Below are 288,358 nucleotides of genomic sequence, written 5' to 3' on the forward strand. Positions count from 1 at the left end.
AAGAAGAAAGTAAATTTTTTTGGTTTATCTAAATTATTTGTTAACTAATAAGAATCCTAAATTTATTATTATTTGAGTTTCTTAAACACTTCTGTGAACTTTTTTTTTGAAGAAATATTTTTCTCGAAAATTCAAAATTGTTTTTTTTTTCAAATAACATTTTCTTCGAAATTTTCGAATTTTTTTTCGCGAAAATCTTTTTTTTTTTTTTTTTTCGAAAATCGATTTTTCCCGAAAAACATCTTTTCTCAGAAAACATTTTCTTTTCAAAAATTCGATAACCGAAATTTCCTGAAAATTGTTTTTTTTTTTCTTTTTTTTGAAAATCGGGTTTTCTTCGAAACCGTATTTTCCTTAAAATTTTTTTTTTTCAGAAAAAACGGTCTCTTCATGAAGTTTTGTCTTTTTGGACATTTCTGCTATCGAAAAACTATTTTCGAGGGGAAAAAACGGTTTCTCTGGGAAAAAATGGTATTTGGGGAAAACGGTTTTCACGAAATTTCGACTAAAGGAAAAAACGCTTTTCAAGGAAAATTTTTTTGCGAGAAATAAGTAAAATTAGTTTTCAGAGAAAAAAAAGACGATTTTTCGGTATCAAAAAAGAGTTTTCAGGAAACTGTTTTGGGGGAAAGGTTGGTTTTCGGGAGAAAAATGGTTTTCAAGAAAAAAAAAAAAAACGTTTTTGGGGAAAAAGTTATTTGGAGAAAAATGGATTTCGGGAAAAAATTATTTTCGAAAAAAAAAACGGATTTTCCTTGAAAAATGATTTTTGGAAAAAAAAAAAAACGAGTCTAACTTTTTTTTTAATAATTATTTCTTTATAAACGTAAATAAATAATTTTTTTTGTTGATTTTAAGTTTGAAATTTAGGTTTATAAACCCAGAATTCTAGCAAATCTTAGGGATAGTAGAGTGGGATTTTGTTCCAATACGAATTTTGGATTTAAGAATCTTTAGGGTTTAAGAGTACTAAGAGTTTTGGTAGCCAAACAGACCAAAGAATCTTGATTCATACCAAATCTCATTTTAGGTAGGAATCCTGCAACCAAACGCACCATTAATGTAAAGTGAAAACAACCTAAAATGGTATACAAAATAAGTAATAGTGGTATACATAATACGAATAGTGTTTTGAGTAAAATTGACCAAAACATCAGGCTCTAAAACAACTACTTCAGGCCTGATTCTGGGTCCCAGACCAACCTTACTCGCATGTATTTAGTGGATTTTGCTATCCTCATAAGCCGTTTGTTTTTTCTGAAGAAGGCGGACGATACCAATGAAGATAATGAAGAAGTGCTAAAATATGTTTCACCGATGAAAAGCTTCATATTGGTAGGAAATGTTTTTTTTTTTCAGATGGGACTCAAGAATCATTATACTATTGAATGACGTTGATACATTATGATTATAACATGCAGTACATCAAAAATGTATAGGAAATGCTCTCGTAATAATGAAGAAGCACAGGAGAGAAGGAGCCAAAATTGAACCTGGTTGTAGAGCGTCTAATTTAATCTCCTTAAAGGTCACCTAAAGCATAAATGCCATCATAAATAACTTCATTTATATCTCAAGTTCAATAATTCGAACTTGAGACTCGCAGAGTGGATGTAACCACTACACCAAATATTGGTGGTAGGGGTGTATTCGAGCCGAGTTGATGCGAGTAGGAAGATGTTCAAGTTCGGTTAGTGTCTTTGACTGTTTGCTCGAGCTGGAGTTCGGCCGAGTAATTGTACACTTTTTCGAGCTCGACTCGTATATGTTTGAAAAAACTCAAGTTTGCATTGTTTTAAGCTCGTTTATCAAAATACTTCAAATTAAAACAACTTCCTAAATTATCAAAATACTTCAAAATGATCATTTGTCACATACAACAATAATGATCAATGATTCATATCCAATAATCTTTTAATGGTTGATATTTCATGTATAAGTTTCAATAATAATACGTAATTATGTACTACACTATTATAGATAGTATGTTAATCGAATTGTTCATCTGTAGCTCGAGGTACACTAAAGAATGATCAAGTTCGACTCGTTTACATAACGAACATGATTTTGGGCTGATGGTGCGTAAATGTAACTTGATGTTCAAACGACTATTTAGAGTTCCTAGAGCTCGTTGTAAGGCTTGTTGGAAAACCCGTTGTCGGATTTCATTAATCGCTCTTTGTTGTTCAAACGGAATAGTTTCGTTTTTGTAATTTTCTAATTATTCCAAATTCTTATAAGTTGAATTAATCAAGTTCGATTTTTCTCGTTCTATCTCAGAATATCCATTCACTCGAAACTGATCGACTTCCATTCCCACTTTCCGTAAGCGGGTCCTGGCTTTTTCCATTTGTTCAATGGGCTCCCATGTAGTTCTTCTGAATTTCGTGTGTTAAACTCGTACTCGTTAATTTTAGAATCGAGCACGAACAATAGTCGAGCCAAACTCGAGCAGCTCGTTAAAAGCTCGACTCGAATACACCCCTAAGTGGTGGACTGCTTAGGTGGACTGCGAAGGGACTACTCTGGCGTGTCTTACTTTCCCACCTCACAATTTCCTTGTTAACTTACAAAAGTAAAATTGCTCAACCTGTAGGGATATTTTCGGGAAAAGAGGAAGTCAAATATACGACTAGAATGCTTGGGTGGACCGAGAAGTAGAGAATCAAAACCCGGACGTTATAAAGTACTAAACCAAATCCAAATTTCATGATACGTCCGCCACCTTTAATGGATTGGTGGAAGATTTGTGGTTTGCTCCTCCAGTGTTCAGGCAAAAGAACGAAACTGAGAAACTGAGAAACCGAGAAAAAGTAGAGAGAGAAAGTTAGAGGGAGGGAAGAATTGGGCGCGAGGGCTTAAACAAGTCGAAATACTCACTGATCGATCGATTTCCTCTCGTCAAAAATTTCTCAATCTAAAACTCTTCTTACTCAATTCTTCACTTCGCCTTCGATTCGGTACGTTTCTATACGATCATCACAATTTGCCGTATTTCTTAAGGATTCGTGATATCTACTGGTTATATAGTTAATCTTTTCATATTTTAGGTGTTTGCTTCGTCGTAATTTGTCTCCAGCTAGTGTTTATTATGTTGAATTTATGTCATTTACTTGTTTGATTGCTCATCTGATCGATTAATTTTCACTCTGGTTAGTTGTTGTGTTCAAATCGTTTCTTCCTTGGAATTGTCCCTGTTAGTTCTTCTGTTCTTCGATTTTGCCGCAAGGAAGTGGATTTGGAGCTCAAGTACGCAGAACGGCAGAAGGATGGATATAATATCTCGTTGCAAGGTAAAGATAATTATTTTTTCATTTCAATGAGTTTTTATCTCTACTCAGCTGCTGAATTGGTGATTTTGCTGTGTTATATGTTTTCATCACATTTGATATAAAATGAATTTTAGGTTAATCAAGTGATCGTGTATCCTAATAGTAAGCCAAGTGAGAATTGTAGCTAATTTTTTCACATACTTTGCAGCCCTATATGAAATTAATTAGGGTAGAATTGAAGTTAAGGCTGGCAGCAAAAGAGTCGTAAAATTACGAACTTACTAGTTTAATAATAAAGCTATGTAATTATATATTGCGTTCAAAAATAGTAATGATAATACAAGTAAGTGAACTTCGCACTATGATGTTGATATATGGTAAGAGTATATGCAAGTGAAGTCGCGTTGTTTATTTGATTACTTTATTCGCCTCGTATTTATAGGGTTACGATTTATGTAGCTAAGTTTGGCGCTACAAGAGTTGCATAATTATGAATATACTTTATTTGTTGGTTAATTTCTGCAAGTGCGCTTCGTTAATTCGTTAAAATTACTACTATTTTTTTGGTTCATATCTATTCCCGTAGTTCTAGAACAGAGTTAGAATCTGTTTAATGTGACCTATATAGGGTTTTTTAAATGTTCTGGTGCAAATGTGGAATGATGATAGGGAGACCATTTCAGTGTTGTATGTCCCCACGAAAATGGTGGTTATGGAGTCGTATGTGTTCTCTGTTCTGGCATCCCAAGTATATTATCTAGTAGACTATTGTTGAGATTTTATGTACATACCTTGCAGGATAAGTTGGCTTATTTTCGTATGAAAGAACTTAAAGATGTTCTCACTCAAATAGGTGGTGTTTCAAAGCAAGGGAAGAAGCAGGTTGGCTTTCTTAAATTTATTCTGTTGCTGGTGTAATAATTTTCTTCTTTTAGAGTTTTCTCCTTTTTGAGTCTTTTAGAGATAATGGCTGATATCTTGGTAGGAATGGCTGAATTCTTAACAGTTACCATCTTTTACAGTAAGTAGGTGGAAACCAACTTTTATTTCACTTGCGCTACCATGTAAAATTTGTAATCTGTTCGGATGCATGGCGTCTGGACAGCTATAGTTTTACTGTCTAGTGGGGTTGGCAAGGTTGTGTTCCCTTTTAATCACGTAAGCCCATGCTGCTGAGCAGAGAACAGCGGGTGAGGAGTCATTGTTTTAAGATGCCCTTTAGCTCACAACTTGCTCCCTTGAGTCTTTTATCTTTGTGTAACTTTTTTGTTGTCTCATAAATGATGTAACGTTTGATCCTCAATTTTTCTTAATTATACCAATTAAGGAATTTTTTGTTTTGGACAGAGTTTTGAGCTGTAAAAGTTATTGACCCTACACCTACCTTATCGTTGCTAAAGCCATTTTTGTAGGATTTAGTTATGTAATAAAATGCTTCTGTTTTGTGCAGGAACTTACTGACAGGATTGTAGGTTTGCTTTCTGATGAGCAAGGTAACTAATTTGACTACTTCTTTACTTGAATGCTTGGAAATTGAAATGTTACATACAGGGTTTCCATGGGTTACATAATGAGGTGAAAATGCCTATTAGTTTTTATCTCCCCCTCATATTTGTAGTTTTATAGTCTATTTTATTTTTAAGCTTACAGCCTTGGTTAATGTTAACCCATATCCTATTTAAGGCTTAAAATACCCATGTTATTATTGTATTCGTCTTTACAGGAAGAGATATATTTTGTGCAACTATTTCAGTTGCTTTGGATTTTGTTCTTAAACTTACAGGATTACACGAGTACACCAATTAACGTAATATATCAAATGGCTTAAATACATCATATGACATAAGGATGCAAAATGCTCACAACTGTCATGAAACTACCCTGAGGACACTCGTAAACCTTAAAGGCCACAGAAAACTACCCTAAAGACCATTATTATATTTTTTTATCTACTTTTATCTCTACCCTTTATAACACAAATCAATCAGTGATGGATTCCTACCCCGACCAAGTAATCAATTATCAAACTTGTGCCCCCCGGGGTTTCGGAGTAGGTGCACAACCATTGGGAGTAAGACCTATGTGCACATTTGTATAAAACTAAAAGACGTAGAAATATTATGCAAATACTATCTCATTTTTGGGAAGATGATTTACTGAAGGAGACTGTTTTTTAGAAAAAGGATATCATAAATGGGGTGTATCATTTAATATTGGCCACACTTACAAATGCAAACAAGCTATAAGCTTAAATGTTTTTAACTCTTTCCTTACATTTATTACTATGGAATTTGACCATCTACCTACTAATCTTCTTTTTACTTTTTCCTGTTTTCTCACATAAATTTTAGGTGGAAACCAGAAAAACCCTTAGAAATTTCCGAGTTCTCTATTCTTATCTGATTTCTGAGTTGGTACTTATTGTTCATAGGATATATTTCATTATTTATGTGGAATATGTACAAGGTGAACACACTCTTATGCAGATATGTACACCTCTTTTTTGCATGTCCTCCAATTTGAAGAGTTGGGCATGCCACAAACATATTAGTTGATATTAGAATCTCACCAAATTGAAGAGATCTATACATTTTTCCTCTTATCCTGCACCCTCTTGAATACATTTAGTAATTATTACATGCTGCGCGTGTTTGATGATTTTTTTATGCAGCTTCAAAGGTGCATGGTGGCCCAAAGAAAAATCCCATTGGGAAGGAAGGAATAGTAAAAATAATTGATGATACATACAGGTGTCTTTCTTTTTCTTCACATCTTGATAATCGTTTACGGTTGAGTACTTTATTTCAGTACACTTCTAACTTTTTTATGTTCTTTTACGATCTATCATTTATTGCTCGAACCAGCCACTATCCTTATTTAATTTTCGAATCTGAGTGTCTTTCTGCAGGAAAATGCAGATTCCTGGGGCTATAGAGTTAGCATCTAAGAAACAGACTGATTCAGATACAAATGGTTTGAACTCTAAGGAGGAACTTGATGCGCCTTTACAACTAGAAGCAAAGGTTAAGTGCTTGTGTAGGAGTTCCTTGCCTACAGAGTCAATGATCCAGGTACTTTCTGTCTCTTATCCTTCACCACAGCCAGTTGTTTAGGTTTGCCTTTTGTGATAGTTATCAATGTTGTTCTTACTTGCAGTGTCAGGATGCACGTTGTAATGTGTGGCAACACATTGGTTGTGTTATTGTTCAGGATAAACCCACAGAACTTCCACCTGTTCCATCTTCATTCTATTGTGAAATGTGTCGAATTAAACGGGCTGATCCGTAAGTTCATCCATTTGCTTTTGCTGCTTGGACTTTGTATCTCATACACGCTTTATGATAATGCAGTTCATAGTATTGTTTCCGATTGTCTCCTGATACCTGTTATATATGTAGCATGTTCTTCTAGTTTCTTATTATCTATATGTCGTCAGCCCATTCCGTCCTTCAAAAGATCCATTTGGACCTTTGGAACTACCTATACTTCACAAGTTCATATATTTTCTTTGTTCTTTTATTTGTTTATGTTTATTATCTTTGTTCTTTTATTTGTTTATGTTTATTATCTTATGTTTATTATCTTTTATTTGTTTATGTATACAACCCAAGGAGTTGATACAATTTTGGGAAGTCATGCCTCGCACAGTATTATTGAGTATTTGGAAAACAAGAAACAACATAATTCTTAAGGGAGATAGATCAGATTTGAGAATGCTAAGATTGCGATACTTACGCGTACTATTGGGCTTGTAGTAAGAATTGGACACCTTTGGTCTTGTTTAGGGATTTTACAAGTACTTAGTAGGTTATATTACCAACTATGTAATGATCGATTTTTTGTATGGTCTTTCAGGCCCTCGATTCTCATATACATGCACATTTCATATATCTATAGCAATTCTCTTTTTTTGTTAAAAATAGTACATGGTTCAGGGTTATACAGAGGACAACAGCTTAATGCACTTATTATGGATCATTAGGGACGTGCTACATTAGAAAGTAAAATGGTAGCTCGAGATACAACAGAAGGAGTTGATACAAGAAGTAGATTTTTCAGGATTATAAATGCATAGTAGCGTAATACACGTGTTTAAGGATCAATAAGTATGTGGGAAGTCTTTAACAACTGCCAACTCGAATACCGATTCCCTCTTCATTATCGCTTCCATTTTTCAAGGATTTTCAAACCTCACCTTGCTAGTTGCTAGAAATAAGAAATTATCTGAAGTAAAATTTTCTCATGATTTAGCTCTTTTTCCGTGCACATCCTTATTGTTGAATATTATTTATTTTTGTCATTCCCTACACATTATGTTGTACTGATTGTATCTTTTTTGACAGCTTTTGGGTGACAATTGACAGTCCATTAGAGCCGGTTAAGTTGTATATTACAAGCCTTCCAACGGATGGGTGGGTACAGAACTATGTTTGTTCATTTCTCAATAAAATAGATCAAGGTTATTGTGTATTTGTGATATTCCTCTCTTCTTTATCAAGAAGATATGACGACTCTGCAACAGATAGGAGAGTCCTTAATTCTTCGATAAAGATGTATAGTTCACCAGGCTAAAAAGGCGCATTGAGACACGCCTCGAGGCAAATATAGGTGTACCGCATCAGAACTTACGCCTTTATGTGGTATAGGGGCGTTAGCGACAGTAAGTCGTCCTTTTAAGTGACAATTCAGTGAAGCCACACCTCCTGTTGACCTTTTAAGTGTCAAGTGACGTTTTATTGTTCTTTTCTCTCTTTTCTTGAACTTATAGAGGTAGTCATAAGGGTAGAAATGGCCAAAAACATTCATATCCTTCAAGCGGTACAATATAATAACTAATTTCGTTGTAGTACTACAAACAAATTTAGTAAAATATACTATTAATATAATAAATTACTATTATTAGATTAAAATATGTGAAATTGAAGCGACGCCTCTTTAATTTTTGGCCGAAAAGCGGTTTTGTAAACATTGGTAGTTCTTATATAATTCTTGTAGATAAATGTCATTTTATGTTGTTAAAGCTGATAACTTATTCAGAGGATGAAAAAGTTGGCCTAATATTTGGGAAGAAAGGTGAGTAGTTCTATAATATATCTTGCAACTAGAACATGGTTGTAAGGTGAATGAGGAATCATAAGTGGGGTCATTTAGAGTATCAGCAAGTCCAAGACACGAGTTATGTGCCCTTAAGGGTTAAGGCTTTTGTTGGTAACTCAAAATCCTTTTTTATGTTATGTGCCTATCAAAAACTAATTATGCCAACCGTATATTGTAGTAGTTAATCCTTAGTTATTTAGGGTTAGGTTATCGAAGGGCTCATTTTCCTGTAAGCGAGTTTGTTCCTCTTTATGCATATTATCTCTTTCTATCAAGTGACAGATTTAGCTCATAATCTACCAGGGCAACCCCTATTCAGAGTGTCGAGAAAACTTTTACACTGACAAGGGCACATAGAGATTTGTTACAGAAAGCAGATTTTGATGTTCAGGTTGGTTTGACTTTATGTTGGGCAAAATTTATGTTAACGCGCAGAGGGGTCTATCGAACTTGACCAGTTTTGTGTTGACACTTTTCAATAGGTTTGGTGTATGCTTCTCAATGACAAGGTTACTTTTAGGATGCAATGGCCACAATCATCAGATCTGCAGGTCAATGGTATGTAAACTTTCCTCGTGAAGCTTTATATTATTTAGTTTATTGCGTTTTACAGAATCCTAGCCTGTATTGATTGCAACTTGCGGAAAGGGAAACATTGGGGAAAGATATATTCAACTGAAAAGCAGTTTCTAGGGGATGTTGAATCCATTTTCTACCATTTTCCACTGATTTGAATGCTTTTATAAATTCTCTCATCCTCCCATGTTTTCTATTGTTTTATTTGTAAAGATTTGTTTGAGAAAATTTTTGCATGAACTTAGTTCACCAAGTTTTTATTTCTCTACTCACACCATTTTATTCTTGCACTTTATTTTGAGTAGTTTCAACACTTACACGAGGATAACTTCTTTCACGAATCACCATGTAATGACGTTATGTCAAAGTACAACATTCTTATTGATTGGCTAGACATCAAGTTGCAATAACATAAACATTTATGTCGAAGATAATGGATTTTGACCGTGTTTTATAAACTCGTGATCTTGTTGTATCTATTTTTCTTCCTGCAGGTGTGCCTGTTAGAACTGTTAATAGGCCTGGTACACAGTTGTTAGGCGCTAATGGGCGTGATGATGGCCCCATAGTGAGTCTCATTTTCTGGCTTTCTTATGATACTCATGTGTCCGTGATTCCATTTTTTTACATAATTTCTCTCTTCTATGCCTACAATTTTACTTTTACTTTTTATTTGTTTGATTGTTGACATGTTTTAGCAACCGTTCCGCTCCATACTGACAACCTACGTTAATGTTTTTCTTTGAACTCTTATCAGATCACAGCATGTACCCGGGAGGGAACAAATAGGATACTTTTATCAGGATGTGATGCTCGGACTTTTTGTGTAGGTGTTAGAATTACTAGAAGACGCACAGTTGAACAGGTAGTTTTCTTTAAGCTATTATCAACATTGATATTCCCGAGTAGAATTACATCAGTACTTCTCTTGAAAGTTCTATTTTCTATGAACAAAGACCGCCTCTCTAGGAAGTTATAATTCTTTTACGGTGTGACAGACTCCCCTAATTCGATAATTTTGCAGGTTCTCAGAATAATTCCTAAGGAATCTGATGGCGAGCCTTTTGATGATGCACTTGCCCGTGTTTGCCGGTGTGTTGGGGGTGGAAATGCTGCAGAGAATGCTGACAGTGACAGTGATATAGAAGTTGTTGCAGAGTCAATTACTGTCAACCTCCGTTGCCCAGTAAGTCAAACTGTTCTTATCACGTGCTGTCTTGATTCACCTAAGATGTATTCATATTAGTTAATGTGCCAGGGTAGGTGCTATTTTGCTGCCCCTGGAGAGCTCAGTAGTTATCTCTACTGTGAATGATTTGTTTTGTCTACATCTTGTGTCCAATATGAGATTTTGAGATATACATGATAGATCTTGTGGAAGCCAGTCAGTTATTTCTAGAATCACAGGTTAATCTAAATTAGGGATTCAGGTATACTATGACTTGTATGCGAATTCAGTGGAGTTTTAGAATGCTATATTAGCAGATCATGTGGTTCAGGTATTATAGTTGTTGTCTATTCCATATATATTTATTTTAAGGATCTCCAACTTTATAATTATGTAGTGGTGAAAACATAAAGATGGGGTTGTTTGCAATTTTAAACGTATTTATGAACAGTAATCTAGACCTAAACAGTATGTAGCATTGCAGACAACAATAACAAAAAATGGATACTGAGAGAAGCTTTTGCCGTTTAGCCTGACTCTATGTGCAGTGTACTGAAAGCCTGTGTCAAAATGGTCTCTCGTTTTAAAATATTTAGAGATCATATATTAAAAGCAAATCAACAACTTGTTCCAGATAATTTGGATCCTCTCAGATTTGTATTTTAGTTCCAGATGATAAGTTAAGGTGGCTACTGGTAATTTGTAGTTTACCTTCCTTGACTAATTACTTCTATACGTATCAATTCAGTACAATTTATCAATCAATCTTTAGAAGATCTGCCTGTTGGGTTTTCTCTACGAGTAAGGCTCTGTGCACAAAAGTGCAAGAATTAGATCAGGACTTTTCCCCAGTGGCCGTTCGGACGGGTGCTTAGTTTTTTGATTTACAGTTGGCCCTGCATTCGTAAACTACTTCTACCATCACCTTTTCTTCGTGTCCTTGATACATGATGTTAATCAAAGGAGCACAAATTGCAGATTGCAGATTGCAGATGAATAGTTATACTAAATTAATACCTAAATATTCTTCCAAATTGCAGCTTAGTGGCTCTAGAATTAAGATTGCTGGAAGATTTAAACCGTGTGCCCACATGGGCTGTTTTGATCTTGAAATTTTTGTTGAACTCAACCAGCGGTCTAGAAAGGTAAGCAACTCACCTTACACGTCCTCCCCGTTGCTTTTTTTTGTTTCTTTCTTTACCAAGTAAAGATACTAACAACCCTTCTACTTTGGTTGCAGTGGCAGTGCCCTATCTGCCTTAAGAACTACTCCTTGGAGCATGTTATTATTGATCCATACTTCAACCGCATCACAACCCTGGTATCACTCACTCTCTAGACTTGATGAAAGTTCCATACTTTCATTTTCCTGATTTTTCTTTTATGCAGAATGACTCTTTCTGAATTTTTATAAGTTGTGAAATAGATGCGAGATTGTGGAGAAGACGTAAACGAAATTGATGTAAAGCCTGATGGGTCATGGCGTGTGAAGAATGAACATGAGCACAAGGATCTTGCGCGGTGGCACTCACCTAGTGGTTCTCTTTATGCTGTTGTTACTGGGGAAGTGAAACCTGACGTTTTGAAGTCAGAGATCAAAGAAGAAGTACTTTCAGAAGGACATCATGGTTTGAAACCTGGGACTGAGAGAAACCGTCATAGAATTTGGGAAGTTATTAAACCTAAAGAAAGTAAGCAAACCCAAAATTCAGAGAATCAAATACTGAAGTTTGACAACCGAAATGTAATACCTATGAGTAACAGTGCTACTGGAAGTTCCAGAGATGGAGAAGATCCAAGTGTTAATCAAGAGTGTGGTGGACATTTTGATATCTCTGCCAACAATGGCAATGAGCTCGATGCTATTTCTCTTAACTTCGATCCAACTTATGCTACTGCTAGCACAGCCCCTTCTGCACCTTCTAGGGTTTCAGATGTCATTGTTCTTAGTGATTCAGATGAAGAGAATGAAAATCTGACCGCAAATATGTACGAGTCTCATCATTCCAATATAGGAAGTGTTCCTTTTTCTCTCCCTCCATCTGGAAATCTTGATTCATATACAGACGATCCACATCTTGGTGCGGTTGGGAATTCGCTTGGTCTTTTAAACGGAAACTGTGTTGATTACGGTATGCCCCTCTGGCCATTGTCATCTAATACTCAACCAGGTCCTGGATTCCAACTTTTTGGAACAGACACAAATGTCTCCGGTTCTTTTATCGATCTGGAGCGAGCTTCGGACCCGCTCTCCTTGAATGGCTATGGTTTGGCTTCTGACATAACCATGAGATCTGTCACACAAGTACCAAATCCCAGTCTTGACTTAAGCCTAATTGATAACCCCTTGGCGTACGGCGCAGATGACCCCTCTTTGCAGATCTTTCTCTCTCCTCATCCCGCAAATTCATCGGTTCAGACAGATGTGAGAGATCAACCTGACAAATCAAACTGCAAAAGTAATGATGACTGGATTTCTCTTAGCCTTGGTGGAGGTGGAAGCGCTAGCAACATCAGCATTGTTGAACCAGGAACATCAGATGGTCTGAATTCGAGACACCAGGTTGCTCCGAAGGAGGCAATGGATTCTTCAACTATCACTGGTTCGTCATTTTTCTTTCCTCAGTTCACAGAATCTTTGCTTCTATCTGATCATTTGAATGAAGTTTGATGTCATTTACTTTCATATACAACTTGTTTTTGCTAAAACATACTGTTGCTTCCTTCATACAGCTTCTCTACTTCCAGATACTACTAATGATAGGCCTGAAAGAACAAGTACAAAGAGGCAAATGCCCGACAGTTTTTTCTCACATCCTCGTCAACCAAGATCTGCACGGCCTCGATATCTCCCTTCTGACTAAACGAGAGCCAGTTTTATTACATGTGGACAACAAATTAAACAGAGGTCTGAACCCTATACTTTATTTTTTTGAACCAACTGACTTGAAAGACTTGAGTGATCATTTTCGCTCCTTAGTTGTTTTGAATCCGAACATCATAAAGATCAGAAAATCAAGACGAGTGGTATCAGTCCCTAAACCTTTTGCAGCTCTTCGTTTTGATCTCTATAAACAAATGAAGAGAGAAGTACCCGTGTTTGGGCCTCCAGAGCTGGTTGTCATTATTCGTCGGTGAGGCATTATAATCGCACATTTCTATTTATAATTTTACATTCTTCTATACACCATTATTTCTAATTCCATTTTTATTTCCAGAACCGATACAAATCTGTTGGTTCACTGATCACTAGATTTGTTGATTGGTCTTGTTTTTATCTGAACTCAATGTGTACAATACAGAAAATTTGTAGTCAGGGATTCATTCAGAGATTAAAGTCTTTACTATATAATTAGGGTTGAGTTGGAAAAAGCTCTCCCTCTTGTGATTGAAGTAGCAAATGGTTGTAAATTTGTTCAGTTCTGAATGCCAACCAAATCGCATGATTGTTTTAGCTGATTGTTCAGTTCTGTTTCTGTACTGACATGGCATTCTGTAAACCTCTACAATTGTGCTGTAATATTAGTTCACAATTTGGGCAAGTGGCAGAGGAGGTATAGAGCTATTCAAAACCAGGAAATTGTTTGCTATACTAAATTGTTATTGTGCCGGAGCCTTAGGCTAGCAAAATTTATTTCTCCCAAAATCCTGTCAGTCCATGTAATTCGGCTAAGGGGCAGCCAGGCAGATATCACCTTTGTAGTGTATTTTTGTTGTTTAAGAGGGTTCTTAGTTCGTAGCTGTTGCCTTGTACAACAACATAGTAGCCGATAAGTTTGTACATCTATGTCGTGCCAAAATATTAAGGGTTTTATGTGGGAAGTGTTTGGAATATGAGTTGAAGTCTAACCCAATTGGGAATTGTTGACAAATCTCAGTGACCTTTGTAATCTTGTTCTTACGTCATAGTGAGAATTGTCTCGCTATTGTATGTCATGGAGTAGTTCTCTCTCGCTAACTGAACTACGTAAATCTCGTATTTGGGAGGGGTGGGTGGAGAGAGGGGGCAAAGCTCTGGTAACGATTTAGGAGTGTACAAGATGTTGTGTAGCTGTAAGCGGACACACAACACAAAAGATACGACCTTTTTGCTATACACAAATTCTCATTCTTACTCCACATAATTTAAATTCAAGAAAGGATGGGTTAGTTTGGTTAAACTAGTGTTGGAGTTACAGAATGTTACATTACTCTTTCTACTCCAAAGTGAGCTTCAAGCATGGAGACAGAACTCAAAAGTACTTAAATATCATTAAAATTGTTATTAGATCCCAAAATCCGAAAAAACCCATATCCCCTATTAGTAATTAGAATTATTAAATTTCCTCAGAAAGTAATATAAAATGAATCAAGACCATGAATACAAATTTCACAGTTCACACCTTGTCCACTCAAATACTTCATCCGGAGTCAATACCTTCCCATCCATTCGTGTCATGGGTTGAGAGTAACATCAACTTTTAGAGAGAGAAAGTTTTGCTCTGGAACACACACACATAGAGAAAAGAAACAAAAACTGAAAGCCCTTTTTCAGAAAAAACTATACCTTCAGCTCTTGTGCATGATATGAAGATACCTAGCTCGAGTCCAAGCAGAACAGAGAAGTTTCCACCACCATTAATGAGGTTTTTGAGAAGTAATGGAGGAAGTAAAAGTAGAGGAAGATCTAGTTTAAGTCCTATATTTATTAGAAAGAAGAATGTTTCCACCATTGAAACTCAAGAACCATCTTCACCAAAAGTTACTTGTATGGGTCAAGTGCAAGTTATAAGATGCAACAAAGAGAACCCAAACAAGAATGGAAGAACAAGAAGATGTAGTTGTACTAAAAAATGGTATAATTGGTTCCAAAAGTCTCTGTTCACTAATTGTTTCTCAAAAAAATGTAATCTTGAATCTTCTAGTCCTGTTTCAAGTAGTTGGTTTTCATTTTTCAGACATGGGTTTCATTTTTCTAGAGAAGAATTGAAATCCAGAAGAGAAGTAGAAGAAACTGAAGAAGAAAGAGAAGCAATCAAACAAAAAGAAACAGAGGAAGAAAAAGAAGATGAAGAGAGAGAAAGTAATGGGTTTGTTTTGTCTACACCACCAAAAAATGCTTTAATTCTAATGAGGTGCAGATCAGATCCATGTCGAAATTCTTCCATGTTAAATCGATTTTCAGATTCTTCTTCAACAACTAACCAAGATTCAGAGCAAAAAAACAGAGCTCAAGTTGACAATGAAGAAGAGCAAGAACAAGAAATTGAAGTCAACCCCAGATTGAAACCAAAACCCATTTACTACTTAGATTCAGGAGATCCAGAAACTGAGGAAAAAAATGGATTTTACAGTGAAAACTGTAGTAATGGAAGCATCAATAATTCCAAAACTATTAAAATCAGAGAGGAAGTGAAGAAGGTAACAGGAGGGATTTCTTTGACATTAACAAGATGTAAATCAGAAGCAACAAGACGAAAATCAATGAGGATTGATTCATCATCACTAGTCAGATACGTCTAACAGGAGAAAATCAGGTTCTGATTAAGAATAAAAAAATACTCAGCTTAAAATATTTAATTTGTGTTTCATATGATCTTCATTTATTTTATTCTGTAACATTTGGTTTCTTCTTGTCTGTCTTTTCCTCTTTTTTCCCCTTTGTCCGTGCGCACACTACCACCATACTTGAACAGACAGAGAGAGAGAGAGAGAGAGAGAGAGAGAGAGAGAGAGAGAGAGTCTTAAAAGAAGGGAGAGAGAGTCTTAAAAGAATGGAGGTGAGAGCTGAAAGAGAGGAGAAAGGTGGAGAATATATTAAATTTTGTTTTAGTTCACCAATCTACCAATCTCTGACCATACTGATTCATAACAATTATGTATATTAATACAAGTATCTAAACATGGAGCAGTCCAAGGCCCACAAACCAAGCAATCTAAGAGCAATCGAACTCGTCTTAAGCCCAGATTGTTCAAGTCCAACACGGACTAGATCCAGTCTAAATGCCATCGGACTTACCTAGTCCGTGGGAAGGGTGAAGGTGTGTCTGAGTGAAAAGACGGGATAACTATAGATGGCCCTTACCGGTATCTCCTTTTTATTTTTAATTTCTTTATTTTTGGGTCATTTAAGGGTAACCTCAAGAAATTTTAATTTCCATATACTACTAGTAACTAGGTTACTATCACATAATTAAACAATTGATTTTCTGCTAGATGTCTAAATCAGCATGAACCCTTTGTTTTTGAACATGGTTATTGATTTCAACAACTAAACCTAAAGAAACTCCCATAGATTTTCGCTATTCTCGTGGTGCCAGAGCTTGTTATTATCGTACCAATGAAAATGAATAAACAAATTAGATATATGGAAAATAAGTGCTACTTGATCAAGACGAATAAACTCATACGACTTAGATATTAACTTTTATTAGGATCTAAGTTTATGCAGTTCACGTTCAGACCATAATGCCCATTGATCGAGACGAATAAACTCATAGGACTTTCCTGTCAAATAACTGTTTTCTACTAAAACTTAAACGCCCTTTTTCTTTCTGTCTGTTTTTATTTTATGCAGATCAAGGTGTGGGCTCACTATCCATAATGCTTCCATAACTTTGCCTTCTATCTGGTACAACTTCTCCTTGTGTTTTTGGCTCAAATTGACTAAAGATTTTGTCAACTCGACCTGTTTGATAACCTTGTCATCCTCATAGGGTAGTCTGACATAACAAGTTAAAATAATATATAGTCAAATCCTAAAGGAAGGAACGTAGCCTCTAACAACATTTCGGTTGAGGTTGTTTTAATCTTTTAGGTACGCTTGCAACCTAAGCGACCTATACGGTGGTCTCTAGCGGCTTATCTCTCAAGACTTATTGGGAAGTTTATAGGCCCCTCCATTTTTGTTAAAAGACCTCTCCATGAACCCATTGACTTGGTAAATAGTCATTGATCTTGTTTGGTTAAATGGCCCTCCATGTAATGGGTTAAAAAAATCCACATTAACGGTGTATATCACCCACATTATCAAATCTACATATCTCAACCCCAAATCTCTCTAAAACTCAAATCCCTAAACATTCCTCTTCTTCCACCGAAATTGTCATCCATCATCGGCGACCATTAATAACAGGTTAAGTTCACCGAAATTGTACAATATCCCACATTGTTTCTGCACTCATCTCTAAAGTCAAAAAGTATCTTCATTGTTACAAACCACCATGGATGAAGCGACTTCCAAATTTTTTGGAGAAATAGTAAAAGATCCTCAAAAATCAATTTCTGGACAAAATTCAGTCTTTCAAGAAGTATATGAAAATTTCCTAAACACATTTTTACATGTTTTATGATCTATTTATTGGTTCAACATGAAGCTCAATTCGGTCTGGTTCCACCGAATAATGTGAACATGGTACGGTGAGACGATATCGAGTAGAATTTCTCTTAGTAAAAAAATCCAATCGATGGGAAAACACCAAAACACTGTAGTGGATTCGTTATCTACGGTGGGCTCGAGCCGAAAATGTTGTCAAATTCGGCCCGAGCCCACTGAAAATTGGTCCAGTAGTTACTGGTGCAACTTGACCAATTTTCGGTGAGCTCGGGCCGAATTATGCTCCAATTCTCGGTGGGCTAGGGCCGAATTATGCATTATTTACAGATTGGTGAGACCGGGAAGATCACTTGGAGGTTTTCTTCCTCTCTTTATTTTCACCCAATTCTAGACAGAAGGCTTCCAAAGAAGGTCCACAAATCTTCTTCCTTGTGTCGCTAACTGATGGGTCATGAAAATGTCCCATCTAAGTCGTTTAATTTAGCCAAGTTAGTCGGTTTCGAGTCTTTATTGTAATAAAATGGTTGGTTTTCTTGATTAGGTGTCTTTTGCAGAGTTAGGTGTGAAAAACGATTAAAAATGAGGAAAAGATGCATAAAGGGTATTTTGGTCATTTGGAGTCAAGGACATTCTGGTAATTTGGCCAAAGTCAGTGGGTGGTTGAAAAGTAGAGGCCGAGACGAGTCCGTAGGAGAAAATGGAAGTCAAATCGGAGTCCGGACGAAGGAATAAATCAAGGTCAAAGTTGAGTCAAAGGATGTTGACTGGTGGAACACTTTCGGGCACGGTTCTGGCGCGCGGTATACAAGAAGACACTTGGCGCGCTTTGGAGGCCGGTATATCCTATTCCTGTATTAGCGCTGAGCATCGAAACGAAGCTTATGAGTGTGATTTTGTGTATCCCGAAGCAGCTTACTTCGGTGATCCCGGTTCCACGTTTTAATCTTGGCCGCTTGCTCCCGCGTTATCAAGATCTAACGGCTGCTGTGTGTCCCGTCCATTATTCCATCCCGTGTTACCCGAAGCTGCTTATTAAGGTAAGCCCAGACGCGTGTCACCTTACTAACACTCCAGATCCGCGCGTCATCTAATCCGACGGCTCCTATTTTACCCGCAACTTAACTCCATGCATCCGGCTATATCCAATCATCCGAATTTCCAACATAAAACCCTAGCCGCCTGCCCAACTAGGGTTTTATCCTTTTAAACCTTTCTATTTACCCCATTAACCCTCATCTTCCTACTATTTACCATTTTAACCCAACACAAACCTTAACTCTATTTAATAGCACTTGCTCCTCCATTAAAACTTAGACTTGCAAACCCTCTCAATCCCTCTTCTCTATTCCCTTACCTTATCTTTCTCTACTTTTCTTTCTCTAACCCAAAAATCATCCTCTCAATCCCCTCTTACCTATTTCTTTCTCCACCTAACCCATCTTTTCCATTCTTTATCCATCTTTCTCTACTACTACTTCCTCTCTACCACTATTATTAATAGTCATCTCCTTCTTTCTTCCATATTCTTCTATCATCTTTATCTCCTTTCGTCTCTTCTTTCCAACTTCTTTCTACATCTAATTTCTTCCTTCTCTTTCTTTTTCTTATTTGGGTGGCAATAAAATCGCTATTACTTGGATTTCTTGGAGTAAAATTCTTGAGCATAAATAGAGCAAATCTTGGATAAAATGGAGATACATGGGAATATGGAGTTTGATCATTCTTGGTGATTTCTTTCCATTAATTTCTTAGTATTTTCATTTATTTTACAATGTCAATGAATGTTACTCTAGATTCCATGTATAGTTAACTTAGCAATCTAAGGTTGTGAATGAAACCCATTTTGGATCTTTATAATACTTGTTCTTGATTAATTAAATCCTTTGATGTGCTTTAATGTCTATTGATTGTTTATCTATATGGATTGGATTTTCTTTCCATTACTCATGCCTCATAATTAGATATTTCATACTTTCGTTAAGTTGTTAGATGGAGTATGCTTTTTAGATGATGAATAATAGTTAAGCAATTCGAATCTCTATAAGGAAGACAATTAGAATTAGTAATTATAAAATTGTTTTATCTAGAACATCATCCGGAATCCAAATAGTTCATTATATTGGATCCCGAGTAAATACAAAAGAGATTTAAGTAATTAAGTGCTTGTTTTATAAAGTGAAATTATGCGGTGGATTTTATAATCTTAGATATCCTCTTACCTCTCACTTAGATAGTTTATTTAGTTTTATTAGTTTCCTTATTTCTTACAAATCAATCATCAAATTCATGAAGTGGGGTGTGTGTGTGTTTTATTCTAAGTAGATATTGACATTTTGATTATTGGGCTAAACTCGCCGTCAATACTCGAAGTTACCTACCTATTCCCTGGGAAGATTTCCCGATTTACTAACATACTATAACTTGACTCCGTATACTTGCGGGAATAGACCTATTTTGGGCCTATCAAGTTTTTGCGCCGCTGCCGGGGATAGGTTTAGTAGTTTGGATATCGTTTGCTTGTTTGTTCATTAGTTTAGTGTTAATTTCTTACTTAGACATTTTTGCTTTATTTGTTTTTATGTTTTCTTGATTGTATTGTCTTTTAGGTACCATTTCAAGGAAATAGCCAGAAGAGACATAGGAGCGAAGGAAAGGAAGGAATCGAGAAGTAAAGCCCCAAAATAGGTCTAGTCCCGCAAGTATACGGGGTCAAGTTATAGTATGTTAGTAAATCGGGAAATCGTCCCAGGGAATAGGTAGGTAACTTCGAATATTGACGGCGAGTTTAGTCCAATAATCAAAATGTCAATATCTACTTAGACTAAAAACACACACCCCACTTCATGAATTTGATGATTGATTTGTAAGAAATAAGGAAACTAATAAAACTAAATAAACTATCTAAGTGAGAGGTAAGAGGATATCTAAGATTATAAAATCCACCGCATAATTTCACTTTATAAAACAAGCACTTAATTACTTAAATCTCTTTTGTATTTACTTGGGATCCAATATAATGAACTATTTGGATTCCGGATGATGTTCTAGATAAAACAATTTTATAATTACTAATTCTAATTGTCTTCCTTATAGAGATTCGAATTGCTTAACTATTATTCATCATCTAAAAAACATACTCCATCTAATTACTTAACGAAAGTATGAAATATCTAATTATGAGGCATGAGTAATGGAAACAAAATCCAATCCATATAGATAAACAATCAATAGACATTAAAGCACATCAAAAGGTTTAATTAATCAAGAACAAGTATTATAAAGATCCAAAATGGGTTTCATTCACAACCTTAGATTGCTAAGTAAACTATACATGGAATCTAGAGTAACATTCATTGACATTGTAAAATAAATGAAAATACTAAGAAATTAATGGAAAGAAATCACCAAGAATGTTCAAACTCCATATTCCCATGTATCTCCATTTTATCCAAGATTTGCTCCATTTATGCTCAAGAATTTTACTCCAAGAAATCCAAGTAATAGCTATTTTATTGCCACCCAAATAAGAAAAAGAAAGAGAAGGAAGAAATTAGATGTAGAAAGAAGTTGGAAAGAAGAGATGAAAGGAGATAAAGATGATAGAAGAATATGGAAGAAAGAAGGAGATGACTATTAATAATAGTGGTAGAGAGGAAGTAGTAGTAGAGAAAGATGGATAAAGAATGAAAAAGATGGGTTAGGTGGAGAAAGAAATAGGTAAGAGGGGATTGAGAGGATGATTTTAGGGTTAGAGAAAGAAAAGTAGAGAAAGAGAAGGTAAGGGAATAGAGAAGAGGGATTGAGAGGGTTTGCAAGTCTAAGTTTTAATGGAGGAGCAAGTGCTATTAAATAGAGTTAGGGTTTGTGTTGGGTTAAAATGGTAAATAGTAGGAAGATGAGGATTAATGGGGTAAATAGAAAGGTTTAAAAGGATAAAACCCTAGTTGGGCAGGCGGCTAGGGTTTTATGTTGGAAATTCAGATGATTGGATATAGCCGGATGCATGGAGTTAAGTTGCGGGTAAAATAGGAGCCGTCAGATTAGATGACGCGCGGATCTGGAGTGTTGGTAAGGTGACACGCGTCTGGGCTTACCTTAATAAGCAGCTTCGGGTAACACGGGATGGAATAATGGACGGGACACACAGCAGCCGTTAGAGCTTGATAACGCGGGAGCAAGCGGCCAAGATTAAAACGTGGAACCGGGATCACCGAAGTAAGCTGCTTCGAGATACACAAAATCACACTCATAAGCTTCGTTTCGATGCTCAGCGCTAATACGGGAATAGGATATACCGGCCTCCAAAGCGCGCCACGTGTCTTCTTGTATACCGCGTGCCAGAACCGTGCCCGAAAGTGTCCCATCAGTCAACATCCTTTGACTCAACTTTGACCTTGATTTATTCCTTCGTCCGGACTCCGATTTGACTTCCGTTTTCTCCTACGGACTCGTCTCGGCCTCTAATTTTCAACCACCCACTGACTTTGGCCAAATTACCAGAATGTTCTTGACTCCAAATGACCAAAATACCCTTTATGCATCTTTTCCTCGTTTTTAACCGTTTTTCACACCTACCTCTGCAAAAGACACCTAATCAAGAAAACCAACCATTTTATTACAATAAAGACTCGAAACTGACTAACTTGGCTAAATTAAACGACTTAGATGGGACATTTTCATGACCCATCAATCATCCCCAAACTTAAATTTTGCTAGTCCTCGAGCAAAACAAAACAAAACAAAACAAAACAAAACAAAACAAAACAAAAGAAATGACCTAACTCACTTTCGGAGGCATCCCGGTTGCATTTAGCGTATGCAACAAGCCGTTAAACCCCTAGGTTGCCCTAGTGGACGAGTGTGGTCTCGTGAGGGTTTCCATAGATGACACCCACAAACATCATGGTTTCAAATACCCAAGGGTCCAAAATCCAAATCGTAGATAAGCATGATTGATATAGTAAAGGGTTTAAGCATATCAACACATAATGAATCAAGTAAATAAGCTCTTGTAAAAGCTAAAGGCCCCTTCACTAATGATCTTACCCTAAAATGCAAGTGGCATACCATAATGAGCACATCTATGTTCCGAAGTCACAAAACATTGATTCCCAAGTTAGTACATTTCGCCTCGACTTCGGCCTCACGGACATACACTCCAAAAATGAAATCACTCAAGAATGGTTCGCTCGTATGTGTGAGTGTGATCACTTAACTTGAACTCAACACATAAAAAGGGGTGAGGACAACATTTTGGAATAAATGATCTTCGAAAAGGAATTAGCCACTAATAGAGTGGGGAAGCTCACTCACCCTTCTCACCCATTCTACCCTATTAAGATGCCTTCTAAAGGTTAGCGGATACAATAGATGATGTGATGGTGGTGGATTCCCGAGAATTTTGACCTCTTCATTATGGTAGAACCTCTTAAGCATCTCAACATTTGTTTCTTGCTTCGAATACTTATTCATGAACAAAAATACCAACACATATATACAATCACATCACTCACACAAAAGAGCTAACACATGCTCAAACATACACAAAAATCACTTTATTTCACTATTTTTCTTTCTTCTTTTTTTTTTCTTTTTTTCATATCACTTTTTTTTTTCATTTTTTTTTTCATTTTTTTTTTTCATAACACAAATTCAATCAACCAAAATAAAATACTACACACATAACTCTATTCTTGCAATCAACTTTTCATTTCATACTTGCTTTTGACATTCTTCATTCTTTTATCTCATGTCTTCATTCTCGGGATATAAGATGATGGATGGTGATGGAGTATCCGCTTTCCTCTAGTTGACATTCTGATTGGGTTTCATGGACTACAAGGGCGAGGTTAATTCGCTATCCTAATGTCACTCCTAGTGGCTAAGGGAATTGAGCACACGAGATCAAATGAGCTCTTTTATAAGTTACGAGGTTGAGTAGCTCTTCATTCTACTCGGAGTTAGCGCGGAAGAGTACACTCGAATGGCAATTTAGGCTTTGAGCTCTCACATGGGTTAAGTCTCCACTAATGACTACTCTAGGTCTCTTAGAAATGTTTCTTCTTCACTAAGATGTCACTCACATGGCACAACACAAACACTAAAAGACTCGACTTTCATGCAAAGGCCATTAGTAATCACAAAACTCATCAACTCGACACATATGCATCAAAATTCCTAAAACTATCACTAGAATCACATGCAAATCTACTCAAAATGTTCAAAATTTTCAAATTTTGGCTAATTTGAACCCTTTTGTCTTCGAAACCCATGGTCATGCATTGGTTTTGGTCATATCCCGCATCCCCAAACTCAAAACTAACATTGTCCTCAATGTTCTAAGCATACACTCACCAAAAGATAAAGAGGCACGTCAATCTAAAGAGAAGAGTGGAGAGATATTACCATAACCGAAGGAGATACAAGATGATACTACCAAGGCTCATGTATAAAGAGGTTCCAAGTTGATGCCAAGCTTGCGCCATCCCCAAACTTGGAACAAACCACGCCTTAGAAGTAAAACATATAAGAATTGCTCCTAAAATATCAACAAATATCATGAGAATGAATCACATAAAAGACATGACCACACACAAATCTACCACTAACGTGGGTATACACGATTGCATTGAGCTATGCAATTAGCCTTTGATTCTCTTGATTTCACACAAGAACACGAGTTATGTCTCGTGGAGGGTTTCCAGAGATGATACCCACAAACATCAAGACCCATTAATCGGCCTAACGATCATAAAGCAAAAGACGGAAAATTTGGGGGTCAACCCAAAGAAAGCTATATACAAATGGTAATCGTCTCACAACTATGTATAAACTATAAAGTGCAAGTAAGACGATTGAAGAAAATAAGCCATCCCCAAACTTAGTGGATGCACGGTCCACTAAGTAAGCATAAATGCTAGGGGCGACGACTAAGAAGTCGTCAAAAGGATCGACATATAAGTGAAGGGCTAAGAGGTCAGTCGAAGGCAAAAAGTCAGCTGCAAGCTTAGTGGATAGAACATCCACTAAGTCCGTAGACGTCGGGAAGACGTCTGAAATGTCCCAAAAGGGATCAATAACCGAGTTTGAGATCATGTGGAAAGTCGAACTAGACTCTAAGGGTAAGGCATGCAATAGGCTCGGGGACCAAGTCAAGGTCCATGGTTTCCTTAGGTAAATAGTTTGACAAACTATCCAACATGTCTTTAACTACTACGTCATCAATATCCTCAAAGGCATCTGGAGCCTCGCAGTCAGTTATAACATCATGTCTGGCATCTAAGACTGACTCCCTATAAGTGTCGAAAATTGAAAAGTTCAAAATAGTGTCGTCCCCAAACTTGTTCATAGAGCTATCATCCTGAATCTCAAAGTCTAATGTAGTCCTATCATGATGAGACGACACATGGTGAGGAAACGAGACAACAAGGTTATCAGTTTGTTCAAGTTCTTGGGTCCTCTCAGTTGATTCGTCGACATTTAACTTAGTACTAGGGTTAGACGTATTACCCTCGCCATCGGACCTAGTACCCTCTTGAGTTTGGGGTGGTAAAACCCCTTCCTCGTCGGCTAATAACTGTGAAGCAATCATCTCTAATTGATGATTTAGAGACTCAAACTTCTGATGTAACTCTTGTTGCATTTGAGCCTGCGTCTGTTGAAATCGATCTTGTGTCTCTTTAAGTTGTAACATCATTTCAGTCAGACGACTCACAAACTCTAATTGAGAACTATCTTCAAGAGTCTCTTCATGATAAGGCTCACTAGTGTAACGAGATGAAGACTCTTGTTGATAGTTCCCTCCATACACGCTAGGATGATACCTACCTCTAAAATCATTTGTCTCAGAAAAGTGTGAAATGTAAGGTCTCTCATACATATTTGATGTCGGACCATATCTATCACTAATCTGATCGTGTCTACACATCCATCAGTATTCTCCTAGGGGCATACGAGATCGGTCAGGCTCAAATGGTCTATTCCCATCACTAATCGGAGCATCTCTACACATCCTTTGGTATTCACCTAAGGTCATATCAGGTCGGTTAGTGCGGGGAGTCCTCGAAATAAGCTCATCATCATCAACATCAAATGGCCAACCGTTATAAGAACGGGCCATGATCTATCAATATTCAAATATGGTAACACATAATCACAAAATGGGAACTAACAATTATAGAACTAAACAATCGCACAAAAGTAAGAAGGAAGAGATAGAATGCGATACTATCGACTTTTCGCTTGACTTCTCGATTCCTTCCTTTCCTTCGCTTCTATGTCTCTTCTGGCTATTTCCTTGAAATGACACCTAAAAGAAAATACAATTAAGAAAATAGAAAAACAAATAAAGAAAAAATGTCTAAGTAAGAAATTAACACTAAACTAATGAACAAACAAGCAAACGATATCCTAACTACTAAACCTATCCCCGGCAGCGGCGCCAAAAACTTGATAGGCCCAAAATAGGTCTATTCCCGCAAGTATACGGGGTCAAGTTATAGTATGTTAGTAAATCGGGAAATCGTCCCAGGGAATAGGTAGGTAACTTCGAATATTGACAGCGAGTTTAGCCCAATAATCAAAATGTCAATATCTACTTAGACTAAAACACGCACACACCCCACTTCATGAATTTGATGATTGATTTGTAAGAAATAAGGAAACTAATAAAACTAAATAAACTATCTAAGTGAGAGGTAAGAGGATATCTAAGATTATAAAATCCACCTCATAATTTCACTTTATAAAACAAGAACTTAATTACTTAAATCTCTTTTGTATTTACTCCGGATCCAATATAATGAACTATTTGGATTCCGGATGATGTTCTAGATAAAACAATTTTATAATTACTAATTCTAATTGTCTTCCTTATAGAGATTCGAATTGCTTAATTATTATTCATCATCTAAAAAGCATACTTGATGGGCCTAAAAATAGGTCTATTCCCGCAAGTATACGGGGTCAAGTTATAGTATTTAAAATAAGATCGAGTATCGTCCCAAGGGATAGGTAGGTAACTTTAGATATTAACGGCGAGTTTAGCCCAATAATCAAAATGTCAATATCTAACTTAGACTAACACACACACACACACACACCACTTCATAAAATTGATGATTGATTTGCAAGAAATAAGAAAACAAATAAAACTAAATAAACTACCTAAGAGAGAGGTAAGAAGATATCTAAGGTTATAAAATCCACCGCATAATTTCACTTTACAAAACAAGCACTTAATTACTTAAATCTCTTTTGTATTTACTCGGGATCCAATATAATGAACTATTTGGATTCCGGATGATATTCTAGATGAAACAATTTTATAATTAAGAATGTATGATTGACTACCATATAAAACTAATTTCCTACACTATCATTCAAGATCTAAAAGGCATATCTCATCTAATAAATCAATAAAAGCATGAAATATCTAATTATAATACATGAATGACAATAAGGTTATAGAATCAACATGAAATGACAATCAATAGGCATTAAAGCACATCAAAGGATTTAATTAATCAAGAACAAGTATTATAAAGATCCAAAATGGGTTTCATTTACAACCTTAGATTGCTAAATTAACTATACATGGAATCTAGAATAACATTCATTGACATTGTAAAATAAATGAAAATACTAAGAAATTAATGGAAAGAAATCACCAAGAATGCTCAAATTCCATATTCCCATGTATCTCCATTTTGATGTCCAAGATTTGCTCCATTTATGTTCAAGAATTGTACTCCAAGAAATCCAAGTAATAGCTATTTTATTGCCACCCATATAAGAAAAAGAAGGAGAAGGAAGAAATTAGATCTAGAAAGAAGTTGGAAAGAAGAGATGAAGTGGGATAAAGATAATGGAAGAATATGGAAGAAAGAAGGAGATGACTATTAATGGTAGAGAAGAAAGTAGTAGTATTAGTAGAGAAGATAGAAAAAGATGGATTTCATAGAAGAGGGATTGAGTAAGAAGAGGTTTATTAATGGTAGAAGAGGTAGATAAGAAGAAGGAGTATGAGAGGGTTTGCAAGTCTAGGTTTTAATGGAGGAGAAAATGATTTATTTATAGGGTTAGGGTTTTGGTTGGGTTAAATGGTAAAAAGAATTAAAAGGAAGGGTTACTTTTGGGATTTAATGGGTTAAAAAAGGACAAAACCAGGTGGCTAGGTTAATTGGGCGAAATCCGGATGCTAAGGTGTGGCCGGAAGCAACTTAAGAAGCCTTGACAAAGTCAGCAACCGTCGGATCTCCAAGACGCGGATGTGGACGGTTTAGACAGAGACACGTGGTCGGGAGCAACTTTATACGCTACTTCGGCAACACGGAATATGCAATAAAGGTGTAGATGCACAGCAGCCGTTGGATCTGATTTGCGCGGAAGGTTGCGGCTGAGATTAAGACGTTGGATCTGGTGCACGGAATTAAGTTGCGACGGGCTACACGGAAATATCAACCGTCGATCTGGGACACGCGGAGAAGAACGGTCAAGATTAAAACGTTTGAACGGGACCACCAAGTTAAGTTGCCGCGCGTTACACCAAATCAAGCCTGTAGCGTCCGTTTCGCTGCTTAGCGGTAACACGGGAATCGCGTATACCGGCCTCTTCCCGTCGACACGTGTCTCGCCTGGTCCCGCATGCCCGAACTTGCACCGAATGTGTCCCACCTAGTCAACAGAATTTGACCCATCTTGGACTTTGAATATTTCACTCATCCGGACTCCGATTTGACTTCCGTTTTCCCCTACGGACTCGTCTCGACCTCTACTTTTCAACCACGCACTGACCTTGGCCAAATTACCAGAATGTCCTTGACTCCAAATGACCAAAATACCCTTCATGCACCTTTTCCTCGTTTTTAACCGTTTTTCACACCTAACTCCACAAAACACACTTAATCAAGAAAACCAACCATTTTATTATAATAAAGACTCGAAACGAACTAACTCGACTAAATTAAACGACTTAGATGGGACATTTTCATGACCCATCAAACATCACCAAACTTAGATTTTGCTAGTCCTCGAGCAAAACAAAATAAAAGAAAAACCTAACTCACTTTCGGAGGAATCCCGGTTGCATTTAGCGTATGCAACAAGCCGTTAAACCCCTAGGTTGCCCTAGTGGACGAGTGTGGTCTCGTGAGGGTTTCCATAGATGACACCCACAAACATCATGGTTTCAAATACACACGGGTCCAAAATCCAAATCGTAGATAAGCATGTTCATATAGTGAAGGGTTTAAGCATGTCAAAACATAATGAATCAAGTAAACAAGTTCATGTGAAAGCTAAAGATCTCTTCACAAAGGATCTAACCCTAAAATGCAAGTGTCATACCATAATAAGCACATCTATGTTCCGAAGTCACAAAACTTTGATTCCCAAGTTAGTACATTTCGCCTCGACTTCGGCCTCACGGACATACACTCCAAAAAATGAAATCACTCAAGAATGGTTCGCTCGTATGTGTGAGTGTGATCACGACTATAGACTCAACACATAAAAAGGGGTGAGGACAACATTTTGGAACGAATGATCTTCGAAAAGGAATTAGCCACTATATAGAGTGGGGAAGCTCACTCGCCCTTCTCACCCATTCTACCCTCTAAAAATGTCTTCTAAAGGTTAGCGGATACAATAGATGATGTGATGGTGGTGGATTACCGAGAATTTCGACCTCTTCATGATGGTAGAACCTCTTAAGCATCTCAACATTTGTTTCTTGCCTCGAATACTTATTCATGAACAAAAACACCAACACATATATACAATCACATCACTCACACAAAAGAGCTAACACATGCTCAAACATACACAAAAATCACTTTTTTTCACTATTTTTCTTTCTTTCTTTTTTTTTTTCTTCATATCATTTTTTTTTTCTCATAACACAAATACAATCAACTAAAACAAAATACAACACACACAACTCTATTCTTGCAATCAACTTTTCATTTCAATACTTGCTTTTGACATTCTTCATTCTTTTATCTCATGTCTTCATTCTCGGGATATAAGATGATGGATGGTGATGGAGTATCCGCTTTCCTCTAGTTGGCATTCCCATTGGGTTTCATGGACTACAAAGGCAAGGTTAATTCGCTATCCTAATGTCACTCCTAGTGGCTAAGGAAATTGAGCACACGAGATCAAATGAGCTCTTTTACAAGTTACGAGGTTGAGTAGCTCTTCATTCTACTCGGAGTTAGCGCGGAAGAGTACACTCGAATGGAAATTTAGGCTTTGAGCTCTCACATGGGTTAAGTCTCCACTAATGACTACTTTAGGTCTCTTAGAAATGTTTCTTCTTCACTAAGATGTAACTCACATGGCACAACACAAACACTAAAAGACTCGACTTTCATGCAAAGGCCATTAGCAATCACAAAACTCATCAACTCGACACATATGCATCAAAATTCTTAAAACTATCACTAGAATCACATGCAAATCTACTCAAAATGTTCAAAATTTTCAAATTTTGGCTAATTTGAACCCTTTTGTCTTTGAACCCATGGTTATGCATTGGTTATGGTCATATCCCGCATCCCCAAACTTAAAACTAACATTGTCCTCAATGTTCTAAGCATACACTCACCAAAAGATAAAGAGACACATCAATCTAAAGAGAAGAGTGGAGAGATATTACCATAACCGAAGGAGATAAAAGATGATACTACCAAGGCTCATGTATAAAGAGGTTCCAAGTTGATGCCAAGCTCGCGCCATCCCCAAACTTGGAACAAACTACGCCTTAGAAGTAAAACATATAAGAATTGCTCCTAAAATATCAACAAATATCATGAGAATGAATCACATAAAAGACATGACCACATACAAAATCTACCACTAACGCGGGTATACACGATTGCATTGAGCTATGCAATTAGCCTTTAGTTCTCTTGATTTCACACAAGAACACGAGTTATGTCTCGTGGAGGGTTTCCAGAGATGATACCCACAAACATCAAGACCCATTAATCGGCCTAACGATCATAAAGCAAAAGACGAAAAATTTGGGGGTCAACCCAAAGAAAGCTATATGCAGGTGCTAATCGTCTCAAAAAAAGATAAAGAATACGAAGTGCACATGAGACGATAAAAGAAAACAAGCCATCCCCAAACTCAGTGGGTGCACAGTCCACTAAGTAGGTATAAATAGAAGGAACGACAACAAAGAAATCATCAAAGGGATCGACATACATGTGAAGAGTCAAAATATCAGTCGAAGGCAAAAAATCATCTGGAAGCTTAGTGGACAGAATATCCACTATGTCCATAGACGTCTTTGGAAAGACGTCTGAAATGTCCCAAAAGGGATCAACAACCGAGTTTGAGATCATGTGGAAAGTCGAACTAGACTCTAAGGGTAAGGCAGTATGCTCGGGGACCAAGTCAAGGTCCATGGTTTCCTTAGGTAAATAGTCTGACAAACTATCCAACATGTCTCTAACTACTACATCATCAATATCCTCAAAGACATCTGGGGCCTCGCAGTCAGTTATAATATCAGGCCTTCCTAGCATTGCATCTAAGATTGACTCCTTACAAGTGTCAAAAATTGGATAGTTTGGAATCGTGTCATCCTCAAACTTACTCGTAGAGCCATCATCCTGAATCTCAAAGTCTAATGTAGTGCTAATCATGATGAGATGACACATGGTGAGAAAACGAGACAACAAGGTTATCAGTTTGTTCAAGCTCTTGAGCCCTCTCAGTTGATTCGTCGACATTTAACTTAGTACTAGGGTATGACGTATTACCCTCGCCATCGGACCTAGTACCCTCTTGAGTTTGGGGTGGTAAAACCCCTTCCTCGTCGGCTAATAACTGTGATATCATCATCTCTAATGGATGATCTAGAGATTCTAATTGATGATTTAGAGACTCAAACTGATGATTTAGAGACTCAAACCTCTGTTGTAACTCCTGTTGCATTTGAATCTGTGTCTCTTCATGTTGTAACATCATTTCAGTCAGACGACTCGCAAACTCTAATTGAGATCTATCTTCAAGAGTCTCTTCACGATAAGGCTCACAAGTATAATTAAATGAAGACTCTTGATAATAACTCCCAACGTACGTACTAGGATCATACCTGCCTCTAAAATCATCGGTCTCAGAATAGTGTGGAATGTAAGGTCTCTCATACAAATTTGATGTCGGACCATATCCATCACTAATTTGACCATCTCTACACATCCGTCGGTATTCTCCTAGGGTCATACGAGATCGGTCAGACTCAAATGGTCTATTCCCCTCACTAATCGAAACATCCCTACACATCCTTTGGTATTCACCTAAGGTCATATCAGGTCGGTTAGTGCGGGGAATCCTCGAAATAAGCTCATCATCATCAACATCAAATGGCCAACCGTTATAAGAACGGGCCATGATCTCACAATGCTCAAGGAACTAACAAACAAGCTATCAATGCAAATCAAAACTTATCCAACCAATCACACACAAGTAAGAAAGAAAGAGATAGAATACGATACTAGCGGATGCTCCTCTCGTTTCGTTCTTCCTTCCGATTCCTTTCTGATTCTTTTGTTCCCCTTCGCTCCTATGTTCCTGTTTTTTTTTTTTTGGCTTTTCTCTTAAAGTGGTACCTAAAAAAAAGAAAAGATAAGAAACTACAAAAATAAAGAAAGAAAAACGTCTAAGTTAACAAATAACACTAAACTAATGAACAAAACAAGCAAACTGTATCCTAATTACTAAACCTATCCCCGGCAGCGGCGCCAAAAACTTGATGGGCCTAAAAATAGGTCTATTCCCGCAAGTATACGGGGTCAAGTTATAGTATTTAAAATAAGATCGAGTATCGTCCCAAGGGATAGGTAGGTAACTTCAGATATTAACGGCGAGTTTAGCCCAATAATCAAAATGTCAATATCTAACTTAGACTAACACACACACACACACACCACTTCATAAAATTGATGATTGATTTGCAAGAAATAAGAAAACAAATAAAACTAAATAAACTACCTAAGAGAGAGGTAAGAAGATATCTAAGGTTATAAAATCCACCGCATAATTTCACTTTACAAAACAAGCACTTAATTACTTAAATCTCTTTTGTATTTACTCGGGATCCAATATAATGAACTATTTGGATTCCGGATGATATTCTAGATGAAACAATTTTATAATTAAGAATGTATGATTGACTACCATATAAAACTAATTTCCTACACTATCATTCAAGATCTAAAAGGCATATCTCATCTAATAAATCAATAAAAGCATGAAATATCTAATTATAACATGAATGACAATAAGGTTATAGAATCAACATGAAATGACAATCAATAGGCATTAAAGCACATCAAAGGATTTAATTAATCAAGAACAAGTATTATAAAGATCCAAAATGGGTTTCATTTACAACCTTAGATTGCTAAATTAACTATACATGGAATCTAGAATAACATTCATTGACATTGTAAAATAAATGAAAATACTAAGAAATTAATGGAAAGAAATCACCAAGAATGCTCAAATTCCATATTCCCATGTATCTCCATTTTGATGTCCAAGATTTGCTCCATTTATGTTCAAGAATTGTACTCCAAGAAATCCAAGTAATAGCTATTTTATTGCCACCCATATAAGAAAAAGAAGGAGAAGGAAGAAATTAGATCTAGAAAGAAGTTGGAAAGAAGAGATGAAGTGGGATAAAGATGATGGAAGAATATGGAAGAAAGAAGGAGATGACTATTAATGGTAGAGAAGAAAGTAGTAGTATTAGTAGAGAAGATAGAAAAAGATGGATTTCATAGAAGAGGGATTGAGTAAGAAGAGGTTTATTAATGGTAGAAGAGGTAGATAAGAAGAAGGAGTATGAGAGGGTTTGCAAGTCTAGGTTTTAATGGAGGAGAAAATGATTTATTTATAGGGTTAGGGTTTTGGTTGGGTTAAATGGTAAAAAGAATTAAAAGGAAGGGTTACTTTTGGGATTTAATGGGTTAAAAAAGGACAAAACCAGGTGGCTAGGTTAATTGAGCGAAATCCGGATGCTAAGGTGTGGCCGGAAGCAACTTAAGAAGCCTTGACAAAGTCAGCAGCCGTCGGATCTCCAAGACGCGGATCTGGACGGTTTATACGGAGACACGTGGTCGGGAGCAACTTTATACGCTACTTCGGCAACACGGAATATGCAATAAAGGTGTAGATGCACAGCAGCCGTTGGATCTGATTTGCGCGGAAGGTTGCGGCTGAGATTAAGACGTTGGATCTGGTGCACGGAATTAAGTTGCGACGGGCTACACGGAAATATCAACAATCGATCTGGGACACGCGGAGACGAACGGTCAAGATTAAAACGTTTGAACGAGACCACCAAGTTAAGTTGCCGCGCGTTACACCAAATCAAGCCTGTAGCGTCCGTTTCGCTGCTTAGCGGTAACACGGGAATCGCGTATACCGGCCTCTTCCCGTCGACACGTGTCTCGCCTGGTCCCGCATGCCCGAACTTGCACCGAATGTGTCCCACCTAGTCAACAGAATTTGACCCATCTTGGACTTTGAATATTTCACTCATCCGGACTCCGATTTGACTTCCGTTTTCTCCTACGGACTCGTCTCGACCTCTACTTTTCAACCACGCACTGACCTTGGCCAAATTACCAGAATGTCCTTGACTCCAAATGACCAAAATACCCTTCATGCACCTTTTCCTCATTTTTAACCGTTTTTCACACCTAACTCCACAAAACACACTTAATCAAGAAAACCAACCATTTTATTATAATAAAGACTCGAAACGAACTAACTCGACTAAATTAAACGACTTAGATGGGACATTTTCATGACCCATCAATACTCCATCTAACAACTTAACGAAAGTATGAAATATCTAATTATGAGGCATGAGTAATGGAAAGAAAATCCAATCCATATAGATAAACAATCAATAGACATTAAAGCACATCAAAGGATTTAATTAATCAAGAACAAGTAGTATAAATGGGTTTCATTCACAACCTTAGATTGCTAAGTTAACTATACATGGAATCTAGAGTAATATTCATTGACATTGTAAAATAAATGAAAATATTAAGAAATTAATGGAAAGAAATCACCAAGAATGTTCAAACTCCATATTCCCATGTATCTCCATTTTATCCAAGATTTGCTCCATTTATGCTCAAGAATTTTACTCCAAGAAATCCAAGTAATAGCTATTTTATTGCCACCCAAATAAGAAAAAGAAAGAGAAGGAAGAAATTTGATGTAGAAAGAAGTTGGAAAGAAGAGATGAAAGGATATAAAGATGATAGAAGAATATGGAAGAAAGAAGGAGATGACTATTAATAATAGTGGTAGAGAGGAAGTAGTAGTAGAGAAAGATGGATAAAGAATGGAAAAGATGGGTTAGGTGGAGAAAGAAATAGGTAAGAGGGGATTGAGAGGATGATTTTAGGGTTAGAGAAAGAAAAGTAGAGAAAGAGAAGGAAGATGAAAGAGGGAGAGATGAAAAGATGAAAAGAGAGAGAGATAGAGAGGTGGGGGGAGAAAAAGATGGGTGAGACTTTTGACTAGTGAAAGGAGTTTTTGTTGGTTTAAATAATTTTGACCTAACGACGCTAACTTTGTCGTTAGGTCAAGCTAGAGAAAGGGGAGTGTCTTTTTCTAGAGGGGCCCTTCTAACCAAAATGACCAATTTGGGGGGCACTTTTAAAGGATGAGCCCTTTTACCACTAATGGGGGCCCCTATAAAATCTCCGTAAGTTGTAAATTGTCTAGAAATCTTGATGTGTTGCCCGATCAAGTGATTTTTATACATTTCTGTTAATTCTAAGCCAACTAAACTATTATTGACTTATGAGTTATGTTGACTGTAACCAATATAAATAAGTACTCTTGTACGCATTAGAGATATATAAAGAGTTAAGGAAACAGAGAGAGCAAACTCATTTTAGAAAATAGTTCGAAAATAACATACACACATTTTAGAAAAACAGTCAGGAAAAAAAATTATATATAGAAAATGAAATTAAAAGAAAGCATAAAATGATATGAAGAAAACTAGCTCTAGCAACATTTACAGGAGTCAATAATGAATTTACAAAGAATAAAGCCGTAAAAATGAACTGGTATATAAATAAGGGGGTCAAAATGGAATAGCATTGGGCTAATAGGACAACTAATTGAAAACTAAGGGGCAAGTGCCCCCACGTGTCTCTGTCTCTCGCTCCGCCCTGCTTGTTTGAGCTATTCATACCATCTTTACAAATCCAATTGGTTTAAGGTTTTGCTCATTTTTCGAACAAAATAAAATTAAAAGAAATCATTTCACAGGAAAAGAGATTTAACTAAAAGATAAATTTTTTTTATTCAATCAAAAGTCATGTGAGAAATTCATAAATCTTGAAATAGACACAGTGATTCCTTGATCTGTTGGAAGAGCCTGAGTCGGCGACGTGCACATTAGATGAGAAATTGAGAATAATCTATAAATCCTACTCGAACTTGGAACCTATCTTACTTTGGTTTAATACAACCATTATTTGGAATAGTTCGTTACAGTACTCACAAATATTTTGATTTCTCTTATCGGCTAAACTTCTTGCTGGAATCATTTGTTCTCCTTCTTTTTATACCTTTTTATTTAACATTATTTTACATCACTTTGACATTCTATTCATATAATTTGACCTTGCAGAGCTTTTAGTTGGTTATATGAATTTAATTTCGCTAGAGAGAAAATGTCCATCACTAAATTTGAGCTTGTGGGAGCTTGTCTTCGTCAATTTATTCAAAACTTGAGGTCACAGATTCGAAACTTGAGGTCAATGATTCTATCCCACGCTTTTAATTTGTTATTCTCGACGATCAATTCCTGAAGTAAAGAACTTCTTCTAAAATTTTGGTTCTGATTTTATTGTTTGAATTTGTTCGTTCTAAAGTCTTGGATTCTCGCTATTGACCTTAATCATTTCACTCATAATGCACAAGTACAGATCCTCTCGATAAGCAAAAGTAGTAGCAGTATATATATATATATATATATATATATATATATATGTATATATAATTATGTATCTAATGATGTATACAAATGACATAAAGAAGGCATCGGCTTAGTGGTTAAAGCACATGTTGCAATTGACACGAGTGTAAAATCATGAGTTCAAGTCCCTCTTTAATCATTGTAATTTTTTTTCATATATATGTGTTTATAACTGTATATCTAATTGTGAATGTGTAAAGATGTCATGAAATAGAGCGTGACTTAGTGATTCTTGTGTTATGGGCATGTGATCTTGAGAGGTTGATTGTTCGATTCCCACTTCATACTCTTTTATGTTTTGAAATTATTAAATTTAACTATTCATATAAAATCAATTCAACTACTCTAAAACAATAAAATTCAATTTATCTACCTTAATTCCCTACAAAATTCAAGATGCAAACTTTTGAGTTCGTATTTTGTTTACATTTGATGAGCTTTTGTTGGGAATAACAAATGAATTGTCACAAGTACTACAAAGAAAAGACCAAAATATTGTTGAATCATCAAAAGCTAGAATCCAATATGTACGAGACCGTTAGTGGTCATCATTGGTTTGGAGTGTTTCTATTTTTTGTGAAAAACATAATGTTGAAGTTGTTTATCTTAATGGTTCGTACATAGTTAAAAGGAGAAGCAGGAGAAATGCACAACAAATTACAATTATTTATTACTATCAAGTGGAGATTTTCTATACCGTTATTGATATGAAGCTTCAAGAATTAAATGCTCGTTTCACTGAGAAGAATACCGAGTTGCTCCGTTCTATGACATGTTTGAGCCTATCTAGAGGTTTGCCCTTTTCGACAAAATAAGTTGATGCATCTTGCTGAATTTTGTCCTTAAGATTTCATTAATCTTGACACTATGCTACTTAGTTTTCAGCTTGATAATTACATTTACGATATGAGGCAGAATGATGATTTCTCAAATTTAGATAGGATTGAAGCTTTTTCAGCTATGAAGCTAGTTAAAACACGCTTAAGAAACAACATGAGTGATTCGTGGCTGAATGATAGTTTAGTAGCCTTTTTTGAAAAAGAAGTTTTTAGTGAAATTGACAATGAGTCGATCATGCGAACCTGTCAAAATATGAACTCTCGTAGAGGTCAATTGCGTTTGTAATTGTTGATGTATTAATATAATTAAGAATATAAGTATTTTGTTAATTACTGTGTCTAGGTTTTTTTATTTAGGTACATAAATCCGCACCCCCTTAGTGAAAATTCTGGATCCGTCCCTGATAATACATATACACTATTTTCTTCTTGGCTATTGCTTATGAGGTGTATTTTACATATAAGGGTTTGGTGATTACTATTTGAATGCAGATAAATCTAATGTGGTGGTTAAGACTCAACTGAAGGAAATTAGACCACTCTTTGTTACTTGTAAACGAAACCAAAGAATGATACTACCGGTTTGTCATGTTTCTCCCAAACCAACGAATGATACAAGAAGTAAGACACGAAAGTCTGGAAGAGTTCAAAGAAGTGTATTAAAATCTTACTTTATCAAGTTTGGAACGTGAAGGTTATATGGAAGTTGTTATATGAAATGAATAAAATTAGACTACAGTGTAAGGTCGACTATGAAGAATTTATGAGCAAGTTGTATTTATTCCTATAATATATCTTAAGTTAAATCTGTTGATTTTTGTCCTTAGTCTTCATCTTCACCTCACCTCCGCACGCAAATTCCGACCACCACAGTTTCCATAACTAAATACTAGTGCACATTAAGTCGACAATGCCGATGCCAAATTGAAGAGTAGGTCGAACCTTAGAGACGTTTAATAATTAGCATGACTCTAATAGGGTGAAACGGTTGTTTATGGAAACTGAAATGACGTAAGATAATTGTGTTGGCGTATATCAAGCAAGAGAGATCTCTTCTCATCAAACGTCTACCAACGCAAGTACTATAGTGAAAATTTAAACCTATAGGTGAGGATCATCTCCCAGGATAAGCAATGGGGGTGTTAAATTTATGATTATCTGATAATCAGAGAGATAAACTGAAATAGCCAACACAATTGTAAGTGAATGCAACTCTAAGACCAAGTCATGTTTTATAGAGTAAATTAGAGGTTCTTAGTTTCTTAAGTTTCCTTATTAATGTAGGAAAATAGATAATAATTATCTAATAAAAATATTAGATAATTACGAAAGACAACTAAATACATGAAACTCAATTTTCTGGATCTTCGAATATCTTGAACTTTTATTCATCACTAGATCTTCGACTTCTTGATTCATCAGTCATCACGTTATATAGACAAATTATTATTGGGGAAAAATGAAATGCCATTTTCTATAAGTTTGAGTTTTATTTTTAAGTTTAAATTCTAGGTCTTGAGTAATTGTTTAATTTAGTGGTGAAGTGCGGCCAAGGATTTTAGTTTGAGTTACAGTTTTTTTAAACATAACGGTTTTGGTTTGAGTTACAGTTTTTTAAAACGATAAGTTGTCTTGACTCATGTGATCTGTTGATCTTATGGGTCAGTTGAAGGTTGTAAACACGGGTAATTTATATTTTGTACATAGCAACATCCCGTTGTAATGTTGCACCACTCGATTTACTCGTGCTCACCAGATAGCAAAAACTCGAAACATATAACAAGTGTGCCACTTTCATTTACGATAAGTTCAGGCCAGTTTTACTAAATGTTTGAACAAAGATTTTAGCTATTTTACGACTACGGAAATTATCGGGTGTGAAAAATTTATTACTACAAATTCCAAAATATCTTAATGGATAGATAATTTGAATATTTTGTTTTTGATTTCAACTTGGGAATATTAATGCATAGATAATTTGAATAATTTATTACTAATTTCAGTTTAGTTCTAATTTCAAATCACAAAGATATCTTCCCTTAGGTGTACCCAAATTAATGGCATACCTAATAACAGAGTCAATTTGTTTGGAAAAACAACCAAAAGACATCAACCAGTTTCATTACCACAATGGAACAAGCAACAGACTAAAAGGGACACCTATTTCAATTAAAATCATTGGAAACAAAAAATGTATCGCCAAAATGTAACATAATTATAAATTTGATGACTAAAAATCGAAGGTGCAAAGATTAAAATGCTGAGTTGGGTTGGTAGAGACTTGAGGTTATCTGTTGCCCTTCAATATCATGGTTCAACACGGTTACATTTATTATTCGCAACGTTATCTTTCTTTTTTTACATGCGTCAAATGTTAGGTTGTTAATTATTTGTAATTTTAAATGGGAAAGAATATAAACATTTTTCTTGACTATATCTCTAGGATTTTTTTTTATTTGAAAAGGTAAAGAATATAAATATATTTCTTAACATTCATGGTGCTTAAGATCCTGGATGGAATTTTTTTGTTGCAAGAGCTTCTAGATGGATCTTAGGTAGGAAGCAATCTCATTATAATTAATTTGTCAGGTTTCTTTTGTTTTCATCAATCTTATCTTCTTCCATCAAACTACTCATTTTCTTCCCTTTAACCTTGGTAAAACAACTTTATTTTTGCTACTTTATACATTCTTAATTGAAGGATTGAATAAAGACAAGAAAAGGCTCCATCTTAGCCGAGGTTTCTTTTTTTCCTTCTTCTCTCTTTTTTCTCTTTGTTTTTAGTTATTTTTTTCCTGTCATTCATCTGTGTTTAGGGTTTTTCGTTTTTTTATCATCATAACGAAAAAATTTCTTTTAGGATGTTTTCTTAGGAGTTCTATTAGTAATTAATTTATCATTATATTTTAGTTTATTAGTTTTAATGTTTTAGCAAGTCTTTGATATCACCCAAAAAAAAGCAAGTCTTTGTTTATTTTGCTTAGAATTGGCTTTTTCATTTGCTTGATTTGATTCAATGTAATCTTCAACTTCCACTTGAAAGCCTTTTTAAGTTATTTGATGTATCAACCCAAATTAAAATCTTATCAATTTTATACCCGAAGAACCCTAACTTAACTTATATTTTTGGTACATACTCACGCTGTCATCTTAGTAACTTATAGCAACGTTTCTTAACTTCTGTTTTGTGTTCTCGTTCTCTTTTTTGATCAATCCTCTCTAACTACACTTTTGTTCTTGTGTAGATTATCCACCAAATGATTTAATGAAGGAAATGGAACAAGAAAGTAATTGATCTAAAACCAAGGTATGCGTTAACGTTGTTTTCTGACTTTTAGTTTTTTCTTTCTATAATATACTATGGTTGTTCCGGCTATTTCGAAAATCAAGTGGGCTAAACAATTTTCGAACAAAACAAAATTAGGAAAAATCATTTGATAGGAAGGAAGATTTAATTGAAGTATAAAGTTGTTTTGATTCAATGGAGATTTTCGGAATAACGTCATACTAATGGGAATGTTGCATTTATAGAAAATCACCTTATTTTAATACATTAAAATGGATTAGATTCTAAGAGTTAAAAGATGAATAAAAGTACATCGATCTCTCAAAACTATATGTGGTAAACATAGTTCCTTACAGTGGCGGCCAGAAAGTTTTGTCTCCGGGGGCACTTTACCGACCAATTGATAAACATATCTCTACAATGAGTTTTCATCATACGAAAAAGTGCAATTACAATGAATAATAGGTTTAAATATGTATTTTCTAAATATAACTGAATTTGTCTCCCATTTGGTTGACTAGCAATCTTTTTAGTAAGAATATACATTTTGTCAGAAAACGGGTAGGGTTAATGCTAAGAGCAAGTAAATCTAAAGATAAACGTTATTTTTTTTTTCTCTTAATCATTTTTACAAGATGAGTCATCATTTGTAAATAGATTGTTTAACTTCTCTTGAAAAAATAAATAATAATGAACGCCTTTGATTAATCTTTCTTTTTTTCAATATGCCCTTGTAAGAACTCTATTATAGACTGTCGTATTTTTTCAACTGTTTATCCAATGAACAAGAAATTTTGCAGTGTTTTAGAAAATCGTTTCCTCTAGAATTTTGCAAAAATAAAATTTCTCCAGATCTTGAATTAAAAACATGTTGAGACTAATTTTTAAACAAATAGACACTTTTCTGTATGATAAGGGTTAAAGTGTTAAAGGCGCCTCCTTAAGATCAATAAAAGTATATCTTTCGAAACTATGGGAACCATGGTTCTTCCTATGTAAAACAAATATTACCTTTCCCGCCATTAAAGACCTCCAAATTATATGATGCTTTTCCATATAAAGGAGGACAAAAAGAAGTAGAAGAAGAAACTTACAGCAGAGGAACACGAAGAGGAAGTAGAAAAATAGGAAGAAATGAAAAACAACTTCAATAGAGAATAAAATATAATTTTGTTATTTAGAAAAATATCTAAAATTCTAAATTTCATTTATAAAGCTTTCACATAATTAGTCAATCACTTTTTGTGCTGCATAGGATTTTCATTTTTAAAACTTGGTGACTCTATTTAAAGTTAGAGAAAAAGAAATATCATAAATAGTTTAAGGGAAACTTCGGTATATGTCAAAGATTTTTATATACGAAAATAAAATTAGGATCTTATTAACCCATGTTAGAAAGTGATAAAATAGACTTCAAAGGTTATGCACTCATTGGATATAAGGTAGTATATTCTGAAAAAGAACTCTGTACAAGAGAATACCCTTTGACTCATCATTGATTTCGTGGAAGAGCCACATGCACATTTGATGAGAAATTCTCCAACGTAAAAGATCGTTACTTTTTTTGGCAAAATAAAACCATTATTTGGGAATTAGTTCCTTAAGATCAATTACAATTTGGTTAGATTGTTGGTTAAATATCATATCAGAATAATTTGTATGACAGTTTATTCATATATTTGACCTTGCAGTTTTTTTTGTTGGTTATATGAATTTAATTTCTCACGAGGAGAAAACGTCTGCTATCACTATATTTGAGCTTGATGATGCTCGTCATTATGAAGTTATCTGAAATATAAGGTCAGAGATCTGATTCCAAACCGTGTATTATTCTCAAAGATCAATTATAGAGGTAAAGAACTACGTTTAGGATTTAAGTTCTTATTTGTTTCATCCAATGTTAATAGTATTAAGCATCGTATTGGTCACGGGTTTCAGGATTTAGAGAACACTTGCTTTTTGAACTCGATTCTGCAATGTGTTACCCGTAATGTCCCATCATTGCAGAAGCTTTGTGCATCGAATCATCCATATCCATGCACAAGTAAGATCTTTCAACTTTTTTTATTTTAGGTATTCATTTTTCTTCTGATTCGTTTTGTTTAGGTTATCTAGTTGTTTCTGAATCTAGAGTTTTAATTTCAGGCGGAGTTCAAGGATTTTGTGGAGTTTATGCTCTGAATAAGCTTGTCCGCGAAATGTTTGTTTCGCCCCATGGAAATATTTTTCGTTTCGAATTTGTCAAAAATCTAAGCGGTATCCTTTATTTAACAGTTCTTCCGGTTTAGTTTTTAATATGATAAGTGATTAATCAATTTAGTTAAATCTAACTCTAGATTTGAATTGACTCGTTTGAACATATTTTCTATCCATTTGTGCCAGGCATATAATAAATCTAGGCTAAGAGTATTGTCTTAAGTAACCTGATGTGTGCTCCTGACGAAAACAAGTTATATTTTAGATAAGTTAGACTTTCAGATAAGTCAGACTCAAACGAATTAAACGCAAACAATAAGAAAACAAAAACTACGTACAATATTTTACGAGTGAGAACAATTACATACCTCTTTAGAGGTGTTCTTTCTAGGTTGTTCCCTGACTGTGTTGACCTAAAACGAATTTGTTTTCCAAGCTAACATTCTCTTGAAGAACAGTGAGTTTGAATTCATTTTGGGTTATACTTTAAGGCCCAGGTTGTTGTTAACTCATCATACTTTAGTCCTTTATTTAGAGAACAGGAAGAATGACCCAAAATTTAACGTTGTAAATGTATATTTTGGTTTTTTCCAATACTACCCTTATACGTTTTAAATGTTTCTTTGTCTTATTGATTTCTCAATTCACTTCACTTTACCCTATTTCTCTCCTCTCATGCTCAATAGACCATCCAAATTCTTAAAAGCTTTTACTCTTTTTAGTATTGTAAAGTTAACATTTTATATTCTGATTATTTTCAACACTTTGTACTATATTTTGTAGTTCTTAACTTAGATAATTTCAGATATTTATTCTTCTTTCGAGAATAATCAACAGGAAGATGCACATGAGTTCCTTCATTGTTTTCTTTGAAAGCTTAAGCATTATTTTTCTGATTTCACGAAAGAAGAAGAAAGTATCGTAAATCCACTCTTTGGGGCTCGTCTTAAAAGCAAGGTATTTAGATAATATTTTCCCGTTCTTTTCTCTATTTGATATTTATTTTAAATTTGTTTACTCAAATTCTGGAAAAAAAAGAAACTTGATTATGCGCTAATGGGGCTTAGAGAAAAGTCTCAGGGGCATAAAGATTTAGTAGGGGAGATATTTATTTTATAGCCCAAAAATTTACTTGATCGAACTTTGCCTCTTAATCTTCATCTTCTCATCACATTCACCAGCACAACTTCTGTCTTCCACCACCATTTTGGCCCGCCACCCATCCAACCACCACCTTTCCAACGACCACCTTGAATCAACAACTACCTTGTAAGTGAAGCTACCAAAACCTTGATCGACACTTAACAGAGCCCTGATTTCCATACATCAACAAAACACATGACAGAAAAAAGAGTGAAGTGGGTACCCGGAGGATATTTTTCACTTCGAAAGAAAGGAAACCATTTTTCTAGCCCCAAAGAGGCATAAGATTACTACCCTTTTACAACAGAAGCCACTTATAACCCTTGGTCTTATTAATAGGGTTTGTATTAACCCCGTGGAAGTGATTATTATCATAAAAAGAAGACCCAGAAGTCATTCAAGAATTAATGTGTGTGTGTGTGTGTGAGTTTATACAAGAAAATGAATTTTTTAACGAAACTCGAAGGTTGGTCTAGATTCCCTAGATATAGAAAACGATACAAGAAGGATCCCAAAATCATTCAAGAATTAATGGTAATGAATGTTTCGATTATATATATGAGTTTAAAGAAGAATAGGCTGAAAAATCTTATTTTAGCACGACGTTCATAACATCAAGGTAATATCGGTTTCTAAGTGAGGTTCTTATATGTAACTAATAAAATTAGACTAATGTGAATAAGGTCGACCATGAACCATTTATGAACGGGTTGTTTTTATTTCTATGATCATCTTTTAAGTTAAATGAATTGGCTAGTTTGAGGCTTGAATAATTTTGAGTGGAATTTTTGTAATTACAAATTTTATAATATGAAATTAAAATATACTTCAATCTTTTCGTTTTCCGTGGTTCTTTATACAGATTCAGTCAACTGCAATCAAATTCCATGATTTGAGTTAACCATGCTAAAACTATAATACTTGGGGATCTTGTGTGACCTTAATACTGAAATGGGTGAAAGTGTGTGCAGAGAGATGAGAAATAAAGAAGATAGATAGAGAGAAAGGAGATACAAAGTGTTTTCTCATTGTCAGGGGTAGAGGATTTGATCTTCACTCCCCATCAAGTTTGATCTTCTGCATTTTCTACTCCTACTACCACCATCCGGAAGCAGCGAGGCCATATGGATATGTTAGCGAGTAATTTGGGTATACAAAAAGAATTTTTAATATTTCAATTTTTTTGTATATAGCAACACCCCTTTGTATTATCATACCACTTCGTGTACTTGTGCAAATTTTTTGTTTTTTGTATATGCCAATACCCCTTTGTATTATCATACCACTTCGTGTACTTGTGCAAATTTTCTCCAGGAGATAGCAAAAATTTGAAACGTAGCAAAAATATATTATTTTTTTCGTTATTTTAAGTTGATGAGGGGTCTTCCTAAATGTTTAAACAAAATACTTTAGGAAATTTATGACTAATAAGTTATCGGGTGTAAAAATTTAATTACTACGAAAAGGATTCTATTATATATTAATGGCCGCGCCTTTGGGGAATAAAGAAAATTCTCCAGGGAATAAAGACTTTTTTTAAAACTAGTCAAATAAGATTGACTTTTTATGTTTCTTTTTATTGCTAAGGGGCTTCTAATTTTAAAAGATGCTATAAAAAAGGCTCCTCCATCTCATCACCTCTCTCTACCACTTCATCTTTTCGACACCTCATCATCTTCTCCGGCGAAAGTCACCGGCCGGCCAATTTTCCGGCCGGCGACCTTCAAACATAATTTTTTTTTTTTATTTTCTCTCTGTCTCTTTTTTTTTTCCTTTTCTCTCTCTTTAGAACAGATCTAGAGAGAGAGAAGGTCTGTTCTCACGAACAGACCTTCAATGGTCATCCATCCAATCAATTAACACATTTAAACACCTCTTTTGATCATTCAGATTGGTTTTAGATAACCCCACCACCTCCACCCCCCATTAATAGTGCAACCAAATCTAGCGAGAGAGAGTAGATTTTTATATAAAATCAAATCACAACCACATGACCTTCTTTGCCTTCTTGTCTTCCTCCTTCTATCATCATCTCTTCTCCTCTCATCTTTCTTTCTCTCTCTAAAAAAATCCCCCCAAAGTGAGAAAAAGCAAGAACCCTTCCATATAACCAACCATAAGATTCCCAAAAATATGTAAGGAAGAAGAGTGAGGAAGAAGAAGAACATCCATAAAACACAAATTTACAATCTTTACCCCTTTGAGCAAAACGGAAATTGAAGAAGATGAAGAAGAAAAGGAAATTTGTAACCTTAACCCTAATTCTGGAAACCCTAATTATCAATTTTGTAGAAGAAGAAGAAATTGAGAAGAGTTAGGGTTTTAAAGGGAAGATATTTTTAATCGGAAAATGACACAGCTGAAACTAAATTCATCACATCTCGATAACATTCTTCCTCAGATCATCACCTTCATCTTCCAATGATCTTCACGAAGATATCTTTCTTCAACTTGGGGAGGTTCTAATTGGGAAAAACGACTTCGATCTTCTACTCGTGTTAGATCTCGGAATGGAGTTACTGTACTTGTCACTGGTGCCGCTGGTTTCAAAGGATATCTATGACAGATCTGTTCTCACGAACAGACCATCTCTCTAGATCTGTTCTAAAGAGAGAGAGAAGAAAAAAAATTTAGAGAGAGAAAATTTTAAAAAAAGTTTTTTTTTTTTATGTTTAAAGGTCACCGGCCGGAAAATTGGCCGGCCGGTGACTTTCGTCGGAGAAGATGATGAGGTGTCGAGAAGATGAAGTGGCAGAGAGAACAGATGAGATGGAGGAGAACTTTCAAAAAAATGTATTCTGTATTCCCCATAAATATTTATTCCCCGGAGAATTTTCAAAAAGATCTAGATTCCCTCGAGAATTTATTCCCCGGAGAAATTTCTTTATTCCCCATAGCCGCGGCCATATTAATGCATACATAGTTTCAATTTTACGAAACAATTAGAAAATGTATTTTGATCTCAACTCAGATACAAACTAATTTCAGTGCATTAATTTTAAATCACCATGATCTCTTCTCCCAGAATCAATTTCATGGCTAAACAGAGTCAATTTGTTTTGAAAATATACCGAAATGCGTCAACCAGTTTCATTTTCAAATTGGAACAAGAATCATGCTAATACAAACTCATGTTACAATCAAAATCATTGAAAAGAAAAACGTATTGACAAAACGTAACATAATTATAACTTTGATGACTAAAATTAGATTGTACAAAAGTAAAAGTTTATAAGTTGAGTTGGTAGAGACTTTCGATATTTGTTGCTCCTTTAAATATCATGGTTTTGCATAGTTACAGTTATTATTCGCAACTTCAACATATTTCTATTTTTATAGACATCTTTCTCGTTATAAAATTTTTCGTCTTTTAACAAGTTAAAATCAACTATTTTTGTTGACTTTATTAATTCAATATTTATATGTTAAAAAGGGAAAGAATAGATATACATTCTCGCCTGCCCTTAAGACATACAATAAGAAAACCCTGTTTTCTTATAAATTTGTTGTGCACATTGTTCAACTTTCGTGACTTTTCTTTTATCCCACCATCATTACCATCAATGATAACTTCTAGAATGGTCTTAGGTAGGAAGCAATCTCACTATAAATACATTGCTAGTTTTTTTTTCATAAATCTCATCACTTTTTATTGGACCACTTATTCCCTTTGTTTTTACTTCTAACCCTACTTTAGCTTTACTAGCTTATAGATTCTTCATTAAAGGATCCAACAAAGGGGAGAAAGGACTTCATTTCTAACAAAGGTTTCTTTTCCTTCTCTCTGTTTTTTTTTAAATCAGGTGGGAAAGTCAATATTTTTACGAAAATCGAAATTCCTGTTTGGTTTGACTACGACAGTGTAAAAATCGATTTTTCATATGAATTTTTTTTGTGAAAAATTGAGGAATACTTTCCCCTAACAACATAGAAAAACGACCTTCCTACAGTTGAACAGAAAAAATGGTCTCTCTCCCGTTCTCTTTCTCTCAATCTCTGAAGAAATTCTAAAGATGCTCATCTTATTGCAACTAATGCCCCTTTATGTATAAAAAGGGGGCCACCAGTAATATTGTGGGCGACTTTAGATGTTCTCCTTATATTTTCTCATGGCATACCAAACACAAAAAATTGAATTTTGTTAGAAAAACTTGGTTTTCTTCCTAATAATAAATGGGTTTCATAGCGAACATTTTCACGTGTATCAAACAATATTTTCTACTATTCATTTATGTTTAGTTTTTCTTCGTTTCTAGTTTCTAATCTTCATGAAAAATTATTTTCTTTTAGGATGTTTTATATTAATAATTCTTTGATCAATAAACTGATTCAATTTATGTTCAACTTCCATTTGAAAAATCCTTAAAAACCTATTTAGGAAATTTTAGTCAAAATAAAAACCTAATTGATTTATACCCAAAGCATCCTAATTTAGTCTTGTCTGACTAGTATTCTTTTCTTGTGTAGATTAGCCACCAAATGATGGAATGGAAGAAGTGAACCAACAAAGTAAGTAACCTAAGACTTGTTATGCATTGTTTTCTAATTTTTCAGATTTTTTTCTATAATACGCTACTCTTGTTTGCAGTGGCAGACTAAATTTTTTTTTGTGGGGCCACTTTGGGAAGTTTTATAGGCCCCCCATTTTTGTTAACAGGTCTCTCCATGAATCCATTGACTTGGTAAATAGTCATTGACCTTGTTTGGTTAAAGGACCCCCCATGTAATGGGTTAAAGAAAACACACGTTAAGGGTGTATATCACCCACATTATCAATCTACATATATCTCAACCCTAAATCTCTCTAAAACTCGAATCCCTAAGCATTTTTGTTCCACCAGAATGTCATCCATCACCGACGACCATTAGTAACAGGCTAAGTTACCCAAACTTGTACAATATCCCCATATTGTTTCTGCACTCATCTATAAAGTCACAAAGTAAATTCATTGTTGCAAACCACCACGGATGAAGCAACTTCCAAAATTTTTGGAGAAATAGCAAAAGGTCCCCCAAAAATCAATTTCAGGAAAAAATTCAGTCCCTCAACAAGCATATGAAAATTTCCTAAACACATTCATGTTCTATGATCTATTTGATGATTGTATGATTTTTTTTGTCTGTGTTCAACATGAAGCTCAATTCAGTCTGGTTCCACCGAATAATGTGAACATGGTACGGTGAGACGATATCGAGTAGAATTTCTCTTAGTAAAAAATCCAATCGATGGGAAAACACCAAAACATCGTAGTGGATTCGTTATCTACGGAGGGCTCGAGCCGCAAATATTGTCAAATTCGGCCCGAGCCCACTGAAAATCGGTCCAGTAGTTACTGGTGCTACTTGACCAATTTTCGGTGAGCTCGGGCCGAAGTATGCTCCAATCCTCGGTGGGCTACGGCCGAATGATGCATTATTTACAGATTGGTGCGACCGGAAAGCTCACTTGGAGGTTTTCTTCCTCCCTTTATTTTCACCCAATTCCAGACAGAAGGCTTCCAAAGAAGGTCCACAAATCTTCTTCCTTGTGTCGCTAACCAGTAGATTCAAGTATTCAAACAATGTAGTTTCAAAAATTTGGACCTAGGGTTATGAGGAAGATGAAAGAGGGAGAGATGAAAAGAGAGAGAGAGAGAGAGAGAGAGAGAGAGAGAGAGAGAGAGAGGGGTGGGGGGAGAAAAAGAGGGGTGAGACTTTTGACCGGTGAAGGGAGTTTTTGTTGGTTTAAATAATTTTGGCCTAACGGCGTTAATTTTGTCGTTAGGTCAAACTAGAGAAAGGGGAGTGTCTTTTTCCGGAAGGGCCCTTCTAGCCAAAATGACCAATTTGGTGGGCGCTTTTAAAGGAGGAGCCCTTTTAACAATAATGGGGGCCCCTATAAAATCTCTGTAAGTTGTAAATTGCCTAGAATCTTGATGTGTCGTCCGATCAAGTGATTTTTATACATTTCTGTTAATTCTAAACCAACTAAACTATTATTGACTTATGAGTTATGTTGACTGTAACCAATATAAATAAGTACTCTTATACACATTCGAGATATATAAAGAGTCAAGGAAACAGAGAGAGCAAACTCATTTTAGAAAATAGTTCGAAAATAACATACACACATTTTAGAAAAACAGTCATGAAAAAAAAATTATATATAGAAAATGAAATTAAAAGAAAGTATAAAACTTGAGTACAGATTCGAAACTTGAGGTCACAGATTCTATCCCACGCTTTTAATTTGTTATTCTCGACGATCAATTCCTGAAGTGAAGAACTACTACTAAAATTTTAGTTCTGATTTTATTGTTTGAATTTGTTCGTTCTAAAGTCTTGGATTCTCGCTATTGACCTTAATCCTTTCACTCATAATGCACAAGTACAAATCAATGGGAGTGCGACTGCACCCCCTGGATCCTCTCGATAAGAAAAAGTAGCAGCAGTAATATATATATATATATATATATATATATATATATATAATTATGTATCTAATGATGTATACAAATGACATGGAGAAGGCATCGGCTTAGTGGTTAAAGCACATGTTGCAATTGACACGAGTGTAAAATCATGAGTTCAAGTCCCTCTTTAATCATTGTAATATCTTTTTTTCATATATATGTGTTTATAACTGTATATCTAATTGTGAATGTGTAAAGATGTCATGAAATAGAGCGTGACTTAGTGGTTCTTGTTTTATGGACATGTGATCTTGAGAAGTTGAGGGTTCGATTCCCACTTCATACTCTTTTATGTTTTGAAATTATTAAATTTAACTATTCAAAATTCATATAAAATCAATTCAACTACTCTAAAACAATAAAATTCAATTTATCTACCCTAATTCCCTACAAAATTCAAGATGCAAACTTTTGAGTTCGTATTTTGTTTACATTTGATGAGCTTTTGTTGGGAATAACAAATGAATTGTCACAAGTACTACAAAGAAAAGACCAAAATATTGTGACTGTCATGTATATTGTTGAATCATCAAAAGCTTGAATCCAATATGTACGAGACCGTTAGTGGTCATCATTGGTTTGGAGTGTTTATACTTTTTGTGAAAAACATAATGTTGAAGTTGTTTATCTTAATGGTTCGTACATAGTTCAAGGGAGAAGCAGGAGAAATGCACAACAAATTATAAATTTTTATTACTATCAAGTGGAGATTTTCTATACCGTTATTGATATGAAGCTTCAAGAATTAAATGATCGTTTCACTGAGAAGAATACCGAGTTGCTCCGTTCTATGACATGTTTGAGCCTATCTAGAGGTTTGCCCTTTTCGACAAAATAAGTTGATGCATCTTGCTGAATTTTGTCCTTAAGATTTCATTAGTCTTGACACTATGCTACTTAGTTTTCTGCTTGATAATTACAGTTACGATATGAGGCAGAACGATGATTTCTCAAATTTAGATGGGATTGGAGCTTTTTCAGCTATGAGCTAGTTAAAACACGCTTAAGAAACAAGATGAGTGATCCGTGGCTGAATGATAGTTTAGTAGCCTTTTTTGAAAACCAAGTTTTTAGTGAAATTGACAATGAGTCGATCATGCAAACATGTCAAAATATGAACTCTCGTAGAGGTCAATTGCGTTTGTAATTGTTGATGTATTAATATAATTACTGAATATAAGTTAGAGTTTTCTTTTTAAGTTTAAATTCTAGGTCTTGAGTAATTGTTTATTTTAGTGGTGAAGTGCGGCCAAGTGTTTTAGTTTGAGTTACAGTATTTTCAAACATAAGGGTTTTAGTTTGAGTTACAGTTTTTTCAAACGATAAGTTGTCTTGACTCTTGTGATCTGTTGATCTTATGGATCAGTTGAAGGTTGTAAACACGGGTAATTTATATTTTGTACATAGCAACATCCTGTTGTAATGTTGCACCACTCGATTTACTCGTGCAAGATTTTTCATTAGATAGCAAAAACTCGAAACATATCACAAGTGTGCCACTTTCATTTACGATGAGTTCAAGGCCAGTTTTACTAAATGTTTGAACAAATATTTTAGATATTTTACGACTACAGAAATTATCGGGTGTGAAAAATTTATTACTACAAATTCCAAAATATCTTAATGGATAGATAATTTGAATATTTTGTTTTTGATTTCAACTTGGGAATATTAATGCATAGATACTTTGATAAATTTATTACTAATTTCAGTTTATTTCTAATTTCAAATCACAAAGATTTCTTCCCTTAGGTGTACCCAAATTAATGTCATACCTAAAAACAGAGTCAATTTGTTTGGAAAAATAACCAAAAGACATCAACCAGTTTCATTACCTAAATGGAACAAGCAACAGACTAAAAGGGACACCTATTTCAATTAAAATCATTGGAAACAAAAAATGTATCGCCAAAATGTAAAATAATTATAAATTTGATGACTAAATATCGAAGGTGCATAGATTAAAATGCTGAGTTGGGTTGGTAGAGACTTGAGGTTATCTGTTGCCCTTCAATATCATGGTTCAACACGTCTACATTTATTATTCGCAACTTTAATATCTTTCTTTTTTTACATGCGTCTAATGTTAGGTAGTAAATTATTTGTAATTTTAAAAGGGAAACAATATAAATATTTTTCTTGACTATATCTCTAGGATTTTTTTGTATTTGAAAAGGGAAAGAATATAAATATATTTCTTAACATTCATGGTGCTTAAGATCCTAGATGGATTTTTTTTGTTGCAAGAGCTTCTAGATGGATCTTAGGTAGGAAGCAATCTCATTATAAATACTTTGTTAGGTATCTTTTGTTTTCATCAATCTCATCTTCTTCCATCAAACTACTCATTCTCTTCCCTTTAACCTGGGTAAAACAACTTTATTTTGCTACTTTGTACATTCTTAACTGAAGGATTGAATAAAGACAAGAAAAGGCTCCATCTTAGCCAAGGTTTCTTTTTTACCTTCTTCTCTCTTTTTTCTCTTTGTTTTTAGCTATTTTTTTCATGTCATTCATCTGTGTTTAGGGTTCTTTGTTTTTTATCATCATGACGAAAAAATTTCTCTTAGGATGTTTTCTTAGGAGTTCTATTAGTAATTAATTTATCATTATATTGTAGTTTATTAGTTTTAATGTTTTAGCAAGTCTTTGATTTCACCCAAAAAAAAAGCAAGTCTTTGTTTATTTTGCTTAGAATTGGCTTTTTCATTTGCTTGATTTGATTCAACGTAATCTTCAACTTCCACTTGAAAGCCTTTTTAAGTTATTTGATGAATCAACCCAAATTAAAACCTTATCAATTTTATACCCAAAGAACCCTAACTTAACTTATGTTTTTGGTACATACTCACACTGTCATCTTAGTAACTTATAGCAACGTTTCTTAACTTCTGTTTTGTTTTCTCGTTCTCTTTTTTGATCAATCCTCTCTAACTACACTTTTGTTCCTGTGTAGATTATCCACCAAATGATTTAATGAAGGAAATGGAACAAGAAAGTAATTGATCTAAAACTAAGGTATGCGTTGTTTTCTGACTTTTAGTTTTTTCTTTCTATAATATACTATGGTTGTTCCGGCTATTTCGAAAATCAAGTGGGCTAAACAATTTTCGAACAAAATAAAATTAGGAAAAATCATTTGATAGGAAAGAAGATTTAATTGAAGTATAAAGTTGTTTTGATTCAATGGAGATTTTCGGAATAACGTCATACTAATGGGAATGTTGCATTTATAGAATATCACCTTATTTTAATACATTAAAATGGATTAGATTCTAAGAGTTAAAAGATGAATAAAAGTACATCGATCTCTCAAAACTATATGTGGTAAACATAGTTCCTTATAGTGGCGGCCAAAAAGTTTCGTCTCCGGGGGCACTTTACGGACCAATTGATAAACATATCTCTACGATGAGTTTTCATCATACGAAAAAGTGCAATTACAATGAATAATAGTTTTAAATATGTATTTTCTAAATATAACTGAATTTGTCTCCCATTTGGTTGACTAGCAATCTTTTAAGTAAGAATATACATTTTGTCAAAAACGGGTAGGGTTAATGCTAAGAGCAAGTAAATCTAAAGATAAACGTTATTTTTTTTTCTCTTAATCATTTTTATAAGATGAGTCATCATTGGTAAGTATGTTGTTTAACTTCTCTTAAAAAAATAAATAATAATGAACGCCTTTGATTAATCTTTCTTTTTTTCAATATGCCCTTGTAAGAACTCTATTGTAGACTGTCGTAGTTTTTCAACTGTTTATCCAATGAACAAGAAATTTTCCAGTGTTTTAGAAAATCGTCTCCTATAGAATTTTGCAAAAATAAAATTTCTCTAGATCTTGAATTAAAAACATGTTAAGACTAATTTTTAAACAAATAGACACTTTTCTGTATGATAAGGGTTAAAGCGTGTTAAAGGCGCCTCCTTAAGATCAATAAAAGTATATCTTTCGAAACTATAGGAACCATGGTTCTTCCTATCTAAAACAAATATTACCTTTCCCGCCATCAAAGACCTCCAAATTATATGATGCTTTTCCATATGAAGGAGGACAAAAAGAAGTAGAAGAAGAAACTTACAGCAGAGGAACACGAAGAGGAAGTAGAAAAATAGGAAGAAATAAAAAACAACTTTAATAGAGAGTAAAATGTAATTTTATTATTTAGAAAAATATCTAAAATTCTAAATTTCATTTATAAAGCTTTCACATAATTAGTCTATCACTTTTTGTGCTGCATAAGATTTTCATTTTTAAAACTTGGTGACTCTATTTAAAGTTAGAGAAAAAGAGATATCATAAATAGTTTTAGGGAAACTTCGGTATATGTCAAAGATTTTTATATACGAAAATAAAATTAGGATCTTATTAACCCATGTTAGAAAGTGATAAAATAGACTTAAAAGGTTATGCACTCATTGGATATAAGGTAATATATTCTGAAAAAGAACTCTGTACAAGAGAATACCCTTTGACTCATCATTGATTTCGTGGAAGAGCCACATGCACATTTGATGAGAAATTCTCCAACGTAAAAGATTCGTTACTTTTTTGGCGAAATAAATCCATTATTTGGGAATTAGTTCCATAAGATCACTTACAATTTGGTTAGATTGTTGGTTAAATATCATATCAGAATAATTTGTATGACAGTTTATTCATATATTTGACCTTGCAGTTTTTTTGTTGGTTATATGAATTTAATTTCTCACGAAGTGAAAATGTCTGTTATCACTATATTTGAGCTTCATGAGGCTCGTCATTATGAAGTTATCTGAAATATAAGGTCAGAGATCTGATTCCAAACCGTGTATTATTCTCAAAGATCAATTATAGAGGTAAAGAACTACGTTTAGGATTTAAGTTCTTATTTGTTTCATCCAATGTTAATAGTATTAAGCATTGTATTGGTTCCGGGTTTCAGGATTTAGAGAACACTTGCTTTTTGAACTCGATTCTGCAATGTGTTACCCATACGGTCGCATCATTGCAGAAGCTTTGTGCATCAAATCATCCATATCCATGCACAAGTAAGATCTTTCAACTTTCTTTATTTTCGGTATTCATTTTTCTTCTGTTTCGTTTTGTTTTGGTTATCTAGTTGTTTCTGAATCTTGAGTTTTAATTTTAGGCGGAGTTGAAGGATTTTGTGCAGTTTATGCTCAGAATAAGCTTGTTCGGGAAATGTTTGTTTCGCCCTATGGAAATATTTTTCGTTTCGAATTTGTCAAAAATCTAAAAGCGGTATCCTTTATTTAATAGTTCTTCCGGGTTAGTTTTTAATATGATAAGTGATTAATCAATTTAGTTAAATCTAACTCTAGATTTGAATTGACTCGTTTGAACATATTTTATATCCATTTGTGCCAGGCATATAATAAATCTAGGCTAAGAGTATTGTCTTAAGTAACCTGATGTGTGCTCCTGACGAAAACAAGTTATATTTTAGGTAAGTTAGACTTTCAGATAAGTCAGACTCAAACGAATTAAACGCAAACAATAAGAAAACAAAAACTACGTACAATATTGTACGAGTGGGAACGATTATATACTTCTTTAGAGGTGTTCTTTCTAGGTTGTTCCCTGACTGTGTTGACCTAAAACGAATTTGTTTTCCAAGCTAACATTCTCTTGAAGAACAGTGAGTTTGAATTCATTTTGGGTTATACTTTAAGGCCCAGGTTGTTGTTAACTCATCAGTACTTTAGTCCTTTATTTGGAGAACAGGAAGAATGACCCAAAATTTAACGTTGTAAATGTATATTTTGGTTTTTTCCAATACTACCCTTATATGTTTTAAATGTTTCTTTGTCTTATTGATTTCTCAATCCACCTCACTTTACCCTATTTCTCTCCTCTCAAGCTCAATAGACCATCCAAATTCTTAAAAGCTTTTACTCTTTTTAGTATTGTAAAGTTAACATTTTATATTCTGATTATTTTCAGCACTTTGTACTATATTTTGTAGTTCTTAACTTAGATAATTTCAGATATTTCTTCTTCTTTCGAGAATAATCAACAGGAAGATGCACATGAGTTCCTTCATTTTTTTCTCTGAAAGCTTAAGCATTATTTTTCTGATTTTACGACAGAAGAAGAAAGTATCGTAAATCCACTCTTTGGGGGTCGTCTTAAAAGCAAGGTATTTAGATAATATTTTCCCGTTCTTTTCTCTATTTGATATTTATTTTAAATTTGTTTACTCAAATTCTGGAAAAAAAAGAAACTTGATTATGCGCTAATGGGGCATAGAGAAAAGTCTCTGGGGCATAAAGATTTAGTAGGGGAGATATTTATTTTATAGCCCAAAAAATTTACTTGATCGAACTTTGCCTCTTAATCTTCATCTTCTCATCACATTCACCAACACAACTTCTGTCTTCCACCACCTTTTCCGCCCACCACCCTTCCAACGACCACCTTGAATCAACAACTACCTAGTAAGTGAAGCTACCAAAACCTTGATCGACACTTAACAGAGCCCTGATTTCGATATATCAACAAAACACATGACAGAAAAAAGAGTGAAGTGGGTACCCGGAGGATATTTTTCACTTCCAAAGAAAGGAAACCATTTTTCTAGCCCCAAAGAGGCATAAGATTACTTGGTCTTATTAATAGGGTCTGTATTAACCCCGTGAAAGTGATTATTATCATTAAAAGAAGACCCAGAAGTCATTCTTCCATAATCCTAGACCCCGAAAGAATCCAGAAGAGATAGATAAAAAGAGAATTAAGCATGAGAGAGAAAGAGAGCTAGATAATGAGAGAGTGAGATGAAGATTATGAGGAAAAAAAAAATTGGACTCAAAATGAATATGGCCAAGTCAAATCTAGTATATATATATGTGTGTGTGTGTGTGTGTGTGTGTGTGTGTGTGTGTGTGTGAGTTTATACAAGAAAATGAAATTTGTAACGAAACTCAGAAGGTTGGTCTAGATTCCCTAGATTTAGAAAATGATATAAGAAGGATCCCAAAATCATTCAAGAATTAATGGTAATGAACGTTTCGATTATATATATGAGTTTAAAGAAGAATAGGCTGAAAAATCTTATTTTAGCACGACGTTCATAACATCAAGGTAATATCGGTTTCTAAGTGAGGTTCTTATATGTAACTAATAAAATTAGACTAATGTGAATAAGGTCGACTATGAACCATTTATGAACGGGTTGTTTTTATTTCTATGATCATCTTTTAAGTTAAATGAATTGGCTAGTTTGAGGCTTGAATAATTTTGAGTGGAATTTTTGTAATTACGAATTTTATAATATGAAATTAAAATATACTTCAATCTTTTCGTTTTCCGTGGTTCTTTACACAGATTCAGTCAACTGCAATCAAATTCCATGATTTGAGTTAACCATGCTAAAACTATAATACTTGGGGATATTGTGTGACCTTAATACTTGATGTGGCGTGAAAATGCCACATTTAGGTCACTTAACTTTGATGAGTTAGTTCTTTTCGAGTTTTATTTCTATCTATTTATGTGTTTTTATTGCTAGGTAGTTTATTTGTGGTTTGGCGTGTAATTCGGAATAAAGAGAGCGAATTATCACATTTTCATCTTATGCGGCAAAATGAAAGAAAAGAGCACCAGGGGTATTTTGGACAAAATCAGAAGTCAAACAATACTGAAATGGGTGAAAGTGTGTGCAGAGAGATGAGAAATAAAGAAGATAGATAGAGAGAAAGAAGATACAAAGTGTTTTCTCATTGTCAAGGGTAGAGGATTTGATCTTCACTCCCCATCAAGTTTGATCTTCTGCATTTTCTACTCCTACTACCACCACCCGGAAGCAGCGAGGCCATATGGATATGTTAGCGAGTAATTTGGGTATACAAAAAGAATTTTTAATATTTCAGTTTTGTTGTATATAGCAACACCCCTTTGTATTATCATACCACTTCGTGTACTTGTGCAAATTTTTTGTTTTTTGTATATGCCAATACCCCTTTGTATTATCATACCACTTCGTGTACTTGTGCAAATTTTTTCCAGGAGATAGCAAAAACTTGAAACGTAGCAAAAATGTATCATTTTTTCGTTATTTTAAGTTGATGAGGGGTCTTCCTAAATGTTTAAACAAAATACTTTAGGAAATTTATGACTAATAAGTTATCGGGTGTAAAATTTAATTACTACGAAAAGGATTCTATTATATATTAATGCATACATAGTTTCAATTTTACGAAACAATTAGAAAATGTATTTTGATCTCAACTCAGATACATACTAATTTCAGTGCATTAATTTCAAATCACCATGATCTCTTCTCCCAGAATCAATTTCAGGGCTAAACAGAGTCAATTTGTTTTGAAAATTTACCGAAATGCGTCAACTAGTTTCATTTTCAAATTGGAACAATAATCATGCTAATACAAACTCATGTTACAATCAAAATCATTGAAAAGAAAAATGTATTGACAAAACGTAACATAATTATAACTTTTATGACTAAAATTATATTGTACAAAAGTAAAAGTTTATAAGTTGAGTTGGTAGAGACTTTCGATATTTGTTGCTCCTTTAAATATCATGGTTTTGCATAGTTACAGTTATTATTCGCAACTTCACTATATTTCTATTTTCATAGACATCTTTCTCGTTATAAAATTTTTCGTCTTTTAACAAGTTAAAATCAACTATTTTTGTTGACTTCATTAATTCAATATTTTTATGTTAAAAAGGGAAAGAATAGAAATACATTCTCGCCTGCCCTTAAGACATATAATAAGAAAACCCTGTTTTCTTATAAATTTGTTGTGCACATTGTTCAACTTTCTTGACTTTTCTTTTATCCCACCATTATTTCCATCTATGGTAACTTCTAGAATGGTCTTAGGTAGGAAGCAATCTCACTATAAATACATTGCTAGTTTTTTTTTTTTTGATAAATCTCATCATTTTTTTTAGACCACTTATTCCCTTTGTTTTTACTTCTAACCCTACTTTAGCTTTACTAGCTTATAGATTCTTCATTAAAGGATCCAGTAAAGGGGAGAAAGGACTTCATTTCTAACCAAGGTTTCTTTTCCTCTTCTCTGTTATTTTTTGAAAATCAGGTGGGAAAGTCAATATTTTTACGAAAATCGATATTCCTGTTTGGTTTGACTACAACAGTGTAAAAATCGATTTTTCATATGAATTTGTTTTTGGAAAAAGTGAGGAATACTTTCCCCCCAACAACATAGAAAAACGACCTTCCTACAGTTGAACAGAAAAAATGCTCTCTCTCCCGTTCTCTTTCTCTCAATCTCTGAAGAAATTCTAAAGATGCTCATCTTATTGCAACTGGTGCCCCTTTATGTATAAAAAGGGGTCCAACGGTAATATTGTTGGCGACTTTAGATGTTTTCTTTAAACTTTCTCATGGCATACCAACCACAAAAAATTGAATTTTGTTAGAAAAACTTGGTTTTCTTCCTAATAAAAAATGGGTTTCATAGCGAACATTTTCACGTGTATCAAACAATATTTTCTACTATTCATTTATGTTTAGTTTTTCTTCGTTTCTAGTTTCTAATCTTCATGAAAAATTATTTTCTTTTAGGATGTTTTATATTAATGATTCCTTGATCAATAAACTGATTCAATTTATGTTCAACTTCCATTTGAAAAATCCTTAAAAAGCTATTTAGGAAATTTTAGTCAAAATAAAAACCTTTTTGATTTATACCCAAAGCACCCTAACTTAGTCTTGTCTGACTAGTATTCTTTTCTTGTGTAGATTAGCCACCAAATGATTGAATGAAAGAAGTGGAACAACAAAGTAAGTAACCTAAGACTTGTTATGCATTGTTTTCTAATTTTTCAGATTTTTTTCTATAATACGCTACTCTTGTTTGCAGTGGCAGACTCAATTTTTTTTTGTGGGGCCACTTTGGGAAGTTTTATAGGCCCCCCATTTTTGTTAACAGGTCTCTCCATGAACCCATTGACTTGGTAAATAGTCATTGAACTTGTACAATATCCCCACATTGTTTCTGCCCTCATCTCTAAAGTCACAAAGTAACTTCATTGTTGCAAACCACCATGGATGAAGCAACATCCAAAATTTTTGGAGAAATAGCAAAAGATCCCCCAAAAATCAATTTCTGGATAAAATTCAGTCCCTCAAGAAGCATATGAAAATTTCCTAAACACATTTTTACATGTTCTATGATCTATTTGATGATTGTATGATTTTTTTTGTGTGTGTTCAACATGAAGCTCAATTCAGTTTGGTTCCACCGAATAATGTGAACATGGTACGGTGAGACGATATCAAGTAGAATTTCTCTTAGTAAAAAAATCCAATCGATGGGAAAACACCAAAACATTGTAGTGGATTCGTTATCTACGGAGGGCTCGAGCCGCAAATATTGTCAAATTCGGCCCGAGCCCACTGAAAATCGGTCCAGTAGTTACTGGTGCTACTTGACCAATTTTCGGTGAGCTCGGGCCGAAGTATGCTCCAATCCTCGGTGGGCTACGACCGAATTATGCATTATTTACAGATTGGTGCGACCGGAAAGCTCACTTGGAGGTTTTCTTCCTCTCTTTATTTTCACCCAATTCCAGACAGAAGGCTTCCAAAGAAGGTCCACAAATCTTCTTCCTTGTGTCGCTAACCAGTAGATTCAAGTATTCAAACAATGTAGTTTCAAAAATTTGGACCTAGGGTTATGAGGAAGATGAAAGAGGGAGAGATGAAAAGATGAAGAGAGAGAGAGAGAGAGAGAGAGAGAGAGAGAGGTGGGGGGAGAAAAAGAGGGGTGAGACTTTTGACCGGTGAAGGGAGTTTTTGTTGGTTTAAATAATTTTGGCCTAACGGCGTTAATTTTGTCGTTAGGTCAAACTAGAGAAAGGGGAGTGTCTTTTTCCGGAAGGGCCCTTCTAGACAAAATGACCAGGTTGGGGGGCGCTTTTAAAGGAGGAGCCCTTTTAACAATAATGGGGGCCCCTATAAAATCTCTGTAAGTTGTAAATTGCCTAGAAATCTTGATGTGTCGTCCGATCAAGTGATTTTTATACATTTCTGTTAATTCTAAGCCAACTAAACTATTATTGACTTATGAGTTATGTTGACTGTAACCAATATAAATAAGTACTCTTATACACATTCGAGATATATAAAGAGTCAAGGAAACAGAGAGAGCAAACTCATTTTGGAAAATAGTTCGAAAATAACATACACACATTTTAGAAAAACAGTCATGAAAAAAAATTTATATATAGAAAATGAAATTAAAAGAAAGCATAAAATGATAAGCAGAAAACTAGCTCTAACAACATATACAAGAGTCAATAATGAATTTACAAAGAATAAAGGCGAAAAAATGAACTGATATATAAATAAGGGGGTCAAAATGGAAAAACATTGGGCTAATAGGACAGCTCATTGAAAACTAAGGGGCAAGTGCCCCCACGTGTGTCTGTCTCTCGCTCCGCCCTGCTTGTTTGAGCTATTTATACCATCTTTACAAATCAAATTGGTTTAAGGTTTTGCTCATTTTTCGAACAAAATAAAATTAAAAGAAATAATTTCACAGGAAAAGAGATTTAACTAAAAGATAAATTTTTTTATTCAATCAAAAGTCATGTGAGAAATTCATAAATCTTGAAATAGACACAGTGATTCCTTGATCTGTTGGAAGTGCCCGGGTCGGCGACGTGCACATTAGATGAGAAATTGAGAATAATCTGTAGGATAATCTATAAATCCTACTCCAACTTGGAACCTATCTTACTTTTGGTTTAATACAACCATTATTTGGAATAGTTCGTTACAGTACTCACAAACAATTTTGATTTCTCCTATCGGCTAAACTTCTTGCTAGAATCATTTGTTCTCCTTCTTTTTATACCTTTTTATTTAATATTATTCTACATCACTTTGACATTCTATTCATATAATTTGACCTTGCAGAGCTTTTAGTTGGTTATATGAATTTAATTTCGCAAGAAGAGAAAATGTCCATCACTAAATTTGAGCTTGTTGGAGCTTGTCTTCGTGAATTTATTCAAAACTTGAGTACAAATTCGAAACTTGAGGCCACAGTTTCTATCCCACGCTTTTAATTTGTTATTCTCGACGATCAATTCCTGAAGTGAAGAACTACTTCTAAAATTTTAGTTCTGATTTTATTGTTTGAATTTGTTCGTTCTAAAGTCTTGGATTCTCGCTATTGACCTTAATCCTTTCACTCATAATGCACAAGTACGGATCAATGGGAGTGCGACTGCACCCCCTGGATCCTCTCGATAAGAAAAAGTTGTAGTAGTAATATATATATATATAATTATGTATCTAATGATGTATACAAATGACATGAAGAAGGCATCGGCTTAGTGGTTAAAGCACATGTTGCAATTGACACGAGTGTAAAATCATGAGTTCTGTTAGAATATAGCACCGACCAAGAGACAATCTTCGGGAGCAAGACTTACCCTAGTCGGTTTTGCTATTATGTAAAGTTGTTAATTATTGTAATATTCATGAATAGGGAAGTTTCCCAATATTCCTAAATTACTTCTATATGTAAATCCCTTGTAAACCTACAAATACCTTTGTAAATCAATGAATAAAACACACAGAGAAATCTTCTCACATATTTCTCTCTCTTTCTTATCTTCTCTCTCTGTGTTCAAGCTATTATTATTCAAGAGGTATTTCCCTCTTCACATGGTATAAGAGCCAATTCAATTTTTTTTAATATCAATTTATTTTATCATGACTACTACTGAAGTCGATTCTGGAGACTATACTCTTAATTCTCCACCTAATCCGGTGTTTGATGTTCATCACTCTGATTCACCAACTACTATTCTCATCACTCCTTTATTAACCGGAGATAACTATGCCTCTTGGTCAAGAGCCATGAAGATGGCTCTTCGAGCTAAAGATAAATTCGGGTTTGTAGACGGTTCTATTCCCAAACCCACTTCTCCAACTCAATTACACTCATGGGGAAGGTGTAATGATCTTGTCAGTAGTTGGATTATCAACTCTATTGCTCCGGATATTTGGTCTTCTGTTTTATACGATAAAAGTGCCGCCGATATTTGGCGTAATCTTTATGGAAAGTTTTTTCAAACCAATGCCCCCAAAATTTATCAATTGAAACGGGCAATTTCATCCTTCAAACAAGAAGGACATGATGTCTCCTCCTATTTTACCAAACTCAAAACTCTACAAGATGAGTTACAATCCCTTATGGTAATCGATCCATGTATTTGTGGTCAAGGGAAATTGTTACTTGATCGTACTAATCAATAACGTGCTATGGAATTTCTACAAGGGCTCCATGACCGTTTTTCGGCAATTCGAAGTCAAGTTTTGTTAATGGACCATTTTCCTTCAATCCTAAAGATTCATTCTCTTGTCAAACAAGAAGACATCCAACAAAATATCATGGCCGCTACTTCCAATTCACCGGAAGCCGCCACCCTTGCAACATACAACAATGATCAACGAAATTTTCGAATGGAGAAACCAAATGCTCAACGTCCTAAACGAGCTCGTCCCTTTTGTGACTATTGTCAACAACATCGCCACGTCCGGGCTACATGTTATCAATTAAACGGTTATCCAAACCGATCCAACTCGGGTACTTGGCCAAATCGCCCACCACGTCCGACCGGTCCACTTGCCGCCACCGTAACCGAGACGGTTGATCCTCCAACGAGAGCACCTCTAGCCACCTCATTAACTCAAGAGGAATATCAAGGTCTTCTTTCACTTCTCGATCACCAACGCCATTCTAACGGCACTTCCCATCCTACTCAAGGATCTACCGACGCAGGTATTAACTTCACAGGTATTCAATTCCTCTCTTCTCCTTGGGTTATTGATTCTGGTGCCGCCAAACATATATGTAGTTCTTTATCTCGTTTCTCACATTATGTTGATGCTCCACCTCAATGTTTAGTCCGTTTACCGGATGGTAAACGTATTTAAGTACGTCACATTGGAACGATTGTTTTCAATTCAAATTTAATTCTCAAAAACGTTTTCCATGTTCCGGAATTTAAAATCAATTTAATTTCTGTCTCCCAACTCACCAATTCTCTTCGATGTTTAGTAACATTCGATTTTTGCTCATGTGTCTTTCAGGACCCAGTGACGAAAATGAGAATTGGACTTGGTGATCTCCATGAAGGACTATACTTTCTCCGCACGGATATTAGGATTTGTTCCTTTTCAATTTCTAGTAATAGTCTATATAATAAAGATGTTTCCGATATTTGGCATTGGCGCCTCGGACATCCTTCTTCTTCTATTTTTAAGTCTTTAATTTCAAGAACTCAATGTATGAAGTCAGTTTCATTCAATAAAAATCCGTGCGAAATTTGTCCCTTGTCCAAATTTACACGTTTATCTTTTCCGTTAAGCAATTCTGCTTCTTCTCGTCCCTTTGAATTAATTCATGCGGATTTATGGGGACCTTTCTCCGTCCCCTCAAACTCTGGTTGTCGTTATTTCTTAACTTTAGTGGACGATTTTACTCGTTGCACTTGGATTTTTTTTAATGTCACATAAATCCGACACTACTCAATTTCTCAAGAATTTTTCTTATTATATATCAACTCAATTTGATTCCTCTATCTCCAATTTACAATCAGGACAAGGAATGATTCCTATTCCGAAAATTCAATCAATCCGATCTGATAATGGTATGGAATTTATGAATCATGAACTTTAATCATGGTTCCGTCAGAAGGGCATTATTCATCAAACTAGTTGCCCTCATACTCCTCAACAGAATGGCATCGTCGAAAGAAAACATCGACACATTCTGGAAGTAGCACGCTCCTTACGACTTCAAGCCCATCTCCCAATTTCCTTTTGGGTGAATGTGTTCTAACGGCAGTATATCTCATCAACAAATTGCCAACACCAACATTACAAGGCATTTCTCCTCATGAAAAACTCTTGGGTTCTCCTCCCAAATTTGACAATCTTCGGGTCTTTGGATGTCTATGTTATACTAGACGTCTTTTGGTAAAAACAAAGTTAGATTCCCGAGCATCTCCGGGTATTTTCGTCGGCTATCTCCACAATCAAAAAGGATATCGCGTTTTTGACTTGAATTCTCATAAAATAATCACCTCTCGTGATGTTCTTTTTTACGAAGATAAATTTCTGATGTTGTCTAAACATCCGATCCCTCATCCTCCTCCTTACCGACCGATGGTCTCCATCCACGATGATGGTACTTTTAATTTTCCGAGGACATCACAATCGGCTCCTCGTCAAGTCTCTCATCAAGCGTCTGATGTGCCTATAGGCACCCCCTCACGGCTTTCCGGCTCTGTCCCTTCCGCTTCGGGTCAGTCTGACAGCGACTCCTCTTCGGGCACCCCTGGGCACCTCACGGATCCATCCCAGAGCCCGGCCCCCTCCTCCATCGACCAGGCACCCACATCTCTAGGGGCGCCTCCTCCCGATGATCCGATTCATCTTCCACGGCCATCACGCAACCGCCGACCACCCACTCATCTCAATGATTACATCTGTCACTCTTACCCGGATTCTAATGTGGTATACCCTCTTACTCAATATCTAAATTTTGAACAATTCTCGGGTTCTCATCAAGTCTTTCTCAATTCGGTAATCACAACCGTTGAACCCACTTCTTTTTCTCAAGCCGTCAAATCACCTCATTGGCGTGAGGCAATGTCTAAAGAAATTGCCGCTTTAGAATCAAATAACACATGGACCATTACGGACCTCCCTTCTGGAAAAAGGGCAATTGGATGTAAATGGGTCTACAAAATCAAATTCAAAGCGGATGGTTCCATTGAACGCTACAAAGCCCGTCTTGTAGCGAAAGGATATACACAAACCGAGGGTCTCGATTTTCATGACACCTTTGCCCCCGTCGCAAAATTAGTTACTGTACGCGTTCTTCTATCAATCGCGTCGCAAAATAGGGGGAGTCCAAAGTCTGTCGCCTTCAGAAATCTCTCTGTGGCCTTAAACAGGCATCTCGTCAATGGTTCTCAAAATTTTCATCCGTCCTTATCAAAAAGGGGTTCACACAATCCCTCTCTGATTATTCATTATTTTCTCTCTGCACATCTTTCGTACATCTGTACGTTCTAATTTACGTAGATGACATTGTCATCACAGGCAATGATGAATCCGCCATTTCCAAACTTAAATCCTTTCTCCACACCACTTTCTCTCTCAAGGATTTGGGTCGTCTTCAATATTTTTTAGGGATCGAGGTTTCCCGATCCTCCAAAGGAATCTTCTTTTGCCAACGCAAATATGCCCTTGACATCATCAAAGACTCTGGCCTTTCGGCATGTCGTCCTTCTCCTTTCCAAATGGAACAAAAGCTTCATCTCAGTCCTTCCGATGGTGATCCTCTTCCGGATCCCACCGTTTACTGACGGCTGATTGATCGTCTTCTCTATCTCACCGTAACACGTCCTGATATCTATTACGCGGTCAATAATCTTAGTCAATTTCTATAAAAACCCAGCACTACTCACCTTGATGCTGCTCATCGGGTCCTTCGTTATCTCAAAGGATCCATTGGCCATGGCCTTCTTCTCTCTTATTCCAGTTCTCTTCACATCACTGGATATTGTGACTCTGACTGAGCTGGATGCCCCTCCACTCGTCATTCTACCACGGGTTACTTCACTATGTTGGGTTCTAGCCCTCTCTCTTGGAAATCCAAGAAACAACCAACGATTGCTAAATCTTCTGCTGAAGTAGAATACCATGCGCTAGCACATCTCACTAGTGAGCTTCATGGCTGAAGTACCTTCTCAAAGATCTTGGCATAACACATTCTTCACCCATGACGGTTCACTATGATAACAAAGATGCTCTCCATATCGCAAATAACCCAGTCTTCCATGAACGAACAAAGCATATTGAGATTGATTGTCACTTTATTCGGGAAAAGATCAAAGCAAATGTCACCGCTCCTTGTTTCACACCAACTTCTGAACAACTAGCGGATATTTTTACCAAGCCACTAGGAGCTGATGCATTCAAGACGATTATTGGCAAGTTGGGCCTCACGTCCCTTTCGGCTCCAACTTGAGGGAGAGTGTTAGAATATAGCACCGACCAAGAGACAATCTTCGGGAGCAAGACTTACCCTAGTCGGTTTTGCTATTATGTAAAGTTGTTAATTATTGTAATGTTCATGAATAGGGAAGTTTCCCAATATTCCTAAATTACTTCTATATGTAAATCCCTTGTAAACCTATAAATACCTATGTAAATCAATGAATAAAACACACAGAGAAATCTTCTCACATATCTCTCTCTCTTTCTTGTCTTCTCTCTCTGTGTTCAAGCTATTATTATTCAAGAGGTATTTCCCTCTTCACAAGTTCAAGTCCCTCTTTAATCATTGTAATATTTTTTTTTCATATATATGTGTTTATAACTGTATATCTAATTGTGAATGTGTAAAGATGTCATGAAATAGAGCGTGACTTAGTGGTTCTTGTTTTATAGACATGTGATCTTGAGAGGTTGAGGGTTCGATTCCCACTTCATACTCTTTTATGTTTTGAAATTATTAAATTTAACTATTCAAAATTCATATAAAATCAATTCAACTACTCTAAAACAATAAAATTCAATTTATCTACCCTAATTCCTTACAAAATTCAAGATGCAAACTTTCGAGTTTGTATTTGGTTTACATTTGATGAGATTTTGTTGGGAATAACAAATGAATTGTCACAAGTACTACAAAGAAAAGACCAAAATATTGTGATTGTCATGTATATTGTTGAATCATCAAAAGCTTGAACCCAATATGTACGAGACTGTTAGTGGTCATCATCGGTTTGGAGTATTTCTACTTTTTGTGAAAAACATAGTGTTGAAGTTGTTTATCTTAATGGTTCGTACATAGTTCAAGGGAGAAGCAGGAGAAATGCACAACAAATTACAAATTTTTATTACTATCAAGTGGAGATTTTCTATACCGTTATTGATATGAAGCCTTAAGAATTAAATGCTCGTTTCACTGAGAAGAATACCGAGTTGCTCCGTTCTATGACATGTTTGAGCCTATCTAGAGGTTTGCCCTTTTCGACAAAATAAGTTGATGCATCTTGCTGAATTTTGTCCTTAAGATTTCAGTAGTCTTGACACTATGCTACTTAGTTTTCAGCTTGATAATTACATTTACGATATGAGGCAGGACGATGATTTCTCAAATTTAGATGGGATTGGAGCTTTTTCAGCTATGAAGCTAGTTAAAACACACTTAAGAAACAAGACGAGTGATCCGTGGATGAATGATAGTTTAGTAGCCTTTTTTGAAAACCAAGTTTTTAGTGAAATTGACAATGAGTCTATCATGCGAACATGTCAAAATATGAACTCTCGTAGAGGTCAATTGCGTTTGTAATTGTTCATGTATTAATATAATTAATGAATATAAGTTAGAGTTTTCTTTTTAAGTTTAAATTCTAGGTCTTGAGTAATTGTTTATTTTAGTGGTGAAGTGCGGCCTAGTGTTTTAGTTTGAGTTACAGTTTTTTCAAACATAAGGGTTTTGGTTTGAGTTACGATTTTTTCAAACGATAAGTTGTCTTGACTCTTGTGATCTGTTGATCTTATAGGTCAGTTGAAGGTTGTAAACACGGGTAATTTATATTTTGTACATAGCAACATCCTGTTGTAATGTTGCACCACTCGATTTACTCGTGCAAGATTTTTCATCAGATAGCAAAAACTCGAAACATATCACAAGTGTGCCACTTTCATTTACGATGAGTTCAAGGCCAGTTTTATTAAATGTTTGAACAAATATTTTAGATATTTTATGACTACCGAAATTATCGGGTGTGAAAAATTTATTACTACAAATTCCAAAATATCTTAATGGATAGATAATTTGAATATTTTGTTTTTGATCTCAAGTTGGGAATATTAATGCATAGATAATTTGAATAATTTATTACTAATTTCAGTTTATTTCTAATTTCAAATCACAAAGATTTCTTCCCTTAGGTGTACCCAAATTAATGTCATACCTAAAAACAGAGTCAATTTGTTTGGAAAAACAACCGAAAGACATCAACCAGTTTCATTACCTAAATGGAACAAGCAACAGACTAAAAGGGACACCTATTTCAATTAAAATCATTGGAAACAAAAAATGTATCGCCAAAATGTAAAATAATTATAAATTTGATGACTAAAAATCGAAGGTGCAAAGATTAAAATGCTGAGTTGGGTTGGTAGAGACTTGAGGTTATCTGTTGCCTTTCAATATCATGGTTCAACACGGTTACATTTATTATTCGCAACGTTAATATCTTTCTTTTTTTACATGCGTCAAATGTTAGCTTGTAAATTATTTGTAATTTTAAAAGGGAAAGAATATAAATATTTTTCTTGACTATATCTCTAGGATTTTTTTTTATTTGAAAAGGGAAAGAATATAAATATATTTCTTAACATTCATGGTGCTTAAGATCCTAGATGGATTTTTTTTGTTGCAAGAGCTTCTAGATGGATCTTAGGTAGGAAGCAATCTCATTATAAATACTTTGTTAGGTTTCTTTTGTTTTCATCAATCTCATGTTCTTCCATCAAACTACTCATTCTCTTCCCTTTAACCTGGGTAAAACAACTTTATTTTTGCTACTTTGTACAATTTTAATTGAAGGATTGAATAAAGACAAGAAAAGGCTCCATCTTAGTCAAGGTTTCTTTTTTTCCTTCTTCTCTCTTTTTTCTCTTTGTTTTTAGCTATTTTTTTCCTGTCATTCATCTGTGTTTAGGGTTCTTCGTTTTTTATCATCATGACGAAAAAATTTATTTTAGGATGTTTTCTTAGGAGTTCTATTAGTAATTAATTTATCATTATATTGTAGTTTATTAGTTTTAATGTTTTAGCAAGTCTTTGATTTCACCCAAAAAAAAGCAAGTCTTTGTTTATTTTGCTTAGAATTGGCTTTTTCATTTGCTTGATTTGATTCAACGTAATCTTCAACTTCCACTTGAAAGCCTTTTTAAGTTATTTGATGAATCAACCCAAATTCAAACCTTATCAATTTTATACCCAAAGAACCCTAACTTAACTTATGTTTTTGGTACATACTCACACTGTCATCTTAGTAACTTATAGCAACGTTTCTTAACTTCTGTTTTTGTTCTCGTTCTCTTTTTTGATCAATCCTCTTTAACTACACTTTTGTTTTTGTGTAGATTATCCACCAAATGATTTAATGAAGGAAATGGAACAAGAAAGTAATTGATCTAAAACCAAGGTATGCGTTGTTTTCTGACTTTTAGTTTTTTTTTCTATAATATACTATGGTTGTTCCGGCTATTTCGAAAATCAAGTGGGCTAAACAATTTTCGATCAAAACAAAATTAGGAAAAATCATTTGATAGGAAAGAAGATTTAATTGAAGTATAAAGTTGTTTTGATTCAATGCAGATTTTCGGAATAACGTCATACTAATGGGAATGTTGCATTTATAGAATATCACCTTATTTTAATACATTAAAATGGATTAGATTCTAAGAGTTAAAAGATGAATAAAAGTACATCGATCTCTCAAAACTATATGTGGTAAACATAGTTCCTTACAGTGGCGGCCAGAAAGTTTTGTCTCCAGGGGCACTTTACCGACCAATTGATAAACATATCTCTACGATGAGTTTTCATCATACGAAAAAGTGCAATTACAAAGAATAATAGTTTTAAATATGTCTTTTTTCTAAGTATAACTGAATTTGGGAGACCCATTTGGTTGACTAGCAATCTTTTTAGTAAGAATATACATTTTGTCAAAAACGGGTAGGGTTAATGCTAAGAGCAAGTAAATCTAAAGATAAACATTATTTTTTTTTCTCTTAATCATTTTTACAAGATGAGTCATCATTGGTAAGTATGTTGTTTAACTTCTCTTGAAAAAATAAATAATAATGAACGCCTGTGATTAATCTTTCTTTTTTTTCAATATGCCCTTGTAAGAACTCTATTGTAGACTGTCGTATTTTTTCAACTGTTTATCCAATGAACAAGAAATTTCGCAGTGTTTTAGAAAATCGTCTCCTCTAGAATTTTGCAAAAATAAAATTTCTCCAGATCTTGAATTAAAAACATGTTAAGACTAATTTTTAAACAAATAGACACTTTTCTGTATGATAAGGGTTAAAGCGTGTTAAAGGCGCCTCCTTAAGATCAATAAAAGTATATCTTTCGAAACTATGGGAACCATGGTTCTTCCTACTAAAACAAATATTACCTTTCCCGCCATCAACGACCTCCAAATTATATGATGCTTTTCAATATGAAGGAGGACAAAAAGAAGTAGAAGAAGAAACTTACAGCAGAGGAACACGAAGAGGAAGTAGAAAAATATGAAGAAATGAAAAACAACTTCAATAGAGAGTAAAAAATAATTTTATTATTTAGAAAAATATCTAAAATTCTAAATTTCATTTATAAAGCTTTCACATAATTAGTCTATCACTTTTTGTGCTGCATAGGATTTTCATTTTTAAAACTTGGTGACTCTATTTAAAGTTAGAGAAAGAGAGATATCATAAATAGTTTTAGGGAAACTTCGGTATATGTCAAAGATTTTTATATACGAAAATAAAATTAGGATCTTATTAACCCATGTTAGAAAGTGATAAAATAGACTTCAAAGGTTATGCACTCATTGGATATCAGGTAGTATATTCTAAAAAAGAACTCTGTACAAGAGAATACCCTTTGACTCATCATTGATTTCGTGGAAGAGCCACGTGCACATTTGATGAGAAATTCTCCAACGTAAAAGATTCGTTACTTTTTTGGCGAAATAAAACCATTATTTTGGAATTAGTTCCTTAAGATCACTTACAATTTGGTTAGATTGTTGGTTAAATATCATATCAGAATAATTTGTATGACAGTTTATTCATATATTTGACCTTGCAGTTTTTTTGTTGGTTATATGAATTAAATTTCTCACGAAGAGAAAATGTCTGTTATCACTATATTTGAGCTTGATGAGGCTCGTCATTATGAAGTTATCTGAAATATAAGGTCAGAGATCTGATTCCAAACCGTGTATTATTCTCAAAGATCAATTATTGAGGTAAAGAACTACGTTTAGGATTTAAGTTCTTATTTGTTTCATCCAATGTTAATAGTATTAAGCATTGTATTGGTCCCGGGTTTCAGGACTTAGAGCACACTTGCTTTTTGAACTCGATTCTGCAATGTGTTACCCATACGGTCGCATCATTGCAGACGCTTTGTGCATCGAATCATCCATATCCATGCACAAGTAAGATCTTTCAACTTTCTTTATTTTAGGTATTCATTTTTCTTCTGATTCGTTTTGTTTTGGTTATCTAGTTGTTTCTGAATCTTGAGTTTTAATTTTAGGCGGAGTTGAAGGATTTTGTGCAGTTTATGCTCAGAATAAGCTTGTTCGGGAAATGTTTGTTTCGCCCCATGGAAATATTTTTCGTTTCGAATTTGTCAAAAATCTAAGTGGTATCCTTTATTTAATAGTTCTTCCGGTTTAGTTTTTAATATGATAAGTGATTAATCAATTTAGTTAAATCTAACTCTAGATTTGAATTGACTCATTTGAACATATTTTCTATCCATTTGTGCCAGGCATATAATAAATCTAGGCTAAGAGTATTGTCTTAAGTAACCTGATGTGTGCTCCTGACGAAAACAAGTTATATTTTAGGTAAGGTAGACTTTCAGATAAGTCAGACTCAAACGAATTAAATGCAAACAATAAGAAAACAAAAACTACGTACAATATTTTACGAGTGAGAACAATTATATACCCTCTTTAGAGGTGTTCTTTCTAGGTTGTTCCCTGACTGTGTTGACCTAAAACGAATTTGTTTTCCAAGCTAACATTCTCTTGAAGCAGTGAGTTTGAATTCATTTTGGGTTATACTTTAAGGCCCAGGTTGTTGTTAACTCATCAGTACTTTAGTCCTTTATTTGGAGAACAGGAAGAATGACCCAAAATTTAACGTTGTAAATGTATATTTTGGTTTTTTCCAATACTACCCTTATATGTTTTAAATGTTTCTTTGTCTTATTGATTTCTCAATCCACCTCACTTTACCCTATTTCTCTCCTCTCAAGCTCAATAGACCATCCAAATTCTTAAAAGCTTTTACTCTTTTTAGTATTGTAAAGTTAACATTTTATATTCTGATTATTTTCAGCACTTTGTACTATATTTTGTAGTTCTTAACTTAGATAATTTCAGATATTTCTTCTTCTTTCGAGAATAATCAACAGGAAGATGCACATGAGTTCCTTCATTTTTTTTCTTTGAAAGCTTAAGCATTATTTTTCTGATTTCACGACAGAAGAAGAAAGTATCGTAAATCCACTCTTTGGGGGTCGTCTTAAAAGCAAGGTATTTAGATAATATTTTCCCGTTCTTTTCTCTATTTGATATTTATTTTAAATTTGTTACTTAAATTCTGGAAAAAAAAGAAACTTGATTATGCGCTAATGGGGCATAGAGAAAAGTCTCAAGGGTATAAAGATTTAGTAGGGGAGATATTTATTTTATAGCCCAAAAAATTTACTTGATCGAACTTTGGCTCTTAATCTTCATCTTCTCATCACATTCACCAGCACAACTTCTGTCTTCCACCACCATTTTCGCCCACCACCCTTCCAACCACCACCTTGAATCAACAACTACCTAGTAAGTGAAGCTATCAACCTTGATCGACACTTAACAGAGCCCTGATTTCCATATATCAACAAAACACATGACAGAAAAAAGAGTGAAGTGGGTACCCGGAGGATATTTTTCACTTCCAAAGAAAGGAAACCATTTTTCTAGCCCCAAAGAGGCATAAGATTACTACCCCTTTAAAACAGAAGCCACTTATAACCCTTGGTCTTATTAATAGGGTTTGTATTAACCCCGTGGAAGTGATTATTATCATAAAATGAAGATCCAGAAGTCATTCTTCCGTAATCCTAGACCCCGAAAGAATCCAGAAGAGATAGATAAAAAGAGAATTAAGCATGAGAGAGAGAGGGAGCTAGATAGTGAGAGAGGAGATGAAGATTATGAGGCAAAAAAAAAATTGGACTCAAAATGAATATGGCCAAGTCAAATCTAGTATATATACATATATATATATATATATATATATATATATATGTATATATATATATATATATATATATATATATATATATATATATATATGTATTTGTGTGTGTGTGTGTGTGTGCGTGCGTGCGTGCATGCGTGTGTGTGCGTGTGTGTGTGTGTGTTTATACAAGAAAATGAATTTTGTAATGAAACTCGAAGGTTGGTCTAGATTCCCTAGATATAGAAAACGATACAACAAGGATCCCAAAATCATTCAAGAATTAATGGTAATGAACATTTCGATTATATATATGAGTTTAAAGAAGAATAGGCTGAAAAATCTTATTTTAGCACGACGTTCATAACATCAAGGTAATATCGGTTTCTAAGTGAGGTTCTTAAATGTAACTAATAAAATTAGACTAATGTGAATAAGCTCGACTATGAACCATTTATGAACGGGTTGTTTTTATTTCTATGATCATCTTTTAAGTTAAATGAATTGGCTAGTGTGAGGCTTGAATAATTTTGAGTGGAATTTTTTGTAATTACGAATTTTATAATATGAAATTAAAATATACTTCAATCTTTTCGTTTTCCGTGGTTCTTTATACAGATTCTGTCAACTGCAATCAAGTTCCATGATTTGAGTTAACCATGCTAAAACTATAATACTTGGGGATCTTGTGTGACCTTAATACTGAAATGGCTGAAAGTGTGTGCAGAGAGATGAGAAAGGAAGAAGATAGATAGAGAGAAAGAAGATACAAAGTGTTTTCTCATTATCAGGGGGCAGAGGATTTGATCTTCACTCCCCATCATGTTTGATCTTCTGCATTTTCTACTCCTACTACCACCACCCGGAAGCAGCGAGACCATATGGATATGTTAGCGAGCAATTTGGGTATACAAAAAGAATTTTTAATATTTCAGTTTTTTTGTATACAGAAACACCCCTTTGTAGTATCATACCACTTCGTGTACTTGGGCAAATTTTTTGTTTTTCTATATATGCCAACACCCCTTTGTATTATCATACCACTTCGTGTACTTGTGCAAATTTTTTCCAAAAGATAGCAAAAACTTGAAACGTAGCAAAAATATATTATTTTTTCGTTATTTTAAGTTGATGAGGGGTCTTCCTAAATGTTTAAACAAAATACTTTGGGAAATTTATGACTAATAAGTTATCGGGTGTAAAAATTTAATTACTACGAAAAGAATTCCATTATATATTAATGCCTACATAGTTTCAATTTTACGAAACAATTAGAAAATGTATTTTGATCTCAACTCAGATACTTACTAATTTCAGTGCATTAATTTCAAATCACCATGATCTCTTCTACCAGAATCAATTTCATGGCTAAACAGAGTCAGTTTTTTTTGAAATTAACCGAAATGCATCAACCAGCTTCATTTTCAAATCGGAACAAGAATCATACTAATACAAACTCATGTTACAATCAAAATCATTGAAAAGAAAAACGTATTGACAAAACATAACATAATTATAACTTCGATGACTAAACTTCGATTGTACAAAAGTAAAAGTTTATGTCAACAGTTGGTAGCCCAAGTGGTTCCAAGATGTTGACATAAACTCCAGAAATCCCTGGAGGTCCTAGGTTCGAACCCCAGAGAAGGTGGAATCTTTGGTTATTTGAATTGGGATTATTAGGGTATAAATAAGGTAGTGTAGTTGGAGTTTAGGCTATTATCTAGTTGGGTTATAGGCCAGGTTATGTTTGAGTGGGCTATAGGCTAGGTCATGTTAGAGTTTGAGTGGGCGGGTAGCAAGCTTATCACATCTTTGATGTATTCAATGTCAATTGTACGACAATGTAATCAGTTTCCAAAAAAAAAAAGTTAAAGTTTATAAGTTGAGTTGGTAGAGACTTTCGATATTTGTTGCTCCTTTAAATATCATGGTTCTGCATAGTTACATTTATTATTCGCAACTTAAACATATTTCTATTTTTAAGACATCTTTCTCGTGATAAAATTTTTCGTCTTTTAACAAGTTAAAATCAACTATTTTTGTTGACTTTATTAATTCAATATTTTTATGTTAAAAAGGGAAAGAATAGAAATACATTCTCGTCTGCCCTTAAGACATATAATAGGAAAACCCTGTTTTCTTATATTGTTGTGCACATTGTTCAACCTTCTTGACTTTTCTTTTATCCCACCATCATTATCATCTATGAGAACGGTCTTAGGTAGGAAGCAAGCTCACTATAATTACCTTGCTGGTTTTTTTTTTTCATAAATCTCATTATTTTTTATTAGACCACTTATTCCATGTGTTTATACTTCCCAACCCTACTTTAGTTTTACTAGCATATAGATTCTTCACTGAAAGATCTAACAAAGGGGAGAAAGGACTTCATTTCTAACTCAGGTTTCTTTTCCTTTTCTCTGTTTTTTTTGAAAATCAGGTGGGAAAGTCGATATTTTTACGAAAATCGATATCCATGTTTGGTTTGACTACAACAGTGTAAAAATCGATTTTTCATATGAAATTTATTTTGGAAAAAGTGAGGAATACTTTCCCCAACAACATAGCAAAACGACCTTCCTACAGTTGAACAGAAAAAATGCTCTCTCTCCTCCTTCATCATAAAAATCTCTCTAGATTCTCACCTTCCCCCTCTCTCTCTCTCTCGCTCTCTTTCTCTCAATCTCTGAAGAAATTCTAAAGATGCTCATCTTATTGCAACTGGTGCTCCTTTATGTATAAAAAGGGGGCCAACAGTGATATTGTGGGCGACTTTAGATGTTCTCCTTATATTTTCTCATGGCATACCATACACAAAAAATTGAATTTCTGTTAGAAAAACTTGGTTTTCTTCCTAATAAAAAATGGTTTTTATAGCGAACATTTTCACGTGTATCAAACAATATTTTCTACTATTCATTTATGTTTAGTTTTTCTTCGTTTCTAGTTTCTTATCTTCATGAAAAATATTTTCTTTTAGGATATTTTTATAAGATTTATTAATAATTCCTTGATCAATAAACTGATTCCATTTATGTTCAACTTCCATTTCAAAATCCTTAAAAAGCTATTTAGGAAATTTCAGTCAAAATTGAAACCTTATTGATTTTATACCCAAAGTACCCTAACTTAGTCTTGTCTGATTAGTATTCTTTTCTTGTGTAGATTAGCCACCAAATGATTGAATGAAAGTAGTGGAACACCAAAGTAAGTAACCTAAGACCTTGTTATATATTATTTTCTAACTTTTCAGATTTTTCTCTATAATACGCTACTCTTGTTTGCAGTGGCAGACTCAGAATTATTTTATTGTGGGGCCACTTTGGGAAGTTTTATAGGTCTCCCATTTTTGTTAAAAGGTCTCTCCGTGAACCCATTGACTTGGTAAATAGTCATTGACCTTGTTTGGTTAAAGGCCCCCATGTAACGGGTTAAAGAAAACCCACGTTAAGGGTGCATATCACCCACATTATCAATTTACATATCTCAACCCTAAATCTCTCTAAAACTCAAATCCCTAAACATTTCTCTTCCATTCTTCTTTACCGGAAATGTCATCCATCACCGACGACCATTAGTAACAGACTAAGTTCTCCGCACTTGTACAATATCCCCACATTGTTTCTGTACTCATCTCTAAAGTCACAAAGTAACTTCATTGTTGCAAACCACCATGGATGAAGCAACTTCCAAAAAATTTGGAAAAATAGCAAAAGATCCCCAAAAATCAATTTCTGGACAAAATTCAGACTCTCAAGAAGTATATGAAAATTTCCTAAACACTTTTTTACATGTTTTATGATCTATTTGTTGGTTGTATGACTTTTTTTTATGTTCAACACGAAGCTCAATTTGGTCTGGTTCCACCGAATAATGTGAACATGGTATGGTGAGACCAGACCGAATAGAATTTTTCTTTGGGTCCGTTTGATACGCGAGAAAATATATGAGTAAGAAAACGACTTTCTTTCCCATTAGAAAGAAAAGGAATTTCTTACCTCAAAGTCAAATTTTAGGTGTTTGATAAGATAGTGAGAAAAGAAGGTGAGAAAAAAAGTGTCTTTACACAAATGTTTATTAATTATGCTTTATTTATTAATTGGGCCTTTAACCAATATATAACTGGTTGGAATTTAAGGGGTGCCTTTAGAATTTAAGGGGGGGCCTTTAGACAAATGTTAATTAATTAGGGTTTAGTTATTAATTGAGCCTTTAACCAATATATAAATGTTTGAATTTATGGGGGTGCTTTAGAATTTAAGGGGGTGCCTTTAGAATTTAAACTTATTTATTAATTCGTTTTATTTATTAATTGGACAGAAATGAACAGAGAGAGTTACGGTAGGAGAGAAATAGAGAAAGAAAGTTACGGGAGGAGAGAGTTATGGGAGGAGGGAGAGAGCGAGAAATCAACTTTTTCATCTAAAAGGTGGAAAAAAACTTAGACCATTTGCACACTTTTTTTTTCTTAGGAAATCGATTTTCTTACCCAAAATGACCAACCAAACAGCGGAAAATTGATTTTCTTGGGAAAACGATTTTCTTACTCACATTTTCACACATATCAAACGGACTCTTAGTAAAAAATCTAATCGATGGGAAAACACCGTAGTGGATTCATTATCTACGGTGGACTCGAGCCGTAAATATTCCATAATTTGGCCCGAGCCCACCAAAACTTGGTCCAGTAGCACTACTGGATTATGCACCAATTTTTTGTTGGCTGGTGCCGAAATTATGCACCAATATTCGATGGGTCGGGCCGGCCTATGCAATATTTACAGTCTGGTGCGACCGAAAAGCTCACTTGGGGGTTTTCTTCCTCTCTTGATTTTCACCCACTTCCAGACGAAATGCTTCCAAAGAAGGTCCACAAATCTTGTTTGTGTCGCTAACCGGTAGATTCAAGTATTCAAACAATGTAGGTTCAAAAAATCAAAAAAAAATTAAACGTATGGGTTATCAGGAAGATGAAAGAGGGAGAGATGAAGATGAAAAGAGGGAAAGCGAAAGATGAAAAGAGGGAGAGACAGAAAGAGAAAACGATAAGAAAACGAAAGAGAAATCGAAAGAGAGTGAGGGAGAGATGAAGCTGAAAAAGATGAAAGAGGGGTGGGACTTTTGATCGGTCAAGGGAGTTTTTTGTTGATTTGAATAATTTTGACCTAACGGCGTTAACTTTGTCGTTAGGTCAAATTAGAGAACGGAGAGTGCCTTTTTCTAAAGGGGCCCTTCTAACCAAAATGAGAGATTTGGGAGGCGCTTTTAAAGGAGGGGCCCTTTTAACAATAATGGGGAGCCTTATAAAATCTCCCACGCTTAATTCTTTGAAGGGCATTCTTGCACTTAGTTTCTTTTTAATGTGTCTATTCCTTTTTTTCTAACTAGTAGTCATCTCCATAAACTATGTATGGAAGTGGAAAGTTTTGACAAACTCATTCTCGTTGAGACTTAAGAATGTATAGTTAATGAATCTCTTCCTTTTTCGGCCAATTGGTAGTTGCGTCACTAAACTTAAGTAGCTTTGTTTTGAAATAGTAGTAAGATTTGAGCGGTAGTCTATTAAGATATACATGTGACTTCTAAACGTAAGTAGTTGATTAGTAAAGTTTCACCATAGGCAACTATAAAATGATGAGTGAACTAATTAACAGGGCATTCCACAGACACCACTTTCACATCCTTAAGCTTGCCCAAGAGAGAGGTCGTCCAAGAACTTACTAGCAGAAATTGAAGTAATTGTTGAAAGTGGACTCTTAAACCAAATTTGGATTTGGACCTAATGTGAAATGTGGGCTTGAGTAAAATGTTGTTATGAAATATAAGCGAAAAAGAAGGAGAACGAGTCTCCTGGAATTAATTAAAACGAGAGTAGAGTTCTTTTGTTTTTGACTAGTTCTTGAGCAAGCTTAGAAAGAGAAAGAAATAAGGTTTTTTTGGAGGAGATCTTTTGTGAAGAAATTTGAAGTAATCAATTAGGTATGTATCTATAGTTATTATCTAATGTTTTTGAATGTCTTCTTCTTTGTTAATGAAAAAAACAGCAACAATGTTAGTGTTTATGTTGAGTGAAGATTTTGATTGAATATGGTTGGTTTGAGTATATTGTGTTAGATCCTTTATGTTATTGTTGTTATCTTTTCTTAATCTCCAACAAATGGTATCAGAGTCATGTTATCTTATCATTTCAATATTTTGAGAATCTTGGATTTGTGAAAAATTTGGTGATCTTGTAAAAAAGATGAAAAATATGGTGCAATCTCAAATACCTAGGTTAATAAAAGAAAACTATGGACATTGGCCTATTCAAATGAGTGCATTGTTGGGATCTCAAGATTTGTAGGATATTGTTCAAAATGGTTATGTAGAGCCAACTTTAGAAGAAGAGGATATTATGAATGACTTGCAAAAAATGTCCTTAAAGATTTAAGAAAGAATGATAAAAAGCTTTGTTTCTTATATATCAAGGGATAGATAGTTCTACATTTGAAAAAGTGTACGAAGCAAAGTCATCGAAAGAGGCTTGTAATAATCTTAAGAATTCTTTTAGAGGAGTTGATAAAGTGGTGAAGGTTCGTCTTCAAATTTTGCGTGGTGAATTTGAAAGGTTGAGTATGAATGAAAGTGAACTTGTCTCCGATCATGTTTCAAGAGTATTGTCTAATGTTAACGAAATGAAAAGGTGTGGTGAAAAATGTGATGATGTTCGGGTGATGGAGAAGATTTTACGGTCTCTAACACCTAAATTTGATAATGTGGTTATTGTTGTTGAAGAATCAAAAGACTTTGAATCCATGACGGTAGATGAATTGATGGGAACATTGAAAATCCATGAACAAAGGGTGAATAGAAATGTTGCAACCTCTTCAAATTGTTCGGTTGGTCAACTACTTCAAGCAAAACTCACTTTAGAAGAAAAACAATATACATCCTGAAAATAAAGAGACTATTAGAGTTATAGTAGAGGTTATGATAATCGTAGAAGGGGCTTTGGAAGCCAAAGAGGAAGACATTTTTTTAATAGAGGTGGAACAAATGAACCAAGAGGAAGAGGTAGAGGAAACTTTACTAGACTTTATAATAGTCAAGGTAGATATAAAAGGAATATTGAATGCTATAATTGTCACCGGCTTGGGCATCAGGGTCGTGGCTGAGAATTTGGGGGCCCTGTGCCAAATTTGAATACGATCTTTTCGTACAATAAAAAAATTACAAGTAAAAATTAATTAGAGTGCGAGATAATTTAACAACACCTATATGGAAATCATATGTGAATCCAAATATATTTCGAAGAAAGTAGTTATAGAAAGAAAAAAATCATTTAAAAATATATTTATATATAAAATCTAGGTTAAGAATCCACATTCACTTAGGAACAAAAAAGAAATATGTTTATTATATCTTAGATTGTACGTTTATAATAAAAATAACACAATAAAACTTCAAATTTTTATTGATTGTTTGCATTTTAATATAGTACAGCCTTCCGGGCTGCTAGTGATATTGTCCGCTTTGGCACACTTGGGCCTCACGGTTTTAAAAGGCCTCACTAGGGAAGGGTGCTTAACCTCTTAAGAGGAGCACCACACTCCTGTCTCCCACCAATGTGGGATTGCTTTACAACAGGGGAATGAAAATAATTTATTGACAAAAAAGAAAGCTAAAATATGTAATGGAGCAGAAAGTAGGAGTTACTTAACAACTGTACTTTTTTTTTTGTTGAGGGAACAACTGTACAGCTGTACTGTTGGTAGAGAAAAAAAAGTGATTTGAAGGCCACGGGATTTGAACCCGAGCCACTAATATGGAATTCAAAATTCCTCCCCAGTTGAGCTAAGAAGCTTTAGTTATTAAATTTGTAGCTCTAAGAATAGATTAGGTATCGAGATATCTATGAGAAACGGGCCCCTAATGGTGGGGGGCCCAGTGCGGTCGCCCTGCCCGCACTGGGCCTTCCACGGGTCTGTTAGGCATTATAGTAATGAATGTCGGTATAGAAATGAAGTTAAGGAAGAATAAAAACTTGTTGAAAATGAAGTGGAAATTAATGTTGATCCTACATTGTTATTTTCTTGTGATGGTCTTGATGAATCATAAACAAATACTTGGTATTCCGATACCGGTGCGAGTAATCATATTTGTGGGAAAAGAGAATTGTTAGTTGAAGTAAATGAAAATATAAAAGGGAATATAAAATTTGGCGACTCCTCAAAGATTCCAGTGTTAGGATAAGGTAATATCCTCATTCAACTAAAAAACGGCAAACATAGCTACATTTCCGATGTTTATTATATTCCCCAAATGAAGAATATTTGATTTTGGGGCAACTTTTAGAGAAGGGATATGATATTAGATTGAAGGATTTTCATCTCACTTTAAGAGATAGAATTGGAACTCTTATTGTTAAGGTAAAGATGACAAAAAATATATTATTTCCTTTGAACATTCAACGCGGTGATGTAAAATGCTTAAGCTCTATTATGAAAGATAAACCTTTGTTGTGGCACTTGAGACTTGGGCATCTAAACTTTGATGGGACCTTGGCAAACAAGAATATGGTAAAGGGTTTACCATGTATTGATCACCCAAACAAGGTGTGTGAAGGATGTATCTTTGGCAAACATCATCGAACAAGTTTTTCGAAAGAATGAAGGTGGAGAGCTTCTAATATATTGGAGGTTGTCCTTACCGATGTTTGTGGTCCATTGAAGTCAATGACAAATGGAGGTAATAATTATTGTCTTACTTTTATTGATGATTTTAGTAGAAAAACATGAGTTTATTTCTTAAAAAATAAATCTGAAGTATTTTAAGTATTCATAGAGTTCAAGAACATGGTTGAGAAACAAATAACAAATGGAGGTAATAATTATTGTCTCACTTTATTGATGATTTTAGTAGAAAAACATGATTTATTTCTTAAAAAATAAATCCGGAGTATTTTAAGTAATCAAAGAGTTCAAAAACATGGTTGAGAAACAAATGACAAATAGAGGTAATAATTATTGTCTTAATTTTATTGATGATTTTAGTAGAAAAATATGAGTATATTTCTTACAAAATAAATCCGAAGTATTTTAAGTATTCAAAGAGTTCAAGAACATGGTTGAGAAACAAAGTGGTTTTATGATAGAGGTGGAGAATATACCTCAAGAGCATTTGATATATTTTGTAGAGAACATGTGATTGTTCATGAACTTACCCCGTCAATACACACCACAACTAAATGGAGTTGCCAAAAGGAAAAACCACACCATATTAAACATGGCAAGAAGCATGTTAAAAGAAAAAAATTGCCTAGAGAACTTGGGGGTGAAGCCGTTGCATGTGCCACATACTTGTTAAATAGTTGTCCCACCGAAAGTGTCCATATGAAGACACTAGAAGAGGCATGGGGTTATTACAAGCCTAGTGCATCTCATATAAAGATATTTGGATGTATTGCTTATGCAAAGATACCGGAAGCAAGAAGAACAATACTTGATGACAAAGGTGAGAAATATATCTTCCTTAGGTATAATAAGCAAACAAAATGTTACAAGTTGTTTAATCCAATTGCAAATAAAGTTCTCATTAGTAGAGATGTGGTATTTGAAGAAGATTTGGCATGAAAATGAAAAGGAAAAAAAATTACTCAAGTTGAACTTAGGCTTGAAGGAGGAAAAGAAGAAGAAGAAGAAGAAAAAGAAGAAGAAGAAGAAGATGCACTACCAAGAGAATTTAAAAGAGACCGCAAACACCATCATGCTTATCTCCATCATGCTTATCTCCATCATCTTCATCTCCATCATCCTCATCACCAGGGGGTAGTTCTAGTGAAAGACCAATGAAAACAAGAAGTTTGAGAGATATTTATTAAGTTGTGGATAATGAAGAAGAATTGAACTTGTGTTGTTTACTCATGCATTGTGATCCTATTAGTTATGAAGAGGTTATCCAAGAAGAAAAATGAGAAAATGCAATGAATAAAGAAATTAATGCAATTAAAAAAAAATGATACTTGAGAGTTGGCAAGTTTGCCAAAGGGATACAAACCTTTTAGTGTGAAGTGGGTGTATAAGACAAAAAATAATGTAAGTGAAAAAATCCAAAGATACAAAGCAAGACTTGTAGGTAAAGATTACAAGCAAAGAGTCGGCATTGATTATAGTGAGGTAGTTGCTCCCGTTGCTCGTATGGAAACAATTAGATAGTTAATCTCAATAGTGACTCAATATTCATGAAAGATTTATCAACTTGATGTCAAATCGCCATTTTTTAATGTTATACTAGAGGAAGAGATATATGTTGAACAACCTTTAAGGTATGTTAGAAAGGAAAAATAAGATAAAGTTTATAAGTTGAAAAAGACCCTCTATGGGATAAAGCAAGCTCCACATGCATGAAATGCAAGATTCGATAAGTATTTTCAAGAAAATGGATTTGAAAAGTGTCCTCGTGAGCACACTTTATATTTGAAAATGAAAGAAGATAAAGGTAATTATTTGTTTGTCTTTGTGTTGATGATTTGATATTCACCGGTAATGATTCAAGACTATTTGAAGAGTTCAAGAAGAGCATGGTTAGGGAATTTGATATGACCCATATTGGGTTGATGGGTCATTTCCTTGGTATTGAAGTGAAGAAAATGAAAAATGACATATTTATATTTCAAAGTCGATATGCTAAGGAAATCCTTAGAAGGTTTAAAATGGAATCGTGTAATCCGATAAACACCCCTCTTGAAAGTGGAGTGGAATTGAAAAAATGTACAAGAAGAAGCGTTGTGGATCCTACATATTTCAAAAATTTGATTGGAAGTCTACGTTATCTTACTTGTACAAGACCAGATATTCTCTATGGAGTTGGGCTAGTGAGTAGGTACACGGAGACACCGGATGAATCTCATCTTAATGTTGCAAAGAGACTCCTTTGATATATTAAAGGTGCGCTCAATGATGGTTTATTTTTCTCTTGTGCACAAGATTTTTAAGCTTATTGGTTATTCCGATAGTGATTGGGGTAGAGACTTAGATGAAAGAAAGAATATATCGGAGTTTGTATTTTTATGGGTTACACGACATTTACTTGGTCCTCTAAGAAGCAACCCATTGTGACTTTATCTACTTGTGAAGCGGAATATGTAGCCGCTAGCTCTATGGTTTCTCATGCCATTTGGTTAAGAAATACGTTGAAAAATTTCAATGCCCTCAAGTTGGTCTAACCGAAGTGTTTATTGACAACAAATCGGCTATTGCTTTAGCCGGCTATTGCTTTAGCCAAGAATCTCGTTTGTCATGAAAGAAGCAAGCACATTGATACACACTATCATTTTATTCTTGAACATGTTAAAGAAGGTGATATTGAAGTGATGTATTGCAAGTCTCAAGATCAAATAACGGATATATTTACAAAACCCTTGAAGCATGATGTCTTTGAAAGATTGAAGTGGATGTTAGGTATGAGAAGCTATGTAAATTTGGTTTAAGGAAGGATGTTGAAAGAGGGCTTTTAAACCAAATTTGAGTTTGGGCCTAATATGAAATATGGGCTTGAGTAAAATGTTGTTATTAAATAGAAGGGGAAAAGAAGGAGAACAAGTTATTCCAGAAGGATGTGAAATCCTTTGGACTTGTGTAGATACTTAGATATTTGTGTGGAGAGTTCTAGAAACTCATCTCCACCGTTCGATGTATTACACTTGCCCTTGCTGGCTGGCCCGAAGTAACTCCCCACTTCGAACGCGGGCCTATGGCAATGGCAGCTTCTGTGTTTGAAGCTGATCTGGGAGCAGCAGATCCGTTAGTTGTTTTCTTCTTCTGTTAGTTCCCTGCTCCTCCTATTATAGTTGAATGAACTCCTACGCCTGGAACTCCTCTTTATTTACCGCATTTCTTCCTTCTGCAAGAGTCATGGCATTCTAAGGAGCAACTTCCCCGTAGGCTCGATTCGGTTCGATGGTGGGGTTGGTCTCGCTTCAGAAGGGGGTGTCATTCATTCCCTTACTCAAATAGGGGAGGCGGGAGAGGTAGGCCGATCTCTAAGCCTAATTTTGAGCTTTTTGGTCATAGGTTGCCAGTTTTCGGAGCTCACTTTGCAGGTCAGAACTATCGGAAGACGAAAGAGAACCGGGAAGGGTTTGCGACTGAAGGAAGTAGGGCTCCTATTTAAACGCTTTCCCTCCCTCAAAAGGCGGACCAGCTTTCAGGTGCTTTCGGCAATGATTCTCCATCCTCTGCGTCAATGCAATCTCTTCAGGAATTAATTAAAAAGAGAGTAAAGCTCTTTTGTTTTGACTAGTTCTTGAGTAAACTTAGAGAGAGAAAGAATTCAAAGAAATATGGCTTTCTTTGGAGAAGATCTTTTATGAAGAAATTTGAAGTAATCAATTTGGTGTATATTTAATCTTTTTTAATATCTTGTTCTTTGTTAATGAAAAACACGACAACAATGTTAGTGTTTATGTCGAATGAAGATTTGTGTTTGTAGATGGTTAGTTTGACTATATTGTGTTAGATTCTTTATGTTATAATTGTTATCTTTTTTTAATCTCTAACAGTTATCATCAAATACATTTAAACCAAACAAATTATACCCTTTCATCTATTTAGGTTATCGTCAGATAACCACAATTAGTCCCCATTTCACATATTAGAGATAAAAATCAGACTGTCATTATAACATTCTTAAACAAAATTTCATTGGTTTTTACCAACTTTATTGTTCCCGTTTTTTTAGTAGACTAATGCAAATCCCGTTCCATCACTTGGCGGGCTTCGTGCCCAAACAAGTAAGGGGCCTAATGAGGTCACGACGCTAGAAGTCACACCCATCACGACCCATCTACAAATGGATGAAAGTCGGTACAAGCACGCCCTCGTTGACCATTCCTAATAAGACAAAGGGTATTTTTTCATACTATGAAAAAGACCAAAATGCACCTTCTCTTATACACCACGTAGGCGGGGCAGTAGTCGAGAGAGTTCTTTTATTATTTTTGTCTCAGTCTACTGGGGTTAATAGTGTTAGACGTTTTTGGGTCGACACCACTGATTGTGAACCACTACGGGCAAATAATAAAGGGTTATTTTCCTAATAGCCCCCAACTTTGTGACTGGTTTCCTTCCTAGCCCTCTACTTTACCAAAAATACCCAGATGCTCCCCTTTTTCAGTTACCGTTATGACACCGTTAACTAATCATCATTCTCTCTCCTCCATCTCATCACCTTTCTCTGCCACCTCATCTTCTCGCCACCTCATCATCTTCAACGGTGAAGGTCGTCGGTCGGCCAATTTTCCGGTCGGCGACCTTCAAACATTAAAAAAAAAACTTTTTCCCTCTATATTCTTCTTCTTTCTCTCTCCTGTTCTCTCTCTTCTCTAAAGCAATTCTGTATGATACTTCATAGATACCAAAACACCCAACACCCAAGGATTGAAGTCGGTCTGGGTTACTCTCCATGGCAATTTCTAGTGAGAGAAAATAGGGAAGATTGATTTGATGATATTTCAATTTGGAGAAAAAGAGAGATTTTATGCAGGCAATGATGAAGATGCAATTTAATTTTCCAAGAAATTGAAAGGTACTGTACTTGTACCCAACGAAAGGCAAACCCACATGAATCACCAGTCCTGAATTACCAAACCAGGAAACCTTAGTTAAGAATCAATCAATTGCAAAAAGAGTAAGCAAGCAAAACCCAGATGAAGGATATACATGATTCAAACCTTCGATCTCTTGGTATGAAAATATCAACAACTTTCCTATACTTATCAAAAAGAGGGGAAAACTGCCTATAAACTATAAGGCCATGTTTGGCGCGCGGGAATCGCGTGGGAATGGAATGTGATTCCTGGGAATCACAATCCTGATATTGTTTGGCTCGCGGGAATGCAGTGGGAATCCTATTCCCGGGGGAATAGGATTCCCTCGAAATGGGGTAATAGCAAACCCAGTGAGGGGGGTGGGTTTGTGATTCCCATTCCCGGGAATGCTTTGTTTTAATATTTATAGACCAAATTATCCTTAATAAAATATTAGAATGACTATTATTAAAATCGTCCTCCACACAATATCACAACTAAAAAAATTTAAAACCTATGGTTAGCCACCACCATAGCAATACTTTCTCTCGCTCAAATGTAACTCTTTCTCCCTCTCTACTTTTTCCCTATTCTCTTGTTCTTTTTTCATTACAATCGATTTGATAATGTTTAAAAAGAAAAAAATTTAGCCATGACCTTTATTTATTTTAAATAATTTTTTTTAAATGGTCAGCATCTCTCGAACCTTTGACCTCCGAAGTGGAAGATTATACCTTTTACGACTCCAACCAAAGGTTGTTGGCATTTTAAATACTATTTAATTGGTGTGTCATGTTACTATTTCATATCTGCAATTTTGAATATATAATACTGATTAAAGTATATAATAAAATTGACGTTTTATTTATGTAGTTTAAGGATATAATAGGAATTTTACAAAAAATTATATTCCGATTCCTACACGAACCAAACACCAATTTAGGAATCTATCAGGAATCGAATTCCTATTCCTGGCCAAACCAAACATCAAACTGAATGATCTGATTCCCAGGAATCGTGTTACGGGAATGTGACCCGTCCGCCAAACATGGCCTAAAGGTTTGAATTAATTTTGGTATCTAGAATTCCCCAATCAGTCAAACAACCCTAGGTCTTTCATCAGTCCTTGCTTGTATTTAATTCCCCTCTTTTATCTCTCCCTTATATCTAGAATTCTTTGTTCTCTCCTTGTCCTCTGATCAAATCGTTGTTTTCTTGAGTTGATCGGACTTCATCGATTACTACTGCTTATCTCCTCCCGTCTTTTTTAACTTCAGTTACTCCGCGAACTTCAATTTTTTGGTCCTCTATATTATTTCATCTCCCTCTTTCTCTCTCTTAAGGGAATTTTTTTTTGAAATTAGGATTTTCATTCAAATTGTAGTGTTTGGAATAAACGGAGCCTCGAGTAGGGAATAAGTTTAAGCTTGGTCGTAAGATCGGCAGTGGATCCTTTGGAGAGATTTACCTTAAGGTCTGTTCGTGAACAGATCTGGTCTGTTCACGAACAGACCGGGCTCCGGCGAAGGTTTTCCTTCTTCGGAGTGTTAGAGAGAGAAGACGAGAGATTTTTTTCTGTTTGAAGGTCGCCTGGCGAGACGGTGAGGTGGCAGAGAGAGGTGATGAGATGGAGGAGAGAAGGTGGTGACTAGTTAACGGTGTCATAACGGTAACTGAAAAAGGGGGTCATCTGGGTATTTTCGGTAAAGTAGGGGGCTAGGCAGGAAACCGGTCTAAAAATTGGGGGCTATTAGGAAAATATCCCGATAATAAAAGAGAAAGATAGGCAACAACCCTTGACTCGAGCTGTCACAATCTTAAATCTTGGTTGCAAGTCATTAGGAGTTTCATACTCTCCCTAAAGTATATTGACCAATAGAAAAAGAAAAAGAGAGAACTTTATATAATATCAACTTGATTATTTAGCTTATTGACATAAGCAAAAGTTGGTTGGAATTATACACAAGGATATACTAATCCGGATCCCTGATAGTGATATATACTTCTATCCTGAAGCGGTATTAACAAATCGACAATCCTTTCTTATCTCTCCTTGCTCATCAATAAGAGGATTATTTTCAGATAATAAGAGAAGAGCCCTTGAGAATTGATCATGAAAGTAGCCATTATCAGATGCCATTTTCTCTATGTAAGGAGATGTATTTGGATCAGATAGAAGTTGTTGATCCACTGATAATAGTCCTTTGTGGTTTAACAAGTTCTTATAATACATATTATCGATAATCATCGGTGTGTTCCGATCATTCCTCGAATATTCTACTTCTTCAGGATCGGGTTCTGGTGATGGGCATCGGCTCCGAAGATAAGCACCATAGTCGGGGTCTAATGTTGGATCCATGTCTGGATATAGCCTATGAACAAGATTTGTACAATGAACTCGACCCACAGAGTGAGCACCTGAAATTAATTAACTTTTTTTATTTATTTAAACACGTACGCGTAATGCACAAAAATAAATAATGTAAAAGATAGAAATACGCACCCAACAAAGCAACTAATCCTTCTGCATCGATTCCAATAGATTGAAAACGCGAAAGCACAAGCGACATAGTGTCATTGTGGTTAGGAATGAAATCCTCAATGATATCGATGTTACTTTCTCTAGTATCTCTTCGCCCCGTTTTCATGCTTACATATGGTCCTCCTAACTGTATCATATCAATTCGTCACCAATCTTTAAAGTAGCATTTCATTTTTCTTATTTTTAGGGTACTTCAAATTAGAGTTTGTAAATGTTAAATACGTACCATAACAACACCATCTCTTGCAGAAAGGGCTACAATATCTGCACAAGAAACTGTAGCAGGACATTCGCTTTCGAGAGCTTCTTTGATTGTATTTACGTACTTAAAATTTCTCATTCCAAAGCTTCTCGGGGACGTCCTTTCTGATACAATACCATTTATTGATTCTAGTAGAAGCGAAGCATCACATGACTACATCAATTGCATCACAAATATCTCATTAGTCCTCCTAATCATTGCATAAAAATGACTATATCACGATTGCAAATAATGTTTTAAGGATAATCGGTAAGAAAAATATCTACCTTGACCATGCAGTCATGAAACAAATTTCTGACCCACGACACGGCAGTATTACCATGTTTTTTATACAGTTTAGTCACTTCTTCTTTTACGATCTCTTCTGCTCTTGGGCAACTTTCCGTATAATAATTTAGTCGAAGATCGCTCTCCCCTTGATCAAACAAACAATAAACTTAGTAAAAAAATTACTAACTAACAAAAAGCAACATATGTAATTTGAAGTTTGAAAACCCTAGATTACCTGCATGAAATAGCAAGAGCAACGAGAATAACAGAATTACGAATCTTGGTGAACTTGAAGAAGGCATTTCCATGGAAATCTGAGCAAGCTTGTGTGTTTGTATTTTGAAGAAAGGATGGGTGGGTATTTAAAGAAAGAAGTAAGGTGTGCGCGTGATATTCATAAATGAATGGGCGGCGCCGTTAAACATTAAATAACTATCCATTATGGGCTAATCTCAAACACGCGCGCGTGGACTTAAATTTGAGAGTGACATTATTATTAAGTGGAGCACTTATATTGAAAGGCACATCTTCTACTAGTAATATAAGTGGAGAGCTCATTAACTAGTTCATATACAGTAGTACTCTTTGATACTTGAGTCAACTAGTGTATGTATATCCGAACTATTTGGTAGACTCCATAATTGAGATAGCCAACCGATAAATTATTGATTTATCCAAACCGATAAATTATTGATAGACTAGATAATTGAGATAGCCAACCGATAAATTATTGATTTTTTGTATTATTTGTCACGTATATCTTGAACTATTTTGCAAATTAGAAAAACACATAAAATCATAATATTATAAATAAATGAAATCTGATAGGATAATTTTGTTTTTTATTTTTTGTTGAAAAGGATAATTTTGTTGTTGATTATTTGTTGTAAGAAGTGAACTCATAGACGATATGACATTATGGTTTTTAAGTTGAAGTGGTGGATGGTGGAGAGCACTATCTCAACAAATTTAAAAGTTGATTCCAATAGTTTACTCAACTAGACAAGTTGCTATTCGATTTTCCCTTTCTTTAGTTCTTTGTGTAATATAAATAGTGTGTGGGTGTGTTGGTTGAGTAAATTTAAAAGTTGATTCCAATAGTTTACAATCCCTTTTGAAAGCAGAAACGGGCATTTGGTCTAGTGGTATGATTCTCGCTTAGGGTGCGAGAGGTCCCGAGTTCAATTCTCGGAATGCCCCCTTCTTCATCATTTTTGTTATTAAGGGAAATGTTAAATGCACTCACATTCTTAGCCCATGAATGGCGAGTGCAATTAAACTTTCCCTTTTTTATTTTTGTCCATGAATGGACGAAATGGGCTTGAATTTGAATCAAGAACCCAGTAGAACTACAAGGACGGTATTCTTAGCCCAGTGGGTTAACAGAACTATAATGATCTGAAATCTCAAACTCATCCCTCTTAGTTGGTTACTGGCCGACCTTTGGTTAAAATCCTGTGGCTGCCCATTCTCCCCTAAATCCAAGAGGCTGAGGGTTTGATATCTACACACTATAGTCGTTGTTTATCTTGTAATATTTAAGTTATATATTTATTTTTTGTTTTTTGGAACAAGAAACTTTATTTCACTTATGCATTGTCATTTTGGATACAAGTTGCAATATAGTTCGGAACATTAACCCTATTCCAAACACCATAGACATTGTTGTGTATTGTTAATGCTGCTAATTCGTATTGTAAACCCTCAGGTAGTAGCAGAGCTGAACTGATCCAAAAGTAGCTTCCAGATATAGTATATTATTGAGTATCAGTCGAAATTACCAAGAGATGAGTGTCCAGGGGCGTGGGAGAGGGGGTGCGACCGGTGCGGTTGCACAGGGCCCCTCTCCATCTAAGGGTCCCGTTTTAGTTATCTCAAAGCATTTTTGATATAAAATGTAGAGCGTTGGAAACATGCAAGGAAACGTTAGTAGCTCAGATGGTTGGGAACATAATCACGCACCCGCGAGGTCTCGTGTTCGAGTCCCCTCGTACACAAGCTAAAATCATTTTTTCCACATGTTTTTATAGGATATGATACTTAAGGGCACCCAACCCAATATATATGGCCCATATTATTACATTTAACTATTCTAAAGGCATCTCCAATCTCTTTCTCTATTTGGGCTTTAATATTTTATCTAACTTTATCTCTATGAGGCTATGTTTCTCATTTCTTTTCACTCTCTACTATTGTCTTTATTTTTCTTTGTTTCTCTTTCTCTCTTTAAAATACAATAGGATTTTATGTCTTTTTCTATAATTTCTTAGGCAAAAGGTATACGTGTTGAATTGCGTTCCCCAAGTCATACTTATTTGCTATATTCTTCTTTAATTCATATAATTGCATCTTTCAAATACTCATATTGTGTTATTGGACTTATTTACGTACATTAAATATAATTTAAATATTCTTACTAGTGTTATGCAATACATTAATACTTTTACATAATGTATTTTAGTCATGATAATTTTTTCTTCAGTTAATTTTAGCTATTTACTAATATATTGCATGTAAATATTTTTCGGTTCTTACATTAGATGAAGGGCCCCGGTTTAAAGTTCGCACCGGGCCCCTAAAATCTCAGCCACGCCACTGTGAGTGTCTTCTTGGAGAAAGTAATTTATAAGTGATTATTAGTCACTTTTTATTATGATTTTCGAATAGTGTATGGTTCTTGCAAATTCCATGCCAAGCAAAATAACACTCCTCTGTCCTCTCTAATTGATTTTCCAAGTAATAAGAGTTTGATTTTCCAACGTTTGGTTCTGTAGCGCTTTATATGCTTATGCTTTTCTAATGATATATCTGTGCTATATGATGTGATCGTGATCAATAATTTGTTCCAATCCTAAATTTTGTTGGGCTATAGACGACATTCCACTTTGGCCAGAGGAGTGGAACTTAGGGTGCTTATAAGCTTTTTACCCTTCATTTGGATGGAACAAATACCTCGTCCAAGTCTTCTCTTATGTGGTCTCACTACAAGCAAAGCAGAAGAAGAGAAACAAAGACAACAAATGACTAAAAAGAAAAACAACGAAACAAACCTACAGCGCATGAACTAATAGAACATCCAAAGCAAAGAATAAATCTCGTGATAGAAGATTAAATGTTTTTTGGAGTAAGATTTTACCATTACAAGTCCAAACACCATAGGAATCTTTTTTGTGCACTTAATAAAAATATATACTCATATTTGGGGGAAAAAGTGTTTTAGGATAATAAAGTTTGATTACCTACCCACTTATTCATAAAAGCAGCATCTATGGACCCATGAATTACTTCTTGAAACACTGATCCAAAACTATTTAATAAAAAAAAAGTGGATATAATATAAACAAGTGGGAAGGATCAAAATAAGGACTTAAAACCAAGAAAGTTATCAACTTTTTAATAAATACTGAAGATATAGAAGAAAGAAGAATCCTCATATTATTCTATTCCACATTATTTATAAAGCTGATCATCTAATTGACTAAGAATAATGCTTCTCAAAAGATAGAGAAGACAATTAGATTAATTTCAACCACTACCACTATAATTTACCTTTACCTGCAAAAATTCTGGTTAGATTTACTAAAATTTCATCTAACAAAAAATCCATTTCCTATTGAGGATTGATTGATCAAACAATTTTGCTTCTAACTTTCAGATATCTAGTGGTCATAATAAAAGATATAAACGTGACATACTAATACAAACAAATACCATATCTAAAATTAAGTAAGCAACAAAAAAATTAGACTAGAATACATGGTCATTTATACTAAGATCACATTCTCATTTGCCCATATGAGATTATACGCAAACACCCTTTCTGGTTGTCGTAACACGTGTTTTTTTTTACAGGCGAGATAGAACATATTTGATTTTTAAACCTATCATCTTGGTTTAGTTGAGAAACTATGTAAAAGATAGGAACTAGAAAATAGGAGGTAAATGTGTGGGTCTTTTTCCTTACTCATCTTTTAACACCTGACTCCAAATGTATAAACATGAAAAAGTAGGGACCCTTCCCGGTTTCTCAGTGATTGATGCTTTTCAGAATCTAAAAGAAAAAAGGGGGAAGAGAGAGAAGAAGCATTAGTACTCATGCTTGCCTAATAACCCACCCATTTCATTAAAGAAAAAGATAAAGATGAGGGGAGGAGCTTAACCATGAAGGAAAGAGACTAGTTACCTATTTGTACACACTTCTAACTAGCTAGTGTGGAACTGTTAGAGGGAGAGAGATAGAGAGTGATAGAGAGGTGGTGTTAGACTATTTTGGAGAGAGAGAGAGTGATAGAGTTGTAGTGTGTGTGAGTGAAAGAGAGGAGGATGTATAGATTCAGTAACTCAGTAATAGGTTTCTTGAACTTCTTCACATTACTAGCTTCAATACCCATAATAGGAGGAGGATTATGGATGGCAAGAAGTAGTACAACTTGTGAAAGTTTTTTACAAACACCCCTTTTGGTTATTGGATTTGTTGTTCTTCTTGTTTCATTAGCTGGTTTTATTGGGGCTTGTTTCAATGTTGCTTGGGCACTTTGGGTGTATTTAGTAGTTATGTTGATTCTTATAGGTACTTTACTTTCTCTTACTGTTTTTGGGTTTATAGTGACTAGTGAAGGTGGAGGGATGCCTGTCCCTGGTAGAGCTTATAAGGAATATAAGCTTCAAGATTACTCTTCATGGCTAAAGAACAGAGTTAAAGACCCTAAGAATTGGATGAATATTAGAACTTGTATTTTGGGTTCTAATACTTGTTCCAAGTTACAGACTTGGACTCCTATTGATTATCTCAACAAGGGCATGTCACCTGTTCAGGTTCTCTCTCTCTCTCTCTCTCTCTATATATATATATATATATATATATATATATATATTAACATGTGTTCTAATGATGATTGGTGGTGTTTATGTTTCTGATTTTGGTTTAGAATCTTAATTGATTTAGTTATTGACACCCCAGAGCTTATGAAGCAATCTTTTGATATATGTGTTTGAGTGTATTTCACTAAAGTTTGTATAACATAATTTTTCATGCCTCTCCTATTGTATTTTCTCCAAATAAGTGATTTCTACCATACTCCAATACAACAAAACAAAACACAACATTTTTGTCCTCACTCAAAATGCCCTAATATACTTCATTTCATATCATATGACATTTATGTGAGTAATTTAATTTTCGTGCCCCAAACGTATTCACCCGGACATTAAAGTCACAACTTTTTTTGTCTTTTCAATTTTTATGGATCTGAACTCCACTTATCCAAACGATCGAAATTACATGATTGAATAGACACCTCTCGAGGATTAAAACTATAGCAACATAATTATTACCCTAAAAGTTTCTCTAGATCACTAGGCAAAGAAAAGTTTCAACTTTTAGGCATTTAGATATATAGAAACTTGATTTGGGTTTTGTGGGATGTTGCAGTCTGGTTGCTGCAAGCCACCAACAGCATGTGATTACACAGCAGGGACATTGGTGCCACAGGATCCAGACTGCTTTAAGTGGAATAATGCTGCACCAATATTATGTTATGAATGTGATTCTTGCAAGGCAGGTGTGCTTGAGAATGTGAAGGATGATTGGCACAAACTCTCTGTTCTTAACGTAGTTGTACTTGTCTTCCTTATTTCAATATACTCGATCGGATGTTGTGCGTTCAAGAACAGTCGGAGATCTGAAACTGATTATCCGTACGGGCTCAATCGGATGAGTAAAGCCCGTCCACGATGGGATTACTACTGGTTAGTTACTTGAACTATATCTCTTTACTTTGTTTCAATTTGTATTCCACTTCTTTTGTACTAGACTACTTATGGACGGTGTAACAATCTAGGGTTTAGGTATACCGTCATTATTGTCAGAGAAAACGTATGTTTTGACCATTTCGGATCCTAACTAGAAAATATTGAGACATAAGAAAAAGGCGAGAAAGAAATCATAACCGAAAATAACAACTCTAACTATGCTTTTACAAATCAATAACAATAACAATAACAAACACACGCACGCATGCACATACATATATAAAACTAGAAAAATGTTAATATATGATGCTAAAATAGACTTTATTTTTCACTCAGGTGGAGATGGTGGAATGATAGAAGAGACCAGCTTTATTAACTCAATGTGATCTATCTTTGTGCAAAATGGAACTCAAGAAATGGAAGTACTATTATTATAGTGCACTTTCACTATGTGAAATTTGATGGTTATGTATTGAAGAGAGCCATTACTAGAGAGACAAGACAAAAACTTGTTTAGTTGTAAAGAATGCAGTGTTAAGCTTTATCTTTAAAGTTCAAGCTAAGGGGTGGGTTTAAAGTTCAAGCTAAGGGGTGGGTCTAGTCCTGAAAATTAGTGGAAGTTTGTAATGCAAAAAAATTGGTGTACATTTTTAGTAATATATAATGGTAAGATCATCTTTAACAAAAAAAAATAATGATAAGATCAAGATAATATTATTTGTGCTTTTGAAATTTTAGATGTATGTTAGGATGACACCCTACGTACACCTTATAAGTGTAGTTCACAGGAAAATGACTTTACCGTTAATTTCCTAACGAATACGCTTATTTTTGGTAATAGTAATAAGTGATATGTGTATAGGCTTTTTTTTGCAACAATTATGCTTCTCTTTTAATGTGGAAGGCCGAAGGTATTAAGACCTAAGTCTATGATGATTTTTAAGATGCAAAAGAACATGAGAAATGCAAATGCTACTTTTATATGTTGTTTTACAATCTTCTTCACATCGTGTTTTCTTGATGTTGTTAGATGTTATTCTTCATTTTTTCCTTCTGCGGTAGAGGGTGGTTTTCCAAAGAAATGGGGAAACATTTATAGGGTACTTGGGAGAAGGGGCATCTATTTCCCAAAAAGTCGGGTATCTGAAAGGTATTTGTTTAGGTGCCCCACTTGTAGAGGAAAATTTTAAATGCACTCTGTCATATTTGTTATACACTCAAATCTAAGGTATTTTCATATTCATAATAGTAAATAATACTATATACTAATAGCCTCTGATTTAGTCGGTCTTTAGGATCTTATTCTTTTGGTTGGTCTTCAGGACATAAAAAAAACAAACCTGTTTCTCACAATCTCTTCTCAATCTCTTCAACACAAACTATCAATGGAACCGAATGATGAAGAATTTCTGGCTCAATTAGCTGCCTTATCAACGGATGAACCAGCTATCAAAGTTATCGAAAGTAATCGTGATGAGATAGAGACTTTTGATTACAAGCGACACTGCGTTATCAAGATTCTCTCATACAAGTCTTTTTCCCTTGATCTCCTATACAAAAGGCTCAAAGACATATGGAACCTACCTTTCCCATATGTGTTCAGTGATCTAACAGACAACATTTTTCTAGCAAAATTCGGTACTACGGGCGAAGCTGAGTATGTAACGTCTAAGGCCCCATGGGTCATCAAAGAGGACATCTTTCTGGTGGAACAATGTCAACCAGATAAATCACCGTTGGAGCATGAATTCGATAAAGCTTGGTTTACTGTCCAATTCCATGATCTACCTTACCATCTGTTAAATGCAAACACAATAAACTTATTGGCACAAGGGATTGGCTCTCATGTTCGGGTGACACAAGCTGAGGCTGCAAAATGGACATCTTATGCACGAACAAAGATCGAGGTCTCAATCCAACAACCACTGCCTCAATCTGTGTACCTACAAATAGTGGGTGGTGTTGCAAAGAAGATAAATTTGAGGTTCGAGAAACTAGGGAGATTCTGCAATTTCTGTGGGTTCTTAGGGCATTCCATTGGATTTTGCCAACGGAGTCTAAAATTATTGGACTTCATGGCGGAGACAGACTCTCCGGCAAGGAAAGAGGCCATTATGTGCAAAGCAAAGGCAAAATACTCTGAACTATTCAAAGTTCCTCAAGCATGGGAAGTGATGGCAAGGAAAAAGATGGACAGGGAGCTTCAACATCAAAAGTGGTCGGAGTACGACCTACCGGAGATGATGACGGCGCCGGACAGTGGCCAGGGAGACACTTCAGCTAACCGTAATGGCCACAATAATGACACGATTAATCTCGAAATTAATTCCCAAGATCATGCAATTGCGAGTGGGTCCATTAATGCTATGGAGGAGTTACGTTTGCGGAAGGGATCGGACTCGACACAAATAAATCATAATAACTCAGCACCATGCACGTCAACTCCATTAATTAGGAGGTTCAAAAACCGTAACCAAGGCAGGTCAACAGTACCAATTAATGAGGAGGCACCATCACAAACAACTCATATGGAAGAAGATCAAAGGGGACTAGCAAGGGCCAATCTCAAGAGACAGGCCAGAGCTCAAACAGGAGTGGAATTCCAATCCACAAAAATCTCTAAAAACAACGCACTTGATGCTAAAGAACATGAAAGGGTCGTGGCGGCTGCTCCCAAAGAGCCGCAAGGACAATGTTAGTACTATCTTGGAACTGTCAAGGATTGGGGAACTCCTTGACGACTCATATGTTACATCAGTTCCTCCGGTCAGTTAAACCTAATTTACTGTTTCTGGCTGAAACAAGACTACATGGTAATGAGAGAAACCTGAATCTCGAAAGTTTTCAACTACGAAATAGAGTGGTGGTATCGGCAATAGGAAGAAGTGGGGGCCTTGCGGTTTTTTGGACGGATGATGTGAGAGTGGAATTTGTGAGTCAGAGTTCAAATCTGATTCATATGAAAATGTTGAATCGGGAAGGGGAACATGAGTGGGATCTCTTATGCACATATGGGCCACCCCGAAAAGAAAATAGAAGAAGTTTCTGGGAAGGAATCCAAAATACCTTGCAAAATCTAACCGTTCCTTTCTGTTGCATAGGGGACCTGAATACAATTAAGTCCCACTCGGAGAAATTCGGGGGCAATTTCTCTTCTCCTTTCGTTGAACATTTCAACACTTTCATGAGCAACTCGGGTCTGGTGGACCTTGGTTTCAATGGACCCGCATACACATGGTCAAATAATATAAGTAATGGTGCATTGATCCGAGAAAGGCTGGATAGGTGTTAGCGTCGGTCAATTGGCTGAATATTTTTCCCAATGCGGGAGTGTTCCACCTACCTCGATACAACAGCGATCATTGTCCCATTTTATTGAAAACAGAGATCCATGGGTCAACTATCAGAGCAGAGTCAAAGTTTGAAACTTTTTGGACAAAGCATCAGGATTACAAGGAAAAATTGAAACTTCTGTGGCAACGGGAGGACGACTCCATATCTGAAAGACTGAAAGGGGTAAAGGAGGAACTTCGACAATGGGGAAGGGACTGTTTCGGTAACCTGGACAGAAGGCTTTCCATTTTACGGAGCCGTCTAAAAAACGTCCAATCTCAACTTATTACTGATTGGAGTCTGCAACAAGAATAAAAAATACAGGAAGATTTATTACATCTTGAGGAGGTTCAACGAACAAGAATGGAACAAAGAACGCGACAATTATGGGCCTTAAATGGGGATAGAAACACAAAAGCGTTCCATGTTTCAGTATCAAACAGAAGAAGAAAGAACCATATTCAATATCTGATTAAACCGGACGGCACAAGAGCTACATCAGAGATGGAAATAGCTGAGACCTTGGTAGCTCACTTGCAGAACTTGTTCGTGGCAGACGAGGTAAGTAACCCTCCACCAGAGGTATTAACGAATTATAAGCAATTTCCGACTGATAGTCTACTGTCCATTTCGAGAATCCCTTCTGCCGAGGAAATTCAAGAGGTGGTGTTTAAAATGGGGGCTTTAAAGAGCCCTGGACCTGATGGTTTTCCATGTGTGTTTTACCAGAATGGCTGGAGTATAGTGGGCCCGGATATCGTTAAATTCATACAACACACGTTTCAGATGGGTGCTTTCCCAGAGGAGGTAAATGAAACCAACCTAGTACTTATCCCGAAGAAGGATCATCCCTCGAAGGCTGCCGACTATCGCCCGATTGCTTTATGTAATACCCTCTACAAGTTCATCACAAAGATCATTGCAAATAGACTGAGGCCGATTCTGGAACAATGTGTAAGTTGGAACCAAAACGCGTTTGTTCCTAACAGACAAATCATTGATAATATTGTGATTGTTCAGGAATCGATCCACTCTATGAAAGCATCTAAAGCAAGGAATGGAGCGTTCATGCTAAAATTGGATATGGAGAAAGCATATGATAGGGTGGATTGGGGTTTTCTCAAATTAGTTTTGGTCACCTTAGGCATTTCGGGGAAACTGTTGGATTTAATTATGTGTTGTGTAACAACTCCAACTTTCAGTGTTCTGGTGAATGGAAAGAAACATGGAAACTTTAGGACGTCCAGGGGACTCAGACAAGGGTGTCCCCTATCGCCTTACCTTTTCATTCTGGTCTCACAGGCTTTATCGATTCTTATCAATCAGTTCGAGAGGGATTCTTTATTTGACGGCTACAGAGTCAACAGGAAAGCCCCCGGGGTATCCCATCTACTTTTTGCGAATGACTTAATCATAATGGGCGACGCAACAATCAAAAATCTTCAGGCAATACAACTGATTATGGAAAGCTACACGGGGTTCTCTGGCCAGGCAGTTAATTTCTCAAAATCTTCTTTATTTTTTAGCAAAGGGACGGATATGGCCTTGAAAAATCTTTTTGTCTCGACGCTCAATGCCCCAGATATGCAAGATTCTGAGATATACTTGGGCTCTTTGATTCTTAAACCGAATTCAAGAATCCAATCACACAACTTCCTAGTGGAGAAATTCAAAAGCGGGCGGGCTGGAAAAGAAAATTTATCTCACAGGCAGGCCGTACAAACCTTATCAAGTCAGTCCTCAGCCCTATATGCACATATTTTATGGGGTTCTCCTTGTTACCTCATGGAGTCATAAACAAACTCGAGAGATTACAGAGGAATTTTTGGTGGAATCATGAAGAAGGTGAACGTAAGATGCATTTCCTACAATGGGAGCTTTTACAACGACCAAAACAATTGGGGGGGACTGAGAATTAGGCCTCTAGCTAGGGTCAATCAGTCCTTGGTGGCTAAATTAGCCTGGAGACTGTTGGTCAACCCTACGTCTACTTGGTCTAAAATTATTATTGCTAAATATTATACCACAGATACATTCTGGAAAGAAAAAAAGAAAGAAAATTCGACGGCGTTGTGGAATTCCTTAATGGAAGTGAAGAATGACCTCCAAAAGAAATGTTGCTGGCAAGTTGGGGATGGGTCAACCATTAAGATAACTGAGGATCCATGGGTTCCGGATCTTCCTGACTTCAAACCAAGGTGTATTGTACCATTACCTGCAAACATATACTGGGCTGCAGACCTAATTGATCATGATCTTATGCAGTGGAAAACAAATATCCTAAATCAATTCTTTGATGCAGAGTCTATTAGTGCTATTACTCAAATTGGCCTTTCGGTCTTGATCCCAATTGATAGACTGGTTTGGACCCCCACGGTCAGAGGTGAGTTCACAACAAAGTCATACTTTACAGAGATAACTCCAACACATCACAATCCAAGAACAGGGGTTGATTTTCCGTGGGCCAAAATGTGGAAGTTACCTTCGGTGGAACAAAAAATTATTCATTTCATATGGAAATTAGTTAACAATGGCCTACCTGTGCTTAACAATATTGCTAGAGGAAGTCAGCAAGTGTCAACAGAGTGTGTTATGTGCAACCATGGAGTGGAATTGACCAACCATCTATTCGGTGAATGCCAGATATTTAGACAACTATGGACCCTGGCTCAAACCCACGAAACTCTTCCACATGAAGAAGATCCAGAAAAATTGATCACATAACTGATTATGCAAAGTAAGAAGAATCAAAGTAAAGTAAGTTTCTATTTTTACCTTTTATGGAGCTTTTGGAAAGAAAGGAACAATATCATCTTCAACAGATCAAAGCCTAATCTCAAGAGTATCCTGACCAAAGCTCTAGCACTTTGTCATCATCAAAATGGAGAACAAGAAATCACAAGTGTAACAGAAAATCTATATTGGTCTCAACCCCCGGAAGATACTATTAAAGCCAACTTCGACGGTTCTTTTGGACCAAGAGGAGCTTCCATCGGGGTATTATTCAGAAATAGGGAGGGGGAAATCATCTTTCAGGAAGGTCGTACTACAAACCCTAAATCGCCTTTGGAAAGTGAAGCTCGGGCTCTCTTGATCGCTACGCAAATGGCGGTTGCCCTAGGGTTTAGAAAAGTGATTTTTGAAGGAGATTCAAGGGTCATTATACAGGCTGCATCCAACGGTGATAATGCCACCTCGTGGAAGATACATACATGCATGACCGAGATCAAGGAAAACGTGGCCTCCTTAGAATCGTTTGAATTCATGTGGGTAAGCCGGGTGGCGAACTCGCATGCCCATAACCTGGCCCAATCAGTGTTGGACCCTCCCTAGTTTTAGTATTTTCACTTTAGTCCCTACAAATTGAAATGTTGAGGGAAGTCGAGTGCATGTTTTTGCTTCATTGTATGTTTTCAGTAGCCATTAGGCTTTTAATGAAGTTAAAATTTCCAAAAAAAAAAAAATGTAAGGTATTTTTAGTTTTTTTTTCTTTTTGTTCCAAGAGGTATTTTAAGTACAAGAATAAGTGAGTGTGACGGGTAATACTAAGTTTTTTTTGTTGAACTGACGGGTAATACTAAGTGAACATAAAAATTTCCGTCCCAAACACATTTGTCATGCCTATTAGGCCATACCTAAGCATAGTGGGATCTATGGGGTTCCCCTTTGTTCATATTTCAGATACAACGCAAATATATAGATACCATTTGATTTGATTTGCTAAGTCTCTCCCCCTGTGTTAAAAAACAACTGTAATTTTTATTGATAAACTGAATCAATTATAAACAACTAGTAAATTATAAACAACTGTAATCTTTTTGTTCACAAAAAAAATCAATTATAAACAACTAGTAAATTCTATTTAGATCAAAATCGAATTAACAACTTTCAAAATAAATAAAATACCAAAATCTGAAGAGAAATGTTATATACATTTATCGTTTTTACCTGCGACACTCACATCTCCTTTGACTAGAACAAAAATTACCTTAGATGTGACTGTATATAACAAAAATTTGGAGTGCAATTAAAATTTCCCAAATCTGAAACCTAGATTCTTAAAAATTTTAAACCACCTATGGCTGTGGTTATAATTCTATACTAATCCAAAAATATTAAACTATTAAAAAGAATTAGATTTGAAGTTATATAAGATTCTCAAAATATCTTTTCATAGTCGGTCTGCAATACAATTTTAAAAGCATTATAGACATATACGTTTTTAAAACGTATGGTCAAAGTCCACTGAAGAGCAATTTCATCAAGTAGGAAAAGGGACATGAAGTTTGTGGTCCCATTGATTGTAGAGTTCAACTTCCAGACATTAAGAGTTGGAAAAGCTCTTGTGACCGTGTCACACTCGGGTACATCCCTGTATGATCTATCAAAAATGATGCTATGTGCGGCCACTCTTCCGGCTAAATTCCGACCGGGTGATGTGGTCGGGCTAGATTTAGATAGAAAGAGTGAAAAACTCTCTCTATATCCGGACCGGCCATGTCACCTCGTCGGGATTCAACCTGGAGAGTGGTCGGGCATCGCATCAGCTCTCATGATCTATTATTGGTGTAAGACCAAAGAAATGAGTCTTATCGTACTCCCAATATTAATTCATCAAAAAAAAATGAACCCAATATTAACCTCCACAGAAAAACCTAAAATCTTGCAACTCTTGCGTTCACCAAACAAAATATTTAACAATACACTATGTTTTGAGACTCACCAAACAAATTGTTTTTTCATGATACCATTATAATCTGTTTCAAAAAAAAATGATATCATTACCTTACTGCATTATACAAAGCGTAAATAACTCTACGCCTTCTACTGTTTAATTTAACAACTTAGTATGTATTTGAATGAGAAAATATCACCGATGTTTTTTTAGAAATCGACTACAATCTACGTTAGTCGTTACAACGCATTGATACATCCTGAAGATATAATAAGCACAATAACCGCATAAGTTAAACAATTAATGAAAAAGGCTATAAACCCAACAACATGAAAGAGGCCTAAAGCCTGACAAATTTATTACATTATTTATACTTTGAGGTAATTACTAGAAAGGTCAAAATAATATTGAAAATGAGTAGAAAAGTACTAAACATTTGAAAATTATTATTCAGGTCAAAAAGTGTGCAAATACTAAAATACCCTTTTTTGTCATTTTGTGTAACTAAATTCTTTTATTTTTCTTTAAATTTTAAATCGATATAACTTTTGTTTGAGATGTCGGATTTCTATAAAAATTATATATTTAGAAATGATTTTTCATTAGCTTTCTAACAAGATCCACTTTCAATATTTTTTTTTCAAAAAAAAAAACCCAGAAAAAAACGGCGTTTTTTCCCTTTACGTTTTTCTGCAAATGTGTTTGCAACGATCTGTTATGCAAACGTGTTTGCAACGATCTGTTATGCAAACGTGTTTGCAACAATCTGACAACAATCTGTTATGCAAACGTGTTTGCAACAATCTGTTATGCAAACGTGTTTGCAACAATCTGTTATGCAAACGTGTTTGCAACAATCTGTTATGCAAACGTGTTTGCAACAATCTGTTATGCAAACGTGTTTGCAACAATCTGTTATGCAAACGTGTTTGCAACAATCTGTTATGCAAACGTGTTTGCAACAATCTGTTATGCAAACGTGTGTTTGCATAATGTAAACTGCAAACGTGTGTTTGCATATGGGTTATTTCAGATGTTTCAACTCTGCAAACATGTATTTGCATATGGGTTATTTCTGCTGTTTCTTCCTCGAGTTGATGGAAATGTATAGTAGCCAGATGACACGTCATCCCAAAGCTAAAGAAGTATCTCATTACAAAATATTTTAAAGTCACTGCCAATTTTCACAAAATCTTACTTTTACACCATTCCATCTGTGCCCAAAACAATGTGATATCAAAAATTTAAACAGTTACACCTCTCTCTCTCTCCTTGCTTCTCTGCAAAATAAGCTATCCAAGATATCACTCCTACCTGTTTCATAATTCTGTATAACTTGAAGAAATTCTAGTGATTGAGTAGATAGGAAAAAAGAAAATTTGTAATTTTTTTAGTGTTATGATTCTTGACGATACTAACTCCGGAAAATAGAAGAGAATTTGAATTTGTTAAATCAAATATACTATTCATTCAAAACTAGGTCAATGAATGAACCAAACGTTTCATTAAATGCATTTTGAAGTTCTAGTAACAATTCAGAGCTCAATTTAACAAGAAACTACTTGCACTGAAGAAGATTGATCAGATTTTCTAATTTCATTCAAAACACAGAAACATATCACACTAAATCAGATTGATGTTTTAAATTCCATAACTTAACTCAAAGATGAACAATTCTATAATCTAATTTTTCACTACAACTTAAGAAACCAAGAAATACATCAACTAGCAGAACTGATTATTCTAATTCTCAACTACTTATCTCTATCAAACTTAATCATTAACAGAATAACAACTTCAATTCCTTAAGCAAAACCACATTTCTTATACATGCAAGAATTATACCGCCATTAAAGTAGCTCAACTACTCAAATACAAAATTTCCAAACATTTTACTGACCTGAACTAGTGAACACAAAATTCACTTCATTGAGGAATTTCTTCAACTACCTTATGCTACATTGTTCGCTTTTCCTCAATTAGACCTGAAACCTAGCCTTAAGATACTAAACTATTGAGCTCAAAATGTCCCACAAAAATCATCAATTTTAGTTCCTCGAAAATGAGAAATACAAAACAAATAACATGGAAGTGTAATCAAATAGAGATGTTTATTAAGAGAAAGAGAGAGAGACAGAAAAATGAAAAAGGACCTTCAAAGGAACTCCAATTTGAGGAGCAGCAAGACCACAACATCAAGGGCTTCTCTCATAACTTTAAGCATATTATCAATAATTCTCTCAATCTTCTCTCATTACTTTGTATTTGATTCCTTTTAGTATTGATACGAAGATCTTCGAATCAAGCCATGAACTTCATATCCTTTCTCGAGGGAGAACTCAGTTAGATATAAACCATCTTGACCGGTCATTTAGGTGATCAAAGCTATCATCCTCCGGGGATTTGTGGATTCTCAGTTTAGTTGCAGAGACGTCATGATTGTTCTTCGCTGAAAAATTCTAGAGAGAGATTGAAAAGTAGAGGAAGAGACTTCATGGGCAGTTCGGGAATAAAAAAGTTCTAAAACGACCTAAAAGATAATTATACATATTATTTCAAACTTTAAGAACAATTACACATATTATAATTACACTCTTCACTTATTTGAAAATTATAAGTGATTTTTTACTCATTATATAAAATATTTTGACCCAAACAGTCGTTTCCTATTATACTTTTAATAACCCAAGTTCAATAAACCACGAATTCCACCTCCTCTAGGAATCGAACCTGAGACTTTCAGAATTTTGGAGTTTATGTCAATACTTTCAACTATTTAAAAAAGTTGACTTATTACTTATTTTTCCAAAAACTTTGATCTTAAATCCATTATAATCTTTTTAGGCATATAGCCCACAGACCCATTAAGGCCCTTATTTTTATGTTAGACCAAAAAACACTTTATTATATCAAACCATTTTAATTCCTACCCTTATGGTTTTTGAGAATTGAGTACGATCTACGATAGTTATTATAATGTCATTGATACCTCAAAGATGTGATAAGCACGATAACCGCCTAATTTAATTTCGTACGAGAACGGAACTAAAACCCAACTAAATCATGGCCTAAATCAACAATACTATTTGTACCTTATAACTCAAATTTATTAAACCAAAAAATCAACCTCCTTCGAGAATCGAACCTGAAACTTCCAGAATTTTAAAATTTATGTTAACATTATAGACTTCTTGAGCTACCAAATGTTGACTTAGACCTATGTTATATAACTATCAGTTAATACCATCTTACGGTTATAAACTTTGTAAGTCAAGTTACTTATAGGGTCTTTCAACCAAAAAAAAAAAAGAAAAGTAATTTATAGGGTTGACTTAGTTATTCCTGTTTGGCAACTCCAAGCAATTAAAGCACATATAAGAACACACAACAAATGGCTGCCGTAATATAGCTTACATTTACAAACAAAAAATTGCCAACATGTTTGTTACAAAGAAATGTTATATAATAAAACAGTTCAGTTGACGGGAGAGATCAAGTCAGACTATCCTTTTAGATCAGATCCAGCCGACTAGGATATCTTAAAAAATTATCTTTTGAATAGTTATACTAACAATTACAGGATAATTTAGTTTTTATTCCCCATATTTTTTCTTAAGAGAAAAAAAAGGAGGTAGTTTAAATTCAATTTCTTTTTTTTTGTAATCACGTCTTAAACGATCACCTCAACCACTTATATTCTGTATCATCTTTTTTTCGAGAAAAAAAAAATTTAACCATAATTGTCATCATCTTCTTCTTTAGTGGTAAATCAAAATCAAATATGATTTTTCGAGGTTAGTCAAGAAGCAGTGGCGGATTCATGTATGGCTTAGGGGGTCTATAGATCCCCTTCAACTTTTACGATTTAGTACACGATATTTGAAAAGAAAAAAGAAAAACACTCTGAACAGGTTACATCGTTGTAGGTTGCTTCTAACAACAGTACCCGCTGCTAGCAATGGTTGAACGGTGGTGTAACTAATCTTGTGCTCGCGGGTTCGAGTCTGCCTTCACATATTTTTTTTTCTTTATTCAGTTAAAACTCTGCAGCAAAAACATAGTGTATTCTGTGTTACCTTAACATAACTTGAAACTTGGTAGATTGGTTCGAGCTCAAGAATATTTTAGGAGGGACTAAGAATGTTGCGGGTTCGAATTCTACAACCACTTTTTGTGGTGTTAGTTTAGGTTTTTAGTGTTTCTAAAATTCACTGAGTTTCCCTAGCCAATTTTAGGATTTTCTAATTTACTTTGAATTGATTTCTAAGTTTATAAAGACTATTATCAATTCTTCATCATTATCGAGTTGAGTTACATTTTGCACTATTATATATATGCAACTTCAGGAACTGAATGCACGTTTCACTGAATCCAACACAGAGTTGTTCTTGTGCATTGCTTCTTTAAGTCCATCTAATTCATTCTCATTTTTGACAAGAACAAATTGATCCTTCTTGCTGAATTTTATCCAAACGATTTTAATTCATTTGACATCATGCGACTTGGTGATCAACTTGAAAATTACATTGTTGATATACGTTCTAATAACGATTTCTCCAAGTTAGATGGAATCGGTGACCTTGCTAAAAAAATGGTAGACACGGGAAAACATGAAGTATATAAATTAGTCTAATTGCTTTTGAATTTGGTACTGGTGTTACCTGTGGCAACTGTTACAGCTTAGAGATCATTATCAACCATGAACATTATTAAAAGTCAATTGTGCAATCGGAGGAGTGACTAATGGTTGAGTGGTAATATGTTTGTCTACATTGAAATATATCTATAGAGATCGATAACGAGATAATTATGAAGAACTTCCAACCGATGAAAACTCGTAAAGGTTAATTATGGATGTATATAAAAGTATGAAACATGTATAAAATATTAAGTGTTTGAATCTCTTGGTATCAATTACTTGTGGTTATTAATTTTATCAATAAAGTACTATTATTTGCTTAAATTTATGTGACCGTGATTTTGGAAGGGGCATAGTAATTTTTTAGACCCCTCTCAAAGTAAATCCTGGATACGCCACTGCAAGAAGGGTCTGCCGCGTCATACGAACGCGGCAGAAACCTGGTAAAACAAAATGGTTATTCTGCCCTAATACAATAGCTATTGGATCAATGTTCAGATGTAGATCTGACATCAAACTAGTTCATAATTTACTTTCTTGTACGCATATAGTACAAAAACGAGTAATTATTTCTCAAGCTTGAACTCTAATGAATGAACATATTCCGCTCCTTAGAGCATCTCCGATGCAAAATGCGAAAAATCTTTATTCGTTATGTGTCAAGTTCTAATTTAGATTCTTACTTCTGGATGTCGAAAGTAGAGATACTCAATTCTTTGGTATCTCCAACGCAAAGTCCTAAACTTGTTTTATTTACTTGTGTGACATAGTTATTTCTGTAAAGAAATATTTAATTATTTTGAGAATACACGAAGACTTAATTTCTATTGGTTCAAACTGAAATATTGATGAGTTGGACAATTAGAGATATCTCAAGAGGGCAAGATACCACTCTCTATCTTGAGATGTCTCTATTTAACTACCTCCACATCATCATAGAGATCCAATTTGAATTTTGCACGGGAAAGAGTTTCTAATAAAAAAAACTCTAAAAGTCCTGTGACACTCAAAATTTTTAAGATTTAGTGTCGCATTAGAAATTGCTAAATTCACGATTATGTTACAATCGGAGTTAGATTAACATAAAGAAAGAACACCATATTTAACGAGGTTCAGTCGGATATTCACGACCTACGTCTTCGGATAAAGTCAGAACGGCGGCATACTTTATTACCCACAATTATTGTGATTTGTAACAATAATTGAGTAATAATTGAGTCAGTTAATTCCTAGAAACCTCTCTTATTTATAGAGAAATTGAGGTTTCTAGTTTCTCCTAACTAAACTAGGAACAAAAAAGTATATATTCTATTGTAAAATGTCTTCAAATATCTTGGATTCAACTTGATCGTCGGTTCTTTTTATCTCGATCCATCTCAAGTATCACGTATCCCATCACCTAGCAAGTCATAAAACATAACATTTGAAGTGCCCGACTTTGAAAAAAAGAGTGAAATAATATGGTAAAATAATATATTTAGCTTGACTTGATTGAAATCGGCTTCCCTATCTTGACTTCCAAACAAAATCATCACGGTGCTTTTTTACTAGTTCTCAATGGGACCAATTTTATTAATTAGGGTTGGCTAAAACAAAAGCCACAAAAATGCCTCTTAACTTGATGAAGTCTTCCAATTCATGTATTCAGCTAAAGCAACTCCATATCTCTAGTTGATGTACTTCCCTTGATTGTATATGATGATAATAAAGAGATGAGTAAAGCGTGATGAATCAGCAGATAACTTGGAACAATGAAAAAAGATCAACAAAGTGATTTGTCGATTATTTAGTCACGACGATGAAAAAAAATTATCGAAAAATTGCATAAGCTTAAATATGGATTAAACTACCTGCTCTGATAACATGCTAAATTCACGATTATGTTATAATAAGAGTTAGATGAACATAAAGAAAGCACACTATATTTAACAAGATTCAGTCGGATATTCACGACCTTCATCCTCGCATAAAATCAGAACGACTACATACTTTATTACCTACAATTGTGGTGATTCGTTTCAATAGTTAAATAGTAATCAAATCAGTTATTTCTTAGAATCCTCTCTTATTTATGGAAAAATTAGGGTTTAGGGTTTGGTGTTTTTTCTCTTTGCTAAACTAGAAATAATATAAAATCCAACTTATATTATTACTATTAGATAGTTACGAATTATATCCTAAATACAAGAGAGTATATATTTTATTCTATGTTTTATATCTTCCAATATCTTAAATTCATCTTGATCTCTTTATCTCAATCCGTCTCATATATCACGTATTTTAACAGAAATGCTCTTATATCGGTCAAACTTCGAAACTCTATATTCAAAGTCCCCTCGTCATCTTGTGATACACTTTTTCAGTCAAGGGTGATATGTGTACATACCTAGTTCTTTTGGGAGGAATGTGTCCATTGAAATTTAGCTCTGTAGACACATCCCCATGAAAACTTACCCAAAGATCACAAGTCAATGTTAGTCCCTCAACGTTTTGCACATCTAGAACTTTGGTTTTTGATTGGTCCTTCGTTTCATTCCACATATTGAAAATGTCAATATTTTTGAGATTTTCAAATTGTTTGACCTTCAACATACGTCCCCAATTTCTCGTCATCTATTTATTAGTTGCCTACTTCATCTAATCATCATTCAATTGCTTTCTTTTCATTGCTTGCTCACTTATTTTTCCCAAATACTTTTCCAAATTTATAGATGCTTAATTTTCCCAAGTACTTTTCCAAATTAATAGATACTTAATTTTCCCAAGTACTTTTCCAATTTAATTAGTTATAAAATACTCTTTCGACAACAAGAAGTTCAACAAGAAGATGGCGGGCGGTGACGACAGTTCACGTACTCTAGAGCAGACCCCAACATGGGCAATTGCAGTTGTTTGTTTCGTATTGGTTTTGATTTCTATCATACTTGAATATGTTCTCGAATTCATCGGAGAGGTAAGAGCATTTATTTACTAATTTCTTTCTAAACATAGCAACAACCTATGTTAATTTGTGTATACTTCGACCAATATAATATAAACAATTGACACCAACCTTAGTAACCTCGACATGTAATAATTCGTAAAATATATGTTGTAATTTTCAGTTGCTAATAAAGAAAAAGAAGAGAGGTCTATATGAAGCCTTATTAAAGATTAAAGCAGGTATTATTTCTATCAAACAGGGAGAATATCATTATAATTTGCATGAATTGAAATTTATGCAAACATAAACTAAGTCCTTTTTTTGTTTGGGTAATTTCCTTTTCAGAGCTTATGGTATTAGGGTTCATATCCTTGCTCCTAACAATAGGACAAGGACTCATTTCAGAAATATGTATACCTAAGAATATTGCAAATACTTGGCATCCTTGTAAATCCGAAGACGAAAAGAAATCCAAATCGTCGAAGGTCGGTGACTTTACTAACGATAGGAGACGACTTCTCAGTCATAATCAGGATTATGAGTCTTTTACGAGTTTTAGACGAATATTAGCAGGAGGAACAAATGATAAATGCACACCCAAGGTATTGTTATGATCAATTACTTAGAGAATATAACACCTCTCTTACATTTCTTATATGTTGGAGTTTTTTTTTTTTTTTTGTTGAAGATTATATGTTGGAGTTAGTTGCCAATAAAAGTTTTGATGTATTTTTGTAGGGTAAAGTACCATTGGTATCAGTGAGTGGGATTCATCAGCTTCACATCTTCATCTTTGTTCTTGCAATTTCCCATGTGATTTATTCTATTATTACCATGGCTTTGGGTAGGGCTAAGGTAATAACCTAAGCTATAGCAAACTGCAATATACCATCTCTAGCTATTCTCTCTCCAGACTCTCTTTTTTCTCTATCTATCTCTAGAATTTGATTATCCATTAATTTGTGAGGTTATTTTATTTTTCAGATGAAAAAATGGAAATCTTGGGAGAGGGAGACAAGATCTGCAGAATATCAATTCACCCATGGTGAGCCAATCATAAAAAATCTTCAATTGAGTTGGAGATGACAAATGTTTTTCAATCATATAAAATCTTCAATTGGGTGAAGCCCAGTTGGGTAATCCTAGTGGGTATATCACATTACAAATAGTCATACTCAAACATTGACGTTGTACTAATCGGGGGACTTCCAAGCATACTCCATGGCACACACTTTGCAAAGACTAAAATATCTCTTGTTTGTCCTATTCGGGAGAGTACACCATGGAGTATGTCACGGAGTCCCCATATCAGTTTTGGATGTTATGTCACTCTAACTTCACATCTATATGTATAATCTCATTAACTGATCTTTTTAAAATCTTAGTAATTTAAGATAAACAAATAAAGACTCATTAATATTTGGGTAATACTCTGGTTGTGAATTGTAGATCCTGATAGATTTAGGTATGCCAGAGATACAACATTCGGACGAAGGCACCTCAGCTTCTGGAGCAGATCTCAAGTTCTTCTATGGGTGGTAAGTGTTGAGATTACTCTGTCAAGAAATTCCATAGGACACCACAATATTACTGAGCCTTAACATACACTTAAAAGTTAATTGTCCAAGTAAGTGATATTTAGGTTGTACTGATCTAAAATGAAGTAACTCTCAGCAAAACAAAATGATAAAAGTTTAGAGTCTCTCTGCTCATTGTCGCTCATTGTCAACAGGTTTTGAGTTAGAAATCACAAATGTTTTGTTGAATGTTTCTTGAATATGGATCAAATATCCAATCCGATTTGTGACCCGCAAAACCACCTGACCCGTTTTGCTTATGTTTGCCTTGAATCTTACTAGAGCGGTTATCAATGTAAGGGGTTATCTATGTATTTTCAAAATAAGATAGAGGGGTGGTGAGGAGGTGAAACTAAAGTTCCAATGACCTATAAACTGAAATCCTACAGAAATCTTTGTGACTTGTTCTTCATTCGTAATGGCAATCATCGTTACATTGTTTGTCGTGGAGTAGGTCTCATCAACCGAGCCACGTGACATAAATTTTGTTTGTTCTATGTGATTGTTTACTTTCTTTACTGTTTTTCTAGATTGTTGTTGATGAGATAGCATTTTCAACCATAACTATGATTCTTCTCCTTACAAGTTAGGGTTCTAAGGTTTAGAGAATACCCCCCAAGTGGGGCTTAGTGGATCTGATAAAAAATGCTAATATATTTTAGGGCCTCGACCACTAGGCCCATATATTAAAGTTATTTTATTTAATTTTTGTATTGTCAGTGTGTCTCGAATTCATGATCTAGAAAGTGGAAGACTCAACCTCCTACTACTCTAACAAAAGATTGTTGGCATATTGAAGCTATTGACCTTTCACTTTGTGCAGGTGTGTTTCTTTAGGCAGTTCTTTAGATCAGTTCCAAAGGTTGACTATTTGACTCTTCGACATGGTTTTATTATGGTAAGATCACCCCTCTTTCTTTCTCACTAATATTTACTTAAACATAAAAATAAGAAAATTTTCAAATTTCACCTCCAAATCTTTGAATTTTCAGGCACATTTAGCTCCACAAAGTTCCCACGTATTTAATTTCCAAAAATACATCAACAGATCACTTGAGGAAGACTATAAAGTTGTTGTAGGAATCAGGTTTTCATTCATCTCTTTTCTCTTTTAAGTTTGCTGTTTCAAACTAATTAAAAATAGAGATAACCCAATTAAGTATTATATTTTTGGTCACGTGAGTGCTCTTTATCTATGAGTGCTCTTTATCTATGTGGGACAATTCCCACCCGCCCTTTCACATATGACGTTCCTTGGAACTGAATATGTGTCTCTTTTCTTGGGTGACCTGAAACACGTATTGTGATTGAGAATTTGAGACCATTTAGCTTGAGCCTAATTCTGATATCATATTAAGTTTATAGCCGTCTAATTCAAAACTAGCCAACATCGAGTGTAGATGACCTAGACACTATTGCTTCATGTTGTTGATTTTTAATGTCTCCCTTCATTTCTTTGCCTCCTTCCAACCGAGAACGCTTGGGCTTGTGCGCCAAGTGAATCTATTATTGGTTACGAAAATACTTGATAAGGTTTACACTAACTACTATCAATACTTATTAGGGTTTTTTATTTTATTTTTACTTTTGGCTTGTCTTTGCAGTCCAGTACTATGGTTCTTTGCTCTTCTTTTTCTACTATCGAGTACAAATGGTAAAAAACACAAGAGCTCTTCATTGCATTTGTTAAAACCACCAACCTAATTGCCTACATCTTTCTAACTTCAAACTACTTTTGTGTAAATAAATGCAGGAACATATTCATATTTGTGGCTACCCTTTATCCCCTTGATTGTAAGCAATCACTTTTTTACACTTCCTATATATATATTTGTTTGGAGTCTCACCAAAATAAACCCTCTTTTCTCTTACTGAAATCATGTAAATTGGAAAACCTAGATTGTTTTACTAGTGGGGACAAAGCTACAAATGATCGTAACAAAGATGGGTTTAAGAACTCAAGATAGAGGAGATGTAGTTCAAGGGGTTCCAACAGTTCAACCAGCTGATGATCTCTTTTGGTTCAATCGTCCTCGTCTCATTCTCTTCTTAATCCACTTTGTTCTCTTCCAGGTACACCATTATAACGATCCAATGAGTCCAATCTTTTTTAACAATTTTTTGACTAATTCATGTAGATTGAACTTATAAATATGCGACCAACTGGTTGTTGTAAGTTTGAGGTCATCTAATTCAAAATCAATATGTAACTAGTGGAGATAGTTTAGATATTATACTCTTCGTTACTAGAGGACTCTTTTTCTATATGAAACTATTCTCGTTAACACCTTTATAGTGGCGCCGTTCTTTTAACTCGACACATGTCTTTTTGGGCGCGACTTGGAGTATTGAGTGATCATTAAGTCTACCACGTGTGAGCCTAACTCTCATACTACATTAAGTTTGTGGACAACAGACTAAAAAACAATTAGCAGTGAGTAGAGGAGACCTAAATATTATATCCTTGATTACTAAAATACTATTATTATTATTACATCTATATAACTCGGTTATTTTTTCTTCCTGTGTATAGAATGCTTTTCAGCTGGCCTTCTTTGCGTGGACTTGGGTAAATCATTAATTCCCTAATTGCTTACAATTTTATATAATTTTATTTTATTTTATATAATTTTATTTCTTTTTAAACATTTTTTAACATCATATTCAGTATCAATTTGGATTGAAATCTTGCTACCACAAAAAGACTGAAGATGTTGCCATAAGGATCTCGATGGGGTAAGTCTCCAAACGACAATTTCATTTTTTAAAGATAGAAAACAAATTAACATATATATTTTTTGATCATGACCAGATTGTTCGTACAGTTTCTCTGTAGCTACGTCACTCTCCCTCTCTATGCTTTAGTTATTCAGGTAAGAAAATAGTCTACACCCCTTCATTTTACTTTTGGGTCTCTTTCTCTTTTCGCACTTCACAGATTGAGGCAGTCAGAGGGCACTCGAACCAGGCCTAATCCTTGTTGGGCTTAAACATCATGGATTAGGATAAATCCGAGAGCCCTCTATCTACTCAGTCTGAGGCCTCAAGGGAAGTGCCGAGAGAGGAATGGGCTGAGAGCAAAAGCATAGGGCGCCTCTGGAGGCACCCAATCCTTTTGTCCTTAATTGCTAGCATGTTAACTATTGTTAAGGTGTATCTGTCTTTCTAACTCAAGGTGAAAGTTTAGTTTTTCTATTTAGTTTTTTTTTTTGGAAGTGTTTTTCTATTTAGTTAGAACTACTTATTACATCCAACTTTTTCTTACACTCTGCTTACACCATTGATGACTTTGGTTGCATAAAACAGATGGGTTCTACTATGAAACCAACCATATTTAATGAAAGAGTGGCTACAGCTTTGAAACACTGGCACAATACAGCAAGAAAACATATAAAACAAAACCGAAAATCGTTGACGCCTACATCGAGTTTCCCGTCCAGTCCTACTCACGCCATGTCACCTGTTCATCTTTTGCGTAAACAGAACTATCGAAGCGAAGTCGATAGTTCTCAATCATCTTCACGCTATGTGATAGCCGACCGAAATGATCGTTCAGATAGTGAAGGATCACCTTCACCAGTGCATCATAATGCCAATATTGTAGCTCCATTTCATGACTCTAGGCCCCAGGAGTCGATCAAAGATCAGTTGAAAAGTGAGAATGAGAACTCATCCGTCACAATAGAGCTGCAACCTTCACCACCACCTCCACCACATACTATGGGTAGTACTAGACATGGAGTTGGTGGTAGTTTTACTTATCAACATGAAATCAACATTGTTAGGGCTACTTCAAAAGGTTTTTCTTTTGATAAAATGTCAAGTTTGTAAATATATGTATAGAAAAATGCTATTTGTCCGGACAAAAAGCACCCCAAGGGCACATTTGACCTTGTGGGGCCATTGGGACCAACTTTTTGTGGGGTCATGCATCATTGTTGATATGTGGAAGATCTTCTATATCTTGAAATAAAAAATACAAATGATTGAGCCTAGTTATAGTTCTTTTATTCCTAAACAAATTTCTACGCAGAACCGTTTCTTCTCAATAAAGGGTAAATATCGGATTTAGTTCTTTTATATTGTTGGTTTGGTTGCCTTTTATGGTTGTAACTTGTAGGTGCTGTTTGTTTTTTCGTTATTTTCAGATCTGAAATCTGAATAGAAACACGTTTCAGATTTCAGATGTTTGTTTTGTTAGTTTGAGAAAATCTGAAAATGTGGCTGAATTAGGTTGTGGTCTGAATGGGCTGAAAAATAGCCCCCATTTTTCAGACTTTAAAACAAGTCTGAAAAAGAGACCTAAATGCTGAAATAGGTCAAATGACCGTTATACCCCTCTGATTTACAAAAATCAAAATCAAAATATTACTCAACACCCCCCACAAATTTCCGCCACCTCAAACCACTACCACCAGCCCCACCACCGCCGCCACCACCACCACCACCACCAAATTTCTCTCTCCCTTGCCGGATCTCTCTCTCCCTCACCGGATTTCTCTCTCCCTCACCAGATCTTCATACAGGGGAGTTAGGAAAAGAAAATGAGGAAAATATGTATCAGAAATCAGATCACCCAATAGCAGAGAAAGAATATGGTTAGGATCTTATGGCGGTTGTTCACTTTCTTCATCTGAGATTCAAATTTTAGCTGCTAAATTTGCAAATGAAGAAGATTTTATTGCTGATTCTGAAGTTTCATCATCTGGGTATTCTTCTTCTTCTACTTATTCTCCGAATCCATCTTCGCATACAGATGATCATACAGATAATATGATAACAAAGTGGTCATCTTTCTTAGATTTGCCATCATCAGCCGGGTTCAGTGAGCTTGACGATCTTCTTCCTAATGATTTTTTGATGATTCGGCGAGGGAGAGAGAGATCTCGTGAGGGAGAAAGGGAGATCTGGCGGAAGAGAGACAAGTCCGGCGGTGGAGAGAGAGAGATCCGAGGAAGAAGACCTATTTTTTCCACACATTCATTAGAGATAGATAGGGAGGCTGGAGCTTTTTGGAGTAAAGAGATAATAAACCCTAGGTTTCTAGGGTTTTCTTGGAGGAGATAGGGACAAACAAAATAAGCGTTTTATGGGAGTTTTTGTTTTTAAATATTACACCTATTAATCAGGGGTATAAATGTAAACATTTTAATTCAGATCCAATATTTTCAGATTGAAAAACAAACATGCAAACTTAGTCAATTATTCAGTCAATTCAGATTCATCCAATTCAGTTCAGCCAATTCAGATTCAGCCAATTCAGATTTAGACGTACAAAAAAAAAACAAGCAGCACCATAGTGAAGAGGTAATAGAGATGGTTTTTCAGAAATGACCCCAATTTCTCCTCGGTAAGAGAATTTGAGAGCCATGGTTCACTACTCAATAAACTCTCTAACCTTCTCTTTTTCTCTCTCTCTCTCCAACTTTTTCTCTCTGCCCTTTACTTATTTGTTGGTTCTGAACTGAACCCAGTTTCAAATTGAAGGGATTATAGAAGAAGGAAAATGAGAGGTGGTGGATAAGAAGAGATGAGTATCAAACAAATGAAAATGTGTTATAAATCTTTGATTTATGGTGGATGACCACCACACTTTGGTAACTCCCACCACCATAAGTTCTCCACCATTATTTGTATTCAAGCACCATTGATTATATGTAACTCTTGTATTAGATATGTAACTCTTCAAAGGCCTATATAAAGAGGTCTCTAGCTAATGTAGCAATGTACCTAAGTGTACCAATGTACCATAGTACCAATGTAGAGAATTCTCTACAAACATATGAATACAAATCAAGTTCATCTTGTCCCTTTTCTCTTTGCTTATATTTTCATCATCTTTCTTCTTCCCTACCTCTTTTATTTTTCACAACACGTTATCAGCACGAATTGCTCTATGCTTAAAGGGAAGAAGAAATTATTCACTCCTTGATCAAGTTATAAGCAAATAAAAGATTGGTAAGTTTGGTCAATTGTGATTGGTAAGTTAAAAGGTATTTGAACCTTTCTTTGTTGAATTTACAAACTATTCATTCTTATTTATCGCTAACCATTTATTTTATTGTTGCTAAGAAATATTGAATCATATGAGAAGGATATGAGAATTGCATACATGCTAATAATGAAATAATTAACATTGCGATCAAATATGAATGTTAATGTGATTCATTCGATGGTAAGGTCAAGGTAAGTTATGATTTAAAAAGAAATTGTTATTACTTTCATAACTAATGTTTATTTTTTTATGAACATATCATAAGTGCATATTTTAGTTTGCTAAAGAAGATTTCTCCGAAGAGGAAACTCAACCACCAAAATTTGATTAAGATCAAACTGAATCATCTTTTTGTATATGAGGTTACCAAACCTGAAGTTTGGTGTATATACCTTCAAATCTAGAAAATTCTAAAAGAATTACTAGAGTAAATAATCTCTAAGGATGAAAAGATATATCCCTATGAGTTGATTAATTGTCAACAAAAAGGGTAAACCGTTGGAAATCAAATTTACCTACACATTCCTGAAGAATGACAAGTACTGGTATTTCAGTATTGGAATTATTTTCCATTGATTATTAAAGGATTATAATTAAACGGTGATAAGAAAAATCCTATACTGAGTTCATATTGGAAATGGAGTAACAAAATTGAGAATCTCATTTTACTATACCAACGTATAGTTTGATTAAATTTGACAAAGCTCTTCATCGTGGAATGTAATCAATTTTTGTGAAACTCATCATATATTAAGTCGAAATCCAGAATATCTATTCAGGTGATGATGATATTTTCTTACGTGTCTGTAGACAGTGATGAGTTGTAAATTCCTGACAAATAAAATTGTTTGATTATCATATTTCATATTACACCTGAAGTTGTAATAACCAAAGAGAAAGTGATGATGGATTTAATAAATAAAATAAAATAAAATCACATGAAGATGATATATCTCACATGTAATTAATCACACCCGAAGTTGTGATATTATAACAAATTGCTCACACCTGAAGCTGTGATCAGATAATAATTTTTTTCTAACGGAAAATATGATATGAAAATAAAAATCAAATTTGCCTAAAGCAATTGATTTTTCCTTCGTCTTTGTCACATCCTTGAAGTATGTGCTCATAAATAAGACGGAAATCTATCGACATTAGGGGGAGGAAGTCCTATATTCAATGTCGTAAAATACTTGAAAATGATCGAGTTTCTCTCATTTGGAATCAATATACGGAAAACTTGCTACCTCGAGATATTAATATTTTTCCGAGCTTAATATGCTTATATCCAGATAAAGGTAATGGAAAATGATCAGAGTTGATCAAAGTGACATATACTCTTTGACACTGAAGGAATAATTTTTCCTCCTGAAGAGGCTATCAAATTAGAAATGAATGTGATTCATATTCCTAATAAAATCTCCTGAAGAGGATATGTGTAAAAAGAGACACCGACCATTTACAAAGGTACATACATACATGAGATCATTGAGCTATGTATGCTGTGAGAATTTGAGAAATCAAATAAATTATTTCAGACGATGTATTTATGAAAATACTAGCTACTGGGAGCATGTTGATTCCGAGTTACTCTAAGTAATTGGTAAAACTTTGATGAGATATTTCATTATTTATGGATTTTTGTTACAAAATATTTATGTCTTTAGACATGAAGTCGAAGCACCGACCAAGAGTTACCCTGAAGGTAATGAAGTAGACATATGTTAGAGTTGAATTATAAAGGATTTATAAATCCTATTTTGACTCCTGAAGAGTTTATCAAAGTTTGACAGTAGAGTATTGAAAAAGATTATTCGAGTAACGAAAATCTTGAAAATGAACATATTCTGAATTACTAAAAGACTATAATTCAAAGCAACTCATATTGTCTTAACTTATCATATGTCATGGAAATTCAGGTCCCGAAGTACCTAATATAGTACAGACAATACATTATGTGTGTTGTAATGTGGTTTTAGAAAACAACCATCATTCATATACAAAATGTCAATCACGTTGTACTCTTTTTCCTTCGTTAAGGTTTTGTCCCATTGGGTTTTCCTTATCACGGTTTTAACGAGGCAACTATGCGTATTGAAAATTATTTTAATTTGTTTAAAAGTTGTAGTCTTTTTTCCTTCGTTCAGGTTTTGTCCCGTTGGATTTTCCTGACAAGGTTTTGGCGAGACAACTCTATTTTAAGACAATAGTCATCGAATGATGAATTTAACACCTCTTATGTGTGTCAAGTGGATTATACAACGAAATGTGATAAGTACATCAATTTCACAAGATGTTATAGTTATCTTACTGATGTACATGATACACAAATACGGATCACTAAATAGTGACTTCAATCGATATCCCTAAAGGATTAACAAGCTTCAAGTTAAAGTATGCATGAACTTTAAGACATTATACTAATGCAACTTGAAATGTCAAATGCTACAAATTGTATTTTGTGTATATATACTAAAAGGAAGCTGACGATAAAAAGTTGAACAATGCCCTCAACCTTCATGAGGGGGAGCAAGTTTATGAAGACACTATATACTATATTTTCACAAAGTACTCTTTTTCCTTCGTTAAGAATTTTTCCCATAGGGTTTTTTTAACAAGGTTTAAATGAGGCTGATTATGTGTTCATCAAAGATGTACATAAACAAAGAATTTGTACTCTTTTTCCTTCACTATGGTTTTGTCCCATTGGGTTTTCCTAGTAAGGTTTTAATGAGGCAATATCTGATGTGGTGGACATCCAGGGGGAGTGTTATAAATCTTTAATTTATGGTGGATGACCACCACACTTTGGTAACTCCCACCACCATAAGTTCTCCACCATTATTTGTATTCAAGCACCATTGATTATATGTAACTCTTGTATTAGATATGTAACTCTTCAAAGGCCTATATAAAGAGGTCTCTAGCTAATGTAGCAATGTACCTAAGTGTACCAATGTACCATAGTACCAATGTAGAGAATTCTCTACAAACATATGAATACAAATCAAGTTCTTCTTGTCTTTATCTCTTGGTCTATATTTTCACTATCTTTCTTCTTCCCTACCTCTTTTATGTTTCACAACAAAATGAGATTTTTAGTGCTTAATACAAGGGGGCTGCTAAAAGCACCCGTCCAAAATCTTATAAGCGGACGGGACAATTTTTTTCTGGATCATTGATCTCCCACCCGGGTTCTCTATATTAAAGTGTCGTTTGGCAACACTAAAGTAAGTTACTTTTTGCTTATTTAAGTAGAAAACTCAAAAAGTTAGTTTGGTACGCCAAAATTACCGACTTCATTTAAGTTAACATTTGACTTTCTTTTGAAGTTCAAATTTTTAGCTTTTGACTTCAAAGTAAAGTAACTTTTTTTTGAGACATCCATGAATTTTTTTTGACGAAATTTTTTTTTTGTCTATCTCTGATCCACTACCTCAACTAAAATTCTACCATACCATTCTACCCCCACTACAACAAGCATTGCACCTCCCCACCACCCTACCTTAGCTACCAGCACCACGATACCTTCACCACCGCCACCATACCTTGACGACAACTACCTCGTAGCTCCACCACCACCATCACCGTACCTTTACCACCACCACGGTACCTTCACCACCACCACCACCGTATCACCACCGCCACCACCATCACCACGATACCTTCACCACCACCACCATACCTCCAACATTACCACCTACATATCTTATCCACCACCACCACCATAACTCCGTCACTATCACTCACATACTTTATCCACCACTACCATCTTACTTCCACCACCACCATACTTCCACCACCATCGCCACCGTCATACCTCCACCACCAACCATACCTCCACCACCACCATCATCAAACCTCAACCACCACCATACCCCATGATCATACCTTCATGGCATCACCACTAACCATCAATATCACCACTACTTCGTATACAAGAGTAATCGTGGAAATCATAAATAAATTCAATTGAAATCAAGTAGCTTTATGAGAAAGAAAAATAAAATTATCAATAGTAAATTGAGTTACCAAACTAACTTTTTGACTTTTTATCTTATAAGTAACATTTTCGCCCAATATACTTTTGAAATTTTTTTACTTTTTAAAGCAAAAGAACTTCTACTACAAGCAAAAGTACTTCTACTTTTAGTTGCCAAACGACACCTAAGTCTTAAACATGGCTGGACAATTACTTACCAAACTAACTTCTTTTGTTTTGTGGTACTTCATTTGTCCTCATGTTTACCAAAAATTTTGCGTGTGAAACGTTGGTGGATAAAAGTACATTTCGGGTGGAAGCATGAAGTATGGTATTTCTTTTTTAGAGATTAGAGCATTTCCAATGCAAGACTCAATATTAAAATTTTAAGTGCCACCTAGGACTTTAGAGTTTTCTTTGAGAAAAAACCTCTTCAATGCAAAACTCAATTGAGATCTTAAGATGATGTGGAAGCATTAAGTTTTAAGATGTCTCAACTAGAAATTCTGTTTTTGAGATCTCTTTTGAGAGTCTTAAGTGTCCTAGTCATCAAATTTAATTTTTGGACCAATAAAAAGTCTTTCTTTCTCAACCACTTTTTCCTATTAAATGTATGTGGGACATGAGTTTTTTAGAGTGTTGCATTGGAGAAGGACTTGAATTAGAGACACTCAAGTTAGCCGCATAGGAAGAGAATCTCAATTGAGAATCAACACATAAGCCAATTAGAGTTTTTTCTGAGTTTTGCATTGAGGATGCTCTTAGGTAGAGCATCTCCAATGCAACACTCAAACTCTAAATCTTAGAGTGCCACATCGGATATTTTTAGAGTTTCTCTTCAAAATCCATCTCAAATGAAACACTTGACTTGGATCTCTAAAGTGAGGTGGCGGTAGTTATTTAGAGTGTCCTCTTGAGGATCTCTAAGTGTCACATAAGCAAATCAATTAATGTTATACTAAAATATAGGGTTTAGAGTTTCTCTTAAGTGTTGCATTGGAGAAGGTTTCTCAATAGAGTATCTCTAAGTAGCCAACTAGGAACCTAGAGCATCTTCAATGCAAAACTCAATCTTAGAAACTCGGAGTGCCACGTTGGATTTTTAGAGTGTTTTGTTTAAAAATCTTCTCCAATGGAAAACTCAACTAAAATCTTAAAAGTGACGTGTCGAGAGTGGAATAGAGATATCTCAAGAGGACGCTCCGTTTCTGGAGTGTCCTCTTGAGATATCTCTAAGTGCCAACGCACCATTTATTTATATATTAAATAAATAAAAAATGTAAACATAAATAAATTAATAACTAACCGAGATTCACTGCATCCCTATTAACACTAGGTTTTTTCTCTCGGTAGTTTCTTTCTTTACAAGTTGGTAATTTCTATTTCTCCATGGCTGGTTTTTATCTCTCTATCCAGACCCCAAAATCTAATAATCCTAATGAATTGTAGGACTGGAGAAGAACTTAAAACAAAAAATAGAATTAGGTGAAGTTTCATATTTTGTATTCAGAGAAAGAATAACTAACATTATCTATCCAATTTTCTCTATTTGTTTCTATATGTTCCTCTCTAGATTCAAAAAGCATGCGAAGACCTAGCCTATTGATGAGTTACCGTGAATTTGATTAATTAACAAACGCATAGATTTAAGATGATTCTTTTTTCCTTTTGTGGAAAAGATACTTAAAATGATTCATCAATGAATTGTAAATAAAATCATGAGCAAAATTTTGAAAAAAGCCTAGTGATCCAGCTGCTATAAGTTTCTAAACGAATTTAATTGAACCTTTTATACAGTCTCCCTCCAAAATTGTGGAGCAAAATGAAACTTCCCTCGAATTGGTTTTGGCATGGAATATTTTAGTTGAAATTATTGGGATTTTTACATTTTTGAAATGAAAAAAAGTAATGCCACGTAAGTATTTTTTGAGTTTTAGAGGGTTGCATTGGAGACGTCTTTCAAAAAGGGATCTCAATCTTGCCAAATAAGAAAGAGAAAGATTAGAGATCGACTTTTGAAACTGGACATGTAGGACTTTTAGAGTTTCTTTTGAGTTTTGCATTGGAGATGCTCTAATGCAATACTCAAACTCTAAATCTTAGAGTGCAACATAGGATTTTTTTAGAGTTTTTCTTAAAATACATCTCCAATGCAAAACTCAACATGAATCTCTAAAGTGATGTGTTAAGATTTATTTTAGAGATCCTTAAGAGGACTCTAAATTTAGAGTGTCCTCTTGAGAATCTCTAAGTGCCACATAAGTAAATTAATTACTTGTAAACCAAAATATAGGTTTTTAGAGTTTCTCTTGAGTGTTGCATTGGAGAAGGTTTTGCAATAGAGTGTCTCTAAATGGCTAAATAGTAAAGAGACTATTTAGAGATTCAATTTTCACACTTGACACATAGAATTTTTAGAGTTTTTATTGAGTCTTGCATTGGAAATGCTCTTAGAGATCCATTTTTCACACTTGACACATAAGATTTTTAGAGTTTTTCTTGAGTCTTGCATTGAAGATGCTTTTACTTTCTAAATTAGAGTGAGTCGTAATAATGTTGTGACGTTCTACGCTGGGAGATTTTCAGAAGATTTTCTGAAAATCTTATATATCATCAAATTAAGTTATTTTATTAGTTTTCTATTTTTTTAATAGATAATTATTAATTTTAGCAGTTATATGTTTTTAGGAAATTTTATAAATTTTAGATTTTAATATTTTATTTATTTAGAAGTTGTTATTAGAATTTAATTAGGTTTAAGAAACTAATATTTTATTTAGAGTCCATGGGTATATAGACCAAAATTAATTTGATAATAGGTCTATAGACCATTCTTCTTAGATTATGGATTTTTGGTCCTTTTACAAGAAGGGTATAAAGTATGGCTAATTTATTGGGTAATACCAAATGTATCCCAAATCAAAAAACCCCGGGTTTTTTGAATTTACGAGGGTTTTAGGAAACTTTCCCAAAACCCGTGGGCGTGATTTGTGGGGGATCTTTATTCAGCCGAAACAGATTGGATACCAATCTTCATAAAGACACTTTCTCTCTCTAAACCTACTTCATTTGGGATTTCAATCGGTTTAATGTACCTTGATTTTAGGATAAATTTAGGAAAAAACGGTTAGATTCTCACGAAAATTTCTCTCTTCTATAATCTGTTTAGAAACAAAATCTAAACTTTCCCAAATCAATTTTCTCTCTCTTCTTTACAGATTTAATATGGAGATTTATTAGCCAAAAATATGGAGATTTATTAGAAAAAAAAAAGATAGAAACAAATCATAATTTCTCTCTCCTCTAAACAGATTTGGAAATCAAATTTTCTCTTTCCTATTATCTGAATCAATCTAGGATCAATTTAGCGTGATTTGGGGGTTAATATACAAAACATATATATCACTTTCTCTCACTTAACTTTCAGTTTTGTAAATAGTATATTTTTCTAGGAACATTAAAGCAGCATTTGTTTTCGTTTTTACTCATACATAAATACAAATCGAATACAAATTATGAAACAAATACGTAAATTATGTATTATTTATGACGAATAAACCATCATTAGTCAAGTATACAACGTAATTTATCAAATGTATTTGGGTCTTGTTCAGTAAATTACACATACTTTCTATTACATAACACATAATTTCTTTTACATTACACATCGTTTACATTCTGTTACCAAAAAATCGTTTACACTATATTGTCGAAGAGCATATGTAGTCTTGAGCAGGACAAACAACATTTACACTATATTGTCGAAGAGCATATCCAAATGATTTTGCACCACCAGGAAACAAATGACCAACTTCAGTAGCAAATTCCATAAGTAACAACAAAACTGCAAAAAGAAAACATATACATTTGTTAACAAAACAAACAATTTACTAGAAACGACATGTATAATGGAATAAATTATGCATACTGTTTGTTAAACTTCATAATGTGTTAGAAGACAAACATAACGTTAGTTCGAATCACAAGGTCACTGTTATGTGAAAAAATATGTATAATGTGCAATAAATTACATATAATTTTTGGAACATTTATTGTACTATAAACGACAACTGTTTTGTGAGAAAAGTACGCGTAAAGTACATGTACTTTATATCCAGAGAAAACAATGAATTTGAATATACCGCAAATCTGAGTCCGTCAGTGAAGATGAATCTGATCTGAAAAAAACTTCAGTAATGATTAAACGAAAATCTTAAGATACATACCACGAAAATTGAAAGATATAGAACATACCTAGATTAAAACATTAAATATGATATAAAGATCAAAGATTTCATTATTGATATTAAAATTTTAGAGAGAGAGAGAGAGAAGTTTAGACTTCCATTTCAGATCTACCAAAGATGGAAATATATATTATGAGAAAGATCTACAATTGAATCGTTTTTTCAGAAATAATACATAACAATTTGATACAGTTTAAAAAATTAATTATTAGATCTTAAAAATGAATCTAAATACAAAACAGTAATATCAAATACATGAAAACAAAAACGAAATCTTACAAATGAATGTTCTCATTATGATTTTAGCAAAAATAATTACCTTCAAGAATTGATCTTCGATAAGTTTAATGGAGATGAATGTAGAGTTCTGATGTTAATAGTGGTTAAACAACTAGGTTAATGTTCTTGAAAATGAGATATACTATATTACGGTTACATATTAGATTTGTTAATATTTCTTTCATTATAATTCTGATTGGAGAGAGAAAGATGGAGACAATTAAGGAAATGATATATACATGATTATTTTGGCAAAAACGGTTACAAAATATATGGAAAGGTTATAATAGGTATTAATAAGGATTAAATATTATAGAGATTTGATATTTCTCTCGAGATGAATACAAATGGACTAGATCTCTTTTATGATGATTAATTTGGTTTTTAAATCCTTTTTAGGATTATATAGGATTAAATCTCCTATTAGGACCCTATTTTTGGTCTATAGACTCAAAAATTATTTTATTTATTAGAAGTTCGTAATTAGATTTTTTAGGTTTAACAAACCTCAAATCATATATAAAGAGGACCTGGTGATTGTTTTATTAGTTTTGGTTTGTCGTGCACACTTTTAATGGAAAGTTAGAAGACTACTCAACCACAAGGAAAAGTAACATCTAATACCTACCTAGAAAACAAGTCTAACTCCAACTCCAAAGCTATAATCAACCCCAACGCAAGCCCATAACATTTGATTTTGGTTAACAACCTGATTGGATATACCTGCATCATTCTTTTATTCATCATAATACGATATTGGAGGAAAAAGAAATATAGTGGTATACTTACATAATTCTTCAATTACATGTATAAAATATAAAAGAAAATCTAAATATAATTATATTTATAAAAAAAAAAAAAAATCTAAATATATATTAAATCTATATATATAAATTTATTCATCAAAATACGATATTAGAGGGAAAAGAAATATAGTGGTATACCTGCATAATTCTTCAATTAGATGTATAAAATATAATAGAAAATCTAAATATAATTATATTTATATTTATAAAAATAGAAGATCTAAATATATATTAAATCTATATATATAAATATGTTGTTGAGTCCGACTTATTATGCCTTATTATAAATGCCAGAGATGTGGCTGAGAATTTGGGTGCCCAGTTCCAAATTTTGGTTAAGCCCCTGGGTATAATCAAACGTAAAAAAATGTATTTTTAAATTAGAAGTTACACTCTATAAATTTTTATAATGATTTAATAAATTGAAGTAAGTTAGACATAAGTCTTATATAGTATCTAATGGCTAAATCTATTGAAAATAATTCAAAATGGTAAAATAGAAGGTATTTATCAATACAATATGAATTCTCTAATTAATTAAATATAATAATTATCCGTTGGGTCGGAGAGAAAAAATTGTTAAAAAAAAGGAAAAAGAAAAAGAAGTCTAGTGTTATACCAAACTTCAGAGAAGAGGAGTACAACGATCTAAAACTTAAATAATTTTATTTTTTGCTTTTTGTAATGGTTGTGTTAGAGTGTGTAGGTTGGAGAAGACCAATTAATATGACTATTGAAAAAGTAACTATTTTTGTATCGCATAAATTATAACATTTTTCTCTACTCTAGAAGGAATCAAATAGAAATTTGGTTAAATAAATAGATTACAAATTTAGTAAGAGAATAATCAAAATAACCACATAAATAAAGAGAAAGAATTTCTAGGAAGTTTAAGGATACATAGAGAAAAAGGTGTGTGTTTTCAGAGAGAAACATAAAATTTAAATGAACATGGAAAGTACTTTTTTTTTTTTTGATGAAGAAACATTGCATTCAAACAACTAAGAGTCTTACAACCAAAACAACTAAAGTAAATGCGAAATAAAAGACGGTACATTAATCCATTCTTTCTGAACAATATACTTCCTTCCCCATTTCGCTAATGCATCCGCCGGAGCGTTACCTTCCCTAGAGATATATGTGAATATGATTTCATCAAAGTTGTTCATGAGTGATTGGATCTGCCGAATTATCTTTGAGGATTGCCACTGAAGAACATTACTGTGACCATTGATGTGTTTTATCAAAGCCTGGTTATCGCTTTCAATATGCGCATGGGTGATATGAAGATGTATAGCCCATTGTATGCCTAATAGTATGGCCATTCCTTCACCTTCTTCCGCATTCTGGCATCGCACTGACGATGCTGCCGCTTTAATGAATTGTGACTTCTCATCTCTGATGATGCATCCAATTCCTGCTGGGTCTGTAGCCTTGATAAACGAAGCATCAACATTTAGCTTTAAGTATGGTGTCGATGGAGGGCTCCATTTTTGTTTCTTTGTCGTTTTTCTGCAATTGTTAATATTGTCCATCTTAATCTTAAGTGGAGTAATAGTCACATTATTGATTCGTTCTATAATTTGTTGCGGATTCTGTTTGTTAGTATTGAAACAATTTTCGCATCTAGCTTTCCAGATGAACCACAGTATCTTGGCGTATTGATTAGTAGTAGCCTCATCCAGAGTTTTCCATTGTTTTATCCATTGATTTGTCGAGCTAATGTGGTTAGTTCTCAACCCATAATTGAACCATATTGCTTTAGCGTAAGAACAGTGAAGCATAACATGGTCTAGTGTTTCATATTCCTCACAGTTAGTACATTGGAATTGACCACCAATGAATTTGCCAATTTTCTCTTTTACCGGTAGGCTATTAGTACATCATTTCCATAGGAATAATTTTACCCTTGGGATAGTGTTTAGATTCCAGATAAATCCCCACTCAATTTGTTCCTGCATTAAATTCATATTTTCCGTTCTTAAATAGTAATACATTGATTTAATCGAAAAGTTACCTGATTTGGTTAATGACCATCTGGGTGTATCTTCGTGATTTCTTTGAAGGTTGATGCTCAGGATCGCATTGCATATATCCTCATTAAAGTTTTGTTGTAGCATCTGAATATTCCAAGTATTGTCAGTAATAAGTTGGGCCACCCATTGAATGTTGACCCCAGTGTGGTTGTTTATGGGCGGTGGATGATTGGGAATCCAATAGTCACTCCAAATGTTTACTGTCGTACCTGTATTAACATCCCAAAAGATAAGACCTGCCATATTGTTATAGTGTTTGGTAATAGATTTCCAAGGCCAAGAATGAGTGGGCTTCGAGGGTTTGGGTCTATGGGTATCCGAGAAATATTTATTTTTGAGCACACGCACCCACACCGCATTTGGATTATGAATAATACGCCAAATAATTTTATTAAGAAAGGCCTGGTTATCAAGGTGCGGAAGGCGAAGCCCAAGCCCACCTAGCTTCTTAGGCTTACAGATAGTCGACCAATTGCAAGTGTGGAAAGTTTTAGATTTTCCCCACCAGAACGTCCGTTGAATGGACTCAATGCTGTTACTAATTCCTTTCGGAATCGCAAAGCACTGCATCTGGTATCGGGGAACGGCCGCTGCGATTGTTGAAATTACAACCGAGCGACCAGCTTGCGAGAGCAGATTAGATTGCCATTTGGCAAGTTTGTTTTTGATTTGGTTTAGGAGGGGAAGGAAGATCGATTTTTTGTTTTTCCCGATGAAGAGATTGGTGCCAAGATATTTATCACCATTCGAGGACTGGTGAACCTTCAGTTCCCGGATAATCATACGTTTGAATTTCGGATGAGAGTTCTTGGAAAAGAATATGTTAGATTTCGTATAGTTTATCATCTGGCCTGAAGCCTCACTGAATTCTTTAAGAATCATTTTGAGATTATGAATATTCTCCAGAGAATTTTGGCCAAAAATAATACAGTCGTCAGCGAAGAGAAGGTGATTAATAATGAGGTTTGAGTTGCCTATCGGGAAGCCAATGAAGTTAGATTGACCGTGACGACTGTCCAGCATTCGGCTGAGACCTTCCATCGCTATAGCGAAGAGAAAAGGCGAGAGCGGGTCACCTTGGCGAATCCCCCTGGTAACATTGAAAACTCGGCCGGGGCGACCATTGATCAGAACCGCCATGGAACTGGAATTGAGACAAGACTGGATTAGTTTGATCCAGGTAGAGTCATAGCCCATCAGAGTCATGATTTACACCAGATAACTCCACTCAATTCTGTCGAAGGCTTTGGACATGTCCAGTTTAAGACCGAAATAGCTCTTTGCACCTTTGGTTTTCTTAAAAGAGTGAATAATCTCCTGGCTGATGATGATATTGTCCGTGATTTGCCTGCCCGGAACATAGGCAGCTTGGAATGGGGATATGATTTCTTCCAGCGTAGATTTTAATCTGTTGGCCAGGATTTTGGTGAGGATTTTGTAAGTTGTGTTTAAAAGACTGATAGGTCTATAATCCGCCGGAGTTTGAGGAGTTTTAGTTTTAGGGATTAAGCAAATGTGAGTATGGTTGGACATCATAGGGAGAGAGGCCTCACGAAAAAAGACAGAAATCATCTGAAGAAGATCCTCTTTAATCGTGTCCCAATTAGCTTGATAGAAAAGAGGAGGGAATCCGTCAGGCCCCGGAGCAGCTCCTGGTTTCAAAGAGAAAGTGGCTTTCTGAATTTCCTCTAGATTCGGAATACCGGTAAGAGTGTTGTTTTGGGTTTGGGTTATCTGCTGGGAAAAACAATCTATCAAGTTCTGTGACAAGTAGGAACCAGTGGAGGTCGAAATGTTCTGGAGATGGGAAGCGAAAACATTAGCAATTTGAGCTTCATCTTGCGTCCAGGTATTGTCCTCAAGCTTAATGGCATGGATTTGGTTTTTGCGATTTCTAGTGGTGGCTTTCGCGTGAAAATACTGAGTGTTGCGATCCCCTAAATTAATATTAGCTATTCTCGACTTTTCTTTCCACAGGCTTTCCTGTTGAAGAAGGAGATTTTCAATCTGATTGAAGGTATCCTTAAATTGATCAGCATTCTGGATAAATTGAAGTTTCTGAGTGAGGCTTTTAATGTTATTGTCAATGTGGCCAAAAACCTCCTTATTCCACTTGGAGAGTTTAATAGCCAGGGAATTGAGTTTGGTTTGTATTTGGACGGGCAGAGTGATCCAATTAGATTTTATGAATTGAGCACAGTCAGGATGGGACAGCCACGTACGAATGAATTTGAATGGTGTTCGGCCCAGACTAGACTTGGGTCTAGTGGAAAGCAAGATGGGGTTGTGATCAGAGCCTAAAGTAGGGAGATGAGTGAGTTTGGAATGCGGGTAGTTGGTAAGCCAAGTGTAGTTAACTAAAGCCCTATCAAGTCTCTCTTGGATCAAATTACTGTTGAAATGTTTATTAGACCAGGTGAAGGGGTAGCCCACATACCCCACATCCTGCAGACCCATTCTATTTATAGTCCGTTTATTATTATCTATAACACTTTGAGGCGTTATATTGCCTCCAATTTTCTCCTCCTGGTCAAAAATACAGTTTAAGTCTCCTATCACTATCCAAGGGTTTTGGGGATTAGGGGCTAATTGGGCTAAAGTATCCCAGGGTTTAAATTTTTCCTTACTGTATGGGCTTCCATAGAAGCCTGTCAGGTAGATACTTCTGTCCTTATCTAAGAGATTACCTTGTACATGAATCATGTTATTGTCGGAGTGAATCACCTTAATATCATATTGTGTGGACCAATATAGCGCAAGTCCGCCGGCTTTATTGATCGGGTCAATCACATGCTTATCATATAAACCTTTAAGATTCAGAAGCTTGTCCAGATTCATATTGATACACTTAGTTTCAGACAAAAATATAAAATCCGGATTAAATTCTTTAATTAGCCCACTCAAGTGTTTACGATTCGCAAAATTCCCGTACATTCTAGGTACATGGAAAGTACTTTGTGTTGTCACATACATACAAAAAATAAAACATATAAAGGAAAACAAATTTCGGTCTAATTAAGAAGTAGGGAGAAACTAACGACAACCACGTGAAAAAGAGGGGAAGAAGAGAGCTAATCTATCAAATTAAATACACCCACACAAGTTTGAAAGGAAAATCCAGAGTGAAATAGATTTAGAATTAATTATCAACTTATTCAAAGCACCTTTAGACTCACAAAATTAGTGGGCCCCGTGTGGTGGGGGGCCAATGTGGGCGCCCAACCCGCACTGGCCACCACATAGCCCTGAGTAGAGAGAGGCAAAAGTAGAGAAAATAAGGATAAATGAAAGTTGTAGTTTTATTGGAAGGAAAAAAAAAAAAAAAAAAAAAAAAGAGAAAAACGGTGGTGGTCGGAGTTAGAGGTGGTGGACCGAGTTGGTGGTGGTGGCCGGGATTGGTGGTAAGAGATGAGGAAGAAGAAGATGAGTGGTTTCACTTTAAAATTTTGCACCCTGAAAAATTCGTCAAAATTCACATTTTTCCTTAAAAAATTTTACTACGAAAAATATTCTACTCCGGAAAACCCTTACGATCAATAATAGAAAGATAAAAGTTAAAACATTGTGCATTTCAGCATTTGTGAATACGTTCAAGAACATGCCCTCCGAAGTCACGGGTGATGATAATGGTCTAACTGGAAATAACACTAAAGTTTTTCAAATGACATGTTTTGGTCATTTTCTTCACGTGACCGACCTAACATAGTGTGGTGTTGCTGTCCACAACATGTTGTTGCTGGAGTGTCATCCGCAATCATTCATTAACGATGGGGAGTCGATGACATTTTATGTTGGTGGTAAAGAGTTACATTTTTCTATGACGGAGTTTTCCATCATTTCTGGGTTCAATAAATTTCAGCGTCTCCGGAACGAGGAGTTGGGACCCGAGATGGACGACATGGAAAATGATATTTCTTTGCACGAGGCATACTTTGCAGAAGATAATAAAGTTAGCAAAGATATGTTGGAAAGGTGTATTAGTAGATGCGAGGATGATCTTCACAAGGTGAAACTTTGCTTACTTCTATGTTTAGACCTGTTTATGTTGGGGAAGGATACGAAGAAGTCATTTGTTGACCCGGACCATTTAGAGATGGTTGAAGACCTTAGTGTCTTCAACAACTATGCGTGGGGTGCGAAAGTCTTCAAAAGAACTATAGAGAGCCTTCAGAAATGTATGGCTCGTGGTTTAAAAAACAAGAAAGAAGATACTCAGTTGAGATACCATCTCAGTGGTTTTCCATTTGCATTCCAGGTATTCCTATTTTTTTCATTTAAGTTGAATACACATATTTTGTTATTTATGTTACATGTACTATGTATGATTTATTTACTTTGTTATATTGAATTGGAGGTATGGGGTATATGGATGCGTCCCCTCCATTGCGATGGAATATGCGGAAAGAAAATCAAATGTTTTGCATCCTCGCATATTGCGATGGAAAACCAAAGGAAAAAATGAGTATGAAAAGATGCGCGAAAAGTTTGTTGCAAGTGATGTAAGTTTGTAACGATACGATTTCTTTAACTAATGTGCTATATTGTTTTATGTACTGTGAATAGTTATAATTTTTTTGTTTTTTTAAGGTTATTGTTACTATGTTCACACCGGACGAGACTGAGTTAGGTGAGGAAGTTGAAGTTAAAGGGGAACCCCAAGTTCAAACTGGAGCCGAGGGAGAAATCGACAGGGTGGATGCAGTTCTAAATGAACTTAGAGAGGCAATTCGTTGGAGGGATGACCAGATACAAAAGCTTAATGGGGTTGTAACTCAACTTAGGGAGACAGTTCGTGACAGAGATGATAAAATTGAAGAACTTGAAATCAAATTGGCTTCTTATATCTCAAGAGTCGGTATCGATGTAGAAATAGGTGATGGTTCGTCTAGAATGCAGAAAGGAGAGACGGAACCGAGTATTTTTGGAGACGACGACGTAATGGAGGTAAATTTTTTATTAATTAACTTGTCTCATTATTTCATTATGTTTTTGCAACCATTGTATGAATAAAAATTATTGTGGATTAGGAAGCTAAATCAAAAGAGACCGATAAAGATTGTAGCAGAGAGGTGCAGGATAATTCACACAATTTTGAGAATTCAGTGCAAAGGATACTCCACATTTAGCGATGTATTCGTTGTATCAGACGACGACAAAGATGCAGCTGCAGACCCTAAGGTTATAGCAGCTGAAAAGGTACTCAAACAATACGAGTTCTCTCACTGCAGCGACCGTGAAAAAAAGATGAAAAGACGTAGGGAGGAAAGAAACCCATTACATGAACTCCAAACATGCACCCCCCAACGATTTTCTTGGATTATTTAACTGGATCGTAAACTGAAAGAAGAGAGTGTAAGTGTTACTACATCTTAAATTCTTTTTATCGCCGGCTCATATTTTCATGTAACGTAATTTTTTCGAATTGCGTTGGTCAAGAGTTCCAATTGACATTGGTGTTAATGTGGTTGAGGCAAAATGGTTCAAAAGTTTGTGGATGAAGGGGCATTGGCTAAGTAACGAGATTGGTTTTAAAATTTTATATTCTCTTAAAAATCGATGAAGTCGTACCGAATAGTTTGAAAGCCTGACGATATCAGACAACCGATTTGAACTCAAGTGATGTACTGGAGTAAAATTCGACAAAGCAGTATCGTTTTTGCTTTGAAATATCGGTTTGGCTAAATCGATTTGACCTTCCATATGTCGATATTGGCTGACCGAAATTAGGTTTACTGAATTTTTTTTATCTTTATTTGTTTATTCTCTTGTATGTATCTTGAAACATGTAACTTGTTGATGTAGGATGGATTTTAATATTTCAAAATATTTTCATTTGCTTTGCAGCATATAGATGTCGTACTCCACTATTTCAGAAGTCGCAGAGATTGCAACCCTGATAGGTACGGGACCAACTGGACCATTGGAGATTGCGTGTTATCAGTAAGTTGTTGTACACTTTATCGTGATAAGTGTATTTTTTTCTCTCGACAATGGTCTTATTATTAAGAGTTCTCTTTGTATAAACTTATAGAACTATTTGGCGACACGTGCGGGAAAGACCAATTTAAAGATTGATCCTTTTAAGGGTGAGACCTGGCATGAGAGATATGTGTCAGGCGAACGACCAATTGCCACAAAGCCTTGGAAGGAAGTCGAACAAGTGTATATGCCTTTGTTTGTTAATACTAATCATTGGGTACTTGCTGTTGTTGATTTGGTTAAGAAACAAATTAGTATATACGATTCTTTACATGGTAAGCGTCCAACAACACGCAATTCATCGTTTCTTGGTAGTATTATGCCATGGGTGTTGACAAATGAACCGAGTAAAAAAAAGTGGGTAGTGACCAACAAAAGCAACATACCTCAACAACACAATTGGTGAGTTAGTAGCGTATTTAGTTTTGATATTATTCTGTCATTGTTTTGCTTGTAAATGTTGTAGAAGTAATTTATTATTTGTTATTCTTTGCAGTGATGATTGTGGGTTGTACGTTTTGAAGTTTTTGTAATGTTTGACGAAGGGCGAAGAATTTTCTAATTGGACGGAGTCTGATATGGATGACTACCGTCAGAGATTGTGCGTTCAATTATTTAACTATGTAACTTTAAAAAAATAGTGTGAGTAATATGTTAGTCAATGAAATATATTTCAGACAGTCATTCTAGTGTGATCTAGATTGTTCATTGCGATGTCATCTTCACCCTTCATTTTGAATATTTTATTTTAATACAAATACCTATACGGTATGCCATGTCCCATCAAAACAGGTTGTATGTTTTGTCCCATCAGAACAGGTTGCCTCTCTTCTCCAACCAAACACGTTATCTCGAATCTCCCTTCAAAAAAGGTGTGTCTGTCTTGTCTCGTCGACACAAGTTGTTGCAGAGTCTCAAATCTGTATATAAATATACTGGTTAAACCCATTTGGTTACCATTAAGAGACGACGTCTTCATCTTTTTACTTGGTATGTAATCGTTTCGGTCATTCCATCACTGAATGTGGATGGAGCAAGAGTTCTTGTCCTAATGGTTGCCCTGGTTATCTAACATTGAGATATGCCGACGGAGATACTGCGAAAGGTGGTTTTCTTCATCTAAAAGTAAGAATATTCACTGCAAATTAAATATAACAACATAATAACAAGTTATAATTTTGTGCGTATTATTTTGCATTTTATTCAGGAGAAGGCTGAAACACCCTGCCCTGCTTGCGAGGAGGTTGGACACGATCATTCGACATGTCCTGGACTTGGATACAAATGGTTACCTTCGTATTATTATTCAAGGGAGAGTGATTCTGATTAATAAATTTATGTTTGTGGTTCGTCTTATGTATCCGTATATTATATATTAGACGAGATATTTGTATTAAGGATATTAGACTTGTAAGTGATGTATGTTTTCAGTGTGTTGTCTTATCATCCCTATTTTAATAAAATTTAAGTGGTACTATTGTCAGTAACTAAGACCTATACCGTCTGTCTCGTCCCATCAATACCCATCAACAGAGACCCCAAAAAATCTTGTGCTATGGACCAGATGGTTTAGACTTTGAGTTTTGTTTATAAATATACATGTTATTTGTAATTGTTTACCATTCAGAAATGATGTCTGCTTCGTCTTCATCTTTTTGCTTGGTCTGTAATCGTTCCGGTCATACCATGAGTAAGTGCGTATGGAGCAAGTGTTATTGTCCGAACGATTGTCATGATTATCTAACTTTGAAGTACGCCGACGGAGTTAGTGGTAAAGGTGGTTTTCTTCACTGCAATAAGTGTAATAGGTTTGAGTGGGTTTCAGAGTCTCTCGACATTTTTTTAAAGGTTAGTTTTTTGTTATCGATATGTGGTTATATATCGGTCATTTATAATGTGATATGACAAATATGTTCATTTTGCTTTAGGCTGCTGAGAAGTCACCATGTCCTGCGTGCGGTGTCATTGGACACGATTATTACATATGTCCGGTAATAGACAGCGTATATGGAGACGTCGTTCTTCTCAGTTCAGGATCAGAGACTGATGAAGATGATTAAGTAGCTAAAAATTGTAATCATCCAAGTTTGTGTGTTAATCAATGAAACATATTTAGTTTTACTTAAATGTTTATGGTTTTGTTTCTCGTATAGTCGGATATCTAGACTAATCTAGAAAAACTAATTTATTGACTTAACGGAAAAATTAACGGAAAAATTGACGCCGTTAGTTAACAGTTAAGGGAGAAATTGAAAATAACTTCCCTCCAAATTCAATATAACTGAAACCTTTCTTATTCCTTCTTTTTTTTTATTTCCCATAACCTCCCATAAACTCTTCCCTCTCAACTTCCTTCTTCTTCCAAATCAAAAGCAGAAATATCCTAACCTCCCAACCCCACTCTTCATAAACCTTCTGGGGTATATATAACGAAAATCTCTCCTTCTTCTTCCAACCCCTCTCTCTCTCTCTTCATCTCCCTCTCAGTATTTAGTTTTTTCTCTCTCATTTTTTTCTCTCTCTACCTAATTTTGAAAACCAATATCTAAACCTAATTTTCGAAATCAAAGTTAGAAGACTTCATTTGGGTTGCTTAAGATTAAGAGTACTTTCACTTGAGTGGTGGTTAAAGCAAGATTAAGAGTACTTTGAGTGCAGATTTCATTTGAAACTCAAGATATTTTAAAATCCCCAAATCTGAAGGTAAACCCTAAAAACACATACCTACTTTTTTTGTTCTTTCTTCTTATTATATTTTGCATGTTTACTTTTATTGGACTATGATTAGGTTTGATTGTTCAAAATAAATGGAATTAGAGTTTAACAACTTCGATGTGAAACCTACTAAGTTTACCATCATTGTTGGTGTCGTGTCGAATTTGAAAGAAGGTACTCGATTTTGCCTCACCGAATCGTACTCTAGTACCTACTGGAGCACATTTCGACCTAACGAAATCGATTTTGTGGCTTGTGCCTCCACTTGATGCAACCGATTTTGTCTAACAGTCCAATACTCTCACTTATTATGTTTTGTACAATATGTTTGTCTGCACTGGCTACAGAATTGAAGTATTTTAATTATTATTTCACTCCAGTTATGGCACCTCGTGTTCCTATGACCGGGAGCAACAAAAAAAAAAGGAGAGTAGATGCCCGAAGTGCTGGGCCTTCAAAGAAACGAAAGGAGAAAAAGACTCCAAACGAAGGTCCCTTTCCAAGAGGTCTGACAAACAGAAACCTTCTCATCAATTACGAGTGCCACATCGCAAGAGACATTTGGGACGGGAAGGTATTTGAGTTACTTAACTCGTCGTGGTGAAAACACATCTCTAATTCGTATTTATTTACTTATTGAGTGGTGTAAATATATTGTTTATATAAGAACGTGCGTTATTGCGGTTGCACAACCACGCATCTTGCGTTCACATTGGGTCCCTAAAAAGACATGTGCAAATCGAAAATGATGCGGGGGAAAATAATGTCTGGGATATTGAGAAAGAATGCACTGATGTTCGTAACGCTGTCGAGCAGAATGGTCTCCTACAAATAGCTCGATACTCCTATCACAAGCTAGACCGTGTAGTCATCACGGCTTTAACTGAGAGGTGGCAGCAGGACACGAACACATTTCATTTACCATTCGGAGAGATGACTATAACTTTAGAGGATGTGTTTATGAATTTGAAGACGTCCTATCCACGTGCCAAATACCGGTATATTTGCTGAGCTTTTTCTCAGTCATGACAAGTGATACCCCATTATTGGTCTGGTCGAGAATAAAACAAACACCCAACAATCAGCATATTCCTTTCATTTCCATCTGCCTTTCTCTTTTTCTCTCTCTCTAATCTCAAACAGAAAACCATTTGCTGATATCTATCTATCTACTTTTTCTTTTGTCATCATGCATGTACTCAATCTTCTATATATATAAACCCCATCTTTCTCTCCTATATAACACCAACAATATCATCAATTCAAACCAACATAGTCACAGAGATATAGAGAGACAGAAATCAAGGAAAAAGAGAGATGGAAGGATTCCAAGGGATTTTAGGAAAAATGCGTAGACATATTTATGGGGTTTTATGTTTAGGAACACTTGTAATTGCAATTACTATCGTGCAATTCTCTAGTGTTGCTTCTGCTGCTCATAATGAACCAATTAACAAATCTCATCTTCATCATCAACAACCAATTGAAGGATAACAGGATCAATTATGGGTCTAATTTATGGTTTTAATTTGTACTCTTATTTATAATTTTTGTTCTTTAACAATTCTAATTTGTATTTCTATAATAATAAACCGATTAACAACTCTCATCTTCATCATTCTCTATAAAATCAAGGTCTGAAAACTCGAACCTATTTGGTTTAAGAGCATCTTCAATGGGACAGTCTAACAAAAACTCTAAAGTCTAGTTGTCAAGTGTCAAATAAAGATTCTTTTTCCTAAGAGTATCTCCAATGGAACACTCAATCTCTAACACTTAGAGTGCCACATACGATTTTTTGAAGTTTTTGTTAAAAAACCATCTCCAATGGAACACTTTGTTAAACACTATTATGAGGTGGACATATTTATTATAGAGTGTCTAGAGAGAGAAACTCTAAAACTAGAGTGTCTCTTTGAGAATCTCTAAGTGTCACTTTAAAATTTAAACCAATAGAAACCTTTTCTTTTCAACTACTTTTTCCATATTCAATTTAAGAGTGACATGTGTATTAAGTAGAGAGATTTTAGAAATCTCCCTTGGAGACCAAAAAATTTAGAGTGTCTATATTGACACTTAGGAAAAAAAAAACATTTTTTGTCACTTGACAACTAGACTTTAGAGTTTTTGTTAGAGTGCCCCATTGGAGATGCTTTGTCAATATGGAGACACTTTAAATTTTTTTGGTTTCCAATGAAGATCTCCAAAATCTCTCTACTTAATACACATGTCACTCTTAAATTGAATATGGAAAAAATAGTTGAAAAGAAAAGGTTTCTATTGGTTTAAATTTTGATGTGACACTTAGAGCATCTCCAATGGGGCACTCAATCTCTAACACCTAGAGTTCCACATATGACTTTTTAGAGTTTTGTTAAAAAACTATCTCCAATGGAACACTTTGTTAGACACTCTATTATAAGGTGGACACATTTATTATAGAGTGTTTTTAGAGAGAGAAACTCTAAAACTAGAGTGTCTCCTTGAGACTCTCTAAGTGTCACTTTAAAATTTAAACCAATAGAAACTTTTTCTTTTCAACTACCTTTTCCATTTTCAATTAAGAGTGACATGTGTATTAAGTAGAGTGATTTTAGAGATCTCCATTGGAGACCAAAAAAATTTAGAGTGTCCCTATATTGACACTTAGGGCATCTCCAATGCAACACTCAAACTCTAAATCTTAGAGTGTCACATAGGATTTTTTTGAGTTTTTCTTTAAAATCCATCTCCAATGCAAAACTCAACATGAATCTCTAAAGTGATGTGTCAAGATTTATTTTAGAGATTCTTAAGAGGACACTCTAAATTTAGAGTGTCCTCTTGAGATTCTCTAAGTGCCACATAAGCAAATCTATAAGTTTTAAACCAAAATATAGGTTTTTAGAGTTTCTCTTGAGTGTTGCATTGGAGAAGGTTTTGCAATAGAGTGTCTCTAAATGGCCAAATAGGAAAGAGGCCATTTAGAGATCCATTTTTCACACTTGACATATAAGATTTTTAGAGTTTTTCTTGAGTCTTGCATTGGAGATGCTCTTAGGATAGAGAATCTTTATTTGATTCTCGATAACTAGACTTTAGAGTTTTTGTTAGAGTGTCCCATTGGAGATGCTCTTAAAGCATCTCTAATTGGAAACTCAGTCTCTAACACTTAGAGTGTCATATATGACTTTTTAGAGTTTTTGTCAAAAAACCATCTCCAATGGAACACTTTGTTAGACACTCTATTGTGAAGTGGACACATTTATTATAGAGTGTCTAGAGAGAGAAACTCTAAAACTAGAGTGTTTCTTTGAGACTCTTTAAGTGTCACTTTAAAATTTAAACCAATAAAAACAATTTCTTTTGGGTTATTTCCCAAATGCCCCAAACTTTGTGACCAGCTTCCTGCCTAGCCCCCTACTTTATCAGTAATTCCCATATGGCCCCCGTTTTCAATTACTGTTAACTCTCCGTTAACTAGTCATCATTTATCTCTCCTCCATCTCATTACCTCTCTCTGCCACCTCGTCATTCACTGGCGAAGGTCGCCAGCCGGCCAATTTTCTGGTCGGCGACCTTCAAAGAAAAAAATATTTGCTATCTTCCTCTCTCTCTCTTAAATTTTTTTTCTCTCTAGATCTGGTTCTTGAAGAAGGTCTGTTGCAGAGAAAAAAAGGTGAGAGAAACCAGATCTAGAGAGAGAAAAAAAGGTGAGAGAGAGAGAGAGGATGAGAGCAAAAATTTTTTTGTTTGTTTGAAGGTCGCCAACCGGAAAATTGGTCGGCCGGCAACCTTCGGCGTGAAGATGATGAGGTGGCGAGAAGGTGAGGTGGCAGAGAGAGGTAATGAGATGGAGGAGAGATAAATGATGACTGGTTAACGGTAACTGAAAAAGGGGGTCATATGGGAATTATTGATAAAGTAGGGGGCTAGGCAGGAAGCTGGTCACAAAGTTGGGGGCCATTTGGGAGATAACCTTTTTCTTTTCAACTACTTTTTCCTGATTCAATTTAAGAGTGTCATGTGTATTAAGTAGAGTGATTTTAGAGATCTCCATTGGAGACCAAAAAAATTTAGAGTGTCTCTATATTGACAATTAGGAAAGAGAATCTTTATTTAACACTTGATAGCTAGATTTTAGAGTTTTTGTTAGAGTGTCCCATTGGAGATGTTCTTAGAGAGTCTCAAAGAGACACTATAGTTTTAGAGTTTATCTCTCTAGACACTCTATAATAAATGTGTCCACCTCATAACAGAGTGTCTAACAAAGTGTTCCATTGGAGATGGTTTGTTAACAAAAACTCCAAAAAATCATATGTGGCACTCTAAGTGATAGAGAATGAGTGTCCCTTTGGTCAACTCAAGCCTAATCTTATCTTAGTTTAAGTGAATTTACACTTTCTAATGTGTTTATTTCTATAACCTGTCTCATTATATATTTTGTATATATTTCAATAGATAGATAGATAAGATCCTTAGCAAAAAAAAAAAAAGACAGATAGATAAGAAGATAGTTTCTCATTTTTTCTTGTTCAAGATTCATTATTAAAAAAAAGAAAAGAATAAGAAGTACCATAAAAATAATTAGTAAAAGAAACATTCAGAATGTCATCTAAAATCCCCGAGACTAAAATAATATCTCAATGCTAACGATTTTATTACAAAAATATATCAAAATATGTCGAATATTAGGAAAAGTGGTAGCATATGAATCTAATTGAAAGTCTAGTCCACATAAGTTCTTCATATCTTACTGCCAACAATCTCAAAAGCTAGTGTTGTTTATCGGTCTCTGCTAGCTCAGAACCGATCTGTTTATGGAGATTTTAACTAGGTATCGATATGAATCCGGCCGGCTAGTTTAGCCCATCTCAACCGTGAACTCGGATTGAGCACCAAGCTCGATAGTATTTTAGCCCAGGTAGGCAGGTCTGGGCCCGAAGCCCAGCAGATAAGCAATACTATTGGTAGTAATTACTCTCAACTAATCATGTAAACCGGGTATTTAATCGGCCACTCAACATCCATGATCCCTTTGAGCATCTCTTTTAACACACACATAATCATCATTTGATATGCTATTACTCAATAGCTATCGCTCGATCAAAAGTAAAGTCATCAAGTCATTCATACTAAGAGCATATATTGATATTATACTCGAATTAAACAACGTCCGGTTCTACTAGATAAATCAACATTACCGTCATTACGGACTTCTTTTCCTCAACCAACCTTCGATCTAAATAAGGGCTTGAAATAAGTGAAGAGGGTCCAAAAGGAGAAACAAACTCTATCTCTCTCTCTCTCTAGAACATTTTATTTTCTCTCTCTCTAAAATGGCGAAAGGAGCATCGCAATCGCAGTCTTCATCATCGGCTGGTGGATCTCGTCCAGCAGGGACAGTCGGAGTTGCACCTCGTGGATCTGCAGCAGCTGCAGCTGGAATGCGTAGAAGAAGAGTCACAGGTGGTGGTGGTGGTGGTGGTGGAGGTGGTGGTGGAGGAGGATTCAGCGGTGGTGGAAATGGAAGCAACATGTTGAGATTTTACACGGATGATGCTCCTGGTTTGAAGATCACGCCTACTGTTGTTCTCGTCATGAGTCTTTGCTTCATCGGATTTGTTACTGCTCTTCACGTTTTCGGTAAGCTTTACCGTTACAAATCTGCTGCCGGATCTTGATTTCAAACCTAATCAAATCTCTTTCTTAATTTCCTTACGGATTTTGCTGTGCTTGCTTTCTGATTCTAGTAGTCTAGGCTTGTGTTCTTTGTATTGACTTTTATTAGTAATTGAAGGAGACAAAGAGGGTTTGATATTAATATCTTCACTTAAATTGTGGATTAAAATCTTGATGGCCCAATCTTCATTAAGCTTTTCTTCAATTTGATTTAGAATCTCATATACGATTTCGTTAGATTGTTCATTTCTATTTGGAATTTTCTGATGATTCTTTCCTTTATTCGTTTAATTAAGGTGAGATAGTTTTGTTCCTCAATTAGGTATTTTTGTTCTGATTAGTGTTAATCCTAAGTTAGATCTTTGATGTGATGTGAGATTGGAATTGTATCTGTGCCACCATTTTGTTAATTGAAACTAATTTAGGAAATCGATCTGGTCATATTAATCTCTATAATTAGAATTATAGATGTAAACCAATTTCATCTTAATTGCTGGTAATGTGTTATTTGATTTGTATTTTGATTCAAGTTTTCCATGATTCAATTGGTTTTTTTCTATGTAAATTGTTCTCAATCCCCTAAAGTTTTTAGGTTTTTGTGTTCTTGATTGGAAGTACACTTTCATTCTTTACACTTGGAAAATATTGAATCATTATTACTTGTTAGCTTTTTATTAATCATGTAAATGAGGTAGAAATCTAAAGAACTCATTCTTCCCAAATATTGGAAAATACACAGAGCAATGGTTGTGTTCTTGTGTGGTATAAATGTGATAAAACACTGATAGTTCTAGTAAGCTGTACAAAGTATCGGTAGACAACCTCAAATGTACTCAAATTTGTTAAGTTCACGGTCATCTTACTCAAAACTAATTGACAATGAAAGAAGAGGATTTAGACATTGTATTATTAGTTATGAGATCACCCTTCTTTCACGTGGGTCTATTCTCACACGCCCCTAGCCTGCGACGTTCTTTCAACCTAGTACGTGTGTTTTTTTCTTTTCGGGTGACGCAGAGCATGTGGGCCTAGTTCTGATACCATGTTAAGTTTGTGACATTTAACACAAAACCAATTGGCAATTAGTGGAGAGGATTTAAACATTATACTTTGCTAGATACAAACGAGCAGAGAGGTAGAGTGAGGTAGAGTTTTTGCTAACACTGTCAAACTCGAATTGAATTGATTATTCTGCTAGTTTCTCTAGCTTAGGTTTACCTGCTCTAATGAGAAAACTCGGTCAGAAAAGTTCTACACTTATGTTCTTATAGAATGTGGAAGCCCACTTTGAATCGAAATCGGTAAGCTATTATATGGTGCCTGTCTACTGCCAAGAGCGGGTTTCAAACCCTTTTTTTTTGTAAGGAATGAGAAGTTACACATGAAAAAAATAAACGATAAAATTCACATCAATTTCTCCTAAAAGCATATCTTTTATCACAAATTTGTTTGTTGTATGTTTGACTATAACGAAAAGTAAGATCACACGTAGGAAAAGAAAAAGTTTGCTAAAGCATGGCAAAAACTCGTTTCTTCGTGTTATGTTTGCAACTGAAATTGCAGAAAAACACATCACCACAATACAAATATGTAGTTAAGGAATCTTGGATTGGACAAAATATAAATGATAGTTACTTGTAAACTCCGACTATAATTGTTCCTGTATGAGACTGAACATGCCCATGTAAATTAAGAACCTCTTCAAATGGAGAAAGAAAAGATGGATGAGATTGAGGGAAAAGATTGAATCAATGAGGAAAGGAAAAAAAAAGAGTACGGTGATGTTTGTTTGTTAATATTTCAGATCTGAATTGAGGTAAATTCAGATTTCAATTAGGTGTTTTTTTAATTTTCGAAAATTTGAAATAGTGGCTAAATTACGTCTATATCTGAATTGGCTGAAAACTAGTCCATAATTTTCAGACTTCAAAACAAGTCTGAAACAATGCCACAATATCTGAATTGCGTTAAATAACACTTATACCCTCATTAAATGATACACAATATCTAGCATTTTCGTATTTGCTGAGCTCTTTCTCTATCGTGACAAGTTATACCCCATTACTGGTCTGGTCGAGAATAAAACAAACACCCAACAATCCACAGATTCCTTTCATTTCAATGGGCCTTTCTCTTTCTTTCTCTCTAATCTCAAACGGAAAACCATTTGCTGATATTTATATCTATCTACTTTTTCTTTTGTCATCATGCATGTAGTCAATCTTCTATATATAGATAGACCCCATCTCTCTCTCCTAAATAACACCAATATCATGAATTCAAACCATCTAAGTCAAATCAACATACTCACAGAGAGATAGAGAGAGACATCAAGGAACAAGAGAGATGGAAGTATTACAGGAGATTTTGGGGAAGATGGGCAGAAAAATTTATGGAGTTTTTTGTTTAGGAGCACTTGTAATTGCAATTACTATTGTTCAATTCTCTAGTATTGCTTCGGTTGCTCATACTGAATCGATTAACAAATCTCATCTTCATCATCAACAACCAATTGAAGGATAACAAGATCAATTAGGGGTCTAATTAATGGTTTTTATTTGTAGTATTATTTACAATTTTGCTCATTAACAATGTTAATTTGTACTATTTCTTGATAATGAACCAAATAACAACTCTCATCTTCATCACCTCTATAAAATCAAGGTCTGAAAACTCCAACCCTCTATAAAATCAAGGTCTGAAAACTCCAAGTCTCCAACCCATTTGGTTTACGCGACTGAACTATTCAGAGGGAAATATTCCCAAGTAAACAGAAGTAAGGCCTGAAAAACTGAACTTTATGATTCTAGTACAATTAGCGCTTGTTGTTGTTTCGTCTAACCCTAATCTTATCTTAAGTAGTGTTTGATACGAGGGAAACAACTTCATGAAAATAAAAGAATTTTCATGGAAATATTTTCATGGAACGTGTTTTATGGAAATACAAATTCATCTGTTTCGTTGTCATTCGTTTTTTAGGGCGTGCAGAATAGAGCATGTTCATTCCATGAACATTTATGTTTTTGAATTATATTGTAGTTCTGCTAAATTGGTCAATCTGCTTTTATTTTAGTATTACAATTTACTTCTGAGATATTTAAGTTCAGGGTCAACATAAAGTACAAACATTAGTATTTGGGTCACAAACCAATGGTTTTTAACGACCGTCTCTAGTCAACTGGTTCAACGGTTAGTCTATGACCCAGACTCTAAACGGACAAACTCTTGACCCAAATGCTAATGTCGGTACTTTTCTTTGACCCTAACACTAAATATCTCATTTTGTCGGCCTTTAGGGTCTTTTGTTTGAGTCAGTGTCTAGTCTCATTTCTTTCTCTTCATGAGGCACTTTGCATTTAAAGGTATGTAACTCTCATGAAGTTTTCAGATGAGAGAAATAAGAATGATGTATCATCCATGTAAACATTGTGATTTTATCACTTATTAATGGAAATGGTTCCCTTGGCTTCAAAAAAAAAACACTAAATATCTCATAAAAAAATTAAAATCTTCGACAAAAAATACACATAAAATATTTCGAAATTAGTTTCATAATTTATCGGTATAAAAGTGACAAAAAATACGAAGATAAATATTAGAGTTCTTTTATAACAAAAACAAAATAATAGATATAGGTTTCAAGTATCCAAATATATTGAAACACTGTTTCTTTGGTTTCCGTATAATCTAGTTCCTTGGGTGGATCAAGGAATTAAAAGTGGTGTATTTCACGAAAATAAATTCCCAGGAAAATTGAAACCATGAAAATAAACTTACTATCAAACGGTGGAAATACCTATTTCTATGAAAACTCTTTTATTTCTATGGAAATAAGAGATATCAAACACAACGTGTCTCATTATAAATTTTGTATATACTTTTTTCTTTTTTTTTTGAGAAATAAATTGTATATGAAAATACTTTTTGAGTTTTCAATTTTTCTTGTGCAAGATTTATTACTGAAAAAAAAAATTAGAAACCGCCATAAAAATAATTAAAAGAAAGAAACATTTCATCTGAAATAGCCTAGACTAAAATAATATCTCAATGCTAAGGATCTTGTTACAAAAATATGTTGAATATTAAGAAAAGCCTAGGAAATGAATTCAATTGAAAGTCTAGTCCATATACATTCTCATAAACTCTTCATACCTTACAGCCAACAATCTAAAAAATTAGTGTTGTGTATCGGACTGGGCTAGCTCCGAATCGACCCGTTTATAGCGATTTGAACTAGGCTTCGATCTGAATCCGACCGGCTAGTTTAGCTCATCCCAACATTAAACTTGGTTCGGGCAACAAGCTCGATACTATTTCAGGCCATGTAGGCAGGGCCAAGCCCAAAGCCCAGCAGATAAGCAACACTATCTAAAATCACCCTACTTCTTTCCTTACAATTTAGTACATTAATTGGTAGTAATTACTACTACTTATTTAGGCTAATAGGGAAAATTAATGTAGTTAAAGTTAAAATTAGCTCCTTTAAAATGGTTGACTCTCAACTAATCATGTAATGATGTAAATCGGGTATTTAATCGGCCACTCAACATCCATGATCCCTTTGAGCATCTCTTTTAACACACACATGATCATTATTTGATGTGCTATTACTCAATAGCTGCCGCTCGATCAAAAGTAAAGTCATCAAGTCATTCATACTAAGAGCATAGATTGATATTATACTCGAATTAAATTACATCGGGTTCTACTAGATAAATCAACCTACCGTCATTACAGATTTCTTTTCCCCAACTAATCTCGATCTAAATAAGGGCTTGAAATAAATAAATACGGTCCAAAAGGAGAAACAAACTCTATCTCTCTCTCTCTAGAACATTTTCTTTTCTCTCTCTCTAAGATCATCGATCCCCTTTGATTTTTGAATCAAAAATGGCGAAAGGAGCATCGCAATCGCAGTCTTCATCATCGGCTGGTGGATCTCGTCCAGCAGGGACAGTCGGAGTTGCACCTCGTGGATCTGCAGCAGCTGCAGCTGGAATGCGTCGACGAAGAGTAACAGGTGGTGGTGGTGGTGGAGGCGGTGGTGGTGGAGGATTCAGCGGTGGTGGAAATGGAAGCAACATGTTGAGATTTTACACGGATGATGCTCCTGGTTTGAAGATCACACCTACTGTTGTTCTTGTCATGAGTCTTTGCTTCATCGGATTTGTTACTGCTCTTCACGTTTTCGGTAAGCTTTACCGTTACAAATCTGCTGCCGGATCTTGATTTCAAACCTAATCTCTCTCTCTCTCTCTCTTAATTACCTTACGGATTTTGCTGTGCTTGCTTTCTGATTCTAGGTTTAGGTTGTATTGAATTTTATTAATTGAAGGAGACAAAGAGGGTTTGATATTAATAACTTTAGTTAAATTGTGGATTAAAATCTTGATTAAGCTTTTCTTCTATTTGATTTAGAATCTCATATATGATTTCCTTAGATTGTTCATTTCTATTTGGAATTTTCTTATGATTCTTTCCTTTATTCGTTTAATTAAGGTGATAGTTTTGTTCCTCAATTAGGTATTTTTCTTCTGATTAGTGTTAATCCTAAGTTAGATCTTTGATGTGATGTGAGATTGGATATCTATTTGTGTCACCATTTTGTTCAATATGCTGATTTATTTTGTTTGATGGAACCGATTTGATCGTATAATTCCTGTTAATCTGTTATTTGATTTGTATTTTGGTACAAGTTTCCCATGATTCAATGGGTTCTTTTTCTCTAGTAAATTGTTCTAAAATCCCTTTTAGGTTTTCTGTCGTATTGGAATTACAATTTCATTCCTTACACTTGGAAAATATTGATTCAGCTTCTTATTAATAATGTAATAGTTGATTCTTTAATTGTATGACTGAAATGGATCGAAACTAGTCTAAATGACTACTAGTCCAAATCAGTCATTTAGACGACTCAGACAAAAACAAACATCTTTAAATCTGATTCCAGTCATTTAAGATTGTAGTTGATGTCAGGTTGTCTTGGAAAACAGATACAACCTGAGGTTTGAGAATTCGGTACGCCAAGCTTTAGAGTATTGGATGTGTTGATGTACCCGAAACAGTATTAGGAATTCGGTACACTGTATGCAAGGAGAAGCATATTGAGGTAGAGTTTTTGGTAAGGCCGGGTTTCATTCGTCCAATTGAATTGATTATACTGCTAGTTTCTCTGGCTTAGGTTTACTAGGTCTGATGAGAAAACTTAGTCGGAAGTTTTACACTTATGTCCGGACTACTAAGGTTTGGAGAAGGTTTGAATGTAAAATGGATTCTCATAAAATGAGCTTATAAAATGTGGAAGCTCCGCCACGAAGCTCTGCCACTTTGATTGGGTGGTAAATTGGCAAGCTATATGCTGTTTCTCTACTGCAAAGAGAAGGTTCAGATTTTGCTATTAAGAGACGAGTGAATTCATAAGTTAACGCATGTAAAAGTGACTATAAAGTTCACAGGGCCGGCCCTGAGGGGCAAGCGAGCAAAGCCTCGCTTCGGGCCCCCAGGGCCAAGGGGCCTCACGAAAGCCAAAAAATTGAGAATCAAAGGGGCCTCGATTTTTTGCATATTTATACAAACAATGATCAAAAAACAAAAGGAAATAACATTAGCTCAAGTGGTAGGAAACATGTTAAGGAGTCCAAACGACCCACGTTCGATCTCTAGCATAAACATTTTTTCCTTATTAATTGTATTTTTTTCTACTTTAGTTGACTTCTACCACCACCACAACTACTAAACCTCCACATTGTACCTTCACTACTACAACCACGGTTACTAAACCTCTACCACTATCTCCACCATCTCCACCACCATTTAACCGTACATTTTGTAAAAAATACTTTGGTTGACACTTCTACTACCACGACGATTACTAAACTTTCTCCACCACCTCAATCACTAAACCTCTACCACTGTAGCTCCACTACCACCACCATCACAACCATGACTACTACCATTATTATACCTCACAACTACCGCCATTATAAAACCTCCAACGCCACAATCACAATCAAACCACAATCAACACTATCCCATAAACATTAAAAAAAAGGTTGAAACTCTTTTCTCGGAGAATAATTTTCTAATATATATTTTTTCGGTTTAAAAAAATATTAAACAATATACAGATTAGCCGAATTCCGAATTCACTGCGTAATTGTAAGGTCGTTCATAGACCGACGAGGGCTCTCCCCTAACCCGTGTTGATTTTCGAGTAACTCAACCAGATCGTTCAACTGAGTGCAAGTTAGTTATGAACACAAGTTTCATATTTAAACCTCACATTATGTGCAAAGAAGACACATAAAGTTCTGATATAGAAATTTTTTTCCTTGTAAAACGCGTATGGGCCCATTTTTAAAACTCGCTTCGGGCCTCCGAAATCTCAGGACTGGCCCTGAAAGTTCATGAATAATTTCTCCCGGAAGCATACCTTTTATCACAAAATTGATTGTAACCATATGTACGAGTATAACTGATGACAATTACATTGATAGTCTCCACGCACGTCCTAGCTCGTCTGACAGCTAAATCTTCTTTGTACTTGTTTATTCAATTGTTCCTCTTTGCTGTCAATGACTGGATGCCGGAATACCTGCAGAAACACTATTATGATGCTCAAATCAGTTCAGTTTTCTAGGTTAAAAGTTAAATGAGAAATCAAAGCTTAAGAATCAAATTCCTTTTTAGGCCAAATATTTGTTATTTAAACAGGTTTGCATGATGGTGGTAAATTACCGACTTAAAGAAGGTTACGTGGCAGTGTCGTTAATGGAATCTTTTGAGATCATGGCATTTGATCGTATCCTCTCGATATGGCAACAAATAATCGGTGCTATCTGGCTCACCGCATATCCTACATTTCTCTTAGGTAAACCAGTGATCAGAGTGTGGACCTCACTTCTGCAAACCTGTCGTTCTAGGGCTCAGGTTGTAGAGCTAACTCGGGTCTCCCCATTTGCTGGCCTTGAAGTCGTGACAGAGTTCAAGGTTCCTAGAAAATTCGTGCCTACCTCGTGTTCCAAGGCTTTGCTGGACGGACTTTTCGTGGTCCACCCTCCTGTTAGTTCTGCCGAAGTCTCGCTTGTGCGTACTCAGGATTCTTGCACATGTCGCCCAAAATCAATCAGTTAACTTCTTGACTAGTCAATGTTGATCAGTATTTAGCTCACTAATGAAGACAACAAATTACACATAGGAAAAGAAAATGATCGCTGAAATTGCAATCAACATGTCACTACAACACAAAAATGTAATCAAGGAACCTCAGATGGTACAAAATATAAATGATCGTCACTTATAAACTAGTAAGGATCTGAGACTACAATTAAATTGTTTCCTATATGAGATTGAGAACATCCACCTCTTCAAATTAAGAAAGAAAAGATAGATGAGATGGAAAAGAAAAGATTGAACCAGAGTACAATGGAAACTAAGATTGAAAGTAGGGAATTCTTTATATTCATTAGGGTTAATTTGCGAAAGGGTCGTACATAAGTACTAGGTTTTGCAAAAGGAGCATGACCTTTTATTATTTTGCAAAGGGGTCGTGGACTAGTTTTGACTAGTTAAGTTCTAACCAGTAAATTTTAACACCATTAGTTCTAACTCCATTACTTAAAAATATATTGTTACATTTAAGTAAACTTTATACGATCTTGACACTAAAATCGCAAAGGTGGAAAATTATGACATCTCTTTGTAAAACTCAATCGGAAACACCTCTTTCAATTTTCGGAAAAAATCAAAGGTGGAAAAAAGGAAAAAAAAAGATGAATTGAAGAGCCTCTTTTCCTGCAAAACAAAAGTGAGGGCATAAGGTTGATCAATAGCTATTAACCATCCATGTGGAGGAATATTGTCCACTGGATTCACTTGGGGTAATGCATTTACATCTATGTAACGATTGTAATTGTTCATGTGACGTTAAGTTAAATTTAACACTTACTTATCGGTCAATACTAGTCTACGACCACTTCAAAAAACAGTCATGCCTCTTTCGCAAAAACTGGTACTTATATACGACCTTTCGCAAAATAACCTATTCGTTATAACCGTGATGGTCCAAGGAGGCCTCTCTAATTTAATTAAGTGTAAGGATGTAGTTATAATTCCAAATAGTAATAAGGACTTAAACCTCTAAACCACGGCAAGGCTGGTACTCTTTCCAAATTATTATTTCGTCCCCTCCGGCTCCGAATACGAGATCTAAGGGAAAGAAAAAGAACACTAGAACCGATCGGAAGAGTCTTTCTTTCTCTCTCTAACTGAAGATGAGCGTGATCGACATTCTTACTCGAGTCGATTCGATCTGCAAGAAATACGATAAGTATGATATCGACAAGCAAAAGGATCTCAACGTCTCCGGCGACGATGCCTTCGCTCGTCTCTTCGCCGCCGTCGAAACTGAAATTGAAACGGCCCTCCAGGTTCAATTTCGTCGATTTCTTTCTCTCTCTCTCTAGTTTCCTCTTTATCGTGTTCGTCAATATCTGATTCGATTGTTAAAACACAGAAAGCAGAAGATGCTTCGAATGAGAAAAATAGGGCTGCTGCGGTTGCCATTAATGCTGAGATACGCCGAACAAAAGCTCGATTGCTCGAGGAAGTCCCGAAATTGCAAAGATTAGCGCTTAAGAAGGTCAACTCTCTCTCTTGATTTTTAATTGCATTCTATTGTTTGTTCGAATTATCGATTAGGGTTTTGTTGAATGTGTCATAGAGTCCTAATTCAGCTTGTATACATGGAGGGGATTTGTAATTGTATGTCCTCAATTGTTTTTTTTATACATAGTTGGACTTATAAAGGACCATACCTATATTTATGTTGTCTAAAATCACACCATTTGTAGTTGGGGCCTAGTAGGAGTACATTGTTTGTTGAATCAAAGTTCATAAATGTGGTTCGGAAAATTTCATTTCTGTTTTAGAAGTATATTTTTGTTGTTCACTTTATGTCCTATGATCATTCGTATTATAGTAAGGTGGCGTAATTCTAGGTTATGTAGTTTCATATAATTATTCATGACAATCGCAGGTCAAGGGGATCTCAAAAGAAGAACTTGCGACCCGTAATGACTTGGTTTTGGGGATGTCGGAGAGAATTCAAGCTATACCAGACGGGACTGCAAGTGCTGCAAAACGAACTGGCGGTTGGGCAGCTTCAGGTTCTCGTCAAGAAATCAAGTTTGACTCAACATCAGGTAATCGGTGTTAACTAATTGAGTTCCCATTTTCCGAGTCCACATTCTTTTCGAGCAGTTTTATGATTCAAAATGTTGTTCGTTACTTCTGTAACCCGTTAGCAATTCTTTGTTGGTTTATATTGCTATTTAGATCGATTTATTTCATGTAGGTAATAGGTATTTCCTTTTTAATGAATTGTTTAGCCGATAGAAAGAAAGGTTAGCATTCTGTTGTCAGCTGCTAATAGTTAAGGTTTACTTCTGCACTACCTCTTACAGATGGACGATTTGATAGTGAATTCTTCCAACAAACAGAAGAATCGAGTAAGTTTAAGCAAGAATATGAAATGCGAAAATTGAGACAGGCAAGTACTATGCTGCTATCCATTTTGTTCTTGTTAACTCTATGTTGTGAGGAAGTCTTGGCCCTGCTTCCTCATTGTTTTCTAAGAATGTGTGTACCATCTAACGATTAGGCATATGCAGGATCAAGGTCTTGATGTTATCGCTGAAGGGTTGGACACACTCAAAAATATGGCTCACGACATGAACGAGGTCAGTTTCTTGCATCTTATGAATACTCAATGAATTATGGAAATAAAGTCACACATTGGTAACGTGTGCAGGAATTGGACAGGCAAGTGCCTTTGGCTGATGAGATCGACGATAAGGTGATAAATTTATTAATTGACTTCCTCTTTTTATTGCAAATTTAATAGGGAAATATAACACTAGGATACGCTTATGGTACCTTGTTTAAAATCAATTTGATCTCATTATAGGTGGACCGAGCTAATGCTGACCTTAAGAATACCAATGTCAGACTGAAGCACACTGTTACCCAGGTATGTATTGTGGGTAGTTTTCAACTCAGTCCGTCTCTGATAATGATTTTGAAAGGTTACTGAGCTTGGTGTCATTGGTTTCAGCTGAGATCTAGCAGGAACTTCTGTATTGATATTATTCTCTTGTGTGTAATCCTGGGAATTGCTGCCTACTTGTACAAGTAAGTGTCTTCTCCTCCAGCACTCTCTTTAGTAGCCTAGAGATACTCACCGTAATTAGTTCGAAGATCCTTAAAAAGAATCTATAAACTTGTCCACTCATCATATTCATATGGTCGTCATTTGTTAGTTTCTCTTCTTTGTAGGTGTTGTTGTGTGCTTAGTACTATTTTGAGTTAAGAGTAGGAAATGAAGGGAAAACCTTACCTCTAGCCTCTAGGTTTAGTTTATATGTATAAAGATTGTCAATTGTAAACTATGACATAAAACAATCGATGTTTAATTTTTTAAACATTTGACAATATTTAGTGCCTCTTTTGGAACATTTAGATTTACCAACTTTTTGGTGTTGGTTGATTCCCCGGGGCCCAGTGGGGAATCGGGTTCTTCAAACTTTTATTTGGCATTTCAAAATAGTAGAACTCGCTCTTAAAACATTCAATTCGTTAAAGTATGTGCTTAGTTACTTCATTTTCATTAAGTTGGAGTATTAACCTAATTAAAGCTTTACTTAAATTCATCTCTTTCTATTTTTAGCTTGAATTGAATAATCAGGAAAATGAGTTAGAGGTCTGGGCCTTGACCAGTGTTTTAGATATCCTTTTATGTTGTTAAATGGTGGTTAATCTCACGTCGTATCACTTATCTGGCTATTCCTATTTCAGCAGTACTACTAGTTTTGACAAATAACATGTTTTGTCGTAACAATATACTCAGAGAAAGCTTTCATTTGGTGTTTTGCAGTGTATTGAAGAAGTGAACAGGTTTTAACATAACATCTCCGGCGAGTTTGATCCTGAAGTTCTCTGGTATGATCTTATTCGTACGAGGTGTCTCTGTGATTGATTTACTTGTATGATTTACTTCAAATATTTCACCTATATAAAGACTTGAATTACAACAACTCTGCATAGTTATATTATGGGTGCTCTCTTGTTTTATACTTTTTAATTTTTATTGTTGTTTTTTCGGCTTTCTGTTTCAGAAACATGAAGTGCTTTTTCTTTCCCAAGTCAGAGCAGACATCTGACTCGAAGTCTGAATTGCCTCCAATCAGTTTTCTTGGATTTGACTAATTCGTGATGTCTGATCCTTTGAGTGATTTTTCGTTTGATTGAGTCAAGCGAGTTAGATTTACAAAAAAAGAACACCAAAGTCATTATCGTTCACAAAGGTTGAACTAAAATTTTATCAGGTATTCATTCTACTGATACATTGAAGAGGCCGTTACGATAAAACTATATAATTATAACTATCACGACAACATAAAGAACGACACGACGGAATGAAGAACGTGCAATGATGCAAATATGTACATTGGGTGAAAAAAAAAAAAAAAAAACAAGAGGAAGCCACAGAACAAACAATGCCACAGCATGACAGTCTGGGATTTGCTTTGCCTAGGGTTCTTTTACAAAACAATCTTCAAATAGATGATAACCTAATTAACTAGAAATAAGGCATGTAATAGATGAGGTTGTATATTGGTTCAGCCGACTTTTGGGCCCTATCCACAAACCAATCGGAAGGGTTTGGTTTTTGGACCCGAGAGTTTGGTGGACATGAGAGTTTTGACTTTTGAGTAATTGGTCAAGCGCACAAGGACTCAAACAGTATACGTACATATAGACATATGCCGTCAAAAATACCACCAGCCCGTCTAGCTCAGTTGGTAGAGCGCAAGGCTCTTAACCTTGTGGTCGTGGGTTCGAGCCCCACGGTGGGCGACTCTTTTTTTTTTTTAGTTTGACTGTAATTTTTGTGGTGCTTGTGTACCTTCTTACACAAAAAAAACTTATGAAATTAGAGAGTTCCATTGAGCTGCACCAACTATTTTGAGGGGATCTCATAAAAAAAACTATTTGGAGCGGTATAGGTTAATATGATAGTAGATTATTTAATTGATGAAATTTCAGAAACACCTAACAACGTAAAATCATATATTATTTGTTATTTGTTACGATACATGAATTCATTGTTAAATTTGTGGTCATCAAACTCAAAAACTAAAGATAAATAGTCTTTATATTTTATTTTTGACTAGGTAAAACTCGTGCCCATAGCCAGGGGACGGTTAGTTTTGTCGAACACTACAAGAGATTATATAAGAAATGACAACAATACAAGATCTAAATGAAAATTAATCAATAGTACATTCTTTAAAAAGTAAATGCAAAACAACATCAAACCAAATTGTAAAAATGATTTTCAGTATCCATTTGTGTTGAAGGAGCCGTAAAAGTTATATTACATCTCAGGGAGATTTTGACAAATAACATCAATGTGTGCAACTTCAATCGTATCATGAAAACTGAACCTAAAACAAATTTTAGGTTGACTTCACCAGAAGTTGCTTACTACTCATAAACCTGCAAAAATACAAAAAAGAGATAAAAACGATATAAAAAAATAGAAAGATACGATAGAAACAGTGTATAGATGTCAAATCGGAGTAAGAAGATGATAAAATACCGAAAAACCAATAATCCCATTTCTAAAGCCCACATCAGGTTTTTAGCTTAAAATAAATTGTTTGAAGCACGGACGAAAGACACTATACTCCATCTTAACCATATAAGAGTTCATCGTTGCTGATAAAGCACTAAGCTCTAAGGACGGTACTGAAGCATGAAAACTTAATGAATTTCATCAAGAACCTAAATTTGAAAAGGTGGAATTGTCAGTGACATACAAAGACAAAATTCCTGGAATTCTTCAAACATTTTTCGACACTGAAAATGCCTCTTGAACCTGGAGCAGTCTTACAAAATAGATGAAGGTATGAGCACTGAATTTGCAATGGAATTTCCGACTTGGAGATGAAGCACTATTAGTCATGACTCATGGAGACTTGAGATGAAAGGGAAGGATAGACGAACTGATGGTGAAGAAGAAGATTCACAGCTAGCCGGTGGAAGAAGAATACGAAGGATTGCAAGGTGGAGGGAAAAAGAATAGGATTTGTTTAAGGATTTTTGAGGGAGAGGACCAAAAGTAGCCCGGTAAATTAGCTTCCGCCCCTGCCCATTTCCAAATTGCGTTTAGGGTCCAAAATGTCAGATTAGCCTGGCAGTTCCTGTTTCTAAGGGTTATTCCTTCCCTTTTTGCCCCTGCCTGCTTCTCCCTTACCTGCCTTAATGGCTGATTGACACGGCAATTAATGAGCCGAATTTGTCTAATCCGGATCATTAAATGAGGAGAAAATATCTCCAAATTTATTTCCTTCCCTCTCCAATCTGATTTCCTTCCTTATCTTCCCGCCCAAATCTCTCCTTTATTTTCTTTTTTCTCTCTCTATCCTCTGTTATCTCTCCTTTAATGGCGCAATTTTCACCCAAATTTTTGGGTTGAAAATTTCAGTCCCGCTCAAAATCTATTCAAATGTTTCTACCTCTATTTATAGACAGAAGCTCATCATCTTTTGAAAGACCAACTGTTTCTGTTCTTCCACATCAGGTTAGTGATTTTAATGTTCATCATCTTCCTGGCTTGAAGGGAACTCTAGTGTTTTGCCTCACTCATATTCTGCCATGAATACTCCCTAAACCCAAACAAAAACAAAAATAAAAACAAAAACAAAAACAAAAACAGAAGCATTTAAAGTCATCTTCTAGCCTTGAATGGTATCATTTAATGTTATCATTTTTATGTTCTTAAATATCATCTTTTAGCCTTCAATGTTATCATTTAATGTTTCTTTTGGTCCACTGCTCTTTAAAGACAAACAGTTAGACACTACATTTCATTCATATTTGTTTTGCTTGACTGTCCCTTTCATGTTTCTGCCATGAATACTCCTTAAACAAAAACAAAAACATTTAAACTCATCTACTTGCATTGAATGAAATAATTTCAAGATGATGGATGTACTTCCAACAGAGGTCACCAAAATGATGAATTTTAGGATCCTTTGAACAACTCCTTCGAAACTAATGATTTAATGTAACACTAGTTCATTCCCCAGCAATCCATTACTTCAAGACATCACCCTTAATGAATCTGTATATTTATAGTTGGTTGTACATTTTGTAGTTTCTACTTAGTTATATAGTGTTTGTTCTTGGTCAGTTTTCTGTACATGTTTCTCTACAGTGGCCAAGCTTACCGTACATTGTTCAGTTCCCGTTTTGCAATATGTCTCTACTTTCGTTTAGTTAATTTTTGCAGGTTGGATTGCATATCTCTAATCTTAACGCGTCAACTTTGAGTCGGTATATTTTCATTCCTTATACTTTCGTTTTTATTGTTCAACTATACTGTACATTTTTACGTTTCATATCCGTTAGCCCGTTCCCTCGGCTTTACATAGTTTACAGAACATTCTACAGTTCCCGACCTTCTCTTATGCAGAATGAACAGAGAAGAAATGTCGTCTCAGTCAAATGAAGAGTCCATTCGTGAACCAGAACGTCAATTCTTCAGTCTCCACCCATCAAGTATCTCAAGATCACCACCCTTAATGAATCGGTATATTTTCATTCCTTATACTTTCGTTTTTATTGTTCAACTATACTTTACATTTTTACGTTCCTTATCCGTTAGCCCGTTCCCTCGGCTTGGGATAGTTTACAGAACATTATGAAGTTCCCGACCTTCTCTTATGCAGAATGAACAGAGAAGATATGTCGTCTCAGTCAAATGAACAAAACCATCGTGAACCAGAACGTCAATTCTTCAGTCTCCACCCATCAAGTATCTCAAGATCACCACCCTTAATGAATCGGTATATTTTCATTCCTTATACTTTCGTTTTTATTGTTCAACTATACTGTACATTTTTACGTTCCTTATCCGTTATCCCGTTTCCTCGGCTTTATATAGTTTACAGAACATTCTGAAGTTCCCGACCTTCTCTTATGCAGAATGATCAGAGAAGAAATGTCGTCTCAGTCAAATGAAGAGTCCATTCGTGAACCAGAACGTCAATTCTTCAGTCTCCACCCAGCAAGTATCTCAAGATCACCACCCTTAATGAATCGGTATATTTTCATTCCTTATACTATCGTTTTTATTGTTCAACTACACTGTACATTTTTACGTTCCTTATCCGTTAGTTAGTTCCCTCGTGTTTGGATAGTTGACAGAACATTCTAAAGTTCCCGACATTCTCTTATGCAGAATGAATAGAGAAGAAATGGCGTCCCAGTCAAATGAAGATTCCATTCGTGAAGCAGATCGTGAATTCTGCAGTCCCTACCCATCAAGTACTTCAAGATCACCACCCTTAATGAATAGGTATATTTATAAGTCAGTATGTAATTCCCGTTGTGCTTTATAGTTGGTTGTACATGTTGTAGTTCCTACGTAGTTATACAAGGTGTGTTGTACTTGGTCAGTTTTCTGTACATGTGTCCTTCACCTCTGTACATGTTCCTTCACCTCTTCACCTTATTCCTGTAATTATTCAGGTTTGAACTTGAATTCTTCCCTTCGAATGCTTCAAATTTGTCAAGATCATCACCCTCAATGAGTACAGAAGCAATGAATCGGTACATTTTCATTCCTTATATTTTCAATTTTATTGGTCAAGTATACTGTACCAATTTAAGTTCCTGATCCGTTCGTTGGTTCCTTTGTCGTATGATAGTTGACGGTACATTATTCAGTTCCCTATTCCTATTTATATATTTGTTTAACTTACGCAGGTTGGAATGTGGTTTTGTCATGCCTAATTCGTCAATTGTGCCTCGATCATACACTTCAATGATTCCACAAGAGTTGAATCGGTACAGTACTTTGTGTGTTATACCTTTTTTGACTGGGAGTTGTAAAATGTCTGGTTCACAATTAAATGTAAGGTTAGTTTTTCTGTTCCTGGTTTTAAACTTTGTGTATTTTTGTAGGTCGTCCAGTGATTTCTTCTTACCCCCGCCTTCTAACCATGGTGATGGTTCCACTGCTCTTGTCAGAAGAGAACCTCTCCGGTCTGAGAGTTGGCCTGAAGTATTCACCCATGAGGGTCAAGAATTTCCTGGCGGTGTGATTGCATTTCGCCAGGCTCTCAGTCGATACTCAATCAAACACGGTTACAATTATGTGTTTGTGAAGAATGACCGCGATCGTGTCACCTGTGTTTGCAAAAGTACAAAATGCAAGTGGAAAATACACGCGGTTGCTCCTCTTAAGTCGAGATCTATGTTTATCCTGAAAGCCTATAACCCCGTTCACACCTGTGAAGACTTCATCACTGGTGTACGCAAACCTCGACTATCGACTGAAGCTGTTAGTTTATTGATTGCAGAAGACATTAGAGAGAACCCTACCAAGAGCACAAGGGATATTGTTAGTTCCTTCAAAAAAGATTATGGTATTAAACTGAGTTACTACTACTCATATCATGCTCGAAATGCGGCAATTTGTATAGGATTTGGTGATGAAGCTGATTCCTATGCTAAACTGTCCTGGTATGTTGATGCTCTGTCAAGATCTAATCCTAACAGTCATATCGATCTGGAAGTTGATGAAGAGTCGCATCGTTTTGTAAGAATTTTCATTGCTCTTGGAGCATGCATAGAAGGTTACAAGCATTGTAGACCTCTGATATTCGTTGATGGTACGTTTGCTAAAACAAAGTATAATGGATGTATTCTTGCTGCAGTTGCGAAGAATGGAAACGACGGTAATTATTCTATTTCTCTTGAAACTGTTCCCCGTACATTTTGTTATTGTCAGAAAACCAAACAGTTATCTGTTCATTTGTTAGTTCCCGTAACATGCTTACATTTACAGGAAACAGTAATGTTTATACTTAATCATTGTGTTGTACGCAGGTTTTTTCATTCTTGCCTATGCTGTAGTTGATGTCGAAAACGATGAGAACTGGCTCTGGTTTTTTGGGAACTTGAAGAATTGTATAGATATTGGTGAATCACTTACTTTTATGTCTGATAGGCATAACGGTATATTAAATGGTGTTCGGAATGTATTCCCATCGGCCAACCACTCCTACTGCGTGTGGCATTTGCGGAACAACTTGAATTTACGAGTTAGAAATGGTGCCAAGAAGTCAGATTATTTCCAGTCATTGATGTTCAAAGCAGCTCGTGCACTTACTGCCTCAGACTTTAGCAAATACACTGGGGAGATTTGTGTAATGGGTGGGGCTGGAGCTGAAGCTTTTTTGAACTCAGTCGACCCTGTTCATTGGGCAGATGCCTTCTTTCCAGGGAAAAGGTACGGTTTAATTTGCTCTTCCTTGTCTGAGTCCTTCAATTCATGGATCCGAGACGAGAGAGTTATGCCAATAACAGTCATGCTCGATATGCTGCGAATGAAGATCATGAATATGATGAACGAGAGGCGAGTTGAGTCATCTAGTTGGTCTACTTTCTTATGCCCGAAGGTAGATAAAGAAATGCAACTGCGTTACAAAGTGGCTTGTAGTTGGACGTGCGTCCAGTCCGGTGAAGCTCAATACGAGGTATTGTCTATGCCCTCCCATTCAGTTGATTTGGCGCTACGGACCTGCACTTGTCGCAAGTGGCAAGTAGAAGGCATACCATGTGAGCATGCGATTCTGTGTATAAAAATGAACGGTGGCGATGCCTCTTCATTTTTTGATTCCAATTTCACTACCGAAGCCTATTGTAAGACGTACAGTCATCCCGTTAAGCCTGTACCTACGTTTGATGAGCCTAAATCATATGACCCAGACACGATGATTCTTCCTCCTCTCACAAAGCGACGTCCGGGTAGACCTCGTACCACTCGAATTGAAAGTGCCGGGTATTTTCCCAAAAGACAGAGGGTGTGTGGCAGATGTAATCAACTGACGACCCATAATCGTGCATCTTGTAACGAACCAATATAGTGATGGGTTAGCACTCATGTGGATGATTTTGTTTAGCACTTCTTCAAGTGTCCAGTATTTTGTTAGCACTTCCTTTTGAAATGTAAGTTTATTTTTGTTGTCTACTGTTGTATGTAGAATACATTTCATGGTTTGCAGTACATGTATTTCTTTATAGTAAACTGTTTTGTTTACGAAACAGAACATTGTAAAACTTTCAGTATGTTATAAAACTGTCAGTAGATTATGTAATGCCTTGTACCTGTACCGTATGTTGTATGTGCATTTGATAGTTTCTAACCTTTCACATCTTGTGTCCTTTGGTCGAAATTGTACATAATGAATGAGTCTAAGTTGTACAAGTTTTTACCCTTCAAAAAGTTTGATGTCCACCACCAAACGGGCAGTACATTGTAAAACTGACTGTACATTATAAAACTGGCAGTAGATTATGTAATGCCTTGTACCTGTAATGTAAGTTGTATGTGCATTTGATATTTTCTAAGCATTGAGTACCTTTCACATCTTGTGTCCTTTGGTCGAAATTGTACATAATGAATGAGTCTAAGTTGTACAAGTTTTTACCCTTCAAAAAGTTTGATGTCCACCACCAAACGGGCAGTACATTATAAAACTGACTGTACATTAGATAACTGGCAGTAGATTATGTAATGCCTAGAACCTGTAATGTAAGTTGTATGTGCATTTGATATTTTCTAAGCATTGAGTACCTTTCACATCTTGTGTCCTTTGGTCGAAATTGTACATAATGAATGAGTCTAAGTTGTACAAGTTTTTACCCTTCAAAAAGTTTGATGTCCACCACCAAACGGGCAGTACATTATAAAACTGACTGTACATTATAAAACTGGCAGTAGATTATGTAATGCCTTGTACCTGTGATGTAAGTTGTATGTGCATTTGATATTTTCTAAGCATTGAGTACCTTTCACATCTTGTGTCCTTTGGTCAAAATTGTACATAATGAATGAGTCTAAGTTGTACAAGTTTTTACCCTTCAAAAAGTTTGATGTCCACCACCAAACGGGGAGTACATTATAAAACTGACTGTACATTAGAAAACTGGCAGTAGATTATGTAATGCCTTGTACCTGTGATGTAAGTTGTATGTGCATTTGAACAGAAACATTGACAGTAAAGTATAAAACTGACAATACATTATCTAACTAAAATACCTTTGGTCGAAGTTTTTGAAATTAAAAACCTTAACTTAGTTATCCGCTCTGGCATAATACAAAACATAATACAAAACAGAAGTATTTTTCAGTACAACAGTAGTTAATAACATTTGTACAACATTTTTTACAATTATCAGCTGTCCTTTTACATCATCTTACTCCAAGCCTTTTGTGACTCCCTTAAAATTTTGTACGTCACCTCCGTTCTCATTCTTCTAGCTCTGTCGCTAAATTGTTCGGGCTGCGTGCAACTGTCTGGCATGCGAAAGTCTTGACTGTCTATGAATATTCTTTCCAGATGCAGCATTACGAAAAGACCGCAGTCCGGTCTGCAGGATAAAAACAAATTTTCATTATACCAAGTTGTAGCCATTAGAAGAAGTAAAGAAGAGAACAAGTCAATGTCTAGAGTACGGTAAGTTATAAAACTGCCAGTGCATTATGTAATGTCTACTGCACAGTAAGTTATGCTTTGTGTGTTTTTGAACAAATCAATTTATAGTAAACTATAAAATTGACAGTGCATTCTGTAATGTCTAGTGTACAGTAAGGTATGCTTTGGGTGTTTTGGAACAAATCATATTATAGTAAACTCTAAAACTGACAGTAAACTATAAAACGGACATTATAAAACTGAAAGTGAATGGGACTTACTCTTTCCCTTGCTGTGGACATTCTTCTTCCCTTAAAAATGGGATCTTTATCTTCAGTCGTTTTCGTCCGCAGTTCAATTCATTTAACACACCTGCAAGGACTATTGCAAACTCCCTTGCATTCTTGTTGCACGTTTGAGCGAGCTGTCGATCATTGATTAGTGAATTATAGTGTATCCAATCATTTTCATGGAACCTATACACCAGAAGCGTCCAGTGGTAACCATAGTATGCATCATTGGTGTATGGTGTGTTAATTGGAACACACAACACTGAGGTATGGCCTCTGATAAACTGCTCCTTAATTCTGGTCTGCAAATTTGCAGTTATTGTATCGGGGTGCCGTTTCTGGTTGATCAACGTCTACAAATTACCAATAATACATTTTAAGAAATATTTGACAGTAACACAATACAAAAAGTGCGAAGCAATCTTACGTAGATCAAGGCTGACAAGAATATGATCTCTTTGCTTTTGTTATCTGGCCTTCTGTGAAGGTGGTCTGCAAACCAATCGATGATTTGAGAGTCGCACTCTCTATACATCATTAGATCATCTAACTCTTTTCCAGTTAGACGGTGTTCATTATCTTTCTTCCACACCTCCAGTCTGTACCGTACATTTCATAATTTACGAGACATTCAATAATGTACGTGACACATTCAAATGTGTAATAAATTAAAATATTTACAAGAAACTTACTTTTTCCAGCCTTTCTGGCAGAACTCTAGCAGTAGAGGTCTTTCTTTCTGAAGCACATAAGGCCAAAGCCCTCCTATTTTCCAGTCCCCTAAGCTCTGTTTGTCTTCTTTGTTCAAATTCATGGATTCCACAGCCACAATTTCCTTTCCCTTATCTGCCTTGAATGTCGCTTTCCGCACACGTGGGTTTTGCTTCACCCTTCTTATAAGAGAGTTCTGAAGAGCCTTTGACCCTGATTCTCCTTTGCTTGCCACTCTCTTTGGAGGGGAAACAGTTTTCTTTAGCACTTCCTGGACTGACTCTTTGCCCATTTTGATTATATCTGCAAAATCAGAATTAGGTGGTGTCTGCAAAATATCTGAAGTATTATGTTTGCTGATCCCCTCTTCTGGTGGTGTCCAAACCACTATTTGTGTGCAGTCAATTCCCAGATCAAAGCTTGGTGGCGTAAGTTGGTTGTTGCTGATTGTACTGCCCTTCTCTTCACATGCTACATTTTTTTAATACAATGTTAGAGATTAGGTTTGTTAAATAATTTTTAATCACTATAATAACATAAACATCATCTACTTGAATCAAAAAATTGCGAATCTTACCTTTTAACAACTGATCTTTTTGTTGTAGTTTAAGTGTTTCCTCTCTATTATGAATCCTTTGAAGCCCAGAGTCATCGTCGCTCGATAAATTAACGTCCTTGCCCCAAAGCTCATCTCTCTCATCTTTTTCCTCCTTCTCTATGTATTTATCTGTTTTTATGTAATCGGGAATTAATATATGTCACCGATATTTTCAAATTTACAAGCAACAAAACAACTGAGGATGCATTGTAAAGTTCCCGATCAGTAAACTCAATCCCAGTACCCGTTTAGTAACATGTAGTTAAACAATATGCAGAATATCATGAATTAAAGTTCTCTTAAAGTAAACATAAGTTCATAAAAACCTTCACTAAAAGGAAACCACCTAATATGTCATAAAGTACCTTTGTTCAAGCTATTTTAATACGATAACCACTAACACTAGACATGTCATAAATCCTCCTATCCTTAACTACTCTTTAGTACTATTTAAGTTTGATTGAAATGAGTTTGACTGTAATCGAAAATTAGAGATTGCCTTTTCCTTTGCCGGCATGCTTTTGCTTCTTTGCATGATCCTCTGACTCGGACGATTCATCATCATCATCTGTTTCACTCTCACTTTTTTCTGCTTGACCGTCTTTCACAGTTTCTTCTTCACTCTCAGTCTTGTCTTCTTCACTACTCTCACTGCCGGTCTCACTCTCACTTATCTGACTTTTTCCTGCCTTAGTAATCTCATTTTTCTCCACTACTCTCACTGTCTCTTCTTCTTCACTACTCTCACTGTCACTTTCCTTCTTACCCTCATCTATCTGCCTCTGTTCTTCTTCACTACTCTCACTGTCGGTGTCACTCTCACTTATCTGACTTTTTCCGGCCTTAGTAATTTCACTTTTCTCCACTACTCTCACTGTCTCTTCTTCTTCACTACTCTCACTTTCACTTTTCTCCACTACTCTCACTGTCTCTTCTTCACTACTCTCACTGTCACTCTCACTTATCTGACTTTCCCCTGCCTTATTAACCTCTTTTTTCTCTACTCCTCTCACTGCCTCTTCTTCTTCACTACTTTCACTTTCACTATCACTCTTACCTTCCTGGTTCCCCTCATTTTTCTCTATCTCCTCTTCTTCTTCTTCTCCACTCTCACTTTCAGTTTCACTTCCATCTTTATTCCTCTCCTCATCCTTTCCTGTCTCACTTTTATCCTGACCCTCTTCTTGTTTATCAGTTTCACCACTTTCAGTTGCACTTCTTTCTTGTTCCTTCTCCACTTCTAGATTTTCCTGTCCTTTATCCTGCTCTTCCCTCCCATCACTCTCACTTACATTTTCTTCTCGTTCTTCCTCCCTTGCTGCTTGCCCAGTTTGTTCCCCCTCAGGTTCTAGCTGTTCTTGACTTGGACCCCCTTCATATGTTGCTGTTTCCATTCTATCTTGTGATTGCAGCACATCTGAATAAGCTTTTAAAGCTGAGTCTCTTTCCTCGCATGCTTTTGCCAGCTCCTGTCTCAAAAGAAAGATTTCTCTTTCTTGGTTCTCTATTCTCTTCAACAAATTGGTTAAGCTCTTTGGATTTTCTCCTTCTGACAAAATTCTACTTTCAACATCATTTTCTGGCCAGATTCTTCTTTCATATACCTGCAAGATTTTAAAAAATACATCAGAAAGTAACACAACTTACTGAAAATTAGACAACTGACAAGACATTAGAAAACTGACGCTTAATTACCACACTGACAGCACATTATAAACCTGTTGATACATTAAAACACAGACTGTAAATTTGTTACTACAGTTTATATGTTTCAACTATTAGATGCAGAATTATACCTGGTCCTCAATAAGATTTTGAAGTTTGTCGTCGAATGTCTTATCAATTTCTTGCAGAGACCATCTCACCAATCGAGGCACTTCATCCTTCACCTTGCTTATTCTATCGTAGCATAGAGTATGCTCGCAGAACCAGATCTACTCAGAGATAAAAACAATTACATAACCAATAAAATGTCACTGAATATACCAAGTGTCGTGAAGAAAATAATACTTACAGGAAGGACAATTAGGCATCCAGAAGCTTTGATTGGATCGTGTGGGTGCCAACTGATCCTGTCCATCATGTACGCGTGCACTGCTCTTGCCCACGATACTTTTTTTATTGTTTCCATTGATTCCAAGCAGTTGAGGAAGATCGGGGGAATGGAGTAACCAGTACTCGAAGCAAAGAGTAGATTAGCAGATAGGGATAAGATTACCAGCTTAACAATGTCCATATCATCCACATCTACATCGTCTACGGCTTTGTTTAGAGCCTCGGATACCGAGTGACATGTCACATAACCAGGTATTTCTCCGAAATATTTGATACAGAAGTCAATCTGTGGTTGCCTTAATACCTTGGTTTTGGGTATCACATCTTCCATTTCCCCCTCCATTGGCAAGCCCAGGATGAGGGCCACATCATCTGCTGTCAGTTGAAGCTCTTTGCCTGCAAGTGTGAATCTTTCAGTCTTTGTATTGTAAAGGCTGAGGATTTCGAAGATAGCTTTGTTTGGTCGAACTGGATTTGCCATATCGAGCTTGTTTTCATTGAAGGCTCTCAACAGGTATTTGAAAGGAGTCTCATCCAACAACTCCTTCTGTCTGTCACTCAACTTAAAATAAGTGGTCTTCATTTGGTCCCAAATTTTACGAAGGGACCACTTGTATGCCTTTGAGAGTTTGCTATTCAGTTTGTCGGGTCGATTTTTCATCTCTTTTCCCCCCTGTTCACTTCCCTCTCCTTGAGGTTTTGTTGGCTTCTTTTGTTTCCGTTGAGGACCCTCCGGTTCTTGGGATGCTTTCCTCTTTCCTTTTGTATTCTTCACAATTTTTGGTTCAGCTTCCTGCGGGAACAAAGGAGTTTTCAGTAAATTAAAAAACCGACAGTAAACTACAAAACTGACAGTGCATTATGTAATGTATGGTGTACAGTATCATATGCTTTGTGAGTGTTGGAAGAAATCAATTGTCAGTAAACTATAAAACTGACATTGCTTTCTGTAATGTATTGTTTATCATATGCTATGCTTTGTGTTTTTTGGAAGAAATCAATTTACAGTAAATTATAAAACTTTCAGTGCATTATGTAATGTATAGTGTACAGTATGCTATGCTTTGCTTGTTTTGAAACATATCAATTTACAGTAAACTATAAAACTGACAGTGCATTATGTAATGTCTACTGTACAGTAAGGTATGCTTTGTCTTTTTTGGAACAAATAAACTTAGAGTAAACTATAAAACTGACAGTAAACTATCTATTAAGAGTAAACTACAAAACGGACGTTATAAAACTGACAGTGATCTTGACCAAAGCTTTGTGCATGGGAACTAAAAAGTTTCTAGACATCTGGATCATGTACATGAAACTAAAAAAAGGTAGGATGAAGTCAGTGAATTGTCAAATCTGCAGGTAAATGGGTTGTGAAAACAGAGAAATGAAGTAAGATGCATCAAATCTTTATTTTAGATATGAAATGACATGACGACTCAAACTGACTTCTGAATTTCTCTGTTTTCACACCCCATTTACCTGCAGATTTGACAATTCACTGACTTCATCCACCATGGTTACTGTTTCGACCAAAGGACAGTAAAATATTTCAAAGCTTTGTGAAAAAGTAAAACGAAATTGTGCATGGAAACTAAAAAGTTTCTAGATCACTGGATCGTGTACATGAAATTAAAAAGAGTGTGGACTTTTGTACCTTCGTCTTCCCCCTCGGACTACTCCTGGTTGGTTGTTTTTCTTTCATCTTATTTTGTTTCACGGATCTCGACCTTGTGGTTGCTGGCTCTGTAGCGATTTTTTTTGGTGAGGTTGTTTTTGTGATTTTCTTCACCATCTGCAAACAGTAAGGATCCAAGTTAAATTTGTAACAGATTTCGAAGGAATATTTAGGGTTTTTCGTCAGATTTAGGGTTTTTCTTTAGATTTAGGGTTTTTCCCTCAAAAATCCTTTTTCTTTTTGTTAAAGAAAACTTACCTTTTATGAAGAACAACTTCAGAGTTTTTCTTTCACTGATTTCGAAGGAATGAAGAACAGCTTGAGTGTTTGAACAACTTGAGTGTTTCGAAGGAATGAAGAACAGCTTCAGATTTCGAAGGAATGAAGAACAGCTTGATTTTTTGAACTGGTTTTTAGAGAGAGAGAGTGAGCGGTTTCTTTTGGGTAATGGACGAAGAATGAGGAATAATCAGGAGTAATGGAGAGAGAGAGATTGAGCGGTTTCCAAAACTGAAAGGCGTGGGCTCGAGGTAATGGGGAAGTGACGTTGGCGTGGAGGAGTCATTCGAAACCTGACTTCACGTCAGACTTTGGCCAAAAAATTAGTCAATTTCGCGCTTTTTTTTTAATGGCAAATCCGTAATATCAATGAAATCGAAGGTTTTTTAGTTTTCCACTTTCAAGGGGCTGACAATTTGGACCTGATCTATAATTCCGGACTGCCTTGGGCCCGGTCCTCATTCTTCCCATGATTTTGGGCCGTTTGCCCAAGGCCTCTTTGTTTAAATCTCTCTCCACAGTCCTTCATGCCCATCATACATTTTTTCATGTATAACATATAAAAGACATTAATACTGGTTTGGATCGGTTTGTTCTGTTATCCATCAAATAAATTCATGCACCAAACTGAATCCTTCATTTATGGTCTTTTAGTATCCGAACCAATACCAATAACTCTTATTTCGATCCTCAAATGGGAGCATCTTCATTTAGTTTGAATTTGCATCGGATATGCCCTAACAGAAAAACAAGTTATTTTTAATTTTGAAGTGTCACATCTTAATTTGACCGTCTTTGTCAGCTTTAGTGGGTTGAAGTGATTTGTCCAACTTCTCAATAATACATCAATTATGAAATGCAACCCTCAAGTCAAATTTTAACTTTTGAAACGTCAACAAATTTATCTAATAAAAAAGAAAAAAATGGTTTCCTATTTCCTTAACTAAGATATGAATCTCAAGTACTATAGTTTTCTTTGTTTACTATCATACCATGTGTCTGTGTTGGTTTAACACAAGCTATAAGTTCACCTTTCCACCCATTCTCTCATCTCATATTGTAGGTAGGAGTAGTACCCAAATCAAGTGTCAAATGAAATGTTCACTTCATAAAACACAAACCAAAATAAGAGACCAGGTTCTTCTTGACACTAGTCATGTGGGGATGAGTCTGGACCCAATGGTAGATATTCAAGATTTGAAAGAGAAAGAATGAAGAATGAACATGCTTACACAAACATAAGCAGCCCATGTGCAATATTTGGCCAAGGCAAAGGCACTCTATTATCAAATAATAATTCAAATCAAAACTAGTAAAACACCATCTAAGTAATAGTGTAGAATTATTTTGATGTTAGGGAAATGTGCATATTCCTTCAACAAGGTGGCCCTCTATTTCAAAGCAACAACTCTACATAATCCATACTTAAGTATATATTTAAACTAGCTAGAAGAGATTAGTTTAAACAAAAAAGAAAACCCCTCAATCTCCTTAAAAAATTAGGTAATATATATATATATATATAATCTAGTTCTTGAAGGTTTCAAATTGTTTGTTACATTCTAACTCGTGCTTTGGACCTACAGCATCTATGGATCAAGTGGTTTTTCATAAAATGCCAAATGACATAAACAACGATTGTGCAAATGACATTGTATATTCGCCGTGGAACTTTGGTTGATGTCTGGGTGTCTGGTCCAATAAAAAAGATTGTGATATGATTTATTTTATTTTATTATGACTCCATTGTCCAACTACAAGTAGAAGTAATACAAGTAGAATTTATTCAAGGAAAAAAACATCCTTAAGGAGTGGAAAGTAACACCGGCGACGACAGGAAAATTGGTTATCCACCACTTCCTTGATAAGTAAGGTGTCCTTTGGCACCATAAATCATGAATCAATTGAATTAAAACAACCTTAACAAAAAAAATTGAATTAAAACAAGTATTTCCATGAAAAAAAAAAAACACTTATTTGAATTTAATTGATTCATGATTTTGAAGGTAGCTCTGGGAGGATTAAGGATATGGTGGCGATGATGGTAGTGCTATTGGATCCCTGCAGGTATGGTGATGGAGGGGGTGGTGCTGGTTGCAGGTATGGTGATGGAGGGGGTGGTGCTGGTTGAGATGTGGGGATTGAACTCTGGTGGTAGTGGTGGTGGTGAAGTATGGGAGTAGTGGTGGAGGTATGGTGGTAGTAGAGATGTGGTAGTGGTGGAGCGTGGAGGTACGGTAGCGTTAAGGTGTGGTGGTGGTGGAGGTATGGGGTGTGATGATTTGTGTTGGTGGTTGTGCAGGCGACGGTGGAAGTACAACGGTGGTGATTGTAGTAGAGGAAAAATATTTTCAAATAAAATTCATATATATACTAGAACTTTGTGAACTAAACCTTAAAACTAAAAATTTAAACTCTATGGCGAATTCAAATTTTAGTTTAAGTAATTTTGATGTTTTACCATTATTAAACTAAATCTTTTTTTTTTAAGTAGGGTCAAAAAGTAACTTATTTGTATTGTTGAATGACACACTAGGCGGCTCTAAAACTGCTGTACTTTGACTTTTGGAAATTCTTAACATATATTGGGTTTTTATTATCATTAGTTGTAATTGCAGCTTTTTCTCATAGCAAATTGTTGTCATCAACCAAAATAATACTCTCAAAATTAACTTTTTGACAGACACCTTAGTGAGATAAATGAATTTAAATTACTTAAGAAAAACTCTCACAGGAATAACATGGTTTAGCAAACAATTAGCTGTAAAGTTAAACACTTTTGCTCTTAAAATAATCAAGACTAAAAAGTGATTAACATGCATGACAAGCCCATGCTTTAGCAAGTCAACAACATTCGAAGTAGTCACTAGCCCAATGGAACAAAATAACAATAGTTTTCCCTAGGGGTGAGCAACGGTCGGTTTTTTCCGGTTTTGGCTCGAGCCGAAACCGAACCAATAAGTGACGGTTTGACTAAATCGTCGGCCGAAGTCGAGCCGAACATTCGGCCGACCGACATGGTTCGACTCGGTTTGGTTCGGCTCGGTTGAGTTCGATTGATCGGTTTAACCGATCATAATTTAGAGAAAATTGTAAACTAATGTCATTCATTTCATTGCATACACCGAAAATAAAAATTAAGAACTCATCATACTTTTTCCACCATTACATATGCTGAAAATAAAAATTAAAAATTTATCGTACTTTTCCACGATTACAAAAATAAATAAATAAATTGAAGTACGAATAGAAAATCTATAATTGTAAGTTATTAACTAAGAATAGGTTGTGGTAAATAGAAAATCAGTGAAGACTTACCTTTAAAACTTTTCAATCAAGTTGAATAGGTGGTTGATGAAGCCGACAACAACAACTAGGGAGGGAGACGGATAGTAGTATGGAAGATTCGATTAGGGGTTTTCTAATTTTTTTACTTTTTAGTTTAACACTTTCTAACTTTACAAAATTATTATTTCATTTTTCCTTAGGGTTCGGTCGGTTCGGTTTGGGCGGTTTCTAGAAACTCAAGTCGAGGCCAAACCAAGCCGAATTAGGGTTGTTCGGTTTTTCGGCCGAACCGAGTCGAACGGTGATCGGTTCGGCCTAAAAATCGGTCGGTACGGTTCGACTTGGTTTGGTTCGGCCAATTGGTTCGGTTTCTGCTCACCCCTAGTTTTCCCTTTAAATCTTTGCGTTTTGTAAAGCAGTTGAAAAGAAATTTGTAATTTGAAGATGTATTAGTTTGTAAGTCAAACATGTATCAAGACACAGAAAATAAAAAACTAGGGGTGAGCAGCGGTCAGTTGCCGAGCATTTAAGGTCAAGCCGAAGCCGAACTAATGAATAACGGTTTGGCCAAATCATCGGCCGAAGCCGATCAAATCGTCAACCGACTTCTTTCGACCTGGTTCGGTTCGACTGAGTTCGGTTAGTCGGTTCGGCCGAGCTCACATAACCAAATAAAACATGAGAAAAGAAAAGAACTTAAGCAAGGAGAATGAAAGTTCAAATTCAATGTCACTCTTTAAACTATTAACTATTTGAATACCTAAAAATCCATTTCTTAGTTTACAATCCATATTAAGTAATGATAGTTTATTTATAGTATTATATAATGTATATATAATTAGATATAGATCAATTATAAATATAATATATATACATATACATATATCTATAGTTCGGTCGGTTCGGTTTTGTCGGTTTTCAACAACTCAAGTCGAAGTCAAACCAAAAAATGATCGGTTGTTCATTTTTCCAGTCGAGTCGAGCCGAATATTGTTCTGTTCGGCCTAAAAACCATTCGGTTTGGCCGACCGTTTCTCACCCCTATAAAAAACATAGATTTTTTCATCATGTGCAATATAAGACACATGACATACTCTTTTTTTGTTAGTTTAGAGAATTCTTTTGTGGAAATACTGTTCAGTGTTAGATGATGAAAAGTAAAGCAGTTACGAGATAACAAGAATCGAATTTGCGATCTTATATAAAGGCCAGAGCAATGGAGAAGCAAGATAATTTTTCAGGGTACAAATTTTAAGGCGCAATTGTGATTTATTTTTTTTCTTTTTCTTCATCTACGACCACCACCACTAACTCCAGCCACCATCACCATTTTTGTCTTTTTCTTTCTTCCTCCTCTCCTTCCACCATCATCAATCCTTTCTCCTCTTCCTTCTCACTCTCACCTCTCTCTCTCTCTCTCTCTCTTCTCAACTTCTTCTCTCACTATCTAATCCGAGGAAGTGGAATTGGCCGGAGTTGGAGGTCCGAGACGAGGAAGAAGAAAAACATGTCTTGTTCTCTTTTGAAATTTTATACCTCAAAAGATTTTCTTGTGTCCTCAAACACAGACTTGTATGAAATATCACAAATACTCAAACATTATCCTTTTTTTTATGTACGTAGTTCTTTTGGATACAGGTTTTTGAAGGTCGGTGTTACGGAGAAATAAGCAAATGTTTTGAGGTATAAAGTTTTGGGTGGAAAAAAATTTAAAACTTTTTGTCCTCCAAAAATTACAACCGTTATATTTCCAACTTCTTTCCTCTTCTTCATTTTTCCACTACCACCCTTCAACTCCCATGACCTCCATCACCAATTTCGACGACACCTACACCATCAACTCGGACAACACTTTTTCCCTATTTATGTTCTCTCTCTCTTCGTCTCCCCCTCCCTGACTTCTTCTCTCTCTTCTTCCCAACGAAGCCCCCCCCCCCCCCCCCCCCCGGCGAAACTCACAAATAGAGGAGGGAGAGAGAAGAAAAAAAGAAAAAAGAGAGAGAGGGAGAAGAAGATCACCGAATTTCTCCGCGACATAAAAAGAAAGATGTGTTTGGAAGAAATGTTTCATTTTTCACCTTTTGATATTTTACTCTCCACTTTTGTTTTAATTCCTCGCGGACCTTTTTGAGTCGGGCGAGACTAGTCCCTAGAGCATCCGTTTACACTTCACTGGCTGAAAAATTGAAATGTAAACGCAGCCCAAACACACCGAAAAATGTTGTTGGGGCACACCTAGGGGTGGGAATTGGCCGGGTATGGGCGTCCATGGGCACTTGAAGCATCGGACTGGGCGGGTCGGGCACAAAATTTCAATGGCTATTAGGGTAAGCGGGTTAATTGGGCGGGCAATTTCGAAATTCGCCTTGCTCATTACCCGCCCAAACCCATTAAGAAGTTCGGGTAATTCGGGTATGGGCGGGCGGGTAGCGGGTAATCTCATGACTTCAAAAAAAAATCACTTTTTCCTCTTTTTTTTTTTAATAGAATCTGGAAACACCTTTCCTGATTCTAAAGAGACAATTTGAGATTAAAACTAGACGTTATTTGTGTTGTTCTTTTTAGGAATTTAATCTCACATTGAAAACTAATGAAGAATTCTCATGAGATATAATATAAACTTACCCCTCTTTGTCCCCTCAAAGCCAAAAACTACTTCAGTATTCTACTAAGAATTCTCGTGGGCCATTGCAAAGCAATATATTGAGTTCGTGTGATTTTCCTTAAGCATATTGTTTACCATCTCAACTAAGCCTAGCAACATAGACAGCTGGGGCTTCATCAACCCATAAAGTTGATGTAATTTAGTTGGTTATCATTGGGTGAGGTTAAGTGGGTGCGGGCATGGGCGGGTGCGCGGGTAGAGGTTTTAACCCATGCCCGCCCACTAAAATTTGGCTGGCTGGACGGGTTGTGCCCGAGACGGGCGCGGGCGTCCATGGTCATCGTTGGGCTCGGGTGCCCGTGGGCGGGTTCGGGCTCATGGGCAAAATTCCCACCCCTAGGGACCTATGTCCTGCACTCCTGCTTGCCACATCTTATAATTGTTTACTCTTTTTTTAATTTGGATGGGTGGTACAGAGAGACAGTGTGGTAGGTCCCAAGTCTATAGTGGTCAGACAAGTATCACAGACTACCGTAAAACCCTACCTTGTTTAGAGTGAGGAGACTAATCTTCAGTCTTCACTTTCTCTCTCCAAAAAAAAAATAGAGAATGCCAAGCCAAATTAGTCCAACTTCATTAATTTCAAACACAATAATTTCTTTATCATTCAAGCGTGGGGGCTTCGATTAGAAAGGTATAACACTTTTACCCTTCTTATTGAATCAAAATCAACACTATCTTCAACATCTAAAAGAAAAGAGAAAAAGTTGATTCAGATCGTCTTACAGCCTTTGAAAAAGTTGAAAGAACTATAAAAGTCAGACACACCTTATAGCTAGACCCATTTTTAACTCCTACCAATAATATCCATAAACTACTTTTTTGTTGAAGACTTATTTTATTCATATACTAAGTTTCCTCATTTACATAGTTATATAGTAGTAGGAGAGACTTGGTAGTGGTAGTACTCCCAAGTCCTAGAGATAAAAAATACTGGAAGAAATCAAAATAGGTGGTGGGTACGGGTGAAGTATATAGCCTCTGGGTGAAGTATATAGCCTCTCGTCGACCACATCTTTCATGACAATGTCACAACTTTTGATTTAAGTTTAGTAAGTGCCGAAGTAATTATTAATCCGATTAAAACCTAAAAAAGACTCATTCTCAATAGATTTTAAGCCTTGGTGTGTTATAGTATCAAATGACCGACTACAAATCAAAAGCTGACTGAAAAGAGTCATTCTCAACACATTTTAAGCCTTGATATGTTACAGTATCAACTGGCCGACTACAAATCAAAAGCTGACGGGAGACCCGTCGAATCTGACGGGAGACCCGTCGAATCGGAAAGGTCGTGGATAAAAAAAAGTAGAGTAAACTGGATAGAGGAAAAGATGAATATTCTTTTTCAACTTTCAAGGTGCTTTGGTTTTTTCCTTCTTATAGTTTCAAACAAGCTAAAAAGGAGATAAGTAGATCACTTCCTCTCTCTCTCTCTCTCTCTCAAAAGAAGAATCCCACTTATTGAGTCACTGTTCATAACTTGGGATTATTCAGTTTGATTCCAAACTTCTTATCAGTTTGGTTTTCTCTTAGGACCTAATTTTTTTTCTAAACATATACACAAAGAAACCAGGATCTCTGTTTGAACTTATTTTGCTATTAGTTCAAATTTTGGTAAAATCTACTCATTTTTAAGTCTATTTAAGCAAAACCCACTTTGATTACACACAGATAGAAGAAGGGTTGTTCTTCAAATATGCAGATTATGTCTGGGATTGATGCTTTCTCACTTAATCCCTCCATGAACAGAGGGTTTGCTCAAGAACTTTCAAAAATTCCAAACCCTGTTTCTTCTACTACTACTACTTCTAATCAAGTCACTGTGAAGAGAAAGAGAAATCTCCCAGGAACCCCAGGTAATGAACTAAACAAAACTTTCTCTCTCTCTCTCTCTCTCTGGTTTTTTGTGATATCTTTTGAGTTTTTGATTATTTTGAACAGATCCAGATGCAGAGGTAATAGCTTTATCACCAAAAAGTCTTATGGCAAAAAACAGATTCTTATGTGAAATTTGTAACAAGGGTTTTCAAAGGGATCAAAATTTACAACTTCATAGAAGAGGTCATAATCTTCCATGGAAGTTAAAGCAAAGAACAAACAAAGAAATCAGAAAAAAGGTTTATATTTGTCCTGAAAAAAGCTGTATTCATAATGACCCATCTAGGGCACTTGGTGATCTAACAGGGATAAAGAAACATTTTAGTAGAAAACATGGAGAGAAGAAATGGAAGTGTGAGAAATGTTCAAAGAAATATGCAGTTCAATCTGATTGGAAAGCTCATTCTAAAACTTGTGGAACTAGAGAGTATAAATGTGATTGTGGCACACTTTTCTCAAGGTATATATATATGTTCATTCATTATCCATTAAAATCTTATCTAGTATTAGTTCTTTCATTCTTTTAGAGATTTCATAAGTTGCAGAAAGAATAAACAAATAAATGCTCTTCTAAGAAGATATATATATAGTAGCTTTAATGGCTTTTGAGTTTGGATTTAATGCTTACCCAAATTCAAATTTATTGCTATAAATCTAGAAGAATATGAAACTTCAATAGTTGATTTGTTCTAGACATTTTCTTAGATAGGGTAAGATTCGAGTCCCGACCTCTCTATAGAGTGGAGAGATAAACACGTTTGTGAGAATAGTCCCACATGGGAGAAGGGGTAACTAGAAACCAAGAATATAATGTATAGGTCTTCTCTACTCATTGTCAATTGGTTTTGAGTTGGATGACCACAAACTTAACAACGTTATCATCCAACTAAAGTAGGCGTAAGACGACTTGTTTCAGACCAACTACGATGCTCTCAATTTAGGTATGAACTTTCTTTTTTTCTTGTTATGATTTTGATATTGGTTTTGATTAAATGATGAAACAGGAAAGATAGCTTCATTACCCACAGAGCCTTTTGTGATGCTTTAGCAGAAGAGAATGCAAGACTGGTCACTTCGGCGGCACCAAATACAGACTTAAACTTCAATGAGACGATCCAAAATCCTCAACGATCGAATTTTCCATTTAGATTCGATAATCGGCGAGGTCTAGATTCAGCTAGTTACCATGGGCAAAACCCTATTCTACCAATATGGAATGATCAAGCGAATCAATTTAACTCCATTGATGTTTCAGCTAGTTCTAATCCTTTTGTAGTTTCAAATTCTTCCAACGGGGGGTCGGAATTAGTCCAAATGGGGCCAACGAATCTCTTCGATTATGGCAATCAATCTCAATGGGTTGAAAAATCATCTTTAACTAGTAATTCATCACTAAGTGGAGTGAAAGAGGAATCAGGAGGAAACAATAGAGAAGAAATGGTAGAGAGTAATTTAGATTCTTTGTACAATCAATCAAACTCAGCATCAGTTGGTAATATGTCAGCTACTGCACTTTTACAAAAAGCAGCTTCAATGGGAGCAACAAGGAGTAACCCTAATTTCAGTTTAGGGTTTGCAGGAGTTATGATGAGTTCTTCTACTTCTTCTGATAATACTACAAAATTCAATGACAGTAAACAACAACAATCTCATGATCTTCATCATCAAAATCAGTTCTTCAATAGTTTAATGATGAAATCCGTATCGTCATCGGCGATTCCTAGTAACAATGTGGTCATGGGTAGTTCGAATTTGAGCTCGAATATGGGTTCGAACGAACTCGGCCTCAGGTTGATACAAAGAAATGGTAAATTAGGGCAGGAATCAGTAGAATGTTTGGAAGCAAGTGGGAATGAAGTGGATGAAAACAGTTTGACAAGAGATTTTCTTGGTGTTGGAAGTGATCATGACCGTCCATTTTTACAACATGAGTTTGATCAATTTGCTTCTGCTTTGGATTTCAATCATTATACAAATTGAATTATAGTGAGTCGACTCAGTGGGGGAATCGGTTGGTAAAGATAAGAGAGACGTAGTAATCTACTACAGCAGCATGTCCAGAAGGAAGCAGGGATTGGCAGAGAGAGGTCATGAACGTTGGAGTAGTCATGCAGGTCTCTTTCTTGGTACTTTCTCTCTCTAGAAAAGAAAAAAGATTTTAGAGAGAGAATGGGGAATCCAAGGATATATGGTTGACCCAATGGTCAAGTTATACGGCCGAGATCAGGCAGTGGTCAACGTGGACAGGGTTTTGTGGGAGGAGGGTCCCCATGTAATAACTTTTTATTCCGACTTTATCTCTTGTAATTTGTGCTTGTCAGTCCTACTTTCCGTTTTGACCACGTATCTTCCTTTTTATAAAACGTTTTTATTTTTTCTAAAAAGGGACAGCGCCCTACAGCGGCCTCCCAAAATGGCAAAATTGTTCTTCTTCCTAAAAGGGTGCTTCTGTAAGCACTAGACTAAATGACTGTAAGCGGCCATGGACTCGGGTGACGTTCACTTTTGTTTGCTTATTCTAAAATAAAAGGCAGTTCGATCAGTTTACCTAAATGAAAACCCTAAGTAAATGTCAACTACTATCGATATTCTCTGGCACCATCTATTATTTGACATAACACAACATAACGGATCAACTGACCTATTTCGACCTCTTAAGACCAGGATCAACTAATCCGTTCGGTAGCGACCAGGCCCAGATCAACTGATCTGTTTGGTCTTCTTAGATCCCGGATCAGCTCATCCGTTTGGGCGTCTTAGGTCCCGGATCAGCTCATTCGTTTGGGCCTCTTAGGTCCCGGATCAATTGATCATTTGGACCTCTTAGGTCCAAGATCAACTAATCGTTTGGACCTCTTAGTTCTCGGATCTTGGGAAGAAACTTAGGGAGAGATTAAGTGAGGAGAGGTTTGGTTATTGGGAAGAGGCTTAGAGAGAAAATTAAAGTTTGATCCGATTGCTTTCGTGGGAGGGAAATGGATGGACGGTTAGGGTTAAGTGAAGTTGGTTCGATGCTTACAGATTGGCCTAGTGCTTATAGATCAAATAGTTGTTGGACCCGATGCTTATAGAGCCGCTCGCTTACAGCCATTTGGCCTGGTGCCTTTAGAAGCACCCACTAAATCCCATTTGACCTTCGAGATTCATACATATTTTTTTGGACTGACCCGTCCGTGAGCCAAAGCAAGGGCTAGGACTCAACTGACTCTAGAGGTCTCAGACTGGCTCAATTCAAGCCTTACTTTGGCTCTCGGACTGGTTAGTTTGAGGGTCTCATACCTTTGAGGCTCTCTCATCAAGCTTGAAATCTAAGACATAAATATTTCTTCAAGCTCGAAATCTATGACATAAAACAATTTTCTTCAAACTCGAAATCCAAGGCATTGAAAGCAAATCTAGGGTTCAGATTCATAAGCAAGCAAGGACATCAAACCCTTCTGCAGTTGTTGGGAGAAGAGAAAAAGATTTTCATTAGCAAGCTCGTGGCATCGAACTCTCCATATGCAAGCTCAGGTGTTCTCAAGCAAGGCCATCGAATTTTTGTGAAGGTGCGGATCTATTTTTGATCGGAGCATCGGGTTTTCTCAAGCAAGAACATCGAGTTTTCTCAAGCAAGAGCATCAGGTTTTCTTGCAAGATCTTTGAAGAGAGAGAAAAAGAAAAAGAAAAAGAAAAAGAAAAAGAAAAAGAAAAGAAGAAGAGTCAGGAGCGGGCTCAGGGTGCGTTTTGGACCCGTACAGAGGGCGCCTACAAACGGAGACGTAAAGAAAATTTTTGGTAGCGCCTTGAAATCTAGGCACAAACGACACCCCACCCAATTTTGGTCGCGCCTTGAAATCTTTGGCCAAATTGGATGTTGTAAATTTCCCCAAATAAGAAGGCTAATTAAGGTATTAAAAATGTGGTGCTTCTAAAATTGTCCTCCAGCCCTATTTTGAAAGATTTCATGGTGTCTAAAATAAGAAAACTTTTATTTGTCTTTTTAACAAAATAAAACAGGAAATTGGGCCTCCGGCCCAATTTTGGGAAATTTGGCCAAAACACCCTAAAAAATTGGGGCTTTGGTTAAAAAGGATCTATCAACTTTTTGTTGGCTTCAGCTCCCCGGGGCATTTTTGTAAATTATTTCATATAAGGAAAAGACTAAATTAACCTTATTTGTTAGAGAAATTACAAACCCAAATCAGGTTGATATTTCCCTCTTTCTCTCTCTATCCCGTATTTCTCTCTCTATCCCGTATTTCAACCCAAATCAGGTTGAAATTACAAACCCAAATCAGGTTGAAATTACAAACCCAAATCGATTCTTCTCTTTCTCTATCCCGTCTCTCGTTCAACAATCAAAGGCAATAATCGAAGGCAACAATCAAAGGTTCTCATCTAACTTTTTTCATCCTTGATTTTGCTAGGGTTTTCATTGATTTTGCTAGGGTTTTCATTGATTTACTAGGGTTTTCATTGATTTTCTGGGTTTAGCTTTATAACTAGAATATTAATTGATGATGTTAATATTCAAGCAATGGCTGTTTGTATTACCGTATTAGTATGATAAGATCACAACAGGTTCTCATCGAACAATTTGCAAAGAAAGGAGAGCAATGGAAATCATCCAATGCCAAAGGAAAGACCTCCAATGCTAGTAAATGATGCTTCAACTGGAAAAACAACACTTGCCATTCTTGAGAAAAGGATTGATGATCAAGCGAATGAAATCAAAATGCTCAAGAATGAAGTAAGTAAATTAAAAAGAAGAGTGAAGTATTTAGAAAAAAACGGCAAAGTTGAGGCAGGAGTAAATGAAGATGATGAAGAAAATAGTGGTGAACAAGGTGATGAACATGATGAAGAAAAAGCACAAGATGCTGAAGAAAGCTCTGGAAATGAGAAAGAAGAAGAAGACGACAATGATGATAATGAAGAAGGAGAGAGCAGTAAAAATGGGAGAGAAAATTATGAAAAAGATGGTGAAAATGGGCAGGGTAAAGATGCAGAAGATAACAGTAAAGATGATGTTGGGAGTGATAATGTAAGATCTTTGTACTTAAAGTCTTGGTTTGCAAACTGATTTGCAAATTGGTTTGCAAACGAGTTTGCAAATTGATTTGCAAACTGATTTGCAAATTGATTTGCAAACTGATTTGCAAATTGATTTGCAAACTGATTGCCTTGCATTTTAGGTAAAAAATAATAAATGTTTATTATGTACTTAATGCAGGTTAATGATGAGTTCCAACAAACTAATCATGAAGATGAAGAGAGAGGCGAGGGAGATGAAAAAGATGGTGTAGATGAAGATAGTAGAGGAGGAAAGGAATTGGATGAACATGATGTGAGCAAAGATATATTTGATGTTGTGAAGGAGATAAATGAGGGACTAGAAAAGGAAAAAGCAAACGAGGAAAACAAAGATGAGGAAAAAAACAGAAAGTGATGTCGAAATGAAAAAAGAGAAGGGAAAAGGGAAAGTGGAAATGGAAGGCCTTAATGAGGAACAACAAAGAGATGAAAATGTTGCTGAATTGAGGGAAATAGTTAAAGGATCCATTGAAAAGGGTGTGAAGGAGCGTCCTAAGAGAAAACAACTGGAAGACCCTATGTTTGTTTACACTAAAAAGGAAAAGAAACAAAAAAAGGCAGGACAAACTTCAAAGGTGAATGAGAACAATTAAAAACATGTGTTTTAAACAATATCTTTAATAGTTTATTATGTTGAGTACATTCGATTACTTCGTTGTTCTTGTATGAATTTGAATTTTGGTATCACTTTTTGAATTGACTTGCAAAGCTCTTTAAAATCGCTGCAGAGCTGTGCAAACTGGTTTGCAGAGTCTTGCTTTCTAGTTTCATTTTTTTTTTTAATCTTTTTCATTAATATCTGAAGTCTAACAAATCTTTTTATGACATTGTTGATTCTATTAAATGTAGGAACAAAAAGTTGAAAAGGGAAAAACGGTGTTAATTGATGACGATGATTTTGAGGATCCACCAGTTGAATATGGAAATGTTCTTGACCTAACAAGGTGTAAAATCTTCAAAATGTTGACATCAAAAGAGAAAAATGCAATTCAGAAAGATTGGTGTGATTACCGTAGAAGGTAATGCACATTTACTGTGTTTTTAGACAAAATTTACTTTACTAAAATAACAAAAGTGTTTGTCAATATTTTTTAGTGATCTTGTATGGTGTTCAAAAGAAGAGAGGATCAACATAACAGTTGATCAATTAGAAGATCTTCTATCAAATCGATTTGTTAATGGGTCAATCATCGATTGGTTTGCATATAAATTGAAGAAGGAAGAGACCGAAAAGAAATTCACTTACATCAGCCACTTTGATAGTGTAAGTATCTTTAATTTTTGTTTTTCTTAGTACGTTGATTGTATTTGTTCTTATATGTTGCTGCTATGCAACTGATTTGCAAATTGATTTGCAAACTGATTTGCAAATTGATTTGCAAACTGATTTGCAAATTGATTTGCAAATTGATTTGCAAACTAATTTGCAAACTGATTTGCAAACTAATTTGCAAACTGATTTGCAGAGCTTTGCAACTCAGTTGCAATGATGTTTTTGAAAAATAACCACAACATACTCACATGTTTCTTTAATTATTTTTCAATAGAAGCCGAAGATGACCGATAGTTTGACAACAAAGATATGCAACTTTGATGTTTTTTCTCAAATGCTGATATTCCCGCTTAATCATTCAAAGGAAAATAAGGATCCAACTGGTTATCATTGGTCAGTTCTGATATTGTGCATGATGAAACCATGGAAATGGTTTCACTTCAACTCCATGATGCCAAGAAAAAAAAGGAATGACAAATTCTCCACATGTGCGAAAAATACGGTAAACATATATATACCACAATTCGCATAAATAAAATGAATAGTGTAATTTAACTTATACTACAATGTTTAAATCAAGTATTTTCTTATATTTTAGATAAATATAAGAAAATACTTGATTTTCTTATATTTGTTGGGTTTGGATTAGGAAACCAAACCCGGGCCCAAGTCGAGTTTCTTTGGGTCGGTTACTTATGACGGTGGAATTAGGGTTAAGAGTAAGTCTATAAATACTTCCTTAATCTTAATTAGAAGTATGCAACACAATTAGAAACGCACAAGAGAAGAAGGGAGAGAAGGAGGTTGCCGAGAAGAGCGGGGCAGAACTTTTTCAGCACGCGCAGTCTTCGTTGTTCGGAAAATCCGACGGGTCGTTTTGGGCTGCAGATTTCTGGACTGTTTTGTTCTTTCTTGTGAGGGTTTCTCCGTGTTTCTTCGTGTTTGAGATTGATTCTTTTGGGAAGGGTTTGAGTCTCGGGTGGACGTAGTCTGTAACTACTTTGCTTATTATAGTTGATTTGGTTGGACTACGAGTCCCGTGGTTTTTACTTCTCACATTGAGGAGGTTTTCCACGTTAAAAATCGTTGTCTTATTTACTTTAAGTTCTTTGCTTATTGCTCCCACTATTCTTCTATATTATCCTCGTAACTAACACAAAGGGGAAAAACTCTTGTTTCCGCTGCGCCTAAGTGCCCGTTTTTCCCAACAAGTGGTATCAGAGCTCCAGGTTAGAGAGTTCTTTGGATTGTGATAACTTCGGTTATTGGTTTGTTTGTGTTAGTGATGGAAAATATGGGTAGAATGATAAGTTTGAATGGTGCTAATTATCATGTATGGAAGGGTAAGATGGAAGACTTGCTCTTTGTGAAGGAATTTCACGCTCCGGTGTTTTATGAGAAGAAACCCGATGAGAAGACTGATGATCAGTGGACATTGCTAAATCGTCAAGTGTGCGGTTTGATAAGGCAATGGGTAGACGATAATGTGTTACATCATATTGAGAATGAGACTAATGCTCGTTCGTTGTGGTTGAAGCTGGAGCAGTTGTTTGCTCGGAAGACAGGAAATAATAAGATGTACATGATGAAAAAATTGCTCGATTTAAGATATCGAGAGGGAACTCCCATGACTGATCACTTGAATGTGTTCCAGGGGTTACTCAACAAACTATCTGATATGGGAATAAACTTTGATGAGGAGATTCATGGTTTATGGCTTCTTGGTACGTTACCAGATTCTTGGGAGGTGTTCAGGATGTCTCTTTGTAACTCTACTTCCGAAGGAGTTATCTCAATGGATTTAGTGAAGAACAGTATCTTGAATGAAGAAGCTAGGAGGCAGTCAAATCCTAGTTCTTCGAGTTCAGATGTGCTGGTTACTGAATCGCGGGGGAGAAGTTCACATAGAGAATCGAAGAAGAACAGAAGCAGAAGCAAATCTAACAAGTTTGCTAATGTGGAGTGTCATTACTGTCATAAGAGAGGACACTTAAAGAAGAATTGCTGGTTGTTGCAGAAAGAGAGTAAGCAAGGAAAGAAGCAAGAAGATAGTGGAGAGAGAGTAACTGTTACTGAAGATGAGTTTCTTATACTCTGTGAGAGTGATGCTATTAATGTTGCATGCCATGAATCCAGTTGGGTTATTGATAGTGGAGCAACTACTCATGCTACATCACAGCGGGATTTGTTCTATTCCTATACTTCGGGTAGTTATGGTTCCGTGAAGATGGGTAATGATGGTTTGGCTCATGTTGTTGGCATTGGTGATATTTGCTTGGAGACTAGTATTGGTACTAGGTTGTTGCTTAAAGGAGTTAAGCATGTCCCAGACATTCGGTTGAATTTAATTTCTACAGGGAGACTTGATGATGAGGGTTTCTATAGCTTATTCGGAGGGGGTAAGTGGAAACTTTCACGGGGTTCTATGGTGGTGGCTCGAGGTGATAAGTTTTCATCGTTCTACTGGATGAAAGCTAAAGTCTCCATGGATGCAGTTAATGCAGTGGAGAATGATGATGCCATGGAGTTATGGCATAAGAGACTCGGTCACATCAGTGAGAAGGGATTGTCTGTGTTATCCAAGAGGGATGCCATTACAGGTATTTCTGGTTTGCAATTACAAAAGTGTGAACATTGTTTTGCAGGGAAACAACACAGGGTCTCGTTCAAGTCTTCTGGATCTTCTAGAAAACCCGGGATACTTGATCTGGTGCATTCAGATGTATGTGGTCCAATGAAGACAAAATCTCTTGGTGGTGCATCATATTTTGTTACGTTCATTGATGATCACTCTAGAAAGTTGTGGGTTTATCTTATGAAGTCCAAAGATCAGGTTTTGGGTTATTTCAAGCAGTTTGTGGCATCGGTTGAGAAACAGACAGGTAAGAAACTGAAGTGCATTCGCAGTGATAATGGTGGAGAGTATTCTGGACCATTTGATGCTTACTGTAGAGAACACGGTATTCAGCATCAGAAGACGCCACCCAAGACTCCACAGTTGAATGGGTTGGCTGAGAGGATGAACAGGACGATTGTCGAGAGAGTTAGGTGTTTGATTTCACAGTCAGGCTTGGCGCAAACTTTCTGGGGAGAAGCTTTGAGCTCGGTTGTTCATGTGTTGAACCTGTCACCCAGTGCTCCGTTGGAGGGTGATAGTCCAGAAAGGGTATGGACCGGTAAGGATATTTCTTATGGTAATCTGAAGGTCTTTGGGTGTAAGGCGTTTGTCCACATACCCAAAGATGAAAGGTCGAAGTTGGAGATGAAATCGCGACAGTGTGTGTTCGTCGGTTATGGTCAGGATGATTTTGGCTATAGGTTCTATGACCCAGTGGAGAAGAAGCTCATCAGGAGCAGAGATGTTGTGTTCATGGAAGATCAAACGATTAAGGACATTGACAAGTCCGGAAATCCAGCTCAGGGTTATGAAGGTTTGATTGATTTGGAGGTTGCTCCTTCTACATCTGTCGATGGTCATGTCGAGGTTGAGGTTCAAGTTGATACACCCGGTGCTGATGCTCCCGCACAAGAAGATGGTACTGGTGGTCATGGTGACGATCATGATGGAACACCAACTACCGAGAACCTCCCCACTGTTAGGAGATCTGAGAGAGGTCTGAGACGTTCGACAAGGTATGATCCTAGTGAGTATGTGTTACTTACTGATGGAGGAGAACCTGAAAGCTTTAACGAAGCTTTGGAAGATGAACATAAACATGAATGGTGGAAGGCCATGAGAGACGAGATGGATTCTCTGGAGGAGAACCATACGTTTGAGCTGGTGAAGTTGCCTCAAGGTAAGAGGGCATTGCTTAACAGGTGGGTGTATAGAGTTAAGCATGAGGAGACCATGTTGCTCCCTCGATACAAGGCTAGGTTGGTTGTGAAAGGATTCAGCCAAAGGAAGGGAATTGATTTCGATGAAATATTCTCTCCTGTTGTGAAGATGTCATCCATTCGGGTTGCAATTGGATTGGCAGCAAGCCTTGATCTAGAGGTGTAGCAAATGGATGTAAAGACTGCTTTTCTCCATGGGGATTTGGAGGAAGAGATTTACATGATGCAACCGGAAGGCTTTGTGAAGAAGGTCAAAGAGGACTATGTTTGCCGCTTGAAGAAAAGCCTTTATGGATTGAAACAGGCACCGAGACAGTGGTATAAGAAGTTTGAGTCAGTTATGGGGGAGCATGGTTATAACAAGACTACTTCAGATCATTGTGTGTTTGTTCAGAGATTTGGTGAAGGTGATTTTATCATCTTACTGTTGTACGTAGACGATATGTTGATTGTGGGGAGGAATTCGAGGAGAATTCTGGAGTTGAAGAAGCAGCTCAGCAAGTTTTTTGTCATGAAAGATTTGGGTCCAGCGAAGCAGATTCTTGGTATAAGAATTGTTAGAGATAGAGAGAACAGGTTGATTTACTTATCTCAGGAGAAGTACATTGAGAAGATACTTCAAAGGTTTTGCATGGACAAATCTAAAGCTGTCAGCACTCCTCTTGCTGGACACTTTAGATTGAGCAGTCAACATAGTCCGAGTACAGATTCAGAGCTAGAAGCTATGGAGAGGGTTCCATATGCTTCTGCAGTTGGTAGTTTGATGTATGCTATGGTGTGTACCAGACCTGACATAGCTCATGCGGTTGGTACTGTTAGTAGGTTTCTTTCTAATCCGGGGAAGGAACACTGGGCTGCAGTGAAGTGGATTTTGAGATATTTTTGAGGGACTTCTGGTTTGAAGCTTACTTTCGGAGGTGATAGGCCACTACTGGTCAGTTACACTGACGCTGATATGGCTGGGGATGTTGATTCCAGGAAGTCTACTTCGGGTTACTTGGTAACATTTGCAGGGGGAGCTGTAGCATGGCAGTCAAGGCTGCAAAAGTGCGTTGCACTTTCTACCACTGAAGCTGAGTTTATAGCCACAACTGAAGCTTGTAAGGAGTTGTTGTGGATGAAGAATTATCTTGAGGAGATCGGATTCAATCAAGATAAGTATGTATTGCTTTGTGACAGTAAAAGTGCAATACATCTCGGCAAGAATTCGACGTTTCATTCGCGTTCGAAGCACATCGATGTGAGGTATCACTGGATACGAGATGTGGTTGCTTCCAAGGAGTTAGAGCTGGTTAAAGTTCATACAGACGATAACGGAGCTGATATGATGACGAAGGCTCTGCCGAAGGGGAAGCTGGAGGTCTGTCGAGGGATAGCGGGGCTGGTTGTTCAGGAAGAAACAATAGGGCTGGCTGATTACAGGATTGTCAAGGATAGCAAGGCTGGATGTTTCCAGGGTTGTCAAGAAGAAGCAGGGCTAGTTGTTCAGGGTTGTCGAGGAAAAGCGGAGCTGGCTGTTTCCAGGGATGTCAAGGGGACAACAGGGCTGGCTGTTTCTCCCACCTAGTCGGAGGGGGAGTTTGTTGGGTTTTCCTCCTAGTGGGGAAACCTAGTTGGGTTTGGATTAGGAAACCAAACCCGGGCCCAAGTCGAGTTTCTTTGGGTCGGTTACTTATGACGGTGGAATTAGGGTTAAGAGTAAGTCTATAAATACTTCCTTAATCTTAATTAGAAGTATGCAACACAATTAGAAACGCACAAGAGAAGAAGACAGAGACGGAGGTTGCCGAGAAGAGCGGGGCAGAACTTTTTCAGCACGCGCAGTCTTCGTTGTTCGGAAAATCCGACGGGTCGTTTTGGGCTGCAGATTTCTGGACTGTTTTGTTCTTTCTTGTGAGGGTTTCTCCGTGTTTCTTCGTGTTTGAGATTGATTCTTTTGGGAAAGGTTTGAGTCTCTGGTGGACGTAGTCTGTAACTACTTTGCTTATTATAGTTGATTTGGTTGGACTACGAGTCCCGTGGTTTTTACTTCTCACATTGAGGAGGTTTTCCACGTTAAAAATCGTTGTCTTATTTACTTTAAGTTCTTTGCTTATTGCTCCCACTATTCTTCTATATTATCCTCGTAACTAACACAAAGGGGAAAAACTCTTGTTTCCGCTGCGCCTAAGTGCCCGTTTTTCCCAACAATTGTGCATGATGAAACCATGGAAATGGTTTCACTTCAACTCCATGATGCCAAGAAAAAAAAGGAATGACAAATTCTCCACATGTGCGAAAAATACGGTAAACATATATATACCACAATTCGCATAAATAAAATGAATAGTGTAATTTAACTTATACTACAATGTTTAAATCAAGTATTTTCTTATATTTTAGATAAATATTGTGGAAGGTCTTCTTCATTATGCTTACGATACGGATAATTTGCGTCCAAAACCTCCATCAAGAATTAAGAGAGTGCAAGTAGACTGCCCACAACAACTAGAAACGTCGTAAGTATAAATTAATCATGCTTATTAATTGACAAGTAATTTTTTTTTAATTTATAAGCTAAATGACTTGTTTTTTCTTTACAGAGTTGATTGTGGTTTATATGTCAATTCATTTCGAATGCTACAAAAGGCCAGGATTTTGAAGAAATGGAGATTGACCCTCATGAGATAACAAAACTTAGAGGAAAGATAGTTGCTGAAATTGTTTCAGATGAAAAATATTGTTGGATTCAATCAAAAAAAGGCGTTTGAATATAGTGTTTGTTCTGAATATTTTGATGAATGTGTTTGTGAATATTTTGATGAATCTTTAATAGCTTTTTAATCTTATTATGTTGAGCATTTATTTGATTATTTATTTGGTCTGATGAATTTAGGTTTCAGTGGTTTGCAAACTGATTTGCAAATTGGTTTGCAAATTGATTTGCATTGTGGTTTGCATTGGTTTGCAAATTGATTTGCAGTGGATTGCATGTCTTTGCAAATCAGTGGTTTACAAGTTTGATTCTTCTAATTTTGTAATTCAATTAATCGTTTTTTAAATCTCGACAAAAAAACGAGGGCTACACCCCCGAACCCCTGTAAAAAGACACGTAATCCAATTAGTTTGTAATTCATCAAAATGTTGCATACATTGTGTACATAAATTGAGTTCCTTAATTAACATCTAAGTTGCAAAAGGATTCTAAATTTATTTGGTGACTTTGCAATCTGTTATTCAGTGGTTTGCAAACTGATTTGCGGTGATTTGCAAACTGATTTGCAGTAGTTTGCATTATGGTTGACAGTGGTTTGGAAACAAGATTTTTTTATCAAAATAGTCACAACATACTCATATGTTTCTTTAAATATTTTTCAATAGATGCATGATGAACGAAAGATTAAATCCTTTTCGAAAGATTTATTTTTCATTTTTTTATTCTATTAATTATTTTTAAAATTTCTACAAAAAAGAATGGGAGCTACGCCCCCGAACCCTTGTAAAATAATACGTGAACTCATCAAAATTGAAGGATATGCAACTATTTCCAAAAGTAATTTCCATCGAAGTTGGAAAAGGATTCTGAATTTTTTTATGACTTCGCAATCTGGTATGCAGTGGTTCGCAATATGGTTCGCAATATGGTTTGCAATATGATTTGCAAACTGATTTGCAATGGTTTGCAATATGGTTTGCAAACTGATTTGCAAACTGATTTGCAATATGGTTTGCAAAATGATTTGCAATGGTTTGCAATAAGGTTTGCAAACTGATTTGCAAACTGATTTGTGCAAGACCAAGATTTAAGGTTCACATACTATTTATAAGCAATTACACCAACATTGTTCATCCAATAAAAATGAAGACAACATATGCAAAAAGGCAAGTGAAAGTTAATGAAAACTAATTTATGAATTAAATTGACATGTCTTATTGTTAAAAGTAATAATGTAATGAGAACTGGTTCAAACATCATGTTTACAAGTCTTCTTGTTGTGACCAGATGTATGACACACGCTACACTTTATCGACCTCTTCCACTTTTCTCCACTATTTGGTATCCTCTTTTGCCTTGGTCTTCCAGGTTTCTTCTTCTCAGTCGGTGGTAAAGAAATAAGTTCGCCGGGATGATGATTCGGAAGATCATAATCAACCACAGGTTCAATAACTTTCTCGTACGACGCACAATAATGAGAAGCACGATAGAAATCACTAATGAAGTCGTATGGACTATAACCTGCACTTGAAATACAACATAGAGCATGATAGCAAGGAAAATCGTGTACTCTCCAATACCCACAACTACATGAACGATTCTCAAGGTCCACCCGAAAAGATCTACCATCAACAACCTCAAAAGTCGAGGATGAAACCCGTATTGCTCTAAAAACTCTACCTTTATTCAATCCTTTAGCAAGCTTTTTTTCCATCTCCGGTCCAAGAATAGTGGTCCAACTATACCCAAGATCACGTCTAGTAGAAAACAAAACCATCAACTTTTTGCGAATATAGTCAACCAAATGTGTTATTGGATAGCTGCGACCTTCTAAAATCCATGAGTTAAAACTCTCAGCTATACCAGAACATGTATCACCATATCTGTTGCCTGGAAAGTAAGCATTTGCCCATTTCTCAACAGGTGTTGTTCTAAGAAATGCTTCAAAAGATTGGCCACCAACTGTTTTTAACTCTTCAAAAAGAGGTTTGAACTCTAAATGGTTTAGTGCATAAGCACATCGAGTGAAAAGATCAAGGATGTGAGATGATGCATATTTATTATCTCTTGTTCTAGTAGATATATTATGTTTTAATGCCAAACACAATAACCATGGTGACTCGAAGGGAATACAGTAGATATACCATTTATAAGTCCAGGATGTCTATCAGTAAGAAATGTGTAAGTTCTTTCGGGAATAATCTGATAAAGAATCTCCAAAAACCATAACCAGTTAGCTTGATTTTCCGTGTCTACGAGCGCAAATGCAAGTGGATAAAAACCTGCAAAAACAATAAAAGGAACAACACTATAATCAACATGTTTGCAATACATTTGTAGAAGATTTGCAAATCAGTTCGCAAAGTCTTGCAAATCAGTTTGCTAACCACAATGCAAATCAATTTGCAAACCACAATGCAAATCAATGCAACCCACAATGCAAATCAATGTGCAAACAAATGCAAATCAATGTGCAAATTGATTTGCAAAGCACTGCAAATCAGTTTGCAAAGCACTGCAAATCAGTTTGCAAAGGCTTGCAATGATTTGAACAAAATAAATACAAGAACAAAGCTGAAAAGAACATGTTTTACCTCCTTCGGCATTCTTGCCCGTTGCAGATAATAAACATCCACTAAACTTTCCTTTGAAAAATGTTGCATCTAAATAAAGAATCGGACGGCAAAAATCTAAATCCATGAATACAAGCCCCAAATACAACAAATAAACGCTGCAATTCTTTTGAATTAGAGTCGATCTCAATTTTCACACAACTATTTGGGTTACTTCTTTGTAGAACATCAACATAAGAAACTAAATGATGATAAGACGATGATGCATCCCCGTGAATATCCTTCAAAGCTAGTGCCTTGCCAGTATAAGAGTAATAGTAACTAACATCAAACCCATATGTATGCAATATATAATCAATTATTTGCCTAGGCTTGATAGATGGATCACTTTGAACACCATGCATCACCAATGTTTTTATCAAAGCACTTGTGAAACGACGTTTCTTAATGTCTTTTAGTCCAGCACCACAAGTATGACAATTGTTCATCGTTTTGATAACAAAGATATCACTCTCTTTGGAGAATTTCGTGGAATGAATTCTCCAATTACATCCAGTTTCTTTTCTAGCACATTCCACTGTAACCCTATAAGGATCGTTTTTCACAAAACGAAATCCATAACTCGACTCAAGAGAGTATTTTATTAACTCCATACGTATTTCATGTACACCACCTGGAAATTTCTGACCTACATGTTTAAAAATGAATGCCCAAGTACTAGAAAGTAAAGGAACAACACTTGGACTTGTGTTATGATTTGATGATGACGCGGTAGTAACGATAGATGAAGAACAACTTGCATGATTTGTAATAGTAACTTGTATTTCAATAAGGTGAATATGTTTCGCCGAACAATAATAAAATATTGATTGTAAATGTAAATCAGATTTTACCTTCATATCTTGGTTGTTTATTTTGCAACTCAATTCGAAAAGTGATGGAGTCAAATCATTCCATTGTTTGCATAAGAACTCTTTCAAATGGAGTATAGTACTATCTTTTCCCATCTTCGAACAAACAAAATTGCCCATATGTTGAAATACTCCAAGAACGGTCGGAACCATCAAACTGTAACAAAGAAACAGTTATGAGTTATAATAAATAACAACCGACTATTTGCAAATCACTGCAAAAGCAATGCAAACAATTTGCAATGCTTATAGAACAGAATTAATCTTATATAATTAATCTTCCTAACTCTTGTAAACAGAATTAATCTTATAGAACAGAATTTAAAGAAATCAAAATCAAATAGTAAATTATTATGAATAACTCAAAATTATTATTCATAACTCATAATCTATTGTGCAAAATATTTCTTATATTTGTTGATGAATGAAAACAAACAAACTAAGAAGAAATTATACCTTGAAACAGAAGATTCTCCTTCCATTGTTGTCTATGACTCCAATAATGAAGAAAACAATGTTAAACCCTAGAAAAATCTTCCAATAGTTGATCAAAATGTACTTTCTCTCTCTAGAATTCTTTCCAAAAACTAATTGAAAACCCTAATATTCAACTTCAAAAACTAAATCCAGATATTCAAAGCTAAACCTAAAAGAAATTGTTGTTTTGATAGAGAAAATTGATCGAAACCCTAGCAAAGCTATAGCCAAAAATCGCCCAAATACAACTCTCTCGGTTAGGTCTCGTTTTTTCTCTCCCACTGAAATCTTTGGCCAAATTGGATGTTGTAAATTTCCCCAAATAAGAAGGCTAATTAAGGTATTAAAAATGTGGTGCTTCTAAAATTGTCCTCCAGCCCTATTTTGAAAGATTTCATGGTGTCTAAAATAAGAAAACTTTGATTTGTCTTTTTAACAAAATAAAACAGGAAATTGGGCCTCCGGCCCAAGTTCCTGTTTTTGCAAAGCGCCAAGTTTTGTTATTTTACTCTCCATTTTTAAGCAACCAAACAATTGACCCTATATTCCCCTAGCACTGTAATTTGGCCCTTGAAGAGACTAACTATGATTATTGCTAGTCAAATTTAATTGTTAATACTGTTTCTACATTTCTTTAAGTAGTTGTTCATCTGTGTCCTTTTTTTCTTCTTCTTAGCTATAGTCTCAAATTTGAAACCCTCTCTCCAACTCAAGCTTGAGTATTTTTTTTTTTTTTTTTTGTGTTGAAGGAACGCTTGAGTTTAAAGCCTCAATCAAAGTTTTCGTGCAAATTATCTCATAAATTTTTAATTGTAGAAAACACTAATAGTCTATGAAAGAAAATTGTACTTCTTTAGCCCATTGTTTGTAACAACAACAAAATAACAATATGTTGATAAGGAATTATCCCCAATGAAAGATTACAAGATCATTCAAAACCTCCCATTTCCTCACCAATTCAAAATATTACACGGCGAATACACCTCTGATCAATTAAAACAAAAATAAAATCATATATTCATTACACACACCAAACAATTAATGCAATCATACCAGCATTACTGCAACGAACCCCATAATCACGATATTGCAGAACCAATCATAACAACCACTACACTGAGCGGAACGAATAAATTTCCATACAAACCCATTGCATGGGAAGAATCATCTTTCGTAGGCGAAGAATCGGTAGATTTCTCAGCCGATGTCGGGGCAGAACCTTTCTCGGGCTTAGGAGCTGGAGATGGAGATGAAGTACCAAAAATATCCAAAGGAAGAAGAACCTTATCAACTTGATAAACAGCTAAACTACTATCAGTATAGATAGTATTAGAAATTACTGTATCAACAACACCAGTGGTAATATTAACTTGATTTCCACTTGTAGTAACATTTAATGGGAAATCACCATTATTAGCATTTCCAGCTTGGGTAGGTAAAGGATTACTAACTGTTTGAAAACTTGAGGCTGAAAGAAATGAAGGAATAATATGAAACTGAATGAGTTCAACTTTTTGTTGATCAGTAAGAGAATTAAGAGTACCAGATTTTAGATTTGAAAAAGCATTATCTGGTGGCGCAAATATGGTAAGACCTTGATTTGAATTGTTTAGTTGTGTATTGATTTGATCAGCAATTTGGGTGGTTTTTAATAGACGAATGAAGGAGGTGAATTGACCTGCTTTTTCTAGGATTTTTGTTATGTTTGTTGGACCTGATGGAGATGGAGGTTGTGTTGAAGATTGAGCTGAAATTGGATTAGAATGGAGGAAGGTGATTAGTGAAAATGTGGACATGAAGAGAATGTATGTCTTCATTTTTTTCTAGAGAGAGAGAGAGAGGTTGAGGTGGTGAGGTAGGAGTTGAAGGGAAGAGGGTTTTATTGAGAAGTGATTGGTGTTGGGTAAGAGAGTAAATAAAATTAGGTTAGATGTGAAGGGAAGATTCAATCTTAAGTTTTCTGGTAGGGCAGAGAGAGAATGTTACAGCTACTAGTTTGCTTTGAAAGGGAAGAATTATGAGTAAGAGTGAACGATAATGACTATTTCGATAATAAGACAAGAGGGGAGATAATAAGTTTGAAGGACGATAATGACTATTTCGATAATAAGACAAGAGGGGAGATATAAGTTTGAAGGCACTATGATTATATCCTTAGACCGATGCCTTTTAATCGTAAGAAAAGAATGACAATATAATCGTTAGCTCAAATGGTAAGGTGTTCCTTCTCTCTTGAGAAAGATTTCAATTAGAGAAAATCTTGAAACGTCAATATAAGAATTTTCATAGTAACGGGACAAAATAGTTGAGCAAGATCATTTAGAGAAAATTTTGATGGCTATAGACCAGAATATACCACAAAAGCATGCTATTAGATTATTTCGAAATTCCTGTGACAATAAAGAGGTTATGCATAACAAAAGCATACAAAACCATGAAAATGGTTTCGTCGCCATCATACATTTTCTTGTTTCTAAAGTTTACCATATAAAGTAACTTAAAATGTACTTCGATTTTATAAGATAAATCTTCTTCTAAAATCTTTTTGTCTTTGGTATGCATCCGTTCTTACAGTTTTTTGGCCGTAAATGTATATTAGCATAGGAATGATATTCGAAAACGGAAAATTCTGATTGATTCAATATTGACTTTTACGCGTTATAGTTCAAACTAATGTGACCACCTCCAAAAGAAATATACAACTATAATTGTAAAAACCATGCCTGTGTATGCAATCCACTTATCAACTCGGTGTCGTCTCTCCACAAGCTTCAGTACTGAATTCGAGAGCCCAACCGTGTTAAGGATGTCCAAGGCTTTCCTCTGTGCCCTCTGCATCGTCAAAGAAACAGAAGAAACAAAATATGAGTAAAGATTTTCTTGACTTGGTTCTGACGTTTATGGTCGAATTTGAAGGCCAACTCTGAATTAAGTCTGATTCATTCTTCTTCTAAAACTAGAAGAGAAATTGGTGCAGGTAAAGCAATATCAAAATCATCCATTAAGTGCTGGCATAGTTACCTTCAACCGATCTCGTTGTTCTGCATATTTGGAAAGAATTGCCACTCCAGTAGAGTAAGCTTCTTCGAGCATCAAAGAAGAATTACGAGCAGATTGCATTGCTTGCGTTTCGTCATCGAATATTCTCAGAATATGAGAAGAGTCACCATTCTACACAAATTTGAATTCGGGTCAAAAAACAGAATAATTATCTCACCCATAATACAACTTTATGGGTGTTGTCACAAATTTGTGAAAGCAAAAGTAATAAATGCGTACAGCTCTTTCAAGGAGTTCTGCTCTTTCTTTCGCTTCCATCATCCGTTTCTGATTGCGTTGAAAATGTTTATCCAAGCTTTCTTTCAGCGAATCAACATCTTCAGCTACCTGCTCCACTTTTCTGTATGTCAAAATAAACATATATATCAGTTCTCTACTGAGAGAGAGAGAGAGAGAGTGCACGTGTGGGTTTGTGTGCTTGGGGGTGTGGGTTTGTGTGCTTGGGGGTGTGGGTATGTGAAGAAGAGAAGTTCAAAAGGAAGTAGCTAAACTCCCAGTTAAGATGAGGAGTATCAAGTCTAACCACGGAAGCTCAAATTTTACTCGTAAAACAAGCTCAGTCACGAATGTTGCTAGTGCAGGAAGTCCAGACCTAAACCACTTGCTAAAACATGAGTAAACATAAATTACGAAAATTTCAATCACACTGACTACATGATATTGAACCATTTAGAAATTCTACAACCAATGAATTACATTTCGATATATTTTGGTTGAAATGACCGAAATATTTCCATTTCCATGTCCACCGGAATATTGATTGAAAGGAAAATTTAAATATTTGCTCTTAACAGCGCCTGATCAAGGAATTAGATTTCGAAATGTTTCGGCCGAAATGACCGAAATATTTCAATTTCTATTCCTATCGAAACTTCCACCGAAAACGAAATTTAATTCCTTGTCTATACCATCAACTAATTAAGTTGCCAACGAGAGCATGAATATCGTAAAACACCCAAACAAATCCTAGTAGACAGAAACAGACAATGAGGAGCCTCCAAATGAAATCAAGATTATTGAAGGATCACCTCTTCCAGAGATCACGTTGGGGTTTAGAAGCAATGGATCTCCAAAGACGATCCATCTCCACACAGAAAGAATGGATCTGGGAAATATCTTTCTTGATAGAGTAGGAGAGGTCGGGAGAATCTAAGCCGTTAGGGGATGAATATTCAAGTCGTTCAAGCCTCTCTACTCCCTCCCTCGTTCTTAACAACAATTTCTTCGAATTCTGGTAGATCTCTGAGAGTGTTCCTCCTCCTTCAATGGCCATGTTCTACCTCAAAACTTGAACTCGCACACTTACAAAAATACTTGATTTTTCTGCATTAAGGTGGAAATCAGGATCAGATTCAGTACGAGTAATACCAACTGAAATACAAGATATTTAAATGTCATAAAATAAACCATCAAAAGGATAAAAAACAAACATTGGAACGAACTAGTCTCTTTCAAAATAAACCTAGCAAAGGTAGATTTTTTTGTTTTTGTTTTTCTGTCCGACTCGTCGGAATGGCTAATTTGGGTTGATTTTGGGTCCATTTGATTTTAAACGATTCAGGTTCAGACAAGGAGAAGAAACAAACACAGTTTTCAATTCACATTAAAAAATGATGTGATTGTGGGAGTTGAACATGAACATCAAATTGAATTACTCCATTAAAGATTTGGTTCTTGCCCAAGTCCTTCTTTCAATTTTAACATCATTTGGGAATACTCAAAGAAAATAAAAAGAAGAGTAAAGAACACAGAAAATTAGAAGAGGGAAAATAACCCACATGATAATAGAAAACAATCAATCAATCAGAAGTGCTTCATTTGGTGATAATTGATTCAAACATCAAACCTAGAAAAAGTCGATTTGATTTGGAACATATGCATAACTCGAAATAAAGTAGACAAATTGAATGGGTCGAAATAAGTAATTGAAGGAACAATCAATCGGTAGTTCTTCTCTGGGCAGAAGAAGGATTAACCAAACTCGTTCTGATCATAACAAAAATTGAAAACTTAGATCTGAAAAAACGTAAAATTGGTAAAATCGATCTCATCAATTGCTTGACCAACACAGGACCAATTAACTTGATCGGATCTAAACGAACCAGGATTAATAAAGTAATTAGGGGTTTTCTTCCGAAATTGAGTTTACCCAGGTGTCTCGGCGGAGGAAGGCGTTAAGCGGTGGCGGTGACTGGCTCGGCGGTGGAAGGTAAAGCGGTGATTGGTGGTGGAGTAAGGAGACGGTTTTCTTTTTGTTCGTCATATTTTGCTAGAGAAATCGAGAGAAAAGGCAAGGGTAGACAGTTGTGTCATCCAGTGAGTCAAGACCGTTGATTTGAAATAGCCGTAGATCCATACCGTATGATCATATATGGGACGATCTGAAAACCCTCAAATAGAATCTGGGTACGAAGAAGCGAGGTAATGCCACGTGGAAAGGCAGACGATATATTTTTTAGATGAGAATAGGCTTAGAGCATCTCCAATGCAAGACTCAATCTTAAAATCTTAAGTGTCAACTAAGACTTTAGAGTTTTTTTTGAGAAAAAATCTCTCAAATGCAAAACTCAATTGAGATCTTAAGATGATGTAGAAGCGTTAAGTTTTAAGATGTCTCAACTAGAAATTCTATTTTTGAGATATCTTTTGAGAGTCTTAAGTGTCCTAGTCATCAAATTTAATTTTTGGACCAATAGAAAGTCTTTCTTTCTCAATCACTTTTTCCTATTAAATGTATGTGTGACATGTGTATCTATTAGAGTTTTTTAGAGTGTTGCATTGGAGAAGGACTTGAATTAGAGACACTCAAGTTAGCCACATAGGAAAGAGCATCTCCAATGCAAAACTTGAAAAAAAAATTATTTGGCTTATGTGTTGAGTCGAGCATCTCCAATGCAAGACTCAATCTTAAAATCTTAAGTGCCACTTAGGACTTTAGAGTTTTTTTTGAGAAAAAACCTCTCCAATGCAAAACTCAATTGAGATCTTAAGATGGTGTGGAAGCATTAAATTTTAAGATGTCTCAACTAGAAACTCTATTTATAAAATCTCTTTTGAGAGTCTTAAGTGTCCCAGTCATCAAATTTAAATTTTGGACCAATAGAAAGTCTTTCTTTCTCAACCACTTTTTCCTATTAAAATGTATGTGTGACATGTGTATCTATTAGAGTTTTTTAGAGTGTTGCATTGGACAAGGACTTGAATTAGAGACACTCAAGTTAGCCACATAGGAAAGAGAATCTCAATTGAGACTCAACACATAAGCCAAATAGAGTTTTTTTTAAGTTTTGCATTGGAGATGCTCTTAGCCTAACTTTATTACTCACAACTTGTCAAAGAAGTATTGGGTTTATCCGTCTCCAACTGACTAACAATACATTCAGGAACTACGACCAACTCCATTGACGTATCGTAGTTGTTCCCAAAATTTTCATGTGCTAGTAAATGTGCGACCATATTCACATTACTAGGACAAAAAGAAAAGTGACACTCCTTCAAAGATTGCAATGTATCTCTTATATCAATTATTATTGGTTTAATTGTCCATGGTATATCAGCTTCTGAGCCCGAGCACGCCAATACCACATTCATAGCATCACCTTCAACTATGCATGTATATTGATGTAGATCCTTAGCTAAATTAGCACCTAACCTAATCGCCTTTGCTTCAGCTTCTATGGGTGATGAAGCACTTGTTGATTGTATCCAAGCCATTACGAAATTTCCCTTGAAATTCTTACAAACCGCGGCTAACTTAGCTCGTCCATTAATATATCCAACATCAAAAGTTAATTTTCAATTCCTCATTACCAGGAGGATGCCAATTTGAGTTGTTCCATGTTTCTTCAATATCTTCTCCATTCCTGTCTTCTTTTTTATCTTCGAATTCCTCAATTAATCTTACCGCAACGGATATGATTTGTCGACTGCATTGTAACTGTTCCCCAAAAGTAAATTTGTTTCTTGCCTTTCATAAGTATCAATCGACACATATCCTTAGCTCAATTATCTTCTCTTCTTCAGTACCCGATAACCGACCACATAATATATCAATAAAATTCCTACTACCTTCCAATCTCAATTCTAATGGTGGGCAAATTTGAAGGGATTTATACTCTTATACTAGTGTTTATAGCGGATAACGACATCTAATGTCTAACACTAGTATCCCCAAGATCATCATGCAAAACTAGTAATTAAACTAATGGAGATAGTAGATTACCTTAATCGCTTTTTCCCTCGAACTAGTTGAATTGATTAAAGAAGACCAAGAGCTTCAAGTGTAGCTCCTCTACTTGGGACACGAGCAATCAACTTGATCTCCACCTTGTTGTATAGCTAGCACACCAATGGTGGTTGGAAAGAAGAACACCTTCTTCTTTGACTAGATAGATAGTAATGGGAATTAGCTCACTTTCTCCTCTCTACTTGATGTGGTAGAGTAAGAAAGCTTAGAGAGAAATTCCACACCTTATTCTATGCCCTAAGAGTGTTTATATAGAGCCCTAATAAGAATCCACCTCCTTTTAGGTTTCCTAAAACACCCTTTAGAATAAGATTTAGGGAAATAGTCGAAAATAGCAACTATTGATATTTTCTCAATTCCCTAAGGAGGAGGTGTCCAAACACCACGAAAATTGGCAGATATAATTTTTATTATATCAGCAACTAACCCTCCAAAATTCATCCGAATCCGAGTCCTAGAAGTACCCGAACCGGTCTATGCCTAAAAACCCTGTTTTTGGCCTTTTGTACTATCTTTGCCTAATCCTTTTTAGGCCTATGAGATATGTTTATGGGATACTCCCATGATTATATCTCACTCCCACTAGTCATATCTTAGATCAATTTGTCACTCTTATGTGTAACCCGTTGTAGGATCCGATCGAAGTTAGCCGCGAATTACTTCGTAATTCGACGATCGTAGTTGGTCTCTAGCTACAACTCTACGATCCCTAAATCAATCGGACTTGATGATATTCTACATCAATTGTCCTATCTGATAAATTATTCGCATTGTCACCTTGGTCGAAGGACATCTTCTTCAACTCCTTCAGACTCCCACTTGGACTTAGAACAAGTGCAATGCCTCGATTACCGTGTCAATTTAGTATCTCATCTGATACGTCACGTCATTCAGACTTTCTTGATATCCGAGTACAACTGTAAAATACAAACGATTAACTCCTAATCCGTTTGAGCGTGGCCACGCATTTTCAGTTGCTACTCATCAAGTGGCCTTGAGATACTTTGTACCTAATGTGGTTTAAGATGACACAATCCATTCTTGCGCTCCCACTTAACTTCATGTCTATCCTGTCCTTCCCAGTATCCGTCTTTATAACCTCCTTTTACGGCGCGGCGTTTGACGGAACCAAAGTCGGACATTCCTTTCATAAGATGAGTGGAGCACTCATGTTTTGAGGAATCTCTCCAATTGTCTTTATGAGAAGTATTGACGTTCATCACGAGTGATGTACTTCTCATTTGAGGGTTATCCAGTGTATAACCTTTTACACACCCACGTAGTCGAATAGAATATACTATTCCTATAGCCCATGAAACTGCGATATCCCATCGACTCCCGTGCTAGTCTTCGTGAGTCATTGTTGTCCATGCAATGACCTGGATCAGGGATTCGATAATAAATATTCCAAGTTCACTTAATAGGGTTTCATTCATCAGATCACGTATCTGACAAACCTATTCGGAATGTTTTATCATCAATGGACTGTCGTTTAAACACTAAACCAAATTTAGACGACTTGTGAACTAACTCTATTATTTCTGATAACGAGAGTTGTAAATCTGAGCCTCTTCCGTAAAACTCTTTTTACCCACTCAGTTTTACTTGTCGAGGTTTAAAATTATACCTCATGCCTTAGACTCGTGTATGACTCTCATACTTTGTCTTAGGTGACAGTTTAGTTTGACTACGGATGTAATCCGTTTATACTTTGCTAATTATCAATTAATTTGAAGACCGTTATCTTCAACCTTGATAATTTCTAGTAACTTTTACTAGAGTTAAGGCTTTTAATTCTTTATGTAGTATTTGCAACAGTTCCCGGCTTAAAACACTTTTAGCCTACTTTCCTTCCATGTCTGGAAGTTTGCTACGATGACATGTTCAACTTTTGTACTACTTCATCCTTTGGCCTTCTAGGATGTTTCTAAGTAGTGTTTCGGTTTTCAAATCCGAATTTGGATATTCAAATGCTAATCATATCCAATATGATTGACTTTATGTATTCGAATATAAATCTCCCTCTCATGCTTGTTTGCTACATCGGTGTCTTTTCAAACTCCGATTTAACAACGCTCTTAGTCATGAGTTTTGGGTCGAAATTCTTTTAGACTTTCCGAGTCTTAGATTTTCTGTTTCGGATCTCAAGCATCTCAGCGTACTGAGTCTCTCTAATCCTATCATCCTTTTGATCTATGCTTATAGATCTTCAGATGCCCAAAATGGCATTTCATCCTTGTGTGTGGTCCTTTTATTGAGTCAGTGTGTTCACTGTTACACAACATCTTATGTCGTACTCAATCTTTTGTATGTACTCAACATACGGATCCGGAAGGTTTGTTTCTCCTACTTACCTTCTTGAAACTCGTGATTAAAGATTTTCTTCATTACTCAGGAATCAAACTTCTTTGATTGCCTTTTTGAATCGAAGATTTTAACTCTTGCGTGCTTTTAATCCGTCGATAGATTTCTGAAGCATGCCTATGGACATAACTTGATTGGAAGAATCTTATTCTTCTTGTCTAGTTTCGGGAAACATGAATGTTTCCATCCTTCTCAGTTTTCTACTTTGGAAAACCAATTTAGGTCTTCTGTTGACTTAAATTATCAAGCTTCATATCTTGACAAGATATGGATTCCACGATGATTTTGGCTTCTAGCCAAAATCTAGAGTCAGTTTCCGTTTCTGCGCAGGTCTTTTATCTCTTCAGAAATAACCTTTATTTTCTGAGTCTTTAAGATTTTATTTTGACCTTTCAGGGCTTTTGAACAACAATTTAGAATTTTCTCAACTACTTTGAGATATTCCTTTAGAGACACTTTCACTCGCTTTGAGAGTTCTCCTGCGAATGATATTCGTTTTTGTGCGATGGGTTTACAAGATCATATCTTTAACCTTTCTTTTTCCGAGGAGTCGCAGTTTGTTGCTCTTGGTCGAATTTAATCGTCTTGTACAAGTTTCATGATTGTTCTTCATGACCCTCCATGATTTTTCTCATGATCGAATTAAATCGACTTGTACAAGTTTCATGATTGTTCTTCATGAACCTCCATGATTTTTCTCATGATCGAATTAAATCGACTTGTACTTTTCTCCCACTTATTCTTGTAATAATTCGTCCTTTTCTCCTAGACTACTAGGTGTGCTAATTACTACAAGAATACTATCATGAGCAACAAACACTTTGTTCTCTTGATTGGTTGTGGAAGAAGCCCAAATTTCTTTCAGAAGAAATCGCGTCAGATATTATCTAGTTTTGTAACGCTTTTTACAAGTGTAACGCTTTTTACAAGTTTTAGCTTTAGACGGAATTTTGGTAGTTTTGTGGGAAGCTATGTCTAGACTTAATGGATTTTGGAGGATAGAGTTTGATTCATGTTCTTCATCTTAATCCTTTAGGACACTCCAAATATGGATAGGTTAGAAGTACGTTTGACGATCAATCTCTGTTTCTGACTCAAGACTTTCTTTCTTGTCAGTTGATTCATGTTTTAGTTATTTGAACCTATCTTGTAGGTGTTTAACCAAGTTTAGAATCCTTAGGTATAGTTTGTTTAATTTAGCACTTTTAATAACATCTCATATTAGAAATAAAGTTCTTTGTTGATTCTCCATAATACTTAGTACAGAGATGATGTTAAAAACTAGAAAAACGCTTAATCTAGATTAGTGCCTAAAGTAGACTTGGATCCCTTTCAGCATCCTTAGCAGTCGAGGCTTCTGCTCTCTCTTGGATCTTGTCTTCCTTAGCCAAATACTCAGTTCCCAGTTGCACCTGTCCATTCACAATGATAGGGCAATTTTAGGTATCACATACCAAAGTTTGGGAATTTTACAGTATTTGATGAGTTAACTATTTATACCTGAATTGGAAGCCACTGTTCCATTCTTCTTGTCCTCCAAGAATTTAGGGCAGTTTCTTTTCCAGTGGCCCTTGCCATCACAGTAGAAACATTTGGTGTCAGGAGGAGGACCTTTGTCTTTAGGTCTGGCAACCCGTTTGCCTTTCCCTTTTGACGCGGTTTTCTTCTTCTGTTTCCACCTTTCTTAAACCCTTTGTCCTTTTGTACCATAAGAACGTCCTTCTTAGTTTCCACTATAGCGACGTCTTTTTCGGCTGTTAGAAGCATATAATGAAGTTCCTCCAACGTTTTATCCCATCCATTCATGTTGTAGTTCATTTTAAACTGATTAAAACCACTATGGAGGGAGTGAAGGATATTGTCGGTAGTCGTCTGTTGGCTATAAGGGAAACCTAGTTTAGCCAGCTTGCCCATGAGCCTGATCATTTGACGAACATGAGGCCCAACTGGTTTTCCCTTTTCAAGGCGCATGTCCATAATTGCTTTAGAGGTTTCAAACCTCTCCAATCTCGACTGTTTCTGGAACATTTCCCGAAGTTGTCGTATCATGGAGTAAGCATCCATGTCTATGAACTGCTCTTGCAGAGTCGGTTCCATGGTTGCTAGCATTAAGCAAGTTACAGGCTCTGCCTTTTTCCGCACACTCCTTTCTTCATCTATCTCTTCTTTAGTCGAATTATCATCCAATACAGGAATTGGAGTTTCTAGTACATGTTGCTTTCCTTCCATCCTGAGAACTATTCCCAGGTTCCTCTCTCAGTCAAGGAAGTTGTGCTCATTCAGCTTCTCCTTGTCGAGAAGTGAGCGGAAGTTGAAAATATCTTTTGTCATCTTTGAACTACATAAAAGAAATGGCAAAGTTTTAAAACTCGTTATTATTTTGAAAAACTTAGTTTTCCCACATTATTCAATAAAAATCGTCCCCGATTGAATAAGTGATTCCAATATCTCAGTTCTTCGGAGTAAAGCGGACGAAGGCCCTACCCTTTGACTCCGTCGTTCCGGGTGAGTGAACTACTTCACTAATCATACCTTATGACTCTTGGTTGATAGATTTCATTAATGAATGACTAATCTATCCTTTTGCCTCGAGTATCCAAGACTCTCTTGCTGATCTCGTTGAGTAGAACCATTTAGACGTGTAGGCCTCTTCTATAGACCTACACGCATTGTCCCAAGGTAGAGGAGGTACTCTGCGAAGGCCGACCCACCTTCCTCGAATAAGGGCGCAACGAGTGTCTTAATCTGGATAGGCGATTACTCAAGATTACGTTTTGGGGACTTTTACGCTAGTCTGGCGTTTGTTATAGTGAACTATTTGGCCTAACTAACATCCACGACATAAAGCGTAAATGAGTAAGTAAATGCGCGCGAGAAAGTAAATCAAGCAGACATGGATCCTAGTATGGCCCCTAACCTAGAAGATCTAATCTTCTTTGGTTTTCTTCTTGTTTCGCCTTTTGGTTCGTCTTAGATCGCCATCTTTGAACCTCCATTGATTTCTCCCACTCGCCTTTGGATTTCATCCTCGAGTTTCTTCAATGGACTCATAGACCCTAAACTCTAATTACAAGACTCTAACGATTCGCAGATCGTATAAACTTGAAATTAAAATTAATTACAAAGCATGCACCCATCCGTGCTTAAAACAAGAATAAAGAAATAAATCTATGGCCATACTAGTTTCCCGCATTCACATCACATGCAATCATATAATATATCAAGGCTAAGAATTATATATGCATGATTATCTTGGGAGATACTTTTGTTGACATCACATGTCACATTACGGACCTTAAGTCTAAATTCGAAGAATTCAACTAATGGTGCGTTCCGGTTTTATCTTTTATGATTTCTAAAATCATCTTTAAAAAAAACTCCGTTTCGGGTTCTGAAAGCCCGGGTCAATTTCGGAAAAAATATTGGTTCGATTCTTAATGATTTCAAAAATCAATTTGAAGAGAAATCCGTTTTGGCCTTCTGGATGGCTCGGATTTATTTTGGAATTATTTGGTTGGAATCAGAAGAAATTTTGGCAAAAACTCCCACTCGAATGATGGTCCCTTTTCGTGGTCCGAAAAGCCTCGAAAAAGCCCAGGACAAGTCCTAGACAAGTCCCGGCCCAAGTCCACAAAAGGACTCGAACAAGGTTCGGACATAGCATGGCCCATAGGCCCGACATGTCCTGGCCGAGGCCTGGTCTCGTCCTGGCCAGAGCTAGGACGCTAGTCCATGTACCAGACGCGTCCTAGACGTGTCTGGTGCTGGACCGGACCAGCACTAGGTGTCCCGGACTAGTCCGAGACACCCAGAACCTCCCAGACGCGTCCTAGACGCGTCCAGGAAGCTACCAGTGCAGCTTCTGGTCGCGTCCTAGACGCGTCTCCAAGACGCGTACAGATGCTTCCATCACAGCTGGTGGTCGAGTCCTAGACTCGACCTGGACGCGTCTCCAAGACGCGTCCCAGCTGCTCTGGACGCAGTTGCTGGACGCGTCTCCTGGACGCGTCTCAGCAGCTTCTGTCCGACCAGGAAGCTTCCTGGGCGGACACTAGGGTTTCCAAAACCCTAGTTTCCAATTTTTTTTTTTTGTGCAAATCTTATTTGCTAACTTCCAATTTTAAAACTCTTTCTAAATTTTGAAATCTTTTAGAACACTTCTAAAATTTTTCAAAACTTTTAGAAACTTTTAAAATTTTCCAAATTTTGTTTTGGGAGTTTCCTAAAACTCAAAAACAACTCTTTTAATCAAACAATTTTGGATCAAAATTCTAGGTTTTTGAAACTTTTCAAGAAAAATTTTGAAAACCAATTCAAAATCAATGAAATTCAATGTTTTGAAATACTTTCAATCATCAATTTTGATTTTAATTTGAAAAACTAGTTGAATCATATTCATTGTAATCAAATTATGAGTTTGAAGTACTTTTCAAACACTTTTAAAATACTTTATAAACTCAATCTATCAAACTATCAAGCATATCAAATATCAATTAGTTCGATTCTTAGCAAAAACTAGTTAATTGCAAGAGGCTCTGATACCACTGAAGGGATTTATACCCTTATACTAGTGTTTATAGCGGATAACGACATCTAATGTCTAACACTAGTATCCCCAAGATCATCATGCAAAACTAGTAATTAAACTAATGGAGATAGTAGATTACCTTAATCGCTTTTTCCCTCGAACTAGTTGAATTGATTAAAGAAGACCAAGAGCTTCAAGTGTAGCTCCTCTACTTGGGACACGAGCAATCAACTTGATCTCCACCTTGTTGTATAGCTAGCACACCAATGGTGGTTGGAAAGAAGAACACCTTCTTCTTTGACTAGATAGATAGTAATGGGAATTAGCTCACTTTCTCCTCTCTACTTGATGTGGTAGAGTAAGAAAGCTTAGAGAGAAATTCCACACCTTATTCTCTGCCCTAAGAGTGTTTATATAGAACCCTAATAAGAATCCACCTCCTTTTAGGTTTCCCAAAACACCCTTTAGAATAAGATTTAGGGAAATAGTCGAAAATAGCAATTATTGATATTTTCTCAATTCCCTAAGGAGGAGGTGTCCAAACACCACGAAAATTGGCAGATATAATTTTTATTATATCAGCAACTAACCCTCCAAAATTCAGCCCAATCCGAGTCCGAGAAGTACCCGAACCGGTCTAGACCCAAAAACCCTGCTTTGGCCTTTTGTACTATCTTTACCTAATTTCGTTTTAGGCCTATGAGATATGTTTATGGGACACTCCCATGATTATATCTCACTCCCACTAGTCATATCCTAGATCAATTTGTCACTCTTATGTGTAACCCGTTCTAGGATCCGATCGAAGTTAGCCCCGAATTACTTCGTAATTCGACGATCGTAGTTGGTCTCTAGCTACAACTCTACGATCCCTAAATCAATCGGACTTGATGATCTTCTACATCAATTGTCCTATCCGACAAATTATTCGCATTGTCACCTTGGTCGAAGGACATCTCCTTCAACTCCTTCAAAATTCATGTTTCTCGTGCCATACGACACGTTCTGGATATATGATCGACATCTTCATCTTCTTCTTTACAATAATCATAAATTTTAGATATTTCTTCGTTAAATCTTAGAGCTATTTTCTTCGTAGGGAGGGCATCATGAAGTGCTCTCCAAACGAAGGTTCTGACTCTTGGTGCTAGAGTAAATCGCTTCCACACCTTCTTCCAAGTCAATCCATACGGGAGTTCAATAGTAATCGAAGTTGATGGGTTGTCTTTCACAATCGTTGTATATAAAGATTTACTAGTAAAAACAACTTCGTCTGTATAAATCCATATGAGTTTGTCTTCGGTATCTTGCATCAGTAAATTGATTTTCAAGATTTCATTCGCAGCTATGGTGTCGAAAGTGAGTTCAATAAGCCTTCCCTTCCATTGTCCTTAGTCGTCAATCAATTCTTTCACATAAAACAACCGATTATCCTCATCATCTTCCCTGTTTCTATCCGGTTTGAAGCCTCTCAACGATGGGATCCAAGGGTCTTCCCATATTCTAGCAGTTTTTCCATTGCCAATTAAGTAACACATCCCCTTCTGTACTTCTTCTCTTAATTCTAACATCTACTTCCACGTAATTGTTGAGGGTGCAGCCGATTTTTGTCTGAAAGTCCAGAAGTTATTGTGTTTAAGGTATTTGGCTCTTAATAACCTTACCGGTTTTGTGTGAAATCTCCATATAAATTTACCTATTAAAGCCCAATTCACCACTTCCAAGTTTCTTATTCCCAACCCACCATCTTTTTGAGTTGTCTGTAATCTTTCGAGATCAATGCAAGTCAACTAATTAATTGACTTAGAGAGAAAATAAAAGGCCTTGAATATTAAAAAAGTATTAATCTTAGGACCTTAAACAAATATAATAAATTAAAAATAGAAGACCTAACTTTCATTCTTCTTCTTCTTTCACGACTACTACAAGTAAACTACAACCTCTACATCACAATTTTATTTCTCAAATCCTAGATAAAGGAAGAAGAACAAGAAGAAGAAGAAGATTATGATGCCTAGGGTTTATTAATGTAAAAACTCTACTTTTTAAAGAACATGAGTGAAATATATTAGAGTAACGTCTCCCTGAAAATTGTTGTCCAAATAAGATTTCTAATTTTTTCATTTGTCTGCATAAAATTGTTTCCAAATAAGATATGGTCGCAGCTTTGGGGAATAAAGAAAAATCTTCAGGGAATAAATTCTCTAGGAAATCCATGTTTCTTGTACACTCCCCAGGGGAGAATTTCTTATGGGGAATACATTAAAAATTAACACAAATTTTTTTAAGTAATAAATTCTGAAAGAAGTTTATTTCAAGTCCATCCCTCCTCTTTCTTCTCCCCTCCTCTTTCTGCTTGCCTCCCTTTTGAAAAAAAAAAAGCCAAATTAGAAACCCCTCTTTCCTCTCCCGTCTTTACTCATGTCCTATTCTCCTCCATAACTTTAACTAATTAAGTTCTATGTTCTTCTTTTCCAATCTTTTCTCCTACTTATCTTCCCCAAATCTCCAACTCTACTAAATTTTTTTCCTAAAATCAGAAATGAAGTTAAAGAGATAAAGAGGGTACACACAATATAAACCTAGAAATCAGCAAACTATCTTGAAGCTCTTATAATGGGACGTCCAAAACAAGTTTCTTCATCCATTAATCCTCCCCAAGAGAGGTAAACACGTTATAAACCCTAGAAATCGGTTAATTGTGAGCCCTAAAACATATTTTCATCACTTCTAAACCCTAGAAATTTTTGTCATTTGGACCATTTTTGTGATTCGGTTCGATTGCAGTCGTGTATGATTTGGACCCAGAACAAAGTTTTCGAGAAAAAGATGAAGAAAATAACAAACACTTGAAAGGAGTTTAGAGTTTCGATCCCTAGAAAGATTTTGTCTATGTTAAGTTTATAAAAATTCCTTCTGAATTCTTTTATGAAATCTTCTCAAAATTTAATTATTTTTAACTCCCGAATGTGGAAGTCCTATAGCAACAAATAGAAATAAAAAAGTTAATCTTAGTTGACAAATTTTGTAGGAAATCTTTATTTTCTCGGAGATTTTTCTTTATTCCCCAAAACCACAGTCTTAAGATGTTTGATTGTCCATGTATTGGTCACCTATGGATATGAAAAAAAAATCATCGTTTTGGTTAAAAATTTGACCAAACTAATTTTGTTAGTCGTGCCTTTGGGCAAAAGGAAAAGTCTTCGAGGCATAAAGATTTTTGTCTTTGAGTAAAAAAACTTCAGTTTTTTTCATCCCAAAAATAAAGCTGATTGTGGGTCAGCTCTTAATCGTCGTCTTCATCTTCATCTCACCTCCAACCACCATCACAACATTCCTAATCTTCAAGATTTCTCTCTTCTACCCACCACAACCGCATCCTTTTAGTGAGAAACTATCAATACCAAATTGTTGTGATTGGATGTCAATCTAATGGAAAAGTACTCTAGCCCTTCTTGGATTTTGATTCAATGTTAAAGAAGTTGACTGGGTACCCAAAGACCGATCATTCTTCAAATGGTTCATGATTCTTCCGCATCAAGTTCGATCTTTAGTTAACGTTTTAGGGGTTGTTTATTTTTCTTGGGGTTGTCGTGGTCATTTAGATCCAATTTCATTTTTTTCCTCGTATTATTGATCTATTAATGATCCCCTCATTTGAGTATTTTGTATTTTTGTGATTAGTTTGGTTATGCATCACTTAAATTATTATATCTCTTCTGGAATTTAAGCTTTATTTCTTTGATATTTCCTCCCATTTCATTTTTTGGGTGTAATGGTTTTTAAGCCAGATTAAGGTTTTGCTTCTTCATGGTTTACATGGTTGTGTTGATTATAATTTTCAACCCGAAGAAGAAGAAGCAATGGAGGTGCATGTTAGTCAATAATAGTGGGTGGAGGTGGGTTGTTGGCTTGTGAGTCTTGTAATGTTCTAAGCGGAATCTTAGATGTCCATACGTCTAATAATAGGTTTCTCAGAATCTCATGCATAAACTAAATATGAACTAATTCAGGTTAGATCCTGAATCGCTTTCTCACGGTTAAATTGGTTGTTTTATCCGAAGATCGAGGGCTCCAAATTGCAGCTCCTGTACTTGAGACACCCGAGCAATCAACTTAATCTCCCTCCTTCAGAGTCATGTAAGACCTCATCTGGTTAATTTGGCAAAGATAATAATCCTCTTGAGTAAAATCCATACATGTTTCTGTTATACTAAGGTCTTTATATAGAGACTCATAGAGTCAAAATCCTATTCATACTAGGTATATTTAAAAAATCACAGAAATAAAAACTCTTAATCTAATTCTGAGGGGCATTCCTAGATAGGAGTTTTGTCCCATCTGGGTAGGGTTGGAAAAAAAGTCTGAAAATTCGAAACCCGTAACGGGTACCCGAGTCCGTTAGAGCCCAGGAGTACCAGAAATCTGAAGGTGGTATAACCTGGCCAACCCTAAGAAATAAAGGGTCGGACTCGGGGTTTGGAGTTGCTACCTGGCATCCCGCCCGAGCCCGCCCGAGCCCGCCCGTTAATATTTACCTGACATAACCCGTTTAATAATGTCATCAATTTATACGACAAAACCTATGTACGTTGTATGTATACTAGCTTTTATATATTTATGTATTATGCATAATATAAATATATATAATACATAATTATACATTAATACATATATGTATGATGGTGAACCGTGGATGTGACAGTCGTATGGTGGTGGTGACCAAGGTCACAAAATATGGTAGTGACCTAGTGTCCGAGGTGCCCTTTGACAAGGCATTGTCAAGAAAAACTTAATTGAATTTCAAATCGATGGACATTTCGATAGGCATGGAAATAAAATATTTCGGTCATTTTGACCGAGATATTTCAAAATTTTGGTTAAAATTCGATCCCGTACCCGATACCCGAGAAACCCGAATGGTTTACGGACTTGGACGGGTTTTTGACACTAGGATTGTTAAAACAACCCGCTCCATTAAGCTCGAGAACCCGAATGGAAAAAGAGTTTCAAAGCCCGACCTGCCCAATCTGATGAATGATATGTACCCAACCGTCCGATCCAGACCGATTCCCAGCCCTACATCTGTGGCATCCCTTTAATGTGACCGCTCGGGGAAGCCCCTAAGGTGGGTTGGGCCTGACTGGCCCAACGCCATGGCGGTCATCAGATGGTCGACCCTTTTATGTGTCAGGACATCCCTTTTTTGTTCGAACTTTTCTATCTTTGTCCGGCTATTATCTAGGCCCTTTTGAGCCTATCCGAGTGGATCTAATCCAAGTTTTACCCTGTTTCCTCTAGTTTTATCTTTCTGATCAAATGGACACTCTTCGGTGTAATCCGTTGTAGGATTCAGTCGTAGTTAGTCGCGAATCACCAGGTTGGTTCGACGATCGTAGTTGGCTGCTACCTAAGCATTACGATACCTAGTTCGACCAGACTTGATGATCTTCTTCATCATTTGTCATATTCGAGAAATTGAACGCATTTTCATCTTGGTCGAAGGGCATCTCCTTCAGAGATGAAGATGAAGATGAAGATTAGGGATTAAAATAACATTCAAATTTATTTTTGGGTTAAAAATAAATATGCACCCCAAGTCAATCATGTAGGGATTCTAAACAAGACTGCTTCCAAACATACAGTTGCGAGGGGATAAGGGGAGCCTTAGGCCTTAGAATCGTCTTGATCGACCAAGTCTTTATACCCCAGAGATTTTTCTTTATGCCCCAATAAATCCACCACTTTGTTTCCCCCACGCGCTACTACCGTACTCCAACGACTTTTTATAATATATATTATATAATTTTTTCTGATCTTTCTCTTTCATCTCCTTATATTCTTCTTCTCCTCCGACCATCAATACTCTCTCTCTCTCTCGGTGAAGGGGCGTCCCCTTCGTTAGATTTTATGTTATTGTAGGAAAACTCCGTAAACTAGATTGCGCCCTTGTTTGGGAGTTTTCCTCAAACGAGATCGACATTCCGGCAAAAGATGAAGGAGTTGAAGGAGATGTCCTTCGACCAAGGTGACAATGCGAACAATTTGTCGGATAGGACAATTGATGTGGAAGATCATCAAGTCCGATTGATTTAGGGATCGTAGAGTTGTAGCTAGAGACCAACTACGATCGTTGAATTACGAAGTAATTCGCGGCTAACTTCGATCGGATCCTACAACGGGTTACACATAAGAGTGACAAATTGATCTAGGATATGACTAGTGGGAGTGAGATATAATCATGGGAGTGTCCCATAAACATATCTCATAGGCCTAAAAAGGAATTAGGCAAAGATAGTCCAAAAAGGCCAAAAACAGGGTTTTTGGGCCTAGACCGGTTCGGGTACATCTAGGACTCGGATTGGGCTGAATTTTGGAGGGTTAGTTGCTGATATAATAAACATTATATCTGCCAATTTTCGTGGTGTTTGGACACCTCCTCCTTAGGGAATTGAGAAAATACCAATAGTTGCTATTTTCGACTATTTCCCTAAATCTTATTCTAAAGGGTGTTTTAGGAAACCTAAAAGGAGGTGGATTCTTATTAGGGTTCTATATAAACACTCTTAGGGCAGAGAATAAGGTGTGGAATTTCTCTCTAAGCTTTCTTACTCTACCACATCAAGTAGAGAGGAGAAAGTGAGCTAATTCCCATTACTATCAATCTAGTCAAAGAAGAAGGTGTTCTTCTTTTCCAACCACCATTGGTGTGCTAGCTATACAACAAGGTGGGAGATCAAATTGATTGCTCGTGTCCCAAGTAGAGGAGCTACACTTGAAGCTCTTGGTCTTCTTCAATCAATTCAACTAGTTCGAGGGAAAAGCGATTAAGGTAATCTACTATCTCCATTAGATTAATTACTAGTTTTGCATGTGATCCTGGGAATACTAGTGTAGACATTAGATGTCATATTTCCGCTATAAACACTAGTAGAAGGGTGTAAATCCCTACAGTGGCGTCAGAGCCTCTTGCTATTAACTAGTTTTTGCTAAGAATCGAACTAATTCATATGCTTGATAGTTTGAAAATTGAGTTTATAAAAGTATTTTAAAAGGTGTTTTAAAAAGGTATTTTTAACTCATAATTTGATAGGATTCAATAAATTTTCAAATTGAGAATCACATTGATAATTAAAAGTGTTTTAAAAGTCTCAATTTGATTGAATTTCAAACTAATCCATGCTTGATTAAATTGATAGTTATGTTTAAAAAGATTTTAAAACATAAAATTTGATTAATTTTGAATTGGATTCAAAGATTTTTCAAAATTGATTTCAAAATTGTTCTTTAAAAAATTTCAAAAACCTAGATTTTGATCCAAAATTGGTTTGATTAAGAGTTGTTTTTAAGTTTTGGAAACTTTTGAAAAACAAAATTTTGGAATTTTAGAAGTGTTCTAAAAGAGTAGTTTTGACTTTAGGAAGCTCTCAAAACAAATTTGGAAAAATTTAAAAGTTTCTAAAAGTTTAAAAAAAAAAAAATTTTAGAAGTGTTCTAAAAGGAATTTCAAAAATTTAAGAAAAGTTTTAAAATTGGAAAATAGCAACTTAGAGTTGCATAAGAAAAAAAAAAAAAAAAAAATTTCTTTTTGGAAACTAGGGTTTTAAAAAACCCTAGTGTCCGGCCAGGAAGCTTCCTGGCCGGACCAGAAGCTCCTGGATGCGTCCTCTGGACGCGTCCAGAGCAGCTGCTGAGACGCGTCTTGAAGACGCGACCAGCAGCTGCGACAGAAGCTTCTGGACGCGTCTTGAAGACACGTCCAGGTCGCGTCTAAGACGCGACCAGCAGCTGCGAAGGAGCTTCCTGGACGCGTCTAGGACGCGTCCAGAGCACTCGACCAGACGCGTCTTGGAGACGCGTCTGGGAGGTTCTGGGTGTCTCGGACTAGTCCGAGACACCTAGTGCTGGTCCGGTCCAGTACCAGACACGTCTAGGACGCGTCTGGTACATGGACTAGCGTCCTGGCTCCGGCCAGGACGAGACCAGGCCTTGATAGGCCTCGGCCAGGACATGCCGGCCCTATGGGCCGTGCTATGTCCGGACCTTGTCCGAGCCCTTTTTGGGCTTGGACCGGGACTTGTCTAGGACTTGTCCCGGGCTTTTTCGAGGCTTTTCGGACCACGAAAAGGGACCATCATTCGAGTGGGAGTTTTTGCCAAAAAAATTTCCGATTCCAACCAAATAATTCCAAAATCAATCCGGGCCATCCAATAGCCCAAAACGGATTTCGCTTTAAATTGATTTATGAAATCATTAAGAATCGAACCAATATTTTTTTTCCGAAATTGACCCGGGCTTTCTCGAGCCCAAAACGGAGTTTTTCTTAAAGATGATTTTAGAAATCATAAAAGATAAAACCGGAAAGCACCACTAGTAGAATTCTTCGAATTTAGACTTAAGGTCCGTAATGTGACATGTGATGTCAACAAAAGTATCTCCCAAGATAATCATGCATATATAATTCTTAGCCTTGATATATTATATGATTGCATGTGATGTGAATGCGGGAAACTAGTATGGCCATAGATTTATTTCTTTATTCTTGTTTTAAACACGGATGGGTGCATGCTTTGTAATTAATTTTAATTTCAAGTTTATACGATCTGCGAATCGTTAGAGTCTTGTAATTAGAGTTTAGGGTCTATGAGTCCATTGAAGAAACTCGAGGATGAAATCCAAAGGCGAGTGGGAGAGATCAATGGAGGTTCAAAGATGGCGATCTAAGACGAACCAAAAGGCGAAACAAGAAGCAAACCAAGGGTGATTAGATCTTCTAGGTTAGGGGCCATACTAGGATCCATGTCTGCTTGATTTACTTTCTCGCGCGCATTTACTTACTTATTTACGCTTTATGTCGTGGATGTTAGTTAGGCTAAATAGTTCACTATAACAAACGCCAGACTAGCGTAAAAGTCCCCAATAGTAATCTTGAGTAATCGCCTATCCAGATTAAGACACTCGTTGCGCCCTTGTTCGAGGAAGGTGGGTCGGCCTTCGCAGAGTACCTCCTCTACCTTGGGACAATGCGGGTAGGTCTATAGAAGAGGCCTACACGTCTAAATGGTTCTACTCAACGAGATCAGCAAGAGAGTCTTGGATACTCGAGGCAAAAGGATAGATTAGTCATTCATTAATGAAATCTATCAACCAAGAGTCATAAGGTATGATCAGTGAAGTAGTTCGCTCACCCGGAACGACGGAGTCAAAGGGTAGGGCCTTCGTCCGCTTTACTTCGAAGAACTGGGGTCTTGGAATCACTTATTCAATCGGGGACGATTTTATATTGAATAATGTGGGAAAACTAATGTTTTTCAAAAAAACGATAACGAGTTTTAAAACTTTGCCATTACTTTATGTAGTTTTAAAGATGACACAAGGAAACAAGTTCGACCTTGGAACATACCTAAGGAAGGTGTTAAACGAAAACATCCATGAAGGAAGGAATCGGGAGATACTTCAAATATTGGATGGAGAGTTTAAAAACAAGCTAAATGTCTCAGACTATCCATTTTTGGATTTTTTTTTACTGCTAAGGAAATAGAGCATCAAGAGGATGATCAAAAGAGGGCAGAACCAGAATCAATGACTTCTCGATTGTTATCAGCCATGGAGGCTACTCTTAACGAGAAACCTCTGAACATGGAAGTCCCCTCCATCACTCCGAAAACTGAGGATTCAATCCGAAGCAAAGCGAGAGTGGAGAGGTTTGATACAACCAGTAAATTATTGCGTCTGCGCCTCGAGAAAGGAAAACCAGTAGGTCCTCATGTTCGGCAAATGATAGAACTCTTTGCTAAACTAGAAGAGCTGGGTTCTCCTGTTAGCCAATCGGCGGCTAATGACATGATCCTCTATTCACTTCATGAAGGGTTCAATCTATTTAAGATGGAATATGCGATGAATGGATGGAACAAGCCTTTAGAAGAACTTGATGCAATGCTTCAGGCAGCAGAACGACTAACAATGGACTTGGAGCCAAAGAATAAGATTCTTGTGGCTCAAGAGAACAAGAGGCAGAAGAAGAAACCCGCGTTAAAAGGAAAAGGCAAACGTATTGCTAAACCTCAAAACAAAGGTATTCAATCTACGTCAAGATGTTTCTACTGCAGTGGCATAGGCCACTGGAAAAGAAACTGCCCTAAGTTCTTGGAGGACAAAAAGAATGGAACAGTGGCTTCCAATTCAGGTATAAACAGTTAACTTATCAAATACTGAAAATTCCCAAACCTTGGTATATGATACCTAAAATTGCCTTTTCATTGTGAATGTACAGGCGCAGCTGGGAACTGAGTATTTGGCTAAGGAAGACAAGATCCAAGAGGGAGCAGAAGCCTCGACTGCTAAGGATGCTGAAAGGGATCGAAGTCTACTTTAGGCACTATTCTAGATTAATCGTTTTCTAGTTTTTTAACATCATCTCTGTACTAAGTATTATGGAGAATCAATAAAGAACTTTATTTCTAAATTGAGATGTTAATAAGTGCTAAATTTAACAAACTATACCAAAAGATTCTAAAATTGGTCAAAAACCTATAAGATAGGTTCATCCCAATCGGAAAGGGATGAGGACAACAAGTCCACTATAACCAAAACATGAATCAAACTGACAAGAAAGAAAGCCTTGAGTCAAAAAAAGAGATTGATCTTCAAACGTACTTCTAACCTATCCATATTTGGAGTGTCCAAAAGGATTAAGATGAAGAACACGAATCAAACTCTATCCTCCAAAATCCATTTAGTCTAGACATAGCTTCTCACAAAACTACCAAAATTCCGTCTAACAGCTAAGCTTGTAAAAGCATTACAAAAACTAGCTAATATCTGACGCAATTTTTTTTGAAAGAAATTTGGGCTTCTTCCACAACCAATCAAGAGAACAAAGTGTTTGTTGCTCATGATAGTATTCTTCTAATAATTAGCACACCTGGTCGTCTGGGAGAAAAACACTAATTATTACAAGAATAAGTGGGAGAAAAGTACAAGTCGATTTAATTCGATCATGAGAAAAATCATGGAGGGTCATGAAGAACAATCATGAAACTTGTACAAGTCGATTAAATTCGACCAAGAGCAACAAACTGCGACTCCTTGGAAAAGGAAAGGTTAAAGATATGATCTTATAAACCCACCGCACAAAAGCGAATGTCATTCGCCGGAGAACTCTCAAAACAAGTGAAAGTGTCTCTAAAGGAATATCTCAAAGTAGTTGAGATAATTCCAAATTGTTGTTCAAAAGCCCTAAAAGGTCAAATCTCAAAGACACAGAAAATAAAGGTTATTTCTGAAGAGATAAAAGACCTGCGCAGAAACGGAAACTGACTCTAGATTTTGGCTAGAAGCCAAAATCATCGTGGAATCCATATCTCGTCAAGACATGAAGCTTGATAATTTAAGTCAACAAAAGACCTAAATTGGTTTTCCAAAATAGAAAACTGAGAAGGATGGAAACATTCGTGTTTCCCGAAACGAGACAAGAAGAATAATGATTCTTCCAATCGAGTTATGTCCACAAGCATGCTTCAGAAATCTATCGACGGATTAAAAGCACGCAAGAGTTAGAATCTTCGATTCAAAAGGCAATCAGAGAAATTTGATTCCTGGAGAATGAAGAAAATCTTGAATCACGAGTTTCAAGAAGGTAAGTGGGAGTAAACAAACCTTCCGGGTCCGTATGCAGAGTACATACAAAAGATTGAGTACGACATAAGGTGTTGTATAACAGTAACGAACTGACTCAATAAAGGACCACACACAAAAGGATAAAATGCCATTTTGGGCATCTGAAGATCTATAAGCATAGATCAAAAGGATGATAGGATTAGAGAGACTCAGTACGCTGAGATGCTTGAGATCTGAAACAGAAAATCTAAGACTCGGAAAGTCTAAAAGAATTTCGACCCAAAAACTCATGACAGAGGGCGTTGCAAAACTCGGAGTCTAAAAGACACCGATGAGCTAGCACGCATGAGAGAGACATTTATGTTCGAAAACATAAAGTCAATCATGTTGGACATGATTAGCATTTAAACATCCGAATTCGGATTGGAAAACCGAAACACTACTTAGTACATCCTAGAAGGCTAAAGGATGAAGTAGTACAAAGTTGAACATGTCATCGTAGCAATCTTCCAGACATGGAAGGAAAGTAGGCTAAAAGTGTTTTAAGCCGGGAACTGTTGCAAATACTACACAAAGAATTAAAGGCCTTAACTCTAGTAAAGATTACTAGATATTATCAAGGTTGAAGATAGTAATCTTCAAGTTAATTGATAATAAGCAAAGTTTAAAACCGACTACCACGGTAGTCAAACTAAACTGTCACCTAAGACATAGCATGAGATTCATACACAGTCTAAGGCATGAGGTATAATTTTAAACTTCGACAAGTAAAAATGAGTGGGTAAAAGGAGTTTTACGGAAGAGGCTCAGATTTACAACTCTCGTTATCAGAAATAATAAGAATTATTTCACCAGTCGTCTAAACTTGGTTTAGTGTTTAAACGACAGTCCATCGATAATAAAACGTTCCGAATAGGTTTGTCAGATACGTGATCTGATGAATGAAACCCTATTAAGTGAACTTGGAATATTTATTATCAAAAATCCCTGGTCCAGGTCATTGCATGGACAACAATGACTCACGAAGACTAGCACGGGAGTCGATGGGTTAGCGCAGTTTCATGGGCTATAGGAATAGTATATTCTATTCGACTACGTGGGTGTATAAAAGGTTTATACACTGGATAACCCTCAAATGAGAAGTACATCATTCGTGATGAACGTCAATACTTCTCATAAAGACAATTGGAGAGATTCCTCAAAACATGAGTGCTCCACTCATCTTATGTAAGGAATGTCCGACTTTGGTTCCGTTAAACGCCACGCCGTAAAAGGAGGTTATAAAGACGGATACTGGGAAGGACAGGATAGACATGAAGTTAAGTGGGAGCGCAAGAATGGATTGTGTCACCCTAATCACATTAGGTACAAAGTGTCTCAAGGCCACTTGATGAGTAGCAACTGAAAATGCGTGGCCGCGCTCAAACGGATTAAAAGTTAATCGTTTGTCTTTTACAGTTGTACTCGGATATCAAGAAAGTCTGAATGATGTGACATATAAGATGGGATACTAAATTGACACGGGAATCGAGGCATTGCACTTGTTCTAAGTCCAAGTGGGAGTCTGAAGGAGTTGAAGGAGATGTCCTTCGACCAAGGTGACAATGCGAACAATTTGTCGGATAGGACAATTGATGTGGAAGATCATCAAGTCCGATTGATTTAGGGATCGTAGAGTTGTAGCTAGAGACCAACTACGATCGTCGAATTACGAAGTAATTCGCGGCTAACTTCGATCGGATCCAACAACGGGTTACACATAAGAGTGACAAATTGATCTAGGATATGACTAGTGGGAGTGAGATATAATCATGGGAGTGTCCCATAAACATATCTCATAGGCCTAAAAAGGAATTAGGCAAAGATAGTCCAAAAAGGCCAAAAACAGGGTTTTTAGGCCTAGACCGGTTCGGGTACTTCTAGGACTCGGATTGGGCTGAATTTTGGAGGGTTAGTTGCTGATATAATAAAAATTATATCTGCCAATTTTCGTGGTGTTTGGACACCTCCTCCTTAGGGAATTGAGAAAATACCAATAGTTGCTATTTTCGACTATTTCCCTAAATCTTATTCTAAAGGGTGTTTTAGGAAACCTAAAAGGAGGTGGATTCTTATTAGGGTTCTATATAAACACTCTTAGGGCAGATAATAAGGTGTGGAATTTCTCTCTAAGCTTTCTTACTCTACCACATCAAGTAGAGAGGAGAAAGTGAGCTAATTCCCATTACTATCAATCTAGTCAAAGAAGAAGGTGTTCTTGTTTTCCTACCACCATTGGTGTACTAGCTATACAACAAGGTGGGAGATCAAATTGATTGCTCGTGTCCCAAGTAGAGGAGCTACACTTGAAGCTCTTGGTCTTCTTCAATCAATTCAACTAGTTCGAGGGAAAAGCGATTAAGGTAATCTACTATCTCCATTAGATTAATTACTAGTTTTGCATGTGATCCTGGGAATACTAGTGTAGACATTAGATGTCATATTTCCGCTATAAACACTAGTAGAAGGGTGTAAATCCCTACAAAAGAGACCTCCTCTTCGCCGGAACAAAAGGAGAAGAGAGATACATGGTGATGGTCGAAGGTGGTGATGGTTGAGGGTGGTGGTGGTAGAAGGAGAAAGAAGAAGAGAAAAATTGTGACGATCGGAGGTTGAGGTTCACTAATTTTTCGAGAGTCGAGAGAAACCTCGTTCCAACAAGTGGATGGTGCTTGCTACCTTCAGCCAGATAGCACCTTTCCTTTTGGTAGTAGGTTGATCTCAGTTTTTATTCCTCACCTCTGTGATTACGGTAAGATTGGTGCACCGCTAGCTCATACTGATACGTGAGTCGATAACTAGACATCAAAGGTAAAAAAAAGATTTGAAGATAAAACTTGATAATAAAGAATTAATTGAAGAGAAAATGAAAGAGAAGAAGGAGACCATTCAATACGACGCAACGTAAAACATGGTAAAATTTTATAATGTCGTCCAGAACTCGAAAATACTGATAACTATCAAAGATAGAAAAACTGTTGAATTTTATTAACTGAATAAAATATCTAGAAGTTGTAGATGAATTACTATTTTGTTTTAACGAAATTGCACTATACAAACAAAAAGTTAATGAAAAATAGAAATAATCATAAATATATCATTTTGAGGGTTTGGCCTTCAAACGGGTAAGTCGAGATCGTTGGTTAGAATTTTTTATTAGAGTGCAGTTCTACACCAATGTTCTAAAATTCTGCCCCGTACCAACATAAGCAACTTCGATTCTGCCACTCAACTCTTTCTTTCTCATTTCTTTCTTTCTCATTCTCTATTGCATAAATTCCTTCCAAAATTTTCTTATCATACCTCTACATCACAATTTAACCTTACTTGAAATTTCTGATTAATTTGTGACGGTTAAAGAGCATTTCGGATGAAAAACATAAAAGATAAATCAATTACCTTTACGGCCTTACCCATCCATAGAGGCCAGGGGGTAAGAGTTAAATAAACCCACAAATTTAGTCATTTTTTTTACTTTTCAATACTCCCTCCGTCTCAAATTGAATGACCTAGTTTCTATTTTGGTTTGTCCCATTTTAGTGTCCTATTTCTAAAAATAAAGAAAAGAATTTTTCGCTCTTTCCAATATTACCCATCACTATAAATTTAATGACAACTTTATTTAAAAGTAAATTCAAATTTTTTATTGTAATTTAAAAAGGTTAGTGATGATACCATTGGAAAAACCATATTACTTTTTGAAGTCAAACTTCAATTGATGATATTCCCTTAAAAAGTTGGATTTTAAAAATAAGTTATTCATTTTGGGACTGAGGGAATAATAAATTATTGGTGGGTATGGTTAAATCCTCTATATCTCTTTGTTTGTCTCTAACTTTTTTTTTCTCTTTCTCACTGATGGTTGTGGTTCTTTTGTGTTGAAGTAATTGATGGGTTGTGGCTGTGGAAGTGACTTTAGAAACATGCATTTCCTTTACTGGTACACAATCATGGACTTGGAAATTTCCAATATTTTATGGTGGTTTCAAGTATAGATAGTCCAACAAAAATAAATATTTTATGGTGGTTTCAATAAATAAAAACACTACACCAATTTGTTATTTTATTTTGTTAATTTTAGACTAATTAAATGGTAGTATTTCAACCTTAACCTAACATCAAGACTAAGAGTAAGACAAACACAATAAAATGCTCATGATGTCATCTAGTACAAGTGAATCTCATGATCACTACTTAATCCAACATTAAATGAGTTATATTTAAATTATTACATATATAATTGAAGAGGTTGAGAAAAAAACATCCCAATTTCCAATTAGGGTTTTAAGGATAATGTTTTAAAGTAGGGTATGGTGATAGCTTTTTGTTTGGGCATTACCTAAAGGGGCGGTAATTATAAGGCCCAAAATATGGGACTCAAAGAGAATCAGGCCCAGTCTCAAATAATAATGAGAAAAAAACCCACTTGGTGAAAGTACCTTACTACCCTCATTTATATAAACAAAAGACTAGAGAGTCCCATCCAGTCAAAAGAGTTAGGGTTTTGGTTGAGTACCTCATCTTCTCATTCTCTCTCTCTCTTCCAGCTCAAATATTTCTTTTCTTTTTTCTCTCTCTACCTTAACCGGAATTGGGTGATCGGACATGAAATTAGTTTCTTCGGAAACGAAGTCCGACCGTTGAACTACCGATATGCTTTCATCTTCATCTTCTTTAATGTTGCATCTTCTTTAATGTTTCATCTTCTTCTTCTTCTTTAATCTTCATCATCATACAATCATAAGTTTTTTTTCATGGTGTTTTAGAATAAAGAAATTAAATTTTAGATCTAGAGATTTTAATCTCCGTTAATGAGGTATTTCATGATGTTTCTTTATTTAATGATGTTCAATCTTCTTATAAGATTTTTGAGTTTTACTTCTACATTCTCTAATTTCTTTAACAAGGTAAAATCCATTATACAGTTTTTTGTTCTAAGAAACTAAAAAGTACAAAGTTAGATCTATTTTTCGGTTTCTCTCTCTAGAAATTACGTTTTAGCAGATGTTGATGTTTAACAGACAAATTGTCAGGTGTTTTAAGCATTTTAGAATATGTTGTTCGTTAAGGGGTTCTGTTTCACACATTTAGGGGTTTGTTGATGATTTTGGGAGTTTTACTTGGTAAAAAAAACTATTGTTCTTCGTTAAGCATTTTGGGAGTTTTTGAGACATTTACAACTATGTTGAAGACATTTGGGATTCTGTTTCAAACATTTAGGGTTTTGTTGTTGATTTTTGGGTGTTTACTTGGTAAAAAAACTTTTGTTCTTCGTTAAGCATTTTAGGAGTTTTGGAAAAAATTAAAGTTATGTTGAAGACATTTTGAGTCATGTTTCAAACATTTAGGAGTTTGTTGATGATTTTTTGGTGTTTTACTTGGTAAAAAAGTTATTGTTCTTTGTTAAACATTTTTTATGGGTTTTTGGAGCCATTTACAATTATGTTGAAGACATTTCGGATTCTGTTTCAAACATTTAGGGTTTTGTTGGTGATTTTGGGGTGTTGTACTTGGTAAAAAAAACTTTTGTTCTCCGTTAAGCATTTTGGGGGTTTTGGGAAAAATTTAAAGTTATGTTGAAAACATTTTTGGTTTTGTTTCAAACATTTAGGGGTTTGTTGATGATTATTGGGTGTTTTACTTGGTAAAAAACTATTGTTCTCCTTTAAGCATTTTGGGGGTTTTGGAGTCATTTACAGTTATGTTGAAGACATTTCGGATTCTGTTTCAAACATTTAGGATTTTGTCTGTTGATTTTGGGGTGTTGTACTTGGTAAAAAAAACTTTTGTTCTCCGTTATGCATTTTGGGGGGTTTTGGGAAAAATTTAAAGTTATGTTGAAGACATTTTGGGTTTTGTTTCAAACATTTAGGGGTCTGTTGATGATTTTTGGGGGTTCTACTTGGTAAAAAATTTATTGTTCTTCGTTAAGAATTTTGGGAGTTTTTGGAACATTTACAATTATGTTGAAGACATTTGAGATTCTGTTTCAAACATTTAGGGTTTTGTTGTTGATTTTTTAGTGTTTTACTTGGTAAAAAAAACTTTTGTTCTTCGTTAAGCATTTTAGGGGTTTTGGGAAAAATTTAAAGTTATGTTGAAGACATTTTGGATTTTGTTTCAAACATTCAGGGGTTTGTTGATGATTTTTTGTTGTTTTACTTGGTAAAAAAAACTATTGTTCTTCGTTAAGCATTCTTTGTTGTTCAAAATACCGACACTTCTTCAATAATGAGAACACCTTCTCTTTTGTTAGAAACATATTTATCAATTGTTTAATGTATATTTTTGCTCTTCATATTCGGGATTCATTCTGAATGAGTATGCCTTTGACATTTTCCACTACTTTTAAACATTTTTCTTTAGAAATGCTGATAACATTCGCTTTAATGTCTCGAACATTTTCCTATATTCCTACTGCATATAATCATTTGTTCATTCCGCTTGCAGAATTTTCATCTATGGAACCGGATATATCACCTGCTACTTCTCAAAATAATGATAAGAAAAGCTAGTTTGTGAATCGTGTCGCGCCCAATTGTAGTTGTCATTCTACCGTATGTCTCCAACATGAATTAGAATGTTTGCATATGTTGCTTATTTGTCTTAGATTCTCTTCTTTTTGTCTATGAATTTTATATATTGTTCCAAACATTCTAACTCATGTTGTTTAGTGAATGGATCCTTACATGGCTAACTCTTATTTTGTAAATTTCATATTCATCGAAAAGAGTGTCAAACAATGTAAAAATGCACCTGAAGAATGTTCATAACATTATTGATTGTTTCTTCATATTTTGTTTAATTCCTGAGACAAACTGTTTATTGTCTCTGCATCTCATATATTTTGAAGAACAAATTTTTTGTTATCTTAATCATAAAATGCTATGAAAATGTCCAACATTGTAGTTGACATTCTTCAAAATGTCCGGAACAAAATCGCAAATGTTTAAATCAGAACCCAACATGTTTTCAACATAACTTTAAATGTTTCAAAAAACCCCCAAAATGTTAAACGAATAACAAAAGTTTTTTTTTACCAAGTAAACCCCTAAACCATCATCAACATTCCCCTGAATGTCTGAAACATAACCCAAAATGTCTTCAACATATTTTAAAATGTTTCCAAAAACCCCCCAAAATGCTAAACTAAGAACAAAGACTTATTTACTCAGTAAAACACCCAAAATTCATCAACAAACCCATGAATGTCTGGGACAAAACCCAAAATAACTACAACAAAATCGTAAATATTTGAAACAGAACCCAAAATGTCTTTAACATAACTGTAAATGTTTTCAAAACCACCCGAAATGCTAAACGAAGAAAAAAGCTTTTTACCAAGTTTACACTTTAAAATCATCAACATTTCCCTGAATGTCTGAAACTGACCTCAAAATGTTGTCAACAAATCCATAAATGTTTGAAACAGAACCCAAAATGTTTAAAACAAAACCCCATATGTCTTCAACATAACTGTAAATGTCTTCAAAAACTCTCAAAATGCTTAACGAAGAACAAAAGATTTTTTACCAAGTAAAACACCCAAAAATTACCAACAATACCCAAAATGTTTGAAACAGAATCCTAAATGTCTACAACATAACTGTAAATGTCTCCAAAATCCACCAAAATACTTAACGAATAACAATACCTTTTTTACCAAGTAAAACACCCAAAAATCATCAACAAACCCCTAAATGTTTGAAACAAAACCCCTAAATGTTTGAAACAAAACCCTAAACAATCATCAACATTCCCCTGAATGTCTGAAACAGAACCCAAAATGTCTTCAACATATTTTTAAATGTTTTCAAAAGGCCAGCGCTTTGGGGAAAGCTAAATAGTTTTCGGGGTGTGAAGACTTGGTCAAAAATTGGTCAATTTTGTTTGACAATTTTATTTAGGGGGAAAGCAACATAGCTTCTCCACCTCACCTCTCTCTCTCCACCTCACCTCACCTCACTCTCTCTCCTACTAACCTCTTTGTCTTCTCCAATTAGGTCGCCGGCCGAAGACCATGAAAAAAAAAATATATATTTTCACTCTCTCTCTCTAGAAACTCCGGCGAAGGGGTTTCCCTTCGCCGGAGTTCCGGTCTGTTGACCGCCCGGCGACCTAATCGGAGAAGACAAAGAGGTTAGTAGGAGAGAGAGTGAGGTGAGGTGGAGAGAGAGTGAGGTGGGGTGGAGTGTTTTTTTATCTCCCCTTAAAATTTATTTCCCCGGAAAATTTCTAAAATTCTACATATTCCCTTTAAAATTTCACACCCCGGAAACTATTTAGCTTTCCCCAAAGCGCTGGCCTTTCAAAAACCCTCCAAATGCTAAACTAAGAACAAAGACTTATTTACTCAGTAAAACACCCAAAATTCATCAACAAACCAATGAATGTCTGGGACAAAACCCAAAATAACTACAACAAACCCGTTATGTCTTTAACATAACTATAAATGTTTTCAAAACCACCCAAAATGCTAAAAGAAGACAAAAGTGTTTTTTACCAAGTAAAGAACTTAAAAATCATCAACATTTCCCTGAATGTCTGAAACTGAACCCAAAATGTCGTCAACAAAACCATAAATGTTTGAAATAGAACCCCCAAATGTCTTCAACATAGCTTTAAATTTTTCCCAAAACTCCCAAAATGCTTAACGAAGAACAAAAGTTTTTTTTACCAAGTAAAACACCCCAAAATCACCAAACAAAACCCTAAATGTTTGAAACAGAATCCCAAATGGCTTCAACATAACTGTAAATGTCTCCAAAAACCCCCAAAATGCTTGAAGAAGAACAATAATTTTTTTACCAAGTAAAACACCCAAAAATCATCAACAAACCCCTAAATGTTTGAAACAAAACCCAAAATCCCCAACATGCTTAACGGAGAACAAAAGTTTTCTTTTACCAAGTACAACACCCCAAAATCACCAACAAAACCCTAAATGTTTGAAACAGAATCTCAAATGTCTTCAACATAACTGTAAATGTCTCCAAAACTCCAAAAATGCTTAACGAAGAACAATAGCTTTTTTACCAAGTAAAATTCCCGAAAATCATCAACAAACCCCTAAATGTTTGAAATAGAACCCAAAATGTCTTCAACATAACTTTAAATTTTTCCCAAAACCCCCAAAATGCTTAACGAATAACAAAAACTTTTTTACCAAGTAAAACACCTAAAAATCACCAACAATACCCTAAATGTTTGAAACAAAATCTCAAATGTCATCAGCATAACTGTAAATGTCTCCAACAACCAAAATACTTAACGAAGAATAATACCTTTTAAATGCTTAAAACACCAGTCCATTTGTTTGTTAAAAATCAAAATAGGCTAAAAATTATAATTTATAGAGAGAGAGAAACTTAAAAACCGATCTAAAATTGTACTTTTGTTTTCTTAGAACAAATATAATGATGATGATGAAGATCAAAACTTCAAGAAAGTAAATGAAAGTTTGAAGAAGAAAGTAAAAGAAAGTAAATGACATATATGAGAAAATATATCTAAAAAGATATCAAAGATTGAAGAACAAATCATATGCTTAAGTTTGAAGAACAAATCATATGCTAAAACTTTGAAAATGAATGTAGTTGATGTTAAAAGCACAAAACAAAATAGTTCTTGAAGATGGAACCAAATTTCTTTAAGATAAATACAAAAAACAATGAAGATGAGAGATGAAGAAATAGTTTTAGAGAACTTCAAGAAAGGTTGAATAATGCAAAAAAGATGAAAATGAAGATGAAGATGAGAGATAAAGATGAAAGATGAAGATAAAGATTATCCTACTTTGGAGATAATGACGATCGAACCTTGAAGACGAAGGTGCGGTGAAAAAAATTCAGGACTTAGAGAGAGAGAGAGAGAGAGCACACTGGTAATGTAGAGAGAGAAAGAAGAAAATAAAATTTTGGTTGAAGAATAAAAAGAGGGGAAGTGGGTTATATATATAAAAGGGTACACTGGGTATTATCTAACTATATGGCTTCCTAGAGATGAGAAAATGTACATTTGGATCCGAAATTGGGTTTGATCTTTATTTATTTTTACAAAACTGGGTTTTCTAGGAATTATTAATGTATGGTGGGCCTAATTTTATATTTGACTCTATTTTTTGGGCTTTTAAACAAAAAATTCTTACCTAAAAAGCTTTATGTATGAGATCTTGTAGTAGCTAGGTTTGTTGGTTATTGAGAGTAAAGAGTCAACCTTATAAATTATAAGAGCCCCAAACTACAAGAAAGGACTGTAGTGGAGTTATTGGCACCACCAATATCTCTATCTAATGCTAACAAAAATGGACCACCCACTTATTTCTCTCTCTAATCTAGTCCCACCATTTATGTAATAGAGATTAATGGACCACCCACTTCTCTCTCTATAATTTTCTCACTAACAATACCAAACCAAAACCAAAGAATGATTTTGTTTATTTTTCTTAGGGATGAGATTCCAACTCTATAGTTAGGTAAAAGGGTGGTGTTGTCTTCCCCACAATGTTTCTAATAAGTGTTTTGTCTCAAAGTTTTACATCTAGAGACCTCACAATACATATTATACATATTTACAGTTTCAATGACTTGGAGATCCTAGAAGATAACAAAATTCAATTACAGCTATAAGAACCTAAATATGACAATATAGATTTAGTGAAGCTATATTGCTCATGGAAATAAAGAAAGCTTAATTTTCATCCCAATATTAATCATGTTCACACTTGACAAGCACATTGTTTCCAATAGTGATAAGAATTTTGGCAAGAACTCATTTATGTTATTGATGACATAAAGGTGTTTTGTTGAATTTTAATATTATCATCTAAAATGTAATTGATTGAAACTAGTATTATATACTAAAAGATAAGGGTGAATGGAAGATAAGCATGTTAGTGATATGATAAATGAGTCATCTGCATCTAAATATAATATATGGGTCCATATATGAATGATATCCATGCAGTTGTAACTTGTAAGATTTTGATCTCATCAAAAAAAAAAAAAAACTCGTAAGATTTTGTAAAATTGTAACAGTTGTAGTCTTGTAGAGGATGATATTGAATAATTAGGGTCCTACTCCACCTGCTTACAATTTTTTTTTTTTGTTGAACTACCCCGCTTACAAATTTTTGAGGAATTGTAGGAGATTTTGAAATTGATTTAGTACTCCTCCACTTTAATAGTTTGACAAGGCCACACTAAACCACTAAAAAGGTTACTACTCCTTCCACAGTAATATAGTTTTCACCGGCCGTATCTAAAACGTTAGGTAAAGCATAAGTAGGTGACTAAATATATATCATAAAAACTGTTTTTATTGTATGTATTTACCTGTAAATTATATAAGATAATTCATGACCGGAATCAGAGTTTTCCGACTACTTAAATATTTGAAGTGTCTGACAGTGTTTCTATTTTCATTAGCTTTGTAATTGGAAATACCTTTGTACAAAACAAGAATAATGTTGGGAATACCTCTGGTTATACTTTTTGTCAAAAAAAATCAAGAGTTATTTCCTTTTTGACTCCTACTTTGTGACCAACTTCTTTTTTAACCCCCTATTTTTTATAAATTCAAATTTAACATTTTTTTTTACTGTAAATGCTATAACTACCCTTCTTATACATATATTTTCAAAATAAAATTAATACAAAACATCTCTCTCCACCTCACTTCTACCTCACCTCTCTCCACTTCTCCTTTCTGTCTCTCTCCACCTCACTTCTACCTCACCTCTCTCCACCTCACTTCTACCTCACCTCTCTCCACCTCTCCTTCTGTCTCTCTCCACCTCACCTCTCTCTTCTCCAACGAAGGTCGTCGACCGAAAACTTTTCCGGTCGACGACATTCAAACATAAAAAAAAATCCCTCTCCTCTTTCTCTTTCTCTAAAGCTCCGACGAAGGGGCTCCTCCCCTTCGCCGAGCTTTAGAGAGAGAGTAGGAAGAGAAGAAAGGCGTGAGAGGAAAGAAAAAAGGAGAGAGAGAAAAAAGAAGAAAGGAGGGAGAGAAGAAAGAAGAGAGAGATCTTTTTCTTTTTTTCTTTTATGTTTGAAGGTAGCTGACCAGAAAATTGGCGACCTTCGTCGGAGAAGAGAGAGGTGAGGCGGAAAGAGGGAGGTGAGGTGGAGAGAGATGTGAGGTGGGTAGAGAAGTGAGATGGAGAGAGATATTTTCTAATTAGTTTTATTTTGAAAATATATTTATAGGAAGGGTAGTTATGGTATTTACATTTAAAAAGGGAGTCAAATTTAAATTTATAAAAAATAAGGGGCTAGAAAAGAAGCTAGTCACAAAACAGGGGCCGAAAGGAAATAACTCAAAAATCAATATGTTACTTGGCAAGCAACATAGGCAATGCAAATGGGAAATCTCCTTTCAACAAAAAAAAAAAAAAAAAAAAATTGGAAATCTCACCAAGACAAAATCGATCAAACTTTTCCAAAAAGTAATTACAATTTTGACAAATAATTATACAAAATTACACGTTTTACATGTGAAAGGTTGAAAGAGAAAAGTGCTCTAGTTATCATTTTCAAAGACATAAATGTGGATTCCTTTCAACAAAAAAAAAAAAAAAAAAAAAGACATAAATGTGGATATTTTACTTTTAACAAAAAAAAATGTGGATACTTTAAGTATCAATCGTTAACCTATAACACATTTGAGTAGTCCACCACCATTTGGTGCAGCGGTTGAACATTCCTCTTAAGTCAATGAAGTCGTGAGACTGAATCTCGATTGAAGCAGTTTGCCATCAAGATTTATTCCATGTATCAATGCCTTGTAACGACTAACATAAATCGTAGTAGATTTCTCAAAAAAAAAAACACATTTCAGTAATTTAAGATTAGCCCCTTGCCAATATTCATGTAAAATTTAGCCATTCATATAGTCCTTTGTATCTCTTCGGCCACTGGACATGAGAACTTTTTAGGAACTTGAAAACTAGCACATCACGTGCGAGTATGCCCACATTTATAATTAAAGAGTTAATAAAGTTTGATTTTTCACAACTGAATTGTTTTTCTTTCGTAAGACATTTTATATTATATAAGATTTTTTACGATTACATATGAACTTCTATTTTTCTTTTACTCCAATAGCCGATTAATTTACTATATCTTTCAAACTAAATTAATAACGTTTGTTGAGAACAACTTTTCCCTAGTTATAGAATTTTAAAGCTACGTTTTTTTTTTTTTGCATTGAAATAAAATGAAAGTCACTAGGATGATTACCAAATACACAAAATGAAGTAAGAAACACATAAAGCTAGTTCATTCTTCAAGAAAACATAAACCTTGTTAGCTTTTCAAAAGAACACAACCATCGTATACTCAAGTAAACCTTTGATGTGATCACTGACTTCCATTCAAGAAATGTATCCACTTCTCCTGTTTATCACCCACAATTAATTCCGAGTTCAAAATCTGAGTGGCAAATAAATAAGAGGACTCAACGACCTGTGGCCTTATTCCTCCACGAGACAGTGTTTTATCATCTCGACTTTTAGATTAAACTTGATGTCCTCAATAAAAGAAAAAAGAAAAGAATAAACTTCTTTGTTGAACTAAAAAAGAATAAACTTGATGGGTTTTACATTTTTAAGAGTATTACTGTTCCACGTGTACAGAGGGCGTGCAGTGAGAGGCGATAATGAGGTGAAGACAAATTGAGTACAGTGACACTAGTGAGAAAGAAGGATTGATGATTCTGTAATTTCTCCCCATCTACCATATGGTATTAGTGATCAAGGCTGCCCCACCCCCACCCCCACCCCCACCCCCACCCCCACCCCCACCCCACCATATATAACCACAATTCAGATTTATTGCACCGCACTCCCTCTTGATTTAAGCAATAACTTAAAATAGGACCCTTATGTTACTTGATTTACTATCTACACCATGTCTCGAATTATGTTTGGTCCAAGGCCGGAGCTATCTATATATGCATAGTTCAACCTCAACGGATTTTGCAGCAAATTCCATCTAAGACAAAGATTCAACTCAAATGATTTTTGTGTCTCATATTATACACAATTTAGGAAAAACTCTCGCACCATTCAGATCCAGCTGATCTGTGGGATATATAACATTCAAATCACGTGATGAATACTATCTGCAACTACGTAAACATGAACTAATATTTTGATGCTACATATCAATACAACCTTATACATTATATTAAATTGATAAAATTAATAGATATTTGTAATTATTGATTGGTCGATCGTTTCTACTGAATTATTTATTCTCGTAAAAGTTACAAACTAAGTAAAATCGGTAGATGAGTCCCAACAAACTAAAAAGTGCATATATATTTTGTTTGTTTAACTCAAAAAGTGCATATGATAGTAGGTTCAAACTTTTCCCCACCTAAAGGTCAATGCATAGGATTGAATAAAGGATTTCCTGATAATAGTTAAATATTGTAAGGACTTTCTTGTGTTTTCACATGACCAGAGGGATAACCTTTTAATTCAATAAATAAAGAGGACCCCACTCACGAATCCCTAACTTTTTTTTACCGCCAAAGTCAAAAAAATAGGTTCCGCGGGCAATTTGTCTTGTTCAATCAGAGTTCACTCAAGGCGTACGTTAGATTATCAAACCTTCAACAACAAAAATACAAAATGCAGTTATAAAAGGATTAAAAACGAAGAAGATGATGAAGAAGAAGAAGTAGTAGAGAGAGAGAAAGAGAGTAAAAAGTCGTCAGTGTGGTTCGTAGATGATGAATTAGGTTTTAATTTCAGGTAACGTGTACTCACTCACTCACTCCCCTAAAAATACCTGTCTTTTCTTCTCCCATTTTGATTCCGTCATCAAAGTCGCGAAGCAAACCAAAAGCGTCCTATTAAAAATCCTTAAAGCATTATCTTTCTTTCTTTAATTACCTTCAAATACCGAGTTCGCTCTTTCAGAAAACCGACAGAGAAAGAGATTTTAGAGAGAGAAAAGAAAGGGATTTTAGAGAGAGAAAATGAGGTTTCTGAAGGTATACCTCTTTATTAGCGTTCTTCTTTTGGTTGATGGAATTAGTCGGCAATGGTTGTTATCTGTTAATGGCGATACTGTTACTTATGATAATCGAGCATTAGTGATCGACGGTAAACGAAGAGTTCTGATTTCTGGTTCGATTCATTATCCTCGTAGTACTCCTGAGGTGAGTTCACTTTCTCTCTCTCTCTCTCTCTCTCTCTCTCTCTCTACATAATGTACTTGATGTTTCTCTCTCTAATTCCTCTCTCTGTTCATGCAGATGTGGCCGGACTTGATACAGAAATCAAAAGACGGAGGTTTAGATGTTATTGAGACTTACGTTTTCTGGAACTTGCACGAACCTGTTCAAAATCAGGTACTTCTGATCTTCTTCTTTGATCTTTGATCCTTGTTATTTGTCTTGTTTTTGAAGTAATTTGAGTTCAAAATATCTCGATTTTGTTAGAGGATTTTTCTTTTGTTAATTTGAGATTATGAAATTTAGAGGTGTTTGATTAACACTTGAACAGTTTGATTTCGAAGGAAGGAATGATTTGGTTAAGTTCGTGAAGATTGTTAGTGAAGCTGGTCTTTATGTTCATCTTCGTATTGGACCTTATGTTTGTGCTGAATGGAACTATGGGTGAGAAAAATCATAATTACCTAATTTCCGTTCTTTTGATTTAGGTTCTGATTTGTCATTGATCCCGATTTATTGATTTACATTTCTGTTTTTGGAAACAGAGGTTTCCCTCTTTGGTTGCATTTTATCCCTGGGATCAAATTCAGAACTGATAATGAGCCCTTCAAGGTTTTCTTCTTTGCCTCTTCCACTTTCTAACTTTAAGACTGAAATAATGAATTAATGTTTTTTCCCCCAATTTCACTTGTTTCAGAGGGAAATGCAGAGATTCACAGCCAAGATTGTGGATATGATGAAGGAAGAGAAGCTTTTTGCTTCTCAGGGTGGACCTATTATACTATCCCAGGTTGTTAATTGTTACTATTATTTCTTAATCAATTTTTAGAGATGACTTTGTTGTTGAAGATGATTTTACTGTGAAATATCTATCGAAATTGACATTTGATATTGTTTGTTCTCTTGGCAGATTGAAAATGAATATGGAAACATTGATTCAGCATATGGGTCAGCTGCCAAGTCCTATATAAAGTGGTCGGCAGGGATGGCTATATCTTTAGATACAGGGGTACCATGGGTGATGTGCCAACAGGCAGATGCACCTGATCCAATAGTGAGTTCAGTTTTAGTTTCTTTGTTTTTTTTATTGATCAAGACATTTTTTAGGTGTTACCTTTGAAGTATTTTTTTCCCTGATAAATACAGATCAACACTTGCAATGGATTTTACTGTGATCAGTTTACTCCAAATTCTGGCAAGAAACCCAAGATGTGGACTGAAAACTGGACTGGTTGGTAAGGTGTTTGCTATTTTGATTGTAAATACTTTACTTGTCTGGATGACAAAACTCTGTAAATAGTATTTCCTATCTTTTGTTCACGTAACCTCCGAGATTTTCTATTATAGCACTTTTCATGTGTAAGTAACGTTTCCAATGATATGTCGCACTAGGTTCCTTTCATTCGGTGGTGCTGTGCCTTACAGACCTGTTGAGGACATTGCATTTTCTGTAGCTCGCTTTTATCAAAGAGGTGGAACTTTCCAAAATTATTACATGGTACTGAACTTGCATTGGAAGTTTATTCTACTCTCAATCTCAGACAGTATGAATAAATTGTCGTTTGTCATTGTTCTTTTGGGTAACTCCGTTTGTAGAATTCAAAGTAACTATTACTTGATTTATGTTGAAAATGTTGTTTCTCTGAATAGTACCATGGTGGCACAAATTTTGGTCGAACTTCTGGAGGACCTTTGATCGCAACAAGCTATGACTATGATGCTCCAATTGACGAGTATGGTAAGCTTGCAGAAATTCGTTATTTATATTTTCAAGGATGCACTTTGTGTTCGAATTTGCTTTCCACTATGAACCCCGTTTTGACGGATCATGGTTGTGCTGTTTGCGTAATTGAACAATGCCTTGGATTCGAATCAGAATAAATGTTTAATGTATTGCAGGACTTATTAGACAACCAAAGTGGAGTCACCTAAAAGATCTGCATAAGGCCATAAAACTCTGTGAAGAAGCACTGATCACGGCAGATCCAAAATCAATGTCTCTTGGTTCAAATTTGGAGGTAAATTCTCTTCTCTTTTTTGTGATCGACGGTAATTGCTGCTTATCATGAGTTCTGAAATATAATCATTGCACGGCTGCTTTCTCTTAATTGATAAGTAAGAAAGATTTTATGAAGGCTTGTCAGTTTACCGTGTTAGGAGAGGTAATATCATAAATGGGATAGATGAGACAGTAATCAGAGTGTTTTGTTTTTATATATAGTTTCTGAAATTCCCCATACTAGTTCCTTACTTGAGCAAGAATAACAAAAAATCACATTTTTAGTGGACAAACTTGAGCACCCTCCAGTTTATGGTAATATCCAATGAATTGATTACCTTGGGAATATGGCAAAATGAGACTTGGTGACTACAACAATCTTATCCGTCTGTTTGGACATCTCATATATGCATGAGAAAAATGATTTATTTTTGAATTTATGCTTTTACTTCATTTTTGTCATTATTACAGAAGACTTCTAATATTTTGATCTTTTTTTGTTTCCACTCTGACCTAGATCTGCTTCTATCTCAGGCTCATGTCTATAAAACAGATTCAGGGCTATGTGCTGCATTTCTTGCCAATGTGGGCACACAATCTGATGCAACTGTGAATTTTAATGGAAATTCTTATCGGTTACCTGCATGGTCTGTGAGCATCCTCCCTGACTGTAAAAATGTGGTGTTCAATACGGCCAAGGTTTGTTTCAATTACTTTTGATCACTAACGTGATATTAAAGGCTTATCTTCGAAGCTGAGGTTGTGCTAAAATTTACAATTTCAACTCAAACCATCCGTTGACTATTGAGTAGAGTAACAACGGATTTATTTGTATGGTGAATATCTTCCATTTCTCATTTCTTGTCACTAGCCAGTGATGAATATAACCACATTACATATACTTCTTTCCAAATGCGCTGCTAATGAAGCATTGGCTTTTAATTACTAGTTACTAGTGAGATTGCAGCACATAGTTATTCACTCCTTGGTAGCAAATAGCAATGACACCCCATATGACTTTTGTTCCATGACAGATAAACTCCCAAACCGTGAGTCAAAAACTCCGAAGTCAGTCTGATAAGGAAACTGCTGATTCTTCTGGCGGAATCCAGAACAATTGGAGTTCATTTATTGAACCTGTAGGCATATCAACGAGCAATCCTCTGTCCAAACAGGGATTAGTGGAGCAAATAAATACAACAGCTGATGCCAGTGATTACTTGTGGTATTCGTTAAGGTAAATGAACCTACAATTTACAATCCTGCAATACCTTGTAACTTTTAATTGAATAATCGTTACTTGATTATCTTTTGACAGCACTGAAATTCAAGAAGACGAACCACTCTTAAAGGATGGAAGTCAGCCTATTCTTCATGTGCATTCACTTGGTCATGCTCTTAATGTGTTTGTCAATGGGAAGCTTGCAGGTACATATATATGACCCCGTAGGAGATGTAATCTTGGGTTAAATAGTTCTTTATATACACGAATCATGGTCTTCTTATGTTTCCTCTAAAACTTTCTCCAGTCTCGAGCCAATTTTTTTTTTATAAATAACAAGAATTTCTCTAAAGAGTAAAGATTAAAGAATACTTCGTCACTGGGAAACGTACCAGAACAGTTATGCTAAGATGTTAAGTAACTTTTTCTAACTGTGTCTGCTATAATTGGAATTTTTGTAGGTACTGGTAAAGGGAACGGTGGAAATACTATGGTCACCCTCGATATTCCCATTACACTTGTACCAGGGAAGAATAACATCGACCTTCTGAGTGTAACAGTGGGATTGAAGGTCTGTACTGATCTAATGCTACGAGCTTCCCAAATATATTACAAGCCCATCAGCATTTGGAGGTAATCTCTGAAGTCGAATCATCTAATTCGATATTTTTCATTTCAGAACTATGGAGCATTTTATGACTTAGCGGGCGCTGGTGTTACTGGTCCAGTCACATTAAAAGGATTAAAAAATGGAAGCACTATTGATCTATCCTCGTCCCAGTGGAAAAATCAGGTCTGTCTCTTACTACAATTTTCTGTAAACTACTAGGATGAGACTTTAGCTCGATAATACCTCTTTGTTTCAGTATTTTTGTCTTCGAATGATCAAAAAAATGAAAACTGATGACGACGGATTGTTATGCAAAGCGATCTACCAATTCATTTGATCAAATTGCATACTCGAATTGTAGAAATATTGCCATCTCCTAAGGTTTCAACTTTTGAGCTTAGGAAATCAGTCTTCTTTCACATTGCTTTTTAAGTCAGAGGATTAAGAAAGCAAAAGAATTTTGTCTCTTATTCTTCTGTATCTTTTGATTTGGATGTACAGATTGGACTGAAAGGTGTAGATTTAGATTTGCCTGGTGGAAGTTCTTCAGACTGGGATTCAGATTCTACTTTGCCCAAAAATCAACCTTTGACATGGTACAAGGTAAATAACTGCTTCATTTTATGTCATACTTTTTATTTTACCTTGGGATAAACTTCAACCAAAACCAGAAATGAGGAGTTACTAATATCGTCACGGTGTTCTCCAGACTAGCTTCGATCCACCAGGAGGAAGCGACCCAATTGCTCTAGATTTTACAGGGATGGGGAAGGGTGAGGCATGGGTAAACGGCCAGAGCATCGGTCGTTTCTGGCCAACATATAATGCTCCACAGAGTGGTTGCAGTTCTTGCAACTTCAGAGGATCTTATAGTTCAAGCAAATGCCTTAAGAACTGTGGAAAGCCATCTCAGACATTGTGAGAACATGCCTTTAATATCATTTAGTATCTGCGCAATAATGACAATTTTCTCAATGATTTTGGATTCTGAATTATGACTATTATCGACGGTCACAGATATCATGTCCCACGGTCATGGGTCAAACCGACCGACAACACATTGGTATTATTCGACGAGATAGGCGGCGATCCGACTAAGATATCCTTCACTACTAGACGAGCAGATACCTTATGTTCTCATGTGTCGGAATCCCACCCACCTCCTGTAGATACCTGGAGTTCAGATATGAAGACAGGAGGGAGATCTCCACCGGTTCTTCAGCTTGAATGCCCGTCCACTGATCAAATCATCTCGTCGATAAGATTTGCGAGTTTTGGAACTCCAAGAGGAGCTTGTGGTACTTACAACCATGGTGTATGCAACAGCAAAGGAGCTCTTACCATTGTGAAGGAGGTAACTACCTCTATCTTTCTTTTATAGTTTATCACGAAAAACCAGAGAAGAACGATAGAAATAACTGATCACAGACAAAGAACACAAGAGATAACATCGTTCAATCCTAAACACCTAATCCATGGAAAACAATTTTCAAGGCCATCTTACAAAAACTTCTTAACAACCCTAAAACTCAACACCTCTTTCTCACTAAACCGAAAAACATAATATCACCCCATACATTGTGACCTCGTTAAAGACATACTTGAAAATGAGAAACAACTTATATACTCTGATACAAGAATTGAACATTGTGTTAGAATTATGACTATAAAAAATGATATTTTTGACAGGCTTGTGTTGGATCAAGGAGTTGTCAAGTTGAAGTATCGATCGATACATTGGGAGATCCTTGTCGGGGAGTTTCAAAGAGTCTAGCAGTAGAAGCTACCTGTACATGAGTTCATATTGCTGGTTAGGTTTTACCACAGGGTTTTGCAAGCAAAGCAAGGCATGCCCTAAATATAAGTAAAATAAGTTCATCAGATAGTCAAGTATATAATATAATCCATGTACCCATATAAAAAAAGGTATATGGTTAGTGCTGAAGTCTGGAATATTTTACCAGACCAATGTTCAAATAACAAGCAAAATAGTTACTCTTATGACGCAAAAATTTATTGTTTTTTTCTTTTTTTTTTGAGAATAAAAATTTATTGTTATAACGAATATTCTACACAGAAGGTTTATTGTTGAAGAACAAAAAGATAACTGTAAAATAGTTAAAATTGTGAAGGAATGGCATCGATTCCGTTTTTGTATTATTACCAAAGAATGGACGAAATAAGGGTTGCAACAGTCACCTAACAAAAAACAGAACTTTTCCTTGAATAAACGACCGTGAACAAGTCACAGTGCTAAGTGTACAAAGAATCTCAGACAAGATTCTTGACAAAATTCTAAAAGAACGGTACGGATCAAAGTCACTTTAAAAAACTTTGATCAACTTTTATCTTTGAATGAAAATGAGTCATTAAGTCGAGAATTTTGTCAAAAATTTTGTACGTGTAGCACTCCCGTATCCACAACTCTCAAAATGTTCTAATTTTTCTCTTATAAGTTTGCGGAATACAAGCTAGAATATTCTATTTCATAATTTGTATATGTTTTGCATGAAAGGAGAAAAAACCAAAATAAAGAAAAATATGGAAAAATAATGTCACAAACAAATTCTTCGAAAGGTTAATACTATTCTATGAAATTCAAGTTCATGGCACACCAAAAATTAGAGCTCTAATCCTGAGTCTGAAACATGTATCAAGAAACTGCAAAAACCTTCTGATATGATTGAACTTTGCGGTTTAAGGGTAAAGTTTAACTTCCAGCAGAGCTTTCAAACGTTCTCGGATGCATCTTTATGTGAAACATCTTCTTTACCACCCACAGCTAATCCATCTGCTGCTAGTCTTTCTTCGAGAGCTCTCGCTCCCTTCTCTCTGCAAATCAGAACAAAAATAAAGTTAAATGCAACCTTAAGTCATCCCCCACATAGGTATCTACAAAAAAATTGCGTAGCTATTAAATATTACCTTCTTCTCGATGCATCAGCTGGGACGGAACCAGGTAGGTCGGTACTTCCTAATGTATATCCATCTTTGGCATCGGTAGCAACTTGGGATCCTCCACAGAGCATTCGGTCGAAGAGCGAACCAATGGGATCAATAACAGGTCTGCCACACCAACGGCAGAAAAATTTTCCAGTAAGAACTCGAGAATAAATAAACCCAGTATTTGAAGAGAACAACTCATTACCTCAGAAAAACAGGGAAGAACGAGGAGAAGGAGAATTCATCACTTGGGTCGCCTCTAAGGCTGGTTTCTGGCTTCTTTTGAAGATATCGCAAGTAAATCCAACTTGTATATGTGCCGAATATTAAGGTCGGAAGGTATGAGACCGAGTCTTCTGTAAAGAAGCTCGCAACTATGCAAGGAAGTAACAAGAGGGATGGCAACCACTGGACGGTGTTGAATAGTGGAGTACCAATTAGTTCCTTTCCAATAGCTAAAATTGTCAAACAGTAAATAACAGGGTATGCAAGAGAAGGAAAATAAAACCTTCGCTTTTATCTTCAGGGGAGGAAACAGTTCCTGATCAGGTACAATTTGCTTGACACCAACTAAGAACCCAAGAAGGATACCGTGGAAACCAGAAAGTGGTGTATAACTTCATTAAAGAACAAGAATAAGACAAGTCAGAAAGTTGGAAGTGTTGGTCCTTCTAAAAAAAGCAACCGAGTAATACAAGTAAGACAGTTTGAATTTGATGTGGCCAAAGAGTTTTCACCTCTTCCTGGCAACCTGTAACCTTTTACTGCTACCCCAATAAAGTAAAAACTAAAAAATCTAGGCACTACTTGGAAACATTTCCGAAATAACTATTTATCTAAAATTAGTTAAGATCTATATGCCTAATATGCATCCGAGTCTCAGACAATGTTTTTTTTTTTAATTGAGTCTCAGGCAATGTTATTCAACAGGTTCGTGAGATTTTACAAGATAGTAAAGTACAAAATCAAGTTGTAGGATTCATATAATCCAGTGATTGCAACAAAATACATTTGAAGTTAATAGATGCCAGATTGCAATCAAAAGCGATTAGTAAAATAGTATAAACCCTCAACCATCAGATTTTTTTTGTAGAACGAAGTACTTACAGGTACTTCTCTTGGGTCGTTATGTAGTATAAGGCAATTGTTGTGGCGAAGACGCAAACATAAGTTAGAAAGTTAACCACAATGATGAACTTCAAGAACTCTTTGGAACCCCATATAGGTTCAAGCAACCTCCCAATGAAGAGAAGACCGAGTATGCTAATAACCACCTGTTAGAAAGCGCATAATCAGAACTTTCATATTGGAAGCAATGAGTTAAATTTCAAAATGTTCGGCCGAAATATTTCCATTTCGAAATTCAAAATTTCCACCAAATCAGAAATTTAATTACTTTCTCTTAACAATGCATTATCAAGGAATTCAATTTCGAAATATTTCGGCCTAAATGACCGAAATATTTCCATTTTCACGCTTACGGAAATTTCCACCGAAATTTAATTACTTTCTCTTAACGATCCACAAACAGTAAAAATGTTTACTAAGCAAAAGGAAACTGAACCTGGATAATTGATTGCTCTATGTAACCAGATGTTATAAGGTTCCAAGCAAAAGGGATTGTCCTACAAAATCAAATAAGAAGGTAGCAGTAAATTGAATAAGTACCTCATGGAAACCAGACAGTAGAGAGACCCATATTATGGAAAACCACATCTGGTCAAAGTATTATAGATATTCATGGTAAGAATAAGAACCTTGCGGGGATAAGGGCGACATAAGGGACAATGAAAGGGAAAATCTGGACGATAGCAGAGCCACCAACAAGTACTACAGCAAGACCCTTGCACAGACGAGTAAATCCAGAATTGCCCTGCCACTAAAAGCTACAAAAAAACAATCTGAGTTCACCTTATTAAAAACATGGAATTCACAAAACCAGCAGCACCGGACGTGCAAAATGAAAGTAGCATTTCAATCACATAGAGTAGAGCTAAGGGAAATTTCGATGTGGAAAATAGACAAATCAGATTGGGATTTTGCCCTGCAATTCATGGGTTCAGGATCCAGTACCTAACTACTAATTGTCATGTGAGAATCTGGCACTACAATTATCCATTTGGTTCAAGAAGATAGTGTATGCATTTAGGAACATTTTCCCAATAAAAATACAAAATGGGCAAGGAAACATAACAACAATAAAAAAACAAACAAACATAACCAAAGCCCTAGTTTCCTTCTAATTTAGATTAGATTACTCAGTTTTCTAATTAATATTTACGATCTAGTGATCCATCCTCATCAATTTCATGAATATAAAACCACATCGATGTTTAAAAGTGAGAGAGACAGAAAAGGAAGAACAGATCGTACTCATGGAATTACAAAATAAACCCTAAGCAAGATACTTAGGACTGAATCTATAGATTCTAAATGAAGAGAGAGAGAGAGAAGAAGATCAGACTTACGAGAGCTTGAGAACTCATTCTGAGAAGTACTCGAAATGCCTCCTCGATCAGATTTGATTTTACTTTCTCTCTCTCTAACTCGTGAAGTCAAAAACTCGAAATGAGAGAAGGTCCGATCCTCTTCAGATCTTCCTTTTTGGGGGAGGGTTTGAGTAAGTCGCGCGTTTTTCTATGATGGTGAGATCTATTTCATTACCAACAAGTGGAGTACTTTACTTGCGAGGAGGATACGTTCTTCTTTTCTTCTATGCGAAAATTCCATTTTGGCTCCCTTACCATCACCAACTCATTAAAATAACCCATTACTCAATTTTAATATAGTTGATATATTTTTTTTTTTTTTTTGAGTAAAACCAGATTTTCATTCATAGTAGGATATCAATCCATAACATTACATGATTTGAGAAATTTAACTCCTTTGAGAACAACATGAGAGTTACATAAGTAAAATATTACACAGAACTTTCGAACGTAAAGTGTCTCATGAAGGAAAAAGAGTAACACGACAGAAACTAAATGACAAGTCCCTAAAGGTCATAAAATGAAAAGATCATCACCACCACCACCACCACCACCACTATCGTATTCTCCCCTTAGCACTTCTACTTCAGACCTACCATCACCACCACCACCACTATTGTATTCTCTATTTTCGTATTTTTCTCTCTCTCTTTTGCTCTCTCTTTCGTCTCTCTTTTGTTAATATCAAGAGGATGCTGGGTAAGCCTCCACTTCGTCATCTTCATCTTTTAGCAGATGTGATTTGTTAACAGAGAGGAAAGATGAGAGAGAAGGGGTAGAGAGGGAACGAGGGAGAGGAAGAAGAGAGAAAATGATGTAGTGAACATCAATTGTTAAAGTTATTAACACAAAGATTGAAATGAGGCCATTTAGGGAGTTAGTTATCTTTAGGAGACTATTATGGGGAGTAAATCATCTTTATGGTCCAAAAAAACGAAAAGAAATCACACATAATGGTTTCAAACAATAAAAATGACTAATTTTATGTTAATTAACTTAAGATTAGGAAGTTAATTCCGTATTAGATCGTTCACCACTCTTTAGTATAGTGGTTGGCCACTCCCTCTTAATTCCATGAGGTCTTGGGATCGCGTATCACCAAAAGTAGTTTATCATCAAGATTATCTCATGTAGTTTAGACAATAAATAAAGTAAAGGTAGGAATAGATGGACTTTAATTTGCGGTTATAGTACACATTCAGATTCATGATGTATTGCATATTATAATCATGATATATCTATGACATTCAAATGTAATGACTCTTAGAATCCAATCTAAATTTTTTTTTAGATCCAAACTTCGGGGAATTAAAACTTAAGCCCCAAATTTTATCTAATTGACTAATTTTTCCCTAATATTATTAACTTCGTTAGTAGGTCATTTAATAATTTTATTATTTCCAGCTTTATCATTTTGTCAGTCTTGCACTTCTTTGGTTCCTTTTTCATACGCCTCTCTTGTTTTTTACTCTTCATCTTTTCTTCGTAGTGTCATAACAGAAAAGGAGCAATAAAGAATAACTAATTAGAGACGAATTAAATGAAGAGGGTAAGAGAGAATAAAAGAAATAATTTTTGAGTTCTTAGTAAAAAAAATCTACACCTAAACACATATTTAGTCCACCCTAATATTAATATAGGGTTTTAAGCCAAAATAATAATTATAATAGGTATCTAGTCCAAATGGACCAATCTCTACAGAAAAAAACAGATCTCTATGATTTCTATTTAATCATAATACCCATTATAACATATAAAAAAACTCACTTTTGAAAACCAGCCCCCAAAATTCTCTTTTATTTTTTCCTCAGATTTTCTGTCTCCAATCTTCTATCCCATAACCGAAACCCTGTTTATTTCTCTCTCTATAACTAAAAACCTTCTTCCATAACTGAATGGAGAAACTTTCTTCCAAGACCTAGTAGTGAAGACGACGACCACCACCAAAAACCACCATCGTTTTTCCATCAAGGTTTCTATATTATTTTATTAAGATTTTTTCGATTGATTTCATACTTACTATCTGTTTCGCAATATACACGTTATTCAGTATAAATTACGTATATTTCATACAATAAAACACATTTAGTATAGTTAAGGTATGTCTAGATGTCAAAGTTACGGTGTGTTTTTCTATTTATTGATTCTTGTTTTGTTTCATAAATAACATGTTATTTCTTGTTAAAGTTTCATATTTCATTTCTTTTTTTTTGTATGTGTCGTACATAACACATTATGTATCAACAATGTTTATTCTATATGTGGGTAACATGGTCCAAAAGGGAAAAAGACTAAAATCCTTTTTTCTGAGAAGATTGAACCTTCATCACTTTTTGGATTTTATTTTGGGCCCAAAACTCATGGACCCTAAAAAAAATTAAGAGAAGGAAAATCTTTCTTGCTGACTCCAAAATTAATGAGAAAGAGGAGACATGCTGACTGACTCGGGAAGGAGATATGACCTCTCTCTGAACCAGACTTGTCTGCTCTTCGAGTAGGCTGACTCCCACATTGATGACAAGGAGTGAAAAAAAATCTTACAACCTTAAAAGATTACAAAATTGATACGGTGTCGTAGCAAAGTAAGATGTACTTTCTTCCATCAAGAACTGAACTAATAAAACTCTCTACTTCTTTCATGGTAATTTCATTAGTAAATGCATCAAATTTCTCTTTCCAGTGCTAATCCACTAAAGACGATTGAAAAAAAAATACTAGAAAGAAGATGAAGCAATGTAACATGCTGCAGAAGAAGGTACGCGATAAAATAGAGAATTTGGTGAAGAGAAGAGAAGTGGTGGGATTTATATAGATGGGAGACCAAGGTTATCCTATTTGATGAGAATTAGGAAGGTTTCAACCGGAATTGAGTAATTAAATGTCGCAATTACAGAGCATCCAAAATAGTCTGTGGAGAATAAAGACTTAGTCAATCAAGATTGACTAAGATTATTAATATCAGATCTTTACTCGTATTTTGTTACAGAACTTTTTACTGTTTCATTGGGCGCAATAACAAAAGAGAGTAACTAAAATATATACTTTTGATGCTTATTTTAGTTTGGGTTGGCGAGAAGTGGTTTTTAGTTAATTTCCATTGTTTTATAAAATAGTTTTAGATTAGAGTTTGTGATTGTATTATAAATTTATTAATAACTTTTAAGTTAATGAAACTTATCTTGCTAGGGCAAATCTTAAAATATCTGTAAAAGCTCTTTGCAGAGCAGATCTCTTTCACTATTTACTCTTTTTCTGTAAATAAAATTTTGTCATTTACAATCACTTAAGGAATAAGATGAAAATTTTTAAGGGACCATATTGATGTCAAGTGATACATTTCATTATAGATCAAGAGGATATCTTATTCTTATTCTTCTTCATCTTTAAGATCCACCACCAATACCACCACCACCACAACCACCACCACCACCACCACCACCACTACCAATCACCTACCACCACCAACACTACCAACCACCAACCACCAACCACCTACCACCTACCACCACCAATCACTAAAGCTAAAAGCATCCGTTAGGAAGTTTATTTTGTTATGATAATAGATGAAGTTGACCTTGATGTTGAAGGAGTTCCATTAATGGGATGTTAACATTCATCAATCAAAATACCAAGAATCTTTGACTCATATTACAACCGTGAAAGTATTTTTTTAGAGGAAAGGTAAATTTTTTCAAAAAAGAAAAGAGGGATGATTCATTGAGCTCGAGCTCACACGGTGATTTGTGAGCTCGAGCTCCACAGCCGTTTATTTGTTAGTTTGAGGTCCACTAGCCGCCGATCTCCAAATGCCCTTAAAAGGTACAGTTGTACTTTCCTCAAAATAAGGAGTGGTTAAATCCAGTAACTAATAAACCCCTATCTATACTTAAAATTACAAAAATACCACAGAAAATCAAATCTTCTTGGGTTTTCTCCTTCAAGTCTTCTTCAGCCAAATTAAGTGTTCAATCATCATCGCCATTTTCTTCCTTCTTTGCTATAAGCATAAGGACAATCTTTCACTTTCTCTTACATATTGGGTTTTTCTTTAAGCAATTTTTTTCTCTTATTCACTTATTTGATTGTTGGTTCTAGTTAAAGGTTAAGTTGTACCCTATATATGAAATCTCTTGTAGTTCTCCAAGTTCAATGATTCACACATTCAAATCGAAGTTCCGTACCACTTTATCATTCAAAATTGTTGTCATGTTCGAGTTTAATCTTTTCTATTAGAAGACAAATCGAAAGGTCGATCAATGTCAAAATTCATGAATGAAATTCTTCCCTCAAATCCGACCAAAATGAACTTTTTCTATCGAATCTAACAAGGGTCTTGTTTTAGTTAATCAACATGTGTTTGAAATATGGAAAAGAATCGTCCTTTGCAAAATTTCTACACTTATGTACAAATTTCATAGATCAAAAGTGCTGATATCTTTTTAGTTTCAGATAAAGAAGTTTTGGAGAGAGAAAGAGAAAGAGAAGATCCGAATTGCCTTTAAAAATCAAAGGTCATTTGTGTCTTTTAAAATATGTGAGATTTCTACTTCCTTATATCAAGGGAATTACAACTGTGAGGGCTAATCTATCAAAATCAACGGCTGTGGAGCTCGAGCTCACAATTCACCGTGTGAGCTCGAGCTCAATGAATCATCCCTCGAAAGGAGAATAGATGTCTAGGTCAAAAGCATTTTCTTTTGTCAAAGAACAAAGATTTTGGTCTATAAATACTTATAAGGATGAAGATTTTCGGTCACAAAGAAAAAAGATGACAAAATTAACGGCAGCTAAAAAAGACTCATTTTTTACCGAATATTGACAAACAATGATCATATTCTACATTGTTGATCAACCGAAAAAGAGATAAAATTTTGGCAATATAGACCGAAATGTATCATCTTCTACAACATTTATCTACCGAAAAACTATCATCTTACTTAAAATAAAAACTAAACCTCAAATCTTCTCTGATTTTCTTTCTCTAATCCATGAACTAAACCTCAAATTTGTAAGAAAATAACAACAAAAAGTCTTTAATTTGTGTTGTACCACCAACAACTGTCGGCATCTATTGCATTGACGTAAGAAATTGTGACAATAACTTTTTTCTTCGACCATGTTTGTTTGCCCTTTAAGATTTTTCTTTCTTGAGCGACAATACGAGCGTAACAGTCGGATTTGTTACAGTAGTAACAAATTACCTTCTTGTTGTCCTTAGGTGTTTGTTTCTTAAAACTTTTTATATTTCCCAAGCTTTAGAGAATCTCTATCAGATTTTTCTTCTTCAACCACATTAGCCTTAGATGGATAATCAGTTTGGGTCTCATTTAATTCTCGAATACGAGAATCTTCTTCAATACGAAGATGATGTTGTAGAGAATCTAAAGAATAATTTTCTTCGTCACGCTTGAGTTTCTTCTTCTAGTAGCTCCAAGAAGGGGGTAGCAGAAATGATAACTAACCCCACAAAAAATGTTTCCACAAGAGAGATACCAACGTTTTTAAGGTTGCAAACAATAAGTAATAACTCATTAACTTGAGTCATGACAAACATATTGTTAACCATCTTAAAATCCAAAAAATTACCAATTAATTTTTTTTATTACTTGCCTCTTCAATGCGGTATTTGTTGTCCAGTGCTTCCAATAATGCTTTGGCAGAATCAATTGAACAATGAGCATTGTTCAATTGGAGGTGAGATCTCTATTTTTCATTCATGATGTTCTTGGAGGTGAGATTACATTAGTTTATAGGCTCAATACAAAACTAATTTGAGTAACATAATAAAGTTATAGAATCTTGCCTAAACTGTTATATTCTAATCCAAGACTATGAAGGAAACATATATCCTTCAAATCTTCTCCAACAACACTCCCCCTCAAGTTGGTGCGTAGATGTCAATAGAGCCCAACTTGAACAGTATCTCTTGAAACTTTTTAGCAGATAGTCCCTTTGTAAAAATATCTGCTAGTTGTTGATCAGTACGAACAAATGGAGTACATATAACATTAGCCTTTATATTGTCCCGAACAAAGTGGCAATCCACTTCAATGTGTTTCGTTCTTTCATGGAAAATCGGGTTGGAGGCAATATGCATAGCAGCTTGGTTATCACAAAACATCTTAGTGGGTTGAGACGAAGGAAAACCTAGTTCTTGTAGCAAAGCTCGAAGCCATATAATCTCAGAAGTAGTTGATGCCATGGCACGATATTCTGCTTCAGCACTAGATCGAGCGACAACATTTTATTTCTTACTTTTCCAGGTAACCATATTTCCTCCAACAAAGGTGCAATGTCCTGTTGTTGATTTTCGATCAACTGGACAACCAGCCCAATCAGCATCAGAATATGCTGAAATACAATGTCCAGAATCATTATCATTTTTTCGCATCAATATTCCTCTTCCTGGTGATCCTTTTAGATACTGCAAAATCCTCGTCGCTGCATTCATATGATTAGAAGTCGGGGAATGCATAAATCGACTTATTAGACTCACTGCATAAGATATGTCAGGTCGAGTAATGGTAAGATAAATTAATTTACCAACTAACCTTTGAAATTGACCAATATCTAGTAGTGGTTCACCTTTGTTGTCAATTTTACCACCACTTTCAATTGGAGTATCAGCTGGTTTTACTCCCATTTTTCCTGTCTCTCTTAACAAATCTAAAACATACTTTCTTTGATTTAGAAAAATCCCTTTTTTTGAGTAAGCAACTTCAATACCCAAGAAATATTTTAATATTCCTAAGTCTTTGATAGCAAACCTCTTGTGAAGCATATCTTTAAGATTTTTGATTTCATGTTGGTCGTCACCTGTAATAACTAGATCATCAACATAAACCAACACAACCGTAATTCCAGAGGTACCTCTTTTTATAAACCAAGATGGATCTGCTGAGCTCCTTTCCAACCCGTCCTTCATAAGAACATAACTCAACTCGGAGTACCATGCACGAGGTGACTGTTTAAGCCCGTATATTGCCTTTTTCAATCTGCATACTAGATTAATATTGCCTTCTTCAGGATGGCCAGGTGGTATACTCATGTAGACTTCTTCATCAAGATTACCATGCAAGAATGCATTTTTAACGTCCATTTGAAATAACTTCCAATCTTTGTTAGCCGCAAGGGACATAAGAACTCTAAATGTGTTCATTTTGGCCACTGGAGCAAAAGTTTCTTTGTAATCTTCTCCATAGGTTTGTGTGAATCCCTTAGCAACCAATCTCGCCTTGTGTCGTTCGATACTTCCATCACTTTTATATTTAGTTTTATACACCCAACCGTTTTCTTTCCGTGTGGCAACTTTACAAGCTCCCACGTCTTGTTTTCATCTAAAGCTTGCAACTCTTCTTTCATAGCCATCATCCAAATTGGATTGGACTGGGCTTCTGTAAAATTTCTTGGCTCTTGATCACTTGATATTGCACTTAAAAAAACAGAATGTGAAGGAGCAACATTATCATAAGTCAAATGGGCCTCCAAAGGGTAAGCAACAGCATGGTATGTGAAGAAATCTTTCATTTTTTCTAGCGGTCTTATCTCTCTAGCAGACCTTCTTAATACTGGAACTGTTTCATTTTGAGGAGGTATTATTTGTTCTTCTAACAATTCATCAGGATCATTATTGGTGGGAGTTGGTATTGGTTGATCTGTTGATTCAACAAGTTCAACATCATTGCTGGAGGCATTGCCAATATTAGGAAGTGGAATGGGATCTTCAACAGGAAGTGGTACCATATCAGCCATATACTCCCCCTGGGACCGATTCCCAGACTCAGATTGAAAATAAGCTTGATCTTCATCAAATAAAACATCCCGAGAGATTATAAGTTTTTTGGTTGTTAGGTTATAACATACATACCCCTTTTCTGTGGAAAAATATCCAAAGAAAACACATTTAGTGGATCTAGCATCAAACTTGTCCCGATTTTGTGTTTGTTGATGAACATAACACACACATCCGAATACCCGAAGATGAGAGATATCAGGTTTATGCCCTTTTAGAACTTCTAACGGAGACTTAAAATTAATAACTCGGCTAGGAAGCCTATTGATCAAATATGTTGCAGTTAACACACTATGGGACCAATACCTTTTTGGAACGTTCATTTGTATCATGAGAGCACGAGTAGTTTCCAGCACATGTCTATTTTTGCGTTCTGAAACACCGTTTTGTTGTGGTGTGCCAACACAACTCGTTTGATGTATAATACCCTGATTGCGGAGATAGTGAGGAAGTAAACCTTTAACATACTCTGTACCATTGTCAGACCTAAAATATTTAATTTTAGCATCAAACTGAGTTTTCACCATGTTATAAAAATCTAAGAAAACAGAATAAACATCACTCTTAGATTTCAGTAAAAATAACCATGTTGCCCGAGAACAATCATCAATAAATAACACAAAATATCTATAACCATCATATGAATCAACTGGAGCTGGACCCCATAAATCTGAATGAACTAACTCAAAGGGCATAGTAGTTTTAGATATAGAAACATTAAATGGTAAACGAGTTTGTTTGGAAAATTGACAAACATCACAAATACTGGGTTCATTTGAAATAGTAGGGAAAATATTAGATAAAACACGACTAGAAGGATGCCCAAGACGCTTATGAAGAATAGAAGTTGAGACAAGATTTGTTGCATGACACGTCTTGTCCATGGAACTTAATAAGTATAAGCCATTTGAATAAACTCCTTTACCAATCATCAAGTTCGTCTTTCGATCCTGAAAGATGACGGAAGAAGGTGTAAAAATAACATTACAATTTAGAGAATTCGTGATCTTCCTAACGGATAGAAGTTGAACAGGAAACGATGGGACAACAAGTGCCTCAGAGGGAGGGCAATTTGAGAAAAAATAAACTTTTCCACTGCCTAAAACATGAACTGTACTTCCATTAGCCACAACAACATTATGCATATTAGATTTAGAAGAAAAATCATTTATAGACGAAGGATTGTTAGTCATGTGATCAGTAGCTCCAGAATCAACAATCCATATATTAAATTTTGAATCAAATGAAGTAAGAAAGGCATGAAGTATGAGTAGAGGTGGAAGGTTTTTGTTCAGATGAGACAGACTTACTCATTTGTTCGAAAAGATGACTCATTTGATTAATAGTAGCTGTGTCAGCTATATTTGCACGGTCAGTTTTACCCATTTGCTGAAGCAATTGACTTAGCTGGTTCAAGGTAATTGAAGTATCAGCAACTGCTGCACGATCGATCTTACCTTTCTCAAAATTTGATTTCAGATGAGGATGCAATTCCCAACATCGATGCTTTGTGTGCCCAGTTTTACCACAATAATCACAATTATATGTTTCACGTCGTCCTTTATTTCTATAATTTTTGCCTCTTCCACTACTAAAATATTTCCCTTTTTCTTCCTTCTCAACCATGAGAGCATTCGATTCAGGAATATCAGAAACACCCTTCAAATTCATAGCCTTCTTTCGAGTTTCTTCACGTTGAATAGTAGCACAAACATTAGATAAAGTGGGCAAAACGGAACTCATGAGGATATTGCTTTTTAAGGACTCGTGTTCTGGCTTCAAACTATTAAGAAGTGTAAAAATTTTATCTTCCTCTGCCCTTTGTAAAAGAATCTTTGCGTCAGTTGTATGTGGCCGATATAACTCAAGTTCATCCCACATTCGCTTTAGCGTACCGAGATGTTCGGTAAAGGATTTTTCCCCTTGCTCTATTTTAGCAATTTCAGATTTAAGTTCAAAAATACGTGTTGCATTATTTTGATGACCATATAAATCAGCCACAGATTTCCATAAATCCTTTGCAGATTCGGAAAATGAAAATATTTCACTAATATCCGGTACCATTGAGTTCAAAAGCCATGATCTAACAAGTTGATCATTAGCAATCCAATCGTCATAATTAGGGTCTGTTAGATCAGGACATTTAGCATTACTATCAATGAAACTAGTCTTCCTTTTTCCACCAAGGGCTAGCATTACTTATTGATATGGAGTGAAATGTTAGATCGACTCAAATCTCAATCAGTCAGCAGATTCAATTCAGAGTTTCTCTTGCTCGCAAAATCAGAATGAGTCTATACCGTAGCTCTGATACCATAAAGAACAAAAAAATAACGACTATGAGGCAAGGATTTACGTGGTTCGGCTAAGCCTACTCCACGGGAGAAGAAGAGATCTCTATTTTTCATTCATGATGTTCTTGGAGGTGAGATTACATCAGTTTATAGGCTCAATACAAAACTAATTTGAGTAACATAATAAAGTTATAGAATCTTGCCTAAACTGTTATATTCTAATCCAAGACTATGAAGGAAACATATATCCTTCAAATCTTCTCCAACAACATATACAAAAGTAGATAGAGCATTCAGAATATGACCCAGACAAAGAAAAATCGTTTGCATTCCGCTTCTCGTTTTTTTCGTAATTCAACAGAGTCTTCGGGAGTCTCATCGGGAAATTTATCGAGAACCCCTTATACTATATACAATAATTTAATAGAAGTCCGAAAGAACCGTAATTTTTCTTGCCACCTTGTGAAATTCTCTCCATTAAAAATCTCAAGACGAGTGTTGTCTTGATTCATAACAGTAGAGACTGAGTCAATGATGTTGATGCTTCCATTTCAAACTAAGTGAGATTTAATATCTCAAAATTGTTGGAAAAATATTGTTGCTATTAGTTTGAAATGACATGAAAACTTCAAAGCTGGCTAAATCGATTCTTTTAGACAGTAACTCACCCCATTCTATTATAAACCACGAGTACACAACGGGTATGGAATTATGTTTTCAGGATACGATGAAGTCTTTACAACTATCTCGCTTTAAAGTATTCACGCCTTGACCAAGATCGAAAAAACTCCGAAAAATTTACTGATAATGCCAATAGAGACCGATTTCGAATTCGACAAAAGTCTTGTAGAAAAATCCCGAGCATTCACCCTTGATTGTGAAACAAAAAATCCCATTGGATGCATCCATTTGATGCAACAGTCAGCAATTTGAATGGGTCAGCAATGCGCCCATTCAATTTCTTGACGAGATGGACAACTACCATCTTCCCTGCATCCTTCAAATGCCTTAATAAATTATTGAAAATTTCCAACATTATTATCAACAACAAAATAAAACAAGAATTCATTAAAACAAGTCTTAGGGATTTTACCATGAGCACAATAAAGCCTATTGTATTACCCTCTAAGTTCAGGAATCTTTTTCCACTTACGGACAACACTTGATTCAAAGCTTTCAGCTACACACTCCACTTGGTTTCTTAGTATTATATGATAAGACCATAAAAAAAGGGCTTCTTTGATTAAATTACAACTATCTTAATACATTTGAACTTACTTCCTACTTCTTGACACATTTTAATCAAGACCATGAATCACTCTTACTATGTGACTTCTAATGCTCTCTTGTTTTTGTTTTCTTGACACTAACATATTCGAAGAACAATTTTCTAATATCTTGAAGTTTACTAACCACATTTTTCATCATCACCCGGTCACTAGGTGAATGTTTAGAACATGTGATGCCAACTCTAATAAATTCAACCAAGCATTCCTCCATTCTATTATCTTTGTTCCTATGTCTATGCTGAACGTCTAGCACAAGTGCGGTTTCTTCTATTTCTCTTGCCTCAACCTCTTGGATACCATCTTCTGCATCTGCTATTGGAAACATGAGTGGGTCAATTATCTCCACAACTCGACTTGGAAAACTCCTTGTACAAAAATCATGAAGATTTAGACCATCTTTGAACATGTCGTTTGTCGGTCTTTTTCCTGTAAACATCTCCAACAAGAGAATTCCATAGCTATATACATCACCCATGATAGAAACTTGACTGCCCATTCCATATTCTGCAAATTTTTGATATGTTTGTATTAGAATCAAACAACAGGGTAAACCAAATCTTGTATATAAAGCGAAGCTAGTTTTGAGACTGAATATATTTACCTGGAGGAACGTACCCGATGGATCCCCTTAGCTCAAGTGACATGCTCTGATTTTGAGAAGAACTATTTGATGTTTCGAAGAGGAACTTCGCTAAGCCAAAGTCACTAACATGAGCTATTTTATCTCCGTCTATAAGTACATTACTTGGCTTTAGGTCACAGTGAGCAATAGCAGTCTCGCAATTATGATGAAGATACTCCAACGCAGAGGCTACGTCAATGGCTATATTTAGTCTTTCACTAAAATTTAGACTCTTGGGACGACCATTTTCTTGGGGATGCAACCATTGTTCTAAACTCCCATTTGACATGAATTCAAAAACTAAAGCTTTAAAGTCGTTCCCTTCATAATCAATACTCAAACATGTACTTATCACTTTAACGAGATTACGATGTCGAATATTTCTCAAAGCTTCACACTCAGATATGAAACTCTTGGAAGCACAAATCTGTTGAAGGTTCAATACCTTCACAGCAACTATCTTTCCATCTTCATCACTAACTCCTTTGTACACACGACCAAAATTACCTACACCGATCAGATTGGTGATGGAGAACCCAGCAGTCCATTTAAATAGCTCTGTGTAGGAGACGTTAGGAAACTGGACAATCTTTGAGGAGGATGCAGGAGCTTTAGGTCTCTTTACGAACTTTATCATCCAAACACAAGCAACACACGATAACATGACTACAACTAGAATACCAAGTAGTGCCAAGCTTATAATTTTCGGAGAAAGTACACTAAACAATTTCCGACTGCCTCTTTTAAAGCACATGGGCAAATGTAGTTTTGGGTTACCACCACAGAGATTATAGTTTCCTAGGATAGAAGTTTCGTTTATATTGGCGAAAATACCGCCTTTTGGTAATTCCCCTCTGAAGTCATTGAAAGAAAGATTGAGGTACTTTAGAGTCAAAAATTTCTCAAGAAAGTCCGGGATCTTCCCTGACAAATCATTGTGTGAAAAATCCAACTCTTCTGTACCTCTTAAAGTACTCAAAGACTCGGGAAGTGTTCCCTCAAAGTGATTTCGACCCATGTACAATCGTTCTAAGCTTATACAGTTGCCTAATGTGCTTGGAATTTGACCAGAGAATTGGTTATCTGAGACATGCAATTCTTCAAGATTATTCAAATTCCCCACTTCTAATGGTAAAGATCCTGTCAAGGAATTGTGATTTATAGCCAAAGAAATTGAGAGGGAAGGAAGATTGAAGAACTCAAAGGGTACGGTTCCATTGAGATTATTATATGAAAGGTTTAAAAGTACCAAGTTTTTACAGTTCCCTAGAGTAGATGGAATGCTTCCCTGTAAATTGTTCATCTCTATAAAGAGTAAATTCAACTTAGACAAGTTTCCAATGGAGGATGGGATAAGGCCTGAAAGCTTGTTATCATTCAAATTCAACACCTCTAAGTTCTCAAGCCTCCCTATCTCTACAGGGATACTACCACTCAAGTAGTTACCCTCCAATCCTAATTGTGTCAAATTGACAAGATTCTCAATCCTTGTGGGGATTCTACCATGAATAGCATTTCCTCCGATAATGAACGTTTCGAGTTTCGTCGAGAGATTGGCTATCGATTCTGGTAATTCGCCTCCTAGATGATTATCAGCTAGTGATAGGAACCTCAGATTAGTACAATTAGCTAAAGAAGTAAGGATATTCAGATCATTGAGTCCCCTTGATCCAAGTTTATTGAAACCAAAATTAAGTTTTGTTAGTCCCCGTAATTTTCCTAAGCTAATAGGTATTGGTCCACTGAGACTGTTACTTACGAAATCAAGCAATTCAAGTCCAGATATGTTTGAAAAGGAAACTGGAATATGTCCTGCGAAATTGTTTTCACCACAAAAGAAGAACTTCAAATTAGGAAGCTTGAGGCCTATATCAGATGGAAGTTGACCGTGAAGATGGTTTTGTGTAACAGCGAATAGATGCAGCGAGGATATGTTATACATTAAAGGAGGAATGACACCAGATAGTTTGTTTTGAGAAACTCGAAAGAAGCGTAAGCTCCTCAATTGACCAAATTCATCGGGTATGGCTCCTTCAAGGTTATTTCTTGCAAGTGAAAGCGCTAATAGAGATGAAAAGTTGCCTATCCAAGGTGGTATTCTTCCAGTTAGATTGTTTCCACTTAGAAGAAGAATGCGCAACTTTGTGAGTGAACTCAGCTGGTGAGGTATACTACCAACCATGCTGTTAAAAGCTAAGCTCAGGTTTTGGAGGTCTGAACAATGGTCTAGAGTGGCTGGAATTTCACCTCTAAATGAGTTGGTAGACAGATCAAGAATTTGTAGTCGTATCAAAAGACCGATCTCAGTAGGAACTTCACCATGGAAGTAGTTCTCACTTAGATTTAAATTGGTAAGAAATGTAAGGTTTCCAATGGAGGGAGCTAACACTCCAACAAGGTTAAGACTTTCTAAATGTAAGGCCACTACTCTTTCATTGGAGGGATTGCATGAAACTCCTACCCATTGACAGAAATGGACAGAGTTGTTCCATGAGTTCATTACTTGGAATGGGTCTTGAGTTATCCTCTCCTTAAACTGAAGCAAAACAAGATGGTCCGACTCGTTTCCAGAAATGGTGGTAGTCGTGAGTGTCGATTGTGATTGAGAATTCATGAGGAGAAGAAGAATGACATGAATGTATAATGATGAATTCATGTTCCACCTCAACAAAGAAAAAACAAAAAAGGAAGTAGTAGTATAGCAAACTTCTCAATGAAAGAATGAAGCTCTTTCAAGCTCATATTTATGTTAATAGTTTGATAATGAGTTCTTCTCTCTAAGTGTAATACAACTACCAACTTGCCCCCTTAGCTTTGACCCATTATTGCTGTCATGCTCATAACTTGCCTTAAATTTGAGGGTAGGCTTCAAACAGAATCCACCCTGTGAAGAGGGAAATACCTCTTGAATAATAATAACTTGAACACAGAGAGAGAAGACAAGAAAGAGAGAGAGATATGTGAGAAGATTTCTCTGTGTGTTTTATTCATTGATTTACACAAGTATTTATAGGTTTACAAGAGATTTACATATAATGGTAATTTAGGAATAATGGGAAACTTCCCTATTCATGAATATTACAATAATTAACAACTTTACATAATAGCAAAACTGCTATATTCTAACACTCCCCCTCAAGTTGGAGCCGAAAGGGACGTGAGGCCCAACTTGCCAATAATCGTCTTGAATGCATCAACTCCTAGTGGTTTGGTAAAGATATCCGCTAGTTGTTCAGAAGTTGGTGTGAAACGAGGAGCGATGACATTTGCTTTGATCTTTTCCCGAACGAAGTGACGATCAATCTCAATATGCTTTGTTCGTTCATGGAAGACTGGGTTATCGGCGATATGGAGAGCAGCTTTGTTATCACAGTGAACCGTCATGGGTGAAGAATGTGTGATGCCAAGATCTTTGAGAAGGTACTTCAGCCATTGAAGCTCACTAGTGAGATGTGCTAGCGCACGATACTCTGCTTCAGCAGAAGATTTAGCAATCGTTGGTTGTTTCTTGGATTTCCAAGAGAGATGGCTAGAACCCAACATAGTGAAGTAACCCGTGGTAGAACGACGAGTGGAGGGGCATCCAGCCCAGTCAGAGTCACAGTATCCAGTGATGTGCAGAGAACTGGAAGAAGAGAGAAGAAGGCCATGGCCAATGGATCCTTTGACATAACGAAGGACCCGATGAGCAGCATCAAGGTGAGTAGTGCTGGGTTTTTGTAGAAATTGACTAAGATTATTGACCGCATAACAGATATCAGGACTTGTTACGGTGAGATAGAGAAGACGACCAATCAGCCGTCTGTAAACGGTGGGATCCGGAAGAGGATCACCATCAGAAGGACTGAGGCGAAGTTTCTGTTCCATTGGGAAAGGAGAAGGACGACATGCCGAAAGACCAGAGTCTTTAATGATGTCAAGGGCATATTTGCGTTGACAAAGGAATATGCCTTTGGAGGATCGGGAGACCTCGATCCCTAAAAAATATTGAAGAGGACCCAAATCCTTGAGAGAGAAAGTGGCGTGGAGAAAGGATTTAAGTTTGGAAATGGCGGATTCATCATTTCCAGTGATGACAATATCATTTACGTAAACTAGAACGTATAGATGTACGGAAGATGCGCAGAGAGAAAATAATGAATAGTCAGAGAGGGATTGAGTGAAACCCTTCATGATAAGGACGGATGAAAATTTTGAGAACCATTGACGAGATGCCTGTTTAAGGCCATAGAGAGATTTCTGAAGGCGACAGACTTTGGACTCCCCCTGTTTGGAGAAACCGGGAGGTAATTTCATGAAGACCTCTTCATCGAGGTCGCCTTGGAGAAAGGCATTATTTACATCTAGTTGGTGGAGATACCAACCTTTAATAGACGCGATTGATAGAAGAACGCGTATAGTAACTAACTTTGCGACGGGGGCAAAGGTGTCATGAAAACCGAGACCCTCGATTTGTGTGTATCCTTTTGCTACAAGACGGGCTTTGTAGCGTTCAATGGAACCATCGGCTTTGAATTTGATTTTGTAGAACCATTTACATCCGATGGCCCTTTTTCCAGAAGGGAGGTCTGTAATGGTCCATGTGTTATTTGATTCTAAAGCGGCAATTTCTTTAGACATTGCCTCACGCCAATGAGGTGATTTGACGGCTTGAGAAAAAGAAGTGGGTTCAACGGTTGTGATTACCGAATTGAGAAAGACTTGATGAGAACCCGAGAATTGTTCAAAATTTAGATATTGAGTAAGAGGGTAGACCACATCAGAATCCGGGTAAGAGTGACAGATGTAGTCATTGAGATGAGTGGGTGGTCGGCGGTTGCGGGATGGCCGTGAAGGATGAATTGGACCATCGGGAGGAGGCGTCCCTAGAGATGTGGGTGCGTGATCGATGGAGGAGGGAGCCGGGCTCTGGCTTTGGTCCGTGAGGAGCCCAGGAGTGCCCGAAGAGGAGTCGCTGTCGGGCTGACTCGAAGCGGAAGGGACAGAGCCGAAAAGCCGTGAGGGAGTGCCTATAGGCACATCAGACGCTTGATGAGATGCTTGACGAGGAGCCGATGGTGATGTCCTCGGAAAATTAAAGGAACCATCATCGTGGATGGAGACCATCGGTCGGTAAGGAGGACGAGAAGAGATATGATGTTTAGACAACACCGGAAATTTGTCTTCGTAAAAAAGGACATCACGAGAGGTGATTATTTTACGAGAATTCAAGTCGAAAACGCGATATCCTTTTTTATTGTGGGGATAGCCAACGAAAATACCCGGAGATGCTCGGGAATCTAACTTTGTTTTTACCAAAGGACGTCTAGTAAAGCACAGACATCCAAAGACCCGAAGATGGTCAAATTTGGGAGGAGAACCCAAGAGTTTTTCATGAGGAGAAATGCCTTGTAATGTTGATGTTGGCAATTTGTTGATGAGATATACTACCGTTAGAACACATTCACCCCAAAAGGAAATTGGGAGATGGGCTTGAAGACGTAAGGAGCGTGCTACTTCCAGAATGTGTCGATGTTTTCTTTCGACGATGCCATTCTGTTGAGGAGTATGAGGGCAACTAGTTTGATGAATAATGCCCTTCTTACGGAACCATGATTGAAGTTCATGATTCATAAATTCCATACCATTATCAGATCGGATTGATTGAATTTTCGGAATAGGAAACGTTCCTTGTCCGGATTGTAAATTGGAGATGGAAGAATCAAATTGAGTTGATATATAATTAGAAAAATTCTTGAGAAATTGAGTAGTGTCGGATTTATTTGACATTAAAAAAATCCAAGTGCAACGAGTAAAATCGTCGACTAAAGTTAAGAAATAACGACAACCAGAGTTTGAGGGGACGGAGAAAGGTCCCCATAAATCCGCATGAATTAATTCAAAGGGACGAGAAGAAGTAGAATTGCTTAACGGAAAAGATAAACGTGTAAATTTGGACAAGGGACAAATTTCGCACGGATTTTTATTGAATGAAACTGATTTCATACATTGAGTTCTTGAAATTAAAGACTTAAAAATAGAAGAAGAAGGATGTCCGAGGCGCCAATGCCAAATATCGGAAACATCTTTATTATATAGACTATTACTAGTAATTGAAAAGGAACAAATCCTAATATCCGTGCGGAGAAAGTATAGTCCTTCATGGAGATCACCAAGTCCAATCCTCGTTTTCGTCACTGGGTCCTGAAAGACACATGAAGAAAAATCGAATGTTACTAAACATCGAAGAGAATTGGTGAGTTGGGAGACAGAAATTAAATTGATTTTAAATTCCGGAACATGTAAAACGTTTTTGAGAATTAAATTTGAATTGAAAACAATCGTTCCAATGTGACGTACTTGAATACGTTTACCGTCCGGTAAACGGACAAAACATTGAGGTAGAGCATCAACATAATGTGAGAAACGAGATAAATAACTACATATATGTTTGGCGACACCGGAATCAATAACCCAAGGAGAAGAGAGGAATTGAATACCTGTAAAGTTAATACCTGCGTCGGTAGATCCTTGAGTAGGATTGGAAGTGCCGTTAGAATGGCGTTGGTGATCGAGAAGTGAAAGAAGACCTTGATATTCCTCTTGAGTTAATGAGGTGGCTAGAGGTGCTCCCGTTGGAGGATCAACCGTCTCGGTTACGGTGGCGGCAAGTGGACCGGTCGGTCGTGGTGGGCGATTTGGCCGAGCACCCGAGTTGGAACGGTTTGGATAACCGTTTAATTGATAACATGTAGCCCGGACGTGGCCATATTGTTGACAATAGTCACAAAAGGGACGAGCTCGTTTAGGACGTTGAGCGTTTGGTTTCTCCATTCGAAAATTTCGTTGATCATTGTTGTATGTTGCAAGGGTGGCGGCTTCCGGTGGATTGGAAGTAGCGGCCATGATATTTTGTTGGATTTCTTCTTGTTTGACAAGAGAATGAATCTTTACGATTGAAGGAAAAGGATCCATTAACAAAATTTGACTTCGAATTGTCAAAAAACGGTCATGAAGCCCTTGAAGAAATTCCATAGCACGTTCTTGATTAGTACGATCAAGTAACGATTTCCCTTGACCACAAATACATGGATCGATTACCATGAGGGATTGTAACTCATCTTATAGAGTTTTGAGTTGAGTAAAATAGGAGGAGACATCATGTCCTTCTTGTTTGAAGGATGAAATTGTCCGTTTCAATTGATAAATTTTGGGGGCATTGGTTTGAAAAAACCTTTCATAAAGATTACGCCAAATATCGGCGGCACTTTCATCGTATAAAACGGAAGACCGAATATCCGGAGCAATGGAATTGATAATCCAACTACTAACAAGATCATTACACCTTCCCCATGAGTGTAATTGATTTGGAGAAGTGGGTTTGGGAATAGAACCATCTACAAACCCGAATTTATCTTTTGCCCGAAGAGCCATCTTCATGGCTCTTGACCAAGAGGCATAGTTATCTCCGGTTAATAATGGAGTGATGAGAATAGTAGTTGGTGAGTCAGAGTGATGAACATCAAACACCGGATTAGGTGGAGAATGAGGAGTATAGTCTCCAGAATCGACTTCAGTAGTAGTCATGATAGAAGAAATTGATTATTAAAAAAAAACTGAATTGGCTCTTATACCATGTGAAGAGGGAAATACCTCTTGAATAATAATAGCTTGAACACAGAGAGAGAAGACAAGAAAGAGAGAGAGATATGTGAGAAGATTTCTCTGTGTGTTTTATTCATTGATTTACACAAGCATTTATACGTTTACAAGGGATTTACATATAGAAGTAATTTAAGAATAATGGGAAACTTCCCTATTCATGAATATTGGGAAACTTCCCTATTCATGAATATTACAATAATTAACAACTTTACATAATAGCAAAACTGCTATATTCTAACACACCCCTCTTCAGCTCATGCACTGAGAGGCCAGCTCAAAATCTATCACTTTTATCAATTTAATTTTTGCATCTTTTTCTCCATGAATATATGACAACACAGTCATACACTGATACTTGACCTTGAATTCAAAGTTAGGAGAATTTATTTTCCATGAATAAAGTGACTGTTGACCACTTGACCTTGACTTGACTTCAACCCTAAAAGACAAGGATATAATGGAGGATAGCTACAACTAGCTAGAAACTTAAAAGCCTAATACACCCACTGGGGACAAATAATAACTTCTTGTTGCCTTGTTGGAGTATCCAGGGTTGCAGTTTGGAGTAGTCCAAAAGACGATGGTTCGTTTAGCAACTCGAATGTCCATGTCACGCAAAAATGACACTTACCCAAAATGTAAGAAGTCACCCATTTTCCCGCTGAATAGGACGTGGGGCAATTTTTTCAATTCACCCATTTTCCGAAAATGTAAGAAGTCAAAGTTGTCCTTTATCGGATGTGGATGCACAAGAGTATACACAAAAATGTTAATTTAACAACTTTCTACTCGACTATGAGGGTCCCTTGGGGAAATACTTAGCCGTAGCTAAATTTTGTGTTGCTCTTGCTTAAAATGGCATTCCAATCATTTTTGAAATTACAAGGGAAGTTTTATAGTGTCTTCCCAATTTTGTTAAAAGGTCTCTTCACGAAACCATTTCACTTGATAAACAATTTTGTGTTCCCCTTATCCAGGTTGATTAAAACCAAATTAAGTTTTGTTAGTCACCTTAATTTCTCTAAACTAGTACGAACCCAGTCGACTGAGATTGTAATTCACGAAATTAACCAATTCAACTCCCGATATGTCTGAACAAAGAAACAAAGAAATAAAATCTCTTACTCCTTAGGATTTGAACAAATCCTAGATTCCTAAAGGTTGAAGAACATAACCACAAACTAAATTGCTTCACAAGATTAATAATCTTCTTTTCTTCAAACCAATATTCTGCTCTTTCAATCTCTCTTGAAAGAACCACTTCAGAAATCTCACTTTCTCTGACTTCTCTTTGTTCTGGAAGTTGTTGTGTATAATCTCTTCCCTTTCATTCCCTTTTATAATGATAAATAGGGAGGTTTACCAATAGAAATAGGAATTCCTTTTTAGGCTTAAAAAAATAGAAACTTCTATTTTTTTCCCAAACAAGGAATAAGGGAAATCCTATTCCAACTAGGAGTCCTTTTATTATAAGGAGGGACCCCAACAGTTTTCACCATGCACAATGGAAAAAACATTAGATTAGGAAGAAGTGAAATCATGTTTCACCCCAATCAAAGTTTGCCTACAATAGTGTTGTACATAGTGCTATCGGGAAATCCCTTTATGTGTTGTTTATGTGACGTCTCCTAATCACGTTGAATATTTGGCAAAATTACCAAAGAGAAAAAGGTATAGTCTAATAACTGAGAAAATGGCAGAACAAATTCAGTCAATGCATGAAAAAGTGCGAGTTAGCCTTGAGGAGATTAATGCACAACAAGACCGCAACAGATGTGCATGTCTAAAAAAATGTATACGAAGGTGATCAAGTGATGATTTTCTTAAAGAATGGGTTCACACATATACTTATAATAAGTTGCAGTTCAATAAGTATTGCCCTTACAAAATTTTGAAGAAAATCTATGACACTCCTTATGTGGTAGATCTTCCTAGAGATAAGGGAATTTCAAATACTTTTTATGTTTCAACAAAAAAAAAAAAAAAAAAACTTTTTATGTGGTATTCATATTTTTCATCCACATACACCAGTTTATCTTAATTATATAACTAGAGATCAAATTTTTTTCATGTAGAGGAAACTGGTGTAAAGGAATTGGCTGATAAATTCATAGAAGAAACCGACACTGCAAAAAATGAAAGCAAACGACTGAAACTGCCAAACTCGAAGCTACATATGTCGAAATTGAACGAAACTTTGAGCGTTGGTGCGAGACGACATGTTGCCCATTTGTTGATGCTTACGTCACAATTGATTCACTTTAGTGGCCAAGTTCCATCGTTAGACCCTCAAAACGGACTTTCAATTTTTGATTTGACCCGTTTTAAAGTTTTCTATTTTCTTGAGATTTCGCAATTCACTTATGGGTAGTTTATGGGTAATTTGAAAGGCCCCTTTGCGAAGTGTTATTGGTACCCCCTCAAGACAAATTTCAGAAAGAAAATGTGAAGAAAGGGGGCGCCAAATAACACTTTTAGGGGAATAACCCTTTAGTTATTTAAAAGGAAAAGAATGACATGAAGTGTTACATACCTGGAGCAACATACCCAATAGATCACTTAATTGAAATAGATGAAGAACTACTTGGATTTTTACCATAACTAGTGGAAATGGTGGTGCTAAGGAACTTGGCTAGTCTGAAATCGCCTGTGTGGGCAGTCATGTCATCATCTAGGAAAATGTTGGTTGACTTTCATGTTTCACACTGATAATGAAGTAATCCAATGCAGAAGCAACATCAATTGCTGTAAGAGATAAAGGATACCTTGAGAACCAGTTGGAAAATGAGGAAAAATGAAGCCAACTGTTTTAACTACCAAAGTGCTATGGGCACATCACATTTAAGCTGAAGCACTCTGGATGAAGTTCGGGAGGCACTCATGAAGAGGGTGCGGTTAATACTAAGGTTGTTATGAACAACTAATATTCTGATGGGTCCGTGGGTATATAGACCAAAATAATATTCAAAAAAGGTTTATGATCCAATCTTCCCAAAACATGGATATTTAGTCTTTTACATTATGGACATAATAACCCATTCTTTATGAGATAACTACCGTCCATGTCCCTCCTACAAAAATCACGGGATTTTTAATTTTCCAGGGTGAATTTGGAATGTTTCTAATGTGGGCGTGATTTAGGGTATTTAAAGCAGCTAACGTATAAATCCGAAATTGATTTTTCTCTATCTTCTAACCGTTTTGGAAAGCAAATCTATTTCCAAATCAATTCAAAACAAAAATCGTAACCAAATCAATTTTCTCTCTCTTTACAGATTTTGGAAACCAAATCAATTTTCTCTCTCTTACTATGTAAATTTTTTTCGATTCAAATCAATTTTCTCTCACTTAACTTTCAGATTTGAAAATAGTATATTTTCTATGATCAATTTAGCGTAATTTGGGGGTTAATATACAAAACATATATATCACTTTCTCTCACTTAACTTTCAGATTTGGAAATAGTATATTTTTCTGGGAACATTAAAGCAACATATATTTTCATTTTTACTCAAACATAAATACACATAGAATACAAATTATGAAACAAATACGTAAATTATGTATTATTTATAACGAGGAAACCATCATTTGTCAAGTATACAACATAATTTATTAAATGTATGTGGGTCTTATTCAATAAATTACACATAATTTCTTTTACATTACACATTATTTCTTTTACATTACACATCCTTTACATTCTGTCTCAAAAAAAGTACAAAATCTTCTTTGGTTCAAAAATGGTGCCCATCCATGTACTCTCTATTAGTTTCGTTGACTCACTTTGATTTGATGATTCTCTTTGAAATTTCATCTGCTATATCAAATCTACACACATAAATACACATACATTAAAGAAAAAAAAAATCATATATTGTATTATAAACTACATGTACAGTTTCGTAAATTATTGTATAATGTTTGTCAAATTTTGACAACATTTGAAGATTTTGAGTAGTTTGGTAAACTTATAAAGGCTACTGTTTTGGCTGAAAAGTACACGTAATGGTAAATAAATAATACATAATTTATGTGCACTTATACGTAAATTATATACATAGTGGTAAGAACATGAAGATATACATAAATTATATATACTTTATTGTAAAGTACACGAGATTTGATAGTAAGGCGAAGTATTTCTACTAATGAAATGAGTACTGTTTTAGTGTTAAAGCACGGGTAATGTTCTATAAATTACTATAAATTGTGGTAATTTACGATAAAGTACATGTACTGTAAATTCTGTTATGAATAACTCTACGAAAGAACAAATGTTTCAAAAATCCGTACGGATTGAAAACCAGATCTGGAGAAAAAAAAATGAGAATATCATTAAGCTTAAACTACAAATCTAAAAGTATCTGCTATGATGATTGATTGCAATAATGTCAAACTCGAGTTGAAGGATTAAACATCAAGATAAAAAACATAAATGAAATTTTAAGAGAGAGAAAGAAAATAAACATCAAACATTCGATTGATATTGATAATCTGATCTCACGAAATATCAGAAACAACAGAAGATTAAACATAGATCTAAAGAAATATGATATTATCACTGGATGCAAACATAACATACTAACTTTGAAGGAATCATTGAATAAGGAATAAACATAAAGATCTTAAACGGTCATGAAAATTTTAGGGTTTTAGTTATGAATCATTGAATAAGGAATAAACATAAAGATCTTAAACAGTTATGAAAATTTTAGAGAGAGAAAATAAACATCATACATTCGAAGTTAATGAATTAGTAAACAGATCTTATAGATATGTATCATAAATCTGATACGTTTTATAGTAGAGCGAAATAATTAGGGTTTTAATTAAAAGAAGAAATATTATATATTAACAATGGTGTTTATAAAGATTTCGAAAGTATTAAACCTGATAAATGATGAATTTGGGCAGCAATATAATGTAGAAGATGAAGATTTTCTGAGTTTAATGGAGGTTTGTCAACTGAATCGGTTTTAGATAAATCAAATAAAGAGTTTCCGTTACTAAAAATAATGAAGATATCCTTACTTTGAATAGAAACATGATTGGAGAGAAATATGGGAGATAAATATGGAAAAAGATATGCATAGATTTCGAAGGTAAATCAGTTATAAAATATGGAAAGGTTAGATTAGGGATTATGAAATAATATTTATTCTAGAGATTTGTGTTTTCTCTCTAGATGAGACCAAATGGACTAGATATCCATTTATATTATTTTTTTGGTTTTAAAACCCTTTATAGGATTAGAGAGGATTATATCTACTATTAGGACCCGGTTTTTGGGCTATAAGCCCAAAAATTCTATTCTGATTAGTTAGTTAATGTCAGTTATGACTATTTCTCTCTCTAAAACTACTTTGTAATTCTGTTTTTACTCTCTCTCACTAAACTTCATTAAGTATATAAGTGCGAGCTAATTGTAATTGAATTATTGAGTTGAGAAGTTAATGAAATCTATCTTCAAGTAACTCATTCTTTACATGGTACCAGAGCGAAAAATCCTAAAATCGATTTTCAAGCAAAATTCAAATCAAGAACAAAGAAGGGAGCTGATCTTCTGTCATCAAGGATCAGAGATACAGTCTTCATCATTATCATCAAACGAATCAACTTCAAACATTGAAACATGAATCCGAATCAAAATCAGGTAGCTTATATTCCAAATCTTACGAATTTGATATCTGCTAGATTAGATGGACCGAACTTTCTTGTTTGGAAAGATCAGGTAGAAAATGCACTGATTGAAACCCACCTAGTGTGCTACATCGATGGCACCTATAGTGAACCCCCTCAGTTAACTGTAGTGGAAGGAAGAGATGTAGCAAACCCAGCTTATCTTCAATGGCGAAAAACTGATAGTTTTGTGAAATCTTGCATAAAAGCAACAATTACACACTCTATTACTTCTGATATTCTAGGGTTAAAGACCTCTAGAGAGATACGGTGCTATTTAGAAATGGTTTTCCTTCAAGAATTTGAAGCACAAAAGTCCTCATTGAGAAACAAGCTTCAAAATTTTAAGAAAGGGTCGTCTTCTATATCTGAATACTTAAGTAAAATAAAAAATCTTGTTGATTCTCTTGTAGCTGTGAATGAAGGCCACTATTCTCTGAGTAAGTGATGGGATGTTCAACTTCTGTTGATTAAACACCATTTCGAAGCGGTGCTTCAAAATAAACCACAATGAGATGGAGATGATGAATATGAGGTTCAAATGCCTTGGATCTTTAGAATTTGGTCTGCTATGAATTGCATGACGCCCTTCTGCAAATGATGTTGTTGGTAGAGTTGAATACCTAATCGTGTAGGGAAACATTATTCAATGAACTACTTCACATTGGAAAATAAAATGTGCTCTGCTTTCTTGGGCATGATTGCATAAAGAGGCAGAGATGTTGTTCCAGTTCGATATATTTATCTAACACTATTGTTCCAGTTACATCCATTTATGTAACGTAAATTTATTTATTACAGGTGCACGATATTATGTTGCAACCGAAATATAATCTTAGTGATACTTAACTTTTCCTTCCTAGGGTTTGTTCTCCCCACCCTTTCTTCTTCCATAGCCTCCGATTTTGAATATTCCTAGGACTTGTTTACCATCTACATCGTGGAAAGGTGAGGACCGAAACACATTCATTAGAAGGCAACAAGTAAAATAGGTTGAAGAATAAAAACACCAAGGTCTTTGAAGAACAGAAACACAAAACCAAATCTCAATATTTCTTCACCAAATCAACAATATGAACATGCCTGATGTCTTCACCAATAAACCTTTATCAGTTTTGCTCAAGAAATCAAACCCTTCCAAAATTAATAACCCCAGATCTGATTTCTTCACCATTAATATAAACGTAGGTCTTTGATGAACATAAGAGGTATATATCAGATTTTTTTAATGTTAGTCTCTCATGTATTTCTTCACCATTTGAATAACAGAAGAAAAGTTTTTTCGAGGAAAAAGCAACAATGAAAACTGTTAATTGAGAAGAGGCGTGAGTTTTAAATTAATGAGAGAGAGGGCGATTGAGTGTACATGTGAGAGGAAAGTGGAAGGGTGTCAGACTTTTTGAAGATATTTAAAGATTTGGCGGGATTTTCGTTTATGGCACTATCGTGATCTTTGAAAATCAATGCCTTTTTACGTCTTTTCGTCATAGTCTCTAACCCATTAAACCAATTTTTCGTCCGAACAAACTATCCCGTTATTAGGGTTTTGATTTTGGGCCTTTAGCCCAACCCCCTTTTTATAAAAACATTGAGAGAGTCATTAGAACTTTAATGGAACTAGCAGCCAGCTCAAGGGGGGCAATTTGGGTAGTTAGTCATCTATAGGAAACTATTTTGGTGAGTTGATCATCTTTATGGTCCACAAAAATAGAATTCACACATAAATGTTCTAAGTAATAACGGTGACTAATCTTTATACTAACTTAAGATTAGGAAGTTGATTCTGTATTAGGTCCAAACTTTGGGGAGTTAAAACCTAAGCCCCCAATTTTATCCAATTGACTAATTTTTCCCCGATATTATCATTTTCGTTAGGAGGTCATCTAGTATTTTATTCTTTCCAGCTTTATCATTTTGTCAGTCTTGCAGTTTTTTGGTTTCTCTTTTATAGCCTCTCTTGTTTTCACTCATCTTTTTTGTAATGTCATAAGAGAAAAGGAGCAACAAAGAATAACCAATTAGAAATGAATTAAATGAAGATGGTAAGAGTGAATAAAAGAAATTGAGAATGAAGAGAAATCTTTCTTGCTAACTCCCAAATTGATGAGAAAGAAGAGGCATGCTGATTCCGCCGGACCTCTCTCTGAACCAGACTTATCTATTCTTCGAGCACGCTTACTCACAAATTGATGATTAGGAGGAGTGAAGAAAAATCACACAACCTTAAAAGATTACAAAATTGATATGGTGTCTTAGCATAGTAACATTTTCTTCCATCAAGAATTGAACCTGTAAAACTCCCTACTTCTTTCATGGTAATTTCGTTAGTAAATCTGTAAATTCATGAAATTTCTCTTTCCAATGCTAATACACCAAAGACTGTTCGAAAAAAAAATGTTAGAAAGAAGATAAAGCCATGTAACTTGCTGAAGAAGAAAGTACGTGATAAAATAGTGAATTTGGTGAAGGGAAGAAAAGTGGTGGACTTTATATAGATGAGAGACCAATGTTATCCTATTTGCATGAGATTTGGGAAGGTTTCAACTAAAATTGAGTATTGTTCAACAAAAAAAAAAAATTAAAATTGAGTAATTAAAGGTCACAGTTACGGAACACTCTGGAGAATAAAGACTTGGTCAATCAAAATTGACTTAGGATTATTAATATCAGATTTTTACTCGTATTTTGTTACGAGATTTTTTACTCTTTCATTGGGCGCAATAACAAGAGAGTAACTAAAAGATATATATTTTTATGCTTACTAGGGTTGGAGAGAAGTCGCTTTTAGTTATTTCCATTGTATTAAAATATAATTTTAGATTAGAGTTTGTGATTGTAGAATGAATTTATTAATATCTTTTTTAAGTTCTCCCGAACTAGTTTTTTATTTTTATTTTATGAAATCCTGAACTAGTTGGTAAGAATGGGTTAGTTAGCTATCTATTAAATATTTTTGGAAGTTTTATAATCCATTAATTAATATATTACGTTAGGTAGGAAAAGGACCAAGATTTTGTGAAAATAGTCGCACATGAGAGAATGGGTATCTAGCAACCAAGAATATAAGGTCTAGGTCCTCTCCACTCATTGCCAATTGATTTTGAGTTTTTTTTTTTGATGAGGCAATTGGTTTTGAGTTGGATGGCCACAAACTTAACATGGTATCAGAGGTAGTCCCACACGTGATAGGCATAAAAGTCACACGTACTCCACGTCACCCAAAAAAAATACACGTGTTAGGTTCAAAGAACGTCACACGTGAGGGGGCGTGTGAAAATAGTCCCACATGGAAGAATGGGTATCTAGCAACCAAGAATATAAGGTGTAGAGTCCTCTCCGCTCATTGCCAATTAATTTTGAGTTGGATGACCACAAACTTAACAGATTTTGAGATAGATTTAAGATTTGCCATATGATTTTGCATCCTTAATAAAGTCTAGGATCCGAGATTTACAACGTGTGATTCTCCATAATGCATTAGTATAATAGACACCTTACATTATAGATCATACATCAAATGGCTTGGATACACTATAGGGATGAGGTATGTTCATAAGTATCATGGAAATTGCTATTGGGTTCTGCTGCAATTATAGTGCATCCGCTCTAAAACCATCTCCCATCATTAATTTTGTGTGTTCGGGAAATGCGTGGAGTGACAAGTAGTGTATACAAACCACATTGGTTATTTTACATATTCAGCCAGAAGACTCTCTCCATCTTTTACTATTAGGTGTTGATTCTAAATCTCTTGAATTGGGAGCTGCCATGATCCTGTGTCCACGAGTTTTTCATGGACTTTTCTGTGGGGTTTGAGAGCACTTGGTGTCTCGCTTATGAGACATCTCGCGGATAATCTACTTACCGCTGACTTTTGCTTTATAGTTTGGGCCACCCATAGTCCCCCTGGTGCTATCCGTTTTCACAGTTGGTTCTAAGACTCGAAGGCAGTGAGACAACCGAAGTTGGTTCCTGGTGTGTGTTGAGACATAATGCATAGATGATAGTATCGTCACGCATGTGTTGAAACATGACGCGTAATCAGCCATTCTAAGATACTTTTATTATTTAGGAATAAAGAATTGTGTATATCAGCGAATCGGAATTAAGAACAAAGAACCGACTAAAGCTGCAAACAATTATTCTAATTCCAATTAGTGGAAGCTTTGGTACAATAAGTAAAATATCTTAAAAAGAAGTCCCAATTAATTGATTTTCTTAAGTGAATGTCATGTTAAGCATCCGAGTTATGTTGTTAAATTGAAAAAAACCCTAAATAAAGTCCTAATCAGTGGGAAAACGTACAATAGGACATTAAAAAATTGTTGATCTCTCAAAAAAACAAATGAAATTATAGATACAAAATTCGCAAGTGTTATGTTTTGTTACTTTATGACATTTTATATTTTTGTATAACATTCTTTTTTTTTTATTTGGTGTTTTGTGCACAAAAATATTTAGGTCATCTTATAACACATGTTCAATCTTGAAAAATTCAAGTTGATTTTTCAACCTCAATATCCTAATTCCTACACCATTGTAGCACTTTTATGTGAAAATCAAGTAAAAGTTCAGTAGTAATTCTTAAGCAGTTTTAAATTAGGTTGACGTGGTTTAAGACTATCATCAACACTTTCTTTTGTGTTGTTATGATTCAATGATTCATGACTTACACAATGCAATGAATGTTTCCTTAGTTGGACATTTTGTAGATATATTTTATCTATATCATGTATTAATATAGCAACATACATCTTTTGTTTTTGTGAAAGTGACTTTCAAAGTCATTACAACGGCATAGATATATACATCAAAGATCTGATAAACACGATAACTGCCGAAGTTAAATTTTTTTCTTTTGAAACAAACAGACCTAAAGCCCTACGAATTAAACGGCTTAAAGGCCACCTAACTAGATTATTTATACCTTTTAATAACCCAAGTTCAATAAACCATGGATTCCACCTCTTCCGAGAATCGAACTTGGGACCTCCAAAATATTGAATATACATATTAAAATGTAAGAATATAATAAATATTATTTTTGAATGATATTTGTAAAATAAATATACAGTTATATTTGTGGGAAATGCTAAGTGTACAAAGGTTTTTAACAAAATTCTTGACTTGGTGAGTCACTCAGATAAAAGGACGGTCCACATCGTAGTCAAAGTTTGATAAATTTTGTCTTACAGTTAAAGTGAGCTAGCAAGTCAAGGATTTTGTCCGAAAGATTTTGTCAAAAAACTTTGTCTTGCAGTTTATTGTAGGAGCATCGGAGAGCTTCAAAATGATTTTGTTTTTCTAGTATTTGACCAATTGTAACTTTCGCAATCCTGTGGTCGTTTGAGTTCCTTCTGTTGAGTGCGTCTATAATTTTCTTAGAAACTCTTTTTAGTATGATTTTGGTAATATGTCTTTTGGCTGTCTTGAAGTCCCGCAAGAGCTACTCTCGCTTCTCTTTCATCCACCGATTTATTCTTATAACATGTGTACTCCCCTGCACGACATTCCCACTTGGTATCATAAACTGCAAATCTTATAACTATAGGATTTTTAACATCAATAAATTACACATCGAAGTTTATCTTAATAAAATTGTGAGGGGGTGGTTTCATGGTTCTAGGTCATGATGTTTCGAGATGAGAGAAGAATTTTTGAGTTGAAGGAGCTGAATGAAGGCCAAGATTCTTTGAATAAGCGATGGTATGTTCAATTTCTACTTTTTTTTATGAAATAAACTAGCATTAAACCAAAAAAACAGTCATACAAAATACTCTAATTTAAAGCGGAAACAAAAGGAGGTACTACATTCCAAATTTTTCTCTGACTATTGAGTCTACCCCATTTAGCAAGAATATCAGCTTTGGCGTTGCATTCCCTGGGAGCATAGGAGAGGATTATGTCTGTGAACTGATATTTAAGAGCCAAAGATTGTTCCATGACCTTTTTGGATTGCCAGTGTAGCCCATCACTGTTGTCGTTGATGTACTGGATCAAGGTTTGATTGTCGCTCTCTATGTGGACGTGGTGGATACGTAGTTGAATGGCCCATAAAATGCTAAAGTAAATCGTCATACGTAGTTGAATGGCCCATGAAATTAGCTTCTTCATCGTGAATGATACATCCAATTCCTGCTGGTTCTGTGAGTTTCGTGAAAGAAGCGTCTATATTTACCTTAAGAATGGTGTCGATGGAGGTCTCCATTTTTGTTTATGTGGTTTGTTCCTGCATTTGTTCGTTATAATAGATTCAATATTGAGTGGAGTGGTCGAGGAGTTGTTAATTCGAGTGATCATCTGTATAGGGGTTTGTTTATTGGTCGAAAAGCAGTTTTCACACCTGGCTTTAGGGGTGAGCAGCGGTCGGTTTTTTTCGGTTTTGATTCGAGCCGGAGCCGAACCAATAAGTGGTGGTTTGACTAAATCATCGGCCGAAGTCGAGCCGATCATTCGGCCGGCCGACATGGTTCGGCTCGGTTTGGTTCGGCTCGGTTGAGTTCGGTTGATCGGTTTAACCGAACACTATTTATAGAAAATGTCAAACTAATGTTATTCATTTCATTGGATATACAGAAAATAAAAATGAAGAGTCCATCTTACTTTTCCACCATTACATATACGGAAAATAAAAATTAAAAATTCTTCGTACTTTTCTACCATTACAAACAAAAAAAGAAGTAGAAGTGCGAATGCAAAATCTATATTTTTAAGTTATTAACTAAGAATGAGTTGTGATACATAGAACATTGGTGAAGACTTACCTGTAAAAACCTTTCAATCAAGTTGAATAGGTTGTGGTTGACGAAGCCGATAACAACAACTAGGAAGGAGGACAAACTTTGACTTGGAAAATTTGATTATGGTTTTCCTAATTTTTTGTCTTATTAACTTTACAAAATTATTATTCCCTCTTTCCAAAGAGTTCGGTCGGTTCGGTTTGGGCGGTTTCTAGAAACCCAAGCCGAGGCCAAACCAAGTCGATTTGGGTTGTTCGGTTTTTCGGCCGAACCGAGTCGAACGGTGATCGGTTCGGTCCAAAAACCGATCTTTGCGGTTCGACTTGGTTTGGTTTGGCCTATTGGTTCGGTTTTTGCTCACCCCTACCTGGCTTTACATACGAACCATAGTATTTTGGCGTATAAATTGGTTGTATCTTCCTCTAAAATTTTCCATTGTTTGATCCAAAGATTTACCGTGCTTAATTGTTCCGTTCTGACCTGAAAATTGAACCATACTGCTCTAGCATAGTCACAATGTAACATCACATGGTCTAAAGTTTCATTTTCATTACAATTGATACAAGAGTAAGAGTTGCTGATATACTTACCGATTTTGTCCTTTACTGGTAAACTATTCGTGCAACATTTCCATAGGAATAATTTTATACGAGGAAACGTGTTCATATTTCAAATAAAAAACCAGTTGTTCTGGTCATGCATTGGTCTTGAACTTCATGTTCTAAAAAAATTATACATAGATTTACTCGAGAAGTTACCAGATTTTGTTAGCGTCCATTTGGCTTTGTCTGCCTGGTCTGTCCGCAGATTTATACTCGTTATTGAGCTGCAAATATCACTGTCAAAACAATTGTTAATTAAATTCATATTCCAGGTATTATTAGTGATGAGTTGGGCAACCCATTCAAGATTCGAGCCGCTCTGATTAGTGAGAGGAGAAGGATGGTTGGGAATCAAATAATCATGCCAGATATTGACGTGACTGCCTTTGTTAATATCCCAGAATATAAGACCTCCACTTGTCTGAACTGTATACTGATAGATTTCCACGGCCAGGAGTGGTTAGATTTGGGGGGAGTGGGTTTGTTAGCCTTGGGGAAATACTTGCCTTTGAGAACTTGAACCCAGATCGCCTGAGGGTTGTTGAGCAACCGCCAGTTGAGTTTGTTGAGTAATGATTGATTATGCAGACCAGTTTATAGTGTGAAAGATTTTGAATTTTCCCATCAGAAAGTCCTTTGGAGGGACTCAATGCTGTTGGAAATGCCTTTAGGGATAGCAAAACACTGCATTTGGTATCGGAGAACGACCGCTTCGATAGTCGAGATAACAATCGAGCGACTCGCTTGAGAGAGAAGATTGGTTTGCCATTTAGCTAGCTTGTTTTTAATTTGAGTAAGAAGAGACTTGAAGGCTTGAGTTTTGTTCCTGTTCAATTTCTGCTGATTAAACACCATTTCGCAGGGGTGCTTCCAAATAAATCACAATGAGCTGGAGATGCCGAATATGAAGTTCAAATGCCTTGGATCTTTAGAAGCTAGTTGGTTCTGAATTGCATGATGCCATTGTGTGAAAGATGTCGTTGGCAGAGGTGAATACCTAATCGTGTAGGGAAGAGCAAACGTTATTCAATAAACTACTTCCACACGAATAATAACTAAACCCTCGGATGGGTTTTTGAGTTCCTCGTCAAAACCGTTAGATTAAGATAATAAGATTCTAACCATCCGATTACATCTCATCTTTTTCGTTTTCTTGCTTGGAGCCTTGTTGGACTTACGAGGGTTGACTCTTTTAACTTTAACAGTAGAAAGAAGAAGATCAATGTTTTTTTTAGAGAGAGAGAGAGAAAGAGATCCAAGTGCGAATTAAATTAAAATTCCTTTTTCTTCTTTCTCCTCATAGTTTTTAAATACTATAAGTAAACAATTAAGAGAGAGAAAGAGAGATGCTTTCTTCAACAATCAGTCACTTCTCAATTCCGAATCAACAACAACAAACCATTATTCATCTTCTCACCAACAACCGCTACTTATCCATTCGCTGCGAAAGTTTTCGCCTGAAAATTAATCTCCGGTCACCGTACTTACAGAAATCCCGATCGATGTTCCGGTCACGTAAATTCCTCTTGTTTCGGTACTTATTCCTCTACTTTTTAACCTATTTGTTAGGCGAATGTTTTGTTAGACTTGATCACGATTTATCCTTGTTTTAGTTATTATTTTTCCGCTGGTTTTCGTTATTTTTAACCAAATAAGTCGGAAAATATCTTGGAATCAGTCAGTTTTGAATTGCGATCTGGCTATTTCGTTTCTAATTTGCTTAATTACGGTCAGTTTCTAGTGATTAGTTGATCGATAATTTCACCTTATAATATTTGAGCTGATGATGCTAAAGTTCTGTTTGGCAATTCGTTTTATTATTGCTTTTCCGATGTTATTCAGTTGATTCTTGTTCATTTTTTTTCTGGATAATTCATCGGTTGTATTTAATCGAATTGAATTTGATCGTTTGGTGCAAATTGTTGATTTTCGAACTAGATCAACCTAGATGGTTAAACATTTATCTCTTATGTTACAATTAGAGTTTTAATCATAGATCTTTTACTTCATTTCTTTACTAGGTTGATAGTTCAGCACATTTAGGTAGATCAACTTAGAGCCATGACGAACAACGATTCGAGTTTTGGGGAAGGCATCTAGGTTTTCAACAACTTAATGACTTCTTGGTATGTATGTATGTACTTTATGTAGTTCGGTTTGATTACTTTCTGTTTGAGTTATTTACTTGTTTCTTCTTTTAAGACCTCGATGCTCTTTGAAATTGATATAGGTAGAAGAAACTGTTTAATTGCTCATTTTTTCATCAATGCCCCTACTGAGATAGTTATATTTAGAAGCAAAAACAAGCTGAAAGCTGTTTCCTAGATGAGGTTAAAGGGAGAAAACAAAGGCCAGAGAAATTGTCTTGTTGGCTCATCTGATTCTCTTCTCCCTGGTCTCCATGACGATGTTACTCTGAATTGTCTTGCTTGGGTACCCCGATCCGAATATGCTTCACTTGCTTGCCTTAACTCGAAGTTCAATTCTTTAATCAAGAGTCGCTATCTTGATGGATTCAGAAAACAGATGAAAATTGCTGATTACTATGTCTTCCTTGTTTGTGATGTGATGCATTGGCAAGCTTTTGATACCACTCGAAGAAAATGGATGGCATTGCCCAAGATTCCATGTGATGAATGTTTCGAATTGTCTGATAAAGAATCTTTAACTGTAGGCAATGAATTGCTAGTTTTTGGTAGGGAATTATTCAATTTTGCTATTTGGAAGTATAGTTTAGTTAATGGAGATTGGATCAAATGCCAGAGTATGAATTTCCCTCGTTGCTTATTTGCGTCAGGGAGTTTTGGTTCAATCACCATTGTTGCAGGAGGCAGTGACATGCACGGTTCTATCTTAAATTCTGTCGAGTGTTATGACACAGAATCAGGTACATGGGAGCTTTTACCTAGTATGCATTCTCCGCGTAAAATGTGCTCTGGGTTTGTCATGGATGGTAAATTTTACATAATGGGTGGAATTTCAACTCCTAATCCCCCACTTCCAGGGACGTCAAACTCTACAGTTCCATTAACTTGTGGGGAAGAGTATAACTTGCAGACAAAGAAATGGAGGAAAATTGAAGGCATGTACCCAAATGGTACTGGAGCATCTCAAGCTCCCCCTCTTCTAGCTGTTGTGGATAATCAACTATATGCAGCTGAACATCGTACTAACACAGTGAAAAAGTATGACAAGGAGAAGAATTCTTGGAATGTTTTAGGAAAATTACCAGTTCGAGCTGATTTTGCTAATGGTTGGGGTTTAGCTTTTAAAGCGTGTGGAAATCAACTATTAGTTGTAGGTGGGCAGAGAAGTCCAGAAGGTGCAGGTCTTGTTCTTTATACCTGCTCTCCAAATTCAAGTTTTAATGGTGGAGAATTGCAATGGAAAGTGCTTGACGTGACGGAAAATGTTGGTATATTTGTTTATAATTGTGCTGTCATGGGTTGTTGACCACTTTGTTCATCGATTCTAATCAATCAAATGACACCATCTAACCAAACTCTCCCGTCTCAACTTTAATCAGTCACTCGTAATTTGAAAACGAGTTCTCTCCTCACAATTCCTGCAGTACGAGATGGTGGTTTCTTGCTTGATTATCCAATCTCATGGGATTCAAAGAGCTATTCTAATTCGGAGAAAATCTGGTATTGTGTTCTCAACTTTGCCTTATCAGTCCAATTCCGCACCTTTTAAACTGCAAATAATGGCGATGAAAAATGCTTATTGTTTTACTGATTTGGTCTCTTTCTTCTTCTCGTTTTTTGACTGTTAAGTGTATGAGTTTCTAAAAATGAAACCACATCTAATGTTATTAGTATGATTTGTGAGTTCTGAGATTTATATCTATTTAATGAAGAAGATTACTAATCCGAAGTCCTGTTGAATAACTATATTGATCGATAATTGATAATGAATGGTGAAGTATGGGAAGACTTAAATATTTACATCATATAGTTGATCTGATCAGGGCTGGGTTTTCAAATGATGAGCATGGGATGGGAGGATAGGATCATGTGATCAAATCAGAAACCAACTTGCTTGTTCTGATTGTCAGAGCTATATCTATATATATATATATGCACCTCCTCTTTACTCCTTAGAACCCATTATGAGGCTATGATCAAGAACATGATCAATGTTAACTCCTAGCTAAAAGGAAGCCCTGGTTTAAATAGTTCCGATCCAGAGTTCAGACATCACAGTGTGACTCTGAATCAGGAGTATGTAAAATCTACTTGTATTTAGTTGACCATGGAAATGTATATCACTATCAGTTGAAACTCGAACATCACAGTTTGAGCCCATGCTTATCATATCATCTTTTAGTTAAAAGGGCTCGTCCAAAACTTGACAAAGGTCAGATCCTACTCGATCAGTTTGTTAGGTCTAGACTTCTGGTCGAAAACCCAAGTCTATAAGCCATTGCTGTTTCGTCCACAGAAAATAATGTTGTTCATAATGCTTGACGGATTATCACTTTTCTCTCTAAATCCTGCCCGGCTCCCTAGGTGGGTTAGGATTTTGTGGCATCTAAGTCTAGAATACAATTGTTCAACAGAAAAAGATTAAAGGTGAACCCAATATACGTCAGCTTACCATCTGTCCACGTAAGATCTATTCTGAGGCAAGCTGGTCATAAAAATATATAATAAGTTTTGCTGATTTTTTTTTTGTTGGTTTTGATGTATAGATTCAACGAGTTGACTCAACAAGTCACTTAACCGAGTTAGTAGTGAACTCGTTCTTACATTGATTTTTATTAATAAATCAACTAAAATTACTTTCGTTACGAATTAAGGCAGAAAGACTAAAGAAGAGAATCATTCAATGTCTTTAGCATTTCTAACAAATATATCCACAACATATGATTCATAGTCGAGTCCAACTATGGATGCAGAACTTTTGAGTTTGTTCCCCTTTGGCCCTCTTGTGTACCAAGGTTACTTGGTTTGATTTTGAGTGTCTTCCCATTTGACACCACTTGAGTCTCTCAAAAATAAAATAAAAAATCAGACAATTTTGCATAAAGAAACGCATCAGAAATCAAAGTGCTTTGGTAAAAGATCATTTTGTAGAAAATGGCAGATTATATAACATTTTTTCTCCAAATTCACGAATAAACTGAGAAAACGGGACTTCGAATGAAATCATCCTCTTTTCCTCTGCTCGATTCTTCCACCTTCTCAACCCACTCAAACTCAATCAAATTTATCGCAAATAGACAAGAAAAGAATTTCCTATGGTAATTTTTAGTTGTCATGGATGTGCGAATCACCCTCTTGCCAGTGCATTGTTTCACAGGACAAGGACTGTCATACCATGGGCATTTCTTAGCCCAATATCCCAGAAGACCACAATAAAAGCATGATTTTGAAACCGATTTAAAACTAGTCGAATCAGATGGCTTTTGGACCTCAACATTTGCTTTATCAAGCCATTGGAAACCATGGCATTTAGTAAACGAACAATCTACATATTTCCACGTTTAGCTTCCTTGGTCGTCGTAGAAGACAAAAATCTAATGCCAATACATCTTTGAATTTTGCACAGAGTGTAAATCCATTGATCATCTACCGCAGAATGAGCTCTTTCATCACATATTTGACAAATTTGAGACAAAAATAAATAATAATAAAAAATAGAAAAATAGCAACCTAGAGAGAAAAACCAGAAGTTACCATCGCCGTAGATCCACCAACAACCAGTTTCTCGACTGATGAGTTTGCTATTGAAAAGAAGAAGAAGGAGAACCTACAGATGATGAAGAAGAGGAAGATAAGAAATAGAACATTTTCAGCTAAGTGCTTAATTTGGAAGAGAATATGAACTACATCAACAAGAAAGAGGAAAACGTGTTTTATAGGAAACAAGAAGGAGACGGGATTGAGAAATAAGATTTGGAAAATGTTCGACATTAATGGAGGTTACAATTCCCGGACACCTGACAATGAGACTTGTGGCGAAGATTGACACACAGAAGGGTAAACTAAGAAGAGAAAATGTGACGAGTTCATGGACAGAAAGATAGAAAAAGAGGTTATCTTGGCATTTTTCGTGGACGGAATCCGGTCACACTTTAGGAGGCCAATCGGAAAAGAACCCATTTAAACATGTTACTTTGGGTTGAACCCAACCAATATGTTGAATTGTTAAATACTAGGGTATATCCCGTGCCCTAGGGCATGAGACATTGTATCAATCAACTTTGACGACTTTCCATATTTATTATTGCTATATCGTTTAGTTTCTTTTGTTTCTTTTTTTCTTAAATTAGTTACTTTATTTCTAAGAAGGACACGGTTAACTTTTTAAATAGGTTATTTTATTTCTAGAAAGGAATATATTTTTACCCTTGCAATATATTTTGTTTCATTTTTTTCTTAAATTAGTTATTTTATTTCTAAGAAGGACACAGTTAACTTTTTAAATAAGTTATTTTATATCTAGAAAGGAATATATTTAAATTTTGGAAGGACTTCTAGACAATATCATTTATTAAAAAAGGATGTTTGTCCTAGTCAGCGTTTTCTCTTCTCTTTAATATAATAGATAATGGATAGTAGATTTACATAAATGACCAGCCCTACATCTGAAAACTGTAAAATGTCCCTTCATTCTTCGTTCTCAACGATAGATGGAACAAGTATTATCTTCGTTCTCAACGATAGATGGAACAAGTATGACCACCACCTCTCTCGAAAATACTAACCCTCGCCAGATCCGACGAGGGTTCAAAATGAAATAGGGCTACAGGGAGAAACCTAGAGAGAGTAAGAAGGAGAATTCTGATGTTTTTGATCGTCGGCGGTGGTGGTGGTTTTGGTCAGTGGTGACAGTGGTGTTGTTCGATGGGGTGGTTGTGGCTGGTGGTGTACAGATATGGAGGGAAAAAATTTCAATTTTGCAGGGATATAATTGTCATTTTCTTAATTTCTGATTTTGGTATCGCATTTCATACTAGTTTTTAAGTCTGAAATGAGGGGGCCTTTATTCTGCCTATTCAGATGTTAAAATAATTCAACCAAGATTGCAGAATTTCTTAAATACAAAAACAAACAACTGAAATCTAAATTGGGCTCCAAATCATATTTCAAATCTGAAAAAATAAACACAACCCGAGTTGGGTCATGGTGATTATTCTGCTGGAAGTACGAGATTCTTTCCTATATTGCAAATATTTCATATAATATCTTTCCTATATTGAGAATTAGAAAATAGTAAATAGTAGATACTAGTAAAGATATCAGAACTATTAGAAAATAGAAACTAGTAGTAATTCAACTTTGAAAATAGAGTCTTGTATTTCTTTTAAAAATTATTTAGGAATAAAATAATTTCTTTGATCACTTTGAATTTTTTTCCTTAGGATGAATGCTATACCTATTTTAGTATATCGAATGGATTTAATGCCTATCCCCTAATTTAAAAACATCAAAAACCACAATTTAGTCACTAAATCAACTAGTATTATAAACCCGGTCAGTCGGTTCCGTGAGGTATAAATGTATCCGTCCATTTGTATTGAGAGTTTAATAGAGATCGACCGTTGGTATATTTCTTGTAAATCGACTCAAAGGAGAAAGGTAATAGTGTCATTCTACTTTTCTTATTGTAACTACTGTTCCACTTTCTTCTCATTCTAATTTCTTCTCTCGTTGTTTCTCTAACAAATCTTCCCACTAAATTAGTCCGTTACCGCTATATCAGTTATAATATATTTCTCTCTCTCTCTTATTTCTTATCTGCAACTCTCTCTTCTCTAAAATTATTATTGAAGTTGTTAATTTGTACGAAGGATTAGAAAATATTACGGCGTAAGTCAAGAAGGATCCGCGGAAACCTAGTAAACTATTATATGAACTCTGCTTACTCCCCGCGTGATATTAAAGTTTAAGCAGGAGAGGTGTAATATTTGCGTGTGAGAGAGAAACTATATTGAATTGTTTTTATCCAGAGTATAGAGAGAGAGAGAGGAATCTACAAGTACTCCAAACACTTGCAGACAAATCAGTTTCATAAGTAGAAAAGCAATATTGCTTTTGTGACCATAATAACCATAAGTCTAGGAAGTTGCGTGGTTAATGACCCATCTTTTATCTGTCACTCCTCTCTCTCTCTCTCTCTCCCCTGCCTGCAATTCTTCATGTTATTCTCTCACTCTCTAGATATATATATATACTACTAAATAGTAGTGGTATTGGTGGTGAGGATGGTCAAACTCAATCAAACCCCCACATGTTTTGAGCAACCAAGCTACCCTTTTGTTTGTATTCTTTCTTGTTTCTCTCTCATCATCACTTACAATCTCATTCAAAACGGAAACCAATTTTAGCACACCATTAGCTGAGTTTAGGGACCCAAAAGTAGGCAGTTGAGGTGGGGATGGAACTTGGAAGGAGCTATGGTTTTTTTCATGATTACCTTCTCTCTCTATTACTCTATGTGTTTGTTTCATTTGCCAACTCAAAAGCTACCCCTTTCTCTTAGGCCTTAGCTGTTAGGGTTTTGGTTGTTTTCTCAAACCAAAAGTATTTTATTTATTTGTGGTTTAGTTGAATCACTTGTATATATGTATATACAAGTGATATTGTATATATTGTAGAGTAGTATTTGTAGCCATATCTCCTATCCCTAGCTCTTCTTCTTCTACTTTTTTTTCTCTTTTTTTCTTTTTTGCTTTATCTAGTTTCACATCCTAGAACTCTAGGTAACCCTAATATTAATGGTATTTTCAACTATTATGGTCCTATATCAGTAACATCACTATTAGTTCTTAATGTGTATTGATGATATGTAGTGATGATGCGGATCGAAATTAAGATGTTGATGATGATGAGCATATATATC

The 288,358-nt window shown here is 35.6% G+C and overlaps 22 protein-coding genes, 4 long non-coding RNA genes and 2 other non-coding genes across 32 annotated transcripts in view; 19 read left to right on the top strand and 9 right to left on the bottom strand.

The window, feature by feature from the left end:
• The first annotated feature begins 2,280 nt into the window (after positions 1–2,280).
• LOC147550099 (E3 SUMO-protein ligase SIZ1-like) lies at positions 2,281–13,652 on the top strand. The gene is made up of 17 exons (XM_086669549.1): positions 2,281–2,960; positions 3,158–3,293; positions 4,071–4,154; positions 4,723–4,765; positions 5,944–6,022; positions 6,181–6,343; positions 6,429–6,556; positions 7,616–7,684; positions 8,673–8,760; positions 8,852–8,927; positions 9,440–9,513; positions 9,703–9,810; positions 9,970–10,131; positions 11,154–11,258; positions 11,354–11,434; positions 11,540–12,716; positions 12,847–13,652. Exons 2-17 carry the CDS (start codon positions 3,270–3,272, stop codon positions 12,975–12,977), a joined length of 2,592 nt encoding a protein of 863 aa, XP_086525675.1. The 5' UTR covers positions 2,281–2,960; positions 3,158–3,269; the 3' UTR covers positions 12,978–13,652.
• An 837-nt stretch (positions 13,653–14,489) lies between these two features.
• LOC147550100 (uncharacterized) lies at positions 14,490–15,752 on the top strand. The gene has a single exon (XM_086669550.1). The coding sequence runs from the start codon at positions 14,680–14,682 to the stop codon at positions 15,613–15,615; it is 936 nt and encodes a 311-aa protein (XP_086525676.1). The 5' UTR covers positions 14,490–14,679; the 3' UTR covers positions 15,616–15,752.
• Positions 15,753–55,117: 39,365 nt separating this feature from the next.
• On the top strand, positions 55,118–55,568 carry LOC147550101 (uncharacterized). The gene is made up of 3 exons (XR_015237507.1): positions 55,118–55,216; positions 55,303–55,408; positions 55,510–55,568. It is a non-coding gene; the product is annotated as an uncharacterized LOC147550101 (long non-coding RNA).
• Positions 55,569–89,922: 34,354 nt separating this feature from the next.
• LOC147550102 (Peroxidase superfamily protein) lies at positions 89,923–91,496 on the bottom strand. The gene is made up of 5 exons (XM_086671038.1): positions 91,334–91,496; positions 91,095–91,243; positions 90,793–90,981; positions 90,528–90,693; positions 89,923–90,442 (listed from the first exon to the last, which is right to left on the bottom strand). The coding sequence occupies exons 1-5, from the start codon at positions 91,404–91,406 to the stop codon at positions 90,030–90,032; spliced, it is 990 nt and encodes a 329-aa protein (XP_086527164.1). The 5' UTR covers positions 91,407–91,496; the 3' UTR covers positions 89,923–90,029.
• A 730-nt stretch (positions 91,497–92,226) lies between these two features.
• On the top strand, positions 92,227–92,298 carry TRNAP-AGG (transfer RNA proline (anticodon AGG)). Its single transcript has one exon. It is a non-coding gene; the product is annotated as a tRNA-Pro (tRNA).
• A 2,659-nt stretch (positions 92,299–94,957) lies between these two features.
• LOC147550104 (tetraspanin-6-like) lies at positions 94,958–97,516 on the top strand. The gene is made up of 3 exons (XM_086671040.1): positions 94,958–95,913; positions 96,530–96,846; positions 97,186–97,516. Exons 1-3 carry the CDS (start codon positions 95,422–95,424, stop codon positions 97,223–97,225), a joined length of 849 nt encoding a protein of 282 aa, XP_086527166.1. The 5' UTR covers positions 94,958–95,421; the 3' UTR covers positions 97,226–97,516.
• Positions 97,517–102,267: 4,751 nt separating this feature from the next.
• LOC147550105 (uncharacterized) lies at positions 102,268–103,515 on the top strand. Its single transcript, XM_086668420.1, has 2 exons — positions 102,268–102,814; positions 102,980–103,515. Exons 1-2 carry the CDS (start codon positions 102,268–102,270, stop codon positions 103,513–103,515), a joined length of 1,083 nt encoding a protein of 360 aa, XP_086524546.1.
• An 8,496-nt stretch (positions 103,516–112,011) lies between these two features.
• LOC147550106 (MLO-like protein 12) lies at positions 112,012–117,991 on the top strand. 2 transcript variants are annotated; one of them, XM_086671240.1, is made up of 15 exons: positions 112,012–112,449; positions 112,601–112,658; positions 112,765–113,021; positions 113,158–113,274; positions 113,404–113,464; positions 113,869–113,957; positions 114,820–114,894; positions 114,989–115,083; positions 115,601–115,650; positions 115,750–115,790; positions 115,896–116,069; positions 116,530–116,565; positions 116,665–116,732; positions 116,809–116,869; positions 117,303–117,991. In XM_086671240.1, exons 1-15 carry the CDS (start codon positions 112,324–112,326, stop codon positions 117,825–117,827), a joined length of 1,833 nt encoding a protein of 610 aa, XP_086527366.1. In that variant the 5' UTR covers positions 112,012–112,323; the 3' UTR covers positions 117,828–117,991. The 2 variants fall into 2 exon arrangements, with proteins under 2 accessions (XP_086527366.1, XP_086527367.1); XM_086671241.1 differs by lacking the exons at positions 116,809–116,869; positions 117,303–117,991 and having other exon boundaries at positions 112,143–112,449; positions 116,665–116,736.
• Positions 117,992–127,492: 9,501 nt separating this feature from the next.
• Positions 127,493–128,769, bottom strand: LOC147550107 (uncharacterized). Its single transcript, XR_015238056.1, has 2 exons — positions 128,543–128,769; positions 127,493–127,820 (listed from the first exon to the last, which is right to left on the bottom strand). It is a non-coding gene; the product is annotated as an uncharacterized LOC147550107 (long non-coding RNA).
• A 1,564-nt stretch (positions 128,770–130,333) lies between these two features.
• LOC147550108 (uncharacterized) lies at positions 130,334–132,484 on the bottom strand. The gene is made up of 2 exons (XM_086668421.1): positions 131,554–132,484; positions 130,334–131,100 (listed from the first exon to the last, which is right to left on the bottom strand). Exons 1-2 carry the CDS (start codon positions 132,482–132,484, stop codon positions 130,334–130,336), a joined length of 1,698 nt encoding a protein of 565 aa, XP_086524547.1.
• A 12,579-nt stretch (positions 132,485–145,063) lies between these two features.
• LOC147550109 (uncharacterized) lies at positions 145,064–145,841 on the top strand. Its single transcript, XM_086669998.1, has one exon. The coding sequence runs from the start codon at positions 145,357–145,359 to the stop codon at positions 145,699–145,701; it is 345 nt and encodes a 114-aa protein (XP_086526124.1). The 5' UTR covers positions 145,064–145,356; the 3' UTR covers positions 145,702–145,841.
• A 4,522-nt stretch (positions 145,842–150,363) lies between these two features.
• Positions 150,364–151,139, top strand: LOC147550110 (uncharacterized). Its single transcript, XM_086669999.1, has one exon. It carries the CDS (start codon positions 150,590–150,592, stop codon positions 150,926–150,928), a length of 339 nt encoding a protein of 112 aa, XP_086526125.1. The 5' UTR covers positions 150,364–150,589; the 3' UTR covers positions 150,929–151,139.
• A 3,669-nt stretch (positions 151,140–154,808) lies between these two features.
• On the top strand, positions 154,809–157,835 carry LOC147550111 (syntaxin-71-like). 2 transcript variants are annotated; one of them, XM_086669143.1, is made up of 9 exons: positions 154,809–155,127; positions 155,214–155,339; positions 155,736–155,901; positions 156,163–156,248; positions 156,370–156,438; positions 156,510–156,554; positions 156,666–156,728; positions 156,813–156,889; positions 157,632–157,835. In XM_086669143.1, the coding sequence occupies exons 1-9, from the start codon at positions 154,972–154,974 to the stop codon at positions 157,645–157,647; spliced, it is 804 nt and encodes a 267-aa protein (XP_086525269.1). In that variant the 5' UTR covers positions 154,809–154,971; the 3' UTR covers positions 157,648–157,835. The 2 variants fall into 2 exon arrangements, with proteins under 2 accessions (XP_086525269.1, XP_086525270.1); XM_086669144.1 differs by lacking the exon at positions 157,632–157,835 and having other exon boundaries at positions 154,854–155,127; positions 156,813–156,893.
• Positions 157,836–158,541: 706 nt separating this feature from the next.
• On the top strand, positions 158,542–158,614 carry TRNAK-CUU (transfer RNA lysine (anticodon CUU)). Its single transcript has one exon. It is a non-coding gene; the product is annotated as a tRNA-Lys (tRNA).
• Positions 158,615–168,335: 9,721 nt separating this feature from the next.
• Positions 168,336–171,420, bottom strand: LOC147550113 (uncharacterized). Its single transcript, XM_086668422.1, has 5 exons — positions 171,385–171,420; positions 169,862–170,695; positions 169,644–169,781; positions 168,653–169,451; positions 168,336–168,532 (listed from the first exon to the last, which is right to left on the bottom strand). Exons 1-5 carry the CDS (start codon positions 171,418–171,420, stop codon positions 168,336–168,338), a joined length of 2,004 nt encoding a protein of 667 aa, XP_086524548.1.
• Positions 171,421–178,834: 7,414 nt separating this feature from the next.
• On the top strand, positions 178,835–182,077 carry LOC147550114 (zinc finger protein JACKDAW-like). Its single transcript, XM_086671318.1, has 3 exons — positions 178,835–179,671; positions 179,757–180,153; positions 180,698–182,077. Exons 1-3 carry the CDS (start codon positions 179,512–179,514, stop codon positions 181,671–181,673), a joined length of 1,533 nt encoding a protein of 510 aa, XP_086527444.1. The 5' UTR covers positions 178,835–179,511; the 3' UTR covers positions 181,674–182,077.
• A 1,923-nt stretch (positions 182,078–184,000) lies between these two features.
• Positions 184,001–186,574, top strand: LOC147550115 (uncharacterized). The gene is made up of 4 exons (XM_086668423.1): positions 184,001–184,065; positions 185,619–185,788; positions 185,865–186,033; positions 186,317–186,574. Exons 2-4 carry the CDS (start codon positions 185,730–185,732, stop codon positions 186,572–186,574), a joined length of 486 nt encoding a protein of 161 aa, XP_086524549.1. The 5' UTR covers positions 184,001–184,065; positions 185,619–185,729.
• Positions 184,306–185,364, top strand: LOC147550116 (uncharacterized). Its single transcript, XM_086665312.1, has 2 exons — positions 184,306–184,719; positions 184,909–185,364. Exons 1-2 carry the CDS (start codon positions 184,306–184,308, stop codon positions 185,122–185,124), a joined length of 630 nt encoding a protein of 209 aa, XP_086521438.1. The 3' UTR covers positions 185,125–185,364.
• Positions 186,575–192,079: 5,505 nt separating the features above from the next.
• Positions 192,080–192,715, top strand: LOC147550117 (uncharacterized). The gene is made up of 3 exons (XR_015237212.1): positions 192,080–192,165; positions 192,262–192,377; positions 192,462–192,715. It is a non-coding gene; the product is annotated as an uncharacterized LOC147550117 (long non-coding RNA).
• A 1,108-nt stretch (positions 192,716–193,823) lies between these two features.
• Positions 193,824–195,635, bottom strand: LOC147550118 (uncharacterized). The gene is made up of 5 exons (XM_086668424.1): positions 195,362–195,635; positions 195,169–195,264; positions 194,719–194,856; positions 194,201–194,569; positions 193,824–194,095 (listed from the first exon to the last, which is right to left on the bottom strand). The coding sequence occupies exons 1-5, from the start codon at positions 195,633–195,635 to the stop codon at positions 193,824–193,826; spliced, it is 1,149 nt and encodes a 382-aa protein (XP_086524550.1).
• Positions 195,636–197,399: 1,764 nt separating this feature from the next.
• On the bottom strand, positions 197,400–198,425 carry LOC147550119 (fasciclin-like arabinogalactan protein 11). Its single transcript, XM_086670532.1, has one exon. It carries the CDS (start codon positions 198,350–198,352, stop codon positions 197,615–197,617), a length of 738 nt encoding a protein of 245 aa, XP_086526658.1. The 5' UTR covers positions 198,353–198,425; the 3' UTR covers positions 197,400–197,614.
• Positions 198,426–199,028: 603 nt separating this feature from the next.
• LOC147550120 (membrin-11-like) lies at positions 199,029–201,984 on the bottom strand. Its single transcript, XM_086670533.1, has 5 exons — positions 201,745–201,984; positions 200,624–200,918; positions 199,815–199,935; positions 199,557–199,706; positions 199,029–199,367 (listed from the first exon to the last, which is right to left on the bottom strand). The coding sequence occupies exons 2-5, from the start codon at positions 200,866–200,868 to the stop codon at positions 199,206–199,208; spliced, it is 678 nt and encodes a 225-aa protein (XP_086526659.1). The 5' UTR covers positions 200,869–200,918; positions 201,745–201,984; the 3' UTR covers positions 199,029–199,205.
• Positions 201,985–220,273: 18,289 nt separating this feature from the next.
• LOC147550121 (uncharacterized) lies at positions 220,274–221,198 on the top strand. Its single transcript, XM_086665298.1, has 2 exons — positions 220,274–220,919; positions 221,007–221,198. The coding sequence occupies exons 1-2, from the start codon at positions 220,316–220,318 to the stop codon at positions 221,021–221,023; spliced, it is 621 nt and encodes a 206-aa protein (XP_086521424.1). The 5' UTR covers positions 220,274–220,315; the 3' UTR covers positions 221,024–221,198.
• Positions 221,199–237,071: 15,873 nt separating this feature from the next.
• On the top strand, positions 237,072–243,513 carry BGAL8 (beta-galactosidase 8). Its single transcript, XM_086667296.1, has 19 exons — positions 237,072–237,565; positions 237,662–237,757; positions 237,912–238,024; positions 238,126–238,192; positions 238,278–238,370; positions 238,491–238,634; positions 238,727–238,815; positions 238,973–239,078; positions 239,231–239,318; positions 239,480–239,598; positions 240,114–240,278; positions 240,614–240,816; positions 240,898–241,007; positions 241,263–241,372; positions 241,481–241,594; positions 241,913–242,014; positions 242,121–242,329; positions 242,429–242,765; positions 243,101–243,513. The coding sequence occupies exons 1-19, from the start codon at positions 237,383–237,385 to the stop codon at positions 243,206–243,208; spliced, it is 2,556 nt and encodes an 851-aa protein (XP_086523422.1). The 5' UTR covers positions 237,072–237,382; the 3' UTR covers positions 243,209–243,513.
• A 354-nt stretch (positions 243,514–243,867) lies between these two features.
• LOC147550123 (rhomboid protein-like protein) lies at positions 243,868–247,126 on the bottom strand. Its single transcript, XM_086667297.1, has 8 exons — positions 246,823–247,126; positions 246,112–246,233; positions 245,919–245,979; positions 245,462–245,628; positions 244,863–244,971; positions 244,560–244,762; positions 244,337–244,477; positions 243,868–244,243 (listed from the first exon to the last, which is right to left on the bottom strand). Exons 1-8 carry the CDS (start codon positions 246,838–246,840, stop codon positions 244,141–244,143), a joined length of 924 nt encoding a protein of 307 aa, XP_086523423.1. The 5' UTR covers positions 246,841–247,126; the 3' UTR covers positions 243,868–244,140.
• Positions 247,127–258,154: 11,028 nt separating this feature from the next.
• On the bottom strand, positions 258,155–261,557 carry LOC147550124 (LRR receptor-like serine/threonine-protein kinase EFR). Its single transcript, XM_086667298.1, has 2 exons — positions 258,820–261,557; positions 258,155–258,722 (listed from the first exon to the last, which is right to left on the bottom strand). The coding sequence occupies exons 1-2, from the start codon at positions 261,494–261,496 to the stop codon at positions 258,265–258,267; spliced, it is 3,135 nt and encodes a 1,044-aa protein (XP_086523424.1). The 5' UTR covers positions 261,497–261,557; the 3' UTR covers positions 258,155–258,264.
• An 18,620-nt stretch (positions 261,558–280,177) lies between these two features.
• Positions 280,178–283,384, top strand: LOC147550125 (Galactose oxidase/kelch repeat superfamily protein). Of its 3 annotated transcripts, none has more exons than XM_086670904.1 (3): positions 280,178–281,042; positions 281,530–281,634; positions 281,739–283,384. In XM_086670904.1, exon 3 carries the CDS (start codon positions 281,834–281,836, stop codon positions 282,959–282,961), a length of 1,128 nt encoding a protein of 375 aa, XP_086527030.1. In that variant the 5' UTR covers positions 280,178–281,042; positions 281,530–281,634; positions 281,739–281,833; the 3' UTR covers positions 282,962–283,384. The 3 variants fall into 3 exon arrangements, with proteins under 3 accessions (XP_086527030.1, XP_086527032.1, XP_086527031.1); XM_086670905.1 differs by lacking the exon at positions 280,178–281,042 and adding an exon at positions 281,076–281,237; XM_086670906.1 differs by lacking the exon at positions 281,530–281,634 and having other exon boundaries at positions 280,689–281,042.
• Positions 283,385–287,713: 4,329 nt separating this feature from the next.
• The window catches only part of LOC147550126 (uncharacterized), a 3,490-nt gene continuing 2,845 nt past the window's right edge, over positions 287,714–288,358 (top strand). The window contains exon 1 of the long non-coding RNA XR_015238968.1: positions 287,714–288,358. This exon is cut by the window's right edge and continues 55 nt beyond it. This is a non-coding gene — a long non-coding RNA (uncharacterized LOC147550126).

This window comes from Eschscholzia californica, unplaced genomic scaffold (assembly GCF_041429995.1).
Source record: "Eschscholzia californica isolate CP2 unplaced genomic scaffold, dmEscCali1.0.p SCAF_3, whole genome shotgun sequence".
Classification (NCBI taxonomy): Eukaryota; Viridiplantae; Streptophyta; class Magnoliopsida; order Ranunculales; family Papaveraceae; genus Eschscholzia; species Eschscholzia californica.

Bases quoted from the DNA above. Each gene is read 5' to 3' on its own strand.
- LOC147550109 (XM_086669998.1), top strand. From the start codon at position 145,357: ATGGCGAAAGGAGCATCGCAATCGCAGTCTTCATCATCGGCTGGTGGA.
- BGAL8 (XM_086667296.1), top strand. From the start codon at position 237,383: ATGAGGTTTCTGAAGGTATACCTCTTTATTAGCGTTCTTCTTTTGGTT. The intron at 240,817-240,897 runs GTAAATGAACCT...ATCTTTTGACAG, and splicing joins TACTTGTGGTATTCGTTAAG to CACTGAAATTCAAGAAGACG. The intron at 241,373-241,480 runs GTCTGTACTGAT...TTTTCATTTCAG, and splicing joins GTGTAACAGTGGGATTGAAG to AACTATGGAGCATTTTATGA.
- LOC147550099 (XM_086669549.1), top strand. From the start codon at position 3,270: ATGGATATAATATCTCGTTGCAAG. The intron at 4,155-4,722 runs GTTGGCTTTCTT...TGTTTTGTGCAG, and splicing joins CAAAGCAAGGGAAGAAGCAG to GAACTTACTGACAGGATTGT. The intron at 9,514-9,702 runs GTGAGTCTCATT...AACTCTTATCAG, and splicing joins GGCGTGATGATGGCCCCATA to ATCACAGCATGTACCCGGGA.
- LOC147550111 (XM_086669143.1), top strand. From the start codon at position 154,972: ATGAGCGTGATCGACATTCTTACTCGAGTCGATTCGATCTGCAAGAAA. The intron at 156,249-156,369 runs GCAAGTACTATG...AGGCATATGCAG, and splicing joins AAATGCGAAAATTGAGACAG to GATCAAGGTCTTGATGTTAT. The intron at 156,439-156,509 runs GTCAGTTTCTTG...TAACGTGTGCAG, and splicing joins TGGCTCACGACATGAACGAG to GAATTGGACAGGCAAGTGCC.
- LOC147550118 (XM_086668424.1), bottom strand. From the start codon at position 195,635: ATGAACAATTGTCATACTTGTGGTGCTGGACTAAAAGACATTAAGAAA. The intron at 195,265-195,361 runs GTAACCCAAATA...TCATGGATTTAG, and splicing joins TGTTGATGTTCTACAAAGAA to ATTTTTGCCGTCCGATTCTT. The intron at 194,857-195,168 runs GTAAAACATGTT...TTGTTTTTGCAG, and splicing joins GGGCAAGAATGCCGAAGGAG to GTTTTTATCCACTTGCATTT.
- LOC147550121 (XM_086665298.1), top strand. From the start codon at position 220,316: ATGACTTCTCGATTGTTATCAGCCATGGAGGCTACTCTTAACGAGAAA.
- LOC147550110 (XM_086669999.1), top strand. From the start codon at position 150,590: ATGGCGAAAGGAGCATCGCAATCGCAGTCTTCATCATCGGCTGGTGGA.
- LOC147550104 (XM_086671040.1), top strand. From the start codon at position 95,422: ATGTATAGATTCAGTAACTCAGTAATAGGTTTCTTGAACTTCTTCACA. The intron at 95,914-96,529 runs GTTCTCTCTCTC...GGGATGTTGCAG, and splicing joins AGGGCATGTCACCTGTTCAG to TCTGGTTGCTGCAAGCCACC. The intron at 96,847-97,185 runs GTTAGTTACTTG...TTTTTCACTCAG, and splicing joins CCACGATGGGATTACTACTG to GTGGAGATGGTGGAATGATA.
- LOC147550120 (XM_086670533.1), bottom strand. From the start codon at position 200,868: ATGGCCATTGAAGGAGGAGGAACACTCTCAGAGATCTACCAGAATTCG. The intron at 199,707-199,814 runs GTACGCATTTAT...AAATTTGTGTAG, and splicing joins CAGAACTCCTTGAAAGAGCT to AATGGTGACTCTTCTCATAT. The intron at 199,368-199,556 runs GTAACTATGCCA...TTGACGATGCAG, and splicing joins AACAACGAGATCGGTTGAAG to AGGGCACAGAGGAAAGCCTT.
- LOC147550113 (XM_086668422.1), bottom strand. From the start codon at position 171,420: ATGGTGGATGAAGTCAGTGAATTGTCAAATCTGCAG. The intron at 169,782-169,861 runs GTAAGTATTATT...ATCTCTGAGTAG, and splicing joins GATGCCTAATTGTCCTTCCT to ATCTGGTTCTGCGAGCATAC. The intron at 168,533-168,652 runs GTGAGAGTAGTG...TTACTAAGGCAG, and splicing joins AAGTGAGAGTGACACCGACA to GAAAAAGTCAGATAAGTGAG.
- LOC147550125 (XM_086670904.1), top strand. From the start codon at position 281,834: ATGAGGTTAAAGGGAGAAAACAAAGGCCAGAGAAATTGTCTTGTTGGC.
- LOC147550116 (XM_086665312.1), top strand. From the start codon at position 184,306: ATGCCAAAGGAAAGACCTCCAATGCTAGTAAATGATGCTTCAACTGGA. The intron at 184,720-184,908 runs GTAAGATCTTTG...TACTTAATGCAG, and splicing joins ATGATGTTGGGAGTGATAAT to GTTAATGATGAGTTCCAACA.
- LOC147550106 (XM_086671240.1), top strand. From the start codon at position 112,324: ATGGCGGGCGGTGACGACAGTTCACGTACTCTAGAGCAGACCCCAACA. The intron at 113,275-113,403 runs GTAATAACCTAA...TTTATTTTTCAG, and splicing joins TGGCTTTGGGTAGGGCTAAG to ATGAAAAAATGGAAATCTTG. The intron at 115,084-115,600 runs GTTTTCATTCAT...TTGTCTTTGCAG, and splicing joins AAAGTTGTTGTAGGAATCAG to TCCAGTACTATGGTTCTTTG.
- LOC147550108 (XM_086668421.1), bottom strand. From the start codon at position 132,484: ATGGCGGTTCTGATCAATGGTCGCCCCGGCCGAGTTTTCAATGTTACC. The intron at 131,101-131,553 runs GTACGACAGTAA...ATGAAACACTAG, and splicing joins CTTTTGGGATGTTAATACAG to ACCATGTTATGCTTCACTGT.
- LOC147550114 (XM_086671318.1), top strand. From the start codon at position 179,512: ATGCAGATTATGTCTGGGATTGATGCTTTCTCACTTAATCCCTCCATG. The intron at 179,672-179,756 runs GTAATGAACTAA...TATTTTGAACAG, and splicing joins AAATCTCCCAGGAACCCCAG to ATCCAGATGCAGAGGTAATA. The intron at 180,154-180,697 runs GTATATATATAT...ATGATGAAACAG, and splicing joins TGTGGCACACTTTTCTCAAG to GAAAGATAGCTTCATTACCC.
- LOC147550115 (XM_086668423.1), top strand. From the start codon at position 185,730: ATGTTGACATCAAAAGAGAAAAATGCAATTCAGAAAGATTGGTGTGAT. The intron at 185,789-185,864 runs GTAATGCACATT...AATATTTTTTAG, and splicing joins TGGTGTGATTACCGTAGAAG to TGATCTTGTATGGTGTTCAA. The intron at 186,034-186,316 runs GTAAGTATCTTT...ATTTTTCAATAG, and splicing joins ACATCAGCCACTTTGATAGT to AAGCCGAAGATGACCGATAG.
- LOC147550123 (XM_086667297.1), bottom strand. The intron at 244,972-245,461 runs GTAAGTACTTCG...TCTTTAATGAAG, and splicing joins ACGACCCAAGAGAAGTACCT to TTATACACCACTTTCTGGTT. The intron at 244,478-244,559 runs GTAATGAGTTGT...TTGGTGTGGCAG, and splicing joins TTCTTCCCTGTTTTTCTGAG to ACCTGTTATTGATCCCATTG.
- LOC147550102 (XM_086671038.1), bottom strand. From the start codon at position 91,406: ATGGAAATGCCTTCTTCAAGTTCACCAAGATTCGTAATTCTGTTATTC. The intron at 90,982-91,094 runs GTAGATATTTTT...CAATTGATGTAG, and splicing joins TTCATGACTGCATGGTCAAG to TCATGTGATGCTTCGCTTCT. The intron at 90,694-90,792 runs GTACGTATTTAA...GATATGATACAG, and splicing joins CAAGAGATGGTGTTGTTATG to TTAGGAGGACCATATGTAAG.
- LOC147550124 (XM_086667298.1), bottom strand. From the start codon at position 261,496: ATGAATTCATCATTATACATTCATGTCATTCTTCTTCTCCTCATGAAT. The intron at 258,723-258,819 runs GTAAATATATTC...AAAAATTTGCAG, and splicing joins CATCGGGTACGTTCCTCCAG to AATATGGAATGGGCAGTCAA.
- LOC147550105 (XM_086668420.1), top strand. From the start codon at position 102,268: ATGGAAGTGAAGAATGACCTCCAAAAGAAATGTTGCTGGCAAGTTGGG. The intron at 102,815-102,979 runs GTGAATGCCAGA...GCTTTTGGAAAG, and splicing joins ATTGACCAACCATCTATTCG to AAAGGAACAATATCATCTTC.
- LOC147550100 (XM_086669550.1), top strand. From the start codon at position 14,680: ATGAAGATACCTAGCTCGAGTCCAAGCAGAACAGAGAAGTTTCCACCA.
- LOC147550119 (XM_086670532.1), bottom strand. From the start codon at position 198,352: ATGAAGACATACATTCTCTTCATGTCCACATTTTCACTAATCACCTTC.